The 240,000-nt window shown below is 43.0% G+C and overlaps 13 protein-coding genes and 1 long non-coding RNA gene across 27 annotated transcripts in view; 3 read left to right on the top strand and 11 right to left on the bottom strand.

Annotated features, from left to right (window-relative positions):
• LOC138196995 (unconventional myosin-Ic-like) overlaps window positions 1–25,832 on the bottom strand; it is a 65,453-nt gene extending 39,621 nt beyond the window's left edge. The window contains exon 1 of one of the 3 annotated variants that reach the window (XM_069147421.1): window positions 25,568–25,832. In XM_069147421.1, the coding sequence (XP_069003522.1) occupies window positions 25,568–25,657 (90 nt within the window). In that variant the 5' untranslated portion in view covers window positions 25,658–25,832. Of the gene's footprint in view, window positions 1–21,496; window positions 21,870–25,567 lie in introns of those variants that run through there. The other 2 variants (XM_069147420.1, XM_069147424.1) reach the window with 2 other exon arrangements.
• Window positions 25,833–34,350: 8,518 nt separating this feature from the next.
• Window positions 34,351–43,814, bottom strand: ywhae1 (tyrosine 3-monooxygenase/tryptophan 5-monooxygenase activation protein, epsilon polypeptide 1). Of its 2 annotated transcripts, XM_069147419.1 has the most exons (6): window positions 43,503–43,660; window positions 41,714–41,913; window positions 40,876–40,982; window positions 40,066–40,272; window positions 39,146–39,282; window positions 34,351–35,630 (listed from the first exon to the last, which is right to left on the bottom strand). In XM_069147419.1, exons 1-6 carry the CDS (start codon window positions 43,564–43,566, stop codon window positions 35,578–35,580), a joined length of 768 nt encoding a protein of 255 aa, XP_069003520.1. In that variant the 5' UTR covers window positions 43,567–43,660; the 3' UTR covers window positions 34,351–35,577. The 2 variants fall into 2 exon arrangements, with proteins under 2 accessions (XP_069003520.1, XP_069003519.1); XM_069147418.1 differs by lacking the exon at window positions 41,714–41,913 and having other exon boundaries at window positions 43,503–43,814.
• Window positions 43,815–46,191: 2,377 nt separating this feature from the next.
• Window positions 46,192–55,493, bottom strand: crk (v-crk avian sarcoma virus CT10 oncogene homolog). Its single transcript, XM_069147417.1, has 3 exons — window positions 54,971–55,493; window positions 53,650–54,239; window positions 46,192–48,648 (listed from the first exon to the last, which is right to left on the bottom strand). The coding sequence occupies exons 1-3, from the start codon at window positions 55,188–55,190 to the stop codon at window positions 48,511–48,513; spliced, it is 948 nt and encodes a 315-aa protein (XP_069003518.1). The 5' UTR covers window positions 55,191–55,493; the 3' UTR covers window positions 46,192–48,510.
• Window positions 55,494–57,340: 1,847 nt separating this feature from the next.
• lrrc75a (leucine rich repeat containing 75A) lies at window positions 57,341–116,926 on the bottom strand. The gene is made up of 5 exons (XM_069147412.1): window positions 115,152–116,926; window positions 102,288–102,416; window positions 87,756–87,868; window positions 63,593–63,866; window positions 57,341–63,032 (listed from the first exon to the last, which is right to left on the bottom strand). Exons 1-5 carry the CDS (start codon window positions 115,398–115,400, stop codon window positions 62,421–62,423), a joined length of 1,377 nt encoding a protein of 458 aa, XP_069003513.1. The 5' UTR covers window positions 115,401–116,926; the 3' UTR covers window positions 57,341–62,420.
• A 358-nt stretch (window positions 116,927–117,284) lies between these two features.
• Window positions 117,285–129,428, bottom strand: poldip2 (polymerase (DNA-directed), delta interacting protein 2). Of its 2 annotated transcripts, none has more exons than XM_069147414.1 (11): window positions 129,212–129,428; window positions 124,001–124,082; window positions 123,638–123,735; window positions 123,429–123,528; window positions 121,997–122,072; window positions 121,150–121,257; window positions 120,566–120,702; window positions 120,395–120,421; window positions 120,156–120,281; window positions 119,668–119,747; window positions 117,285–119,549 (listed from the first exon to the last, which is right to left on the bottom strand). In XM_069147414.1, exons 1-11 carry the CDS (start codon window positions 129,421–129,423, stop codon window positions 119,435–119,437), a joined length of 1,161 nt encoding a protein of 386 aa, XP_069003515.1. In that variant the 5' UTR covers window positions 129,424–129,428; the 3' UTR covers window positions 117,285–119,434. The 2 variants fall into 2 exon arrangements, with proteins under 2 accessions (XP_069003515.1, XP_069003516.1); XM_069147415.1 differs by having other exon boundaries at window positions 124,001–124,076.
• A 14-nt stretch (window positions 129,429–129,442) lies between these two features.
• On the top strand, window positions 129,443–132,576 carry tmem199 (transmembrane protein 199). Its single transcript, XM_069147416.1, has 6 exons — window positions 129,443–130,340; window positions 130,981–131,054; window positions 131,303–131,392; window positions 131,585–131,627; window positions 131,714–131,826; window positions 132,076–132,576. Exons 1-6 carry the CDS (start codon window positions 130,160–130,162, stop codon window positions 132,169–132,171), a joined length of 597 nt encoding a protein of 198 aa, XP_069003517.1. The 5' UTR covers window positions 129,443–130,159; the 3' UTR covers window positions 132,172–132,576.
• A 4,185-nt stretch (window positions 132,577–136,761) lies between these two features.
• On the bottom strand, window positions 136,762–138,801 carry LOC138196872 (homeobox protein SEBOX-like). The gene is made up of 3 exons (XM_069147264.1): window positions 138,684–138,801; window positions 137,912–138,072; window positions 136,762–137,448 (listed from the first exon to the last, which is right to left on the bottom strand). The coding sequence occupies exons 1-3, from the start codon at window positions 138,799–138,801 to the stop codon at window positions 136,762–136,764; spliced, it is 966 nt and encodes a 321-aa protein (XP_069003365.1).
• A 1,996-nt stretch (window positions 138,802–140,797) lies between these two features.
• On the bottom strand, window positions 140,798–174,155 carry smtnl (smoothelin, like). Of its 2 annotated transcripts, XM_069147410.1 has the most exons (10): window positions 173,478–174,155; window positions 169,475–169,561; window positions 151,007–151,088; window positions 149,219–149,470; window positions 149,024–149,086; window positions 148,884–148,944; window positions 148,660–148,806; window positions 148,445–148,568; window positions 144,318–144,469; window positions 140,798–141,544 (listed from the first exon to the last, which is right to left on the bottom strand). In XM_069147410.1, the coding sequence occupies exons 1-10, from the start codon at window positions 174,153–174,155 to the stop codon at window positions 141,418–141,420; spliced, it is 1,773 nt and encodes a 590-aa protein (XP_069003511.1). In that variant the 3' UTR covers window positions 140,798–141,417. The 2 variants fall into 2 exon arrangements, with proteins under 2 accessions (XP_069003511.1, XP_069003512.1); XM_069147411.1 differs by lacking the exon at window positions 169,475–169,561.
• LOC138196989 (uncharacterized) lies at window positions 154,726–180,692 on the top strand. Of its 2 annotated transcripts, XR_011178178.1 has the most exons (5): window positions 154,726–154,899; window positions 155,104–155,187; window positions 158,654–158,743; window positions 173,871–174,213; window positions 180,510–180,692. It is a non-coding gene; the product is annotated as an uncharacterized lncRNA (long non-coding RNA). The 2 variants fall into 2 exon arrangements; XR_011178179.1 differs by lacking the exon at window positions 173,871–174,213.
• An 18,373-nt stretch (window positions 180,693–199,065) lies between these two features.
• On the bottom strand, window positions 199,066–203,990 carry LOC138196986 (tapasin-like). Its single transcript, XM_069147409.1, has 8 exons — window positions 203,874–203,990; window positions 203,519–203,695; window positions 203,177–203,446; window positions 202,623–202,955; window positions 201,264–201,602; window positions 200,616–200,708; window positions 200,410–200,429; window positions 199,066–200,291 (listed from the first exon to the last, which is right to left on the bottom strand). The coding sequence occupies exons 1-8, from the start codon at window positions 203,917–203,919 to the stop codon at window positions 200,277–200,279; spliced, it is 1,293 nt and encodes a 430-aa protein (XP_069003510.1). The 5' UTR covers window positions 203,920–203,990; the 3' UTR covers window positions 199,066–200,276.
• Window positions 203,991–205,672: 1,682 nt separating this feature from the next.
• Window positions 205,673–211,404, bottom strand: LOC138196985 (tapasin-like). Its single transcript, XM_069147408.1, has 8 exons — window positions 211,318–211,404; window positions 210,969–211,145; window positions 210,621–210,896; window positions 209,694–210,023; window positions 208,078–208,425; window positions 207,881–207,973; window positions 207,675–207,694; window positions 205,673–207,556 (listed from the first exon to the last, which is right to left on the bottom strand). Exons 1-8 carry the CDS (start codon window positions 211,361–211,363, stop codon window positions 207,542–207,544), a joined length of 1,305 nt encoding a protein of 434 aa, XP_069003509.1. The 5' UTR covers window positions 211,364–211,404; the 3' UTR covers window positions 205,673–207,541.
• Window positions 211,405–211,859: 455 nt separating this feature from the next.
• Window positions 211,860–219,620, top strand: gemin4 (gem (nuclear organelle) associated protein 4). The gene is made up of 6 exons (XM_069147406.1): window positions 211,860–212,045; window positions 212,564–214,555; window positions 216,218–216,374; window positions 217,196–217,466; window positions 218,034–218,735; window positions 219,055–219,620. The coding sequence occupies exons 1-6, from the start codon at window positions 211,994–211,996 to the stop codon at window positions 219,274–219,276; spliced, it is 3,396 nt and encodes a 1,131-aa protein (XP_069003507.1). The 5' UTR covers window positions 211,860–211,993; the 3' UTR covers window positions 219,277–219,620.
• A 7-nt stretch (window positions 219,621–219,627) lies between these two features.
• Window positions 219,628–222,676, bottom strand: LOC138196984 (TLC domain-containing protein 3A-like). The gene is made up of 5 exons (XM_069147407.1): window positions 222,441–222,676; window positions 221,707–221,790; window positions 221,335–221,545; window positions 221,147–221,242; window positions 219,628–220,574 (listed from the first exon to the last, which is right to left on the bottom strand). Exons 1-5 carry the CDS (start codon window positions 222,560–222,562, stop codon window positions 220,305–220,307), a joined length of 783 nt encoding a protein of 260 aa, XP_069003508.1. The 5' UTR covers window positions 222,563–222,676; the 3' UTR covers window positions 219,628–220,304.
• Window positions 222,677–226,440: 3,764 nt separating this feature from the next.
• LOC138196982 (ubiquitin carboxyl-terminal hydrolase 2-like) overlaps window positions 226,441–240,000 on the bottom strand; it is a 53,433-nt gene continuing 39,873 nt past the window's right edge. For 6 of the 8 annotated variants that reach the window (XM_069147398.1, XM_069147399.1, XM_069147401.1 and 3 more), the window contains 11 exons: window positions 238,382–238,432; window positions 236,600–236,723; window positions 236,266–236,377; window positions 236,025–236,135; window positions 235,072–235,136; window positions 234,784–234,887; window positions 234,188–234,268; window positions 232,477–232,555; window positions 231,908–232,012; window positions 231,610–231,730; window positions 226,441–227,972 (listed from right to left, as the gene is read on the bottom strand). In XM_069147398.1, the coding sequence (XP_069003499.1) occupies window positions 227,888–227,972; window positions 231,610–231,730; window positions 231,908–232,012; window positions 232,477–232,555; window positions 234,188–234,268; window positions 234,784–234,887; window positions 235,072–235,136; window positions 236,025–236,135; window positions 236,266–236,377; window positions 236,600–236,723; window positions 238,382–238,432 (1,038 nt within the window). In that variant the 3' untranslated portion in view covers window positions 226,441–227,887. The remainder of the gene's footprint in view (window positions 227,973–231,609; window positions 231,731–231,907; window positions 232,013–232,476; window positions 232,556–234,187; window positions 234,269–234,783; window positions 234,888–235,071; window positions 235,137–236,024; window positions 236,136–236,265; window positions 236,378–236,599; window positions 236,724–238,381; window positions 238,433–240,000) is intronic. The other 2 variants (XM_069147403.1, XM_069147405.1) reach the window with 1 other exon arrangement.

Genomic DNA, 240,000 nt, shown 5'->3' with positions numbered 1-240,000 from the left:
ATTGAACTTCACACACCTCCTTTGATGCTTCCACTCTCTCCACTCTCTTCATGGCCAGTATAATCAGAGCCCCTGCTGCAGGAATCAGAGTAATGTTTTCCAGACGCTCTCTCTCTGTGTGTGTGTGTGTGTGTGTGTGTGTGTGTGTGTGTGTGTGTGTGTGTGTGTGTGTGTGTGTGTGTGTGTTGGACAGAGTGCAGGAAACAGGCCGACATACAAGAGAAGAAAGAGGCTTCCACTTGTTAAAACAACCCGACTCATCTGACTCAATGCCGCCGCTCATTCATGTGCGCTAATGTCTGCGGCTCAGCCGAGTGTGAGGACGGTAAAGGTGTGTGTGTGCCTCCGGGTGTGTGTTTCTGCAGGCTCATGCTGAGGCAGCATATTTGTGCCCGAGTTGGAGGGAGGAGGGGCCGCATCTGACCACTGGTATCTTGCTCAGCTGTCAGACTTTAACCCTTTCTTATCCACCTTTCTTATCCACACTGCCGACACGCCTCGCTTTTACCAAGCAGAGTCAACCGAGGCATGAAATACATATTTATATTTCACACTGTTATCAGCCTAAATGACCCGCTGGCAACAGATGGGAGCCTGACAACCCCTCCTTCATGGCACATGCACCGTATTCAGTCTGTCCTTTATGACTGAATCTATAAATGATAGGTCATAGAGGCATTATGATAGGCATGAAGCCACGGCAACAATACAATCATTGTTTCATACCTGCCATCTGTGGAGCTTTTTAATGAGCAGCCCACGACCGGTTTGATGACCAGCGCCACAGGAGTGGCATCAAAGCTGCTATTTTACTGACGCAGGGCTGTGGTTATACGGTGCAGGTCGGAGGTCACGGAGGAGCTAATGATTGCAGGGTGCACCGAGCGCCACATACGTGTGCTTATGCGTCCTCCCGAGCGCCACCTGTGTTGATTCACCGCTCCGTCGTTCATTCACACCACGATAAACATCACGTTGCTCAGACTGAAAACAAACCGTAGCGCCCAATGAGACATTTTAGGGAAATGCACGTGATCGGGACTCCGTGGGAAATCAGAAATGTGAACTCTACCACCTCCTCCCTCCGCCCACCCTCCACTCCTCCCTCCCTCCGCCCCACCCCACCCCCTCTCCCCTCAAATTCTTCTTTCCTCTCTCACTTCCTCTTCAGCGAAGTGGGTTCAGAGTTATCTTGGATATATATATAGACATTTTCCACTCTCCCTGCACGGTCCAGAAATACGGCTTGGGAACATATTGTCATGTGACATCACACCGCACCAATATGTCATATTTATGGAGGAGCTAATCTCGTGCCGCACGGATATGAAGACGACTCGTTTCAGCAGCAGCTTCAGTCCCCGCAAGCGAAGAATGTGGTAATGTTGTGTAATCTTTCCTCCCTGACATTACTTCACACCGTCAGGCCTTTGACTCATTCATTCATCGCTGGAGGGGAAATTCCAACGCAACCAGCCCAAGTGGAGCTCAAAGTGACGTCTGCAGCAGCCAAACTAAAGACGACCGCTGCCCTCTGGAGTACCCACAATGCAGCGTGCCACTCGCTTCTCCGAGCTTCGTCACAGCATCCTGGATGTGTTCAGTTGAATAAGGCCAAACTCTGTTTCTCACTAAAGTTGTGCCCAAGCAGCGACCAGCAGTGACGTCACCCGTTGGTTTGTGAACGGCCGTTATGAAGCCTCGAGTTCGGATTTTGTCTGACGCCATCTTGCTAGTTCAGAGCGGTTTGGAGCGGGAAGTGACCATATTTGGGCGAGCTTGAGGGGGGTCGGTGGATCTGACTCGATCTGATTGGAAACCCAGTGATACTACGTCCCACCCACCGATAGCTGTAACCTGACTGAACCACAGGCCTGTCAATTGTTTGATTGACACGCCCCCAAAAACAAAGCTTTTTAAAGCTTATTTTATAATTAATGACGGATTATTTTCAGATGGACGTCCAGAAAATTTATAAGAAAGAGAGACTTTAGCGAACAACACCGAGATAACTGATGGAGAAAATGTATTCACTGAGAATTTTACGAGACTCTTTGAATGGGAGTCTATGGAGGCTGTTTGGAGACGACCTCTAGCGGCACCCGGTGGTACTGCAGCTTTATACACTTCCACATCGGCCTCATTTTTCAGAGCCGGAAGCTACGAACACTTTTATATACACTCAAAGGTTGTGTCATAACACAGCATGTTATGTGTTAAATATATGCAGGGCTGTTGTGATCCTGAAACTTAAGCCGATGATTAATCGTCATTCAAAAAGCTGTTAATAATCGTCTTATTTAGTTAATTATATGCCACTAAAAAAAATTATGAGCCTGATCATTATTTCATCACACACACACACACACACAGTACAAAGAAGAAAGAGACAGTTATTGGCAGCAGTGCTGTTTGGCTTTGCAATTAAATCCACGATGTTGATGTCAACAGACGCTCATCAAAATGCCGCCGGTCGAATATTAGTCCCACTGATGTGTTATTAAATCATAGCGGAAGATCATCATGGGATCATTGAAAGGGCGCCAGTCACAGCTCAAAATAGGGGTGGGCGATATATCAAATATACTCGGTGCTTCAGTGTTAAAGCAGCCACCGTCTACTAAATATCAACACGGATTAACAATTATAAATAACCGTTGATAGTTATGGGTGCAGACATATGTAGCAGGGACTACTAGGATCATCACAGTGTTGATTTAATGCATTCAAATTAAATTTAAATTAAGCATTTCTGAAGCGCTTTGGAGAATATCTCTAAAAATCGCAATATATATCCTGTATCTCGATATGGCCTAAAAATATTGCAATATTATTTTTAGGCTATATCGCCCAAAGTAGAGTAAAACAACATGGATTCAGTGACGGACTACATATGACATTTCTGTTGCCTTCATTCAGCGGTTCTCAGAACAATTTTTACGATTATGCAAAATGATTCCTGTCAGCTCTAATAATTGCAGTCAGGCGATGATGTAATTGTGACAAGTGTAAGTATCTATTAAACAACCCGTTACCTTAATAAAGTGTAAATGAACTACGGAGGCATGACCAACACTTACTAGCACGAGGGCAAATACGGACTTCATAAATGAAATCCGTCTCCGTTGGGCTGCTGTGCTGTTTGATGTGACTCTGGACAGACATCAGTTCCTGGAGATGCACTGATCTGATTGGCCTGATTTAGTCGTGACACAGATACTGACCTTATTGAGCGGACTGATTACGACTGAGCCACAAACACACTTTTCGTTTGTCAGTGTTGTTATCAAATTCAGTATTTCCTCTATTAGCTTCATTCATTCACTCGCAGCAATTCTATTACTTCACGTGAAAATGATTCCAGGGAGCTCCACACTGAAAAGTTAACAGATTTGAAATTTGGGAAAAACAGAGTACTGATTTTGGGCTTTAACTTTACTGATCCCTCTGAATTGAAGCCTGAATGGAGAGAGAACCAATTTCAGGATATAAAGAAGCTGAATAAGTTGGACTGGTGAATTCTTAATTATTATTTTTATCATTACCGGCCACACTTCACCTACTTATATTTGAAGGTCTCCTGTGGGGGATTGGATCCCAGATCTCAGTTTCATGTTCAAATAATCAACAGCTGATGGGGGAAATGCTCCAACACACCAATCAAAGAAAAACACACCAAGGAAGCAAATGAATCAAACCACAATATGAAATACGACAAGAAATTGACTTTGCTAATGTTTTACGAGGAAGGAAAGACACTCAACACCTAAAGGACGCTCACAAGGGTTCTATATCATAATTTAGTTTGGGAGGAGGTGACGTTTTATAGATACTTAATATATAGAAGATTCTTCAAGCACCAATCTGCCCCACCAGCCTTCCAAACCCCACAGCGGTGAAATGCAGCTTTAACAGATCTCATAAAGCCTTCAGGATGAGCGCTCCATCAGTGCTGCACTCTTGCGTCATGGTGAACACATCCTGGACCGCGAGGTCATGCGGTTCGTTTTCAGGCTCTGCTGTAAAGGTTTCATCACGCCGACGAAAGCCAGGCATGAAGGATGTTGACACGTGCTTGGTTACGATGTCCGTGATGCAACTCGTTGCCAAAAAAGCGCCGTAAAATCCTCTTTGGACGATTGGATGGAACAATGATGGTTCGGCAGCAAGCAGCAAAGTATGTTCAAGAAAGAAAAAAAATTAAAACTGCAAGCAGTGATGTACGGGCCCTCGCCCTCCCGCGCGGCGCCTCCCCAACGTGAGGGACCGCGTATCTCCACTTAAAGTTGCTATTTTTGTCTCGTTTCCTGTCTCCAGCAGGGGGCGCTGGCGAGCCGTTTGGCCACGCCCATTCGCAAAACACACATCACATGTATCATCTCACTACGCCGGATGTATGTGACACATTTCATGAGGTTTCAAGCATCCTTTGACCTTAAACATCAACTTCCTGTGTCACGGCAAGACATCAAACTTTGCCACATCGTCACGGCGACGTCCATTGACAAAGTCGAACGAATGTCTCAATATATCATCAACTACATGTTTAGGTTGTTGTGACCCGACTTTAGGTTCATGTGATCAACCAGCTCGACGTAGAATGTGAAAGTATGAAAAGTGTAATTTCCAGTTGCCACCAGGGGGCGCTATGACTATGAGCGGATATTACTCCACAGGGGTCTTCAGGGCGGGGCTGTTATCATACCTGTGATGTTTGGAGAAGGTCGGTCCATGTACATAAGATTTAAAGAAACTCGTAGTTTCATGGCGAGACGCTCAAAATGGCCACCACGCTACGGGCACATACATCGACGAAAACGAATTATTTTAAGAAGATTTAATCCCAAACATGTTATCTATCCATAGAACCTAAATTCAAGTCGGTCCGACAAAATCCCTCGGAGGAGTTCGACAAAGTACGTGTCAGAATCGCCCAAAATGGCGACTAAATTCAAAATGGTGGACTTCCTGTCCAGTTGACAAATGTGTATCCACATTCATGAGTTTTGAATATGATAAATCCTCCAAAAAGGAAAATCACTTTACATAAGAAGAAGAACGTCGAACGACTAAGAACATTTTTACGAAAAACAACAGGGCTTTCGCACCGATGCTCGGTGCTCGGGGCCTAACGAGATGTTTTAATATGAAAAACAGAAACTTCCTCTGCAGTAATGTCCTCCGTGAGACGTATAGAGTCCACATGAGGACTCCACCCGTCTCCATTCCTGTATGCTCCAGAGTCACTCTACGCGTCATCGCAAACCTTTAGTTACGCTGCGGCCGGCTTTCAACCAGGAACAATATGTCTGCACTTTGCAGTTTAAAGGAACAAACCTAATGTGGAGGAATTTGTCTTGTTGGTGGACGTATGTGATGAGAGACGGTCCAGAGAGCAGCCGTCCCTCACGTGGGAAGCACTCAACCAGAGAAGAACGAAACCAAGTGAGGAAATCAGTAAAAAAAAAAAAAAAAAAAAGGAAAAACAAATGTTGGTTTAACGACAATGAGCACGTTTATTTTACCATTTGCACACGTTCTATAATTATATGTGTAAAATGAATCTTAATATTGAAATTGAGAGTAAAAATGTCGTTTTATATTCTGAACATGAAAATCATAACATTGATGATTCATGGTAAACTCACAGATTTGATCAGGTCAATTTTTCACTCAAAAATTTAAAATGTCAAAAACTTCCCCGAACTTCACTGAATTTAAAGAATATGTGAAGACCCTTAATTTTAGAAACAATAAAAATAAGTTACAAGACCGTTCAACTATATGATGAACTTATGGAAGAGGAATAATGCGTTTGGTTTTTTTAACCTTCATTTTCTCTCTTTCTCATCATAATTTTATATTAATGGCGTGTATCAATCCTTTCACCTGCACTTTTTAATGTTATTTATTACCTTGCTAATCTACTTCAACGTTATTGTTTTTTCTGTACAATATAATATTGAGTACTTGTCTGTATTCTTTGTAAATTTAAATTTTGTTCAATAAAGTTGTCAAGCATCACAGTACAGATGCACTTTAAGTGGCTGCTTCAGTCTCCTGTTTTCTCCGGAGTTCTTCCTGACGCTCCACAGGTTCTCCCAACATAACAAAGCCGCTCTTGTAATTGGCACTAATACAAATCATTGAAATAGCTTCAACAATAAATATTACACGACCTCCCTGCGTCCCTCTGCTGTGGAGTACAGCTGTCAGAGTGAGCTGAGGGACAAAAGCCGGAGGACGCTTAAAACCTAAACTCACTGGTTACAAATTAAGAGAATAAAGAAAATCCAAAGCGCCTCCAATAAATAAACTAATAAATGCCCGCTGTAAATCTGCACGCTCCTCCCCCCCAAACACGCACATCAATACATTACAAACAAGATCCTGACATTAGCCGGCCGGTCAGTCCATCGGCCTCCCGCGCTCCTCGCCCCTTTCAACCGTCTGAAATACTTTTACTTTTTGAACCACACCGCCTGAGTAATGGGGCCAAATATGAAGTATTTAAAGGCAAAGGCCGTCCTTCAGCAGTACTACCACCCGAAGTCTACATGGCTCTTTACCGAAGTTTAAAGAGAGACGGTGTCGAGGAGGGACGGCGGTGAGGGAGGCGGGTCTGGCAAAGAGACCCAAGGAAAAAAAAATATTTAAAAATGAGGAGAAAAAAATAATAAATGGCAGCACAGGGCGGCTGTGATGTCAGAGCAAAGGAATGTAAGCCATGTGGGCGGCAAACAAGACTCAGGGAATCAGAGACGAGGAAGACTGAGACAGAGAGAGAGAGAGAGAGACAGAGAGAGAGATACCATGACAGAGAAGTCAAAATAAATAAAATTAGAGGATGAGGAAGTTGGTGACAGATGGGGAAAGTGTCAACGTCAGGAGGAGCTGTGGTATTGAATGACAGTGTGTGTGTGTGTGTGTGTGTGTGTGTGTGTGTGTTTTCTGACATAACCAGCGGTCTGTCAGCTTCGGGTGTCCGAGTACTATATTGACACAGGGGAGTTCCCAGGAGCCAAATACACTCCAGCTGTTCCTGTTTCTCCCTCCTTCTCTCTGCCACCTACTTAGTGTGCCTCTCTGGGTTAAGTGAATCACGACACTGTGTGTGTGTCTGTCTGTGTCTGTGTGTGTGTGTCTGTGTCTGTGTCTGTGTGTCTGTGTGTGTGTGTGTGTGTGTGACGTTGTCACAGTGAACAGATGTGAGACCAAGTGACAAAAGAGCAGCAGGCTTGAAAATAAGTTAATAAAGGAAACTATGGGCTGCACTTTTCTTTTTTTTCACTTCACAAACACCAAATATGGAGACACTCCCTGTCCTTCACACACACACACACACACACACACACACACACACACACACACACACACACACTTTTCCACCGTGGCAGCACTTTGGTCGTGCAGGCATTTCCTAAAGCGTCTAGCGTCTTCTGAGAAGGAGGCTGAGCTGATCTCGGAGGTTTCTGTGAAGGTTTCAGGCTCTTCTGCAGGTTCAGACTGATAATAACGGTGAAACATTAACAGCCTATTTTAGCTGTTCTACAGCTGGTGTGGTCAGTGGGACACAGAGATGTACGAGCACGGCACATTTCTGGAGTGGGATATCCTGGAGTTGAATAAAAGGATTTTGGGAGTTTGTTTTCTAAGTTGAACTGCAGCTCATGTTCAGAGATTCAGCAGAGGAATATTTCCGTGTTCGTTCTCTGAGTGTTGAAGACGATGATTCAACTCCACTCCTGCCGTTTGCTGCGCAGCTTTTGTTGCCGTATTAGCGTTTCCCAGCATGCCTTAGTTATTTCTCCTTCACTTTTGAGAATAAAGAAACCAAATTAAGTGACGGGCAGAAATCCAAAGACCAGAATTTGCTGCGAGGTCAACGGGTTTAACGCGCACATCGTGGTGCGTTCACATACATGCGCAGACATCCAGAAGGGTTTCTATTCAACCCCACAGTCTTTTCTTAACGTGGGACGTTTGGATATGTCCAAGTAGGAAAATCCCACAAACCGATGATGGCTGAGTTCCTGTTCGCTGCTCCAGTTTAAGAGTCCTGGTTTGGAGCATGATGTCACCGCTCACTGGGACACTTCAGTAGAACAGAGTTGCAGCGATGTCCTTTCCTACGATGACACGTCGGGGCGTCTGCTGGAGGACTTTGAGCGCGGTCGTCCATTCATTAACGCCGTCCGGACAAATCTTAAAACCAGAGTTTTACGTAACTATGGCTGGATATCGCTCAAAGGTTTTATATACCGGTTCCTGTACCGATACTTTAACTTCGATGGCGCTTTCTCAACAAACATTTTTTTCATAATTCCATTTTAAGAGCAAGAAAGTCATGTCACACATAAACGGTACAAATTTACAGATGTCACCTCAATACGTCACGTGAAAGCTAGTTAGACGCTACAATTAATCACTGTTCCCTAAACGCCTCACATGGAAGCCATCACTCCATGCTACAATTTACCGATGTTCCCTAAACGCCTCACATGGAAGCCATCACTCCATGCTACAATTTACAATTCACCTGGAAAGAAGTACGGCTACGTATATTAAATAATGTATACTAACTGACTTCAATGCAAATGTAGCAAAATGGATGTGATTTAAAACAAGACTGTGTTAATGTGAATGAATCCTAAGTGTTGAGCTTTCGTATTGAATGACGAGCCATTTATTAGAACCAGACAGGATCAAAGAAATTCAGTCGGTGCCATTGAAGTATTTAGGTTTGGTACCGAGGCCAATACACAACCGGCAGAGGCCGAGTTGACTCGCATCTCATGAACACATCATCATCCCTGGACCTGGTCGATCATTAACCCTCCAGGTCAGTCTTTATCACCTACACTGTAATCAATGATAGTACGCTACAAAAGAAAAAAAAATAATGCTCCAAATATGGCTGTAGCAGGAATAATACATGTCTAAATAATACTAATCTTTCAGAAAGAGTTTTACATTAAGGGCCCTTTAAGTCCAATCCTGTCCTATGTGGCATCTTTAGGCTGATGACAGAAGTCTTTGTGTACAAATGAAACAGTCATGGTGAGAAATGGTGATCTAAATGTGATTTAAGTCTGTTGGTACTGAAACTACGCGTCATCAACATCAGACATTTTCCAACCAAGCACAATGGGCCGTAAAATTCCTATTTTCATTATTAGAAAGTATTTTTCTGGTACAAAAGAGTCCAGCAACGTGTGCAGTGGAAGTAGCCGACTACACAAAAATATCTACAACGGAGAAGTGAAGAGAAATCCTGAGATGTTTAACAACTAACTTACTAACCGATCTGTGAAGTCTGAAGCTTAAACAAGCCTCTTGCAGAAAAGTCCGACGTCCGGCACCTCGACAGGTAAAACCAAAACATCTCTCTCCCACACCGACGGGCCTCTCCAGCAGCAGCAGGGCAGGTGGAGACTTGCTGAGGAGGAACTCAAAACATTGGGAACATTCAACCCCCATCCCCACCCTGGTTTTTCTTCTTTTTTTTTTTTATCTACGCTGCTCCTCCTCTCTGTCACAGCCTCCACCTGACTCCATCTTTGTCTCTCTTGGTCTTATTTATACCCTGCAGGTGTTATATGGAGAACAGCTCGAGCCGGAAGGTAAAAACAATGCTGCAGCCCAGCCCCGTCGTACAGACCACCGCGATAGACCCGAGGAGCTGAGGCTGCAGATTATCTAATAAATCGCTCAATTATTTTCTCAATGAATCGATTAGTTGTTTGGTCTTTAAAATGTCCGAAAAAGTTAAAAAAAAATTCCGTCCGTCGTTCCCCACGGCCAAAAATGGCGTGCTTTGTCCGGACCGACAGTCCAAAACCAAAAGATATTCAGACTATTATCGCGGAGGAGCTGAAAATATTCACGTTAATGACTTAAAACCATTCATTTGCTGGTGATCAACAAAATAATCGACTAATTGTTGCGGCTCTATGAGAGACCAGAAAAGTCTTGTGATATTAACGGCCCGGACTAGTTTGAACTTTTAATGGCTCGTATTTGGGCTGACGTCAGAGACAGACGTGCCTTTAAATGTGTTAAAACACTTCAAATAATCAATAAATGCTGTGAAGCTTTTAAATGAACAAAAAAAAAAAAAGCTTCTCATGTTTAAATACAAAATATTTCCTGTAACTTTAAAATAAAAGTCCCTGCTCCGACCTTGTGTGTATTTTCTCAATATTCGTTAGTTTTCCACTAAATGTTGGACAAGTTGTCGAGTTAAAGATGTTTTTTGTTTTTTTAGGTTTAGTCTATTTGTACGCGCGTGTTGAGCTCTTAGTCTCACCGTCCGGAAAACAGCATGCATTCACTCACTTTTTGACTTTACCACGTAAATAAGGAAGTATTTCATCAGATTAAATCGCAGAAAAATTGGGTTTATCAACATGTATGCCTTCCACAGTATTTGTGCAGCATTATAACTGCTGCTAAGTTTCCTAACAGTAAATTTCCTGTTTACTCTGAGCACTTCCTCTTTGCTTTAATTAGACATTAATAACAGCTGAGCTGTTGGATAAAAACAACAGCAGCTGATCTGACACAAACAGACACAATACTTTGTTTTTCTTTCACTTCGATCTCGCAGTTTTAGAAATGTGACAGAACATCAAACTCGGCTGCTACGTGTTGTCACGCTCACCGGGAGAAGGTGTGTAGCAACCGCGCGCACACACACACACACACACACACACACACACACACACACACACACACACACACAACCTAAATAAAGTGCATAACGTCAGAGAAGCAGAAGAAATATTTTAGTAACTGGGAGTGACTGCTGTTGAATAAATGTGGCCTGAATCTAACTCTCTTCACTAATGAGTCATCAAAACAAAAGACTTTATGATCACTCCATTCTTCAGTCTTTTTATTGGCCACTTCTGTGTGTGTGCTAACATTCCTTATCATCTCTTTCCGTGTGTATTGAAATAAAAATAAAAATGTGTTGACTCCGGATGAGCAGAAGTATCAAGGCTAGTCGTCCTTGTCGTCCATCATGGTGTTTTTCCTCAAAGTTTTCTCTGCACAATTTAAGGCAGCGCAGGAACGACCAACGTTACAGAGTTTATCACTTCGCTGAAACACACACACACACACACACACACACACACACACACACACACACACACACACACACGATTATGATGAAATGTTACACACTCCTGGCACTTCATGAGGCTTTCTCTGAATGAGGGTGGGCTGGTGGGTGGGGAGGGGAGAGGAGAGGGGTGAGGGGGGGCACAGAGAGACGATGTGTGTGTGTGGATGCCACTAAATGTAAATGATGACAACAAGAGGTCCCTATCACTCATGTGTAGTGCCACTGTCAGCAGTTCCTAAATTTGAAGACCACATTTCCCATAAATATGCACACGACTGACTCGGTATTCATACGGGAAGTATTTAACGATGGAATCTCTGCCACTGATTTGCGAATAAAAAGTCAAAAGGTGGTGATGGTGTGGTTACTGTGTGTATAATAAACAGTACGATTCCTACAGTCTACAGAGCTTGTGAAGGATGTCCTCTGAAGTTCAGCCCAGCACCACACCCGCAATCATTTAATCCCGCTGGGAACAGATCGAAACCCACCAGCTGGTCCAACTCTCCCTTCAAAACAGCCGAGGAGACAGAGACCACACACACACACACACACACACACACACACACACACACACACACACACACACACACACACACACACACACACACACACCATCTGAACCACTTGTCATAGTTAGACTGGGTGGGGCTGTATGTTAGATATTTGGTTATTTTTGCTGATTAAGAAGTTTTGCTGCTCACAGCAGCTGCAGCGACAGCTTCAAATACTGTCCGTCAGTCAGCAAACAGCTGGAGGACCAGGGCCGCCGGGGAGCCGAGGTGCTGAAAATATTCTTCTGATAAGACAACGGGTCACATTATTAGACTTCAAAAGCCCAACCGGCCCCTCTAATCTTATTCACCCTCCGTTGTTTGCACTCTTTCGTTGTTCTTTTCACTCTGCTGGTTTCTTGCTCCACTTTCAGGCCACAGCTCCTTTTTCTTTTCACAACACTGATCGAAGTTATTTATACACTTCTTTTTATACACTCACACTTCCTCCTCCAACTCTCACTTCATACGACTCCTCCCTCTCAGTGCGTCTCTCTGCCTGCAGGTCTGAGGCACCTGCAGGCAAAGGTTTTTAAAGGTGAACAAAAAAGTTCCTGTGTGAGAGAGGAAACCTTCATAGTCTTAACCAAGGACGCTGTGTGTGTCACCAGAGTCAAGGCATAGGAAAAACACACACACACACACACACACACACACACACACACACACACACACACACACACACACACACACACACGGTTTCTTTCCACTACATTAGATTTAGACTTTATTTATCCCACAGTGGGGAGATTTAGTAACGCTGCCCATTCAGAGAGCTCCTATCATCCTGCAGGAGATTTTACTTTACAATACACGTGTCCCATTTTAAAAATTCAGTGTGTATTTGTTTATGACAAGTGCAGCTAAAATAGAAAACTGTGTAAGCATGATGACAGATGTAATAGATCTCCCATCAGTCGACTGAATTGCCCCAATCAGTGGATTCCAAAAAAATACACGACATTTTCACATCAAGTTCAACTTTTGGGAACTTTAATATCTCAGTTTGCACCACTGGTTAATAATAAGCCATCTGGACAGCACTGACGGGGCTTTAAGGCAACAGAGACCCGCTGAGTCTAAAATGGAGCTTATCAGCTGTGTTGCACCATCTATTGTTATTTGACCTTCCTCCGTTTGAGCACAAATGCTCCACTGAGATTCATGTTTTTTTTAGACAGTTTAAAGTCTGAACTCATTTCTTGAATAAACTTTGTTGATGTTAAACTGAGTTAATGAGATTGGTTGCACAACATTTGGCATATGGGGGTCGACGCTGATTGGTTAAAGGCAGCTCCAATAGTGTCAGTGTTGACTCGAGGTCTAAACCCATTAGGATGCAACAACTGGAAGCAGTCCTGAATGGACTGTGGCCAGACCCACATATTCATGGTGTGAATCTGGGTCTGGCGTTACCAGGCTGAGTAAATAGGCCACTAAACAGAAAGCGGAAGAAACATGGAGCCGTTTCCACCAAGCATTCCCAGCAGTTTCTAGCTTGTTAGCAAGTTAGCCATTAGCTCACCATCTACAGTATTTTCCAAACTAACACTACAAGTATGTTTCCATGTCTTTGGCACCACCTATTTTGCAGTGGATGAATTTCCCTGTTTCAATTTGTGGTGTGAATAAAAAGAACGAATCTACTATGCAAAAGTACAAGGCTTAAAAATAGTGCATTTAACATCCTAAATTTAAGTTTTGGTCTAAAACTGTTGAGGCAGAAGCATTCCTAACGAGGAAGCTGTGACTAAATCACAGGAAAAAGTAAATTGTTACGAGATGGGAGTTCATCGAGCTCAGTTTGTGTAACTTTTTCTTTCCCAGACACCAGACTGCCTTCATTCTCCTGTTTTAACGTGAACACGTCTAATGACTGATACGCAGTGAGCTATAAATAGTAAAATTAGAGATAATCTTAGTTAAAAAGGGATGTGTGGTGAGAGGGCGTGGGGGTGGGGGAATTTATTTAGTGATTATTTCCGCCGGCTCTGCTCGGCTTCAAAAGTTCCCGTGTGCTCCAGAGTCCTGCGTTAAACACACACACACACACACACACACACACACACAATGATGTGAACCCTTGTTTCAACAAACACTGAGATTTGCCTCCGGTGTTGTATCGCAGCAAACAGAGAGTGGGTGCGTCTCAACACGGACTGTATGGTTCAGAAGCAGTTGGAAAATTACAGGTACTTACACAGGACATCACTACAGGAGGGCTCAGGTCACATTGTCATGACTACAGGGATGGATGCAGAGGGAAGAGGGATGATCTCTCTCTCTCACACACACACACACACACACACACACACACACACACACACACACACACACTGAGGGTACTAAACATACCACATGCAACAGGTGACTGCAGACGCTTCACGACAGATGTGTTCATGAGTCACGAAGGAGTCGAGGTCCTAATATTCATCTCACTAAAAGGTACAGTAACATGGGTCCTGGGACTATTTTGGGATGGTTTACACAGCTCAACCTTCACAGTACGGGAATAAGGAGAGTGTTCGTATTTCTCAGACCACCTACCTTCTCCATGTGTGGGAGGCAGGCCTGAAATACAATGACTCACATTAGAAGGAATTCAAATACATGACTATTATTGTCCGTGGGTTATTGTTGTAGTTAACGTGGGGTTAAGTGCTGTAGTAACAGGTCGTGGAAAAACTAAACAGTCCTGCTTTAATGCCTAAAATAATATAAAATAAAATATTTAAAATAAAAACCCAAACCTTTCAACAGGATTAAACAAACCCATTGAACAGAACATCCACAAGGCAGAAAACCTGCACAAACACCCACAGAGTCTCTCCCTCTGGCCCGGGCACCGAACAAGTACGCGAGCAGGTGAAACGGGATTACTGCTCATCTTGTATCATCGGGTTAATCTGGAGTGGAGGTGCACGGGTTACCGTGCGTAAACACCCGGACAGGATTAGGAGGGGATTTAGTCCGAACTACGGTAAGTAAACGTGAATGAGCAGTTCTGTCCTCAGCTGACGGCGACTTCAGCCTGTCAGACAAGAGCGAGGGACGAAGCCGACCAAAGACACCCGCGAGACGCACTGAAACAGTCCTTCACACTGGACGATACACGGACCCAGCCGTCAAGAACCACAAGAATGAATTCATGGTTGCTTAATGTCTCAAGTGTGTTGGTTAAATCTCTGGCACTTCATGTCAGCGTCAAACTCGGCTGACTGTGAAGAGTCAGAATAGGACAAACAGATCGTTCAACCCGGTATCACAGCAAAACGGGAAATAAACACACCGGTCCACGACAGCAAAACGGGAAATAAACACACCGGTCCACGACAGCAAAACGGGAAATAAACACACCGGTCCACGACAGCAAAACGGGAAATAAACACAACGGTCCACGACAGCAAAACGGGAAATAAACACACCGGTCCACGACAGCAAAACGGGAAATTGCCACGCTTTGTGCTGTCTAGGTATGAAAGTCACGAAAGTAAAGCTCTCCCGTATTTGGACGAAAATGTAACCTGCTGTATGCGTACAGACATGTGATTTACCGGAAAATGAAACTTATTGCTGAATCACGTGGTTGGGGTCAGGGAGAAAGAACATAATTGGGGTTACAAAACAAAAAATGTAACAAAAGCATTGTCACCTCCTGGATTCAAACCTCATCGTCCCGCATGGCAGTCGATGACTAATGCCACCATGCCACTCCTCCTGTCACCGCCAAAAAAACCTGGTTTTGTTTTGTTGCGGGACGTCGGTCACATGACATTTACACGCATGTAACTTCCACGCCTTCAAAACGTGTAACGTTCACGCTCAGACAGCCCAAAGCGTGGCTATTCCACGTTCCGCCGTAGTGTTCCCGGCGTGTCTATTTCACGCGTTGCCGCGAGGCCGGGTTGGATCGTTTCTTCAGGTCAAAGCCAGATGAAAACGAACAGATCCACTCTCGTGTTGTGTTCTGTGAAACCTTTTATTGGGAGCACTCAAATTCTACAGAAACTTCCCATCTCGTGCGTGTACAAAAATGGCAGCGAAGCCGGTGTGGACTTTGACTCGCGTCCAGGGTGGTTTCCAGTCCCACAGCAGTGAAGGCTGTAATACTGAGGAGAAGCAGGACGCAGTCGCTCAGAGCTTTTATTCCCAGCAGGGCGGGGCTCGCTGCACCGCCGGCCGGGTTTTGGGTTATGGGAAAGAATCGCACGGAAAAGCGAAAGCAGCTGCCCACGGCAACGGGGCTGAAGATAACCAGGCTTCACACACACTGTACGTACGTAACCTCCCAGACAGCGAGTCATCATATGTCATATGTAAAACATACGCCGACTCACTGCCAGCCTTACTTCCACCCTACTGTCGGGTTTTTGCATGATTTCAAAAGCACACTGCATCTGTCTGGTATATGAAACACACACACACACACACACACACACACACACATACACACACACACACACACACACACACACTGAAGCTGCAACAGTAAACAGAGTAACGCTCACTACTGCAGGTGTTTTACATCAGACAATAGTGTTATTTGACTGATATTACATCATGATGATGCATCATCTAAATATTATGAATGCAACCGACACCCCCACCGTGAAACATTTGCATCGTGACACTGCAACACGCGGCGCAAACCACGACAGGATTTTCCACTTCGAATGGCAATTTCAGCTGCTCACCGCTCACACGCTTTAACTGTCTTCAGCGGTTCCACTTCAACTCGAACTTCTTTCAACACACGATCTGACAACTGCAATCTTTTTTACTCCAATGATGACATTTCAACTACTTTCAACTCCTACCGGTCACCTGACACTTCGACTTTTTAACTCTCACATTTCAAACTGTTTTTATGTTGTACTCTTCAACTGCTTTCATCTCTCAATCTTTATCTCACGGTTCTCCCTTCAGTGATTACACTTCAAACTGCTTTAACGTTGTACTCTAGCTTTTTACCTCTTACTTTTTCAATCTCAACTGCGTTCATCTCTTACTCGTCACTTCGACTGCCTACATTTCTTTCTGTTTAACTAACATTTCTCCTTTGAATACTTTCACAGACACTTCAAACCCTTTCGGGTTTTAAGTTTTTACTCTTTTAGTTCCTTTGACTTACACAGTTCATAAAACGTTCATTTCAACTGCTTTCAGTGATTACACTCTGCCCACTTTCCTTGACATTGTCCATCAGTATATTTATTTCAACTAGCACTAATTCATATTAATTTATTAACTATACTTTGACTGACGGCACTTTTGGTACTTGAACATTAACTGAACTCCTTTGAACACCTTCATTCATTCAGAGCTTAAACTGAAACTCTTATTTCAACAACTTTCATGACTGTATTTTATAATTGTTTCAGTATTCAGTTGATTTCAGATCTTTTTCATTTCTGGTTGTTCACTCTTTACATTAATAATGATACATTAAGAATTAGTTATGATGGATTAAAAAGAATTCCTTAATTTGCATTAGTCCATAAATATTCCTTCAATTTTTCCCTGATCTGACCACTAAGAAATTTCTGGATAGAGCAGCTGACACTGTTTTCTAATGCTGACCTCTAAAATTTGCATCAGCCAACATCCTAAAGCCCAAAGCTCTCTCACCATGAATCTGTGTCTCTCCGTCTCCAACTGGCTGTCTGACAAAGGCCGGATCAATAATCATTCCCCTCCAGTGTCTCCAACACGTTCCCATTTAAAGGTCTGACTCCCTCAAACACAAGCAGTCATCATCCATACAACCTCCCACACGTCAACATCACCAGCTGGAGCTCATTTTATTCACTTAATTGAATTATCGCCTGACCTGATCTTTGATTGATCTCATGTCTCAGCCCTCTCTCACAGGAAATAGTGAAGTGGTAAAGGAGGGGTAGATTCAGTTTTAAGACACTGCTCCTATTTTCATACATTACATAAAGCAGAAGACAAAAACTTGTGTAATACGCTCCCACTCGCAGTTATTTGAACCCAGTGAAAGAAGCACGCACAAAAAAATTGACCTTCCAGCTGGAACTTTACGATGCGGCAGAAAAATATCTACCGGATGATAACAGTCAAATTCAAAGATCTGGAGTTCAGATCTCAGCCATCTCGCCCATAAAATGTGATTTGGCCACTTAATGATTTGACTCAACATTTCTATGTCTTCAGAAATGAGTACAAAGGTCATGAGTCCACTTCCAATCGCTAACTACTGTTGCGTTAGGACGTTATCAGCGCCATTCCTGGCTTAGTCTAATGTGATATGTGGGTTTAATGTTATCAGAGCAGAATGTCCAAAGCGCTGGCAGTATCTCAATGCTTGGGTTTATACTGTAGTCACAGATGCCGGCTTTTAAATTAGGCATGTCTAGTGTAGGACAAGCAACAGCTGTAGACTCTGTGACTGAACATGGAGCTGTTGGTATATACAGCGTATTATTTCAGCCTTTTCTCCAGTTTGTTACATGTTGCATTAAAAGGTTATATGCACAGCCTCTTAAAGGAATGATTCAACATTTTGAAAAACAATGTCTTTGTGTTAAATATTATAAATAAAGAATAAAGATAAAGAATTACCTCCATCCATTATGCTGCCTTCAGACGGGGTCGCGCTTACAATGCTCACGTGGTATTCACGACCTCAGGCCTCAGAGGATCGGAGTTCACGTATTGTGATATGTTTGCTGACGGTTTAAGAAATAAAGGAGTCCTTACTGAAGTTGTAAAATGTACAATGTTATAATAAAATTTAAAAAAAATAAAAAGCTCTAATCAAGCAGGAAGACTCACTCGTGGAGGGACGAGGTCATAATCCCTCACCGGCTCCCCACCCACAAACCCTCCCAACGTTTCGCCCATTTCTTTCGTTGGTGTGAAGTGTAAACTTCCCTCAGCATGACGAAGCGTGTCTTCAACAGCCATACCGTTTACTGATGTCCACAAGTCGGACATGACAGGCTCACAATACAAGGTCAATAAAGTGGAAATAACCCCACCCACCTCACCCCCTCACCCCCACTGAACATTTCCGAGAACACAGTTCAAGAACAGGAGTGTGTGTGAATACACAAGCATGTGTGACTGTCTTTCCTGTTGAAAAGCGGATGGTGGCGATCTGGCTGGCAGCCTGGCGGTCAGGTGTGTCCTCTGGGATCTTCCCAGGATCCACCTGAGAGAGTTCATGACCTGGAAAACCTTCACCCTGTCCACAGCTGCTCATATATCCGACAAAATAAAGCTCATAAGGGTGGATACAAGAATCACAGAGCTTTCAGTTATATTCAAGTCATTTGGTTCTACGTGACCCATTAAGGAATCTTCTAACTAACATAACGTTGAGCCAAAGTAAGGCTGGTATTCAATCAGATAAATATTCAAACAGCAAGCCAGGACCAGTAAACTGACTTTTGTTCTCTTGTGAAACCCAAGAGGCTCCCGGAGAAAAATGTCAAATGAGAATGTGGGCAAACTAAGCTCTTCTTAGCTTTGTGAGTGATCCAACATTATCTGCATCATCTAAAATAAACAAATAACCCTTTCACAAACCCTTGTATTGTGACTGTGCTTACATAAGCGCACAGAGTCAGAGAAAACACCTAATCATGTCCAAGCAGATGCAAATTTAGGGCTAAAACTTGTTTAATTTAAATGCAAACAACCCAAAAAAAAACACTCTCAGCACAACACTGTCACAGCCATGAACAAAAATATCACTGAAAACCCAGCCCATCCAGAAAAAAGAGAAAAGACTGAGGCATGGCTCTGGGGGGAAAAAAAAACAACAAAAAAAAAAACTGCCTTTTAGCATCTGCACCACATCAGCCCAATGGAAAATGCAGCTAAATGAGTCCCATCGGGGAATACACAACCAGGGGGGAATTTGTTTGGAAACATGTATTGACAGCAGCATATCGACGCCTGTTTTGTGCCAAGTTGGATAACGGAGCAGACTATGCCTGACGAGTATCCTGCGATGTGCAGACGTTCTTAAATTAGTCCCGTACAATATAACACTGTAGGTCAATGCGACGCGGCTGCGGCTCCACACAGCCCCGCTTCAAAGCCAATCATCTCCAATAACAAGCTGTCATTTAAAGCAGCTTATATCAAACTTACAGGCGAGTGACAGCCGACTGAGCGGCAGCTGCAGGCAGCCAGAGGACGCTGGGAGGTCCTGACCTCCAGGTGACCTTTAAGCAATAGGTCAGCTGCTCTAAGGAGCTTGACCCCGAGGACGATCCGTCCATGCTGACTCATTACTCCACACTTCTGGTTTCAGTCTTCGTGTGCATCTTTCTTTCTAATGTGCAGCAGGAGGCTATTTCGCCTTCCTCGCCCTGTTGGATGGGTAATCTGCCTCACTCTTCATCAGGATGAAGGCCAGACAGTTTATGAACCCCAAAAGAGGCCATTTAACCAAGGACAAAATCTGAAGACCAGTTAAAACTGGTAGGACCGCAAAATAATGTCAATGCAACAGGATTCTTTTAATTATCGGATACAACTTCCTTTAAAAAGTTTGGGCATAAACAGGTTGCATTTCTGTAAACACCAGGTGCTCATTTACGAACCACACACACATTAACAGGTGGGCTGACTTGTTGACAAAGACATCACCTGCAGAGCCACTTTCTCAGCTAGAGCCAGACAGCTGAAGTCCAGCCAGCAACTGGCAACTTCACAGCAGTCTTTTAAAGGACCAGTAAGGAGTGGTAGGAAGTCGGTTCAGTCACATTCTTTCCTTTGCAAAATCATATTTACTTGCATTTATAAAGCCATCTGACCAACATTGAATAAAGATGAGGTGATTTCTGGGCAAACCGGTCTTCAAGTCAGTGGTGAGAGGTGGTTGCAGGCCATTCATTTAGAGGACTACAATAATGATTATCTCGCAAATACTCCACTCCCTCCCGTGAAGGAGACATCTCGTCCTCAGGTGAGACGTGCTGTGAGGTAATCCACGTGTCTGTCTGCCGCCTATAAAAAGACACTCCCAACCGGAGGGATTTGATGTTGTGGGCCACAAGCCAAATCAGTTCATCGCTGGAAGTGGACAGCACTGCCTTCACTTGTCACTCAGCCGATTCGCAGACGATACAAGTCCCTGATCGCTGACACAGAAAAGCGTCACACCAAACTTCATTTAAAAACTGGCCTAAAATTGGATCTCTTTTGCTTTGCGTACTGGTCAACGAAAACACGAGGAGAGCACTCGTAGAAATCCAAGATAGCATTCATTATTTAAACCGGCATACGTATGAGACACTAACAGTACCTATTTAAACTTAAGTTTTCAACTTCAGCGCGAAGCTGGGTTCGCTCACGGTACCCTGTGTGGACACTTCGTAGAGGGACTCTGGACCAGTTGAGTGTACACGCGGACATATTGCTATAGTAATAAAAACAAATGCCATTTTGGGAAAATGCAGAACTGGACTGCGGCTCCCGCTGTTTTGTCAGTAGTCTTGCATGTTTCATGGGTTACAAATCTGCGACCAGCAGGCTGCGCCGCGTTAAAACGGTACATTTCTGATCTGCGTTTGGCACTGGGGTTTTTTTTGTTTTTTTTGGGGGGGGGGGGGGTTGTTTTCCATATGGCACGCACGAGCGCGTTCAACCCACTCACTCAAGCATGCTGCAAGGTCACAAATCACCAAGCGCAAAACTGCCCAAATGTTACAGCGGCAACGAACACAACACTCCTGTCATGACAAAAGAGCCCGACGAAAGTTCCTCCTGCGTGGAAAACCCGAGTGTTTTCAAGAAAGCGCGGCGGCGAAATGAGCGTTTGCGCGAAACGTACCTTAAAACAGCCGAAACGGTGCGCTGCTGTTCTCTTGACTTCGAGCGTCCGGACAGCCCGCTGGAGACGTGCAGCTCAGGCCCTCCTCTCCTCCGTGTGAGTGTCAGCCCACTGGAGTCAGTGTCTGTCAGGAGGTAACGCCGGGTTTCTCCTGACCCTCCCACCGCTCCCAAAGCACAGTCCAGCGCTCCCGCTGTGGGCTCCGTCACCTCCGTCACCACCTCCACCACTTTCTCCCAGACTGCAGCCTCAGCGGAGGGCTTCACCTCCTCTGGCAGACACCGCTCATATTAAAAAAATAAAAAACGGCGGTGAAATGATATTTGACGGTGTTGCTATGAAAGAAGTTTGTAGTTGTGTTGGTTCCCCTGAACCCGGTGGGAATGGTGTGGTAACCCCCCCCCCCCCCTCCTTCCTTGTCTTTCATTTAAGGGCAGAACAGTCCTGTACTACCAGGAAGTTCATCAAAAACCCACCCACTCTCCTGCATGACGGGTAGTTTATTTCAGCCAAGCCGTCTGTTTCCCCTGTAAACACACTTTACTTGTCTTCTTGGTTAGTAGACAAAATGCAGCTGGTGGGCACGTGGAATAACATACAGACTCCTTTTCTCTTTACGCGGCAACACCAAACTTTATTGGAAATGGAGACATTTATTTCGTATTGCGTGTCTGCACACAAGTGAAATCCCTGAATAAATGAGTAAAAAAAAAAAAAAAAACCAGGATTATAAAACGGCATCCACCAACACTTGTTAAAGTCAAACTTTCAACTTGGACAACTTGTATGTGTGTGTGGTGAACAGCAGGGAGCCAACGGTGAGCGCGGACAGAAAACAAACTATATTTGAATGGAGTTCGGCGCAGCCGCTGTGGGCTGACGTGTGTCTCCCATGAAGGGTGGACCCAGCGCCTTTCAGACACTAATTACGCCACAGAGTCGTGACGAAGTTCAAGCGTTTGCACCAAAGCTGCTCTCGCAATATCCGTTTCAAAGAGTTCTCGTACCCTCTACCGTCAAAACAGGCGCCATTGCACCTCGGAGGCGTCACTGCGCGGCTCCTCCCGGCAGCGCACAGTCCGGCCTCCTCCCTCATGTCAACTCATGGAAACAGGCGACAAATCAAACTTTCCCTCACCCCAAACGATTTGAATAGGTTTGATTTTTCATATTTTCTTCGTTCAGTTTTATTTCCCATGTTGTTTTTGTGCTGAACTCTTTACTCATTGGTTGGCTTCATAGATACTACATTCAATAGGGATTTTTTTTTTTTTTTTTTTTTTTTTTTTTTTTAAGTCTAAAAATACCAGTTAGCCGACAAGTAATCCTAAACTATTTGTTTGACCCTCATCGATGCCGGTGGTAGTTTACATGAGTCCCTCACGTGACATCCTGACGGTCCAGTATACTTGTAAACAGCTCGGGTATTGTTCCAGATATTACTGCAGTTACGCAACGTGTGCTGTGCTCATGTGAAGGTGACCTCGACCGTCTGGACAGCTGGGTGCCGATGCCAGAGCTGGACTGCAATATGGCTGCACTGCCAGAGGGGGGAGTGATCGATTCAGGAACCCACAACCACTGGCATTCACTGACACACACACACACACACACACACACACTGCAGGTTATATATCCTGTTGACAAGGCAATGTTAGACAGAAAGGTTGGTCATGACACCGACTCCACAACTTCAGATCTGACCCTGTGAGGGAAAATCATCAAACACTGCCATATCTTAACCACACACTAAATCTTTTTGTTTGTTCCGGAGTCAAGTTAACAACGCATTGTTGTGGTTTAATTTAACAAAACTTCACAGGACTACAATTTGTTTCCAAATGTATTTGGAAACTGAATCCGTCACAGCAATCCTATGTGATCGCACAGTTAATGTGAGAAGGTTTTTGATACCAAATGATGCACAGCGGAGCAAGCAAGCAGCGTCAGGGACCCTCAACACACCTTTCACATGCACCCAGAGACGTAGGCTGATGTGACCTTAGAGGAATGTGGGAAGGGGAACAAACGAAGTTGGAATGTCTTTGTCGTTTCCTCCCGTCCAGGCTGCAGTACATTCCTCACCTCCTCGATCATCACCGACCAGCACACAGCAGGCTGCGTTAACCACGCCACAGTCCTCATAATGTAACTCCACATCCCGGGTCAGCCCAGCTTGTAACTGTACCAAATGGTGCCTTCTACCACGGGAGGATTTATTTTAAAGAGCTCACTCCCTTCATTCCTTAGATGCTGTACATATAGACACTGAACTTCAGCTGCCCTTATTACTGCCCTCCTGCATAAGCTCAGCAGATACATGATGCAACACATGTCAAAATGCCTGCATGGAAACAACACTGAGCTTCAGCAGCTTCAGGCTCAGACAAGAAGATCCTAACAGGACACCAACATTTACACATTTCTGAATCGGTGTAATCCTGACTTTGAAGGGCTACTTCAGGCCGATTCATCATTGTACCTTCAGGAAGTTAATGATCTAAATAAGACGTGGACGAAGAACTGTGTTCCCAGTTTGTAATGCAGGATTTCTGTCATAAACATATGTAGCGACGAAGAACGAAGTCTAAAGTCACGTTATACAACTGTTCATCTGAGCAGAAAGTGGCTGACTTTTAAAAAATATCTTTCACAAAGTGTTGTTTTCTTTTTTTCTTTCCACCATCCGTTCTCAACATTTCCCAGAACTCCTGTACTTCAGATTTCAATCGATGCTCCTCATGTGGGAATCACTTTCAGGCTAGCTGGCCTGCTAATCTGGACAAAATGCCTTAAATCCCGTAAACCTGTGATAACTATTTTTCTCTTCTTTTTTTTTTGGCCACCTGGGTGCAGCACAAACAAGCTGTAAACATGATGTGACAAACATGTTGGGAATCAGTTGCTCATTAGTAGATCCAGCAGCAGAGATGGAAACCAGTTCACATTCATGTGGAGTCATTTACAAACACCTGATGAAGGCAGCTCCATTGTTCACCACCATTTTTTGCTCCACTTTTGGTCCCCACCAACGTCTGTTAGAAAAACCTGTTTGTTTGTTTTTTTGAACCTGTTAAATGCTGCAGTAACTTTATCCAGGTACTCGTAGTGTTCGGCGGGTTTCGAGTGCTTTTGTTTTTACTGAAAACGGCAACACTGGTGAGAGTCAACCTCAGCAGGAAAAGTTTGGGCCTCGCAGGCAAAACGATTTCAAAGATTGTGAAAGGTGAAAGGAACTTCACAATCTGGTTCATCACTTGTTTCCCACAATATTCAGTACAATGTTAACATAATATATTGATTATATCTGCTCTCCACAGACTCCGTGTGACTGCACAGGGATCTGTTCTACTGGGGCTCCAGTGGAAATCATTATATCTGCTTCTACTCCAACACAAATATTGACCCACAACGATGTCCCGCATAAGTAGTCATGTGGGACCGAACTTGACTTTCACAGCCGGTGTGTTGCATGTTTCTGCAATAAAACTATTTCGCTGTAACGTTAAGTTGTGTTTGTTCAGTCATGAGTGGGACTCGGAAAATTCACCACAGACAAACAATTTATACTCAATCCGACGACGTCTGCTGTTCATCACCAAAAGGATGTTTCACAGCAGACACTGTGATACTTAAAGTATTGTGAACTCTTCAATGAAGGTTCTCCTTGACTCTAAAACGCGCTCCACAGCATGATTCTTGTTGTTACACAGTTCAAATGTCTGAAAAAAACGTCCAGAAATTACAGAGGCAGCCTGTTTTGACATTTGTAATTAACTACGCTTAAAAATTCTGAGAGCACGGCTCAGAGCCAAACTGGATTTAAACTTATTTACTAACCACAGACGTTTTGATTTATCAGCGCAATTTACTTGACAGACAGTGTATTTTGAGGCAATTTACAGTTCTCAAAATATGTAAATGTTTCTCCACGTGAGCCCTGTGGGAGATGAACCCGGTAACCTTAGAGCCGTGTCAGCATCCGTTTCTACCCACTCTCGTAAAAGCCACTGGAATGAAGGACGAGTGGAACAATCTGACTCCAGATCAGGCCTCAGTGTGTGAACTGACCTTGCAGCCGTGGCAGTACTTGTCTCCATTCATCCCCGGAGAAAAGATGATCTCCCCCGTCGGGATCAGCTGGATCCTCAGTTCCATCATCGTTGTTGTTTTGTCCTCTGTTCCTTCACCGTCTCTCAAAGCGATCCCGTCTTGTGTTCTGCTCGCTGTTCCTCTCTCCAACTTTGTCAAGAGTGTCAAAGCAAAACTATATCAGCTCTTCCCTCAGGTTTAGTTGGAAAATCCTCAGAAAAAGAACGCGCCTAGGAAACCATCCCGAGAAATGCCTGAAAAGCACAAAAAAAAAAAAAAAACGCAACTGTCGGAAATCTTGGCTCCCATCAGAGATACATGCACGTAGATCATAGGATCTCTGCAGATATCGTGGGAGCGGGAGCGCTTACCTGACAGAGAAATATCACTTCCTGACACGAGGATCAGCGAGAGGAAAGCAGTGATTGGAGGTGCTCAGCGTCGGCGCTGAGATCTGGGGTTGTTACCTGTTGCAGAGCAGAAAGTCACAGTGAGGCCGGCAGCCACAGGATGTTTCCTCTCTGGGCGAGGGATCACGGGGAGGATATGGAGCCGAGCCGGACTCGAGGTGGATGTCACATGCAGAGGATATGTCTTTTGTCTTACAGGAGAGAGAAAGAGAGAGAGTGTGTGTGTGTGTGTGTGTGTGTGTGTGTGTGTGTGTGTGTGTGTGTGTGTGTGTGTGTGTGGTAAACACATTTGTACCTCCAATAAAGAAACTGTAAGTGTTTTTTTTCTAATAAAGGGAGCAGCGTAGGTCAGCGGGTGCCAACATTTCTTTACCCCTTCAGTGAATCCACTCGTATGTTCACTTTTCATTTGAGTTTATTTTAAATGGAACGTCATCAAACACTCATTTTATAAAGGTGGGTTTACAATATTTTCTTTTTCATTCAGTTGAAGTTTCAATATTTAATTAGGTTTTAGTTTGCAGTTGTAGCTTTCTGCCTGGAGCTACAGGGTTTTTGCTGAAACGTACATATTTTTGATCCTTTATCCACACATGTGGCTAATTATTCCAACAATTTATGCACTTCGTTTATGTTATTATTTTGAGACATTCATTTCAACCATTCACCCTTTAGTTTTAGTTTATTTCAACTTTTATAAATTGCTTTTATTTCAACCAACTGTCCCTTAACTTCAGCTGAGAGTTCAACAATTTACTATTTTACTTCAGCCAGCATTTCAATTATTATTTTATTTAGCCTCTACAATTTGGACCTTTTAGGATACCTTTAACTTTTACTAACATTTCAACAATTTTGCATCTTTGAGTGAGCGTTTCAACCGTTCATCTATTTGAATCATTTAATGTTAGTAGTTAATTCATTTATCCACAACTTTTAGCTCTAATTTCAACCATTTATCTTTTTCTTTTATCTCGCTTTCATCAACTTTAATCATTCATTTATTACTTTGGGCAATAATTTCCACCCTTTCACCTTTACTCAGCTATCATTTAACAGTTTACTTATCTTTCAGCTCGTAGAATAATTTACTTTGAGCTATTTCAATAATTTATCCACTAAACATTTTATTTACTCACTTCTATCTTCTTCACTTTATTATCCATTAGCAAGCTATTTAACTATTTTTTTTTTTTTTTTTTTTTTTTTTTAGCATCTATCCATTACTTTTCACTCAGTGTTACAACCATGTATGCTATAGTTAGTAATTTCATTGAATTATCCATTTTTTTTAGCTGTGGATATTTATTTATTTTAATTAGCATTTAAAAAAGAAATCAGCTCAGCTCATCCAAAATCTTTCCACCCTCTTTTAAATATCCGCTTCCAGTTCAACTTCTTGTTTTTCCTCTGCTCCTATCAGATAATTGATGGCTCTGGTCACAACTTTAACATCGCACACACGCACACACACACACACACACACACACACACACACGCACGCACACACACAGATGGCTGGCCTGAAGAGCGTTTCTTCCTCGAAGCATCCTGCCTCAGACATTCCCAGTACCCACCCAGTAGATTGAGTGTGTGTGTGATGTATGTGTGTGTGTGTGTGTGTGTGTGTGTGTGTGTGTGTGTGTGTGTGTGTGTGTGTGTGTGTGTGTGTGTGTGTGTGTGTATGTGTGTGTGTGTGTGTGTGTGTGTGTGTGTGTGTGTGATGTATGTGTGTGTGTGTGTGTGTGTGTGTGTGTGTGTGTGTGTGTGTGTGTGTGTGTGTGTGTATGTGTGTGTGTTTGCGTGGCGTGACGGAACCCACTTGTGCTTCCCTGAGGATGTTCAAGCAAGAGACACGATTCGCACCGCACGATCTCTAAAAACAAATAGGAGGACTCGTGCTCTCGTATAGCGAAACACTTCCCGTCTCCAGGGACACTCAAAACACGCGCGCACACACACACACACACACACACACACACACACACACACACACACACACACACACACACACACACACACACACACACACACACACACACACCATGTTGACAAAGGGTTGGTTTCCAGGGTGATGGGCTACAATGTGACACGGCAGTCGTACATCGCTGTCTGAAAGACAGAACAACATAAACATCTTCTCAGTGATAGATAAACACACGGCGCTGAGATGACCTCCCTGACCCGTCGCGTTCCTCCTCACTCACCGCCTCCACTGCGAGACACATATCCAGTTTTCTTCCGCTCATTATGCAATTTTCTGTATTCCTCATAATTTGCGGTGAGATTTGAGCGAACCGTGTAATCTGGGATCTCCGAGCCACATCCGATGTTTCATGGTTGAGTGACTGCAGTCAAAAGTTAAATCTTGACACCGTGTGGCTCCTCTGCAACGGTTGTGTTTCCCTCAATGCTTTGTTCTTGGGCCGACTGAGACGCTAATATGTTTCAATAAATAGTCAAAAGGCCTCTCTGCCTTGCGCGTCCATACTTCGTTATTTGAGCGTGAGTGCGGCACAAGATTTGTGTTTCGTGTGGAGGGCATCGCAGACTGCAGTTGAGAGAGGGGAAGTGACAGAGACACACATCCTTTGACCTTTGACCCCAGCTGGAGGCATTCCTGACAGCCTGGCATCAACAGGAAACCAGTGGCCTTGACACGCACACACACACACACACACACACACACACACACACACACACACACACACACACACACACGGTCTCGGACCAGTTCCAGTTCGTAATAAGAACACACAGTCTGTGAGTGACTTCTGAGATGAACACACTGTTGTTGCTGAATGTAGAATTACAGTGAAATGAAACAACACAGAGATTATTTGCAGTGAAGTAAGAAGGTAGAAATTCTGTGTTTGTCCACAACCGGTTTTCTTTTATATCTGCTAAAAACAAACTCGATGCCTTTAAAAGCATCAGGAAAGGATAAAAGACTGAAATTGATATTGTAAGTCCACGTCACAGGTTGTGAAAGCACCTGCACTATTTTCCTGCCCAGATCATCACATCTGTTTTCATACTGCTGAGAATACACTTCCTTTGCTTTCTTCTCTGTTGCCATGGAGATACATCTTAGGTGGTTAACTGCAGTGAAAGGCAGATCAGATGCTGCTCGTTTTTTTTTTTCCATCTTAATGCTGCATCACAAAGGGATATTGTCACTACTTCTGCGTGTCACCGTGTGTTTCCTGCGCTTCCACCGACTGAAGGTGAGTCACGACGAGACATCACGCAGGTCCTGTCAGAGACTCATCCGGCTCATCACCAGCTGTGATAACAAAAAGAAGAGGCTGTGATAATCGTCATCTTTGGGTTTGACGACTAAAAATAATAATGATAATTTATGTTTCATATCTCCTGCACCAAGTCTGTGTTGTTGGTTATTTTATTGACATATTGCTATATTTAGTCATGATGGCTGCATTTAGGGTCATTTGTTTAGTATTTTTCTGTCATTTAATTAGACATCTTCATTTGAAGAGGTTGGCTGCTTCTCCAGGGAGCAAGTGGAAAGATAGACTTGCTCAAACTAATTAAAAAAAAGTTTAAAAATATATATATAATATATATATATAGATATAAATATATATATATAATTCCACATTTCCTGCATGACCCGTGGCAAAGTGGAGAGAATAAAAAATAATGAGTTTACAAACAAAAGTTATATAAAAGTCAAAACTTCCCCAAAGTGTTGCACAACACCAAACAAGGTTAGACTAGTTAGAGCCAACAGTATTGGGACACAGTGTTTTATGTTTAAAATACAGAACATTGCTAATTATGGATAAATGGTTGAAATAGTTATCAACACCTGAACATTGTGTGCCATGAAAAAAAATCAACAGTTAAAAGTAATGATAAATGTTGAAAATACACAGTGAAGTAACGGATAAATGACTGAAACAGATTAACGTATGAACAGTAGAAATATAAGAAATAGCAGTTAAAGATAACTTTTTGAAAAAGCAAAATCATTGACATACCAGATGGAAAAATATGGATTGATATAATAGATGATAATAATAACATATATAGATAAAACTACGAGATAAAGAGAGATTAGAAAAGACTATAAATGGTTAAAGTGTCCAGCCTGTTTGTTGAGTAGTCTGAAGATAAACAATGACAGTTCAGTTGTATTACAAATCTATTTCACTTTTATATAATCAACACTGTCAAATAAGATCCATTTTAAATAAAGACATTCAGAACAATGATGGTTTTTTTAGTTTTTTTTTTAGTTCAGCCACAACCGTCGTCATCCTCGTCTATGATGATGTGATTGGTTGATCCCACTCACATTTCCAGGGATCAGTCCTGTGTGTGTGAGAGAGACGACAGTGTGCTCATCGTACGCCGTCACACACACTCTTCTCATGTGTTGCATGGACGCGGAGCACCGCAGGGGAAGCTGAAGGGCGCCGGGCAGGACTGCAGAGCTGCAGGTCACAGGCTCATCCTGCTCTGCAGTATATTTGTGCTGTTTGTAACCAGATCCCACAGGGAGGCTCGGCCCGGGACCAGATCAGACCATCGGCCTGAGTGAAGTCGCCTGAAAATAAGCCCCCGGCTATTTATAACTGCTGTCTCTGCAGCAGAGGAGGAAGTTCATAATATTTCATGGACGTTTGTTCCCACAGGTCCCACTCTGCGAGCTCTGACAACACAACACCGAGCCAGTTTCCAGTTTCCACAGGAAGGCGGAGGAAGCTGGAGGACGCCGATGAGGCTGCAGATGTAGAGGAGGGAGCCGCCGGCCCTCCAACCAAAACAAACCCTCCGGAGAACAGGAGTCCTCAAACGCAGCGAATGGAAAGTCGAGACTGGGCACTCTTTTGTTGTGTTTGCAGCACATCCACTGTGGAAATGTGGAAATTCTTTCAGGACGAGTGATGTGTTGTGAGATTAGCTGCGACTTGCTGCCCTCTTGAGGTTTCGTGTTACAACAGGCAGCTCACGGGAGGAGAAGCCTCGTCCGACGCATCCCCGAGGGGCTCGTGAAGATGTGCTTGTGTGACAGTTTACTGACCAACGAAGGAGATCTGCAGCACGACCTGACTGAGCAGCATCTCAGTCAGCAGCAGATAAATACACAACTGCTGCACATCATTTAACTTATTGTTGCTTTTAATGAATTACTTTCGTATCCTTTTATTAAATCCTCACTTTTGGTTTTGTCTATATATTTATTTATGAGCCTACATTTGAAAAACAGTTGTTTCAAACTCTTAATAAAACCTGTTTCGTAATTTGTAAAATAAGAAGTGTAGTGCTCTTTGTTTAAGTACCAGCGAGTGTCAACGTGTATTTCCGTCATTTTAATTTAATAAATCAAACAATATGATCGTAGGATTTTCATCAGTTGTTTTAAATTGATCATCGAAAGCTTCATTGTCACAAAATGAAGTTCCTGCAAATGCTTCACGATAAAATCCTATTTAAGAGATGAAGAGTTACTGTAGACTAAAATGTGAAAGAAAGCTAATATTTTTACAGGAAGTGTTTATTTGTATCAACAGTGTAACTTTAACAGGGCAAACATGAGGAGCTCAAGAGAACTGCAAACATTTGAGTTCTTTGTAGCGTTGCACATAATGTTCAACTGGAAGTTGATTTTTGTGCCAAATACTAGTTGCTATAAAGTGAGTGAGTAACTACATGAACAACTGAGCACAACCTGCCCTGAGATGACCAGCTCACTTTTCTTATGGTCACACAAACTTCAACATTCAATTTCTACTATAAACTACGTGGAACTATGTTATGAAGTGCTGAGTAACTAAATCACCACTAAACCATCATGTATCTCTAGTTTCAAACTCTTACTGGTGAACAGCTTCAACAAGGCACGGCTGGCCCCCGAAGACACCGTTTCTCTTTTTTTTTTTTTTTTCCATTTTGTCCTTACCATAAGGAAACCTGAGGTCCTGAATTACAAAATCTCTGAAGTGTTTCGTCTTCATGTTTGATGGAAGTTACAGGACCTGACGTGTAGTGTGTGAACCGCACTTGATGGGAATTGCCACATTGTCACGGCAGGGGGCTCAGCTGCAGATGTTTTTAAAATCTAATTTATGCTCCCAGTCATCTTAACAACGGCCCCATCGTCTGGTGATAATTTCCTTTCGGTGTCACAGTTAATTTGGCAACGACGCGTCAGTGTTTATATTTTTAAAATGCTACTTGTGTCCCGAGGTAGAAAAGCGACGACTCCACTGTCACTTCCGGTGTCTCGTCATCCCGGGGTTGATCCTCTGCACCGCTCGTCAGCTAAACACCTCCTTCAGCAACAACAGTGTGAAGCCATTAGCCAGAGGTTTCTTGTGCGTGACAGATGTGGCCTGCAGAGGGCGCTGGAGGAGCTGCTCACAGCCGTCCAGTCACGGTTTCTCCAACCCGCCTCTCCTCAGGCCTACATGACACACGCTCCTCTCTGCAGGTTTGACAAGCACAGAGATTCATCTCATGTCCAGCGACACTTTGCTGCCACGTTCTGTCGTCGGTCTCCGTCCAGCCATCCTTTGACGATCTAAGAGTCTCCGAATGTTTCAATTACAACCTGAAATTTAGCATCAAACACTCAAATCCTCAAACGTAAACCTCGTGGGGGTCACGTAAGGTCAGTCGGCGGCATCCTCTTTGAAGCGTGACAAAAACTGGACAGCACACAGCTACCCATCCTACTAACAGTCAGTAAATCAACGTGAGGGCTGACCGCCACGCCGACAATTCCTTTCTTAGGAGTATCGGAAAGGTCAAGTGTCTCAAACACATTATGGTTCATCCCCTCGGGAGCGCAAACACACGTACATGAAAGTATGTATTGGAATTAAGGAACAGAAGATCAGCAGTATGACATCGAGACGATAATGGTCGAGGATAACGGGGGAGGTAAATGGAAAGAAATGGAAAAGGCTCATCCTCTGGGGAGCATGAATATCTAAATTTCAAGGCAATCTTCCCCCTCAGATTTGAACAGGTTTAGAGCATTTCTTTTCAAATTGTGGCCTGGTAGTTTTGTGTACTAATCGGTCAGTGAGGGTGGAGAACCAAAACATTGAGATCCATCCTCTGAATATTCACAGTAAATGAAAACTAGTCATTTATATTTAAGATTGACTGTTGGTCAAGAGGAGGGTGAATCCCGACCGAGTTGAAACCAGCAGTGACGTCACCCGTTGGTTTGTTAACGGGCGTCATAAAACCTCGAGCTCGGATTTTGTCCGGCGCCGTCTGGCTCGTTCAGAGCGCTTGAAGCAGGAAGTGACCATATTTGGGCGAGCTGGGGGGGGAGCTGATCTGATTGGAAACCCGGCGATACTACGTCCCGCCCACCAAATGCCGTAACCTGACTGCACCGCAGACCTGTCAATCAAACAGACATGCCCCCCCCCCAAAAAACACGTCTTTTGAAGCGTATTTTCTAATTAATGACGGATTATTTTCAGATGGACGTCCAGAAAACCGATAAGAAGGAGAGACTCCAGCGAACAACACCGAGATAACTTCAGGAGAAAATGTATTCACGGAGAATTTTACGAAACTCGTTGAGTGGGAGTCTGTGGAGTCTTTTTGGAGACAACCTCTAGTGGCACCCGGTGGTACTGCAGCCTGAGGCGCTTCTGCGTCGTCGTCAAATTTCAGAGCCGTCAGATACGAACACTTTTATACAGTCTGTGTTCACACATGCACCTCAAAGGGTCACGCTGAAGGAAGCATGTCGCCGTTTGCCTGCTTCCTGCCTCCACTTTCACCTGGGACTGTAACATTTAGGCCGGGCGTGGAGCTCAGGCTGGTGCTGTGGGTGATGTAACGGTAGAGAAAGGCTGCAAGTGCGACATTACGAGTCCACACACACACACACACACGCACGGTTTTCAGACCTGCATCACTGATCCCATGATGACACAGAAGAGTGAAACGTGTTTTCAGCCGCGCCTCGTCTGATGACGTCACCAGAGGTCCAACCGCACAGCTGCAGCAGAGACGCTTGTCGCTGCAGCAGCGCAGCATTAAGATTGCGTTTGTGTCTCAAGGACTATAAATAGAACATATAAATATATGATTGCACTCACAGTTGCCAACTCGGTAGCCAGCAGCAACATCTGCTCTGTGTGGCGACGCGGGGCTCAACGTCCAGGAAGACAACGATGACTTGGACATTTCCAGCTGTACACAAAGCTGTGCATTGTGTCTTTTACTCAATTTAACAAGACTGGAAGACAAGTATTTTAAAGCATTCATGACTGTTATTCAGGTTCCTATTTGCTTTGGGAATAAGCAGAAATCACCGTCATTTAAAAGGCAAATAAAACACCACGCGCACACACGTTAAGTTTGTAATGTTTAATTTAGATTGTTTAATGTTAATTCCATGCTGTGTTTCAGTAAGAACAATACAGATTCCCTGTCTGTGGCTCCAGTCAGATATCCAGTAGTACAAATCAGCTCCAAGTTACACATAATGAAGCAAAACAAGAAGAGCAACGCAAGGAAACCGCAAAAGAAAGAAAGCCTCTGAACCTCTAGGAGCTTCAAGTAAAAAGAGCGGGAGAGGAGCAGCCGAAAAGAAGACGCGTGAACTCATGCAAGCGCTGATCATCTTGATTTGAGGGCTCTGTGGAGGAGCAGGGCCGGATTAGATTGAGACTTTTACACCAGTGAGAAATCTCCCAAGTTTTTTTCCATTTTTTTTTTCTTTTTTTTTTAAATCAAACCACCAGCTAGACATAAATCCACCTCCCGAGATTCAGCATGTGTGCACAGTTACAGTATTTCAGCACAAAGTACAGTCCAAGGATAACTACAAAAACATGACAACAGAATCACTATGGTGTAAAAGTTAAGCACTTCTTTGCCCCACTTGGATATCGCGAAATTTGCCAACTTCCTCTGAAAACCTAAGTTAACAAAAAGGGCATTTGTAGTTTTCCAACCTGCCCATAAAAAGGTCAAATGATCTGCGTGACATTTCACTAAAAACAGAGATAAAATAGCTCCCATAACTAATAGTCAACATTATCAGTAATAAAAGTTAATTTCTGTAATTACATTAAGAAAAAAATTCTCAATACATCCAGCAACTGATAAAAATAGAGGAAAAAGCAACAACAACAAAAAAAAAAAAAAAAAAAAAAAAAAATACAATAATGAAAACAATGATAACATTTTGAGAACCGCTTGTACCAGGACAAAAAAAACAAACAAAAACAAAAACACAATCCAGGGACCTCTTTCTTTATCTTTGTCTTTCTAACATTGTATTTCCTGTCTCCTTTAAGTGGTATTTACTTGAATGATGTAAGGGCTAATATAAAAATAAAAAAGAAGAGAAAAATAAACTTGTTAACTCTGAGGCCCTGCTGGGTCTCAGAGATGCAGAGGTGGAAGAAAGGAAAAGGAGGGGGAGGAGAGGAGGAAGAGGAGGATGGAGGAAGGTGACTCACGGGATGGGAGGAAGAAGAAGAGGAGGGAGGGAGGGAGGGAGGGGGGAGAAGGAGTGTGAGGAGGTGAAGGGGGGGGGGGGGTCTCAAGTTGTTGGCTGTTGGTGGCATCGTCTCACTGGGGCTCGTCCTCAACGTCTTGCAGTGTCTCTTTGTTCTGTTCTTCACCTGCAGGACAGAAAACGTGCCGTTAGCCGACGGTGAGAAAGCAACACACACACGCACATGCGCGCACACACACACGCGCGCGCACACACACACGCACGCACACACACACACACACGCACGCACACACACACAGAAACTTTCTCCAATAAACACTGATTTGCTCTGAAAACTGCTCGGAGGATTCTTCCTGCACTCGCTGACTTTTTAAGGACTCGACTACAGACTGACAAAAAAAAAATTAAGTAAAAAGAAGAATTTTGACTTGAAGAACGCGGTGAGGCAGAAATATGAAGGAGCAGAAAATATAAATACTCAAGTAAAGTCAGAGTCCGACCAGTTATATCAGATATCGGCCCATCACAGGTATATATCAATATCAGTGTTTCCGATATGAAAACGTATTTACGGAACATAATGCAGAAAAAGATCCTCAGAATAATTTAGAAATTGTTCCATTTGGGAATTATTTTTTTGACATTTATAATTCTAACGTTCCCGGTGAAGTTTAGCGTTTCAGTGCACTGATGTCTTTTGGACAATACAGTTTATTATTAGACTGAATAACATCTATCATATCCTGCCTCCATAACATATCTTTACTGCAACGGTTTGATAACCACACTTCAGTCAATTTATCAAAATCTATAGTTTCACCTCAAAGCAGGAAAAAGAACTCAGATGTGATGAACTTCTCTAGTTTGAGTAAACGTCTGTTTGAACAGATGCTTCTTTTAGAAAACACATCAACCATTCATCACGTGGAAATCTGGAAGAACCGTGTCAACAATCCAAACAATCTGGGTGAAATTGTGCAAAAATATGTGTCATTCAGTCAAGTAGTTCGGAAAACAGTGAAATCAGATCAAAACGTGGGGAAAGAAAACAACCAACCAGAGTGAACAGAGTTTGACCATTCGGTCAGTTAAGCTTTTACACAACACGGACACATGCGTGTAAATGAACCGTGTCCTGGTTGGAGGCCGCACGCGACTCGAACCCGACAAACACGCTTCAGTTTGTCCGTCCGCGTCGTTGACCGAAGGGGCAGCGTGGCACGAAAAGGTCGAGCATGCCGGTGAGGTGATCCGCCTCTCGGATCACATACGTGTTGAACAGGCAGCGACGTGAACGCCCGACAAACACACCTCAGCAGAAAGAAACCAGTCGGACCGGTGGGAAGATCAAAGACTACGGACGGTTACCGACCGTCCGTCGGACGGAGCGGAAGGCGTGAGTGACAGGTGAGGATGGAGGTATTCAACCGGGAGTGAGTTAGTGCTGAGAGGGAGGAGACGGCAGCCGCGCACACACGCACACAAACACGCACACAAACACGCAGCGAGGCGGGGGGTGAGCAACACTTACAAAGTACAGTTAACATGGGAAATGAACAGGTTTGTTTCCTTTAGGACTCTACAGCAGAGGGAATGAGAAAGAGACAAGAGAGATGATGAGTCACGGGGTAATGAGACGGTGTCTGAGGACGCTCGGCAACAACTGCTGGAACAGATGGAGGAAGAGAAGGAGGAAGAGAAGGAGGAAGAGAAGGAGGAGGCCGAGCGACTCGGTGCGTTTCAGAAGCCAGTTGAAAACCGCGAGCTTCCGTTTGAACTGAAATAAGGTCAAAGTCTTGGCGAGCTGTGGTGACATTTCAGCAGCGAAGGCCATCGGAGGATTTACTGAGCCGGTGTTCAATCCTTCTTGTGACTCGGCTGCTGTTGAGTTAAAATGCTCCCTGTATGCTGATCATCAAGTGAGACCGGCGGAGAAGTGTCGCTATCAACGTTTCTGTTGTTTAATATGAAAGAAGGATGCGTGGGGTAATTTAGAAACGTGGTTATATAGAATTTTTACATTCCGAGCAGAGTTCACAGTTTGAGTGCAGTGACGTCATTTTGAAGGTTAAGTTGGTCGTTTAACTGTAAAATATCCTGCTTCTCGACATATTTGTCACACATGTTTAATAACCACATTTTGGTGGATATATCTTTGTTAAATTTCCGTATCGGTCAGATAGAAAGTATCACTAACGGTTGTTTGAGTTTACCCTGATGTACGCTGTCGGATCGTATTTACCAAGCAGTTCATACTTATTACTGGAACTGTCCAACTATACATGTCTCATCTATAAATATATGTTTGAAATCTCACAGTTTGAATACTAATCAGGTCCTTTTCTCCGCTAAAAAACAGAAAACTTTACATGGAACTTGTATGTTTTCTCTGACCGGTTGAAAAAGAACCCAAACAGACATTTGTCCATGTCTTTCTGCTGCCCTGTAGATTATGTGTGTAATTTATTAAAGAGAAATGAAACTAAAAATGAAAAATTGGATAAAAAAAAATAATAAATCCTGATTAAATATTTCCCTCAAATCGTTCAGCCCAGGATTCAATTGCTGCGACGGCGGAGAGCAGGTGATGTTTGTTAGGTGGGATGACTGCAGCTCAGCTCAGCCTCATCAACACTGTAGACAGGAACTCTGCAAGAACCCGTCTGAACCGGGACATGCACACTGTGAACACCTCGATCCAGGTCCTGGCGGCTGGACTCTTTAAAATGTGTGGATTCACTTTAACCGGTTCTGTCACATTTTCCTGAGGAGGTGCGTTTCCACCGCAGGAACGGGAACCTTTTCAAGAACTCTTCTACCTGCGTTTCCACCGAAGGAAACGAGGTCTCAGATGCAGAGAGATTTTACCCCCAAACAGCCTCTGCTGGGGGTTCAGGAAGGTTCAGGAACTAGCGTTGCTGTTAAAACACTAAAACCCAAATGTGCACAAGGAAGTTCTACACCTGGCAAACTTCCTGCTCATTACTTCCTGGGAAATTTAAGTTCCTGGATCTTTTGGTGGAAAAGCCCCTCCAGATCACAGCGGACATTCAGCTTTCAGGTTCTCTCGGCTGCTGTGTTTCAGTAACAGAGTACCGTTTCACTCCGGGACATACGCACAGGGGAGTTAAACACAAAGTAAAACTGAAGCGCCAATTGCAAATCTGAAAATCCAATTTGAACTAATTACTCGAGACCGTCAACCAATTGCATCAATTGTGCTGAGGTCCAGTACACAAAGCTGAGTAAGCAGCCAAACTAGCGGCTGAGGACTCAGCGGGGACAGAAGTCAAAAGGACAGACTGTTCTCATAAACACGGCAGCTCTGATTTTCTATTCAGACTGTCGCTGCCGATACTAATTAAATGATGTCATATATAGAACGTGATGACAGAGCTGTGAAAACCTTCAAAAAAAAAAAAAACCCAACAAAGTAGACTATTAACTGCGCCACTAATCGTTGCGATCACACCAGATCAGGTTGCTCACAGTATCGAGGCGATGTTAGAAACGAGACGTAAAAAGGAGTTTAGGTGGGAAACAGGAGATGCGAGTGAGTTAGTTCGTCAGCTGCTGCTCCTGGAAACAGCTGACAGATACACGGCAGATACAACGGCAACACAGCGGCATACGAAAACACCTTGTGCTGTTGTGATAAGGACGGCGGCGTGACCCTCTTACCCTCTCCCTGCATGTCTGAAGTCCATAGTGTCAGGTTGTCACGTAACAACTGCATGATAAGTGTGGAGTCCTTGTAGCTTTCTTCACTCAGTGTGTCCAGTTCTGCGATGGCGTCATCGAATGCAGCCTTCGCCAACCTGAGCAAACACACGGCGGTTGAAATCATTTCATACTTTCAAGGTTTTCTTTTGAACCGTCGAGAAATTGATTTAAGGATCCAGATTTTTCTGGTTGGTTTTTCCAGGCTGCAGTGATACCAGACATATAAACACACGGTGTTATGCTACGTGGTGGGGTTGGGGTTTGGGGGGGGGGGGGGGAGGTTAAGGGAGAAAAAGAGTCGACTCGACTGTGAGGGGTCGGCCTCTAGCATGATGTAATACAAAAGTATCGCCCTGCTTTAAACTTATCAATAAAGCTAAACACAGACATGTATTAGCTTCCCTTCATTGGCTCCACAGAATTAAAATCCTTTACATTTAAATCCCTGAACGAGCAGGTTCCCTTCTCCTCTTAAAGACCTCACGGTACCATTTCATCCCAACAGAACACGTCGCTTTCAGGGTTCACGCTTACTTGTGGTTTCCGGACGCCTTTTCAGATTAACCAGCTCCCAGAAAGCCTTTAAGATCAGGCTGAAAACATTCCTCTTTGATAAAGCTTATAGATCTGGTTGTCTCAGATGACCCTGAATCCTCCGTCGACAGACCTCTATAATGAGACCTTACCTTTGGCTCTGCATCGATTCGTATGCCAAACATTGTTTTAACATTGATGTTTCTAATACGGTTGTCGTGCTTTGACTTTTATTATCGCTTGCCGGTCTATACATCCTTTTTAAATATTAAGTGCGTTGGGTGCTGGTTGATGAGGGACTTTGAATGGAACTGATTGAATGGCTGTGTTGGAGGAGCAGTAACCTGCAAGCGCGGTCGGGTGAGTTGAGGATCTCGTAGTAGAAGACGGAGAAGTTGAGGGCGAGGCCGAGGCGGATGGGGTGCGTGGGCGGCAGCTCCGACATGGCGAGATCGGTGGCGGCTTTGTAGGCCACCAGGCTGTTCTCCGCCGCATCCTTTCTGTGGTTGCCAGTGGCGAACTCCGCCAGGTACCTGTGGTAGTCACCCTTCCTGCGATTGGGGGAAAACAAGAGTGGACGCAAATCGGACTTTCAATAGTGTGCAACTAAATTACAACTGAAGTGCTGTGCTGTTAAATGAGCCGTCACTGTTTACACTGTAATATTCTCCCGTAATGTGTCCAGTCGGTCAGTTTCCCTGATATTCGTGTAGTTTCCCAGCGTGATGTCACCAAAAACCCAAATTCGCCGTGTGAATAAGAGTCGGTCACAAGGATCGTTTCCTGTAGTTGTATTCTAATCAAGCGGCGACCAGCAGTGACGTCACCCGTCGGTCTGTGAACGGCCGTTATGAAGCCTCGACTTCGGATTTTGTCAGACGCCATTTTGCTGGTCCCGAACGGTTTGGAGCCGGTCGTTGCCGTTTTATTCAGGTAAGCTGTGAACAATCGGCAGGAGGAGCCCGGCTAATGGTTTCTCGGAGACCGTCAAATTCCCTGGATTTACATCTAAATATTGCATATTCAAAACACATAAATGTGTCAAATAATTAAGCTAGCTCAAAAACACAAGGGTCTTCTGCTTTGTGTGTCAGCACCAGGGAGGATTCATTTATTAAATCTTCTAATTAACATTCAGCTCTCGAAGCGCTTACATTTTGTTGTAGAAGACCTTCGACTCTCCCATGACGGCAGAGGGAAGTAGGTGTCGTTCCAGTGCGTCCAGAATGTCCTGACAGATTTCCTTCAGCTCATTCTCAACCTGCCGGCAAACAAACAAACATTCATTCAGTCAGAAACAACATTTTGGTCATTTACCATTGAAGCCCCACCTGAAGTACAAATTCCTGCTCTTGTGTGGTTGCAAAGCCCAGTGAGGGTTCACGTGACAGAAATTCTGTCATCAGTTCATGTTTGCAGGAGTCTATCTACACTAGTCGACATCCACTGTATTGTCTTTTGGACCACATATCCTTCCCTTTAAACTCCATAATGAAGGTCAACCTTAATATTTGATATTTACTAATCCGATTAGGGTGTTGCCGAACGCTCATCAGGTGCAGTCGCAGTGACACGAGTGACACGTCCTCCAGTGGAGTTACAGTTTGGCTAAAGACATCAAGGTTCAGCCATGTCTGAATCCCATTAGATCTTTGACTGCAGTCCAACGGCCTCTCCCATCTCTCTGACACACTCTGGCCTCACTGAGAATAATAGCAGCTCCTATTTCCCTTCATAAAAGCGAGAGAGAGAGAGAGAGAGGGAGAGAGAGGGAGAGGGAGAGGGAGCGAGAGAGAGAGAGAGAGAGAGAGAGAGGACTTGCCAACTATGACTCAGATGCAGTCTGTCCAGTAGCTGCACATCGTGTGTATCAAAACATGAGTGATCTCACAGGAACACCGCGAATCGCAGATGCTTTCAAATGACAAACATATCTGCTGTAACGGGACGCGGGGAAGTCATACGAATACTAATTCTTCCTGAGTCTTTTACCGTTTGCCTGTATTCCCGGATCATTTTCAGCTTCTCCTCTCCACCCTTGTTCTCTTCCCTCTGTTCGATGCTGCTGATTATCCTCCAGGAGGCTCTCCGAGCCCCGATCACGTTCTTGTAGGCCACCGACAGCAGGTTCCTCTCCTCCACCGTGAGCTCCACGTTCATGCCCGCCACGTTCTTCATGGACTCCACCATCTCTGTTGAAGGGGACAAATGTAATACTCCTTTGAGCACTTTGTGTTTTGCATTGTTTTATGCTGCTGCTCAACTTCAGGCCTCGACAGTCCCCCTAACAACGAGCCGTCAAGCGTCTCGCGCTGCCTGAAAATGACAGTTTACGGCCAAAATCTGTACAAATATTTGACGTCCGACTTCTTTAAACTGCCGTGTTAATTAATGATCCAGATGTCTATCTAGGCCGGCTTCACCTATTTACTTAAAAACGTTGAAAACTGGCACAAATCAATGGGTCTTTGGCTGAGCAAAAACGTGCATAATGAATGAACAGGCATCTGGGAAGTCGTGCTCGGGGATAATTTACATCTTACAGAACATTTAAATGTGACCTGACAGAGGGGGCTACGGGTACATGGTGAGGGGGGGCTTCTTCACCAGCTCCAAACCTCCTCCTCCTCCTCCTCCTGCCACCGAACCAGCAAACAGACAGTAAACCGGTTCCTCAGATCAATGACCTGAGTTTGAGTTGTATTTCACGTGTAACCCTTCTTTTGATAACGATTACCTTCCAGGGCTAAATGGGGAAAGTCTGCGACGCCCAGATGTTTTTGGGCAAATATCTGCCTTTCCACACCTAAAATGAATTGATCCTTCAACAACAGGTTAATAAACACGATTCCAACACGAACCCGACCACATTCCACCAAGGTTACCAGTTAGCCGGTGAACCATAAATCACTCTGTAAATACACTCGATCCAAATCCCGTGAATGAGTCATGGTGCATTCACTGACCGTTACTGGGCAACATACGACCGGCAGCAGAGGAAGGCGTCTAAAAACAGCCTCTGCGAGGCCTGTAATGGTATGACAGGCGGACAGGAGTGAACCGGAGGGAGGAAGAGGGAGTCGTTTTCACCAAATCGATCCGTGCAGCCTGCTTGCGGGGAAAACACCCCGCCGAGGGAACAGCTGCCCTCCCACTCCCCGCTCCCCACTCCCCGCTCACACACGGCGCAGCTCCCCGGGAGCTGATCCGGTCATCCAGCTACCGCCGCGGCGACAGAACCACACGAAGGAAATGGAAGGTGGTTTAATATCATTACAAAGTCAGTCAAAAAACAAATAAAAAATAAAAACAACCCCGCTGAGTGTCGGACCGAAGCAGCAGCTCCGGTGTGGAGCTGCTAGCATGGTGCAGGGGAGGCGACTCCTGACAGCTCACGCTCCACTGAGCCGCCATTTTGTTGTAGCCCGTCGCTACCGTTAGCCCGCTGTCGGTCACATCCGCGCGGCGTCCGCGGAACAAAGAGCTCTCCGGGCGGAACAAAGAGCTCTCCGGGCGGCGTCCGCGGAACAAAGAGCTCTCCGGGCGGCGGCGGATGTTTGAGCGTCGCGCTGGTTTCTTCCACCGAGAAGACAACACGACGTGTCCGCGGAGAGTCCGCTGGGAGGCGGCGGTTAGCCGCGTTAGCAGGTCGAAGCTACAACTGAGCGCTGCGACGATAACGGTTAAAATAAATACAAATAAATAAATAAATAAATAAATTAAAATAAATAAATTAAAAAAAAAAAACCCTCCCAGCGGAGAACACGTCCCGGAGCCTTACCGTCGTATCTCTCCGCCTGCTCCGCCAGCTTCGCCTGATAAACGAGGTCCTCTCGCTCTCCCATCGTGTACCGAGACGCAGGTCGATGTCGAGCCGGCTGTTGAACGTGATCGACGGCGAGTGAAGAACGAGGAGGAGCGCCGGTCTGTCGGTAGTTCGGTCGGTGAGTGAAGAACGAGGAGGAGCGCCGGTCTGTCGGTAGTTCGGTCGGTTCCTAGAAACCAACTGGGTCGCTGAGTGTTCCGCCCCACCGGCAGCGCTGCATTGGGATGGAGTAAAGATGGCGGCCGGCCTCATCCGGGTACTGCTCACACGAAGCAGCAGCTCGCCCCCCCCGTAACTTCGTTTTTTTAAATTTTTATTTATTTATTTATTTTATTTTTTACGGAGCAGAATTTCTGTCGCCGCATTTAAACAGAAGCTAACATGAAACACACGTTTATATTCGCAATAGGTTTGTGATTTAGGCGAACTGGCGTTTTAACATGTGTTTGTCTCAACATTTAAAAAAACAAATAAAGGTTTGAAAGGTTTGAAGCCAGAAGAGAGAAAAAAAAAAAAAAAAGAACCACCACCTGCCACTCAAACTACACTCAGCAAAATAGGAAAGGACTCTGTTGGAGGTCCTCTGCACAAATACTACCACAAAAATATACTCCAAATAATCTTGTATTCACTCTTCAAGTGTGCTTTAACTAATTAACCTAAGATTGTTCTCCAACTAAATTTTCTTTTTGACTTTTATTAAACTTTACTGGTTTTTTTTTATTAGTAAAAGCATTAAAAATGAGATAAAAAAAAAACAACAAAACTATTTTGGTGAACTGTATAATAAACTGTATAATTAATCAGTCGTTTGAATATTATTTTTTTTCTGTACAAGTGTCCTTTTATTGTATGTTTACAGAGTAATTTTGTTGAAGCTCCGTACTATCTGAAACACTGCTGTAATTTATAATGATATATTTTTTTATGACCAGCAGCAACAAACAGATTAGAAAACTAGTCTGTATTTCCCAGGTAAGAAAGAGCAGCATAAAGGGGTCAACATCAGCTTTACGTTTTTGGACACATTCCCACTTTGCACTGACTTCATACAGTGCTATTATAAATATGTCACAGTCCAATGATTGGCAGTGATTTCTGTAGCCAGGCAACTGTCATGTGCAGCGTGAATAACATACTAATGCATGAAACAACTCATTTGTCATGGGTTTGACTTTATTTACTAGTATATTAACACATTACATGCTACAGAAAATAAAAGGTAATTTCAATTGTCTTGAAAGAATATAGTGTTATAATAAAATGGCACATTTTGATATTAACACAATTTCCACTGGCATTCTGCCACCCCTTCCTTTGTACGAAAGGAAACGAATGACTTCATGCAGGGCTACTAAAAAAATACTTCTTGGTGGTTTCATTGGCAACACAATTTATAAAGATAATGATTTATGTAGCTGAGCACCTGCCGCGTGCAGAGGGAGTGACAAAGAAGCTTGATTAGATCAGAACCACACAGAGAGAAACGGACCGGGCCAAAAGCTGGCAGTAAACACAAATGTTACTTTTGTCGGCCAGATATTTTTTCCCAAGACGTCAGCTACATTTTTTTTAAATAGTAAAACATGGCGTTGGGTTGCGGCCAACTTCAAAATGAAATGTGGAGGCAGGACAGAGCTCGTCAGGGAAAGCTGGAGGGTCGAAGACACTAATGTTTCAAAGCAATCGAGGATAATTACAACCCTTAACGGGAGGGCATATACCAATGCAGACTCAGTGGGACAGCAGCAAGTGCATTCTGTTAAAAATCTAATTTCATCTCCTTTAATCTCACAAACACTGGCAGAATATGCATCCAGCCACGACCCCGGCTTTCTGAATGTCGTTACAGTGCCACCTAAAGGTGACACGGTGCGCTGGCCAGAAATACTGGAGCGTGACATCGGAGAGGACGCTAGCACTGGGAAGAGACAGAGAGTTCTCCCAGATCAAATTCAAAGTGGACCAGGTTCACTGTGGCTACACAGCCGGCCGCTTCAATCCAAACCAGTCTGCCTTATGATTCATGAGGGGGATGATTGTCGGGTTTCAACACGTAGATCGATCCAGATTCATTCTACAACTTAACTTCCTTGGCAATAAAGAAATGGCTGAGGGAGGAGATCAAACAGTCCAGTTGGCTTGTACACTGAAACTGGCAGAAGCTTTAAATTAAAAAAAAAAAAAAAAAAAAAAAAAAGGGAGGGAGGGAGAGGATTATCTGATGAAGCACAAAGGAAACACGGGCCGATAAGCCTCAGGATTATAAGAACAAACCGGTGCAAGGTGGCAACAAGATTATTCAAAGTAAAAAAAAAAAGGGGGGGGGGGGGCAGGTACCAAATAATACCACTTTCTCTTTTGTGGGACACGTTTGACAGGATGTGGACACGGAGCGGTCCTTTTAGCTAAAGTCTATTCAGTGAGCACTAATATGAGAAGACGGTACGAACTCACAGGGTGGACAGCCGACGTTCACTCTTCAACTTCAACCACGTACATCAGACGCAGGCCGAGAACCCATGTGGCCTCCGCGGGGACTTGGAGCCCCCCCGGGCTTCATTTTGCACCACCGACCCATCGCTCCCTCTCAACAGGCAGCAGTAAAAAGTGCCCCCCCCCTCACCCCCGCCCCCCCCCCCCCAAAAAAAAACCCAGCTATGAAGAAAACTACAAAGATAACAAAACAAAACAAACAGTATTTAGCATGTAATGAGAATCACTTAGTACATCATTTCATAACAATGTTCTTTTTTTCATTTTTTTTCTTACAAAAGACTACTTGGTGGTACTTGGTCGTAGGTGATGGATGGGTGGGTGGGGGTGGGTGGGTGGGGGCGCAGGTCGGGAGGTGAGAGGGTGTAGTGTTTGACTTCATCGCACCCCTCCTCGACAGTTTCTCCGGTTCGCTGCTGGTCTGCACTCAGGTTTATGTCCTCCATTTGATGTTTGGTGGGGGGGGAGGGGGGGAATGGGGAGGAGGAGGAGGAGGAGGAGGAGGAGGGGGCTGTGTGCACTGGTCCTTGGTCTTGCCTTGTGCTCCTCCTGAAGAGCTGTACACCTCCGGCTGACCGAACAGTATTCCTCGGTTTAAATTATTCTTGGTTCTAGCAGCAGGATTGGAGCCTCGTCTCGTAGGTGAACCCAGAATAATGCTGCATTCATGTCCGAGAAGAACAAGGGCAGATTTTTAAAGTACAAAAACACCTTCCACCTCGGCTTCAGGACGCAGTAAACACGGCTAGAGAACATCATTCAGTCCCGTTTTTGTGATTCAACCGCCATCTGTGAGAATGGATGTCAGTCAGGACTCCTTTGAAGAAACACATCGCCACCATGTTCACCTCATTGCTACTATTTGAGATGACTGAAATTATTTCTTGCATAATTGCTAGAACGGTTTTCAATCATCTGTAAAAAAAACAACAACAACAACAACAACAAAAAAAAAAACAATCAACACCTGGATGAAACTTACAGAAATGTCAGATTTCCACATGATGTACCACATTTCAGGTGTAGCTGGCGCACATTTGATGACATCATGTCGTTGCGTCCCTTCTGCTGTGGTTTAATGACACACGAGTGGACAGTTAGCGCCACCAACTGTTTATTGATTAACAGTATGGATTTTGTTGCAGCGCTGCACACCACACATCTGTTGTGAGCATGTTTCGGTTTAAAGCCAAACGAAGAAGAAGAGTACGACGACTTGGAGGTTTGTCAGATTTTGCAACGAAAAGGTGGCGTTCAAAGGCGCTTTTTATATCTTCTAATGTGCCATCGCAATAAATGGCTCTCCTTCTGTTTCATGAGGTTTGTGTTAAACTAGGATTAGGCTCATACTGTCATTGTGGCATAAAAGGAACAGAAAACAACAATTAAACTGTTAATCACAACTGCCTGTGTGACAATTACTCGTCATCTAAACCTTTGTGATTTTAACATCTTTCATCAGTTCTGGACAAACGAAGGGCAAAATGTAGCAGAAAATAATGCTGCCGCAGCAGGTTTGTCTGCGTGACTGACATTTGCATTTCTCACTACATGCACGCACCGAAGCAAGCCCATCACGATTTAAAGGAATAGTTTTGGAAAATATGCTTAGTTGCCATTTTTGCTGGTCCAGTAAATATGAAGCTGGAAGCAGTCAGTTCAGCATCAAGGCGGGAAACAGGCGCTCAGCTCGGCTCCGCCCACAAACACACTGAACAACACGTCAAATCCAATTTGTTCAATCCAAAGTTTACAGGAAACTATTTAACGTTTCCCCCTTGCTTTCAGTCCGTATGCTAAGCTAAGCTACTCCTGACTTCATATTTACTCCTCAGACATCAGAGGCGAGTGAACCTTGTTGTCTAACTCTCGGCATGGCGGCAAATCAGCTTCTCAAAATATTCGTTTAGGTTTATAAAATGAATCAATAGCAGCTTCAAACACGGTTGTTGCTGTTCAGCGTCTTGCTGTACTGCCCTCCGACATGAATGCAGCATGGGCGACCCCTACAGCATTGTAACCGTGGTGACGGACGAGGATTGAAGGAAAAAAAAAAAAAAAAGATACAAAAATGACGCGGCGCTGAGCAGTTATCTCCCGTTTCCGACGCAGGAAGAGGAAGTGGTGGAGCTGTGCGGTGAGGAGGGAGCGTCGATAACGCGTCTGCAGCCGAGGGAGGAGCCGAGTACACGACCCGGGTCAGTCAGTTAGTGGGTCGAGAGCAGGAGGAGGAGGAGGAGGAGGAAGGGTTTGATTATTCAGACAGGTGTGTGTGTGTGCAGTACAAGGCTCCAACGTTTTTGTTCTCAGTGATTCTCTGAAACTGTACTTGGTGCAGGTAAAAGCTGGAGGAGACGTGGAGGAGGTGGGAGGGGGGAGCGGGTGTGCAGGGAGCGGGTGGGTGGGTGGAGAGGTTGGGGGGTGGTCCTATTACTAGTGTCCAGGTAGAGCGGCCGGCTGTCCGCTCTCAGCTCAGTTCGTCCTCGGTGTTGTGCTGATCCAGCAGTTTGACGTGCGTGAAGGGAAAGTGGCCGCGCTTGCCTTTACACTCCCCCTCCCACTGGCCGTTCACGTTGATTTTGGTCACCTTCACCATGTCGCCCACCTGGAGGGGGAGAGGGAGAGGGAGGGGGAGGAGGGGAGAGAGAGAGAGAGAGAGAGAGAGAGAGAGAGAGAGAGAGAGAGAGTGAGACAGCTGACATCATCCACGCTCCTGTCAAACACACACTGGTGTCACGCAGTGATCACTTCCTCATTTCGTGTTCATGTTGATGTGGAATATTCCTGACTGGTTAATGCATCGTTTAAAACAAAGGTCTTCAACAGGGGGTCCGCGACCCCTCGGGGGTCCGCGGAGGTACTGCAGGGGGTCCATGAAATTTTTGGTTGATTATAGACAATTTTTCAGATTTTTTTCCCCCAATTTTTTTTTTTCCTGTTTCGGGGTCCTTGGCCTGAAAACATTGAACACCCCCGATTTAAAATATTACAAAATGAAGTTAAAAATGGATTTTAAATAACCAGAATTGTCAGCATTCATTTTACAGTTGACAACTTGCTTTTATAACTTAGGATATATGGATGTAATAGTTTGATATATCTCTATTGGTGTGAGTTGTCTCTGTGTCTCACCTGTCCAGGTACTGCAGGTGGAAATGAGCTAGTAGCTAAATCTGGTACAAAGTATTTTTTCTCAATTTGAGATCGATCTATTTCATTCATGGTTCCACTGTTATTATTATTATAAATCTTTTTTTAAATGGCATTAATAATTTCGTAGAACCTGTGTTTGTGTTGTCAGTTTGCTTGTTTTAACGGACCGCCGGTCCAAAACTCAAAGATCTGCTGCGTACCGTCATGTATGATAGAGATCATTTGGCGTTTTTACAATAATAATAACGAAACAATAATAGTTGCCAATTTTGTTTCAGCAGAACGACTGATTAATTCATTGTTGCGGCTCCGAGCGGGCTGGTGGTCAGAGGAAGAGAGAGATTTCCGTTTCACAGTATTTCCTGAGAAAGAACCAAACGACGGTTCGAAAAACAGCCTGAAGGAGTCAGCGGCTGATGTGAAGGAGTCAGCGGCTGATGTGAAGGAGTCAGCGGCTGATGTGAAGGTGACTGACAGCTGCCGTCGGCCGTCTTTCCGTGTGTTTCCTGTCGACCTGCGCACACGGAGAGGAGCGGCCGCCGCCTCGTCACTGAACCTGAACAAACACCGACTCGCGGACGGCTCCAAGGTTCAACTCTGCAGGTTTGCTGCTCCTCGTGACCGTCAGGGTCGTTCTTTATGTCCCTTCAGCCTTCAGCTGCACTTTAAATTAGTCGAGTCCCTTTTCTGGAAGCTGAACAGCTCGTACCGAATTGTCCTGAAGGTTCTTTTTTATCTTCAGCTAACAACCGTCGAGTCCTTTTGATGAATCATTCCTTCTGTAACGTGTCAGATAAGAGTGACAAACAGCTGGTTTTGGGCCTCCGACGGCCGACTGGATGCTGTTAGTAATCAAAGAAGGGGAATTCTTTGACAACTGGAACTTCAGTTCAAGCGAGAACATGACAGGCCGAAGTGGAGGTGGATATTAAAATGAACTGAAGTTATGTTTATATTTATAATAAAAGTGATACGACCTCGCTGATGGCTTGAGATCAAAGACTGCCTCGATTTGACTGTAATCCTTTATGTTTTCTATTTATAGTGATTTGTCTTGTGGCTTTATTCCCGGCTGTACCTGCAGTGAGTTATCAGTCACATGACCAATCAACGGAGAGGAGACGAGGAGACGAGGAGACGAGGAAACTGGAAACGCGCTGAAAATCAAATATGTGGCATCAACTTAAAAATGGCGTGCAACATTTCTCCAGGGAAAACGTTCTCATTGGCCTCAAACGTATTTCATTCGCTTTCACGGGAAGTCGAAAGAACAGCAGCAGATCTTCACATTTCAGAACCAGAAACAAGCGAGTCACATCGACTCGGGATTGTTTCAGCTCTAATCTTCTGTGACGCAAAAACAACAGCATGAACTCAGAGCGACTCTGTGCTCGTGGATTTCATTATTCTCTGCTGCTGCTGTGTTTTGTGGGTCACTCATTCAGAGGGCCGTTGCATTAGGAAACGCTTCCCGTGTTCAAACTGAGCAGAAGCGGGCGTTTTTTCAAAGAGGGTGCGTGTCAAGTAGGACGAGTGAAGGGCCGTCAGTGGGCGAGGCTTTATCAAATAAAATGGAACAAAAAAAAGAAAGAAAAAAAAAGAAGCACCGACTGCCCCTTATCTCCGCGCTGAGGATCAGCTGAGGACGTACTTTAAATAGAGGTGCTGAAATGTCTGTGAAAAGCATGAAGGGCTTATTATAATGACATAAAAAGCCGCAGCACCTTCGACAGACAGCGATCACACTGAATACTCCCGACACGCTGAATGAGGGAAAGACAAAATGTCACCAAGAAAAATATACTGCCATTCATTCAATGGTTTGTAATAGTCAAGGAATACAAAAAAAAAAAAAAATTTAAAAAAAATTAAGAGAATAATACTCCGCTTGCAGCTTCTCAAATGTCAGAATCGGCTGCTTTTCTCCGCGTATAAGACAACAGAGTTTTTTTTCCATTATCTCTGACATTTCACACTCCGATTGATTTGAAAGTTTTAACGTGCAAATATAGTACAGAGTTTATGTCTGCAGAGAATGGTTGCACTTTAATAGATCGGAGGACCTTTTGCAATATTAAATAATAGTGGGAATAATTAGTAGTAGCCCTAGTTTTTTCCATCTCTATTGACGTGGGCCGATTAAATTCCCACAGGTGTTCATGTTGTTTTGTCCACTGGACTTATTCCAACTGCGTCTGGATTTGAGCTTTGTACAGACTAAAATGATATAACGATGAAGACAACTCCATGATACCGAGGGTTCGTGTCTTGTTCTGTTCACTCATGTCAGGACTCTTACTTGTGCTGTGCAGGACTTTTGACAGAGTTGTTTCAAATCACTCACTGCTCTTCTGCGCTTACAGGAAATTAACCTCAGCGTGTGAACACATCAGCCTCCAAAATATCTGCAGCTTTAATTATTTTACCCAGAAGTCAACGTGTTTTTGTGTCCTCTGTTTAACACTCTCAATAAACACACTGATTCTTCTGTTCAGCAGCAGCAGTGGAAAATAAATACTTTTGTTCAGTGTTCAGGAACAGCTGCAGCTTCCTCAGACGCCTTAATTAGAAAAGTCTTTACGTCGGTGGCCCCGCCCCCTTCCTAAACGGAGCCAAGATGGCGACCGTTTAGGGTGAAAAGTGTCCAGAGTTTCACACTTCAGTTTTGCAGCGTTTTAAGTGCATCATCCTGGTACTTGTAGTGAACTGCATGTTTCTGTACTTGATGGTGTGAACGCAGTAACGCACTCAAAATAGTGAGTGTTAGTACACAAGAACAACATCTGGAACACAGCTCTGTCATTTAGAGAAGACAAGGAAAATAATAACTATACGCAGTCTAACAACATGAAGCGTATGCTGCAAGTTAGTTTGAATTGCTAAAGATAAAGAGAGATGTTCACAATGAGGAAACCAAAGTTAATTATTAAGTGTCCAGTGCTGCCGTGCTGAGTCACTTATGGCCAACTAGAGAGCAGAAACCAGCCGCCTCGCATGGGTCGCAGCCAGAACGCTGCACCACAGGTGGGAGTGGAAGAAACCAACTTGTACAAAGGATGTCATACCTCAAACCTCAACCTCAAACTAAACCTGATTTTTTTTTTTTCCTAGCTGACTGGGAATAAAATAGACAGACATCCCTCAGCAACACTTGGAATTTGACTCCGCACAAAAAAATGTGAATGTGGGTGCAGATTAAAAGAGTCAAAGACGGGATCTGTGCCGGTGTCTTCAGCCGTGCCGTCCCGCAGCAGAGACGAGAGCCCAGTCGGCCCGGCCTGCCTCCTCGTCCCGCTCCCGGCTCAGCTGGACTCCTGGCTTCACAGAGACCAGAGGAAATGGTCCTGTTCCCAAACACAAACTATTTCCTTCCCCCAATGACCTGCTCCGTGGGAGCCCGCTCTCACTTCCGGACAGTTGAACAGCCCGGCCACTGTGAGCAGCGAGCACAGCTGAATGGCAGTTTTCATATTTGGGTGAACTAGTAGCTTCAAATCGGAGGGGAAATGCCCCTCAATCAGCGAGAGCTGACGGCTGAAGCCGGAGAGTTAATGACCGTCACGGAGAGACTTTACGCAGGTCAATCTGTAATGTCACTGGGCTGATCTCTGCAGAGGAGAAATTAAATGACCAGATTAACCAAAACCTAACAGAGCCGGCTCAGCACTTTCTGACCTCGATTCCTCTTCACCAAGCTCGACAAAACACTGAGGAAGAAACAAGCAAAAAAAGCACAATGGGGAAAGAGAGCCAAAGAATGTGAGCTCCGTCTTCATGCGCTTAAAGGGGCGGGACCTACGTCCTTCTTCCTAACCCGGCGGCTCCACAGGGCACGGGTCCATAATGTCCCGTCCTCTACGCGGCTTCATACCCCGCTGGGAGCCGTTCAGAAGTGAAGCGTTTTATCTGCCCGATTTTTGTTGACTGTTTTGATCCTTTATCACAGATTTTTGCTGTCAAATGGACTCTTGTTTTTGTGTATATGGTTGTTACTACTTTGTTGCGCTGTTGCCGACAGACGAAGTTAATGCAGTTTGCTGTATCATCGTTATTTTGTACGTATATTTCACACTGCCAACAGCAGCAGAATGCATTTGTTCCTCGACTTGAAAGACCGGGAGGACAGATGTTGATGTGGGGACGTGATTTAGGATCAGAAGTCTGAACGGGCCTTTTATTTAGAAATTCGCCTGAATTCTCTACGTGCGTTCGTGTGTCTAACTTCCTGCCTGGATGATCTTTTCTGTGCAACTCGACGAGGCTGCCGGTCAAAAATGAGATGAGGCGCGTGTGTTTAGTGGAGAAGAGAAGAGAGACGCTTCTGATATGTGGAACCACAAGCTCCGTCTAGAACGGCCGCGATCACCTCTAGCGGCGGCGTCGCAGCCGGTTCCAGCCGCGACCGTCTCCTTTCTTTCAGTCGAGAACATCCACAACACACATCGATATTTACCTCTAAGGCCAGGGCGGTCTTGTCGTAGGCATTGGGCACCCTCTTCTGTATGGCCCTGGCATAGACAGGTCCGTTCTGGAGATTTGGGAGGGGGGTGGGCTGGGCGTACTGGCTGGGGTCTCCCAGCAGCGGAGCGCCAGACTGGGCCGCCGAGCCGTCAGAGTTCCCTAGCATCCCCATGCCACCCGGCGGTCCCCCAGGCCCGCCGGCCCCCGCCACCGAACTCGGAGACGCCGGACGATACTTCTCCACATACGGCACGGGGATCATCCCCGTCCGGCCTTCAGAGTTCTGGGCGTTCCACCACTGCTCCTCGGGCTTCTCCAGAACCCGGAGAATATCGCACTTCCTAAACGGGAGATCCTCGTCGTCGTTGCCGGGGAAATCGAAAAGCGCTCGGACAAACTCGTCTTCCAGGCGCGGCGGGGGGCCTCCGCCGGGGCCGGCGCTCATAAAGGTTGGGTGTTTGGACTTGTTGATGGGTTCTATCAAGGTGGTTGTATCCAGGTAGTGGATTTTATAGAACTCTAGCAAGGCGGGGAGAGCTTCAAACTCCTGGTCACCGATACGGAACCTCGGATGGGCCAAACCTGGTGAGACGGACGGAAGACAGACAAGGAAATCGAGTCAGACACCTAAAAATACATCGTTTCTTATCCAAAACACTCCACACGTTCACGTCTGGGAGATCTGAAACCGGGCTATTTATGTGCCCAAGCATGACAGTGGTGATTTCCAGAATGACCAGGAAGTATTTTTGTTTCCTTATTTTACTTTTTTTTTTTTTTTCCCCGCACACATCGGTGTTGTTCCTTCCAATTAAAAGTCTGTCTATTTCTGAGAAGGAGGAAATGCAGCTAATATTACACAGGAGAGAGAAAAAAAGAAGAGAAGAGGCGCCGCCTGGTCAAAGTCTGTTCATACCAAGAGACTTTTGCACATTTGCTTCCCTTCCAGCTGGTGAATTGGGCTCAATTTAAAGGTGCTCCACACACTCAGTGTGCCATCTGAAAACTCCCACCGGTGACACAAACGTCCACCTATTGCTGATTGTCTGAAACAATGTGTTGTGTAACACCTCCTGAGCTGTCTGTCTGAGCACTGAAACCATGACCATGCCTTTTAATAAGCTGAAGCACGCTTCACTGTGTCTGGCCTGCCGCTGTTCCTCACACTACACAAGGGGGGGAAAGGTAGCCTACTATTGCGCATCTCTTTTGGTGCAAGTCATGCAAGAATGGTCACATCAGCATCTGCACATATCGAGCCCCTCCATGCCCCCCCACCTCCTCCACCTCCTCCACCTCCTGTGTTATCTTACCTGGACCGGATTGTCGGTTGTTGCTGATGCTGTTAATTATGTAATGCGAGACTTTGGAGTTCTCCGACACCGACAGCACGTAGTCCCCGGGGCTGGTGATGGAGTCCCGGACCAGAAACACGCCGTGCCTCTGCCCCTGCAAGAGAGACACAGCCTCCTGCCTGCTCAACCGACCCCAGTACCAACTGCCGCGGTCCTCCGCGTCAAAATTTCCGGCCATGATAACCACTCGAAAGCCGAGGCTTCACCGGGCCTTCCCTGCTCTCCCTCCCGTTATCCACAAGCAAAGCCTTCAACTCATACAAAAACTTTAGCGCCTAGAGCACGTTTAGTAAACAGGCGACATCCGCAGCTGGCCGTTTGGGCATCAACTCGCCGACACAGAAGCTCAACCACGTTATAAAAAAAAGGACTCTTATTGTGTTTATGGTCAGAAATCAGCTCTGTCGAGCAGAAAATGCGTTTTCGCGACAGAATTCCTGCCAGAATCCAGCCGCCGATGACAACTAACTTCAAAAACTGAAATGGCGGATACGGGAAAACAAAAAAAGACCCCACTCACCGGATGTGACGTCGCGATTATGTGCAGCACACGCACGAGCGTCAAGTCAGTGTTGATCTGCAACAGCAACAAAAAAACTTCCGTTTCAAAAGATAATATATAATAAACCAGTTAACAATCAACAGATTAAGTCAATTTATAGTAACGGTTTTTGGTAAATCTCATTGAATGAAACTGGAGCCGTTTGTCATCCAATATTTGAACATATATTTTCTTTTACAGAAAAGACAAATCTGTGTGCTTTTATTTTGGTGACTTTGTGCCTTTCCGGTTCGGGCTGATGCCGCCGCGCTTGGTGGCGCCGTCCTTCATATTGTCGGGCCGTTGTGAAACCTCTCGCGTACCTTACTATTGCGCCAGTTCAGCAGCAGTGCTGCAATTACATTATGGACACAAACACTTGCATTTTTGTCCCCGCAATTATTTTTAATCTCTCAAATAATATTTCGCAATTTTATCCCGGTGGATGTAACGAGTTGGTTGCAGTTTGTAACATTGGCCACTAGGTGTCAGCCAAAGACTACTGAAAATAATTTCAATACCGCCTCACTCTTTTCGTTTGATTTGCAATATCACAACATTTGTCCATGCTAAATAATCAGATGATTATTTTTAAGTATGAAAAATGCACGTTATTCTAGCAGCAGACAGAAACCAGACCCCTACTTCACACAACTAAAACAATTAACATGCTGCTGCATTTGTGTAACTAACCTCTCTTTGTACCAGTTTACAACAGCCTCCTGACGAATGCTTTTGTTAATAAATTAAACATTTAGCAGTGTTTTTGTGAAATAAGCTTATTGCTTCCCATTTCCACAAATGAATAATGTAATAGATTCTCCTCTCCTGTTTGCGTGATGAGTGTGGATGTAGAGCTGGAGAGAGATTAACCTAGATTAACATAAATAATGGAGGCAGGAGGTAACAGCTAGCCTGGCTCTTTCGGAAACTAATAATCAGTATCTGGTTTTAATTAGGTCACAAAGAGAAAAAGTAAAAATGATAATTTGTAGTTACTGGGGAGTCAGGGGCTGTTTCACCCCCACTTCCAATATTTATGCTGAGCTAGGCTAAAAGCCAACTGATTTGTGCAATAGACACTAATAATGAGAGGTTTACTATTTCATCTTGATTTTGTCAAAAAAAAGAAGAAAAAAAAGCGCAAATCATTAACTGCCGTTAAACGTCTCCTATGGAGACATATTTTGTATTATTACAAATGCGTTTTATTGTCACTGATTTCCACCGGTCTCACTTATTTAGGCCTCCTCCCATACATAAATAAACTTGTATATCTGATTACAACTACAGTGTTATAAACCATAAATGAGATCATTACTGATCTATAAATGATTTATTAAAACGTATCATTTCTAATTATATTGTATAGTGTAGTATTGTATAGTGTATAATAGTTCTTGCTGTGAGAGGACGGGTCAGGAAAAAAAAACAAAACATGATCCTTTACAACTTGATTGTTAATGACTCAACAGCAAGAATGATTTCATAACAATCTTCTCACCCAGGTTTGTCGCATCAAAGCATATAGCCTACATCATTCGCTGTAATGACTTATGTAAAGGAAAACGTACAACTGTAAAAGCACAGGGGATATTTTTCCATATGTTAATTTACTGCTGGTGTGGTGGTGGTGGTACGAAGGCTCCTTCATATTAAGGTCTGTGTAATGCTGCTGCTCTCTGGGTGCCCACACTGTAAGTAGCTTACACCTACAGCTCAGATCTTTGGATAACAGATCTCAAGCAGTCTTAACATTCAAGCACAGAAGTAAGATAAAGGCAGGATTTATTTTCCTATTGTACAATTTATTGGTAAGATCCATGACAAAACAGAAAATACTCTTCAATCTTATCCTGAATTTAAATGAGTATTCTTCTCAACTTCATAAAGTGTCATGGAAATAAAATACTGTAGCTTTGAGGAAAAGGGGGAGAAAATGTACAGAGAAAAATAAAGAGCTGTACTTTAGATTTAGGAATACATAGAGAAGAAGAAAACACGGAGAGAGAAAAGATCCGAGGCCACAGACACTTATGCCTTCAGATTCACATGTTTGTTTTTACACCTCAGTTATTCAGCACGGTTCGTGAGCAACACATACACAGTCTTTTTGTATCCTCAGGTCACTTAAAGCATTGATAGCCCCTCCTGCTCTGTAAGTCCATATAACATGGAAGGACGGATCATCTAGTCTGCGGTGACGAGCAGAGAGCATTCTGGGAGAGGAAATCACCACAAAATAAACATGTGGCTACACTTTGTATTTGACTATTAACACAGAATTTCAGTGAACAAAGTAAAGCTGGCTACTGTGTGAGGTTTTCTGATACTAACAGGCCGACCAAATCTTTAGCTATCTTTATATTATCACATTTTCTGGATCAAAGGTTTCAATTTAAAAGCCTGCCTCCGTGAGGATATATCAATCTAATTTCAGTTGTGATCTCTCTCCTTTGATTTGCCATGACCTTCACATAAAAGCACGATAAGTGCATGGCTTCAGCTCATTACAAACATGTACACGTACTTCTGATCTCCGCTCTCTGCAGTCAGTCGCAGACCTGTCACAGTAAACCTGAGAATAATAAGCTTCCTCAAGAGTTAAGACGCCAAGAACTGGGTCCAAACCACTGACTGTATACAAGGCCGGTCATCAGTTGATGACATCATCACAATCTGAACTTACTCTACAACAATCGACATTTGACACCCTTCAACGGAGTAGCTTGCTACAAAAAAAACAAACCTCTTGTGGTTTTTAAGGACTACCGTCTCCTGTTTCACTTCAGCATCACAAGCCATCTGCCTTTGTTTAAAGGGTTCAGTATGATGAGCTGTTTGTAAAACGGATTTCGAAGGGACAATGCAATACTAGCGTATGTTAAAAGTAGATTAAAGGGATGTTTCTCTCTGTAATTAGCTTTAAGTGCAATGCTGCTGAAATCCTGCAGGCTGGTTTGTATTAATGGGATGAAAGGGAGCTGTTTGCCTTGTGGAAAGCTTCCAGGTGACATGTTTGCGATGCAGCAATGGGGGATTTCACCAAAGCATGTAATGCACCCTCCAGACCACTAGAGGACACCGTGTCGATATCACAGTTTAGCGTCACTCCGAATCGCAGACTTTTTCTTCTCACTTTCAGTAGTAACTGCAGCTACCTTTACAAAGTACATTGCATGCAGTATGCGTACAATTGGGATGTACCACTTCGTCATAAAAATGCGCCTTGAACTTCGACCCTCTTAGTCATATCTGTCGTGATCCGTAGTGCATTATTTTAAGTAAAAGGAAAAAGCATGCGATTTGGAAAGAGTGCGACACCTAATTTGACACTGCTTTCTATTGCCTCTTCTTCTTCCTTTTGCGAATTTACAGCACAAACTCCCTTGGCGTCTCAGTCAAACCCCACGGTTAGGGTTAGGCACCAAAACTACCTGGTTAAAAAACAAGATTTCGACACAGAAATTGATGTTACTTTTTCACAGACTTGAATTCTGATTTTTTTGTTTTGGCCATAAATCAGCTGTTATTCACCCATCCGCCTCAAACCTACCTCTTTACTTTCAAGCTGAGGTGCGGTGAAGCATCACACTGACACGCCGTCACATTGTGGACTGGAGGGTAAATTAAAGGCTTTGGCAGGATACACAAAGTGTCATGTTGCTACCGCCGACCACATTCAATTTTCTCAATTCCTGTACTTATAACCAGACAGAGGGAAGGTCACACGTTTTTACTGGACAGCCATAAATATAATTTCCTTTTGCTTATGCTAAATTGCTGAATTCCCTATGAGGTCTCAGGATGAAGATTTAAAATGTTGTAGATTACGTTTAACAGGTTGCTCGTCTTGCTTTCAAACTTCTGCTGAATATTCAGGCAACAATCTCGAAGGTCTGTTTCGTTCTCTTTGGCGACACCTGCAGGGATAAACAATAACTGCAGCTGTGATTTATTGGTGTGATGTCATTTATTTGACTTAGCTCGGCCCACCCTTCACTTCAGTGTCGGGATTCTTTATTTTAATTTTTTTTTTTAAGTAGATACTCTGGTTAATAATTTAATCTTTCATTTACCACTTACACTAAGCCAATGCAGTAACAGCTAGCAGTTTTGGCGCATGAACAAAGTGAACCGGAGTCAGCAGTTTCTCGCTCACAGTGAATACAACCTAACGTGTAACAGTGCTGTTCGTCCATAACAGCAAATAGCTAACTGCTGTTGTCTGAGTGGAAGCAGCAACTACATCAACACTATAAAACCTACTTGAACTTTATTATAACAATATTACATACAATTTAAATTAAAATAATTATAAAAGTACTTCATTTAACTCGATTATAATTGTACATATTGGGTTTATAGTAATGATGCAGCTGAAATAAAACTGAGAAAGATATGTGATGTGCATTCTTTTTGGAAATACGATTCATAAGTTTGTAGAAGTGTCTATGCTTAATTGCCATTGTGTCACCTCATTCTGTGATATTGACTTTGTGACATTTATCTAAATGAAAATCTTCAAGATTATTACTTTAAAGGGAAGCTCTGATGATTTTACACACCAGTGTTCTGTTTACAGGTCTTAGGGCCCTTCATGAACTCTGACAAGTTGCCCCAAGTGATTACACTCGAGCATTAGATGGGTTTGAAGACTACCAATCTGAAAAGGACAATAATAATAAAAACTGAGTTTACCAGACATCTGTAGCCTGCTACTCATATGCTGATCGGGGCTAGCAGCTCCATTAGCTGCTTAAAGCTTCCTGAATCTCTGACTCACCGGTTGGTGGTCAGGTTGCATTGTGGGTAACGTAGGCACCAGGTTTTCTCAAGGAAGAAGAATGCACGGACTCATATTGAGTTTGATTGAAGCACTTTTTAAAATGGCATAATTTAATTAGCTTACTTGTAAAGAACTCACAGATCTTCAGAGTCCTTTATACTGAGCCAGGTCGATATTCATTAAGATGTTAAAAGGGATTTTAGCTTTGATGAAAGGTGAGTAAAAATCTTTCACTGGGAAATATGCGAGGCTATAATGAATATTTTCAACCTAACCTGTGAGCATGCGTCAAGCTCCAAAGACACGGGATCCAATTGTTTCTAATCCAACTCAGCATTGTATATTCATTCTCCACATCCAGTTCGCAGATTTATTTTCTCAGACTTCTCAAAGGCCCTTTAAAATATTCACGAACACCGGTGTCGTGAATTCCACATTTTTGACGTTGTTACTGTCCTGTTTCTGTTATTTTGTACACCCCCTGTATTTAGGCTTTGTTCCATTCAGCCATCATGGAACCAGCTGGGTTTACACAAATTTGTGATGCAACTGCAAAGCCTCTGAAACATCACAAAGAGCCTTCATTTTTTATGCCATGCACATTAACAGCTCCAGAGGTGAAGGTATTAGCGCCTGGGGCGACCGTCTAGAAATAAATATATTTGCATTTATCAATTTTTAACTGCTCTTAGGTTTCCTTTCATACCAGTTGATATTCTGCAACTAAATTCAGTCTTCCTTTCCATGACAAAAAAAAACTTGCCATTTCTAATAGAACAAATGAATAGTCTGGTTCAGCTCTTACTCAGCTTTGAAGGGTTATTCTTGTACTCAAATATTACTATTCCAGACCACGAAAATAACAAGCGTGAGTACTTGAACCGAGTGTATCTCTCTTTTAGTCATCTACAATCTAAACAGTCGCCCCTGGACAGATAAAAACAAACTGTTTTTATTTATACTGTACACTTAATTTGCTAAAGCTCTGTGTGGACTACAAGTGACACATGGAGGGGAAGCGGAAGCCGGGTGAGAGTTACTGTACATACTGCAGAAAGATATAATTTGTTGTAACCCAGTGGACTGCGTGAATGCGATCATAGCAGCAGCCCATATATAAACACAGCACTGTAAGCATGTGTTGCCCTCTAGTATACAGTACCATGGAGTGAAACATGACCTGGATTATGAGGAAAAAAGCTGCTAAATATTTCAGCACTTTGCTTTGGGACACATAGCATTTCAATTATCACATCTGTCCTCTGTACATAGACACCACCCTTCTGAAACAGGAAGCTTTTAACTGTTCTCACTCAGTTTTCTAACAAGCATCAGGCCTTAGCTGTGTTGATCCTTCATCGGTTGTTTCAATTGGCTAATTTTGTCTCCGCCGCACTTCTTTTCCATTAAAACACGGTGCATCTGTTCAGCAGCAAACGATTCCCATTGACTTTCGATTCCCATCCATCCTTCGATCCATCTGGCTCGCTGTCGACGTTTGTGGGAAGGAGAGATTTTATGCATCTCTTCTTCAAGGTTTTGGCAAAAAAGGTTTTTCAAAAGGTTTGTGGGGCCCTGACTAGTTTGTGTGCATCCTTTTTCTTTTTCTTTTTAAATATTTTCTGGTATTTCTTTTATCACACACTTTTAACCAGTAACGAGACGTGTTACAGGCACATGGAGGTATCACCAGGAGTACAAGGAGGAAGGACCTGAATAAAGATGAACATTCTGTACATAAAAGCCTCATGTGACATAATTGATCCGTCTATTCTATGCATAAATATCCTCAGTCTATTCGTAACGACAGACAGTTATGATTAAACACACGTCCTGTTGGGGATCGGCATCTCACGTTGCAGTCACCTGGGTTCAGAGGTCACTGTCGGTATCTGACGGCTGCGGTGCCGGATCACAAATCACATCAGTGGAGGGAGTACAGAGCTGCGTGTTCTTATGGATTCCATGCAACACTGCAGCCTCTTCAGGCGCGCTCAGTAACCAGCAGACTTCCCTTGCTACCTTCCACATGGGACTGGACACAGGAAGGGAAATTTGAGCGTAACAGGGAGCAGCAATCAGGTCAAATGGTCCGATTGGTCGGTCAAGTCGTCCTCCTCCACTCTCATTGGCTCCACCGCTCCAGAAGAGTGTTGAGATTGGCTGGAGCAGGACATGCGGGAGGAGCGGCTCTGCGTGTCGTCCTCGTCCTCGGCCACCATCCCGGGCCTCTTCCCGGGCCGCTGCGCTCTCCTCTGCAGCTCCTTCTCTTCCTCCGCCTCCTCCTCTTGCTTCCCCTTCCTCCTCCACCCTCCTTTCCTCTGCTCCCCTACCGTCCACATGCTCTCTTCTTCGTCATCCTTCCCCTGGGCCTCCCTGTCAAAGTCCAGCAGCTCCTCCATCATCTCCTCGATCTCCATCTCTCCGTCCAGCTCCTCCTCCACCTCTGACCGGAGCTCGCCCATGCTCTCCGTCCGGTTGGCGTCGTCCGTTTCTTCCTCTTCCCCGAGACCCCTCAGCCTTTCGGGGGGGTCGCTGGCCTGGCTCTCTCCGAACTCCAGGATGGTGGGCAGGTTGCCCTGCTTGGGACAGCGCTTCCTCAGGCTGACTAGGAAGGGCTGCGGCAGCGAGAAGATGTCCACATTGTTGCCCAGGTCAATCCAGGTCACGCTGGGGAAACTACCTGGATCCTAGAGAATAGAAACAAATAATAACGAAAACAGGATGATGAGGATCTTTATTATCTCAAAACACATCAAAGAAATTAGATCACTGTTAAAAGTCTTTATACACTTTAAGCTCAAATTGTCAGGGATTCTTTTAGCCAGAGGGACAACACTTGCCATCAGGTGGTTTAAAGATTGGGTAGGCTGTAAAAAGTAACTAGATTACCTATAATGAAAAAGCCATTGTTTTCCAAGAGGAGACCATGACCTTAATATTGTATTTTGGTCAAATGTGATGAGAATCTCTGTCTACTAATGGTGCCGGCAGAAATCTGAACTCTCGGCTTCAGAACGGCTGTTCACAAACCAACGGGCGACGTCACTACCCGGTTGCCGCTTGGTTAGAACCTGAGAAAGCTTCGGGAGCTATCGACGGGTCATTGTTAGTGCTGAGCATTGGCGATGAGCATAAAGAACAACATCCTGACAATGCGTTGTTGTTTCCTCATGTGTTTGTGAAATTTGCTTCTACTATATGTAACAGATTATGTAAAAAATATTAAAAAGAGAAGGGACTTTCCAACCTTCAGAGCGTCAGTCAGCTCCTTCAGAACAGCTCTGGTCAGCCTGTTTCCGTTCAGCGCCAGGGTCTCCAGGTGCGGCAGCGCGGCCAGCGTCGGCAGGAGCAGGAAGAAAGCCTCATCCGTCAGCTCGGTGAAGCCCAGCTCCAAGCTGAGCACGGTGGACGCGTGGCGCTGGAGGTGCGCACATAGGCGCTCCATGTCCCGAGCCGTCAGAGGAATGCCGGAAAGATCCAACGCCCCGCTGGAGGGAGGGGTCGACAGCACCGCCTTCAGACTGGAGACAGGCGAATGAGAAAATATTAGAGGCAGCACGACGTACCGAAGGCCGTGACTGACATTTTGAGTCAGTTATGTATTTGATTCGGCTGAGACGGTTTCATTTTCAGTTTGTAGATAATTCATCAAAAAATGCCAAGAGGTAATTGCCTTGAATTGTCAGAATATCGAATTATTGTGCTGCACAAACCCTTTCAGTGGCGACTCGTTCCATACCACTAGGTGCACATAATAATTCTGTGCAATAACATCCGACATACTGCAACACCACTGATCGTATAAAACGTGCAACTTCATGCTTCTCAGCGCGGCAACATGGGAATGTTTCTGTTTCCATGTTTGCATCCTATTTGCTGTAATTTATTCCCTGTGAAGAATTCAGCACACAACGCTTTGAACAACGGTTTCCTTCACTACTGGACTGAACTTAAATGTTCCTCTGTTTTTATGCTTGTAAAGGTTCATGTATCCACTTTTTATCTGACCCTAAAATGTTGCAGCTTGATGCAGCACATAGTTCAAGCTGGGTATCATAAAATGCACTTTCTTGTCTTTGCTGCTGTTGGCAGTGCTAACAGGTTACAGTTAGAAGCTTTGTGCTCTATTTTTGCTCTATTTAAAGTCAAATCTGTATAAATCTAACTGAGGAACTAAATCTAAGGTAACATCATGCCAAAGCTAGTCTGGCTGGACTATTGCTCTGCTTCAGTTTTCTTCACTGTGTTTACAGTCTGGAAACCCTGCTCACATATGCATAGCCACTCTGAAGAGCTGACCAACCGGTGGCCAGTGGGTGTGGCTAAGTATGATGACACTGAAGTCAAGCATTTTTCTCTGAATGTAACTGCAGCGGTGGAAGAGTTTTGACTCATATGGTGGTCAAGCTCGATTGGCTGCTCCAAAAGTTTCAAAAGTTACCTGAGGTCGACTCACCTGGAGCGAACCCGACCCGATTTCACTGCCTCATTTCCACTCCGTGAATATGGGACCGGCCCCCTCCGTAGAAAATCGTTTGCAGAACTTCATCGGCGTAGCTCTCGCATTAATTTTAACCAATCAGCTTGCGCCGAAACCGGACGACGCTCTGCCACCGCTGTAACTACCTACCGTCCACCAAAGCACAGCACATCAGCAAAGTTGTTTTTATTGAGCGCCAGCAGTGTGACGAGGTGTTGAGGGATTATTCTGTGTTGAGGGATTATTCTGTGTTGAGCGCTGAACGTTCAACGCTTTCTTTCACCTTAGTTGCGCTCGTCACTGTCACCAGCCGTCCAATCACAGTGAAGGAGGGGCTACCTGATTGTTATCACAGCTGTGAGCCACTGTCGGTGCAGCCGGGCTAACTATCAACACCCATTAGGATACAACTACGGGAAACGATTCCCCATAGAGGATGACCCATATATACACAAACTGGATTTGGGTCTGATAATAGCAGGCTGGGCCAGAGTTACTGTGATACTAATAACTACATGAGCAGTCTCTGATGAGGAAATTGTATTTTATGCTTGATTATGAGTCCTGATGCTGATCAGACTGGTGCATCTGGTTGAAACTAAAAAAATAAGCTAGTAGCTTTCGAAATCAGCATTTTTTTTTGTCGAAGTTATAAGAAGTTTTTAAAGATGAAGGTATATCAGAAACATCAATCGAAAAGACAGACCAGCAGCATCTGCCAGCGAAGAGGGAGGAAATAAAATGTCCACACTGCATGAAGCCAGGTAGACATTGTACATCGGAAGCGAATGGAAACTGTATGAAGAGTACAGTGCAACTAAAGGGACCTCTGGGGACACAGACAGAGACAGAGAGACGCTGAGGGGATTTAGGGCTTAACAAAGTGAAGTTTGGGGGATAAAAAAAGATGGCCGTCGAACAGCAAACATTCAAAGCCATATACTCTCCAAGCGGACAGTCTGAGCTAAAAATAATCCCAGTGGGGCGCCTGGATTTGGCCGAGAATTATAGGAGTCGAGCACAAAGGGCGGATCTGGGGTCTGGGAGATAATAAATTGAATTTTTTTGAGCTTAGAAATGAAAACAATACACAGCGGAGATGGAGATGAAGGCCAGTTATCACCCTCAAACTACACACACATGGACGTGAGGTTGTGGGAGACACAGTTCAAGAAAGGATGCTTGATTTAAGATGAACAAGATGGTGGTCAATCTGTTCCCCCAGCGACTGCCGAGGCCCGAGGTTTAATGGGATACAAGCGACTGTGGGATTCAACTGTTATCATCTGTTAACTGAATATATTTATCTACTCACATACCGGAGGGACTTTACAGGAATCTAGGCCAGAGCAGCCCAAAGCAGAGCAGTGAGCGTGGGTCACATTTAGCTCTCCAAAAATGTTTTACTCACTCAGCCTCCTGTCACTGGGTTCTGGTTTGATATGAAGGGGCTCAAAAAAATTGCTGTAAATCTCCCAGTGTCGGTTAAGATTGGTGGAGGGTGCTGATGTTTGTAGCTGGGTCATTTTAGCATTACCGTGTTTAGATGTTGGGAGTTAAGGTGCTTTTACCAGACATTAAACCAAACTAGCAGGTATGAAAGGTGCATCGGACTATCGTCTGGACTCAAAGAGGTGGTCTCGGTCTGGATCAAACTGAACAATGGTTCGACGATAGAAAAGGAGAAAGAGCCAGATCTCTATCTCTAAAAAGGGAAGTGTTGTCTCAAACCGCACACTGACGTTCTGCACTGACCAGAAATAACCGGAGCCTGTGAATGCATCTCCTGCCAACATATCTACAGCTTTAATTATTTTACCCAGAAATCAACGTGTTTCTCGGCCCTCAATAAACACACTGATGACTTCTGTCCAGCAGCAGTATGGTGCTACTCAATAAAACAAATAAACACTTCAGTGTTCAGGAACAGCTGCAGCTTCCTCAGAAGACTTAATTTGAAAATTCTTTTCGTCGGTGGCCCCGCCCCCTTCCTCTACGGAGCCAAGATGGCGACCGTTTAGGTTGGAAAGTGTCCAGAGTTTCACACTTCAGTTTTGGCCATTTTTATGTGCATCATCCAGGTACTTGTAGTGAACTGCATGTTTCTGTACTTGACAGTGTGAACGGACTTATGCACTCAAAACAATGAGTGTTCATAGGACATAAATTCTCCATTTGAACACAGCATTGGTCTAGAGATGATCCATGCACAATACGGTTTTGTCTCTTTCACTGTGTGTAAGAGGTCCACTTGAGACAGTATAACAAAATGCAAAGTCTTAAGTAGGAAATAATTTTTATTTTATATGTTTTATCCATTTATCCAGTGAAAAATGTTCCTTTACGCTCCGAGATATGAAAATTACAACAGAGCATTATTCTCACTTTTAAGAATCTACAACTACACAATATTTACCATTTTTCTTATTGGACATTGGACAGATGATTCATGCCCATAATCTGGGACAGTTTCCTTTGTGGGCTCGGACATCATCACTCAAAGAAATGTTGACCTCAGGTCAGCGGGGTGTCGGGAGGGAAGACAGCGACGACTACAGGTGGCGGCTGAAACGCTGACAGCAGCAGCAGCAGTCGGATGAGCGGTGTGACAGCAGCCGTGGTGAAGAGGGTGTGATGGATATGTTGTGTTTTGACTTTTAGACAATCACGCAGCCCTTTAAACTTTACCCTTTAACATCAAGACTGACAAATTAACAAACCTATTATTAGTATTATTTTCTTTAAAGACAATGGTCATCTTTTAGTGACTGAATTTATTTGCTTGAATTTAGCCACAAAGCAAAGCATTGGTTTGCAGTCAGATATCTTTGGATCTCACTCTGAACACCTTAAATAAGGCTCTAAATATCAAAATGAAAATATTAGAATGAGATGCTGCCAGTATCTCAAACTCTCTAATAAACACTGAGCAGCTGTATTTTTCAGCCTCTGGTGGAGACATGACGGACATCACTGGCATTTGGCTCTCTGATGGGATTTGAAGAGTTGTCTGTAAGAGCTCTGGAAAGTCTGGGATCTCAGGGGATCTCCACACGTCTCTGCAATTTGTTCTGCAATTACTTTCAGTACATCTCGAGTTCAAATGTGAGCAAAACAAAACACTAGTTGGGGTTTCTGAAGACATTTATGGTCAGGACAGGAACTCGAGGAAAAGAAGTCTAAATTTAGTGAAAATAAACCAACATTTGTGTCTAAGTGAGATAGATAGCTCAGATTACTAATGGAAAGCTGCTGCAAAACATACTGCTTTAGTGGTTAACGACTCTGTACTATATTTGTTGAGTGTCAAACCAAACTGTACAATAAAAGCAGTGATGTAATTACGTTGGTTTATTCAACTCAAATCCTGAGAAACATAAATGTTTCTTTAGCTGCCAGATGCTCCACTTTGGTCACCATCTAGTTTCTAACTTGGCTGTTTGGTGCTGGGCAGGTTGTGTCGGTGAGCACAAGCTTCAAAGATTACATCTATTAATATGCTATGTTTGTCTTATTATCAAGGAATCCCATTCAAAACGACAGTGAGCTGATGCTAATAACAAGTATCCTATCTTTAGCTAAAGCCTGACAGTTTCCCAGAACCATCTACCATTCGCTCAGTCCAGCAAATGTGTTAATCTGCTGTTAAAAATATTCCCCAACAGATGCACTATTTACTCCTGTGTGAGTAATGTTTGCTAGTATCTACAGGGCTCTTTTAAGAAATTATGATACTTTAATTAAATTAAATGTAACTATAAAATTAAATGGTACATTTATGAAGTTAAAGATCCACTAATGGGCTGTGACTTGTGGCAAATGTTGTATCACTCAGATCTTCATTAGCATAAAGCAGCCTGATGAACAGCACATTATACAGCACACATATCTTCTGAGTATGGACAGAGATGTCAGGAAATATTGGGAGCTGTTGGACTATAAGACGTAGTTAGTTTTGGTACTTAGTGATCTGATCTAGTGATCTTTTGATTCTTTTAATGAGACCACATTTATAAACGTGTTTGGCTCTTATCTTCATAGCAGCTGATCATTGCTCCGACTACTGCAAATTAACTTTAAGGATCAATTCTTGGGCCTTTCATAATCTACACATTTCCCCCCGTAACACAGCATGTTTTTCCACAGCTATGCTGTTTCTTTCTTTTCATTTCTTTTTTGATCACATCTATGATTAGCAATTCAATTCAATTTTTATTTATATAGCACCAAATCACAACACAGGTTATTTCATGGCACTTAACACATTAAAGTCCTTACAGCAAGACTTTACAACATTATACAGAGAAACCCAACAATTCAACAATACAAGGATGTAGAACTAGAAAAGTTGTTGAACTTCTTCCCATCTGTTTTGAACATGATTTCTAGCCTTTTCATTTGGCTGTTGTTATAGTCTTATGCAAATTATGTTTCTTTTTGTGTTAATTTGCTTTTATTACATTTTATATATATTTTTTTCTGTCATGTTCAATAAAATAATGAATTTATTGATTGATTGAAGACAAACAGCTTTATGTGGCTGAGTCCCCTTGTAATAAACTACCAACTGATGCTCTTTTCAGATATATTTTAGAAGACACCGTTTTTTTATTTAGTCCATTTTTATTTTGACTGTTTTTTGAGATTTAAAATGTTTTATTGTCTCATTACAAGCTTATATAAAGCACTTGGAACAGCACTAACCTTCACAAGGGTGACTGATTGTTCTATTTCATTTGTTGACAATATGAGTAACAGGCAGCTCAGCTGCTTGTACATCCATGTCAGCCATTTTCTGATAATAAAGAGTCAATTTGTATTTTGGATTAAGAAATCACTGGAAAGTAAATGCAAATGAACGAGAAAAGCACCTTGAGGCTGATGAGGCTGGCCCTCACTGTCTGAGTAAGTGGTCCCAAACCACTTCCCACAGCCGCCCTGGAGCTTTGTGCACCAACTCAACTCTGCACAGCAGCCCGCCTCCTCCTCTCTGAGTGAAAGTGTGCTAATTAGTGAACACAGCTGGTGCAGAGATGCCCTCGTCTCCCCATTACACGTGGTTTGAGACCACTGATAATCATTTCACTCCATATTCTCCTCCCACGCTCGGCTGGCCCTCCCACCTCCGTCTGTCCGAAGGGAATGTTTTTCTGCACTCAACAGAAAACAGAAAAACATTTAGTTTAACCCGATTCCAGAAAAGTCTATTTACACACATCTCAACTTGACAGCTATCTTCAATCACTGCATTGTATCCCATATGTCATCAGCATGGAAAAACTGTTTCTAGAGGACTTTCCCATGGTTCACCGGTCCCCCACTTCTGTCACTATACACAGCAGAGCTTCCAACACCACTCTGCCCTCCTCACTTTAAAGCAATAAACAAAAAGGGAAGACTTGTCGTGTGCAAATAAAAAGCAGATGAGACTCTGAGAGAGCTCATGATGTGTTTGGCTTCAGACCAGAATCCCACGCTCCAGAGACAGAGACACTCTCCCACTTCCAGCTGAGCTCCTCCGCCTCTGTGTGGAACACAACGAGGGAGATGGTGGGACGGAGGGCCGGGGATATGACATCAGAGGTATACACGGACAATAACATCACTCACATTGTAACTTTGTAAATAATACATCAGTGTTTTAGCAGTAATAGTTAGGTCAGGTTCTACCACGGTATAGCAGGACAAATCAAACTCCTGCATTCAAAAGTTTACTGAAGTAAAAGTGGAGAACTATTACAAGTTCTTGTAAAAGTACTCATATGTTCCGCATTGGTGTATAAACACTTGAGTAAAAGTACAGATATCTTACCAGAAAATAACTGAAGTAAAAGTTAAAGTCAGATAATAGAGAATTACTTGAATGAAAGTCAAAAGTTGTCTGATATTTACTGTATTTAAGAATTAAAAGTATTTTTCAAATGGACTCAAGTGCTTAAATTACAAGTAAATAATAAAAAAAAAGCAAGTGGTTAGTGTTTTGAAAACTATGAAGTTTATTATTTTACAGCAACACTGTAACACCTGCTGAACTGGGGCTACAAGTGAAAAGCAGGATTAATTGTATTCAGTTATTATGAGGTAGTCACAACGAGCTAGCAAGTACAGATATTCCCCCAAAAATACTGTAAAAAAGTGTTATTACTTTGTTACATTACACCACTTATTTGATCACTATTACTGACGCTTTAACGTGTAAAGAGAACATTAATGTTGAAGTGAGTCCACGTTACGGATGATCTCTCCGTCATGGAAATTAGTTCCAGGACAAAAGGCTGTTATACACTGAATATTATGGTGAGCGTACCTCCATAACATTTTATTTCCAAAATTTAAACAAGGCTGCAAAATATTACAAAAGTTAAAATAAGGCTGCATGCTTTGGGAAATGACTGGCAGTCATGGAATATGTAAGCATTTAAAATCAGTGGTGCAGCCCTTTACCTCCTCTTGTAACTCTGTGACATTTTTTGTGTTTCCTGTGCGAGAGGCGTCTGGCCTGACTGAGAACGACTCTGATTCGGTTACAATCAAAGCACAGATGGCTGAAAAATGAGCAGAAATGTATTTGGAACCCAACGTTCCCGTGCTGATATTTTGATGACCTTTGTACCTCTAATTTTCACATCAACATGATAATATCCTATGAGTCATAAGCTACTCCTCTACTTTTCTACAGAAATGAAGCCTGTATTAAGACACCGGGATGTCGTCGTTGCCTAGAATTCAGATCGCATCTCAGAAAAATGCCACTACTGCCTCGGCTTGTCTTCGGCGTGAGGATTAACTGTCTTTCACCTCCATCCCTGCATCATCGTGTCTGTGTCTGCCTCCACCCGACTGCACCTCTCAATACGAGCTGTCCAGCCATATCGCCCATATTTATTTCCACAGATCCACGTCACACGCACTCCTTTCTCTGCGTAATTCCTTTCTCTGAGATCTGAAACCACCCACTTGTTTCCTAAAAAAGACTAAGAAGGTGGATCCAGGTGAACCAGCAGCCTCTTCTTTAGACATGACATGTTTATAAATGAGGGCTGGGATGCAGATTATATGCAGGTGGTTTTCACAGTGGTGGATGAAATATTCAGACCATTTGCTTAAGTACAAGTACCAATACAATCATGTAAAATACTACATTGAGTAAAAATCCTGACTTGAAAAACCTACTTTAAAGAAAGTACATAAATATTAGATATTCAACTTCTCTCATGAAATTCGAACTCAATAAGTTATTTCAGTTTTGTGAGCTAAAGTCGCTCCTTCTTATTAGTTTTCTGGCCGTCCATCTGAAAATAATCCCGTTATTAATTATAAAATAAGCTTCAAAAAGCTGTGTTTTTGGGGGCGTGTCTGTTTGATTGACAGGCCTGTGGTGCAGTCAGGTTACAGCTATCGGTGGGCGGGTCGTAGTATCGGCGGGTTTCCAATCAGAGCGAGTCGGATCCACCACTCGCTCACCCCCCCCAGCTCGTCCAAATATGGTCACTTCCTGCTCCAAACTGTTCGGGACTAGCAAGATGGCACCGGCCAAAATCCGAACTTCATAATGGCCGTTCACAACCATTGGTTGCCGCTTGGTTAGACACGGAAGCTACGTCCGCTTTTATATACAATCCATAATCAAACCCAGGACTTTCATCCAGAAGACCGGGGTTCAGATTGTCTAATAAAACAACATAGATGCCTATGTAGTAGCTTTTGTGCCAAACAATAACCAAGTGAAAGAGGAGGAACCAGCTGATTGGGTGATGACTGATCTCAGGGTTGGACTAACGAGAAAATGCTTGTAATTCATAGTCCGCTCCATGTATGCCTTCAGATTCTGCCCTTACCTCTCCTCTACCTGTCCCCCTGCGTCTTTGTCTAACCCAGAGATCATTTATCACCCAGTCAGCTGGTGTGTGTGTTCCTCCTCTTTGACAGACAAGGTGAGAGAAGAAAAACTCTTCACCTTCTCCTTACTTGCTGCAGGGTTTACAGAGGTGGCAGAGAGGCAGTGAGAGGTTGGATCCACTGTATTTCTGCCGACAGTTACCTCACAATAGAGCCTCTTATCTGAGGTGCACAAAACATGACTCTCTATCTGAATGAGCGGTTGTGACAGACAGTGCATTCAGAAAGTATTCAGAGCACTTCACTTTGTTACAGCCTTATTCCAAGATGGATTAAATTCATTTTTTTCCTCAAAATTCTACACACAATATCTCATAATGACAAAGTGAAAAAAGTTTGTTTAAAATTTTTGCAAATCTATTAAAGATAAAGAACGAAAATATAACACGTACAAAAGTATTCACAGCCTTTGCTCAATACTTTGTTGAAGCACCTTTGGCAGAAATTACAGCCTCAAGTCTTTTTGAGTATGATGCTATAAGCTTGGCACCTATTTTTGGGCAGTTTCTCCCGTTCTTCTTTGCAGGACCTCTCAAGCTCCATCAGGTTGGATGGGGAGCATCGGTGCAGACATTTTCAGATCTCTCCAGAGATGTTCAATCGGGTTCAAGTCTGGGCTCTGCCTGGGCCTCTCAAAGACATTCACAGAGTTGTCCCGAAGCCATTCCTTTGTTATCTCTGCTGTGTGCTTCGGGTCGTTGTCCTGTTGGAAGATGAACCTTCGCCCCAGTCTGAGGTCCAGAGCGCTCTGGAGAAGGTTTTCATCAAGGATGTCTCTGTACATTGCTGCATTCATCTTTCCCTCCATCCTGACTCGTCTCCCAGTTTCTGACACTGAAAAACATCCCCACAGCATGATGCTGCCACCACCATGCTTCACCGTAGAGATGGTATTGGCCAGGTGATGAGCGGTGCCTGGTTTCCTTCAGACATGACGCTTGGCATTCAGGCCAAAGAGTTCAATCTTTGTTTCATCAGACCAGAGAATTTAGTTTCTCATGGTCTGACAGTCCTTCAGGTGCCTTTTGGTAAAACTCCAGGTGGGCTGTCATGTGCCTTTTACTGAGGAGTGGCTTCCATCTGGCCACTCTACCATACAGGCCTGCTTGGTGGAGTGCTGCAGAGATGGTTGTCCTTCTGGAAGGTTCTCCTCTCTTCACAGAGCAACGTTGGAGCTCTGTCAGAGTGACCATCGGGTTCTTGGTCACCTCCCTGACTAAGGCCCTTCTCCCCCGATCGCTCAGTTTGGCCGGGCGGCCGACTCTAGGAAGAGTCCTGGTGGTTCAAACTTCTTCCATTTACGGATGATGGAGGCCACTGTGCTCATTGGGACCTTCAATGCTGCAGACATTTTTCTGTACCTTTCCCCAGATCTGAGCCTAGATACAATCCTGTCTCGGAGGTCTACAGACAATTCTTTGGACTTCATGGCTTGGTTTGTGCTTTGACATGAACTGTCAACTGTGGGACCTTATATAGACGGTGTGTGTCTTTCCAAATCATGTCCAATCAACTGAATTTACCACAGGTGGACTCCAATCAAGTTTTAGAAACATCTCAAGAATGATCAGTGGAAACAGGATGCACCTGAGCTCAATTTTGAGTGTCATGGCAAAGGCTGTGAATAATATGTACATGTGATTTTTCTGTTCTTTATTTTTAATAGATTTGCAAAACTTTCAAAAAAACTTTTTTCACATTGTCATTATGGGGTATTATGTGTAGAATTTTGAGGGAAAAAAATTGTTTTATCCATTTTGAAAAAGTGAAGCGCTGTGAATACTTTACGGATGCACTGTACTTCAAGAGACGTCACTGACTCCAATCCCACCCCTCGCTCTGTGGTTTCATGTCATCGTGTGCTATCAGGAGCCGCATTTATGCAGAGTCACTATCGAACTAATCACTGCAGCATCTGATTACACTGATTAGGCCTATTTCAACCAGAGGAGGACGAGGAGGGAGGGAAATCAGCTGCTGGAGTGTTCGTGCACAAGAAAATCAAGAACACACATTTCTCTTCCTGACTCTGGTTGGACACCACGACATCATCCTCTGATGACATATCATCTCTGTTGTTCCCTCTCATTCAGGTGACCCACATAAATATCTCCCGAGTGTACGTTTCCAAGTGGCTGAATCACAGATTGACTTGTGAAGCTTTTCTCGGTTTAGTTCTTTTGGATATTTTCACGACTACCCGTGGTGTTACCGTAACACGCACTTAAAATCCTAGCTGCAGCTAGCTGGACCGGTTTGGTTTTAACACATGACACGGTGCTAAAATCTTAAAAATACATGACTCCATCGATATCTTTTTTCAGCAGATAACTTACCACAAATTTGAGCTAGCTAAGCAGTTTAGTGTTTTTATGTGTTGTATTTATTCAGTTTGATCTCTAAAAAGCAATAAAACGGACTCAACCTCCTCTCTGTTGCTAGGGTCGTTGCTAAGGGTCGGACTACTTCCTGGAGTAGTTAACATTGCATACGTTGCATTTGCTTCTACTGACACTTGTTAGTCACACCCCATGTATTGCCATGGAAACGGAGATCACACTAACAAAATGTTTTGTATTTTGAGGGCGAATTGCCCCACAATATCAATACATTTTGATTACATATTTTATTTAGACGGTAACTTGTTGTATAAATGCAATATGACACTCGCTTTAACATCATTATTGGCACCTCAGTGATGCATTCAGGACCGAGGTGCTTCACTTTTTTAGACCTGGAAACGACGAGCATTTTTATATAAAGTCTATGGTTGTGTTTCTGTCATCTTGTTTTGATGCCCTCCAGTGGTAAACAGTTATTCACTGCATCTTTCAGAGAAGCATATGCTGAGCTGCCCTCGCCACTGGAGGACCCACGTCTACTCTCCGTCAACAGCAGGAAGCGTTTTTTTAACCGTTGAAACGTAAACTTCTGACGTGGTCGCAAACCGTTGATTTCATCTTTTAGCTTTAATGACGTGAAGGAGAAACCCAACTATGACCAAAGCAGATGACTCCCATTCAGTCACGAGTCAACAAAATACTCTGAGATCAACCGAGAGTTGCTCTGCACAAAGTGTCTTTATCTGTGTCAGGCAGCAGCTCAGTGGGTAATGCCATTATTCACACAGCTACAAGGGGTCATTGGTCCGCTGGTAATAAACATGAGTCACAGACAGACGACGGTGTTGTATTGTGGAGGAGGCCGAGCTGGAGATGGAAATGGCATCCGTCCGACTTTATCTGATTCAAATGTACTTATGCATTCATATTCAGCCATGCCAATGCATTTCAAGTATGACGGGTGAGACTGTATGTCACCGTTCGACACTGGGCTTTACATCATGGATACAGACAGAAAAGGTTACATTTGAATTTCTCTGCTTCGCCACAATGCTTTTATATGATTGTGCTGCATAATGAGAGAAGAATGATGGCGCTTTCTTAACAAGCACGTGTTTTGCAGATGAGAGTAGACGGTCCAGAGCTTTTTGCTGTTTTCTCTCATTTAGAAGCGAGAAGGAAGGATTTAAGACATGTTCTCCATTACATCATCACATTTAAAAGTCCACAGTTTCCTTTAAGCCCTGTGAGAGCAGATCATTAAACTGTATCAAAAGCATAATCCGTCTGAATCACCTTTTCTACTGGGTCTTACATCGCCTCCTGCTCTCACAGCATTGCCGGTGGTTCTGTAATAATCTCATATATTTTTAGAAATGGGTTTTACATGGTTTCCTGTGTTCTACGCTGCGTGCTATGAACACAGAGTTATTGTGAAGCCAGCAACAGCCTCTGGGTTACTATAAGGCTCAGTGATGAGGAGACGGAAGTGTTCAATTTGGGACCCGGTATGGAGGGCAGAGAGAATGAGTCAGAGGCCCAGTCGGGGGAAAGAAAAAGGAAAGGATTAGGATTAAAATGAAGGAAGAGTCCGAGTGCTTTTGAAGTGCTGAGAAACTTTGAAACTCCATTGTCTCCTGATTGTAGGAGACAATGTAGGCTGCATTAATACTTCAGGACTGAAGTTAATGTTCCCATCCCAACTAAGAACTGGAAGTGGGCATGCCTTTGGGTACAGGCACCAAGAACCAAGTGGTCCGGTTTAGAAAGAGTTTGGGTTAAATGTGACACGGTTTGCAAGTTGGTTAGGTTTAGCCATCAAAAGTACTTGGTAAAGGTCAGACACCAAAAATATTTGGTTAGTAAAAGATCATTGTTTCAATTAAAGTAAGTCATTTTAGATAAGTAATGTTATATAAGACATGTAAGGTATGTTCTGTTATGTGAGAAATTTACAATACTTAAAAGAAATCCACGTTGATTTTGGCTTTCTCACAGACTTAAACAGCCAGCCCGGGGCAAACCAGAACCTAATGTCACTGTGAATATGAGCCAGGCTGCGTGCCATCGGGAATCCTGTACCGGCCGTAGACCGCCAGCAGCTCCATGAGTTGCTTAGTGTTGATTCGGTACTCACTGTGAGCATTTGGTATTTTTATTCTGGTCACTGAGAGTTCAAAAATGCTAACACTGCGATAGTCACTGCCACCAGTCGTCCAATCACAGCGAAGGAGGGGCGGGACAAGCACGGTTAGCCACCGACACTTGTCACTGATTGGTCCGGCCTTCAGAGTGGCTGTGCAAATGCTGATACGAGCTGAGTTACCAGACTGTATTCCGCAGCACAATTATACAGGCCAATTACATCCAAAAAATTAATCATGCTGCACTGACACTATATTAAACACAGGACATTTAGGAATAGAGAGGAGAGCGTTAGATAATATGGGGAACGGAGAAAGACGAAAGGAAGCCAGAGCCGTGGTCCTGCTTTGAAAATAAATGAAACTCTAAAACTGTCACTGATATCATTTTAAACAGAAAAACATACATGATGTCTTGATATTTACTGTGCAACACTGGTGTTTGACTTTAGAAAATGTTCCATTTACCTAAATGTTACCAGGAAACAGAAAGAGCACGGGCTTTTTAATTATGGAAGATTTAAAAAAGCTTTAATAAAAAAAGAAATTGAAGTAGAAAACAATTCCCATGCTCTTCCTTTTCATGCACTTTGTGTTTTGTCTTTTTTTTTTCCTTGCCACGTTCAGTTCAAATTACAACATATACCTGCGCAGCACCGAACGGCAGACAAAGTAAGCGACTACCTGGCGAACATAGCGCGGCATTTGGCAGCTAAAGAGCCAGCTTTCTCCCTCAGGAGCTGGTGGCAACCCTTGTTTTAGCAGCGCTGAATTACAAGTAGGTCTTTTCAAAGCTTCCACTTCCTCCGCCGAGCTTTCATCAACACATAACCCTAAAAAAAACATCAGCCCTCCTCAACAGTCAGAGACTTCAACAGCTGATCAGGGCATAAAAAGCTTCTAAGAAAAGCAGCGTTGATTGAGTGTGAAAGGATGCAAGCTGGCAAATCGATGACTTCTCACAGGCATGAAGATGTGTCAGAAACTTCCAAAGATTAATTTCCAATGATTTCCTGCTTCTCTGTCTGACAGGGTTTGAGTTAAATCATGAAGGTCATTAATACCTTATCCTGCTGCTGAGAAGCAGCTTCAGGACATCAAAATATCAAACGTTTGCTAAGAACTGACTATTGCCAGCTTTAGATAAAATCACTGGTGTGTTCATTTTTTACTGCCTTTTAAATTCTTCATGTTTGTCCCTCCGACAAACACGCGGAAATGTAAATGTATACACGGGCGAGTATCCTCCAGGCCTGGTTTTTCCTGCCGGTGAGACAAATGAGGGAAATGAAGAGCACGGAGAGGCAGACAACCTGAGTCTCCACTCAACTCGTCTCTCTGCTGGCTGTCAGCGTGCAGGTGGGAGGCAGCCAATAAATCTGCTGGTGAGGCAGCGACAGCCAGCAGGCGGCAGACACACCGGCAGACAGACGGGTACACAGACGTAGGAAGACAGGGCACAAAAGGTTGGACTGTCTGAGGTAAACAGCGTGCGTGTGTGTGCGTGTGCGTGTGTGTGCGTGTGCGTGTGTGTGTGTGTGTGTGCGTGTGTGTGTGTGTGTGTGTGTCGATGTGCGAGCATGTGCCAAGAGTTTCCATGGCAAATGTCGTCAAGCAAAATCTCAGCAAGACCTCATTATCTTCCTTCCAACATCATGAAAAGTACACGAACCCTTTTGATAAAAAAGACACACGGCTGTGAGAGGAGGCAGGCCGAGAGACAGACGGGTAGACGGAGAGACAGACAGCACGGATGATAGACAGGCAGTTGTTTATATGCTGGTTAGTCAGCATCTTGCCCGGTGAAGCTTTTTTGGCTCGCCGCACCTAAAAGCCATTGGATGTCGTATGAGATCTCATCCTTCTGCTGTTCACTTCAAACTGTTGTAAGCCCGGTGGGCAGAAGTGAAGGACACCCCTGCTGATGTGTTTATGAGTTCAGAGACGGCTGCTGTTGTGCGAGACATCAAATTTTGTGTCGAGTTTTTTTGGGGGGAAAAGAAAGAAGTTGGCACATAGGGGAGGTGGGTATTAATGATTGTGTTGTTGTGAGTGTAACGCTGGTAAACTCTGTAGCATTAACTATAGATGAAAACGTTCTAATGGGCTGTGGTTTAGCACCGCTTCTTTTTTAATCTTCCTCGTTCACTCCACAACTGAACGATTTCCCGGAACATTGCCTCATCACTTTACCACATATCACTCCGCCCAACGCAAGTCAAGATCAACATCACAGCCAAGGTGCACCCCATTATATAGTTCCCAAATCAATGACACAGAACAATCACAAAATAAATCCCAACAAAAATAAATCTCATCTTACATGAGCGAGGAACTTTTTTCTAGTCTATCTGTTCCCGATCTCAAAATGTTATGTACGCTTTCTGAAGGGTCTAAACTCTATGCTGCTGTGATTAGTTGTAAAATGTACGTCAATCAACTGGTCCATAACCCATAATCCATCCATCCATCCATCCATCCATCCAATCTACCTATCTATCTATCTATCTATCTATCTATCTATCTATCTATCTATCTATCTATCTATCTATCTATCTATCTATCTATCTATCTATCTATCTATCTATCTATCTATCTATCTATCTATCTATCACGCATCCATCCATCCATCCATCCATCCATCCATCCATCCATCCATCCATCCATCCATCCACTCACCCATCCATCTATTCATCTATTCATCCATGCATCCAACCACCCACCCACCCATCCATCCATCCATCCATCCATCCATCCATCCATCCATCCATCCATCCATCCATCCATCCATCCATCCATCCATCCATCCATCCATCCATCCATCCAACCACCCGTCCACCCATCCGTCCATCCAACCACCCACCCGTCCATCCATCCGTCCATCCATCCATCCATCCATCATCCATCCACCCGTCCGTCCATCCATCCATCCATCCATCCATCCATCCATCCATCCATCCATCCACCCACCCATCCATCCATCTATCCATCCATCTATTCATCCATGCATCCAACCACCCACCCGTCCGTCCATCCATCCACCCACCGTATCACTGAAGTGCCAATAATGACGTTAAAGCAAACCCTCTGTAATATTGCTATTATACAACAACTTACCAACTTAGTAGACCCTTAGCAACGACCTAGCAACAGACGATTTCTAGTCCGTTTTATTACTTTTTAGAGATCCTTTGTCAAACAGAATAAATACAGAACATAGAAATACTAAATTGCTTAGCTCACTCAGTGTTGTTGTAAGTAAGATATCCGCTGAAAAAAGATATCGATGGACTCATGTGTTTTTAATATTTTAGCACCGTGTCATGTGTTAAAACCAAACCGGTTAAGTGTGGTGTTACAGTACGGGTGCTCAGAGTGACAAAAATGGACCAAAAGAGACCAGATTTTGCCAAATATGTCAAATTTAAACAGGCCTACAACAAGTAAAAACAACATTATATTTAATATTATATGAAAATCAACTCCAAATATATATTCCCATGGAGAAGGCGGAGTGATATTTCTAGTGATGAGCATTGTGTGATGTCACACTGATTTGAGCACGTTCCAAATGTACAGTTGACCAATCAGATCTCTGGGTCGGAACCACTTGTTGTGTAACCTGCTTTATGCTGGAGTCTGGCCCAGCTGACTGGGCGAAGGCGGGGTACACCCTGGACAAGTCACCAGTCCATCATTAAGTCAGACAATAATTCAGGCTCACATTTACAACTCCAGCAAATGTAGAATCACCAATCAACACAAATATCACATTTGGGAGAAAAGTCACTCATTCAAACTCCACACAGCCGACTACTATGTTCGAACACACAACCTTCGTGCTGTGAGGCGACGGTGATAACCACTTCACCATCGCGTGGTGTGACAATAGATAATGTTGTTTTCAATTTGGATTTTGAGCTTTGGATGTTTTTCGGTAAACCTTTCAGTTGGAAAAGCAACATGACTAGTTAAAGACTGTAGCTTTTGTTATAATATTAAATCACGATGTACCAGATGTTTTCTTTTGGGGCTGAAACTGTTACAACCTGTTGAACCTGACAGATACAGTTTGCCTCAGAAACTGTGCGCATCGTAGCCATAACTCAAGTCACCAGTGACTGAGTACAGATAAGTCAGGAACTGGAATAACTTAAAGTCACAATGGTTGCACAATGAGATCGCAGGAGCAAAGGGTGATGGGGCGGGAATCAAACAGATCGTAAACAAATCTCCAATTTAACACAGGAAGTCTGGACTCATTTTTTTTTTATTTGCTTACATTTTCTCAGAGGTTTGGCTAATTTATTATCAAAGCCCAAACTTAAAAAACAAGTAAACAGAATGATCTGGCCATCTGTAATCTGGTAATCAATTCTGTATGTATAACGGCGATGTTTGTTGAGAGTGTTGATGCTTCCTTAAGTGCTGTTGAGTTTCTCTGTCTTCTGAGTACGACTTCAATCAAACACAGTTGACGAGCGAGTGAATTTCTTTTATGTCTTGTTCTCATGTGGCTAAAAAAGTAGCTGTGCCCTGAGAATACAATCTGTCACATTATTTACTTCACAGTTTTCTCTGCAGGGATCCTCAAAGTCGGGCCGTGAAGGAGAGAGGAGAGCAGGTCTGCTGGCTGCTCCGCACATCCAGCTGCCTCATTTCAAACCTCTGAGAGGACTTATTGAAGACATTGAAAGGAGCTGTTGTGAAGCACCCAGACAACGAACAGTGAGCCTTGTTAATTCACAACCACAACTACTCTCGTTGAATAGACAAGAACAAACTGCCAGCCGTGATTTACATTTTATATATGGTCTTTCCTAAAGAGCGGCGAGGACTATTTGAACTACTAAAGAGTCTTTTTCCTGTTTTTCTCAGGAAAAAAACAACAACCTTCAATCAAATTCTAAACCAAGAGCTGCCAGACACAGCTGGATCTGATCACGGACCTCAGTGATGTAAGACCTGAAACTGGGAGTCTAAAAGCTTTTTTGAGTCTTGTGTTTGTTTTGCAGAAGACAGAAATAGTTCTCAGAGGATGACCGGCTTTTCAAAGTATTCCTCGAATGATAAAACAAATGTTGGCTTTAGGAGTTATCGCCATAAAAGTAACAAAAAGATTGAGTCATTTCTCTTTTCTTGTTTGTGCATATTTATCTTTCCTCAGAGTCCTGAGCCATGACGTTGTCAGCTGAGTCACTGTGTTTAATATTAGGTGGAGATCAACTCAATTACGCAGGACAGTATACAGTATACAAAATATCATAGACTGTATTTAAAAGTGTTTGTAGTTTACAGGTCTGAAAAGTGAAGCCATTGCAGAGTTGCCTTAAACTACAATACCACTGAGGGCCAGTAGAGGTTGGCTCCAAAAGGCTCTGGCTCAATAGACTCCCATTCAGCTTTTCTCATGAAATACAAAGTCGATACATTTTTTTCCACAAGTCGTAATGCTAACATTTTCTAAAGTGACTCCTTCCTATTAGTTTTCTGGTGATCCATCTGAAAATAATCCCATCAATATTTAGATATTAGGCCTCAACAAGCAGTCTGTTTGGAATCAGAGGTGTGATGTGACGTTAAGTGCCGTGCAATTTTAATGTGACTCACAAGTGACAAAAATCTCAGTTTTTAATGACTATAGCGGCGGGGAAAGTGGTGTTTTCAATTGAAATCGCGTGATAATTTTGGTGAATTGTGGCACTTTTGGCAGTCCATACTTGGCATCTGAGTAAAAGGGGAGATTCAGTCTGACTAACTTTACTGCTTTAAGGCTTAAAGGTGGAACAAAAAGGGGGTATTGTTGCCCGCTCAAGCTGTTTAACTGCTTATAGCCATTTGAATTGAAACGATTTAAAAAGCAATTTCAAGTGCCCGACCACAAAGATATAAATCTACAGTATTGAAACTGTCAGTTGGGACTAACGTTTTGTAGAAATAGGATTGAGTTTACAGGATTAAAATTGAGAAGCAATAAAAAACATAGGTTCCACAAGAAATTCAAATAATGAAAAAAATGCAATGTACAACTGCAAAAAAAGGAATTATATTAGCATTATAAATTATGAGATCAATAACTAAATAATAATAAAGAATAATTATGAGATCAGCTGTGTTGTTTTGTGTCTTTAGGAGCTTTTGCCATCACTGAGTAAATATTTTCATCATGCTAAACATTATAGAAAGTATTATATGTGAACTATCCCTTTATTTGTGGACACCTGTGATTAGCACAAAGCTCAACGCAGCAGAGTGGCTCCTGAGACTCAGTACTTCACTGTAAAGCAGCAGGAACACAGAGCTGGAGACTGGTACTACATGGAGGGATCACACTCAGAGACTCAGGTGTTTTTCACTTCCATAAGGATTAATCCTTGTAACTAGTCATGAGGTCTGCACTAATGTGTGTGTGTGTGTGTGTGTGTGTGTGTGTGTGTGTGTGTGTGTGTGTGTGTGTGTGTGTGTGTGTGTGTGTGAGGGGGGGGGAAGGGGGGGGGGAGTAAGCTAGCAAAAGACACATTTGCAGTCAGATTAAATTTCCTCTCAAGACCTTTGCAACAGCAAGATGCATTCCCATGTGTCAATATTGCTTTAATGTGGGTCTAATTAAAAATCTCTCTTAAACCTGTCTGCCATTTCAGCTTTATGACAAAATTAAAGCTGAAGAAGGAACTCATCATTCATCTGTAACACTTTATTTGAAGAGGTGAGCATAAGACTGACATGACCATAACATGACCTCTAAAGGAGTCCTTGGCAAAGTTTATGACTGTAGTCATAAACAATAAGTTTCATCCAGTCAAGTATTTAATTTATTCATTTGTAAAGCTGAGCTGTCACTGTTTGAGATGTCTTTATGTTATTAACCAAGCCGACATCCATCCATCATCCCAGCTCAGGGACAACATGAAAACTCCTCACAAAAAGGCTTCAGGCGACCAGCAGGACTGAACCGTGAAGCGTCTAGCAGCGAGGCGACAGTGCTAATCACTGCAACACCGATCCACACCCCAACACCACATAACCTGTCATTTTCATTAAAAAAAACCTGCAGAAAAACTAGCCTCCCTGTCAAAGTGGGGTTCTTAGTGTTAAGTGGGAGATGGTGGATTTGCTTTACTTGCTAAAATGAAACTGTGATGTTTGTTAAAAGAGAGAAATAGACAAGGAGCACTTTCAACATGATACAATGAAGCAGTGTTTTAGATAAAAGTGACCAACAGCTCCAGCAGTTTGTATTTTGTCTGTTTGGAGTGACCTCTGTTTCTAAAATCCTACACGATTCAAATAAGGGACAAATATGACTTTAACAGTACAGTTAATTGACCTCAGCTTCCCAAACATACAGACCGAACACAGATGATATTATATTACAAACTCTTTATCGTCTTCCACAAAGAGTCTTGTGTCACAGATTGTATCTTTTTTTTTTTTTTAAATAGAGTTCTGCTGCCTCTTCTGATTAATTAAAACAAATCTGAAGTGATGAATAAAGCAGGGAGATATCACACTCTGAGGGATAAGGGATTAAAAAGGATATATACAAATGTTCCTGTGGAGCTACAACTTAGAGCGACTGCGCTGTTTGCACGACTCCAAAGGCATTTAATAGATGTATCTGACAGGAAAATATGAATTAAGATGTCATGCTCTTTGTTTGTTCAGACACAAACCACAAAGTCTTTATGTCTGTGATCAGAGCTAAGAGACTGGGAAACTATGGAAAAATCCAGTTTCCAGATGATGGCTAAATTAAATTATTTCTATCATACAGTTGGAGAGAGTCCCGAACGCTGTTTTAGACAAGTGGGAAAACAAGAAAGGACACAGTGAAATAAGACATTGATATAATTCTTAGAATTGTTTTCTGCCTGGCAATGATATACAACGAACACAGAGGCTTTTTATGCCTGGGCTCTATTAAAAAAAATACCAAAAAAGAAGAAAAAAGTTCCAGAAAGGCTGGAGCACCAAAAACCAGCAGCTGGTTTACTGCTGAAGTTCTTACTGCGTGCAGGTGAAGCATGTCGCCACCTGCTCCAGATGGGATTCAAATCACTGACGACTGCAGGAAATATTAAAATTCTCCCACAGATATAAATACTTTGGACACATTTGAAATGGCTTCGGTATAAAAAAATATTGTGTCAGGTGTGATGTTATAACCAAAAAAAAGAGCCACACTAGAGACTGCGAGGGGAAAGAAAAACCCATAAAAGTGTCACAAACAGTTGAGACCATCAGTGGATGGAGGTTTTACAGGTTTTCATCGGCAGAGCAACATCTTTCCTCCCTTTTGTTGACTCCGAGGGGCTGACGTGATTACCATGGCGATATTTGTGAGCCCATGTGTGTGTGTGTGTGTGCGTGTGTGCGTAGGGAAGTCGTTAATGTCGAACGGATGATTCTGGCTCATCTGTCGCCCCGAGACTCAAAGTAAATGGGGCCTGACTCTCCTCGGGCTAATCAGTCTGACTGGAGTTCACGACAACCTGAGGTGCCGACTACATCGCTGCGTTCATTCAATTTCATCCAACAGTCCAGAATTACTTCAGATAATTACCAAACTCATTTTCATTTCTATCTTCAGCTGCCATTTTGTTCCGTTAAAGGTGACGCACTGTTTCAACAGCAACTTCCTGAGAGCTCACGTTTTCATGAAAGCAAAGCAACACAATTTATTTTTGACTCACTCTTCTCAGGTGCGATCTTAGGGCCCGTATTGAATTGTGATTTCTCCCTCTCTTACACTCCCGCATTGGTGTGCAAACTGTTTTGCCGAGGAGGTGACACCTGGTGTTCAAGCTAATAGCCGAGGAGGAGATATTTTCATTTCCTCCTGATCCTCCACGCTCACAGCAGCGGGAATCCTTTCTCCAAATGCGTCCTGCTACGATGTCATTTTTCTACCATCTGCTCCCAGCGGGATGCATTTCATAGCGAGTCTGGATGTTTCCGAGCTGGATTTAGGTTGTGCATCATCACCCGGGGATCAGGTTTACACCGGAGGCTGACGTCCGGGGAACAGACAAAATGTTTTCTTCTTCTCAGGATGAAAATAAATGATACAAATGATGGATATAAAAATCTTTGTATTGTAACTTTTTGTTATGTCGACGATACTGTTGATATATTTAAAGGCTGTAAATTGCAAGGTCTACAATTTAACAAATGTATTTGCTTGAATTTGAATTTTCTCCAGATATCAGGAAACATGGACCGTTACACACAGTGAGGTCCAGTTTACAGTCTTAGAGCACACTGAAAATATGTCTTATTTTCACGTAAACCTGGAAATAATAAGAAAGTTTGAGGATTTTGACATATTTAAATCACAATAATTTCTGACAAAAAACTGTTTATTACTTACCTTACTATTAATTACTATCAAAGGTCTAAAATTATTCCTCTTCCTTGTCAACAACATAGGTTTTTAAATAGCTGTTTTTTTTTCCACACAGACTCTATCGATGGTACTCCATCACTCCAAACAGAGTTTGATTTGTAAAAGCAGCAGAGCAGTGGAGTTTAATGAATTCCCTTGATGTAACGCCAAATCTTTCCTCCGGTCGTACTGTTATGTGGATAGATGATCCTCACCAGCACTTTACTGGCAATGGTAGGGTAAGAGGATAATTAATTAATTCTCATTCGGGGGTTCTTGTTGTAGACTTGTAATGAAATATAAAACAATTTTGTTTGCTTGCTAATGTTCCACATGATAATAAACACAACATCTTTCAAGTGTCTCTAAATACTGCGTTGGAGAAATAAGAGAAGAACAATTCTAACCAATGAAACCAGGTAAAACTTTTACATCCCAAGTGCTTGAAACAGAACATGATAATTGAGGCACTGAGATTTGAGAAGAGTTTCTGGCTTTGGGAACTGAATAATTCTTGAACGGCTGTACAGGCGCGTAGCTGCACAAGTTTATGCATTATTTGTTTACACTTGCTTTTAATGGCTGATTTGCATATTGTATAACACTGCTGGACTCATATATGAAATCAAGGCAGGATCTCCACTTTCAGTTAGCTGCAGACCCTTAAAATGAGGTTTCTACTTAATGCAGAGAAAGCTAACCGCTGCAATGCAAAGTGAATTGAAAACTCACAACTAAAACTACAAACACAGACTCAACGTTCAGGTCTCTGTTTGGGTTTGATAGTCCCGCTGAAATCCAAAGAAAATAGCACAAATAAAAATACAATTTAGGTAAGAGTGTGTGCATAAATACAGGAACTATCTGACACCAAGAAGGAAAGAGAAAGGCAAAGAGAAACGGTGAAGGTGACACAGAGAGGACAGATTTCCTCTCCAACCGGGTGTATGAGACAGTGAGAAAATAAAGAGACAGACGCATGCGTGGATTTTTCCATGGCATTCAAAGGGGCAGCAGATGATGACACACTGGTGACACACTGAGATGTTAACGAAAACAGAGACACATACTGTACCACAGGCACACACACACACACACACACACACACACACACACACACACACACACACACACACACACACACAGACACTGGCACTCACCAGGCCTGAGGTTTCCTCTTCAGCAGGCCCTGTCTCCTCCACTGAGAGTGAGGGCTGAGATGGTAGGTCAGCTGACGACAAACTTTCTCCATCGCCCCGAGAGAGTCTCCCTCCTTATTGGACACACAGAGAGAGAGAAAGACACACACACACGATCAGCTCCATTAGAGAGGTCTGCCAGGTGAAGACAGGAACCCTCCTGTTGTCCATGTTGGACATCTTTAGCTCTGCGGTCTCAGGAGTGAAAACAGCCAGTTGCGGATTCAAATGTCCAACAGAACCAATCTGGAACCTGATTTTCCACCAACGACTGACGTCTGTATTGTCGATCTTGTAACCAAGATATCTTTTTGATAGCATATCTGATTAGCACGCTCGCTAACAAGTCTCTGTTTTCACACATTAATTCAGACCGGGGTTTGTTTTTCTTTTATTTCCATTAAAGCAAAGAAACTGTATGTCGCAATTCAGCCCATGAATTCTGTGTAGACACATTTTGCTGATTGCTGTGACGTCATGTGTTCAGAAATATGGATTTTGGCAAAGAATCTCACATCGAAATGTATTATGGCTGCACCAAAAGAGCGGTGAACATGTGCCTAAATAATGTGATGGTGCATCTAAATGAAGAAGTTTGGTGGACCAATAAAAAGCAGTAGACAAAAGGCCGGTTGCATATCTGTAGATGATTACAGCTTCTAGATAAACAACAGGTTACACTCACTGCAGGAAGTTACATTTCACACAGTTGGAAACAAGTTTGACATCTGGGACTATTCATTTATAGGTATAAAATGATCTTGCAGAGTGCAGTGTTGGGAAGGTCACTTGAAGTATAACAGTGTGTTTAGACCGAAAACAACGCAAATTATTCCTGCAGAGTTATTACATGAAAAGTCAACACAAAGATGCAAATGTCCACGAATTTGTGTCAGCGTGAGTTCAAAATATTTAACTTGAGCGGCCGTACTGGTGTGAGTAACGGGAGGTCGGAAAACAACATAACAGATTACCAGTTACCCTGTTAAAACTAATGCAACTCATTTAATTACGTCATCAAAGTAACAACAACGTATTACATTTGGTTACTTTTCAAACAAATGTTTTAAACTGGGCTATAAAGCTGAAAAGTCCCCAAAAAACGAAAAGTAAAATTCGTCAGTGTAAACCTCACAACAGAACTCACCACTGATTACTGTCAAAGTTTAATATGAAGTCCTTCAATATCACTGAAATTAATATTGAAGTGTAATGATTTTAAAGTACAGCCACCAAAACGCATCTGAGTTGTGTTTAATTCAATTTATTCACATTTGAGGTGTGAAGCATAAAGCTAACGCGTCAACAAGTGTTTACATGTTAGGAGAGGCATTCTGGGGAACATCAAACTAATGATTTATAAACATAAAATCTTCGTAGATGACCATTTGTCTGTGATCCATCACTGAAGCCATACGCTACGGTCACCTGTCAATCATGCAGAATGAAACTGAGAAAAGACAGAGCAGTGAAATGGTACAGCAGAGACAGAGTGGACAGCATATAATTAAAGGATATGAGCACCAGTGGAGCAAAGAATAAGCAAACACACCTTCTGCCAACATGAGGTTTGTGATATGACAGGACACACCCACACACCCACTCACACACACACACACACACACACACACACACACACACACACACACACACACACACACACACACACACACACACACAGAGTCTGGGGAATTGAACTGCACACAGTGTGTTGATTGGCTTTCCGTAGTCTCTCTCCATTGGCTACCTGCTGCGCTACATTACATTTATTTTGTGCCATTAACTCTAAGTGTCTGAATTGCACATTCCCGCACCATTTAGTGCCCTCAAACACAATACAATGGAAAAGAAAAATGTGACGTACGACGCATGTTTACGGCTTTCCCACGATGACACGATGCTCCCCGTGCAGCTACGACGAGTGACGTTGTAAAATGACATCTGTTGGTTGTGACGCAAAAAAAAAGACGAATCACAAATCTGAAACGTCTCGGTACAAAGCTTGCCCCTGGAAAAGGGGAAACAATTTCAGACACAACAACCGAATTACTGAGCCACTGCGTCATCGCTACCCATCTGCCTCAATGTCACCATATAACTGCAAATACATTTCTTCAGGTGGTGAGTCACGTTTGTGGGTCCCCTGCTGTGCCGTCTCAAACAGATGGTGAGGGGGAAGAAGTGATATCAACAAAGACATTCAGTGTTTCCTAAACTGTCAGGTGAGGAGAGACTGGGTGTATTTCTGACTTGTTGGGTAAAATAATGAGGGGCAGAAGTTGGACTGACGGCGGAAAAGCTATTTTCTATCAGACAGCATTTCTGAAAGTCAAAGAATTTCTGCCCGGCGGGGGAGCAGAGAAACGAATTTCTCATTTTTCAAATTAAATGAAGCGTTAATGATTCCCAGAGAAACACTGTGAAGATGTTCCATCAAATGGATCTGTGTGGTCAGACAGTAACAAACAACTTGAGGACAATCATTTTCATCTTGCTTGTCTAAATAGCCTACTTCTTTGCTCTGATGACCTATCTATCTATCTATCTATCTATCTATCTATCTATCTATCTATCTATCTATCTGTCTATCTATCTATCTATCTATCTATCTATCTATCTATCTATCTATCTATCTATCTATCTATCTGTCTATCTGTCTATCTATCTATCTGTCTATCTATCTATCTATCTATCTATCTATCTATCTATCTATCTATCTATCTATCTATCTGAATATCCATCCATCCATCCATCCATCCATCCATCCATCCATCCATCCATCCATCCATCCATCCATCCATCATCCATCCATCCATCCATCCATCCATCATCCATCCATCCATCCATCCATCCATCCATCATCTGTCCGTCCGTCCGTCCGTCCGTCCGTCCGTCCGTCCGTCCGTCCGTCCGTCCGTCCGTCCGTCCATCCATCCATCCATCCATCCATCCATCCATCCATCCATCCATCTATCTATCTATCTATCTATCTATCTATCTATCTATCTATCTATCTATCTATCTATCTATCTATCTATCTATCTATCTATCTTTGGCTGCAGCAGCTAAGAATACGACAGAAAACCCGAATAAGCGTCCAAAGTTTCTGGATACTATCTATAAAAAAATAACCTCAGCTTTCAGAAGAAGTATTGAGGTAAAAAAAAAAAAAGCAATCAATGGTGAGCACAAACACAGATAGTCATTAGTGTCATGTTCCCTCGTTGAAGAGTCCTTCGATGTGTTGGTATTTGTCAAATATTTGGAGAACGCTCTGTAGCTATTATGTGTTATTTGAATTACTCTCACTGCCAGAAGGGGTCAACTAAAGTTGTGCACGGCAGGTTTAAAGCTGCACTAATCAATATTTTCACTGTATCACTTCATCAAGTGACATAAACTGTTTAAAGTGAACAAGTCATTTGGAGAAGCAAAGAGAATCGCCAACAAACTCTGTGGCTCTCAGTTCTACGGAGCATTTTAGTGTCATTCAGCTCATTGTTTTGGTTTTCTGTCACAGCTTTCATCAGCATCGTTCATGTTTACAGTTCGTGCCGAGAACCAAACAGCAGACAGTCCAAGTTAGCAACTAATTGCAAAGTGAAGCGTTCAGCAGCAGCCGGGTTATTGTAGTATTAAATGTTTTGGATGAGCTTAACGGTTTTTATTATTTGCATTTTTTTCTGTGCTTTCGATCCAAAGATTGTTAAAGGATTGTTTTCTGCAGTATCAGCCCAGTGGACAGCAGTTAGTACAGCAGGCTCGAGCCCTCATAAATAAATAAACCTTCTACGTCCATCCTCCCAGCTGTCTGTTCACCAGTTACAACCTACAACACAAACTGAGGACTTGCTGTCCATTACTCTGCACACTATTCATTTTTAATAGCACCCTGTAATTACAGTTACACGTATACTTTTCTGTATTTTTTCTGATGAAGTTGCCTAAATCAGATATTTTTTGTGTTTGTTTTCTTTTAAAAGAAAACGCAGTATACAATATATAGATATTGTATCGGACACATTTGAAATCCACTGGACCTATTACTGGTATTTTACAACAAATACTGGAGTCCTCATTTGTGCTGCTTCCTGTGTGGCCTCGGCTGAGATCTATTGATGTTTTGTATACTGACACTGTTGGTAATGTCCAGTAAGAGTGGTCTCATCATGTCAATAAAGCTGCATGAATTGAATTGTGCTGAAATGAATGAGAGCTTTGGGATCGATGGGAGCAGCAGCAGCAGCCTCATCGCGGCTTCGCCGAGGCCACATTTCACAGCATCCAGCTCCCTCGCTTCCTTTTTCTTCTCCTTCACTGTCACTCTTAGTTTCACCTTTGCTTGTTTGTTTTTTTCTCTCTCTCTCGCTCTCTCTCTGTCCCTCGCTCCACCTCTGTTGTCCTACTTCCCTCCCTCTTCCTCCACTCCTCTCCCTCGTTACATTATTGATAGAGAACACATCTATGAATCTTTTCTCGTCTCCAGAGATCTGATGACCTCTCCTCCTATTTCTCTCTTCTCTTCTTTATCTGTCTGCCTCATCTCTACCTTCCCTCCAGGCTGCAGCCCGCTGATAGTTTGCACAGCACAAATGGAGCCATTAGCTTGGTCATATTTTTCACGGCATGTCTCTGCTAAATTACTGCTAAACTCTTCCTCCATTCTGCAGATGAATCGTCTGGATGATTCGATCGTTTGAGCGGTCAGGAGGAACAAGGGAAGACCTGACAGACAGGAAGGAATCATTTTACATACTCTGCAAGGCACACGATGTCACAGATAAACCTGTTTCAGATTTGTTACAGCGGCTTTAAAGCACCAAATGACAAAAATAATCAGTATTTCATCACACAAGGTTTATATTTAGTGCTGTGGCAAAAGCCTGTTACACTTAAAAACAATAATCCAGCAGTAAATGACGTGTGAGCTTCTTATTTAAACAATCAAACTCACTGATTTCTTGTGTTGTATTCAGAGATAAAGACATTGTGAGTGTGTAAATGAGGAAAGTGGGCCAGTAAACACAATAACAAGCGAGCAAGAGATACGAGAGGAGGCGGCTCTGGAGGCAGATTGTATCGTCTTTAGCAAAAACCTGGTCGACACAAAGATTAGACAGGCTTGAGATTTACCCTGGAAAGTCTATTTTATGGAGGATTGCGGCTTTAACATTCTCTTTTGTCCAACGTTAAAGTTGATGAAGACGACGTTTACAGGATCTCCTGAACCGATTTCTCACTGAGAATCCTCAAACAGTGACTTCCTGCTATATACAGTAAAGTCAGTGCTGAGGAGTAACTAATTAAAAGACAGGAAAAAGCAAGCAATGGTAATGAGTTCCAGTTACTGAGAATTTTTTTATATATAGATTATCATGGCAAAACGTGAAATAGGCACGCTTTGGCCTCTCTGGACGTGACAGTTTCACCTTTTCCTGCAGTGGATGAAAACTGAACCTTCTGCATGCATACAGCCATGTGATTTACAGGAAAAACCCACGGTTGGGGTTTGTGACAAAATCAACATGGTTCGGGGAACACGTTGCCACCTCCTTCATTCGAACTTGTCCTCCCACATAGCAGTTTCTGATTCATGCCACAAGGCCTTCATGCCCTCCGACCATCTAGTCAAAAAACGTCCTTTGTACTTCGTCACATGATCCTTTGTTACGTTATTTTTATGTGCGCGTACGTAAACTGCCTAGAGCGGCCAAAGCGTGGCTATCTCACGTTTTGCTGTAGTGGACCGGCGTGTCTATTTCACGCTTTGCTGTGATACTGGGTTGAGATTTCTATATAGAGATAAATAATAAAACTTCATAATTAAATTACAGGAACTATTCAAAATGTTGGTGATTACAAAGAGGCATCTGAATATATACTTTTCTTTGAAAAGCTTTGATCCTTGTTTTTGATTGGTTCTCTTGTTTAAATTTTCACTGCAGTCACATCAGTCAGTTGCGATCTACATACTTGTGATTTGTTTTGGTGGTTGTGCTTAAATTTTTTTTTTCCATTTTGACGTGCATACCTCATCCTTAATATATTAAAATAAAAGCTACTAAAACACTAAAAAAACAGAAAAAAAACATTCCATAATATCTAAAACTGGACTGACACAAAAGACAAAGTGTAACAATAATCAAAAAAGTAAACAAAACTCAAAACCGAATATGGTCTGTCAACATACTAAGTTCATAATGAAACACAAACAATGAGAACTACTGTGAGCACGTTGCAAATCTTTGAATCTTCCAAGAAATTAATAACCGGTTTGTAAAAATGTCCCGTCCAGTTTCCTTGATAACAACTCTGAACGTTGGTAAATGAATTACATCATTTGATTATTAAAATCATCAGATTTCTGAGTGAGTAGAAAAGAGGCAGGATGACTTTCATTTTCTTTCCCGTCTTTCATTCTGACATGTGATGCATCTTTCGTTTATCAATATTTCACCTCACTTTGGTGGTGACAGGAAGGTGTCTGACTGTTGGGAGTGACAGATAGAAGAGCTTCGGCACAGACATGATGACGGAGAAGCTGCAACTCTGTGTGTGTGTGTGTGTGTGTGTGTGTGTGTGTGTGTGTGTGTGTGTGTGTGTGTGTGTGTGTGTGCGCGCGCGCGCGTGTGTGTGTGTGTGTGTGTTGTCCCTGTCTGCTTTCAGGGTCTTTAGCTCCAAAGAAGTAGTGATTTAACAGTAATCCATAACCAAGCAGTATTTTTTTACACACATACATGCAGTGTGCTGCTCTGACTTCTCACACGTGGCCTGTGGTTCAGACTGAATCCAGTTCAATTTAAATTGCATTTTCTCTTCTTTTCGTCCGAATCCTTCAGGTCTGCTCCAGTAAATGACATCGCTCACCTGGAATAGAAAACTCACCGGACTATTGAACTGTAATGTCAATATGAGTTTGAAGTGTCAAAGAGAAGAAGAAGAATGTGAAAGCAGAGACCGGCTCAGAGATGAGTCACAAAAACATTTGAAATGATTTAAGAAAAAAGTAAAGTTTTGAAAGCTTAGTTAGAATACTGCATATTTAATTCATAAAAACACATTTAAAATGATCTCGCTTCAGATGACATGTTTTAGAGCTAAAAGTTTTTTTTGGCCTACTGAAGATAACATTTGGTGCTATGAGTCATTTTCTGTCAGATGGTACAATCCCTCTATGAAAAATGTGATGTTTGCAGAAATAATCCATCATAAAATAATAGATTTCCTCATATTTTCTGACATAATTCTGTTTAGGTGTTTATTTTATTCCCTTAATCTCAATTTTTACCCCAATTTATGGAGACAAAGGGCCAAATTTCAGATCAACATTTTCATCGTATCTCTTGATTTTGATCTTGTCTTCAAATTTACCCTGAAAATAACAGCAATTTCTTAATTGTTTGCTTTTGGTCCATGTGACCCCTGGGATTCTCCATACGTATCTTATCACCACAAAATGTACGATTCTATAAATGCTCTATGTTCAATAACAGTTCCTCATTTTGTTATTTATGTTGTTATTCCATCAGCATTAATGGTGTCGTTAAGGAAAGGAAGAGAAGATGCAAACACTCGTCTCCTACATGAAAGTCAGCCGTGCTGCGTTCACCACCACAACCTCCAGCTGCAGAATCACGACATACGAGTGTAACTCCGGAGGATACGATGCCAGACGGGTACGTAAAGCCCTGCGATCGAAGCATTGGAGCCGCATGACCTTCGCAGTGATGAATACACTCCTGATGAGCGCCTTGGAATAAATGCTTCATTGAAATATAAATTACATTTATGAATAACCGAATGTAAGTGCTTCTATCCCGACTCTACAATATTTAACACTGACGTATAAAGAAGAAACCTTGAGACTCTTAATCATTTCCAAACCACTTCTTGAATAAAGCGGCAACCAAACAGGACGTCACCAGTTGGTTTGTGACCTGCCGTTCTGAAGCCTCGAGTTTCGGTATTTCAGAGCCTAAAGTGACCGCATTTGGACGAGCTGGTGAGAACGAGGGGTGAATCTGACTCGATCTAATTTGGGAACCTGAGGACACTGCGCCCGCTAACCTTTAGTGGAAACCTGATGGCACCACAGACCTGTCAATCAAAGAGATACTAAAACTAATAAGAAGGAGCGACTATAGCAAACGACACCATTATGACCTGTGGAGAAAAATGTATCGACTTCGTATTTAATGAGAAGTTGGGAGTCTATAAATGAAATAATTCAAAGCAGAGAACACATGAGATTACAGACGAGCTCATATCTGACATTTCATTTAACTGTAATACCGGCAGAACAAATCCAAATCCAACATTGTTGAACATTAAGATGTTGGATTGAAGCGAAGGCACGGGGCGGACAGGGAACGACAGAGGACACGAGTGAGAGACAGAGACGACTTCGAAGCTGCAGAGAGAAGACAAAGGAAACGGGAAGAATAAAGAGGTAAAAGAAAGAGAGGAGACGGAGAGACAATCGGAGCAGCTGCGGCAACAAAGCAGCGAAGCTTTCCGCTGCTGCAAGTAAAGAATGACGCGACACCACCCGGCTTAGCTGGAGTCACACGGCAATGAATAGACCTTTCACACTCTGTGGAAGCTGCTGTGTGTGTGAGACACTGAAAGTGAGAGGATGAGAGTGTGTCTGTTTAAGTGTGTGTACGTTTGAGTCTTTATGATCATTTCAGCCTGAAGGGGAGGAGCATTAGCCAGTTAACAGGATGTGTTGAACTCAAATTCAGAAATCCTGGAATTTCCACTTTTCCAAAATCTGACCACGTCAGCTCCGAGTTGCCGTTTCTCACTTTCTGCAGGGCCACACGACAGATTTAACAGATGATAAACCTTTGTGTTATTTACAGTTCACACTTAAAAATTCATGGGATTGAAATAAATGATTTTACATCAAGTGGCAACCAGCAGTGACGTCACCCGTTGGTTTGTGAACAGCCGTTATGAAGCCTTGAATTCGGATTTTGTCCGGCGCCATCTTGTTAGTTCAGAGTGGTTTGGAGCAGGAAGTGACCATATTTGGGCGAGATGGGGAGGAGCGAGCGGTGGATCTGACTCAATCTGATTGGAAACCTGACGATACTACGCCCCGCCCACCGATAACCTGGCTGCACCACAGGCCTGTCAATTAAACAGAAACGCCTTTTTGAAGCTTATTTTCTAATGAATGAGGGATTATTTTCAGATGGATGTCCAGAAAACTAATAAGAAGGAGCGACTTTAGCGAACAACACCGAGATAACCTATGGGGACATTTTATTGACTGATTATTTTATGAGACTATTTGAGTTGGAAGCTACGAACACTTTTATATAGTCTGTCAAACATATGCTTTTTGAGGAATGGTGAAAAAACAAACAACAGAGTGAGCTGGTTCAATAAAGAGCTGCAGGCGACAGCTGCTTTTTGCAGTTAATGCAAAGCAGCCAATGTAACATCAAGGATTAGTGGAGCTACCCAACTGTCTGCATGGTTCACTGAAGTCAGACCTTTACTTACGTCCTGCTTTTCTTTATACCCTCTTCATTGTTTGGAATGATCTGCCTTTATGTACAAATGTATTTTAAAATATAGTCAGATGTTTATCTTTATTACAATAAAGAACAAATACTCTATTTTAACGACTTAAATTGTTCTCGTCCATATTGAATAAATTTTTCAAACATCCGCTCTAAAGGCTGAAAACGTCAACAAACCCTAACTGGAGTCGGGAGCGAGCAAACCTGGTGTCCAATCAATGCAACGAGATTGGACGTGTGTTAGAGCTCCCTTGACTTACAAAATGCAAAGAAATATTTTGAGTTTGCTATTATCAAGAAGCATCTGCTGATGCGGATCTTTCAAAAAGAAGATCTAATGGGACGTGCCAACAAGAACTGTTTCGATATTCATCAGTCCACAGTTACACAAAATGTCTATAAATGAAGAGGATTTAGTTCTCCGAAGGTACATCACTGGATTGGCAGTGCGTTAACAAGCAGCCCAGAGTAACAGCAACATGTCTGAAGGATTCGTTTGATCTGACTCTGGTCTATGAAAACATCCCCACCATGGTGAAGCACGGTGGAGGGAGCATCATGATTTGGGGCTGCTTCACTGCTTCATGGGAAATGGGAAAATGGAAACCCAAGTTTATCAAGGTGTTTTTACAGGATGATGTCGGGGTGGCTGTCAGGTTGAAGCGCAGTAGAAGTTGGGTGAGGCAGCAGGACACTGACCTCAAAATTTGAGGTAAAATTTGTTTGGTTTTAGCTGAAATAAACTTTTTTTTTTTTTTTTTAAGTTAGATGAGGATCAGATCACATTTTAGGAACAATTAATGCAGAAATCGAGATTATTCCAAAAGGTTCACCTGTTCTTGCAGCTGTATTAATGATGTCATATGAAAGTAACAAATGCATCAACTCTTACATTTATCAGTACAAATGTAACAGTAAAAGTGTCGGTTGGTTTTGTTCCTGCTGTCTGTCTGTGAAGCATCTAATAACCCATTCATGCATTCATATATTAGCTTATTTGATTAAAAGTCAGTTATTTACTGTGGTGTTGATCAATACTGGCTGTCTATGAGAAGACCTCGTCCTCGATTGACTGGTCAGTAATCATATTTACGCTCCAGTGTGGAGGAATTTGCTTTAATATTGATAGCAATAGCATCATCCAGGGTTTCACTGGAGTGTGATTTATTTTGATGTATTTTCTTATGTGATATCCTATATTAAGAAAAAAAAAGATATGTATTTGGATAGAGGAATTTTTTTATTGATGAATTGGTACATGGAGATTCTATATTTGTATTTTGTTTCAGTGTCTCTTTGCTCTTTTTTTCCTACAGTGGTCGTGAAGGTCAAACACAAGAACATTTCGCAGACACAAACATTTCAGTAAAAACACAAAAATTTCACAGAACGCAAAAACATTTACAAAACACGACGACGACATGTTTTCTGAAATGTTTTTGAGTTTTGTCAGATGTTTTGACCCCTCGGTGCCACCGTACTTTCCACCCGAGTGCTCCGTAAACATACCTTTGAGAGGTGGATTATTATTGTTATCAAGAATTGCTTTTCTATTTATGCATCACCACAACTATATTAATCTATTAATCCTGTCTCTTTGCTAAACAGGTTTTCAGTCCCTTTGTTTAAATGTGTCCATCAGCAGTTTTCCTGTGTTTATAATAATCAAGACAGATGAATCAAGTGAGTGAACGCGTTTCAATCATTCAACCTGTTTTTTTCTGGAGAAGTGACTGAAACATGGAAAAGCAAATGTATTTGCACCGGCTGTGTTCTTCGAGCCCACGCCAACAGCAGAATTGGTACACACAGCATGACCTGAAACACGACCGCTGCAGCCACGGCTTTCTAAACGAGCACAGCGGCAGGTGGAAGGGAAGCAAAAAAAAGTGCAGCACTCAGTGCACGTCACGTCGGAGAAAACAACATCTTTCAAAGTTGCTTCCTCGGCGTAAAAGCTGCGTTATCAGCTGGCTGGAGGCGGGCCGGGTTGTGTGTTGGGTGTGAGGGGGTCTCTGAGACGGCTGTTTGTGCTTTTATGGCCCTGCTTGAGAGAAATTTCCTCTTTGGAGGGAAGCTGTGAAACTGTGTGTATGACTTTGCAATTCTCGGGGCTGCGGCGACGAATAAGAAGCAGAGAGGAAACGAAGAGCAACCGAAATGCAAACTTCAATTTTTTTTTTTTTTTTGTCTAGTGTGACTCAAGAGAAAAATCTGTGCTCTTAATATTTCCCCTGAAGCACCTGAAAACATCCAGTTCACTGCTCTGTGTTGGGCAGCAACAGAACAGGCCAATTCAAATTTGAGTATTTTTACAATAACATTGGATTACATGACGGTGACATGCGTCGCTCACACTGACTCACAAACTGAGAATTATTCCCTAACTCTGCAGCTTTTCTCAAAAGCACTGAATGTTTTAGTGTCTTTCAGACCATTGTTTTGGTTTTGCTGCCCACAGCTTGACTGTTTTAGTTGACTCCCACGGCTCTCTTTACAGTTGCTGTCGTTGACAAAGCTTCATGTTATGTGTCTAGCATCTTTATCGAGTTGGTGATCAACGAAAAAGAGTGATTATCAAACTTACCGTCTGAGTGTGGCCAGAAACATGACTCCAAATAAATGCCGATATTGCTTCGTGTCTGTCAGATGTGCAAATGGGAAACTTTTTGCTGACAAGTTAGTTAATTCAACTGAAGAGGGACGATACCATTTCAATAATAATTTCAGAAACAAAAGACGTAGTTTTGTTTCAAATAGCTGCTGCCCTGCACCGGGCATTTGTTTAATAAATGGCCAAACCGAGTTCAAGAGATTAAAATAATTCTGTACGTGTTACATAAAACAAAAGTTAACCAACTCTTCTGTCATGTAAAAATGCTTTAAATTGATTCATCACCTGACACCTGTTTTCAAAATGTAAGCAAAATGTAAGCATATAGACTTGAATTTAATTTTCCAGCAGCTCAAACAAGAAAACAGGCTGTAAAACTGCTACTTCGATAGAAATGAGTTTAACGGGCTGCATGTTACGACATCATCTCTTTAAAAAGTAAAAGAGCCCAAATTATTATTCTTTTTTTTGGACCAAATATTGTTCTTGTATAAAGATGATTCTGGAAAAAGCGGTCGGTGTTACATTAATAGTCATTTTCATCAAAAGAAATTAGAAAAATATTACAGAACTATATTACATATAACTTCAGGAGAGCAAAAGAACAGCCGTCCAACGTGTTGGTCAGGACGGAGGAGGGAAATAACACCGTCTCTTCCTGTAGCTTCTCTCTCCTCGCTTCACACCGTTTTGGTGTTTCTTTCATTCCTGCAACGACTTCTCAGCCTCCGTCTCTTCACCTGTAATGAGGCGTATAGACATACAACTGAACACCAAACCCTCCTCATCGATTTCCTCTGCGCCGGCGGCATGTGTGAAGAGTCTCCTGCAGAATGTACTTTCTATAGCGCAAACTATTTTTTCAGCTCCCCCAATGCATTCTGGGACTTCAAATCTGATTAATAATTCAGTGAGCACAACGAATTCCCAACGATGAAAACTCTGTACGGCTTCTGTAAGTACCCGTGTTAATCATGGCACCTGATGTTGGTGTAATTTCACTATCTGGATGAAAATATTAACTATTTTCTGTCCAGTTTTAATCTACAGTCTGATTTCTGATATTTTTGTCTAGTTTTAGTCAACAAAACAGTTTTGTTGTTGCTGCTTCTTGTCTATTTTTTATTAATCAGAATTGAAGATAAATTTTGCCAATAAAAAAAGGACCTTTCCTTTTCTTCGAAGAACTACGTTACGTCAGCTAAAATCACTGGCAGAAAAAAACTTGACTGAAGACCAAATGGTGCTGATTATTATACCTTCCACCTAATTATTTTACCTTATTTGTTAATTGTAATATATTAAGTCATACAGTAGTTCCTGTTTTCAGAAGCGCCTTTTCATTTAAGTCTCATTTTTGTCATGAACATAAAGTTAACAAATATTTTTCATCCTAGCTTTTAATCGAAGAGTTTTATGATTTTATGGGATTTGGTTTTGCGCAGCTTTGCCAAACTTGTTTTCTGTCTGAATCCAAATGTCCGGACTTCACCGCTCTGGCAGACTGGAAGTGTGTCGGTGCGGCTTAAACGCACCGTTCAAGTCCACGAGGAGCCTCAAGCAGGTTTCCAGAGAGTCCGCTTGACGTGTAGACTGGACTTCAATGATTTACAACGTAATTACCAACAATTATTTGCAATATAAAGATGATGTTGTAGTTTTTCCAATTGGTGACCAAAAAAAAAAAAAAAAAGGAATTATTATAAATTTGACAAATAAATTGTACTTTGAAGGTCAGAAAAATTGTGATCAGGTTACAGTTCGTAGGGCTGAAGTCAGCAGGTTCAGAGGGTGCACATTGGGATCAGCCACCACATCTAGAGCATCCTGTTTTCACAGGAAATGGATCGTATTAAGGAGGGAAGACGCATTGGATGAGATCGGGGGGGGAAATGCAACGGACACACATCAGTCAGATTAGAGCGATTATCTTATCTCAGAATTGCTTTTCGCATCATTCGAGGAGCAGGAGGAAAGACGTCGGCGTTTCAACGGATCGCGGCGCCTTTACACACCAGGCCTCTTAATTCCAGTCTTCATCTCCGTCACTCCTCCTCCCTCCCCTGCTTTATTCATCCGGTACGGCTGCTGCCGTGCCGTCTTTCCGTATCTCTCTCCTTCAATGACATACTGGACCACATGAATGAGCAAACACAAGGAGCGCTAGTTCCCTCAAGGACACACGCAGCCACGCAGCCACTTCGAGCACTTCCGTAACCGAACAGTGTCCGAAAAAAACGTCGGGAGATCATCGGATAGCAGCAATCAATCACATCAATGTGTGTGTGTGTGTGTGTGTGTGTGTGTGTGTGTGTGTGTGTGTGTGTGTGTGTGTGTGTGTCCTACCGTCTTGGGGCAGTGAACGTATCGTGCCAGGCTGATTATCAGGTCATGTGTGATTGGATCAACCAGGTTTCTGAAGCTGGCGTAGCGGTACAACACGTCATCCAGAGACGTCGACTCCATTCCCAGGTCCTGCACACACAACGAATAAGACCATCACTTATGCAATTGTACAGTACATATGGTACTCACATATAGAGGAAGTCTATTCACAGCACATGTTATTCACATGAGGAGAGCTGGATAGGCTTTCCATTAAATAACCGAAAGAAAAGTAGGAAAAGAAAAGGACAAATCAACCGACATAAACTGTTCAGTGGCTACATACAATACTGATTAGTTCTCACATTTATATCACATATATTTTCCATTATAAAGCAAAGACAAATATTCCAAATGCATTCATGCACATCTCTTGTATGGATGACAGCCAGTGTGGGGAAAGGTTTTCCCGTTTTCCATGCTGCTTTGTAAACTCGCTGACCCCCCTAAAGCATCAAATTAGAGCCTGTTGCGCCGCTGCCTGCTGTCTGACTGTCGGCGAGGGAAAATGAAAATTTGTCACATCTCGGGCCCCGTCAAAGCCGACGAGGCATAAAGCTGTTGGCGGAGCGTCACGCATGAACAGTGGCCTTGTAAAATCTTTAAAAAAAAGTCAACATGAGTGACAAACCCGACACGGAAGTGCACAGCAGAGGATTATACGGGAAACAGTAATCTGAGCAAAAAAACTGCTGTAACTGACAATAATATGAAGTCTAAAGAAAAGCACGAGCTGTGTATGTACTGTAGATTAGATAGATTTCACTTTATTAATCCCACAGTGGGGAAATTCGGTCGTCACAGCAGCAAAGAAAACCAAAAAGTGCACATAATATGAAAAGATTTACAAATACGTATAAGATATAAGAAATAAGATTGATACAAAATCATGATTTCAGATATATAGGACAAACGAGCAGCCCGGCTGTACACCATTTGTTTGCGCTCAAGTAGCAACTGATGATGTTAATAATTTAGCTTATCCATCTTGCTCCATTAAAGGCGTTCAAAAAAAAAAGTTTTCGGGAAAAGAGTAAAAGTCTGAAGCACCCTAAAAGCTGCATGTTGTCAAACACCACAATAAAGTGCTGGACTTGAATAAAATGCAGTCCATTTGGCTGTTGGTTGAGCCCAATGAACAGAGATGTGAAGTCGGTCCTGAGTGTGGGAGGAAAGCAAAGGTCACAGACTCCCTCGGTAGCATGAATGTGCTCATTTTCTGGCAATCTGCCAATTAGATGATGAGAAATCCTGACATTTTGTCTTTGCTCATGTAGTGCAGATCAGAAAGGGTTAATCCATCAGAGGGCACGGCATGTGGTAAAGGTCTGGGTAAAAGATCTCGACTGCTCGATGTTGGCACTACAGAAAAAGTTGGGAGTCTCCAAAATAATGTGCATTCGTCCTCTGGGGACCATGAACCGGCTCCAGGATTTATTTTTTGCTGCCGTGTTCATTTTCAGCCCCGCCGTCAGCGTGGACGTTTCTGTCTGTATGTCAGCGTCAAATGCTTTGGCCTAAATCTCGTGCACATATTCAAGGTTTCCAGAAGAACAATTCTTATATCTTTTGTGATCCTGACTTTATTTTTATGTAGCACCACCATCCGGTCAACATTTTAAATCCTCTAATACCTTAATTATATTAAACAGTAAATAATCATTTCAAGCTTCAGGTGCACTTTGTGTGCAAATCAGCAAATGTTATCATTTAAACAGGCGAAACTAGGATGGTGAACATGGAAAACGTTACAGATGCTAAATACTAGTATGCTAATAGTGATTTTAGCATTTAGCTCAAAGCACCATTGTGCTAAAGTATCATAAAGTCTTTGTTTTGCTACCTCAATACATTTTAAACTACACAACTTTTTAGAATAAGCAGTTTAAAAAAACGACTAAGTCTAAGTATTGTAACACCATCTGGAATAACAGGAAGGTTTCCTGTTATCATTTTGTAGTAAGTTGAGATGGATTTATTCATTTATTTATCTATTTATTAATTATGGTTAAAATGCTATTTTCAAGATCAATACTAAATCTTAAAGCTCAATGATAAGAGGATTTAACAATCTGGGTTGTGACTCATGCCGTCTTGATTTATACACATTTATAAAGAATTATGAATCAAACCTTCCTTTTTAAATTTGTATGCATCTTGGACGTAATATTTTTGGGATATTTACAAGTTGGACTGTTTTATTTTGGAAATGAATTGGAAAAACCAAATGTTGGCTTAATGAAACCACCTAATATTCTAATAATAATGTACTAATACTCACTGCCTGACATATTATCAGTGTCCAGATATTATGTATAATATATATATAACATATCCATAATGTATAATGTTGAGCGCCCTCAAAATGTCCACAAAGCAACAAGAAAAGTCGGTCTGTATCTATTACTTACTATTTCTAGTATGTAGGACTCAATTCAGACACACACACACACACACACACACACACACACACACACACACACACACACACATCCTTTGTCCTCTCTGCTCTGTCACAACACTCTGGATGTAATGGCTTTGATTTGCTGGCTGCACCGCTAGTTTTGCTCTTGACGTAGTGCGCTCGAAAAGGTTTTTGAACGCGTTTGTAGCAAATACATTTTAGTCTGCATGCGAGTGTCTGCAGATATATTTCCATGTGTTGCAGACAACGTGTCATCAGGACCGAGGACGTTAAGAGAGGAGAGAGACGGAGAGAGATGCTCGGTCTCCTGCAGACAGCCATGACTCATTGAGGTCTGCGTGCTGCCTGTTGTTCTGTGTAGGAGGGGCAGCAAATAATGACAGCAGCTCTGACTGTGACACACACACACACACACACACACACACACACACACACACACACACACACACACACACACACACACACATTAATCAGCTGCTGTATTTCCACATGAGCGCGACATTAATAGCAGCACAGCAGAGAAACCTACAATTAGTTCATCAACAGGTGTCTGTTGTGAAGCGGTGACCGGGACACACACACACACACACACACACACACACACACACACACACACACACACACACACACACACACACACACACACACACACACACACACACACAACCGCATCCTGAAATGACTGTGTGTGTGTGTGTGTGTGTATAAAGAAGGAGTGTGACTACACAACCACCTTCAGGTTCAACCCTCCCGACAGCAGTGACATGAAAATAATTGGCCCGTTTGCTTCTCCAGACGACGCCGTGACTTCCGAGCAGCTTCTGGACTCTGCGGCGCGTTAAAGAGCGACGGCTCGAGATGATCAGTCGTCTGTTGAGTTAAGGCCGCATTTTTCTTTGTTGATAAAGAATCAGGCAGATTTGAGTTTTAGAAATCTGACCGTGGTATTTTACGGTTGAACAACAGCTGCTGACTGTTGCGACACCTCATCAAAACTGTCAAATTTAGCACGTCTGTTTAATATAAGCTTGTTTTCTTTAATAACTTGGGGGAACCGACATTTAGAGATATTTGCTTCTTTGCCCTTTTTTTAGATGACAAGCTAGCACTAGCTTAGTTTATCTTAGCATGAGGACAGTAAGAAATAAAACACTCCACAGTTTAAATAATTAACCGACTCGCGTTTCTAAAATGTTCCTGGCCGAGAAAGAATTTGACTCACAATAAAAGAACAAATTATATTTTCTAAACTGTATTTGTGAGAATTAAAGAAGGTGAAACACATTATTGACTACACTCTTCATGCTAAGCTAGGCTAACTGAGTCGGTGTTATTGAGCATTTCTCAAAAAAAAATTTAATCTGCACACAAAGTCGAAGTTTAAAAACCAAAAGTTGTTGTTTTACCATCAAACTATTTTCTGTCTTTGAAACATTTAAGCTTGTTTTACCCTGATTTTTGTGAAAAAAAATTTACATTCCTGAAAAGTAGAGTTTTCAAAATGCTGAATAATAACAATCATATTATATAATATATATATATATATATAATATAATATAATAATATAATAATAACACTCTGATATCTGTAAATGTGCAGCTGGAGCCTAAAGTCAGTTAGCCTAGCTTAGCATAAAACAAACCTCAAAACAAGACTGAACAAAGGGGATAAAAAAATCTGACCGAGCAGCAACAAAACAAATTAGACGGCCATCTTTTTTAATCCGGACACAAATTAAGTGTAAAAACCAAAAGTTAGTTTTACCTTGAGTTATGTGTTCGTACTATTTCGTGTCCAGGAGAAATGTTGAAGCGCTGAGTTTGTTAAAACTTTGTTGATTTTGCCCTCTGATTCCATTCTCGATGCTAAACTACGTTAACTTGCTTCATATTCAGCATGTTTAGTGGAATCAGTCTGATCGTCGCACATATTTCTATGAATGTCAAACTATTTACTTTAATGACTACTTGCATTTACAATTTGAATAAATAAAACCACAAAATAAAAATAAAAATTCTTACCTTAAAAAATGTCATGGTCAACGAAAACAAAGCAGTACAGATCATTTTGGTGTGTGTGTGTGTGTGTGTGTGTGTGTGTGTGTGTGCGTGAGGTGCACATCTCATCATTCAGCGATGAGGATTTGAAGCGCTATGCAAATACATCAACCCTGAATGGAAATCAATCTTCCAGCTGCCTCTAATCTAAACACAAACATTGTTTATGAAGCAAACGATTAACATATCCACAACGGAGCACATTGTGTGTCTGTGTGTGTGTGTGTGTGTGTGTGTGTGTGTGTGTGTGTGTGTGTGTGTGTGTGTGTGTGTCTGGTGAGGTACTCTGCAATGGCAACAACTTAAAAATAAGAGTTACTCCAATAGCAAACAATATATTATATTTTGTATCATAGTGTGTACATGATTTGTTTACACCCTCCAGAGAGGAAATACATTATTAACAGGGACCCCCTCATGAAACATGGCAAGGACAAGATAAATATAATAGTCCACTTCCTTGAAATTATATGTTGAGTGCCAACACACTCAACATATAAACACACTCAGAAATAATTAGAAAGCCTCACCCACACTCATTAGGAGCAGCCAACATCAAAGCGCCGGTCTGAACGCTGCTGAACACGGACAAAGACGGAGCTGCTGGAAACACAAACGCTCGAGTGCCCGAGTCTTTTCATAAAATAAAAGGAAATAGCAAGCGGGAAGGAGGACCCAAAAATAAAGGAGATAGTGACCTTTATTTAAAATCACTTAAAAAAAAAAATCTAAACAAATTGGAAAAATTGCTCCAGGTCATCCAGTTTAAAGGGAAACTAACTTTTTCAAAGCATTTCATTTAGAAAACACGGATACTTAATTTAAGGGCACAAAACCAGGTGCCGTCAATCATTCTGGCTGATTAGATGTCCTCTTAAGTTGAAGAGTGGAGCCATGCTGGGACTCCTATACGGACCAATCACAGTTGAATAAGCACAGCCGGCTATTACATGGCGATATAACCATTAATTTGAATGTATGTCAAATCTTCACAGCAGACTTTTTGAGAAGTCATAAGATGAAAAGTGCAGGTGTGTAATTAATGACATAAATGCTGGCTGCATTCCTTTCAGCTGACCCAGTCTCACTCTCCAATTTTTGTGCTTTGAAAGCAATTCAGAGGTGTTGTTGCTCATTTTAAATCCTGTAATGTGTGAAAAGTCTGAGTGCAGGTACTTCCTGCTTGTGTAGGGGCCTCAATGGTGCAATACATTCTATTATTAATTTAAAACATTTCAAAATGAACTACCAGTAATGTGTTGCAGAGATATCCACTGAAGTCAGCATGCTATAACAAGGTATCTCCACCCCTCCCTGTCTCATAATAGCACCCTGCACCTCAAACAGGTGAGAGGGAATCACTGTTGAATGCACTTTGTTCTAACCTTGTTTCATGATGAATGTAAACACAGCAGCAGCTGAAACTCCAACGGAAACTGAACCAGAGTGGTTTTCTCCGGAGAGGCCGAGTTAGATACTGAAATCCCAACGTTTCTTTGATACTCGTGAGTAAACACACGTTAATGCTAACGGTGGCTACAGAGCTCATAAAGGCAGATAATTGTATAAAATCAGGCATGCACTGCAAATCAGAGGGACAAATCTCAGTGGACCGACCAAAAGAAAATCAATAAATATCCCGGCACATAAGACGAGCGCAGAATTTCTTTCCTCTGAATAACACTTCTGACGGTGTTAATATGTTTAGCTGGCTGTTTGTTTGTACGCGGTTCACGTCAGTTAGAATAGAAATACGCCCAAAAGCTCGATGAGCTCATCACCCAGCTATCTACCGAACTGATGCAACTTTGTGTAGCAAACAAACATTTGGACATTTCAAGTGCAGCTTATGACGTCACACACCGGACAAAGAATTACATAAAAGGGGTCGATATACCTTTTTTTTTTGCTGCGGCTGTTTTCTTGTGGTTTTACTTAAAGCCAAAACAAGCAAGCTCAAAAAGTAACCACCATTTATTTTCCTCGATCAACTACTAGGTCCTCACAATGTAACTTTACAATCATCTGTTATAAAAGAAAAAAAGCCAATTATTAACTAAAAGCATGGAAAGTACACGCAAAACTCGAACTTTACTGTCTGTATGTTCAAATTATGGTTGTGGAATTTATGCACGTCACAAATTCAGACCAGCCACAAAAAAAAAAAAGGCCTCGCACATGTTAATCCTGAATCCTGAAAGTGTGACGTCGCAGTATTTTGTTACTTCCTGTGCTGCTGTTGGCGGATTTATCTGAGCTCGTATACATCTGAGCTCACCAACACTAAATCTTCAGCAGCTAATTTAAAATTGCAGCACACACTTGTTCTACTCAAGTTCCCGTGTTGCTGATTTCATTATTAATAGAATATTTTAAGTCTGCTCGCTGTGATGATGTTTTTTTTCTTCCCGCAGCATTGCAGGCGACGCTTTTAAAAACGGACCCATCACAGCTCCCGTTAGCCGCCCTGCGCCACGTCCCCGGTGTTTGTTTTTTTTTTTTTTTCTCTCAGTAACACTCACCCAAAGCGTCCTGAGATGATTTGTGTTGTGATTTGGCGCTACGCACTATAAATACAATTCAACCGCATTGAAAAATCCCTCTAATGGTGGTAAAGTTCAATAATGACACTGTCTCCATCACCAGCCCCATTAACAGGAAGCAGAAATCCAGCTCCGACTTAATGCAGCCGGCGGTCGTTACGGAGCCCCCGGGGACGCTGGGTTCATGCGGGAGAACTGGAAGCGGTGCAGCGGCCGAGATGTGGTGATGTGTTTCCTGAATGATGTGAGTCACTCTGCCTGCATGTAGCAACACCAGCTGCAGGGCGGTAATAAATTCATATGCTGCATTCACACACTGTAAACACAGGAAAACCTCCTGTTCCTCTGACCTGGGAGCATTTACACACTATCCCAAAAATAATGAGTCAATTTACTGGTCTTGTAGTCACGCTGACAAATAGCTTAAATTGGATATTGTTATCGTGCTACATATTTGAGGGGAGTCGTAACCAGTGAAACTATAAAAATATAGCAAAAAGTAACTTTCTGTTTTGTTATTTTACAACAGTTGCAGGCAGTTTCAGTCTTTGGGTTGAGCTCTAACTAGCCTGTTTTAATTCACTAAATAAATAAGGTGGGTGCTTCGATTTTTGGAAAAACCGACTCACTTAAAAACTGTTCAGATAGAAACTGCAATCTTGAAAAAAAAAAAAAGTAATTTCCCATTTTTTTATGTTAAAGTCCGACTGTTTCCTCCTTTATTTTGATCTATCCTGCATGTGTCCACACTGCCAGCGTGTCTGCTGCGGCCCAGCTACCGCCAGCCTTCACTTCCTACATTGAATTTCCCCTCTTACGGCCCAAATGTTTTCGGGCCTGCATTGGGTTGCTGCTGTCAGTATACTGTCCACATGTGATCACAGGCCTTTACTCCTGTCTATTTTTGCGGAGAAACCGCCAAATGTGAGAATAGTCAGAGTTTAAACCAAGTGGCGGCAAATCTATTTCACATTTTTGCTGTCGTTTGATCACCGTGCCTCCACACAAACACAGGGACAAAACTGAAAGCGTCCGTGTATGAAAATGGCCCGAGAAAGAACTGAAAGCAGCTGCTGGTGGAACAGAGAGTCAGTACAGACTGCAGGCAGCTCTCACGCCACCGTGATTCAAAGTGCAGTCAAAACAAACACAATTCAATCAATCAAACTGCACCATGTTGCGACACCGCCCTTCATAACACCGAAGGCAAAAAGGAAAAGATGGACGTGAAATTAACAGTACCATGGCATGCCGTCTTTAAGCCATGTTTTATAGAAACCCCGTTCACCCCATCATCACTCCCATTGGAGAGATATCTGATGGTATGATTTCATTTCACATATTTCAGCAGAGCAGCTCGTCTGTCCAGTTTGACCCTCCCTCGTCACCACCTCCATCATCAGGCTGAAAGCAGCGATTCATTACAAGTTTATTCAGCGAGGACAGTTTGGTGAATCTGACCGTCTTTTTTGCATGAAGCCTCGTGGTGTTCAACAGCAGCTGAAGACGGATGGCAGCTCTCGTCCTGAAATATTAATGGTGTCCACAGCGCAACGGTCTCTCATTATCTGACAACCCCCCGGTTGCACATCGTAAGATGAGTTAAACATCACGTGCTGACTGCAGACAGCCGAGGGAACCACGCAGGATAAATTTAGAGCCGGTGGATGTTTCCACGGCTGAAGAGATGCCAGCTGTGGTTTCTAGTTAATTGACGGGCTGTGATTAAGAAGGTGGCCTTCTCATTACCTCTTAACAGAGATCCCGCTTGATTAATCAATGTCTTTTTAATCTGAGCTCTCCGCTCATCGCCATGGTTTCCGGGCAACGTGGAGGAGAACCTGGTAACCAGCGATGACAGACCCTCCCATCTTTCACAAACAAGACCTCCTTTTCATTTCTCCTCTTCTTCTTCGGTGTGTTATTTCTTCTTCTTTTCCTCAAACTAATGTCCTTTAACGTCTCAGTAATCAGTCACCACCTCTTCCTCTCTCTCTCTCTCTCTTCCTCGGTTTCTGCTGCAGTTTTAACACTCGTGGTCTTTTTCTTTTTTTTCCCCCTCTGTGTAATTGTCTTTATCCAATTCATGGTGAGTCTGTCCGTCAGGTACTGTCCAACCAGAGCACAAACCCTCCAGAATATAAAACCAAACGTCCTTATCGTGTCACTTCATGATCCAACATGAAAACCTCTCATTATCTACACTGTGTTCACGCAAAATAGGAAACAACGCAACTTCTCCGTTCCCCCTCCACGTCTGTAACATCCTGCTGATGAACGAGTCATCCTTCAGTCTTTAACATCCCATTTAACTCAGCTGGTGTGTGTCACACTGGTCGCCGTCTCCTTTGCCCGAATCCTGAGATCCACGAACAGCAGCCAGGAAAAATCCTTCAGAGGTCAGAGGAGCATGACCTCAGCCCATCCCCCCACTGGGTCAAAGCTAAACCATCTTTTTTTTTTTTCTGCTGATAATGAAGCAGAAGCATCACTGCAAAACTCCCGCTGTCATCAAGTGAAGAGGGAATTCCCTGATGCCCACAGTGTAGTTTGTAAATTGTGTACAAGTTGCTTCATGCCAGGAAGAGAGACGTGCTGGTCGAAGCTTTACATTTGACCACAAACCCCCACAGCAGCTGTGTCTGGTGCATAATGGAGGTCGAATGGAGGGTAGCTGTTTGCAATTCTGTGATAAATATGTTAAAAGGATGCTCAATCAGGAGAGCTACTTGAAGCAGTCCATTTAAACTGCTCTCACAAAAAGAGAAATGAAGGTCCTTTTAAGTGCAGAAGCTCGTCGGAAAAAAGGAACAAAACAGGCCAAAAGTGCTGAAAAACAAAGAGGCTCATTCAGGAGGGAATAATTGGACAACATTATTTTCTATGTTCCTTTAGTTGTGTTTCCCACAAAGGAATCGGGGTCGAAATGAAGTGACCTGGCTGGTACATTGTGAAGCTTTGTTTGGGTGTTTTGTAGCTCTGAAGTCAGGGTCAGACACCCATTTAATATAAAAACACACAACTACAAACACATTGTAGTTTGTGGCAACACTCACGATGGAGCCGCTCGATTGGAGGAAGATAGTTGAGCCTTTGATACGTCAGCTGACCCTGGGAAAGTTTAGGAACTTATATCAAAATTAAAGCTCCTGAAACTTTAAATGGAAAAACACCTTTAGTGAACAATCTTATTTTAAATGTCCTATATTGTATAATTTCAGATTTTCATTTCTTTTTTTTTTGTATTATGAGGCAGGTCTAGCAGCTGTATAACACGGTCAGTACGCACAAATGCACACAGCCCGTATTCAGCAGCTGTTCTGTTTGGATTTCTAAAAGTTAGTGATGTCACACTCTCATGTCTGCCCGTCAGTACTGTCCACTGTCCACTGTCCACTGTCCCAACCTTTGGTGTAGACAGAAACACCAAAAGGTCATTCCGTGACGGAGCTAGCAGGCTACAAGACTGAAGAGAAGCTAATGAGCCAATCAGGCTTCACATTTTAGAGCGGCCTTTAATTGTGACCAGTCAATAATCCTGCTGTTTAATCAGCATCTGACACCTGTCGGCCGGGGGGGGAGGGGGGGGGGCATGTTAAAGAAAAGCATGTTGTGTTTACAGAAGAAATCTGCGATTTTTAACTGAAACTCGTGAAAAAAAAGTGTCTGACTGTTTTCTAGTTAGTTAGTTTGCAACGCGTCTGAAAATGTGACAAATCCTTGAACATTTCAGTGCTGGCTAATTTCTGTGTTCTTCAGTCTCTCTGAACTTCACTCAGTATTTTGATGTGAGAAGTTCAGGATTTACTATATTGACATTTTAGACTCGTTTCTACAGATGTGTTCGAGTTCTAATAGAGAATTTGCTCTTGTAAGCTTTACTGTCGTTGCTGTAGAAACAATATTTATGAACTCGGTTTTGTTCGGGTTCTTACTTCATCAGCGAACACAATTGATCCACGATTGCTGTTTGCTAATATGCGTGTTTGACTGTGATAAACTGCTGCCCGTGTTGTTTTTCTAATGCGATGGTAAACCTTATTATGGTAAAACGACTAAAGTGGCCACGTACACGTGGTCAGTGTTTAAACCTGCTGGTTTGGGTCACTTACCCTGAAACACAGCAAGAGGTAATTGGAGGGCATTGAAACCTCATCTGCACTAATCTTTATATATCGTAGAGTCAGCTCTACAAGCAGCTTCCACCGGGTCACACACGTTCTTCCTTCATGTAGAACCAGCAGACATAAAAACTCTGTTGTCCATCAGCTTTTTGAACAGTATTATGTAATTCTGAGTCTTTTTTTATGTAACAAGTTTGCGTGCAGGTTGGTGTGTGTTGTTTGCTGTATTTATCTACTGCTGGCTGGGGGACAAATTGCCCCGTTGGGGATAATAAAGATTAACTTCAACCTTAAATGCATCTTTCAGTGTTCGGAGCTGGTTCGACATTAAAATGAAGACATTTCACTTACACTGAAACAAGTTTAACTAAAGCCACAACTACCAACTATTAAAATGATCTACTCCACACCTACAAAATGTCTAACCATGGACATATTTTCCGAGAGCTCAAACACAGAGACTCAATTTAAAATCCTCTAAAAACAGACAGACCTTTGGCTGACTTGACCCAAACTGTTTTTTCAGTGCTGTATTAAGACCCAAACTTTGAAAAACTCTCCTTTTCACTCCGTTCTAGACCCCTTTTAGCTCGCGTGTCTTTTATTTTGAAAATCCCAGAATCACCGCTCACTGGTGACCGCTTTAACTGCGCTGGTGTGATGTTGTGCTTTCACTTTGGAACTGGAAAGTGTGACTCTCCTCCTCTGGGGTGCCGTAGCTTCAACAAGCGTCACCGGCGACGGTGATCCCTTAACAACGCGAGTGTGGAGAGGCGGCCTCTGTCTTTAAGTTTGTTTTGCTCCGCTGCTTGCTGTTGAGTCAAAGGATTAACAATGCAAATGAGACCGATGAGTAAATAGAAATAGAGCCGATGGAAATCTCCAAAGCACAAACAATAAAGCGTGTAAGCCGAAGCCCGAGGTGGCGTTCCGTGCGGTTGAGTCATCGGGGGATAAACACGGGCATCGTATGGATTCTGTGCCGTCTCCGGGGATGAAGGATTAAGAACCTGTTTCTCCCCTCATCCGCTTCATCCCACCTTTATTTCCTTCTTATGACAACAATAAAACATACATTGACACTGACTCGTCACATTTTCACTCCTGATCCCTTCCTTCTCTCCAAATCCTCCAATTCAACTGGTGGCATTTCCATCCTCCCGCTTCCCCCTTTTGTTTTCTCGCCACGTCAGGTTCTTCCCGCCTGTTGTCAGGCTCTCCTTCAGTCTATAGCAACGGCGGCAGCCAGCCGAGCGCTGCAAATGTCTTGGAAGACAAGAGGGAAGCTGTAAATCGCAGCAGGCTCCACACTGTACCAGCGAAGCAGAGCGAAGCCGAGCACAACGGGTCCGTCCGTCCGTCCGTCCGTCCGTCCAGCCGGCCGGCCGGCGGGGCTGCTGCTCAGCCGTGCGGGCGGAGAGGAGGTCAACTCATCAGACACGAAGGCAGTCGATCGCTGGATGAGTTCAGTCAGTGTGTCAACAGTCAGTCTGAACCTCACTTCTCTTTCTGCACCAGTACTGACATCAACAACAGCATGAGAGCAGAGAATAGTGGAAGTAAACAGATGCAAAAGCAGACAGGATGAGGGGTGTTGGGACTCTCTCTCACACACACACACACACACACACACACACACACACACACACACACACACACACACAGAGAGCAGCTACCTGTCGGAGTGTCTTCAGCATCTCTGTGGCCTCGTCATGTTTGCCCTGCTTGGCCATCAGCATCATCTCCTGGATCATGCCGATGCGGCGCTGGTAGGGCGGCGGCGTCCCACCGCGGTTCAGCCGGTCCCCCGACTTCTGCATGAGCGAGGCCAGGATGTCCCCCCGCTCCTTGCTGGGTGTCCGCTTCCAGCTGTGCTGAGGACTGGCTCCCCCGGACTCCTGGCCTTTGGTCTGCTTGGCACCCATGGCGCTGCCTCAACGTGAACTGTGATAATAACGAGACCGGTCCCACCAAGCAGGCATGCGGAGGCAGGTGTGCTGCCTGTCTGATGATGATGCTTTGCTCAGTAAAATGTCAGCTGGTCACATCGTCGTAGACACCGATCAGTTCGGGGCTGAGATGTGAAACAGTGTGAGTCCAAACTGCTCGTGAAAAATCATCATCATCATCATCATCATCATCATCACACACACATTAGAGTGAATGTTCCCGGAGTCCAAAACAAAATGTTCAGAAGGAGCTGTGGCAGTTTCCTGCTTTGGGGAACTTGTTTATCCGACCGAGTGCGGCTCAGGTCGGGAACAGGTCGCAGGATGCTGCCCGCAGCATGGCCGCACAACACGGACACAGCAAAGTCAGGATGCAGGACACCCACAGCACAGCGCGCAGCGTGGCCCGCAGCAGCAGCCTCCTATCCCGCAGCAGCAGCCTCCTATCCCGCAGCAGCAGCCTCCTATCCCGCAGCAGCAGCAGCCTCCTATCCCGAACACAACTTCACCACGGCTCCCGAATATTTCCGCTTCGACAGCAGCCTCACCTTTCGTGTTATCCTCTAAACCGGAGCTCTGCGTCCTGGACTAGAGGGGGTGGAGGAGGAGGAGGAGGAGGAGGAGGAGGCAGCGGATCGCAGGAAGTGCTGCATGAGTCAGGGCATGGCAATGTTTACGTCTCTTGTAGATCGCTGTCTGTTCCGCGCTCTGCCCCGTCCTTCCTCGGTCACTGGAAGTCATTCATGACCTGCACCAAACGCAGCCTTCGCCCTCCTCTGAGCTCGATGTTCCGGCCGTTCAGGAGCAGGAAGCCGCCGCGACGGAGCCTCGGTCCCCGGGGCTGTGGAGCGGCTGCAGCTCCGCGGGCTTCAGGCAGGAGGGGACGGACTGAGGTGTCCCCTTGCTGGGACTGAATTATGTATTGCACCCTCTGTTCTGAAGTGAATGGGGGCGCGCAGCGAGTGCACGTGAGTGAGCACACGTCCTCCCTCCTCGCGGTGATGGAGAGGCTGGGGAGGGCTGGAGAGCGCGAGCACCGCACGGTTTGCACTTTCTTCACCAGGGAAGCTTTGGACCAACCACCGTCCAAAAAACATGCTGCTTTTAGAGCTGCGTTGCTTCCAGTGATGACTCGCGTTTTAAAACCCTTTGTAGTCTTCCACTAAAATCGGCTTACAGCTAATAGTCAGGGTCGCAGTTGAATTAAAAGAAATTACAATTAATTAAATGTCGCTGACGACATATTTTAGCGGAAGTAAACAACTACAAGTTGACTTTTTAAGTTAATATACAAATAAAAAAGGCCTTTTTGTGCATTAGTTTCTACCTAAAAAAAAAAGCAGTGGGAGCAAAATACTAAATTATAAATGTCCATTAATTGTTCTGTCTCGATATGCGAGTGAATTTATTGTAAATTTGCAGATTTCCTTAAGATACGTCACACTTCGGCTGCAGATTCATACTATAAAGGCCAGTGAATGAACATCAAGTGTAAATAAGTTACAAGGCGACTTACACTGAAATAGGACGAGTCCGTTGAATAAAGGGGAGCACGTACAACCAGCTCAAATCAATCTGCGTTCAATGCAGCTTGTGCTGCTCGTTACTGAGCTGCAGTATATCAGAGACCAGAGAAAGCATTGTACTGACATCTGGTGGTGGCTGTCCGGAACTCATGCATCAATACTATTATAATAAGAATAAGAATAATGTGGTTAAATGTTTCTGTACCAATCAAATTGTATGAAATATAGAATATACCTAAAATCTGTGGTTTTCCCAGTGAGGTTTTGTATGCAGACGCTCCAGCTGGTCTGGCTTTGATTGCATACACGTTCATTCAAATTCATCACAAAAGTCTTATGCTTTTCAAAAGGAATATTTATTTGCTTTGCCTTTAATTACATTTCTATTTACAGTAGTATTTCAACCATCGCCGCTTCAGATCACTGAACAAAATGTTAGTTTCTTTCCTCGCTTTTCCGAGAGACTCGAACGGTCGGCCTCAACGAAAGACGTCCAGCGCGTGTCTGCAGGATGAAGACTTCATTCTGGTTTTTATAGGTAGCAGACGTTTCTCTCACACACACACACACACACACACACACACACACACACACACACACACACACACACATTCCCCTCCTGTTAGCCGCAGCGCAGGCTGCCAACTGCTTTGTTTAATTACGTTATGTTGTGCTGCTTCTTTTTTTTTTTTTTTCTTTTTTTTTTGTAAGACAACTAAGCCCTGACCCCTCGCCCGCCTCCAGCAGAAGGAGGATTTGATTTTGGCTGTCAACACACACTGCTTACTAAAAGTACTCAGCCTCTTGACTTTTCTTTTAGTTTGATATTTCATAACAATGAATCACAGTGGATGTAACCACAACTTATTTAAGCACCGATCAACAGGACTTTAATGTCAACGAGAAATTACATCTCCCCAAAATGTTCATAAAACACGAATTAAATGATGGATCAAGAAATCTCTCCGACGTGACAAATCATGACGAAAGCAGCCAAATGTCTCCATTTGGTGACAGACGACGACGCTGGTTGTCATTTCCTTTCAGTGAAGCTGGAGAGCTTTGTGTGTGTGTGTGTGTGTGTGTGTGTGTGTGTGTGTGTGCTTGAGAACAACTACCTTATGGGGGAAAGAACAAGAAAATGTCACACTGAATAACCTCAGTTGATTGCAGGGAAAAGTCAAGAATATGGAACAGCTGTGGGACGAGGACTGAGGGAGACGGATGAGACGTACATGCGTGAAGCTACGGATCCTCATTCATGTCCTATCAGTCATCAGAAAGTCCAACTTCTCAACGCGTCACGTCTACACGGGAAGCTCGGATTCTTCCGAATGCCCTCAAACATGTCATTCGATGTAATTAACTGCCTCCACTCGTATTTAATAAATAGTGCGTCTATGTGGAGGATTTCCAAGACGACCAACCGTAGTCTTACGATCATAATCCACGTATTCTCTCCATCTCTGCGGTTCATCCCACAGGACGTGAGCGCAGCCTGGAGCCTGTTGGTGGCAGCATCCTGCTGTGAGGATGCTTCTCTCCAGCCGGTCCTGGAGGCCTTCACAAACTCTAATGTTGTGGACTACTCGTCTACTAACTACTATTAGGTGGGCTAATTTAATCCAGGATGTGGAGCAGGACTGAAACCTGACGGAGTTTAAGCAGCTTTGCTCTAAAGCGGTGTAAATCAGACAAAGACCTCTCCGCTCTAACTACTAAATACTGACATGAACACAGCAAAATGGCTGCTTTCTATTTTTGCAACTGCAGATTTATGGAGATTTGGTTTCATTTTGACATTAAACGGAGAATCTTCTGTTGATTAGTGCCGTCCGCTGTTCTTCATTGTCGTGACAGTAAATCATAAATACTCCTGCACTGCAGCCAGCCCAGGATTCAAAGTGTTCTCCTTCTTTAAATGCTCTCAAAGGTCCAATAATGCTCCGCTGTGACTGCGTAGTTTAATGTTTAATGTAAATGAGAACAGGAGAAAACGGATCCAGGATGAAAGTAAAGCGCGACGTTGTCATGAACCCAAACAACATCACTGAAGAAGGAGGAGTCTGAAGCTGAAGTTTAAGTGAGGGCTGCTGCTCTTTTCCCTCTATAAACCTGAGCTGGTCAATATTTCATCTGTTGCTCGTCAGAACCAGTCGAGCTCAGCTTGGCAGCATTGATTCCCCTTCCTCTCTCCCACTTCTTCCTCTTCAGACACATCACGGAGGACTGCAGACCGATTTTCTACCCGATGTGATTTAATCGATGACGTACTGCTGTTGGGGGGCATTGGGACCGAAACGGGGGCAACGTGGGCCTGCGTTTGGATAATCTAGAAACCGATGGATTTTCCCCTTTGCTGAACCTGAATGAGGTTCGTCTCCTGCGGAGGCCATCTTATGCAGGAAGGACAGTTCTACGTAACCCGGGCGGGATCGGGATGGACAGAGTGTCCGGTGGGGTCTCACAGGTGGGAAGTGACGCTTAAAACGTGTAGCCAGCAGGGGGCGCTTTGTCGTCTTTGTTGCTCTCCAACGAGAAAGGAGGAATGCGAACGTCAAAGTGGGAGCCGTCGGTCCGTTCGATTCGAAACGTCCCCCTAAAGCGAAAACAACAAGACTGAGTGAGGAAACACGATGCAGTGAACAGCAGAGAATCTGGAAATGACCTGATCAGACCAACACAGCACAGATGTGAGGTGTGAAAATGTGACTCACCACATGTGACCACTGGGAGCCTGCAGAGACACATGGCTGCTGTACTGGAAGGCCGGCTGTTCTTTAGATAACACGGGCTCCTGGGATCGCACACACACACGGACACACACACACACACACACACACACACACACACATAATTTAGGTGCATGTTTTATTTGAAATCAACAATACCAGGATTTGGTGGACTTGGCTGAATTTGAATAGACAGCTTTTAATTTAAAACCAAACATTTCCAGACTAGTTAAGATCTTCTTGTCAACCAAATGTTTCCTGTTTCACTTTAATACCAGTGAACTGATGTGACGCTTTTACTGGGAAGAAGTTACAGAGAAATGAAATTTGTGTCACATTTAATTAGCAGTTCAACTTTTCCTCGAACATGTGGGAAGGAGAAACCCTACTGGATGTTGCATTTGTATTTGTGTGTGTGTGTGTGTGTGTGTGTGTGTGTGTGTGTGTGTGTGTGTGTGTACAGAGATGCTGACCCTGCCTACGACGCCTCGTCCTCGGACCGTCTCCAGGGTTCCTGACAGGCTGAAGATCCTCCAGTGCCTCTCCCTCAGCTGAACCACCTCGTTGCCCATATTCTCCAGACGGATGCAGTAACGCCACTGCGGGGAGACGACAACACACACGCGCACGTCAAGACTCCACACGCCGAGCTGAGTTCATTATTTTTCACCGTCTTCACTTGACACGATACAAAAAGAAAACGCCGACTCACCCAATAAACATGGGAGTTCTGGGCCTCCTGAGAACAACAAGGAAAAAGCATTAGATTTGAAACAGGCTTAAGAGACGCATTTAAGTCGACGATCTAAAGAGAACAAGGAAGCGGCCCACAGTCCCGACATGCAGAACCAAACAGCCTAATGGTTTTAAAATATTCATCTACCCTCATTCCCATGTAGAAGGGGATGACGGTGACGCGGATGTTCTCGGTGGTCTCCCTGTGGACGTCGGACAGCTCCAGCCAGGGGTGGTTCTTCTCCTGCCACGCCTTCAGCGTGTCTCTGGCGGTGAACGGAGGAGCTGCGGTGACCGGAGAGGGACGAAACACAGAAATCTACTGAAAACACATTTCTCCACAGATCCTCTGAGAGAGTGAATGGAGCCTATTACAACAGTGAAAGCAGAAGAAGCAGGAAAATACATTCCCGTATGACTCCGGTTGTTTTCATAACACACACACACACAAAAAAAATCTAAATCCATTTCACGAGAAAACCAGCAAACTCAGCAGATCATTGCTGCGCCGACATAGAAATGAATGACATTTAAACAGACATGAAGTGTGTGAACATCCACATGTTGTCATCTTTACACAAATGCATTAATTGATACTTACAAAGCAATATTTCCCCAGAAAGAGGAGGCTGTAGTGACTTTATGAAATAACAGTGTCACTAAAGTGAACCTGTGTTCATTATGAAATGAGTGAAAAATGGTGCTGAAAGCTGACGTGACAAAAGTGTTTACATTTTGCAGGGTTGTACATGAGGAAGCGCTCGAACAGCTCGTGCTGGATGGGGACCTGCTCCGTGGAGTTGTAAGGCAGGATGTCTTCATGGCTCACATAGTCCAGACCTGGAGGAACAAACACACAAACTGTCACACAACAATTGTAACCACATCCAGGCGCAGGTTTTATTTACGACAAGAGCTGAACTGCTGACTGGGATCTCATTCGTGCCGTTCCAGATGACGTACTTCCCTCAGTACAATAATAAATAGTGCTCTCCCATGTCAGGACTCTTACTTGTGTAGAGCAGGAGTTTAACAGAGTTGTGTTGTTTCAGATAACACACTGCTGTTCTGCTCTGACAGGAAATAACCTCAGCATGTGAACACATCTCTCTCCAACAGATCTGAAGCTTTAATTATTTTACCCAGAAATCAACGTGTTTCCCTGCCCTCCGTTTAACACTCAAACACACTGATTCTGAAAAATAAAACACTTTTTGCTGCAGTTACTTCAGACGCTTTAATTTGAAAACTCTTTGGGTCGGTGGCCCCGCCCCCTTCCTCTACGGAGCCAAGACGCCGAGTGTTTCAGGTGGAAAGTGTCCAGAGTTTCATTTTTGGAGCGTCTTGAGTGCTTCATCCTGGTACTTGTAGTGAACTGCATGTTTCTGTACTTGACAGACAACATCTGGGATACAACATCAGCTCTGCTGTCCTGAGGTCCGACTCAAATACAGTTTAATTCTGTTTCCTTAACCCCAAGTGGAAATGAAAAACTGGACACTGTCCTCGGCAGTCTGGTAAAGTTGTGGTGAAGCCTCATTAGATGCGTCCTGACAGGTGTGTGTGTGCGGCTGCGTACCTGGGATGGCGTACAGGGCTCGGCTGTCGTCGTGGTTGGCCAAGAACGTCACCGCCTCCGTCTGGGACCTCTGAGACTGTCAAACACAGCAGCAACCGTCAGAGAGAGACACACACACACACACACAGACACAGACACACACACACACACACACACACACACACACACACACACACACACACACACACACACACACACACACACAGATGAACTGATCCTACCACACTGCAACGTTTCCAATCACAAACACAAACCTATACAGGGTTTCTAAAAGTCCACTGACAGTAGAGACCAGAAACAAACTCCTACCAGTTAACTTGTATTTCATTTGCTGTACTTGTGAGGTACGTTGAAGCCATGATCAGTGGTGGTCTTACACTATAAATAGAAACTGATTGATTGATTGATTGATAACCAAACACGTGTAAACAGGTGTGTTTGTGCGTGTTTGTATCAACTAGGAATTCAACTGCTCGGATTTGATTGAGACCCGTAAACATAAATAATGTGGCTAATATTCTTTTATCTGTACTTTATTATTTATTGTACTCCTCCAGCTGGAGGCTCATGTGTTGAAAGGTTAATATTGTCCACAGGTGTATTGTTCCTCTAAAAACAGGTAACGGATCAGAAGAGGAACGTGTCATCATTGATGAACCGACTGCTGCGGGAGTCCATCTGTGTTACAGCTCTGACCAATCAGGAACTGGCACCAATTTATGACATGCCCTTGGTTAACTTCCCCGGTAACCACGTGGCAACCGACCGTGATGTCACCCGGTGGTTTGTGAACTGCCGTTTTGAAGCCTTCGGTGTGGCGATTTATCCGGTTGCTATTTAGTTTTTTGGGGGAGAAGTGAGCTGCTGATCTCACTGAGCAAGGTCACACGAAAACCAACCAAATGGACAAATAGTCAATTTAGAATGAAATTGGACTGTCGAGACTTTTTGTTTTCCTCAAACTTGAACACTCATCCCATTTCTGATTAAGAACTCACCACACCGGACTGCACGCCAGGCATGTCAATCAAACCAGACACACCATAATGATTTATGTAGAAAATGTATTGACTTTGTATGAGTTGATTCATTTTGAATGGGAGTTTCTTTGCAGACAGCCGAGTGGCCCTCAGCGGCTTCACTCTTCATACCTTTTAAACTACCTCGCTTTTTATTTACAGTCTATGCGAGTAATACTGTGAAGGATCCTGTTTGGGTTCGAGTGTCACAAAGAAATAATGACTCGGGAGTATTTCTCATTCTAATATGAACAAAATGTTGATTTAAAATGTGCACTAATTTAACTGGATGACAGCAGAGCGATTAAACCCGTTTCCTGTTTGGACTCCTTTCAGGACATTCCTGAGTGAAACCAGAGGCAGTCGTTGGTGGTATCCAATAAGTTCCTGACCTCGCGAAAAACATGACTTACTATGTGAGGGCAGTCCCTGGTGTCGATGAGGACTTGGTAGTAGGTGTGAGTCTTTCCCTTCACCTCCTTGGAGCCGTGGGCTCCCGGCGGCTCGGGTTTGCTGAAGGGAGAGACGCCACGAAGTTAGTCCGACAAAACCACCACACGAAGCCCCGAAACTCCAGCAGAGGAGCGAGTTTCAGAGCACGCTGCTGGAAACGGAGGCTCACCTGTCAGACATGGGAGGCGTGATGTCTCGGTCGTAGAGGCGGGCGTGCCACGGAAACAGGACGATGCCTCTGTAGCCAAACACACTGTGGAGAAACAGCTGAGGAGAGCACAACAACAAGGAGGAAAAAAGATAAGTCACAGTGAGATTATATATGTAGGAGGTTTAATACAGCATAAATTAGATGGGATTACAGTCACTTGACAAGATCAAGCAAATGTGCCATAATAACAAAACAGCTGAGACGCAAACACGCTGCAGGAAAGTTATTTATAGAAAATTATAAAAGTCTAAAACTGGTGATTTTCTGCTGAGAGAGAGAGAATCAGACCATCTGTGCTCTGGTGGAAGTAGAAAGTCTTACCTGTCCCGTTTCATATTTGCCGTGCTGCTTCACAGCCTCAAACACTCCCACCGTCTCCAGAATCTTCCCTTCGGGCCTGTTCCTGCCAAAAACAGGCAACACCATGACACCCTGGACCCTGTGTGCGGGTCGGCGAGCAGTGCACAACATCAAAACAACATCATATACGGATCGACATAAACCCAGAGGAGCCTCAGCGGGAAGTCCTATAGTTATGAAGACAAGAGACTTCGGGAGAGACGCTCCTTCATCTCAGACAGACAGACACACACACACACACACACAGTACATGTTACCACTGACAACAGCAGCTGGTCACTTCAAATAAATAACATGCATACTTCTGAGCTCCCTGCAAAGCTAATCTTCACCACAGAGATGAGGAGTGGGGATTAATGAGGTGGATATATGGACCGACGGATTTAATATCACACACTAGGTTGGTTTCAGGTTATTTTTATGACTGGATTGCAGAAGAATAATCACAAGGTAACCTGATTTTATTGTGAGAAATATGGTTACAAAACAGAGCAATTAGACTCCAGACAAATCCATCCAGTTACAGTGAGGACCGCTCCGAGCGTCACCAGCTGACGGGCGACTCTCTGAACCTCCACAGTCAATGTTAAAGCAGCTTCGCCCTTTCCACTGCCAGTACCACCTCGCCATTTTTGTTGGATTTTTATTGGCCAAAAGTTGTGGACTGTTCCTCGTACTATTTTTTGGTATCACTTCTGTTAAGGTGACGTCACCCGTTGGTTTGTGAACGGCCGTTATGAAGCCTCGAGTCAGGATTTTGTCCGGCGCCATCCTCGCTAGTTCAGAGCGGTTTGGAGCAGGAAGTGACCATATTTGGACGAGCTGGGGGGGGAGGAGCGGTGGACATGACTGATCTGATTGGAAACACGGCGATACGTCCCGCCCACCGATAGATGTAACCTGACTGCACCACAGGCCTGTCAATCAAACAGACACGCCCCCCAAAACACAACTTTTTAAAGCTTATTTTATAATTAATGAGATTATTTTCAGATGGACGTCCAGAAAATTGATAAGAAGGAGCGACTTTAGCGAACAACACCGAGATAACTGATGGAGAAATGTTATTGATAGAGAATTTTATGAGACTAGTTGAATGGGAGTTTCTCTTTGGATGCCAACAAGAGGATTCAACAAGTGTGTGTGTGTGTGTGTGTCACACTGACATCACATTAGTTTCATGCAGTGTCGCTCACCCATTTTTGGTGAGTTGGTCGGGTTTGTTGACGTGTTTAAAATTAATTTTTAATTGTTTTTTATGCTTTTAAATGACCTCATTAACCTTGTTATTTTATATCATATTCCTTTTTAGGGTGACTTTATAACACCTGTCCAGAAACAAAAGATAAAAAAAGAAGCTCTTGGCTAACGGGCACATTTCCAGCAATGTTTTATTCATGTGCACAGTCCCTGTAAAATAAACTAATATATAAATAAGTCCTGCTGCCTGCACAATACTAATAAAAACAGGAATCCACTCATAAAAACATTTTGCCACAGCCAAAAAAAACACCTCTCCCCACGGTACCTTTAAAAGTTTCGATGACAACTATGTATTTGTGAATTGACGACAAAGCAGTGATGAATTTCACATTAGAAAATCTTAAACACCAAGTTGTCTCTGCTGAGATATCATATCGTGCCCGGGTCCTTCTTGGATGTCTTTATCATTGCATCATCTACTTAAAAAAACCTCAAGCTTCAGTGAAGTGAAGCCTCACTCAACTCACGGCGGACCATTTCAGTTCAAACTGCTCATCTTGTCTGAATCGCATCTACGACATTCTTCAATTATAAATTAACGTTCAATACCAGGAGCTACAAATGTTAAAAAGATAAATGATTTTAAAGTCTGAAAAAATAAAAGCTTATATGTTTTGTACTTAAAAGATCCTCCTTTCACCTCTGTACATCTGAACATGAAGATAATTTGGTTTGTTTATCCTGTGGACTCAGTTTAAAGTTAAATGATGCCATAACTGTAGGAATGTACACACACACACACACACACACACACACACACACACACACACACACACACAGGGCTCCTCTGTTCAGTTTCTACCTCCAATACAATCTGAGATATGTCAATAAACTGTGGCCAGACATAATCAGTGATCTAAATTTAGCCGACCCGTTGCAAACCCTGAAACCAGCCTCGGCGAACAGCTACCCCCCCCCACAAACACACAAACTATCCACTTCCCTCCCTCCTCTCTGTCCTGGAGGAGGGGAGGCGGGTCGTGGAGCCACCGAACTGTCAACATGTCACTGAAAAGCTGGCAAAAATAGCAGTGAAACAGGAGACGCGATTACACAATGACAAGGTTACATAAACCATCGCTGGAGATACGAGATGGTGCCGAATCACTGTGGGGGCGCTCGCTCGCCCACCTGCACTTTCTCTCAGGAGGTGCTATTTCAGCTGCCGCCTCCTTTCCCCTCGGTCAGCACTTTTTTTTCTGGTTGCTTTGACGGGGGCACCGACAGAAACGCTACTTTCTCTCTCTGCCGGATTAAAGCCAACTTCCTGTTATTCCATTACAAATCACTGACGCGGGAAGAAAAGCTGAAAGGCAGAACAGCCGACACAGAGTTTTTTTAAGAGCCACGGTCGGGCTACATCGAAACTATATCCTAAGTGGCATGCAGCATTAACATGACTGTCCTTATGTAGCTGATGATAGCAGCGAGTCCGTGAGCTCTGATCACATGTCCTGAGTGAGTGAGGCAAAAAAAAACAAAAAAAAAAAAAAATCTGCTTGGTCATTGTTTTTGAGGCGGCTTTCTTTTTTTCAACCAGTGAAAACTGGATGAATATAAAATGTGGGAGTTTGTGTTCAAAGTGGAAAAGCTGAAAGTGCTTGAAAAGGCAGTAACAAATAGGATGAAAGTAATACCTACAATAACATCAAAGTTTGTATCTGAATGTTCACCGACATCACTGCGGGCAATAAGGTGTTTGTTTTTTACAGAAGCAGGAAATAACAATAACTGTGTTACATTTAGGTGTTGCAGTCCTGGTATTGTGCATGTGGCTGCACTGGTGCAGCTGGGTATGTGAGGGTGTAAGTGGTGGGCAGTTATTTGACTAAAAACAATGCATTTTCATGTAATTTTGGATTATTGTTATCATTATCAGGACACTTATTTTTTTATTTATAAATGGAGTAACTGCCATGAAGATAACAATCACCAAACCGGTTTAAAACAGGTTTTGTATAAAATATATACACACACACACACACCAGGGTTTTTCTTACCATCACAACACTTTGGTTCAGCACCCAAATGTTTTTACACACCACCCAAGTCAGTATAGTTTCACTATAACATCTGTTTTAAACCGGTTTGGGTTCATTGCAAAAACAAGAATATCGGCCAATACATTAATATCTGAATTGTTTTTCCCTTCATATTATATCGTACCAGCCCCCAACAAACAGGCTTAAAATGTAAGTAAGTTCCCAAAGACTTCCAATATTTAAAAATATCTTTAGTCTATTTTGTTTCTCGAACCTAAATTCAACAGAAAGAGCTTATTCAACTTAATGTCGTGGAAAAACAAAAGCTAATGATTGAGAGCAAAGTGGTCAGACAGTTTGCTGGAAAGCTTTTATAAGGAACAAAAGGCAACAGGTGATTGATGTTAACGAGATGATGCTGAAAGTTTGAGCCAATCAGCAGGTAACCGTTATCAAAACACACCTTGGACAGCCCACTGAGTTTCACATGTGGTTCTACAAAAGCATGGCGGGTGAAACCTTTTAACTCACTTACGGTTAATCTTTAAAAAAGAGCTTTTTACCAATTACATAATTTGTTATTCTTTGGTTTCCGATAAGATTTATCTTCTCAAATCAATTTCTTCTCCGTCTTATCTTGATCGTGTTGTTTTGATTAGTGGCCGAGGCCATTTATTTTGACTGTACTTAAAGTTTATCTACGATTTCCGATGTCAAGTACACGTGAAGAGTCTTTAATAAATACAACTCAGATTATTAATATTACATGTTAAAACACATTATTCATGTCGTTAATCTTTCTGGTGTGAACAATGAGATTATCTCACTCGTTACCCTGGTTTGTGTTTACAGTAAATAAACTGGACTTGTATCGAGCACCTCGTGGACCACGTTCAATATAACTATATATTAAATATATAATATGTATATTAAATATATAATATGTATATTAAATAGTCCCAATGATTAACAATAATCAGTGTTAACAATAAGAGATTAAATCTACAACACAAAGTGAGAACTTCTGATTAACGCAATCAAAACAGCGTCAGGATGATTTACAGGATGTGACAACAGGTTATATTTGAGCCTATTAAACGTGAATCTTTCTTAAATGGGAGAACTTTATCTGTTTTAACTTTTCATTATTGGACTCAGCATGTTGATAGCTGGCTCGCTGCCCTGCTGGCTGATGAACACCAGAGGACGACTGGACTTTTCTCTCTTTCTGTTGTTAAAACTTCAGCTCACGTTTACAGACTAAAGCTCACGACGCCGTCAGGATCTGTTCAGGAGGAGCAGCGTGGTGCCTCTCGTTACATCTCGTTACTTCTCGTTACCTCTCGTTACTTCTCGTTACCTCTCGTTACTTCTCGTTACATCTTGTTACCTCGCGGTGTCTCTCGTTACAACTCGTTACTTCTCGTTACCTCTCGTTACTTCTCGTTACCTCGCGGTGCCTCTCGTTACATCTCGTTACCTCGCGGTGCCTCTCGTTACATCTCGTTACTTCTCGTTACATCTCGCTGCCTCTCGTTACATCTCGTTACTTCTCGTTACATCTCGTTACCTCTCGTTACATCTCGTTACATCTCGTTACCTCGCGCTGCCTCTCGTTACATCTCGTTACCTCGCGGTGCCTCTCGTTACCTCTCGTTACATCTCGTTACCTCGCGGTGCCTCTCGTTACATCTCGTTACATCTCGTTACCTCGCGGTGCCTCTCGTTACATCTCGTTACTTCTCGTTACCTCGCGGTGCCTCTCGTTACCTCTCATTACATCTCGTTACCTCGCGGTGCCTCTCGTTACCTCGCGGTGCCTCTCGTTACTTCTCGTTACCTCTCGTTACCTCGCGGTGCCATCTTGAAGAGCTCCGGCTCGGCTAACGTCTTTAGCCCGTTAGCTCAGGGAGGACACTTGTCTTACCGTGACGACATGAACCTCCGCTGCTGGACGCCGCCGGTCACCCCGCAGGCCCGGCACGGTAACCGGGGTCTGAACGCCTCGAACCCGCCGCTGCTGTCGGCGACGCTCAGTATCCTGTGTGCGTGTTTCTTGTTGTATTTACTGACGCTGCTCAACAAGCCTCGTCGCAACGCACAGGCCGCCATCTTTCCTGCCATCGCACGTTCCCACATGCGACTGTACTGATGCTGCCTTCAGGGACCCGTCGTAACTTACAGATGCTTTAGTCATCTCATATATAACTTTTTCTATTTCTTTCGTTAACCCCCTAAAGACAGGTAACCTTGGTAACCAGCGATAGAAATGGTTGTATAATTAAAGTTTTCGAAATAACAAGAAAGAAGAAGAAATGTCACAATTATTGGATACAGAGTTTTGATATATTACGCGGACTGAAGCAGAAAATAAGTTATAAAAACTACTTGTGTTCAAATTTGAGCATTGTTTTTACTAAAACTCTTTATTGCGTGTCAACGCCGCGGAAATCCTGAAGTTTGGGTTTTCGGAGCTTTGTGGGAGACCGTGAAGGCGTCATAACAAGCTCACGGGTAATGAATGAGCAATAATTAGGTTGAATACGTAACAAAACAATATTGTAAACGTGTTGGATAAACATAGACATTTAAAAAAAATATGAACCTAGGCTTGACCATTTAAAGTTTTTTAAATAAGATTTCGCTCACGTGGTCACGTGAGCATTTGCGTCATTGTGTCACAAGACAAACAATATGGCCGCTTACTCGGACGGATATTTTACCCCCAGTGGGTGTTAAGCTGTTAAACGCTGATCTTTAATGTTTATAAAGAACAAACCGGGTGTACACCGGCTCCTCGTGCTTCACTGACACCAGGCTGGACAAAATAACGAGTATTCAGGTGGCAGCATCGCTTAATATCTGGATTAACATCATGGCATCTTCGTTTGCGGTGGGGAACGCGTTCAGAAACCAGGTGACGGAGCTGCTGGAAAACACCGACTCCTCACTGCCACGAGAACTGAAAGAGGAGCTGGAGCAGCTCCTTGAAAAACAGGACATAATCCTGTCCTTCAGCACAGCGAGAAAACTGAAGACATGTCTTCAGGACAAAGGTAAGTCCCGCTCAGAGGTGGAGTCACGTGATGGGCGACGGTCAGGTGGAGTCACGTGATGATAGTTTAATATTGTCAAAAGTATTTTGACAGTTTTCTGATTCAGTAATTTTATTCGATTGTGTAACTTGGCCTTAAAAGAAAAGCAGAAGTCACGATTAGATCAGCCAACAGGGATGTAAAAAAAACAAAAAACGAAGTTTCACAAATGTGAAAGTGTGTTTTGAAGAGTCATTAATCTCTCTGTGATAATCTAGTCAAGACCGAGTCCGTCTCAGTCATCAGTATCGTGGTTTGTAATCTAGACCGGTCTCATGTACTCTAGATGGGTAAAGATGGAAATATTTATCTTGTGCTTTTTCAGAAATATAAAAAAGTCTCCACACGTTTTAAAATGGGTTTCAGACGGCAGGAAGGCTTCAACCAAAAGGTCTCACACATTGTTTACAGCAGGAAGAGGTGCAACACAGAATTGATATTCCCTGAACTTTCCCGCCAATCTGTAGAAACGGACTCTGACATTTCAGGATATAACCTCATGTGATAATATAAAAAATTACAGACAGCAAAGGAGGGCTGATAATTCAAACTAAAAGTCACGTCAGGGACTATATTCACACTAATGGCTGTCTTCCTCCAGGGCATCCTTTCTACCTGCATGAGTTGCTGGAGGACGGCTCGCTGCACCTGCCTGAGGTGGTGAAGCCTCCCAGAGTGAGTGGAGTCACGCACACGATTTAGTTTGTGACATCACGGTTTAAACACGACCCTCTAATACATCCACTGGTGTTACGCTGCATTCACAACATGTGGATCCTCCGTGTGATCAAATTTCTTTAACCTGTCGCTCTGTAATTTGAGTCTTATCTTTTCAAACAAGAGATACAAAGAGCTGAATGTAAAACCGATATCATTTGGAGCCGTTGAAGAAACTGAAGTGTGACTTGTCCCTCCGACTCCAGAACCCGCAGCTGGTCGCACGTCTGGAGAAGATCAAAGCCAAACTGGCCAACGAGGAATACGACCGGATCACACGCAACGTCAACACGCAGGTACGTTTTCAGACTGCAGACACGGATGACACTCGTACTTCACAGACTGTACCTTTAAAACCCAGCGTGTCTCTTTTGTAACCGCAGCTTTTAAACCGGCAGCATTTATTACAAAGACAGAGAAAATAATTATTTTGGAATGAGTTGAATTTTGCTCGTATTTGAATAACGTAAACAATATTTTGTCTTCAGGAAATCAACAGGGGTGGAACCCTCGCAGATTTTGGACGGGAAGGTCGGTGCGCTCCACACGTACTGTCGATGATTTTATTCCAGAGGCTGAATCCTGTATGAATGCTGTGTTTTTCTCTCCTCCTCCAGTGCGGTCGGTCAAAGCTGTGGTGGTGACCGTATTCAACTTCCTGGTTACCGTAGTTACAGCTTTTGCTTGTTCCTACATGGGCAGTCAGTATTTGTTCACCGAGACGACGGCGGTGAGTTTAAATGTATAATTGTACACATCGATGTCTCTTTCTTTACCTCCCTGAATGCAGTTCAGCCTTCTGCCACCTCCTCGACCACTTTACGCCTGATGTTTAATTTTTGTCGATTTATAAATCTGGTCATATTGGAGGCTGTGTTTTGTGATGTTTTTCTATTGATTGCTTTACACTCACAGGCTTCTCTTGCATTCAGTGTTTGCGTGTCTCATGTTTTACCTGAACTGACGGGTGTTTTTCCAGCGGGTGATCTCGGCTGTGATCGCTGCGTCCGTCGTCGGGCTGGCCGAGCTGTACGTCCTGGTCCGGACCATGGAGGGAGAACTCGGGGAGCCGTAGAGTCAACAGTGACCTTTGGAGGCAACGACCTCGAACTGCTGCAGACGGCTCTGTGAAAACGTTTCTGCTTTTTGTCAAGAAAATTTGTGGAATTTTAATAGTGAAGTTAAAGATACTGAGAATTGACTTATTAATGACACCAGTAGCACTAAATGGAGCGTTTCAAAGAAAGCAAATTAGTTCCAAATTATTTCGTGTTTGACATTCCACCTTCCCTTTTTATGGAAATCAAAATATGACCCATTTTTATTATTTATGTCCAGCTATTTTGAATTTTATATTTTTTTTTACAACTATAGCCATGATTGTTTTTTCTCTCCTTCACTGCTCTGTAAATTATTAACGATTCCTTCCATACTGTTCGAAGATGTAATCATATTTAATAAATATGGTTGTTCAATGAAATCATCAGAATTAGCGAAAATGAATCCCTCAAAATACTTTCCTCTCTTCAGACCTTGTTCAACAGGAGGTGGAACAAAACGTGAACGTTCAGAGCCTGAGGTCATTTAGAAACTATATGGCAGTCTTCAGCCAATCAGCATTTACCACCGTATGCAGTGCACCGAAACTCTACCACCGTTATTGGAAGTACTTCAACATCATGGCAGTGACCCGCCTCTGCTGCTCGTTGATTGGTCGTCCCTTCAGAGTTGCTGATTAGAAGGTAAACCGGGTTTCCAGACTCATCACAGCAGAGATGGAAGCTGTGAGCAATAATTCACCTTTTAGCCAACGTCATGCTTCTGAAAATGGACTAAAAGATCCTCTTAAGTGATGAACGGATTCACACGGCTGGTAATCAGTCTGCGTGTTCCCCAGCTGTCAATGCAGGTAGATTTTTGGATTTAGTAACTGAGGGGGGTGAAGACTGTTTTACATTAATAAATACAAGTATTTAAATCTTGCCCCTTTACACCGTGTGGTTTTGGGCTGCAAGATGCAGGTTGACAGTCGTGAGAGAAACGTGGTCCAATCTGGGGTTGTCAGACAGCAAAATTCAGACCAGAACATTTTGCAGTAATTGCACAATATGACAATGATACCATACAGTCTGACACAAGTGAGACCATTATTCATTTTTTTGATCGTCTTGCGTAATCAGTCAAAACCTGCAGTTTCTCGACTGGCCACTTGAAGCTGGCTCCGAAAGGGAGTTAATCCCCACAGACCTGCATGTTAAAATGGACAAATTTCATGCAGAAACAAACATGTTTGCAGCCTGGTGCATCTACAGCTAATATCCCCGTTAGTAACGACTGTATAGGCTGAATTTTTATTTGTAGTAAATCACCCATTTATATTGCATTAGGATTTAAATTTATGCATAATTAAGGGCAGCATTGCTTTGAATGACAGGTGGGTGCCGTTGAGGAGCTGCCTGCAGGTTTCAGCAACCAGGCTTCATCTGGGCTACCTCAGCTGCACCCCCGACAACATCTGGGCTACCTCAGCTCCACGCCTGGCCACATCTGGGCCAACTCTTGCTTTAGCCCAGAGTAAGGCTGAATCAGGGCACAGCCAAGAAGACGACAATAGAGACACCCACATATAAACTTTAAAACCGCTCTTTGGGAAACCTGTGAGTGACCTCATGGAGGTTATGTCCTTTTTTTAAAAATTTTTATTTTTATTTTTTTTTATTGTTTACAGTGTATGAGTGTTACATGTAAAAAAAAACATTTTTTATTATGTAGCACTGTATTACATCTGACAGGAAGTAACAAAAAAAAAATTCTACTCACTAACATTGCTGTTGCACATTCTAACGGTGCCTTTAATTTTGTTAGACAACGATGGAGCTTGCAGGAACGGTATTGAGATAATTCAGCCTTTGATACACAGGCAATACGTGCATCGATTTATTTTTGATTTGACCTTTTTCTATATTAAACAGAGTACAGGATAGCACCGCTCTTGTCCTTTAGGTGTCCATGATTTACCTTTAAACTTAACTTAAATCGAGTGTGAAAGTTCATTCTCTACTTTGGGAAGTGCTTACTCAGTCATTCTCAGCTCTATCCAATGATGAAGACCATGCGATGACTGAAATCCCTTGAAAAAGCGACTACTGAATGGACCTTGACCTGTTTGTTTTATTTTGCTCTGCAGTTGCCCCTATTTTTACTCCTGTAAATAACCCACCAGATGTGGCACTGGTCATTAATACTGTTTACTAGTTCCTACCTGACAGATGTGGGAATAATTATCTTCTGATCTGTGCTTACAGTATCTGGTTTGAAGTGAATTATCGAGCCAACAAATACATCAAAAACAAACGATTATTGTACAGTGCAGTTGCCGTGATATGAGGCTCTGAACAATAACACCATGTATCTTATTACAAAACTATCCCAACACGACAGCACATCCCGCTGATCCTTTCTCCAGATAAGGATTCATATTTTGGTAAACTATCCCGTCCCCCTCTTGTCAAGTCCCGTCATATCAGTGGAAGGATTAAAAGATGTAACTACATCTGGAATACAAAAAAAAAAGTATCTTCCTAAGATCTGAGATTTGACACCCGGATTAAAGGTTTATTGAAAGATTATTTGGTATTAAAGATGATTATGATATGCAGAGATCTCTGTCCAGACCTGGACAAGCAGTGGGCACTCCTGTCTGTCGTATTTGCCTCTGTATTATACCTCTCATGTAATATTTCAAAACTTAAATCCAGGCCGAATTACAGAGCCTGTAAGCTGATAGACCCTGAGCTCTGACTTTAATTTAGTTCTTATTTTTCTTTTTTTTTTGTCCTTCCCCTGGTCCTTCTAAACCCCATGATACTTACAGTACAGAGCGATATGACAAAAATATATATATTGACTTAGAAAATAATTATTCCTGTCATGGTATCTAACCACAAGGAATCATTTTAATCAGGATGTTTTGAAAGATAATACTCATGGGGTCGCAGCATTAACATGCCACGGTTCAACAGGGAAACAGGAGCAGGCATCTGAGGTGAAACCACGCCATGTACAACCGTGTCTCCATGTTAAAGACCAGTCGGCGGTTTACATGAAACCTTTCAGTCATTTGTTTACTGTCGAAGGGTCAAAATATCCTGAGCCGTATTTGTTTGGCTCTTTTGATTTATATATTTCTATGTTGTTTACTTTTTTACATAGGATTGGGGTTTCAATCGAAAACACTTTTGTTGGGCAACATTGTGCCATGTGGGTATAAAAACACTCGATATAGAAACTGTATTTATTCAGGAACTGTATGTAACTACAATTTTGAGCTTTACTTTACTTCTGTGTTTCCATTCCAGCTGCTTATACACTTACAATTTTTTGTGCTTTATTTTTTCAGAATTCATGATAAAGATAAATGTAAGATTATAACTGATTCCCATCGATAGTTGTACTTGAAGCGTGAACTCAAGGTGATAAAATGTTAAAAATGTTTGAAATAGCTAAATGTTATCTCGACAAACAATCAAACGCTAACTGGGAGCATCTAAATGGTTGAAAATAGCTCAAAGTAACAGATAAATGTTTAAAATAGTTGGTTAAAAGTAACACAAATTGAGTGGTTTGAAAATGATAGTTTGCTAAATGTAAAGGATAAACGATGGAAACATTTTCTGAACTCAACTGCAAACTTGACAAAACTGATCCAAACATAATTCAACAAAATTTTTCGTATAATTAATAGTGTTAAAGAATATTCATTTAAAAATCAATTTAAATGAACACGACGGCTCGTGTTGATGAAGGAGGACTTGAATTTATCTCAGTTTCAGGGGAGCGACTGCTCATTTCTTACAGCCAAATATTACTTGTATATAAATATAAGTTCACAAAATATTATTTTATGTTCAAAACATGATTGGCTAATAGAATATAATTAATTATAGAGACCAATAAAGAATGATAATAATCCATCCATCCATTACCTTTATCCTGAACAGACTCACAGGACGATAATACTAATACAAATACCACAACACTAACAGGGTGCTACTTTTACTTCTGATATTGTATGTTTATTGTACTAATTATACCTCTGTACCTTTCCTTAAGGTTTACTTGTGATGTTTTCATGCTGCTGCTTTAACCACCACTGCACACCTATTTGGTAAAAAAACAACAACAATATATCCATTAGAAATGTTGTATTATCTGAATATATATGAAGCACTTTCTAGACTCTGCCTTTATATAAGAAATACATCTGGATGGATGTTACTCTGTTACTTCCTGTTCTTCATCAATAGCAGTTTATACTAAAAGAAATATCAATAGTACATTTTTCTTGGTTTAAAATTAAACAATTTTATAAAACAAGAATGTATGTTTTTGAACAATTAACAGTACAGATTAAACTGGGATTCAATAATTTAATGTATTCCCTAAAATATCAACACATTAAAAACATAAGAAACTAGGACAAAAGACAAACCAACAACTCTGCTCTACTACAACATATCAGAGGTTTGTCTGACATACAATCAGCTCTGGCAACACACAGGACAGATTTAGACAGAAAGAGCTGTGAAGGGAAATACGAAGGGATGTGACAGAGATGGGGACTTTTATCCAGCAACTGCATTTCCCACAGTCCATCTCTTCATCATCAAAACTCTAGAAAATTTGTAACGATAGCAGCGTTGTAGATCAGGTCTGAGATGTACCCCATGGAGGTCTGCGGTCCCATTTGTGGGTGGTGGTGATGGTGGTGGTGTCCCTGACCTTGAGTTACCTCCCAGTACACCTGCTGAGGGTGGGAAGGGACGACCTGGTCCACCGAGGCGTGACCTCCGGCGCCGCCTGCGTACACGGCCTGATGAGGCCCGGATGGAGCCAGGCTCTGGGGCTTGAAGTTCCTGAAGGCCTGGTAGGAGCGGGCGGAGGCCGGGTGATGAGGCTGCCTGGTGATGGGCTGAGGGAACGAGCCGGGGAGGAAACCGCTGAGGGATGGTCCCAAGTGCTGCTGCCGGTGGTGTTCCTCCTCCCAGAAACGAGACTCGGAGGGCTTGGAGCAGCTGAGAGCGGGCTGCTGGTGGAGGGACGAGGAGGACGAGGAGGACGATGATACAGGGTTGCTGTAGATCTGTATCCAGTCGGAGTAGAGCTGGGGTACATCCTCACAAGAGTGGTTCTGCTCTGGCCTGAATATATCTGCCAGGGTGGTTGGGGGGTACATGGAGGTCACTGGTCCGGGGGAGGGCTCCACAAAACCTCTTCCACCCAGGACAGGCTTGGTGGATTTGGGGAATCTGCCAGTCTTAATACTTCTAGCACGTCTGTTCTGGAACCACACCTGAGGAACAAATATTTGAAATGTCTGATGTCAGAAAAGGTTCAGGACCACCTTATTATTAACCACCTTACTTGCATTATTAAAATGCAAATTCGGGAAAGTTCAGTCTTTTTGGGACCGAATTAGATGGTTTTTTTTGTTTTTTTTTTTACTTTTAATCTCCAAAAACCAAATGGAAAGCTATCTTTAAATCTGATGTGGAAACAACACGAGCCTGCAAAACAGCGCTGAGAGCCGTGAGGGTGAACCAAAACAAAGAGCACAAAATGCGCCGTAGAGCCGAGAGGAACTGCAGAGCTGCGTGATTATTCTCTGAGCATTCATCACTTCCAGCGAACCCACGAGACATCGTGCTTATTCGATCCATAATTAACATGAAATTAATCAATTAGAGCCGCCTTAGATAGCCCACGACATTACATCTGTGGGAGTTTATAGCGGACCCGTCCATCAGCAGCCTCACCTGGATCTTGCTCTCGGGCAGGTGTGTGTGCGCGGCCAGCCTCTCCCTCAGGGTGATGTCCGGGTAGGGGGTCACAGCGAAGGCCTGCTCCAGCTCGGACAGCTGGGCCCGGCTGAAGATGGTCCTCTTCCTCTTCCTCTGGCCCTCCATCGAACCGGCGGCTCTGTCCGGCTCCGGAGAAGACACGGCGCTCTCACTCCGACCGTCTTACATTAAAAAAAAATCAAAAAAATCAAAAAAAATCAAAGAGAGAAGAAGAGAAGAGAAACCAAAAAAAATTAAAATAAATACAAATGTAATTTAAAATTTTTTTTTAAAATAAAATTAAATACAATGAGAAAATTAACATGGTTCTAGAAAGGAAATAAAACATAGTAGACCTAAGTGTTTAACTACTTATTTACGATAGAACCCTCAAATTGTACCTATTTTGACAATAATTCATCATTTTTCAGGCCTGTTAAAGGATATCACAAAATTCTAAAAACAATTAGACCTATCACCTTAAAATAAACGTATTCATTTTATACTTGCATGTTTTTATGTAATAATAATAATAATAATAATAATAATAATAATAAAAGTAGCCGAACCCAGTTATGTCTAGTATTTAATTTGAGGCAAATCTTTCGGACAACCTTCTTTCTTTTTTTGGTCTTTTATCTTTTAATTGTTATTCTGCGAAAAGTAAAATGTAGCCTAAACTAGGTCTCAATATAATATATAATTCAAAGATAAAGTTTTGATTTCTCTGGGGACATGATGATCTAACCCCCGTTTGACTCACCTTTACAGAGCTCCTGTTCCCCGAACAACGCCTTTAAATCCATCAGGTCTTTCTGCTGGTTCTGCTTGAGTAAAGAGAAATCCGAGTCCATGAACAGAGCCATAACTCCAACAACACGTCCGCCGCTCGGCCTTCACTGCTGCTGACAGCTGAGGAGGAGTCACACGCTTCTTATATCCCGGACAGATCAGGTCAGATCAGATGGGAAACCCTGCACCCTGCAAATCCAGGTGTTATGCACCTCTCTAATCCTCCGTTACTGAGAGACTTGTTGTCTGCATTGTGTCTTCCTCGACTATCTTTTTTTTTATTTATCTATCTATTTTAGTGTTTTTTTTTTTTTTTTTTTTTTTTTATCAGCACACTAACACTGATTTTGAGAGAAATATACCTTTAGTGCACGCAAAATAACTTTTACTTCAACTCAAGAAAATTAGAGCGAAAACAAAAGTGTTGTTTATATTTTTGTTGAATGTATATACATATATATATATTTAGGTAAATAGATAATACACACTGATTTGTTGTTTCAAAGGAGTGTGTGAATTGAAACAACACAACTGTGTCAAAATTCTTGCACTACACCTGACATGGAAGAGAAGTATGTCATTTGGATCACAGCACCTGTGTAGAAGATGCTGAGGTCGGAGTTCAGATCCAGTCAGTGATGTCACTGATGAGGCTCCAGATCCAACACAAAGTCCTCTTCGTGCTATTTACTTCTCTTCTCATGTCCTTGTTCCTCTTCTACCAGCAGGAGCTGTAACACGGTGTTCTGGATCTGTTCACCAATTTAAGGTTCATGAGACGCACCTGCGAGCTGTTTTAAACAACTGGTTGATCATTGGTTGATCTAACGCTTCACACACACCCCCTCATTAGTGAAAGTCAAGATTAACCTGAGAGCAATTCATCAATTTTATAGGAATGTGTAGAAAATCTGCCCGACAGATTATGACAACTAGTTCAACCAGCAGGTGGCAGTGTTGCAGTGGTGCAGTGAAAAGAAAAACAAGAAGCTCCTGGGTTTAAACCTGCTGGCCATCCGGGACCTTTCAGTGTGGAGTCTGCATGTTCTCCTCGTACCTGTTTCCTCTGGACTCTTGGGCTTCCTCCCGCAGCTCAAACCTTCGTCCCGCAGCTCAAACACATGCATGTTAGGTCAAGTAAGTGTTCTTAAGTTGGTCAAAGGTGTATGTGAGAGTCTCTGTGATGGACAGTGATCTGTCCGGGCTGCCTTCACCTTCACTCACCTGGGATTGGTTGAAGCCCTTCCTGCATCTGTTCAGGAAAAAGCAGGTGCAGATAATGGAGAGATAGTTGAAATTCGCAGGTAATGACTTACACAATAATGTTTTGGAGGTATATATGGATAATGATGGATGGATGGCACCAAACACATTTTAATCAACATGACAGAGGCAGTCGATGATGAAGGAAACAGCAGACTATTCTACATAACTATTTGCATTAATGTGCCAAAACATTCGTATTTTGTTCAAAAGAGTGAGAAATTTCTTTCATAAACAAGTGACAGATGATGTGGAAGTTCAAGAAGTAGTTTTGAGTATTCAAAATGAACCAAAATAAACCAAAACGATTGAGTCTGCGTGAGACTATAAAGTCTTGATGCTTAAAAGTTTGACCCTTTAAAGTTTGATATATTTCTGCATTAAATATGACCTAAAACGTCATCAGAATTTCACACAAGTCCTAAAAGAAGATAAAGAAAACCGAATTAAACAAATGAGATAATAAATATTATACATTACCATGCATTTATTAAGGAAAATAATCCAATATTATGAATCTGTGAGTCGAAAAAGTGTATGAACCTCCAGGATTGGCAGCTAATTTGAAGGCGACACCAGAGTTGAGTGTTTTCTGTCAGTGGGATGTTAATCATTAACTTTCAAGCTCCACTGTAGATGTAGTTAACGACTGTAATTTACAGTTAAATGGTTTTATGTTCGATTTTGAAAAACTTAACATTGATTTTTTTTTTTTTTACAGTAATCAGATCACATCGGATAAATCCTCAGCAGCATTTTGTAATGTCACCTTTTCCCTTTTAAGATTCGACACTGTGAGAGCCGGTGAGAAACACGGAGTTCACAATCAGGTGTTCAGTACAGTTTATTGGTTTCATTGTTCACATCGCAGCACCATATCAATAATGCAATGTCACACAACACATGTGGGTGGAAGTATCACCACTTTATTCACTGTAATATTAATGTTGGATATCCTCGCCATTCATCACGCTGCATCACAGACGCTGTCTCCATCAAAATGAATATGAACGCTCACTTTCCGAACACGTGTGGTGATAATAAAGATTTATACAACACAGCAACATTTCCACTTTTTGTCCAAAATATCTCAGCTACATACACACACTCATACACACAAAATATCACTGCTGTTGACAAACCATCCCTGGCAGCTGGTGTAAACTCATCTTCTTCATTTCTGTTTATACACAGTAACAATAAATCACTGTCCTCTCTGCATATCTGGGAGGATTTCCTCCTTTTCTGCAGCAAGTGGAAGAAAGTTCACTTATTTGCCACTAGAGGGCAGACCGAGTGTTTTCAAAGTGCTCCCAGATCAGCTCTGGGTCTCCACTCAGCTCCAAGTCAGAGCACAGAGGCGTCTGCTTGACAGCAGGGGAGGGTTTGACAGAGGTTGGGTGTCTGATGGAGCTTTGATGGAGGCGTCACTCAAACTTGCGCAGGTGGTTGTAGAGGGACTGGACGTAGGTGAAGACGCACATGGGGTCCGGTTTGCGGCCCATGATCATCATGTCGTCCACCTCGATGAGCCGGTCGCAGCCTGCCTTTACTCTGTGGGAAGGGACAGAGGAGGACATGTCAGAAGGGAGGGAGGGATTCATGCTGCAGGAATATGTTTTGACTGGAAGGAAACCAAGACAGGATTTAGTTTGAATTTTATTGAAAATAGTATCTAAAGGTGCGTTTAGGGAAGGAGAAACAGCATGAGTGTTAAAGTGGATCCAGCTCAAGCAGTTTGAAGTTTTTTTGATCGATTCCTTGGTCTATAAAATGTCAGAAAATAGTGGAAGAACCACGGTGAGATAGTAAAATTGTTTGATTACCAAACAGTTTCTTGTTTTGCAGGTTTACATGAAGGATGGAACCAGAACATGTTTGGCATTTTTTTCTTGAAAAATGACTCCAATAGTTGCTAATTAAGTTGATGTTAATCAACTGGCTGACAAAGTGTTTCATGACATTAGAGGTGAGACACAATTGTTACGTTCCAAATGACGTACTTACGTACTAACACTCACTATTTTGAGTGCGAAAGTGCGTTCACACTTATGGAAATGTGAAGTTCACTATAAGTGGCCGGATGGTGCGCTCAAAACGGTCCAAAACATGAGTTGCCATCTTGGCAAGGAGGACGCTGCAGCTGTTGCTAAACACCACACAAAAGTGAAGCAGCATAGTGCTGTTGGACAGAAGCTATCAGTGTGTTTATTGTGTGTGATAAACAGAGGGCACGAAAACACATTCGTTTCTGAGTAAAATATTTGAAGCTGGCAGACATGTTGGCAGGTGATGCGTTCAAATGCTGGTTATTTCTGGTATGTGAAGAAGGGCAGTGGGACAACACTAACACTCGACATTGAAGTACTACACAATCCAGTGTACTAACATGTAAGAGTACTATATGTGAGTGTACTATTGTACCTCACAGCCAATGACTGACGTGTGTCATGAACAATATGACAAAACAAGACATCAATCTAATTCTGATGAAAACAGACTCCAAACAAACATGTTTTGAGGTGTCTCCTTGCATGTGATCATTCATATATATTTACTCTCCTATAAGTCTCTAACCTGTGATCTCTTTAAGAGGTCAAATCTAAAGCTGCCTCTGAATACAGAAGGTTGATTGTGTGCCAGTGAATATTGTTTTTTAGTCAAACCAGCTTAATTGTGCAGCAGTCAAAGAATAAACCATTATTATATCAAGTGTTTTCTTTAAGCCCTGCATGTGTATGTCCATGCTGTCAGATCTATAGTATGCAGCCTGTATGTACAGTACAGCATCACAATAAGGCGGATCTATGAAGCCGTGCAGTCAGACACCTTTCACCAAATGTGAACAAAGAAAAAAGCAGAGTGAAACAGACAGGACAGAAAGGAATTCAAAGCTTTTAAAATATGTTTTATCTTCTACGTAAAATAAAACCTTTCCAGAGATCTATCAAATTAATTAATTAATAAAACACATGGGGAAACATTCAACGACAATAACCATAAGGCCGACTCAGCAGAATCCAGAAACCACAGCTGACTCACAAATAATAAATGTGTTTGTGTGTTACATAACAAGAAAAATAGAAATTACAGGCATAGTTTGAGATTTTGAGTAATTTCCCGATTAGTTCTTTTGTGTTCAGATATTCAGATCGATAACACGATCATGTCTGAGTGTTAAACACGAAGCCACAACGAGTAGCTGGTGATCTTAGTCACACACAGAGAGTCTGTCCAAATGAAACAAAACCCACCTCCTCTTCTGAAGTTGACTAATTAACACTGTATGTCTCCTTTCTTTAATCAATGCACTGAAGTGTGAAAATGAAAAGTTTCCGTTTTACAGGAGTTACGTGTCAGACTGTTTCCTGGGGAGACGCAGTCGCCACAAAGAGCCTGTTCACACCTTTCATTAGAAATAAATCTTCTACCGAAACAAATTAATCAGTTGTTTCAGCTATTTTTCAGGCAAATTAAAGACATGTTATAGTTTTACGACAGTAAATTACATATCAGAGTTTTGTAGACAAAAAAACAGGAAATAAGAGACAATATTTAGGACTTTTAGAAATAAAATTTAAGACGGTTTAAAACCTTTTAGGCCTTCTTCAAGGAAAATTAATTTTGTACTTCGCAAAACTTTTCAGATTTTAGAAGAGATCTCTGCACAGGTATAATGGTACCAAATGACAATATTTGAATACAGCAAAGAAAGAAGATACAGTATGTTAGAGAACTTTAAAGGTGTTGGGAAGCATATTTCTTTTAAATTTTGGAGAGAGCCAAGCTAGCTGTTTCCCCCTGCAGCCATTCTTTATGCTAAGCTAGGCTAATATCCCCAGCGAACACACAGACATGAGCACCATCAATTTTCTCATGCCACTCAGAAAATGTAAAACAAGTCAGTGCTTCTCTTGATAGATTTAAAAAAACAACAACAACAACACTGATTATAGTTTATAGATTACAAAGGCCAAGAAACCAGTGCAAATAAGTGCCAATAAAAATTAGATGTAGAATAGAATAGAATAGAATAGAATAGAATAGAATAGAATAGAATAGAATAGAATAGAATAGAATAGAATAGAAATGAGGCCGTATTCATGAATACGTATTGAAAATATGAGTCTATAACCATCCTCCCAGCTAAATGTTAACAGCAACATGTTAACATAGTCTAGTGACAAAGATAAAGAGCTGATACTCAGCAGACATATTGTTTACCTTGTTCACCACTTTATTGTAACTGAAAGGTTTTATTGCTGTTGGCAGTTAAATGTTAAACACGTCAGACGACACGGCGTGTCTTTATGTCCCCGTCACTCACTCTGCGGTGCCGAAGGCCAGCTCGAAGTTGTGCTTGCGGTTGTCGGGCGACAGCGAGCTGTAGTCAAACTCGGTGGGGAAGAAGGAGTGGACGAGGGCGCAGAAGGCCATGCCGTCGCTCCAACTGGACGAGAAGTTCTGGATGTCGATGTTCTGTGGAAGGAAGAGGAAGAGGTGGCGGTGACGTGGCAGCCGTGTGCGTGCAGGTGTGTGTGTGTGTACAGGTGTGTGTGTGTGCAGGTGTGTATGTGTGCAGGTGTGTATGTGTGCAGGTGTGTATGTGTGCAGAGGAGAGCATTGAGAGCTGAAAGAGTGAAGGAGGTAAAAATAATATGACTTGTAAAGCTGACAGGCAGCTCGTTGTAGCTTCGTAAAGCCGTCTGCCCGTTCACTGTCGAGCCCATAATGGTGATGGATGCAGCAGACTTTCCTCTCCTGCTTTCATCTGTTACGTGCCTTTGAAATCATGTCATTTCAAGGCTGCCCTTTATGAGTCTGGAGTTCGCCTTGAATGAAATGCAACATGTCAAGTAATCGGATGAACATTTCTCCTTTGTGTGTGTGTGTGTGTGTGTGTGTGTGTGTGTGTGTGTGTGTGTGTGTGTTTGCTACAAGTTAATGAGAGTTTTGGCTTTGCCTTGCCTGTCTGACTATAACCAAAGCCACATGGAGCTGCTGCGGAGAAAAGGGTACCAGAGCGCAGCAATGTCTCAGTGTACTCAACCATGACCTGAACTAACTCAGCACTGTGCATCGAAACACACACACGATTACACACACCTGCGTTCACAAGGACACTCGCTTTCATGCACTGCTGTAGTTAAGAGCTACATAATTAACACATTAGCGCTGACTGACTGTAACAGTATACAACGGATTACTTATAATCTCTGACCTCAATTGTATTTATGCAGGAGATTTAGCTTGTTTTAGCTAATTTACTGACTAAACAATTCACTGCCGTTTGCTATTTTTGCTGCAATGCTGAAGGATGTGTCCTGGTTAAACTGGTTAAGAAGGCCGGCTCCATCATTGGCTGCTAACTGGACAGCCTGGCAAAGGTGGTGGAGAGGAGGACGCTGAGGAAACTATTATTCATATTGGATAATCCTGACCACCCTCTCCACCTGCTGCAGGGACAGAGGAGGACGTTCTCCAAAAGACTCCTCCAGCTCCGCTGTCACAAGGACAGATACAGGAGATCATTCCAGATACAGGAGATCGTTCCTGATACAGGAGATCATTCCTGATACAGGAGATCATTCCAGATACAGGAGATCATTCGTGATACAGGAGATCATTCCTGATACAGGAGATCATTCCTGATACAGGAGATCGTTCCTGATACAGGAGATCGTTCCAGATACATGAGATCATTCCTGATACAGGAGATCATTCATGATACAGGAGATCACTTGTGATACAGGAGATCATTCCTGATACAGGAGATCATTCCAGATACAGGAGATCATTCCTGATACAGGAGATCATTCGTGATACAGGAGATCATTCCTGATACAGGAGATCATTCCAGATACAGGAGATCATTCCTGATACAGGAGATCATTCCTGATACAGGAGATCATTCGTGATACAGGAGATCATTCCTGATACAGGAGATCATTCCTGCCCGCTGCAATAAAACTACAATAACTCACCTCTGGCAAAATCCATCACACAACAATAACACTGTTGGTTGTCTGTTTTCTTGTTTGTTTAAATCTTTGCACTAGTGTTTAGTTAGTTTTAATTTAATTTAATTATTCTATTTTATTGTATATACTGTGGATTTTTATAATTCATATTTTACTGTTGTTTTATTGCTTTCATGTATCTATAATACTGCTGTAGCAAAAAAAAAAAATCCCCTCGGGGATTAATAAAGTATATACCTACCTACCTGTCTGTCTGTCTGTCTGTCTGTCTGTCTGTCTGTCTGTCAGTCAGTCAGTCAGTCAGTCAGTCAGTGTCTGAAGTCCCAGCCCTGTCTGTCAGGAGGAGGTCAACACTCAGCCCTGTATCATGCCAAATTGTGTCCTACACCTGTCAGTCCACAAGAGGCAACAGTGTCAAGTGTCCTGTTCTGCCTCACCCAGGCGTGAAATGTACACACCTGTACGACCAGGGTCGAAGAAGGAGGTCATGTGACGAAGTGCAAAGAATCAAAGGGGGCGATTCAATGGAACAAATGCAGGATTTTCACCAGGAGGACCTGTCTCAGTCTTTAGGAAAGTAAAAGCCGACATGGATTTCTTTTCAGTTACCTTTTTATCTCATGTAATATACATTTAGTAACTTATGCAATGCACATTATGTGTGCTATGATGTTTTTTCCTGAACCTAACCACACGGTTTTACTTTTCACGCCACGAAGGCAAAACGTGACACTGACACGGTATCAACTTGTGGACTGACGGGTGTATAAGACCAGAACCAGGTGGAAACGGCTAGCCTGACTCGGTCCAATATTCAAAAATATGCTTCCCATAAAACCTCAAAACTTCCCTGACCAACACATTGCATCATTTCTGTTTAACTTGTCAAGAAGGAGGAATGTAAAGACAACAATCTGTGGTTTTACAGGGAGTTATGATGTGGAAATAAGTTTCTATGAAAATAATGCATTTGTCCATCACTGTTTGTGTATTGTTATAACAAAAGACATGCAATGTGAAAATAATGAGTCTTAGAGGTCTTGATTCTTCCAGTCTTTATGCTAAGCTAGGCTAATTAACCCCCAGCTCCAGCTCTGTACCTAACACACACACATAAAGTAAGTGATATCCATCTTTTTGTCTCACTCTCAGAAACAACATGAATTTGTGTATTTCCCAAAATGTTGAACTATTTAAAAGCGCCGTGTCTAAACACTCACACTGTGTGTAACGCTGATTTCTACCTTCTTATCTAACTCCCTAAGAGAAAACTAATCAGTGCATGAAACTATTATTTTTCTTCATTATTCCTGCAACAGCACTCTGGAAGATGAATGAGCTTCCATTTGTGCACCAGATTATCATCTGCTGATTAAGTTATTCATTTCTGTTTGCTATTAAAAATCAACTTGCGCAAGACATCTGATAATCCATCAAAAGGAATGAAAGCTTGAATGGATCTCTAAAGTCGGCTGACGTGATGCATTCGTGTGCTGGTAGGAAGTTCTGTTACTTTGCCAGAAAATGAAAACGCCAACAGCTGGAAAACATCATTAAAAGGATAACGTGAATTTATTAGCTTCTTGCATTAACATGTCTGCTGCTGTTATGCTTCCAACCCCGAAGCTCGGCATCAATCTTCCTATCTGGGCACACTGTCACTTTTCCACTACGTTACTGTGCAACAACAACATGACAGTCTGGAATACCTGTCAGGAGTCTATCAAGTCTCCACCGCTTCATTTTCATGTTATCGTGAAACTAACGGACGTCTGGTGTCTGATGGCGGTGATGTGTTCTGGAAAGTGGTGAGCAGTGATGTCAAATTTATGTAATTTGCAGTCAATGGGCTAAAACAGACACAGAACTTAAAAGTGATGGACTTGTGTGGAACCCAATAGCTAATATAGATAATATAATGAATTAACCAAATATTAGGAAATATGACTTTAAATGGATTTATAATTAGAACCCGACTGATTTATTGGTTGGCCAATTTTATGAGCCATTATCGGCCTATCACAGATATATAACTATCAGTGTAGGTTGCCCGATATACGCCAATATGCAACTTTCTTTTACAGAACATAAAGCAGAAAAATATTTTTGGGGTAATTTAGAAATGTTTTTTATTAGTTTTTTTTTTTATTTAGAGTTTATAATTATCATTTATAATTATAACACTCTCAGTGAAGTTAACTGTTTCAGTGCCGTGATGTCATTTTGGATAATAAAGTTTACAATTAAACTGAATAATATCCTGCCTCCATTGTACTTTTCTGTTACAAGATTTTGGTAACCATTTCAGTAGATGTATCGTCAGTGGAATTTTTTGACTTCCTAATATTGATATCAGCCCCAAAACTCCAGCATCAGTCGGGCTCTATTTATAAAACTCTAAAATCTTAGAATGTGTGTAACGCTTTGTAATAAATGCCATTTTAACACTGTCAGATTATAATTCGTGTTTTACCTGGTAGCCTATGGTCTTGGAGCGGCACCACTCGAGAAGAATCTGCTTAATGCTGCTGGCGCTGGACACCCCAAAACTCTGAGACCGCTTCAGCTTGGGTTTAGAGTCCACTGCTTTAGGGCGGCTGTGCAGAGGAGGAAGAAGGCCGCAAGGATGCATAAGAAAGTTGTATTGATGTACCGTCGTTCCGATGCGTTTCCCGCACTGCAACCTACCTGTTACTGGCCTCCGAGTCCAGTTTTTCGAAGATCGATCGACGGGCCTGAGCGCCGATGTTACGAGGCAGAGTCTGTGATCTAACCAGCTCCCGCCTCCTCTCTCCCACCGGCCCGAAGGACCTGTCGCTGATTACATCACCGTCTCTGCAGGATGGCAGCACACAATGGTCAGACAGAGCAGAAGATGTTTGATCTGTCCAAGACGTGCGCCATCGACTCACCGGTCTTGCTGCAGGAGCCCTGAGTAGGTCACCGACTTGGCAGGGGCTGAATTTGTCTTCTCTGCAACAGAGAAACATTCAGATTAAATCTTATCTGTCACAATGTATCATAAATAATATTCTCTGACAGAAAAACTCACCCTGAAGATGGGGAGATCCCAGAGCTCTGATAGGTGTGGGGGTCCATGTCTTCATAGAAGAAACTGACAGTAAGAAAAGTCAAAGGGAATTTGATTAGAGAGATTTTCTTAAAAACAAATGTGAATTATGCAGCATTCATATTTAAAAGGATAAAAAGACATTGATTATATTGACTTGATTAGATTGTAAGCCACCTGGCTGAACTTGCGACTCCTCTATTGGTTGGGGTTGGGCGGTGCTGGAAGCTGATTGGCCGGTAGGTGAAGCCTCAGAGACCGGAGAAGGTGGAGAACCAACAGGGCTGCTGGGAGAGCCCCTCATTTCTGCCGTCTTGGTCATCGCGGTGATGGGGTGGTGGGGCATCCGCATGGCGGCGACGGGCGCTGTGTGCTCGTGTGGGAGATCCGCGGATGGAGGGATCTTTCCATGTACCAACACTGAATGTTCTGGTTGGATGAAAAGATTGAAATCATGGCATTGATGAACTGACAGAAAACACAAAGAGAACCTCCCAACTCAGCAGTTCTCCTGAGTTTTACGGGGAATTTAAACTTCAATAAAAAAAAAGCTTTTTGTTGTGATTTTGTGGCCCTTTAACTCTGATAAACCCAATGTACACTACCTGCTCACCATCAAATGGCAGACCAGCAGAATTAGTGACTGGCTGGTAAACATAGTAGAGCAGATATTTCCTTTAGGAGGCGGTTGAGACCAAAACAGATCTAAAAGAAAAGTGAATTGTTGACTGTACTGACAGAATAACGGCTCTAATGTCGAGGTTCCTTCATGTTTGCTTGATGGGTACAACAAAGGGGCCACCGTCTACTAACACATTTACCAGATTGTTAAATAAAAGATTGCTAAAGTATAAGGTGATAATGGTGATTTCCTGAGCAACTAGGAAACTTATGACTTCTAAGAGGGAAAATACTCCTGAAAACCTCTTGAACTTGGAATATCCCACTTGGGAGGTTAATGAGAGCTCCAAGGAGAAGGTTCGATGTCACTTATGGATGCCATAAGTGCCACAAGTGTACATTTCTTCCTTTTACCACAAACGAGTTTGCTAGCTGTGTTACATGCAGAAATGTACGTTGTAGTTTACAAATTCTATTTACCTCCTGAGCTCCACTTTGTTTGTCTAAATAGATGATGACGAGTTTGTTTGTTACTTTACTTTGTTCTTGCAGTGGGAATAGAGCAAGGTTTCTGGGGGCGACCATGTTGCCTGATTGTAAACGCTCTCAACAAGGAGGCATGACATCCTCAAATGGGGAATTTACCGATCTCCAGCTGTCTGAACGCACGACATTATGTAAATGTTGTGTTTACAGCTTGTCGTGCTGCCCCCAAGTGGCCTAAAATCGATAAATGCAGCTTTAAAGGCTATTTCTTCCCCATTTAAACCTGCATATTTCCCTTTAATGTGGCTTATGTGACTCTATGCTTAATGTTAACTTTGCACTTCCACCTTGCTTTGTGGGGATTTGCACAAAAACATTGTGCAAACAGTATATCATACAACTTGTACAAGCAACCCACATCTTTCAAAAAAAAAAAACCGTTATGACTCATTTTGAACATTTGCTCAATAACGGGACAACTGCCAGCCTAATGTACCTCCTGTAAAAGTTTGGTAGTAGCAGAAGTTATATTCTGTTGTTTGAGCTTCAAAACAACTAGAACTTTAATTTCCCATAATGCAGTGTTTAACCGTCCCGGCCTTGTTTTTCAAACTCCACAACTGCAGTCTTTTATGCAAGAAAAACTTTGACTGAAGTCTCCAAACTAAAGCCAACCAATCGTGATCTAACTTCAACCCTGGTGATGTCATTGGGGTTTACAAAGCTCCTCCAAAGCCACAGATGACATCATACAACTGCTGAACAGTACGAACAATGACAACTAGAAAAGATCTTTGATGTGAAATCGTTAGAGACCCTTTTAAACGTGATGACGTGACACCCTTGTTGTGTTATTACCTGTCGTGGCCGCCTGTCCATTCTCCTGACCGGCGTGTGTTGGAGCCGGGTCGACTTCTATCGGCTCCTCTCGCTCAATGCTCTGAAACACACAGAGCGTCGTAATTAACACACAGGCAGCCTTTATGGCTTTAAAAAATGCATGAAATCATATTTGACCTTTACTGGTGACCAGCCGGAGAGCTGTTTTTCCTCCACAGCAGAGAGTACGAGCTGGGACATGAGGTTTGAAAACCAGTAAACACCTCGTGAATTAATCATTGTGGAGCCGATCAGTCGAAATGACCACCTCTTTAATCTCGTCTGAGTTTTGTGTTGAGCTGTTCAAGTACCAACATGTTGTGTTTGGACGAAGAGTCGGGGCATCGTGTTCCTCTGATTTAAAATGATAAAAAAAAAGAAATCCAGATGCTCATTGAGTCATTGTTGGACCCTTTCACTGTTTCAGTCTTATTTTTTTTTACGTTTCTCTAACATGTGGGTTTTTTGACACAACTTCAGACAAAACAAAGCAAACTAACAAATCTAACCACTCAGTGCACTTCAAAGTCGGCTGCCTGACAGCGTGGACCTCTGAGGCCCTGTACGTGTGAGAGGCAGCGGGGTGTTATGTTCTGCGTGTCTGCCTCCCCCCTCCCGTGATAAAGACCTGGGAAGTCTTTGCTTTAAATCAGGCTCCGCTGTCGCTGACGTGCTCCGGGATGGGAGAGCTGCCAAAATTCATCCTCTTCTGACCGCTAATGTGATTGAGCCCAAGTTTTAATGTCAAACATCATCAGTATCCGGAGTTCATATTTCGTGTGACCCTGCATTTTTCCCCTCTGTGTGATCAGCTCCAACCTGCAGCGGAGGCTGTCTTTCCTCCGTCCAAACACAATCAGCCACATGGGACAGCTAATCACCATCCTGAGGTGATACATCTATCTCAAACTCTTAAAGCACGGCGCTGCTGACCCACATAGGTGGTCAAGGTCAAGCTGTCCCTTTCCATGTGGCCCTGTCAGACGGATAGACGGAGCTCAGTGTGTTGATAGTCGACCCCGTTTCGGCACAGAACAACACTGCTCAGGTCAACAGTGCAGCGCTGATAGACATGCACGTTTTCTCAAGGTCAGCATCAAACCACATGTCACATTTTGTCAGTGTTGAACTTCTCAAATATCTCAGTGCATCAGAAACAGGCTTCCTGTAGATGTAATGCACCCTCAGGTCTATGGCAACAAATAAATGGACAGCTGGTTGTATTTCAAACTTGGCTGTAACAGTGGAGTTAAATAGCCGGGGCAGTTTTCTGCGATGCCATTGACCGAGAACATTATTTCACTGCGGATGCATCAATTCAGTGTTTAGATAACGTCAGCGTCTTTGGACGCACAACTGCAGCATCTGGTCAGAAACCACGAAATGAACAGACAAAAGATGTGACTGTATGGAAACCCTGAACCAGCAACAAACATTTCAAAGGGCCAGAAGGGGAAGAAAAGTAGTCATTTCATGTGTCTTTTCTAAATGATTGCATCATAGTTGCGAGTTCTTCAGCTTTTTAAAGACAGTTCAGTCCTTGAGATGTAAGCACTAGTATCGTCATTGGCTACTACTACTAAAGCCATACACAGGTAAATGTGACAAAACGGTTCAAATACGAAGCCAGCAGGTGTAATGTATGTATGCATGCGTTGTGTAGGTTCGCCTTGCAGCTGATGCTAACAACCAGCAACGACAGTGCAGGACAAACAGAGGGAATGAAGGACTGACCAAGAAGAATGGCAAAATGATTGTTTTTCTTTTTGTTTGTTTTTTAATCTTGGCCTTCCTGTTTTTTCCCCCCCACTTGGGCGCAGCGGCAACCGACAGTGACGTCGCCCATTGGTTGGTGAACTGCTGTTATGAGGCCTCGAGTTCTGATCTTGGTCGTTGCCATCTTGCTAGTTTGGAGCAAGAAGTGACCATATTTGGACGAGCTGGGGATCTGACTGGAAACTAAGCCACTTAGGGCGAAAAAACCTGACTGCACCACAGGCCTGTAAATAAATAAAAAACACACCCCAAAAGCACAGCCTATTGTGGCTTAATTTCTAATCAATGATGGGATTATTTTTAATAAAATAAAACAATTCATGTTTGTGTCCACTTGTTTATATTTAAGTCTAATGCTCTTTCTCTCTTCCTCTGTTTCAGTCCCCAACATTTCCTACGATAAATATCTTGGCTCTTGCTGTCACTGCTGAGAGTACGTCTGGACAAGCCTCAGTTCTATTCACATCTGTAACTCAGCGCAGTCTCTCTGTCGACATTTATTTCTTAAAATTAAGCATGTTCCGGGGGAAACTCTCCATATAATAGACTGTATATAAAAATTAAAGTAGTCTCCGTGTCTGAAATGTATAGACATTTCAATACCAGTGAGAGGCACTAGGAGCTGCAGTTTCAATAGACTCCTATTCAGAAAGACAACCAACAACACTTAACATTTTAAAAAGGTGCTCAAAAACTTGCAAAAACTTTCGTTCTGGCTCCTCAGCGGATGTCATTTGAAGGTTCAGCAGACGTGTATGTGCTCAGTGGGTCGTGTACTCTGGGTTTATTCAAACTTTACCATGGATAACAGCTGCCTGCTGCAAGTAGAAACAATATTATAAGAGTAGCAGTGAGACTGAACAGTGAAGCTACAGGCTGTTCAACCAAAACAATTACCTCAAAGATGCTGAAGTGTCTACCAAATTACAGAAAGAAAAAAACGAATTCATAAAACACCTGAACTCTTCCCTTTAGCAGGATCTTGCCATCGTTTGTCTCTGAACCTCCTTGTTAAATGGAGGTGAATGCAGTTTTCCTTGTGGTGCTCACAGCATTTAAAAAAATCATTCAAACTCTGCAACAACATAACTTTTCAGAGACAATGTTGCATGGTTGCTCATTTGAATAATCTACAGACCTCACTGTGAACACTTTGCAGTGGACACTGCGTAATTTTTCGATGCATTTAGCACCACAAATAAAACCTCATGAACACTTTGAGACTTGAAGAAAAGACCTCAATCTTCTGCCTCCAGAAAGAAAGAAACCTAAAACCACTACTGTGACTCGTCCTGCTTCACATACACACACACACACACACACACACACACACACACACACACACACATACACATAAAACACAATATAGTGTTCTTGCTGTGAGACAGCATGCTGTGTGCTCACTTAAGGAAATGTCTGGGAGTGTGTTAATGTGTGTGTGTTTGACTGAGCTCACCATAAAGGAATGCTGGTGGGTCATGTGTTAAAACAACGCATGGAGAGAGACTGTGTGTGTGTGTGTGTGTGTGTGTGTGTGTGTGTGTGTGTGTGTGTGTGTGTGTGTGTCTCATGTCATCAAGCGGAGGTGACACACTCAATAATGGAAAAAGTGAAGACTTCTGGAGAAAATATCATTATGTATGATAAGGTGAGGGAGGCAGTGGGGGAGTCGGGGTATTGCATGATGGGAAATAGTACAGAGGGGAGTGAGGTGGAAACAGCTGGCCATCCAGCAGGGGGAGGGAGACAAATTGCAGAATGTCTGGCTTTGGGGAAGGGAGCTTCCCCGACTTAAGTACTCAGATCATCAGACGTCCACTCCGGGTCAGAGAGGGAAACATGATAGCAGAGCTGCTGAAGTTGCTGTAAACTCTCTGGTATCTCGAGGCCTTATTTGCTGGCAGAACACACTGCTGATCGCTGTGCTCTCTACACTACACATGGGACAAGCCCGGAGGAGGACCTGCTGCACCCATCTCACGCATTCGGTTAAACAAGCACGCAGCAACAACTTTTGAGCCTGAAAACAATCAACTGATGTCTGTTGGATTATTCTGCACGTGATGAAAATGATCAGATTTTATTAAAAGCTGAAGGTCAGTCAGATAGTGTTCGATATTTTCCCCTGTTCTCAAACTTGACTTTGCTTCCAGTTAATGTTTAAATATTGTATTTCTTCAAGCTTTATCTTCTTCATTACTGTTTGTTTATGTCCTAGATTAGTGAGTTAAAGAATATTTCATCTGAAGAGTAAATGGTGATAAAAAAAAAAGAAGTTATGTCCGTCTTTCCTTATTCAGGATAAAGAACGTCACCAGTGTTTGGGGTTACATTGTGGCCGGGAAGCGATCAAAAGCAACGTGCTCCTAAAGGTCAAAACTGAGGTCAGCAGCTGCTACACAGCTAATATTTGTACACTGAGGAGTGGGTATACAAGCCTTCACCAGCACTGAAAACCTGCGTCTATATACAGCTGCTCCAAACTGGAAAATATTCTTAAAGGTTAATGGCAATGAGGTCAAACAAATGTTAGAGTTTTCTAAATCACACAAAGTCTCTGGGCAGCATTAGCATTGCTCAGATAAAACCTTATTGAGATAATACTATTTTATTTTACTTCCAGCTACTAAGTGAGTCTAAAACTAATCAAACAGAAGTGTTTGCTCCATTAACTTTCTATGCCAAGTATAAAGATTTTCCACTCACACTGTATATCATTGAACCGTACGTCACCACTGAGAGAAAATGTCACTTCTGAAACTATTACTGCCTTCAAATGGAATTCATGAGCTTGTTTTTAGGACTAAAATTCAATTAAAGTAGCTTAACATACTTCCATTCACATGAACAATAGCTAATGTGTCACAACTCGCAAACTCTGAGGTTTCAGACGTCATTAATACCACAAGAATGGCCATTCATATGCACTCTACTCATTATGGTAAACACCACACCATAGGAACACAGCATATAAAATGTTGAGCATTGCATTGTGGGAGAAAGCAGAGCAGAACGTAATGTAAAAACTTCAGACACAACTTTTTTTTTTGTTCTATTTGTGGAATTCAGACACTTAAATAAAATGTTTTACATACTGAGGTTTATGATACAATATTATTACTATTATAGTATTGATTTAGTATCGTAAACTGCACTCCAGCCTTTAAGAGCCTATTAAATGCCTGTTGGATCGACCACCCTTAAAAATGTAGTGGGTCATATTTTTGTCCCATGACAGTCGCAATAACAAAACCCGTGCCATGAATCAGTGCCTGGTTGAAACCTTGTAACTTCATGAAAGAAGAATCTAATTTAAAGATATCATCCCGGCAGCTGGTCGCAGCTTCATAAGCTCATGACAGTCAAAGCAATAATACAAGTCACGTTTCACTTTATTGGCAGACACGTGTGCATTACTGTTTGCTCCTTTAAGTGGCTGTAAGTAGGAACCATCATGTCTAGAGGACACTAAAATAGACCAAGCTGAGCTGTATAAGGAACCCGGGGTGGGCGGACAGGGAGCCTGTTTACAATTAGCTTCATCCTAATTTCTTTGAAACGATATCAGAAAATGCTGAAGCTCAGAGGGAATTGACAAGCTGATTAGTCTGGTCTGCTTTTAGCAGTTGTCACCCTGAATAGAAAACACATCAAATTCCCAAATACTGTACATGAACACAGTCATGCAAAGTCTTTCTCCCATAACATTTTCATAACTGTGTGACAGAAGTGTAAGCAGACAAAAGCTCCCTTTTCTGTCTTCGGGGAACAACAAATCCCCTTCTCCCTGAGAGTGCGTCACTGCATCGTGAGTGGGGAACTATAAAATATTTGAACTAAATTAGTGAAACAGAGCAGAAATGTGGAAAAAAGTACTCAGTATGAGAGCACAGACCGAGGAGGACAGAAAGGGAAACCAAACCGAATCTCTGCCAGTCTTTCAAGTGTATTTCACACTGAGGTAAACAGTGGACAAACGACCTCGATTAAGAGTTAACTTCAAGTTGACTTTGTATCACGGCAAAATGCAAATTAGAAACGCTGATCCACTCCAGCAAAATGTGAAATAGCCACGCTCTGGCCTGTCTAGGCGTGACAGTTACACGTTTTCCTGTAGTAGACAAAAGTGAAAAACCACTGCATGCATGTGATATACAGGGAAGTTAAACTTACAGGTAACACAAACAACTCACCCACAACTTCCTCACCTCCTGAATTCAAACCTCATTGTCCTGCATGGCAGTCTGTGACTAAAGCCAGCAACCCACCACCCACAATACTGCAGAACAAATTGCTATTACCTTTGTTGCAGGATCTTGATCCGTGTAACATGACATTCGTGTGTGTGTAAGTTTGATGCTTTCAAAACGTGTAACTGTCACATCCAGACTTGCCAAGGCGTGGCTATTTCACGTTTTGCTGTAGTGGACCAGCGTGTATATTTCATGCTTTGCTACGACACTGGGTTGCATCACAGGATGACATTTATTTGGATTTTATGAACTTTTTATTTGTCCTAAATATTATCCTAAATAGTATAATATTTTCCTGTCTAAACTCAGAAGAAGCATGCGCTTGTCATGCTCAAGAAACATATATCAGTATATTTGCAAAGGCCACGATATTGGCTGTTGCTTCGGGACAACGGCACGGAAACCTGTCTATTCAAACAGGGGGAGGTATGAGGGTGCTCAGTGAGCGCCATGTCCTGTGTTTAGTCAGGAGACATTGTTCAGCTGTCAGAGGTATCTTCATCACTGACACTTTAATAAAGACTTTGTAGGGTTGAGGGGTGAGGTGTGGATGGGACGAGTCGGCTGCTGGACCTCAGGAGTATTTGATGAGGGTACGATGTAGCTGTACGGGAAACATCCAGAATACTGAAACAGTCTCTGCTCCTGTACTTCAGCACGATACATTTACAATGGGGTTGTAGTATAACTGCCAGCTTTAAATGAAGGGTGTTAACACTCACATTAAATAAACAGTAAACAGTCACCATTAATTACTGGATATGTTTACTGAATAGCTTGACAATGCATTTTATTGCTAAGTCCAATGAGAATACTGATACCACAGACACCACCTTCTCTGAATATGAAGCTAAGGCCAATTAGTAAAATAGAAAGATGTTGCTTAACTCTACCCTCATATTTAGCTTTACATATTTTTTACCCACACTTTAAAATTGTACTAACATCTCATCTTTAGTTTCTTTTATCCTTATATAACCTTAACACAAATGTAAACTCATGTTATGGTTTTATAGAGCGTAACATGCGGTAAGTTGTTCTCGCCAACGTTAGCTGTTTCTTCCTGTTAACAGTTCTTGTCTTTAGTTAATTGCCTAAACTGGCTCTACCTTAATATTTAGCTAGCATATCTTTTTCAAAAACAAAATGACCTACATAAACCTTTTGACTAGGTTGACTAGTATATATCCAGTGTTTTTTGTTTCTAGTTTGTTTCTTCTCTACACAAACAAACAACAGGTTGTAGTTTCATGAGTCACATACTTCCGTTTTTAGGTAACATTTTACGCTTCCATTTGTTTGTGTTAAACTAATCATCTTCTAGCTCCAGCTGCATGTGGCCGACCGTAAAGAGATTAGAGTATTACTGACCCTCGAATCAAACTTTTGACAAGAAACACATTTCCCAAAATGTCAAACTATTCCATTAATGTTTAAGTCATAATTTATGTATAAAGGCTACCTGGTGTGAAATATTTCTTTCTTTCTTTTAATGAATATTTAACTGCTGTGATTTGTGATTAGGTAACATTACTTTTTCTTAAAACTGTGTTTTTCTTTCATCCCTCCATCTCCTAATCTCTCCTGTGTCCCGCAGCCTCGTCTCTCTCTCATACACTGTTGGGGTGACATTTGAGCTTCGAGGGACCTTTGAGTGGTGGAGGAATTGAACACCAGAACAATGGAGGCAAGCTGGCGACCTTCCAATGAGTGCCTGTGTGTGTGTGTGTGTGTGTGTGTGTGTGTGTGTGTGTGTGTGTGTGTGTGTGTGTGTGTGTGTGTGTGTGTGTGTGTGTGTGTGTGTGTGTGTGTTACCTAACCTTATCTATTTGCAAAACAAATGCACCAACACAAAGATTTCCATGAAGACACATGGTTGCACAGTGAAGACTGTGTGCTGATGCTAATCAGCAATAGTGAACTACATATTATAAATTATTACAAGGCTTGTAAACTGACAAACATCACTGTCAACCTGCGAGTGATAGTGACAGTCTATGACCTTGCATTTTACTATGGCATCATCAGAAACACACAGACCACCATATACCCAGCAGCATGCAGCATTGTAACGTACTGTATGAAGGCAGAAGCATGTTATCATGTGCAACAGCTATCAGAGGAAGCAGTTAGTGACATGGGACTCCTGCTCTGTAATTTCCTCCCTCGGGTCTCTGGAGGAATCCTCTCTGAGGAAGAAAGACACACTCAAACCACCTGTTCTTCAAATGCATTCACGCAGCCTGCAATTTCTCTACAAGAACAAAAATGGCAGGGAACTACTTTGGGTTGAGAGTGGAAAATATGTAGAACCCTTGAACTGTGAAGATATAAAAACCCTAATTGCAGGTGAGAGTCCCTGCACAGGGAAGAGTTTACTTCATAAACACAGTGCCGCTGAATGTAAGCTACAGTCTGGGCTGCTGGCAAGATGTGAGCTTTAATGAGATCTCTGCAAACTGCATCTTAAAACCAAGACTTAATCTCTGCTTTTCTGATGCTTTTGTGGTCTGTAACATATGGAGTCGGTGGATGATGCTGCCAGTTGGTCAGTCTTTCTCTTTGGGTCTAGAGCAACAACAATTACTAAACAATGACTTTCTATTTTGGATCCTTCATCAAGCCAAAATGTCAGTTTTGCAAACAGTTTCGCTGACCTTAATGTTCTGTTTGGGATCCTGGATTCACAAAAACATACTTTATGACCTTGATGTTTTATGACTATTCCTAATTTTATGAGGAAAGATAAACATGATTCTCTCAGAGACTTCTGCTGTAAAAGCCCTAATTAAATAAAATGGATAGCCATCTGCTGTGTGTTTAAGCAGCACCCCCTGCCCAGATCTTGAATAAATCAGTTTGAGGTCTTCAAGGGGGTTCGAGCTTCCTGGGGTCTATCAAGAATCACATACTGTACACTGGATAGCTCAACTGCTTCCACTCTCTTCTTAACTGTAGCTTATTGTTTGTTAGGTCAGATTTGAGAATCTGGAAGAAGAACCAACAATCTCTCACAAACAGGTCCTGCTGCCTGTGGGGAAAAGACCGCTTTTCACCATAGCTCCAACATATGGCAACAATAAAGAGCGACTCCCCTGTCCTCCCTGTCCACCTCCCTTCCTCCATCCTCCTCAGTGAGGCAGAGGACAGCAGAGTGGTGTACTGTGGAGTCTGACATGCTGACCCCCGGTTAGGTCAGGGAACATGGACACCCTGGATCTCCTCTCCCTTCATCTCCATTTCTAACAAGCTGCTAGACAAGTGGGGTGAGTGATGTGAGCAGCAACATTATTATGACACTAATACTGGATGAACCTCAGGAATTACATCCAGCGATGGGAGGCAGAACGTGAGGTTGTGGAGGTCGGGGTGGTGGAGGGGCATGTAGGGAGTGCTACTTTCATGGAGTTAGCTTCCCATGACAGACAGTAAAAGTTGTATATCAACAGTAACTGCAACCTTTACCTAAATCTAGACTGAGAACTTGAAAAAACATTTGTATTTGACATGTTTTAGGGTTCAAAATCGTCTAATGTTGATGTTCATTTCATGTTACCCTGAAGACTGAGATGCCGCCTCCCTGGTTCACAGATTTAACTGGAACCAAACCGTGCAGCAGGTAAACTGACTGATCAACATAACACCAGACAACTGCTGTGACATTTGGGCCAACTGAAAACCTGCCAAATGGGAGTCTTGTTCTGATTTTACAACCCATGACTGAGACTCACTTCAAAGTCACCAGGCACTGTTTGGTGAAAACATCCTTATTACCAACAGCTCCATCACACACAGTACCCAGAGTGCCCATGTCATGGCCTGTATCCTGTTTATCCTTGGCCCTGAGGCTGGCCTGGCCTGCAACGAAACACATAAACACACACATAAAAGATGGAGAAGCAGCATTGCCAGAAGATCGAATCATCCTGAGAGTCTGGATTCTCCGTTTTATAGAGCGGTCTTAAGTGCACGGTGCATGTGCATTTAGGGCGTGTCTGAATCCAGTTTTGTTCGTTTAATGGTGGATAATCTGAGCACAAAGAAGGCACACATTTCAAAGGGGTGGTGCTTAGTTTCTTAATTAATCTCAGGTGTGTTTTGGGCGTAACATAAAGTAGACCAATCAGAGTGCCATCTCTCATTTCCCTATAAAAGCCTGGTGCGCTCGCTCCTTGGCGAATAACGACATATTTTCCAAGTTGTAGGAAAGAATGCTTCTCTGCAGAGGAAGCAGATCGGCTCATGTGCAGACTGAAGTTCAAAACAATTATCTTTCTCATTTTAATCTGTACTTTTTAAAAAAATCTTTGGCCTGTGTGCATGCTGCGTGTCTATGTGTGTGTAACAAACGTAAAAGCGTACGTTGTGAGTCCACCTGTTACTCCCTTAAGAAAGTGTCATTAAAATATCAGTAAAAAACTCAGCCCAGAATCACAACAAAGCATGGAATACACACCTTCCACTGCCTCTGCACGGCCTGGCATCACCTGGACGTGATAAGAACACGCATGTAAACAGAGGCAGGTCACGTGACAGACGTCATGTGACAAACATCAGTGAACTTTTCTTTGGGAGTTTTTTTTTACCCTGTGGTATTTCCCTAACCTTAACCAAGGTTTGTTTTTCCTAACTCCAACCACTCGAACCACGTGGGTTTCCATATGGTTTTGTTTTCCTGAAGCATGTGACACTGACACAAGACGTCACATTGATACACTTCCCTCTAGTGGACGAGCATGTGTATTACATGCTTTGCCGTGATATCAGGTTCCCGCCGAGCGGCAACCAGCTGTGACGTCGTCACCTGTTGGTTTGTGAACGGCCGTTATGAAGCCTTGAGTTTGGAATTTGGCCGGCGCCATCTTGCTAGTCCCGAGTGGTTTAGAGCCGGTAGTGATCATATTTGGACGAGCTGGGGATCTAATTGGAAACCCGGCAATACTGCGTCCTGCCCACTGATAGCAATAACCTGACTGCACCACAGGCCTGTCAATCAAACAGACACGCCCCCAAAAACCCGGCTTTTTGAGGCTTATTTTCTAATGAATGACGAGATTATTTCCAGATGGACGGCCAGAAAACTAATAAGAAGGAGAGACTTTAGCTAACAACACTGATATAACGTGTGGAGAAATTTTATTAACAGACCAGATAAATGGGAGTCTATAGAGCCTTTTTGGAGACAACCTTTGGTGGCACTAGGTGGTATTGCAGCTTCAGGCACTTCTGCATTGGCCTCATTTTTTAGACCTGGAAGCACTGTCCACTTTTATATACAGTCTATGGTTGCAGCACTGTACGACTGATTTTGGATCAGGTTTTGGTTTTGGTCAATCGCTTTCTGCTGCCTCAACATAGCAATGCACCAACAATGCGCCCGACCACACCTCATTTTAGGAGCAACATGGGTGCTCAGATGGGCGCTACTTAAACAACTAAGGTGCTGGATAGGATAATAATGTCAGCCTGAAACTATAAAAAAAACAGCTGTGAACGGGGTCAAAGACAGAGCCCTGAGTGTCATATGAACATACAGTCTCTTATACATATTTATACTTACTACATATTTAAAGAATATTTTGCGAATATGCTCACATCCTGCATTTATCTTTTTTTGTCAATAACTTTTATTTTTTCACAGTGAAACACTCCTTCTGTGCTATATTGCTGCTGTTATGTTATTTTCCATTTTGTCTCACTGTGTGCTGTAATTGTATCTGCTGGGTTAGGGTTAGGGTGACCAATTTCCCTGCAGGGATTCTAATATAATCACTTCATATTCTTGTGAAAAGAAACTACTCTCCCAGCTCAGCAGGGACATCCAACATGTCATCTACTCTCCTCCAACACTCCATCATATACCCTCGAGAGAATTTGAATTTCATCCTTGCAGTGATTGACAGGCAGTTATATGAACTGTAGGTCATCTTTGCTGGGATCCCAAATGCTTAAAGAAGCTGTGCTATAGGGGTCAGCCTCCTGTAGCAGGAGTCTAACAAAACCTGAAAACTGTAGGAGCCGCCACTCTCTCACCGGTGACCCTTTCACGGTGTCACGTAACCCCTAAAATCGATTTTCCTCAAAGTGCCTTCTGGGCATTCCTCCAAAACTCTGGAGCTGGAGGGCAGCTAAATTAAATCTACAAAGTATTCCCAGGGTGGATTGTGCTGACGTCGTCAAGGAGGCGGCCTTAAATTCTGTCAACCCCTGAAGTTGACTCCCAGTTACGGTTTACTGGTCCCAGAGGGCAGCGAGGGTGCGCTGTCCCACCGGCCAGCCAGTTATTAACCTGTTTCCACAGAGATGATGACGGGAACACGGCCTATTGTCTGGAAGTCATTAAGGGAGCCAGGGGTAGCCAGGGAGTGGCTGCATACCTCTGTTAAACCCCCAGCATGTGGACACACACCAACACACACACAGACACACACACACAGACACACACACAACCACACACACACACACACACACACACACACACACACACACACACACACACAACCACACACACACACACACACACACACACACACACACACACACACACACACACACACACACACACACACACACACACTACTCGTTCTCTTTTCAGCTGTGCCATGCTTTAAATTTGATTTTTACTTTCTATATCGGTCCAAACCTATTATAAGTACTAATAGCATGCCTTTATCAGAATAAGAGTATTCAAAATAACCGTGATAAACAGTTTGCACTGCCAAACCACTCATGCAACTTCATCACAGATGCACACAGACAAGAGTGAAGAAATGATGTTGCATGAAATGATAAAAAAAAAAAAAAAAAAAAAAAAATCCAGGGTAATATTAGAGTTGTGATTCAAAGGCCAGGGGATATATATGTTTGAGAGAGTATGTTTGCATGCTTGAAACTCTGTTTTCTGTCTCACTCAGGACTGTATTAATAGCCACAGAGGGGGGTGGAGGGGTTGGTGCCAGGAATCCAGCCTTAAAATGCAGCCCTGCTCTGAGGGGGAGATGGGGGAAGGGTTGAAGGGTGAGGAAGGGGCAACAGAGACAGCAAAGAGGATGGATGGATGGATGGATGGATGGATGGATGGATGGATGGATGGATGGATGGATGGATGGATGGATGGATGGATAAATAGATGGATGGATAAATAGATGGATGGATGGATGGATGGATGGATGGATGGATGGATGGATGGATGGATGGATAAATAGATGGATGGATGGATGGATGGATGACTAGATGGATGGATGGATGGATGACTAGATGGATGGATGGATGGATGGATGGATGGATGGATGGATGGATGGATGGATGGATGGATGGATGGATGGATGGATGGATGAGTCTGGAGAGTCTCCACAGACAGAGTGAATGTCAACTGTCTTTATCACTTTCATTCACTCATTCATGTGAAAAAGTGTGTGTAACTGGCTGGATCTGGACACACACACACACACACACACACACACACACACACACACACACACACACACACACACACACACACACACACACACACACACACACACACACACGTGCTCAAACATCTTTCCCTGCCTACAAAAGGTTAAAGGTCGAACAGACTTTGAGAAGCAAACTGTCATCTGAAGTTCCTCAAAATCAGTATGAAGTAGTTACATGACATTCACCCTGTGAAACAAGTAATAATAAAGCAGTGAAACATTTCTAAAGGCCTTTATGAAACACTACCGCCAATGTGTGTTTCCGCAAGTGTTCCTGTGTAGTAATCCCCGTTCCTCATGGCACCACTGGAGCCCAACGTTAGTTCAAACAGAGCCCTGAAGTTTGCGTTCACTGATTGGAATCAGCTGCTTGTGGCTCGTCCATCAGCTGTGCAGCTTTTCATGCAGCGCTGCCTGACACGTCTCACTACTGCTCTGTTCATATGGTACATTAATCGACCAAACCTCCTTCGTCATTGGTAAATATATATATTTTTTTTTAAGTAATTAAATCCCCTTACCCTACAATTCCCAAATAAGACATCAATTCCTCAACACAAGTATCTTTATCTGTGAAGTATGGGATCTGCTCACTTGCCAAAGGACCCTTTATCCAGGGAGGATTAATAACATTTGTCTCAGTAGAGTACATGAAGTAATATCTCCTACTGAGCTTGGCAGATGTTATCTTTACTCCTATTTTTTTGCCTGTTGTTCTTGTTCTTTCTATGATTTCATTTCATTTCCCTGCTTTAGTACTTTACTGTATAATCTCAAAAATGTAACTACATATTGGGACAACAGATGAACAACAGTTTCTGATGTATGTGGAGACTGTCGACAGTGAAGACAACGTTGAGGAAGTTGATTAAAGGATTCTCAGTAATACACATTTAAAAAAGTCATTGCTCACTTTGACCCCCACTCTCAATCTGTAAACTGTAATATATCCTGGCTTTAGTGGTGCAGTGGTTCGCGTTGTCGCCTCACAGCTAAAGGTTTCGGGTTTGAATCCGGGCCAGGGCCTTTCTGTGTGGGGTTTGCACGTTTTCCCTGTGTCTCTCCGGGTACTCCAGCTTCCTTCCACCATCCATAAAACATGCTCCTCAGGTTAATTGGTGATTATACAAATTGCTCTTAGGTGTGAATGGTCTTTGTTTCCGTCTGTTTCTATGTGCTGGCCCTGTGATAGACTGGCGATCTGTCCAGGGTTTCACCATCTGTGACCCTGTTCAGGATAAAGCGGGTATAGGTAATGGATGGATGGATGGATAGCCTGGCTTTATTACATGCCTTTGTCACAAGTATCGAAAGTGTTTGATGACCACATTTGAGGGATCGTTGTGATAAATATGTGTTTATATATACAAAAGAATATTCTCCCTTATTTTGATAAAAAAAATAAAAAAATAAAAAAAAATCATGGAAAAGCCTCATTGGACATGAATACTTCTTAAGTTAGTTTAAAGCTCAACATGGTGAGTCAGATACAATGACTGTAATAGAAGTCTCCATTGCACCATTCAGCACACAACACCAGGACATTAGCTTGATTTTTACTATTAAAATGGAGCAGAACCACAGACTCCAGATAAATGACCTGTAGTGGTTTATATCCGCCTCCATAAGCGGCAGAACAAGTATGTGTGCATCCAAGGGAGCAGTCACACTATTGTGGTTTCACCTTTTCCACAACTTATTTGCGAAAGGAGGGTCTGTGCATGTGAACGTTCACCAGCAGCCAGTAATCACAGCGCGATTCAGTTTGGACCGTGATCAGTTCATTTAAGTGCCCTGAACCTACAATCTATCCATCAACCTCCTCTCAGACTGTGACCAAACTAAAACACTGCAAGCTGCCGTGCTCTGCTGCCTGTGTGTGTGTGTAAAGATAAGAAGCAGATAGCATCGAGGTTAAGTTGTGTAATGTTAGTGGGAGATGGGGAGTGGAGGGGGTGTAACCCGATCAGACCGTGAAATAGCAACTTGAACGCTCAAAACTCAGACAAATGGATTCTAATTTTGAATGTTAGTGTGTTATTACTGTCACACAAACTTTAACGGCTTGGTCTGATTGCTAGAGAAATGAGACAAGGCTTGAGACAATGGGTAGCTTCTGCCTCGCAGCAGTGGCAGTGAGAGTGCAGATGTTCCTCCAAATTAAAACCACATTTCCCATAAATCCTGTTGCTTCCCGCTAGAATCTACGAAAAGTCATCTTGCCTTTCATTCCTTCCACTGACTGCCACCACCAATAAAAAAGCCTCTGCTGAGTTTGTACCAGACTGTTGACAGCAGAAATGCCACAGAATGTGCCAGGAGGATGATTTATTGATGTTTCATTTGGTGCATGCAGCATCTTTAAGCTAAAGCTCATGTGACATTCATGCAGCCGGTCCTTTCAGCTTGTAAACATCTGCAACTGTCCCAAACTCAGCTTTTCTATCTCAAGAAATGAGCTCTTACATAACAGGTGATGGAAGAGCTGTGCTGAGCTATAAATCGAGTTCACCCAGTTGATGTGTGTTGATAGAGAAGAGTGGATAACCCTCCGACCTGTCAGCTCTAATCTGATCTTTTCATCTGCTAATAAACACACACGGTGGAGGAATGTACTGTGTTTAATGCGGTGCGGTGGCGGCGGCTCGGGCGGTGCAGGTGCCCTTCGGGGCTCAGAAGAAAAATTAAAGTGGTTTGTGTTTCTGAGCAAGAAAACAGAACCAGAGAATGATAAAGATTTAATAAAAAGATTTCATCTGATCGAGTCCACCTCTGATAAATACTAAAACTGTTTTCTCTGGAAAGCCCTCAAGAGAAACTGATGTCTGATAAATATAACATTTTTAGATGAGATTTAGTGTTCTATGATGGTCTAAATGTTGCTTCAAAATCAGAATCAAAGTACACCCTGACAAGGTAAAATATATAATCTGAACTATATTTTACACACACACACACACACACACACACACACACACACACACACACAAATATGCACACAAATATGCACACACAACAAATCTTAAAGAGGCATTCCTGCAATTTGCACTTTTGTGGTCTTAAAGAAGCTTAAAGAGCTCACCAGAAACACATTTTGAAAAGAGCAGAGGAACAGATATTCTGACTTTTAGCCCCTTCCATTGATCAAACTACAAAAACAAGGGTTACTATATTTTCCATAATGAAACTAAGCTGCATCGTGACTGTTAAAGTCCCACATCTTTTAAACTCCTCAGACAAGTTTATAGTGCTAGTGCTGTTCTACTCAGTTTTTTATTTTATTTTGTATATTTGCTGTCTCCGAGCCTAAAATGAGATAACCCTGATGACATCACTGTGACATCATCAGGCTTATTTCCTCAGGTGTGATTAAAGCCCCAGAGCCTGAGAAGATATTATATGACTGTTTTCACAGGTGCAGCAAAACCCTTTAAGATGAATAAAATCATTGGAGTACCCTTTAACTCAAGGTCCACTTATTAGTCAGTTTTTTTTCCTGAGCTTTCAACCACATGAAATAAGGTTAAAATAAGGTTAAAAGGTTAAAACACACACATGGTGACGACCGAGCCATCTGCCGAAGAAGATGATGAGGCTAAAAGTTCTGGCAAAAGCTCGTAAGCATGTCCTCTTTTGTTTTTGTTTTTTTATGATTTTTGTCTAGTACTTAATGAATAAAAAAAAGTGAAGCATTTGTTGAGGTGATGTGAGAATGGCAGGTGAGGAAGAAAAAGAAATGGAGTGAGTGGAAGAAAGAAGAGGAGGGTCAACTGCATTTCTTCCACACTCAATGTACTCCCAATGAAGCACAACATTCCTCACAATGGCCCATTGAGACGGGTGCTTTGGCACTGTAATTGGCAACAGCGGTGTTGTCTGCATACGTGTGTGTGTGTTTGTTTGAGATGGTAAAGTGTGGAAGGGGGTTTGAGGAAAAGGAGACATTGTTGAGAGGGTTTTGTCCTAATCCTAATCTTGGCTAATTCCTGTTGCCCAGAACCATTACAGGATAGAAAAGAGCCGCACAGCTGCCTCTTTACGAACCTCGAAACCTTCCAGATGGAAAAACACACACACACACACACACACACACACACACACACACACACGCACACGCACACACACACACACACACAAACGCGCGTATACACACGTATACACACACAGCTGGGTTTCCATTCATGGATTCTTATGCGAATTCCACCTGGTGAATCAGATAGAGGTGGCGAATTATGACAAAGTTTCTCATATATTGTAAAACACTAGTCATTATCTTTACGAGGCAGATTGGGAGTAATAAATATGCCCAAAAGAAAAGAAAAAACGTAGGCCTCCACATACAACATACAACATACTTCAACTCAGCTTCATTTTAAGAGCACAGTGAAAAAAAGAAGTTCATAATTCGCACAGATACGTGCTGCAGGTGTGTTCTCGATACGAACGGGATCCTGCTGACGTGCTGCAGGTGTGTTTTTTGGGGGTAATGAGTGTGTGTGTGTGCGCGTGTGTGCGCGTGTGCGCAGGTGTGTGCAGGTGTGTGCGTCCTCTTCATGTGGTGGCTTGGCAGGTCACGGTGATGGTGCACAGCAATAGCTGGAGAGCAGGCTGGAAGGCAGACACGACTATACACATCTCCCTGGCACCGATAGCTACTGCTTAGACTTGAGCCGTGCGTGTGTGTGTGTGTGTGTGTGTGTGTGTGTGTGTGTGTGTGTGTGTGTGTGTGTGTGTGTGTGTGTGTGTGTGTGTGTGTGTGTGTGTGTGTATTGTGTCAATCAGGCCTGTTTGAACAGCCAACTGAACTTCATATCCTGTATCTTCCTCATTCTCTCTCTGACAGACAGGTGAGGATGTGGCAGCGAGGGCGAGCTGTGGTTATAATTTCCAACACTGAAGTGTGTCAAAGAAAAAAAATAAAAGCCAGGAAGCTAATTACGCCAAGCAGAGAAGCAGTGAACCTTTGTGCACACGTGTACTCCTTGACAGTCGTCTCTGATCCGTGCTTCTGCAGCGGTGTGTTTGGCTGACAGCGGGGGGATCTCCCGCTGCACAGAGAAACAGAAACAAAGGTGCCCTTGTGTTGTTTAGCTCTGACCACATGATTTCACAGAAGATAACATTCCTTGGTTGTATCCACCACATAGTTTGGTAATTGCAGATAGAGGAGCAACAGCAAATTTGCATAATGTGTGCATCTGCGTGCACGTGTTTTTAACTATTGTATGAGTCTTACACGCCTATGTGTGAATATACTTTAAATTCCAAGAATGTTGAACAGATGTGGTACATCGGATCCTCTTTGAAACAGGGCCTGCAGATAAAAGTGGTACTTGGACAGAACCTCAGGAAAAAAAAATATTTTTCTGTAATTTATGCACACACACAAAAAAAAATCTATATATGCAATATTGTTCTGTGAAAAGAGTAAGTACAACTTTTAACTATTGATTACAGTTATTTTTAGCGACGATACGTCTATTGTCGATGGCCATTGTTTTCTTGTTTTGTCTTAGTTTTCTCTGTTTTTATCTTGTTCATTGCTGCTGATCCTGAGTGCCAATTGAATTTTGTTGTATTCTTACAGCGACAATAAACTGCCTTATGTCCTTATGTATTTGGCATCAGAAGCTTGTTTTGCCCTCGTTAACAGAAATAACTTATTGTAGGTGTTTTGCATAATTATCTGCCAGTCTCTGATATCTGCTGACGAAGCTGATCATTGCATGATAGTCCGTCAGTGCATATAAACGTGTGAAAATTCAGTGTTTCAGATGATTTGTTTGATTTTTCTGTACTGGCTGCACGGTACAGCACACATTTGTCCAACATTTGTTTCTGTACTTTGTAGTTATCATGTCATCACCAAAAATGAGAGGGAACATCTGGAGCTTTGTCATCACTCATAAGTAATATGTGGTAAACCAACTAGCCAGTAGCTCCGTTGATCTAACATGCGAAACTGTCAGCGACCGAATGTCACCAGCTTCCCCACTGTGGAAAATTGTCAGCTGATGTTAGTTAACCATGTTAGCATTAAATAACATGTTAAACCCTGGTCTCTGTCTTATACAGGCTAACAGTCAGGTTTCTAGCCGAAAGAAACATAAAACGAGTAGATATATCAAATTATAAATTTAATTTCAGTCTGGAAACTACAATAAAAGGTGAATTAATTATATTGAATGCAGGAAACAGCAGTAGGGTGGAGAAGTAGAGCAGGCTGATGAGGAAACAGATGCACCTTCAGGGTTTCAGGTGAGCTCCTGATTATGAATTATGGTTTGGAGCATTTAGGTTAGTCTCAAGATGTTCAGCAAATACAACCTCTGAAAGTCAACCTAATTGTTATGAGTTTATTTTGGGGAGGTGTTGGTAGTTGTCCTACCAATGTTGAGATCAAATCGATGCTCTTAGGTCTGAGTTAACAGGCGAGACGAAAACACAGCTTCACCAAGGAAGAGCTCTGCTCCCAACAACGAAGTGACTCTCGATAGCAGCCTAATAAATGTCAGCGGGATAGGAGTACCTTGGAAGGAAATAACAACTTTGAAGTACTTGTAAAGCAAAAAAAAGTTTGACGTGATTTCATGGTTTACTTAAGTTCATAACTAAACTAAATAAATGTTGTTATTGTCTACTGGTTGTTCACAACAGTTGTAAAAGCTGCAGCCAGTTTAAGAAAGCTTTAACATTTGGCGTTAAAGCTTTCTCAGTCTGGTAGCCAAGATTCCTCTTTCACAGGAAGTGCTAAAAAAAAGGAGAATAAGTAGGTGTAATATACATACAGATGTAAATCTTTTTTCTTCTTTTTCTATAATTGGTGTCAGAAGATAAGCATTGGAGTTGGTTTTAGGAGTGAAAAAGTCATAATGGTGCCTCACTAAAATAAGTATATCTATATCTGTATATATATATATATATAGATAATAATCTGAGTTGCTTTCTTGCAAAATCACATCACAAATTCCTGAAAGTAACACTCAACATTCAAACCCACTCGATTGCAGGAATGGAAAGATTTGACTTTCCTCAGCTGGTGTGTCTTCTCTTATTTATCTAGATATTTAGAAAGATGGGACACACTTTCCTTTCCACACTTAAGATCCCATAAATTTCTGATGAGAAGGCCAGGAAAACTGCACACTCTTCATCGACTGGCTGAGTGACCAAAGGATGGATAAAATCCAGGATATTCTCTATTTGGTTTCATTAGACGCAAAGACAAGCCAGGGGAGGAAGACAACAGGGACTCCAAGATTAGTCCAATGCTAGAAGACATACTTTCATGAGCAGCATCTTGTGGGGACAGTAAAAAGTTATTCCTGGTAATAAGTCTGAAACCGTGCAGCAATAAAACTCACTGTGATCACCACTGATGCAGTGATGAACCGTGATGTAACCCAGACACAGACACCTCATGAAACCAGTTTTGGTATCGAGAATAACGTCAGTTTTACAGTAACCGGGAGAACAGGGTTGTTTTTAGATTCACCAGTGAGTTTTTGAATTTCTTAAGTAAAGTTTAGAAAGAGTTGCACAAGACCAGAGGCTGCTTTGTCTCAAACCAGAACCACGTAATTATTCAAGAGGAGCTCAAACACAGAAACTGAACCCACGTGGTTTTCACAGGACAGCGGCAATAATGAGTGACTGGAGCCTCCGTTTCACAATGCTGATTTCACATATTTGGATCAGGTCTGAAGAACCACAAAACCCCACTAACCTCACCTCCCAGGAGCCTACACGACTCATGTTACTGTACTTCATGAATCTTTGAGCATCCTGGCGGAGGGCTGTTGTGCAACCACAGTGACACATCCAGCGCCTCACATGACACATCATCGCAGCTGCAACGCAACACTGAAAATATGCCTCTTTACAGTAATTACAGGATTACATATTTCTGCTGTTGTATATCAATTTTCCATCCATAATATAAAGTATCTGGAGTATGAAGTGGTGGGTCGACACAACTATGTCAGAGCTTCTGTGAGCTACAACCCAGCGGGACATAAACTACAAATTTACTTTGATGAGAGTCCTGGAAACTTGAGATTTAGGCAACTTTTAACATGACAGCAGTGATTTATAACCTGCGGCTGAAAAAATTCAATTCAAATTGGCTAAAACTAAGTGCAGGTGTTATAGGCAAGCTAAACCACCTAAATATTAGATAGCGTGATTGCAAACTAGTCTAAACAGTTATCTAACAGTAGCCTAATACAAATGGTTAATAGCTAGCTAAAACTAATAACTGGAACCGTTACCTAAAAATAATGGATGAAGATACAAATATCTACCACAGTAATTGACAGTTTGAATAATAAACAATAAAGTATTGTGTGAATTAAAATTATGAGCAAAATGTAGTGGATGGTCAAAACATTGCTAACAGCGGTTGAACAGTCAGCTTAACGTGTCAGCTGACTGACGGAAAGAAATAACAAAATAAATATAACAAGCTAAATCACAAAAAGTAATGGTTCAAATAGATAGCTAAACGTAAAAGGTAAACGGTTGAAATAGCTCAAAGTAATGTGTAAATCGTCGGCTTAAAGCAGCTACTGAATAAGAACTTCAAATACTTGAAACAGTTAGCTAATTGATGAATTGTTAAAATAACAGCAAAGGATAAAAGTTGAAATAGTTAAAAAGTGTCTGAGAAATGGTTGACAACGTTATCTTAAAGCTGATCTATAAAATCCAGCTTCTGACACTAGTAGCAACATTAAAAGCTAGAAACTAAACTGAACCAAACACTGACAGTTTAGTTGTTCACTGAATACAATCAACGGTGTTAAATGACATCTAGTTTAATATCAATGCAAATGAACACAAATGGAACATAATGAGTTACGATGATGATGATGATGAAGGCTTTTCATCAGTCATACAAGGTTGGACACCACTTAAGGACTCGAGATCAACACATTCACATTCACATATGCGGTAGTTACTCACATTAGTCTTGCTGGACACGGCGAATGTGGCTCGGCTGGAGAAGCGGGTGATGGAGGGGCTGCTGCTGGACACCGGGCTCGTCACCATGGAGGAAACTCTGGAGCTGGCGGGGGGGCTACTGGAGGTGGGGGAGGATGAGAAGGGCGCCGGTGGGGATGCAGGGCTGGATTGAGTGCTGAGGCTGCTGTAGGTCTGCGCTTGGCTGCCCAAGGTGGAGGTCTGGATGTGGAGGTGAGCCTGGCTCTGCGTGTGAGCCTGACCCTTCCCGTAGATCACCTCCTTCACCTCCTGATGGTTCTCCTGGATGTCATTTAGGTGATTCTTGTGGTTCTGGATGTAATTGTGGTTGTTGTTGTTCAACAAGGTGCTCCTGTCACATGTGATACCACTCAGGAGCTCCACCTGGCGGGTGAGAGCCTCCAGCTGACTCCTGAGCTGCCGGTTCTCCTGCTGGAGCTGAGCCACGGCTCGTCCGAGGGGCCCGCTCAGGCTGGCCGTGTCCTCCAGACGACGCTCCATACCCAGCTTAAAGGTGCTGACGTCCACGTGGATCTCTCTGATGGCGTCCTGGAGGGTGTGCTCGTAACGGGCCAGAGCTGCACACACGGTCTCCCCCTCTGGAGAGGAAGATCGTGGGTGACACAAGTCTCCCATCTCAGCCAGGGTTGAGGCTTCCATCGGCTCAGCTGCTGCTCCTGACGACCCGCTGGGAACGGGCCAGACGGCCTCTCAGTCTGTGAGTTAACGTCTGTGAGGGAGATCTGCTGGCCACTGGAGATTGTGTTGCCTCAGTCAATGTGCTGAGGGTTTGGCTGGAGGGGGTGGGGAGTGATGGATAAGGGCTGGGAGGTGAAGGTTTGTTAGTGGAGGGCAAAGGTCTGGTCTGCGTTATCCCCACTCCTGAGATAGGACGTCCCGAGCTATGTCTTCTTCAGTGAGCTTTGTCTTACTCTGGAGTCTGTTTGAAACAACGAAGGACGTAAGACTGTCAAACTCCTAAAACTTAAACCTAAAACCTAACATTTCCTTTGCAGGACAATGAGACAAGAATCCAATACAGTAACACTGAAACAAAAGCACGTAATAAATAATTCAATTCTGAATGTCAAACAAAATCAGAAACATGACATTTGATTCAAACACAACAGTTTGGACTGAAAAGAGCAAGAAAATCTTGTTTTTAAGGATTAATAATGACAGAAGGAAAGCATGCATCTCTTTGAAGCAGCTATGTGTCATAACTGACATTAAACACAGCAGTGAGGTAATCGTCCCTCACAGCTGCAACGAACCTACCTCCAATCTGCTCTCTGGTGTAGCTCACCACTTTCCTCAGCGCTGAACAGCTGTCTGCATGTGTGTGACTGTGAGTGAGCTCTGCTCTGTGCTTCCAGCTCTCTGGTTTGTTTAAACTCTCAGGTTGAGCACTCCTCTCTTCTGGCCCGGAGGAGGGAGGAGACAGGGAGGGGTAAGGGAGGAGGGTGGTGGTGGAGCGGAGAACCAACACGGAAAGAGTAGTAAATGTGCAGGGAGGGAACGAAGGGAGGCGGACTGGGTTTATAACTCTCCCTCCTCCTCTTCTTTATATCATAAGTATGTATTTCACTTCGTCATTATAAGAAAATAACAGATGGAACAAAGGTAAAGAATATCTAAGGTTCTTATTGTTTATTTCATTCAAGTGTATTATTTCTTCATAGCCATTTACAGAAAAATACAAAAATGAAAATAAAATAAAGACCATTTACCATTTTTAAATCTGCTCTGATGACTTTTTTATCTGAACATTAGATCAAATACTTCAGTAAACCTATCAGTGTTCAAGTCCATGAGACAGCAAAAGTCAGCACAGATTTCTTATGACATAAGTAAGTTACCAAGATGCAAAATATTGTATTTATGTAACATTCTCTAAGTAACGTACTTTTATAAAAACATCATGTAAAATGATGTTTTTTTCCTCAAACTAATCCCTAAACCTAACGCTCATTACTTTTCACGCCCAGGCAAAACGTCACACTGACACAGTCTCCCCTAGTGGACTGATGGGTGTATTACACACTTTGCCGTGGACAGTTATCACCTAACCCTGCCGTGGAGTGAAGAACCAATCAACAAGCTCAACACTAAAACGTTCTTTCTACTTATTTTGCTTTGGTTTCGTATCCTGCAACATTAGGGCCTCACGATCTCATCAGGTTCCTTTCTGAAAACAGGAAGCTGTTTCTTAAAGAAAGCTCTGATAAAGTCACCACACACTACTGGCCCAACAACAAAAGACAGAAAGACAACGTTAGCGACTAGAGAATGAACACTGTTGAGCATTTTAGCAGTTAAAGAGCCAGATGTTATTTGCAGGAGTTGGTGGAGACCAAAAAGAGAGATAAAAGAGGAGTGATTATTGGATTTACATTTGTCACGTGGCCAGAATAATGATGCCAAATGAATGAATATCGCTCTCCGCTGGCTGGAAGTGTAACTATGTGCAACCACATTGGCCACTAGTGGCGAAAAACTATTAATGCAGCTTTAAAGTTCTTCAGATCTTTTTCCTGACTTGGTTTGAGGACTCTGTGTTTATTTGTTATTAACTCCAACTATGAAGACCCTTGGATCATCAGGGTCGCTTTTAGTTAAGCACTGTTTTAAAGGGGTGATGAAGCTGCTGGTTGCTAATATATGTTTTCACTTTACACATATAGTGACAAATTAGAGTAAAGCTTTATATTACACGATTTCCACCACCATTTGTTGTAAACAGTACATAGCATATGTCAGCGCGTTCGTTGATTTGCGAAGAGAGAGTCCAGGAGAATTGTTATTTCTCAGTTCAGCAATTTATTTAAGCATTAGAGAATCAAAATCAGCATGTACATGGATCTTTTCTGTTCAGAAAACCACAGACTGCAAGCAGTTAACTGTAGCCAACTTTCCAAAAAAGAGTCCCTACCTTAGCATTACACAGTTTTAAATGAGAAGGTGCTCCTATCTGATTGGTCATAAAAAGGTGGAGAGGCGTGGTTTAGACTTAGCTCTCCCTTCATTGGTGCGTAGGCTGGTCTCACTTCCGCGCCGCTTCGCTTCCACCAGTCACAGGAAACAGCGCCCTGAAGGGGAGGAAACCCTACACTGTCTCATGTGCTGCTCCTGTTCACTGCAAGGTTCCTCTTATCTGTTCAGTAGTCATAACTTTATCAGAGAGCGGCACCGAATCTTCATGTCATGGTGTTCTCCCTGAGCGTGCACCTGGTGTGACCATGAGGTGTGAGAAACAGTAGGACAATGCCTTAAATTGTGCAAGCAATAAACTCATAAACTCAATAAACTCATAAACTCAATGAACTCATAAACTTGTGCATCAATAGTTTTTTTGTAATAAGTAAAACCTTGGCTCATTGGTTTGTATAAAAGCATAAAAGTATAAAAGTAAAACAGGTCTCCCTAACACATAGATGTATACCATTAGTCTTAAGTCATTATAGGGGGGTTAATGGGGGTTGGATTGAGTTTCAGTGATTTTGTCCTGTATTATTACCCTAAAGGATGTCTTCATTTAGTTATTTTTATAAGTTCTGTTCTATTGTAGTTTTGTGCTTGATGGCAGGACGAGACAGACGAAGGACCACCACCCTCCCCCTTGTAACTGGACCCCAACCGAGCAAACATTCCACACCAGATAGCAATTGTGTGTGTGTGTGTGTGTGTGTGTGTGTGTGTGTGTGTGTGTGTGTGTGTGTGTGTGTGTGTGTGCGTGTGCCTGCGCCAAAGACAGACTCATGCAAATACTTTGACACTCCACCCTCCTGATTACTGTCAACAGTTGAACTGTGCGCGTGTGCGTGTGCGTGTGTGTGTGTGTGTGTGTGTGTGTTAAGAAGTGTGTGAGGGTTAGGAGACGAGGAGGGGGCTTTTTCCTGGAAGATTGTCTCCCCCCTGTTTCCACCTCTCTCTCACACACACACACACACACACGCTAACACCCCCGGCAGGTTTTATGTAAGTCTGCGGTGGGCAGTACGATACACAGGTCAGAGGTATCAGCTTCATCACTCATCTGGGATTCTTAAAATTGGAGAAAGTGTATCTTCCAGGCTGATAAATCTGGAAAAGTATATTTTTCTTTATTTTTAAAAGGCTCAAATGAAGCTTTTAAAAATGTTCTCCCTTGAAAAGTCAAGCATAATGACAAAAACAACATCGTGATCACTCATTTTCTACGTCAATATTGCAGATCTAAAGGATTGTCTGACAGAACTTAAGACCTCCAATTCATTTGTTCATTCATAGCAGCGGGTCGTCTCGTGGAAACTGAAACGTTGGGTTCATTTACCTCTTAAAGTGATAAATAAATAATGAATACGGAAACAAATCACTTCTTTAATTTCAAATATGATTATTTAGAGTGTTTTATTCTTCACTAAACTGACTTTATTTTTGTGTGCATATGAAATAACAAAAAAAAAGAAGATTTGCACTTAATCTTGTGCTGCTGTTGCCTTCATGTTAATGTATGAAATTCTGACCGCAGCCTGAAACAGACGGAGAGGTACTACGTTCTCCTGCGTTCTCATTCAGCATGAATTTGACCTCAGTTCATAACAAAGGGTGGTGCTAATACCATATTTTGTTGTTTACCTAATTACATTTAACTGAAAAGTAATAATAGCGAAGGGAATATCGTTTTCAGTGTAGACAACTCAAATACTAGTGTGAATGGAGTCCAGTTTGACACTTAAACCATGTTTCAAATTTGAATGGAGTTAGTAGCCCGGTGTGTTGAGGAGTTTGAAAGCTGCACGGTTACGGTGATTGGATGGTGTGACATGCACTTAGCAGCTGAGGCTTTGTGCAATATTTAATGCTGCATGTTTTAACTCATTAAAAAGGTTTGAAATTGTTACACCAAATTCTTAAAGTCCAGCAATCAATATTCATATTTTAACAACTGATCAATTGACTGCGTGTCATGAGAAAGTGGTGCCTCGTAATGAATTGTCTCCAACTCCGCCGTTCTCCTCAGCTACATAAGCGTTTATTAGTCTTTTAGCTAATTGTTTTGGTTTAGCCTCTAACTGTACTGTTTTGGTTCAGTGTCACCATCAGCTTTATAATAAATATAGAGGTCATCTATCAATGCTGTGCTTAAAGTTTGTTTTGTAAACCCCAAGAAGAAAATCCAGAATTATGACAAACTCATGCTTTGTCATGCAACATCATGATGTGATCCATTAAATGATCAAATTCAATTTAACTGAATGCAGTAAAAGGAAAACGTTTCTCATTTTTCTTGGACCACTTTTTACCGTCCCCGAAGTACCGCTGTGAGTCCATGGACCCCACTTTGAGACCCACTGCTTTCCAGTAACTATGAGTCAGCAGGTAATGTGGTTTGATCTGCATGAATCAGAGTGACATGAAATTAAAAAAAGCTTCAGCTGCAGTCACAACAACAGATCTCTCTTTCTTTCTGCGCTGCCTCCCTCGATCCAGTTTGAGCTGTTTCATTTTTTTGATAATGACCGAAAATGTTTGACTCCGGCTCCCCCAGTGCAGAGCTGAGGCTGTAAACGTCCAGTGTGATTACTGAAGAGAAGAGCTTTTATTCTTTTCCTCATCTGGTCCTCACCCAGATAAAGTATTTGTTGGTCTTGCAGAGACATTTGCAAATACACGTCTTCCCCTGTGCAGCAAAGGCTGCCTCAACAGATTAAGTGTGGATTAGGTCATGTAGCAGACTGGAAGACGTTTGGGGTTTCAGAAATACAGCACACTTATGGTGTAGCATATATCACGGTTGTCAAGGGGCAAACATCTGTAAAAAGGAGGGAGCAAAAGAAGTGGTTATTTGATGCTTTTGTACTTTTTTTTTAAAACAAGTTCAACACAGATCTGAAAGCAAACAGGTTTTAAAGACTAAAGAAATAAACTGTGGGCAAAAAAAGTCCAATAATCATGTTAAAGACTTCATTCACAAGGCCAATACATATTTACACACGTTACCTTGAAATGAGTCCTTCGTATCTACTTAAGGAGCAGGTCCCCTTCCATAGAGGGCACCATGCTGCACCACCTTTCAACAGTAGCCCAGAAGAGTCAAACTAAATGGCTCAAGAGGGCCTTTAGAGTTTTTATTGAGCTTTTTACCACCATAAATTCTCTTTCACAGTTGGAAGTGGAGCGGTGCTCAGTTGGATGAATCTGCAACTTCAAACTTCGAGGCCACTAAATTCTGGACACTGCTCCTTTAAAGTGATGAAAGCCAAACTCAACCAGCTTTAAAGATATATTTCAAGCTATAAATAGTTTTAATATTAACACGGGTATAAATTTGAATCTGTAATGTGAGAGAGGTTAGTCATGGGGACAACTCTACAAGGAATTATCACCTCGCTTTGACATATTTAGCCCACCGATAGCTGTAACCTGACTACACCGCAGGCCTTGTCAATCAAACAGATCCCCCCCCCCAAAACACAGCTTTTTGCAGCTAGTTTGTCGGTAACTGTGTCTGTCTGCTGTTTGGTGCTGACCAGGTAGTGAATTAAGCATTTTTACTCTAAACATCTGCCTATTGTGGAAAAGTAGAAAATAATGCTACAAGAGCTACAATCAAACGGTAAAGTCGGGAGTTCGACAGATAAACCATGACCGCAATTCACTATAAAGCTCAATAAAGCCAGCTGAAAATTTTGTTACAAACATTTATTCACAGTTACACAGTTATTTGATTTTCTTGTTATGAAAATATGGATGGAATTTCATCTCTTTGATACTGTCTCATATATTGGTGATGAGAGATATTTCACTGGCCTGTCTCTGACTGTGGTCCAAGATTATAACAGTGAAACAAAACAGGCAGAACACAGATACGGTCAGTGCAAACACAGATCTCGAGGGGTGATAACGGCCCTCAGTTGCACGTAATGTTGCTCAATAAGTCAAGACAAGGGCAGACAAACACTCATTAAATGATTGACACATTTAGATGAAGTGATCAAGGTTCTCACACTGCTCTCTTTGTGTCTTCTACAGGAAAACATGATGACGGCATGATGACATCCAACAGGTTGCTTTGGCTGTCACACTAGATCCTTAAATTTACCTCCTGTTGGAAAAAATGGAAATGTGAAAATGGAAATGTGAATTCAAATGTGGTTTTAGTTGGAAGAAATAACTTTTTTCCAAACAATAAACATGGTTTTCTTTTTCCTTCTGGCTTCTGTTTACAGAGATTCCAATTCATTACATTTTTGGCTTATTTTACAGCTGGCAACAATTCCAGTGCTGTGTTTAAGTGAATAATGTTTGATATGTGGCCATTAGGGAATAAGCTGTTTATAATTAAGTTGTTAATTATAGGTATACTCGTATGAAGACGGTGAAACTGTGCAGCTAAACATGCCAAAGAAAACCACATTCCTCCTTAGTGAACTTTAATTTCTCCTCCGTCATCATCCACATCCCCCCATATCACTTTAAGAGGGTTAGGGTACACACACACACACACACACACACACACACACACACACACACACACACACACACACACAGTGATTTATTCAAACACTTACAACTCAGCATTAGCGGTACTCACAACGCACACTCTGACTGCTGGTTACAGATTGTTAACATTAACAAGAGGGCTTTGGGTTCAGCCGCGAAACTACGTCAGTGCCGCTTTAAACAAAAATACATCCACGCTCCCTGAAACTCTTATAACACACACACACACACACACACACACACACACACACACACACACACACACACACACACACACACACAGATGCAAATATTGCAAGCACACAGCACAGCAGCATCGAAGCAGACTGCCAAACTGTTCTTTGTCGAAACATGAAAATGAGTCAGGCTGCAGGTGGGAGAAGTAGAACAACTATGATCATCTACATTACTGCACGATACAGTAGTTTCATTCTCAGATGGGACTTCTTCATTCAGTCGATTAGATGTGCTTCAGCTGCTTGGTGTTCACAGAGAATAACTTACATTCATGACGAACAACGCATTTACTTAAAGACTGCACTGTGATGTATTTTTACATTTCTATTGGTTTATTGGTCAAAGAACTGCAGTGGCAGAAATCAGCTGATGAGAAACCCACACAGATTAGACTCCTTGTCTTTCTTTTGGCTGCAGCCCAACAGCATCACTGTTTGAAGTACATCACATAGTACTTCAGTTCAAGATGTCTGCATTGTAAAACATCATACAGACATTTTGTGAAATCAACTACGCTTTAAAGTCATTAAAAAGGCAATTTTTTTTTTTTTTTAGTCATTTCAAGTGTCTTGAAATGTTCATTTGAATTAATCTACTGTTGAGAGTTCATTAACTTTTAGCATTTTAGCAGATTTCCCAGCATGCATCATGGTGATGGCATCAATCCCCTCATATATGGCGAAAAAGTAAACGATGTTTTCCAAAATTCTGAAATTATTCTTATAATTGTGCAGGAATAAAATTTTCCGAATACTTTGAATAGTAAACAAACACACTGTTTGACATCATGTCTTGATAGCAGTGTGTAAGAATTCTCACTTTGTAAAGGGATATTTTTAGTCTATTTACGATCATTTCTCTTTGTGGGAGCTCTTTCAGCTGGAACGGTATTCAGCCAGGTTGTTCCCCTTTACAGCGTGTTTCACTCACACTTTGTAAATTGAAGACAACTTGACTGATACTCCTGCCTGGAAACCAGCGAAGGGCCACGACAACACGCGGTGTGGTGCCAGGCGCTGCGTCGTACAGGTCTCCAGGCTGGCAGACAGCCTACCTGCTGGCTTTGATCCAGTCTGCTGACACATCGCTGCTCCGTGTCTTAACAGACAAAACAGCCGCGTGAATATCATCCACTCCCACTCGCCCGCCTCGACACCCCCATGACATCAGAGTTTCCATGGGAACATATCGTGTCCAAACAGGGCCATGGAGACGGCAGCCAAGTCATGATGTCATTGACACTTCAAAGCACGACTTTAATTAACTGCATGTGGAGGTTAGAGAAGGACAGAGTGAAGGAGAAAGAAATGTTTTGTTTTAAGGGCAATTAGTACAAATTTTCTATTATTGTGTCATGTTATTACTGAATCTGATTAACTCCAACAAGTGCTTTCTGGCAAAGTAGACTCTGTGCTAGTAAGGCCACCCAAATAAAGAGGAAGATATTATTAATACACAGTTGTGCTGTAAAAGTGTTCAGTAGTTATAAAACATTAGAGCTTCTGCTTGTTGGACCAACTGGCTACAACATGCAACATCCTAGTGATGCTGCTTCTTTATCTCCGTGTCTTCTGACTGTACCATCAACACTTGTGAGATGTGAGTTTCTTTGAACCCAGATCTCTCTTACAGGAGATCTTTTGGCAGTAAACCTTCCCTTAGTGGTTTCCAAAGAGTTTTCCAAAGTTCCTAAAGACTCCTACCAGAGGCTGAGGAGAGATACGGGCTGAGTTCAGGTGATGTGGCCTCTACGCTTTAGATCCAAATGGTACCGGATCCAACTGAGTGGTCACTAACCATGTCACCGGGGGCTGCATCTCGGGACCCCCTCAATACCTCTGCCGACCCGATGCTCCCCACCCCATCCAACATGAGCTCACCTGCCATACCAGCATCAACAGCCCCCCATACCACCACCAGTGCTTTCAACTCTCACCTGGCAGGTTGAGGCCAGATAACAGACTCGGACCACCTCCTGGCTCAGATTGATTGGCTGCGCTAAAAGGTAGAGACCAAAGGGGCAGACGTAAAATGAAAACCCACCTCTTCAGCCTTGCTTTCAATTAAAATGGCTTTTAGACATATTTCAATTTTTCAATATTTTTACATTTACTTTTAAAAGTTCCTTTTTATCTATTTGCTTTTATTTATTTATTTCCTTCACACTTTTATACCTTTCATCGTCCTTTTAGTTACTTTCACAGTTACTCTTTCTTGCTCTTACCTATACTCTAATTTTTTATCCTACCTTCTGTTTAAATAACTTTTATATTTTTAATGCATTGTCCTTGTTTTTATTATTTTTTTATTTCTAATTTTTATCTCTGTTTTTACCAATCTCATTGTAATTTTATTATTTTTTACAATTCTATCTTCTACATTTCTATTATTTCCATCATCTTGTGTGCATTGGTCTCAAAGTGTTTTCCAAAACTGTCTTTTTTTTCTTTTTAATTTGTTTGTTAATCGTGTTTTTAATTTGTTCTTAAATGCATTTCATTTTCCTGTTATACAACTGTCTGTCTTATCATTGGCCTGTCAATCATCTGTGAAACACTTTGAACTGCACCAAAATGTACGAAAAGTGTTATATAAATAAAGTTTGATTGACTGATTGATTGACTGACTGATTGTGCATAATTGAATCACAGGAGATAGTTTAGCTTTGTTTTCATCAATCTAAATGCAAACAGGTCTCGGTTCTGTGCGCTGGGTGCACATGTAGGTGTGATAAACTTTCATGGTAATTTGGTGCATCTGTGGCGCAGTGGTAAGTAGGAGGATTAGATAATGAGAAAGTGTGTTACAGCTGACTTCAATCAGATCAGCTCCTCTCATCCTTTTTAAAACCATTGCGGTGCAGCAAATTGTCTATTTTGTAAAGGCTGAAGAAGGAGCAGACCAGCACCTCCAAACTTTACGAAGGAGGAAACTGGTCAGTATTTCTGATTTTCCTGGATTCACATCTCATTCAAAAGACAAGAGTCAACTTTTCAATGATTAACAGAATAAAATTGTTGTATTTAAAAATCTTGTTTTAACTAATATTAAGTGGGATTAAATACGTAGAACATCCACCCAACCGGTCTGTGGGACTTTGGATCGGTCTGTTCATGTGCTGCACTCAGACCTGGTTTGAACTGGCGGCCACGCAAACTCGATTCCTCCTCAAAATAAGTGCACCAAATAATTGCATCTCTACCAACGCACCCCTTATTGCGCTCGTCCGTCCATCTCGGCACCGCAGGGTTCATGTTAAGCCCTGAAAATAGCAACTCGAAACAAGAAAATATGGCCCATTGAGTGTTATTGCCTTCTCAAGTCAAGACAAATCTGAAGTGTTGAAAATGATATGCAGTTATAAAAAGGTATAACTTTATGTTTACACCATTAAATTGATAGAAAGCATTATGCGATCATTTATTGTAGTGAAATCTTAAAAGAATTTCAGCCAAAAGGTGTCAGACTAAAGTCATTGTGTGGTTGGTGCCACAAGGTTTGAATGTTTTTTCCGTCTGTATGAAAGAAACACTTCACTCTCATTGCAGCAGTGAGTCTCAGGCTGACAAGATGACCGGCTCACGACCGTCTGACCTTTACCAATGTATCTGACGGGCCTCAAAGAGCTCAAGCTTTTTGGCGCTCGAGCGACAGTTCAGCATGCAGACAAACACACAGGAAGCGAAGAGCGCCGTGAGTCCACTCGAGAGCTGCTGGCATCAGTCCCCACCTGCACTCTTAAAGTTTGTCACGTAGTACTCCAGCTAAGGTTGTATATGCTTCCATTTGTACAACTTGTTTGGCAGCATTTAAATTCAAGCAGGCGGAGAAGGCAAGCGATCCTGCCGTGACAGTGTGAGCACATGGCTATTTACTAGAAGCATTACATAACAGCGTATATTGTATTGAACCATCAAAATTACCAATTTAAAAAAAAATCTGTTGTTCATTTTTGGTCACAGTGCAACAAATAAAATTGTTGACATATCATGTGACTTTAATGAATAAAAGTTCCATTATTATGAGACAGGAAGTTGGTATATTGAGAAAAATCCCCAGAAGAAAACCTTAAGAGTTGATGGAGCCCAGATGAAGGGAGGCGGAGGAGTGATGATAGAAACATGAGATATTAACCAATCCAGGCAGAGTGCAGGGGAGGAGAAGGTGTCCTTGATTTACATGTTTGGGAGCGATGGGGTGGGATGTGTGTACAATATCAAACAACCACTCGGGGTCACTTTCAGTGTCAGTGTTTGGTTTATTTTTGCAGCGTCCTTCAAAAAGACAAAGAAGCCTCTGCTCAGCGTCTGTTTCACATTAATCATCTCGCTGTCCCAACGTAAGAGGATTTATTCTTTTTAAAAGTAATGCAGATGAATTATTGCAAATGAAGTATGAAGCCTCTCCGTTGCCACTGTGTTTAGATTAGACTGTACAACTGCACCCAGCAGTAAAACCTTTATTTTGCAAATGTTTTTTCTTATCAGCCTTGGAACAGAGAAGAAGAGAAGAAGCTGTGAGGGTATGAAGAGGAGCCACGCTTTACAAACTGAAGATCAGTGGCTCCTCTTAATTACAACCCTGCGAGCTCCGCTGCCCTCCAACAAATACAAACACATTTCTCTACTTCTGACAAGCTTCTTTTTCAATAACTTTTCACGTTCTGCCTCGACCTGGGAGGCACAAACACGTTACAATAAAGTTTAGAAGATAGTTTTCTTCTTCATTGAAAAGCTGAAAAAGCACTGCTGACTTTAATGGTTAATCAAGTTCATTTATAATCTGCATCCGTGTTGATGGAAAAATAGATCATGATTACTCACACGTATCAGAGAAAAACACTGCACGTGTGGTCGCTCCTTTTTTTCTGATCTACGCTTTGCCATGAAGAGAAGTCAGAACTGATGAAGTTGCTTCAGTGTTACATGAAAAGTGACATCACGCGAGTGCGACGCTGACAGTGTTGGGCCCTGCAGCACCTTGCTGGCGTCATTATGAAACCCAGCAGTTTCCTAACCCCACCCATGGGTCTTTCCTAAAACTTTCATTTTCCTGTAAATCACCTGGCTGTATGCATGCAGTAGGTTTCATTTTTGTCCACTACAAGAAAACGTGAAACTGTCACACCTAGAGAGGTGAAAGCCGTGATACCGGGTGCATTATGTAATCCTGTACAAGCCTAATTCAAATGAATGAGGGACCTTTACACAGGAAGTCTTTTTCAACGTAGCTGTACTGTGGATAATTTACAGGAATCTACTGGAACTAATTTCTACCAGACAAATAGTTAAAAAAAAACTTCTGTGGTTGATTTATGACAGTTTCCTTGTAAAAGAAAAGATGGTGGTGGAAAGGCCAAAGACAGGTATCTTAAAATCAGGACAAATGATACCAATACTATCTACTTTTTATATAATATAATATATATATATAATAATGCTCAGAGGCCAGCTGTAGTTTATTTCTTTCCCTAAAAAAAGGAAGAGACACTTTGGTTATCTGCTGTAGTTCGGCCACTTAAACTGAGGCTGTCTGAACTGACAACAAACATCGTCTCTCTCTGTGACATTTAACAGGCTTCCTGCCAGCTGTTGTGAAAAACTGGGTGACATTTATTCCCTGTATTTTGGTCACACAGCAAAAATCCAAAAAGTCCACAAAATGTTTATTTCTTGGCCCTTGAAATAAGAACATCAACCTGTCATATGTTCAGACTGTCCAGCTGACGGACCACCCGGGAGAGACATGTGAGCTGAGACAATGAGCAGACGGAGGGAGATGCAGAAGTAGTCTGGACGTGGTGTCCTCTGTGGGATGGCGTCAGTATTAGATAGGCGTGGAAGTGGACGGGCCCCTAATGTCAACAGTAGAGAGGATACCGGGGACCGCTGTGAGGATGTGACCTCAAGAACTGGATGGGACTTTGGGAAGTGGAGCATGTGAATAAACAAGAAACACACACGAATCACACACTTTGATGGAGGACTTTATGTGAAAAATAATTCTCTTTAATTTATTGAAGGTTTAATACCATCAAAAACATAAATAAATAGGGTTTAGCGCATGACAAAACCAAGAATTAAAAAATCCAATCAGTGAGAAAATTTGAACACACATTGATAACTGATGACTGTTAAGAAACACCGTGTGTATGTTCAGTATGTGTAAGCACAAAATGAGGTCATGCACCTAGACTGAGCCAAAATACATCCCAGTCATATCCATCAATTGTTCTTTCTCTGCAATCTACACACACACACACACACACACACACACACACACACACTTCGGCCCTTCATCTAGCAGCGAGGCCCTGATTCAGCATTACATCACCCGTTTCCTCGTCCAGGCCCCGAACCCGAACACACACAATCAACCTCACACACTCAGAGCCAATCAGCAGGGTTATTAGAGAACATCCATCAAGCTGAGCCCATATTTTCCTCAGAGTTAAAGTTTGGAAAGACAACATCATTAGCAGCAGAACAACGTGTTCTGTGAAAACTTCTGGAAAGCAGGAGGACGCTGAAGCTCCACTGGAGCTGCTGATGCATGAATCTATGTCATTCAGGAAACAGAGACTCGACAGTAATTTCTGTTCGATTTGATGGACTTGATCGATATCCTCATTTAAAATTAGGTTGTACTACAACGACATTAAGTCATTTTTTTAATGCAAAAATAATGACTGGTGTCCACTGGGCCTTGAACGACAAGCTTATGTCACAATTCAGTAAATCCAGGTAAAACTCTTAACAGTAAAACATGAGGATAGTTTCTATAACAGCTCTCCAATGTTATTAACTAATATCTGCCCAGTCTTCTTGTCTCCTGCTGCCCTTCAACTCGTTATCTATCTGTTCATTTTATTCCCGTGTTTCTATAAACTCCTGTGTCCTGGCTCGAGCTGTAAAAGCACACAATGTCACTAAGAAACGCCCCGTTACTGTCACTGTTAAACAGAAAGCCAAAAATAAAAATGAAGTGACATTTCCTTCAAACAGAATTTATTGTGTCCATGTGAGATACTCAACCTGCTCAACTTAGTTCGTGCTACAGTCACTTTCTATAGTATCTCTATTTTAAAGGTCCTATATGTTACACATTTTCTGCATTTTGTCTTGATATCCATGAAAAGATATTTTCGTAGTTTTATGTAAAAAACACCTCTGCAAAGGTTCTCTCTGGAGCACGACCAAGAACAGGCTGTTTTGTGTCTGAGCCTTTAAGAGATGTTGATCCTCTCCTCTGATTGGCTGATTCTTCTCTGAGTGACGCTCTCCCAGGCGAAACCACAGGTTTCTGCAGTCTTATGTTTCAGTAGCTCTACAACAGAACGACTGTCTTTTCTTCCACGTTAAAGTTTGGACGGTGGGCCGTGGTGAGGGCGGACACATGACATGAGGATGAGTTTGTGACATCACAAACTCTTGGAAGTACAAACAGTGCACTGGCTTGCAACAGGCTGCATACATTTCTCCATGGACTGAGCCTTTTGACACTTTCACAGTAGTTATTCAACACCGAGAACTGCTTTAAATTCAAAAAGGACATGGAAATGTGAATCTATACAATGTGGTACTTTTCTGTTATGCTGCCATCTGAGGATTGTACACTCGTACAATCACATCACACACACAACACAGTGCAACCAAATATCATCGGGTTACTTCCAACTTTTACAGCTCACCAACATGTGGTGTCAGGGTTTGAACATAAAACTCAGAGGGGTGTTTTCATGAGCAACTAAATCCAGATGGATCACAGACAAGATAATAAGTGATGTTGGATCACATGACTTCGGTGCGAGGAGTCATGTAATCAAGAGAGTCATGGTGGGAGCTGTAAACACGGGGGGTTCATGTATGTCTGACCTGCTGTCCTCTGCAGACTGCTGCTCTGTGATTTATACTTCAGTTTAACAGGCTTTAGGACACTTGTAAGTGAAAACATACACTAATGTGATAAAAGGTGAAGATTTATGTTTTGTAATAAATCTTTGTGTCTGTCTGTCTTTGTCATTTTTGGCCTCACATACGATTATTGTACAAACAGAGTCATGTTTGTTTTTGCATCTTCTAGTAATTAGTTGCCTAAACACTAACCACTGCAGTGTCTGATCAGAAACACTGTAGAATATATACTTTATATTATACACTCATATGAATCATTTCCATGAGGGTCATACGGGCTGTTTTCCAGAACATAAACTGACCAGAAACCACAAAGAGCAGCTGAATGATATGAGGTTACACAAGATAAACAGGAAGAAACAGACAAGACACAAACATGAGTGGAAGACAAGCTCTGAAGCAAACATGTCAGTAGCAGAAAACACCTCTTGACTGTGTTATGACGATGAAGCTGTGTCATTTCTAATTTACCAAAACACAAGTGTTGCAAAAGAAAACTGCCACTCGCCAACTTTCACATCAAAAACGCACACAAACATGCACACACAGAGCCGGTTTGTCTCCGGTCCATCTTCAGTATGAATGACATCATTCAGGATGAGTTTCATCAGGGCTGTGGAGAGCCGATAAATCAGGAGTGTGTTGTTTTTATACCAGGAGTGTGTGTGTGTGTCTGCACGTGAGTGTTTCCCTGAAAAGTCCTTCTTACTGTTTAACAATCTGGGAATTCGTTCTGCTGACCTTTCCCGCGTTACGCTGTTGAGGAACTGCTCTGACTGTTACTTCCAACCACACACACGCTTATAAAAAAAAAACAAGACCATACACACACACACACACACACACACACACACACACACACACACACACACACACACACACACATCTGGCCTCCTCATTACAAATTAAAACTAATCTCAGTTTCTCTGCGGTTTTCACGTGCTGTATCACCAAGAAGTAGTTTTTCTCCTCTGATCTTTCTCCCCTTCAGTTATTTAAATCATCTCTCAGCACCAGTCCAGTCTGAATAACCACCTACTCATAAAATCAGCTCTGAATTCCTCTTACGTAGCAGATGGATGTCTGCTTTTAAATTATAGTGCATGAGATGCAGTTTGGAAAAGAGCGGACCATCTTTCAAACGATCTCAACGAGTCTCTTTTAGACCGTCGGTCTTCATGTTTACGGAGCTGCTTTAATAACTTAATCAGAGACTGAGGGAAGTTTCCATTTAAGTCTTGGAAAATGTGTGTGAACTCAGCTACGCACACACAGATAGAGGGCGTACTCCTGGATAAGTGGTGAAGAGGTTAGAAGTTCGAAAAGGTTGGACTTATCCGATAAACTTCAGTCAGTACATCAGTGTCAGAGTTATGAGATGATGGACTAATTCAAGACATTTCAACATTTAATAGCTGGAGTGGAAATGTATTACAGATATCCATGATGTAGTTTTGAATATCTAAAAGACGTTGTGACTTATGTAAGAATTTAATTTTGGATCCCCGCAAATAGAATTATAACTAGTAACAACGCAATGGCAGATATCCACAGCTGACAGGTCGACAGGATGCTGTCCACGAGTTATCTTGGTGTTGTTTGATAAAGTCGCTCCTTCTTATTAGTTTTCTGGACGTCCATCTGAAAACAGTCCCGTCATTAATTAGAAAATAAGTTTTAAAAAGCAGTGTTTTGGGGGCGTGTCTGTTTGATTGACAAGCCTGTGGTGCAGTCAGGTTACAGCTATTGGTGGGCGGGACGTGGTATCGACGGGTTTCCAATCAGATAAGAGTCAGATCCACCGCTCGCTCCCCCCAGCTCGTCCAAATATGGTCACTTCCTGCTCCAAACCGCTCTGAACTAGCAACACGGCGCCGGACGAAATCTCAACTTGAGGCTTCATAAAGGCCGTTCACAAACCAACGGGTGACGTCACTGCTGGTTGCCGCCTGGTGTGAGCACAGTCCTCTCAGCAAATATACTAAACACACAAAGATGTACATTCTTACTGTTAGAAAAAGTATTTCAGTCACAGCAGATCTTTACACAACATTTTAGCCTATAAAAATAAAACAAGACGTCAACACCTGTGGAAGTCGGATTGTTGCTTCACACCTCCTGACATCTTTACAGTAAATAACTCAAGGAACTATTTGAAAATGAAAGATAATTCAATATGCCACTATCACGTAGCCGCTACTTCAGCAGACCTTGCATAGTCTCACTTTCAAGTCGAGGTAAATATATTTATTTTCACATTCAATTCCACTTGACACGAGCAACGCAACGTCTCCTCGGAGTGTCAGAACCACGCTGAGCGCCAGCTGGCCGAGCAGGAGGCTCAGCTTTCAGACGACGATTACCGCCGTGAAAGGCGACCTGCGACCGCCCCGACCGCACACCGCAACCGACACCTCACACTTTACAAAGCAGAGTGCGGTAACCATGGATCCTCCTTACCATCTGACTCCCTGCTTTTCCCCTCGAGCGATGCCAACTCTTTCGGACTGTGCAGCGCTCAGATCGTGCGTGCCCTGCCGGTGTTTGTGTGTATGTGAACACAATTAACACGCTGTCACCCTTTACAGCTGGAATCAAGCATCAGAGATATGGCACACAATGAAGACATTATAACTCATACAGACGGGCATCAGACGGCGTAAACAGACACACACACACACACAGACACACACACACACACACACACACACAGACACACACAGACACACAGACACACACACACACACACACACACACACAGACACACACACACACACACAGACACACACACACACACACACACACACACACACACACACACACACAGACACACACACACACACACACACACACTCGTCTCTGAGGTCTCCTATCACTTACAGTTATTCCCCTTCAGTTTCCATGTAAACACAAACAGAGAGAGAAATACAAGTTAAAAGTGTCATTAATCTCCACATCATGTCCTCTTAATCACGTCCCACTTCGTTGCCCAGAAAAATGCCACTTTTTATCTCCACACTGTCGCCGCATAAATCGGATTACTTTTTTGCTACGATAAGCGCTCGCACACACAATCTTATTTGGCCAGAGCTTCCCAAAAACACGACCGGGAATCCCCCCGAGAGCCCATCCAGCTATTTTCTTCGAACATTTTCATGACGCTGACTGCATAGCAATGCAATGACACGTCCTCGTTTTACGATCTGACTTAAATGTCGGTTTGGAGCGAGCGGCATGAATCATATTTCACTCTCGCTCTCTTGTGCAACTTCGATGTTTCAACATGAAAACCCGCCGCGTCCGTCGCTGGCTGATCGCAGCTCGCCGACAGCCAGGCCGGGATGCAGCGAGCATGAGCTCATGGCCTCCGAGCTGCTGCACGTACTTTCATTTTATTATGTGCTGAGACTTTCGAGCAACCTGACCTCACCGGAGAAACTGGCAGAGCAGAGAGTTGAGTTTGAACATAAACTGCATGAGTCAAGGTCTGTCAGCGAGAACACCGATGGCAATTAGCTGCTTTGCCTTTCCAAACACCCTTCGTGTTGGAAATCAGTCTGGTGGTGTTCCAGATCTGTCACAACAGCTCAGGAGAGGAGAGCCAGACGGTCGCAGCGCCATTCGAGCTGTTTATTATTTTGGAGGACCGTAGGAGCTCTGAAGTCGAGAGGCCGATGAACGAAACGGCGAGGAGGAAATCTCAGTGTGTGTGGTGAAGAGGAAAGAGAGAAAAGCGAAGAGTTGAAACCACAGACAGATGAAATAAAGCTTGAACAGAACGACCATCCCGCACGTGTCTCCAAATGCAGACAGTGAATTTTCCACCAGCTCCACATGGATCTTCATCATGTGTGCAGTAGTTAAGTATGTGGCCAGCGGTTTGGTCACGAGGTCACACACATGTGGGACCTTTTCTGCTCTTGACATGAATTTTCCACTGAGTTTAAGTTACCAGTTGATCCGTGGAAATGCAGCGGGATCAGAGGGTCCGACCAAACCTGGGACACACAACCAGCTTTAATAAACTGTCCTCTACATGAACCACAGCACGCTGACAAGTGTGAATAAAAGTACGACCATTAAGAGACAAACACTGGTGCACAGGGAGAACAACTGCTTTTATTTCCCACCTGGATAAGTCTGTGCCTCCTTCAACACTGTATACATTTATTTTATTTCTCACCAATCATTGAAACCAGAGACAAAGTTAAAGTCATAGAAATGAAATCATCAAAGCAGGCAGGAAGATGACTCAGTTCTCTGTTTAACCAGTTTCCCAAGCTATTATAGCTTTATAGCTAATAATTTATTTCTATTTTATATGCTGTAATTTGTATTTTATATGCTATAATTATGATAGCGGATGATCTGTGTGAATTAAAACAGTCAGTACAATGAGTTTGGATACGGTCAGACTAGTTTGAAGGTCTGAAGACACTATTTGTCAGATTTTAGTTGCAACACTGATGACGAAAAAGACAAGAGGCTAATCTGCCAATAGCCTACAAAGAGTTTATTGTGTTACTTGACTTTCTCTGCAATGAGGCAAAAAAAATGGTGCATTTGAGTTTTTTCGGCATATCAAATATTGCCATAAAAAAAATCCAGAATCTTGCACCGTACACTTTATTGGTTCCCCTTTGACATTAAGTTTATTAAATTGTTGTAGCATATTTTTTTTAATACGATTGAATCTTTATGACGAAGGACTTATTGAAAACAACCACTGTGTACATTGATGTGTGTTTTCGCAGGATGCAAGAGGTGACAGGTGTTAACCATCGTAAAACCTAAAAAGCAGTGAATACTTATTATTATTAAAATATTTATTTTATTATTTACTTATTTTTTTCATATTTAATTTACTAAATAAAATAAATAAATAATTTATAAATAATATAATAAATATATAAATATATATATTATAATATATAATATAATAAATAAATAAATAAAATAATTTACTTATTATTATAATAATACTTATTATTATTAAACTCCTTATTGTGAATAAAAACAACTTGCAGCTCTTTATTTATCTGCCTCACTAAGACATGTCCTTTCTTTGCTGGTTACCTGTAACAGCAGACCTGGAGCATCCCGGTATCATGACAAAGCTTGAAATAGAGACACTGGTCCCCTTCAGAAAAACATGAAATAGACACGCTTTAACCCGTCTGGGTTACAAGTTTTGAAACCGTGAAACTTACACGCACGTACATGTCATGTGACGCAGGATCATGTGCCCAAAGTCCTGCAACAGAGGCAAGTATTAGGAGGCAGGTCTCAGTCTCTACGCATGCAGTAGGTGTCATTTTCAACGACAGGAAAACATGTAACTGTCACGCCTAGTCAGGCCAAAGTGTGTTTATTTCACGTTTTGCTGTGATATCGGGTTGCTGGGAGACACAAGACCAGAGATAGGGATCCAGCCATCAAACAGAGAGGAGGATACAGCTTTAAATCATCCTCAGGCTCCTGCAGTATGCTGAGCTAATTGTTCTCAGTAGTTACATCATCCAGGGATCAGAGAGAGTGTGGTTCAGTGTATTTACTGCGAAATTGACCCACCTCCAGCGCCGGCCTCAGCCTGCCTCCAGTCCTGCAAACAAGATAATCGTTTTAAGATCTGTGGCTGGATAAAGACGCTGTAATTACAGAAATGATGCAACTTGTGATTTTTCCACTGTTCATCTATTTCTTTGTTCCCAGTCTGTTGTTGATGTTGTTTCACCTGAAATTACGTAACTTCGGTTTCTTTCCTTAATAAATTGGCGTTTCCCAGCCGATCTTTACACTGTAACTGTAGACCTCTGAGGCCCCAACCAGACACACAAACGGCCCTTTTACAGTTGTTTTTGAAGGCTCATACCAACATAGATCAATTTTCCAAAGAAGCTGCCGCAGCTGAAATTCCTGCCTGTTTTATTATTTCTAAATTAAACAGTTTTCATGGCAATTATAGTACTCAGTATCCACATGGTTAATCATGTCAATGTGGAAAATCTCTGAAATACCATGTAGGGAAAGATAAAGTTCATCGGGCAGCTCAGTCTTCAGAAGTCTCCGTGCTTATTGAGTAGCATCCAGTGTCTCATTTACAGCTACATCCAAGCTACGTTGTTAAAAGCCTCAGTCTCTGCAAGTAAAAAGAAAAGTAAAAACGTAAATGAATTGCTTTGAAATAAGGTTATGAAAAAAGTTTATTTCCTGCATATCTGAGACAATTGGCTGTTTTGATTCGTTGTCAGTAAACTGAAAAAAACAAAAACAGTATCCAAAGCGCAACAGATTCCTGTGTGATTTACACAGGAATCCTGTGTTTGTCTCAGTGAAAAACAGCTTTAAAAGTCTCTTCTAACATATCGGCCCTCTGTGAACAGACAAAACAAGCACTCAGGAGACAGCTGATGTCATCCCCTTTGAGTAATACAATTTATGGTAAATGTGGTTTAACGTTAAGTGACTGTGCAGCACTGATCATAGCTGCCTTCAAACTGTGGCGTGCAGATGAGGTTGTGCTTCATTCGCACCTTATCTTGAACCGTTGATAGTATCTGCTCAGACAGCTGACTGTAGATCTTGGGATTGAATGCCAGCCTTTGTCTGTCTCTTTAAGTATAAGTTGGCTAGGTGTGTGTGTATTTTCACTGCTTCCTTGTATCTCTCTTCTATTGTGTTGCAGCATTTCTTCAAAGAACATTGAAAAAGCTACGTCAGATTTTTCAATACATTTTTTTCTTCAACTCTCCTCCTGCTTCGCTCTCCTTCCTACCCGATGTGCCGCCCAGGCAGATTTAACGCTGCTTTACTCTGTTTGTCTTTCCTGAACATTTGTGATCAAACCTGGGCCACACACACACACACACACACACACACACACACACACACACACACACACACACACACACATCTGGTATCAGTCGCTGCTTATCCCTGTAAATGCACTCAGACCTGACTGACCAGTTGAGCTGTCGTCTCTGAAGACTCCACCTTCATCTTCCTCTTCATCAGTCCACATCAAAGCTGATGGCTGACATATACGAGCAGCGAGGGTCAGCGTGTTTTACAAGCAGGGTTTTTGTTTTTTATAGAGTGCATGTTTCTAATAAGAGAGTCTGTGAAAAGAGCATGAAAAAGAGAATATAATATGAAAGCAGAGTATTTTGAGAGGTCGACAAGTTTTACAAGAAACTTTGATTTCACTTTTTACTGCAGGGTTGAGAGTGGATGTTAAAGGCAAAGTTCCAAGAAACACACCTAAAGATGCCCTAATGTTCAAAGATGTATTAAATACTGCTTTGAATAATTATTTGGGTCTAGTATTATTGTTTTTACTGAAAAAAAAATTAAATTAGATGGTTGGAAATGCTTCAAGTGAGTAAGGAGCCGATCCAACCGAAACTACTGAAATGTAACAGTGACGTCACAAATCCTGCTGGCAGGTATACACCTTAAATCAGATTTAAAGTGGGCTCAAAGAAATTTTCAACTTCTGTTATACAACTTTTGAAAGAATGAGGACTTTAAGAATACCCTAAAGAGACAATTTAGGAATACGAGAGGCGTGATGAATAAAAAACACAAAAATACAAATATTTAAATGCCAATATTTAGCATCAATCTATTCATACCAGCATTGATGTAAAGAAGGTTCAAATAGATTTGCACCAGCTCATTGCATTGTAACCTCCTTCCAAAAAAGTCAAACGTCTCTTTTTGCCCGTCATTTCCGTGGCCTGTATGAAAGTAATCATGAAAAAAACAACAGTTCAAAAAAATACATTGACGATCGTATTATTAGGTTGAGAATAAAAAACCCATTGTGTAAAGGCCTTAGAGACTATTATTTGCAAAACATGAAGAGTACAAACCTTTCATGAAGTGACTCAGCTTTCATTAAAGGACCGGTGTGTAGAGAATTTAGTGACATCTCGCAATGAGGTTACAAATTGCAAACCTCTTGAACTCTCCTCGTCTCACCCTGTCTGTAAGGATACTCATGAAAAACACAAAAGTCTCTCTCGGTGGCCAGTGTTTGGTTCGTCCCTTCTGGGCTTCTGTAGAAACATATGCAGGCACGAAGTGCTCATTCTAAGATAACAAACACACAGCGATTAGTTTTGGATAATCATACACTAATGAAAACACAATTCTGAATATTTTATTCAATTTCAATCCCCAAACACTTTGAGTTAAAGTGCGGGAGGAACATTTCTCTCAAGCGATCATGAATGTGGTCGCACACACGGATTTACTTTTAATTTTCACCTCTGTTTCCATTCAAATATTGAATTTAAAATATAAATTGACTCATTGTTGTGTATGTTAAAATATTGGGCAACATGGTGATGCAGAAGTTACGACTGTCGCCTCACAGCAGGAAGGTTCTGGATTCAAACCTGTTGGTTTGCCTTTCTGTGTGGAGTCTGCATGTTCTTCCTCTGCCTGCATCTGTTTTCTCTGGGTTTCTCTGGCTTCCTCCTACGGTTCAAAGGTATTTGTGTCCAGGGTGCAGGATATAGATGATAGTTAGATGGATAAATCAGTACGACAAATAATGCTTGGAGTAGGGATTGGTTCGTCTGCTGTTAGTTTAGCAATGTAAAAAAACTAAAACAACATATAATCAGTGTAATTTATCACCACAGTAAGAGTAGTTAGTTCTCACACACAACAATTTATAAATGTAACTTTAAGCAATGACAGCAACAGTTGTAATTTTGACTTAAAAAGCCACATAAAGAAAAAAGGCAAGTTTCCCATGTGCAAAACCCATGCTTCCCAATTAGAGGTATGTAAAGCCCATGTGATTACACATGAAACCCATGTGATTGATGAAATGAAAACCATGTGAAACCCTGTTAAGTGTTTGGCTCGAGAAGGCAGGGAAGCAGTTAAAGGTATTGCATAAAGGGTTAAGGGGACCCTTAAATTGTAGTCCAAAGAAGGAAGGTGGTAACGGGCAAAGTGGTGCAGAAGTGTGAAGGTCCATCGAGGTCTCCAGTTGAACTGAGGCTCCAAAATAGAAGCTGGACTCCCGTAGCACTCACTGAGATGCAATAATGACCTGGAAACCAGGAGATGGCAGATCTGAGAATATGTAGAGATCTTGATGATTGTGATGAGGTGCAGCTGGTGGCTCCGCCCCCGACTCTGGCACACCTGCAAAACATCACACAAACACAGAAGGGGGGGGGCTGCTCCCAGGGAGACCTGAGGTTACTGCAGGTCACATGATGTTCCAGGATATATACAGCAAACCCATAGGATTGTATGTAAACACATGGGATTATATATAAAACTCTTGTATATTCCCATATACCAATACATACCAGTGTGAAATCCACGGATTACATGTGAAAACCATTGAATATGTGATACAAATCAAGTTTGTTCAAACATGCATTGCAAATATATTAACAAAAATGTCCATAAAAAGCGAAAAAGTGCCCCAAAAATCAGTTGGCAAATAAGTCTCTGCTTTGTCAAGGGTCTTTCTTCTCTGCTGAACCTTTGTGTTGGTCAGTGCTCACATTTCTGCACTTGTTAAAATGTTTTCCACATGTGCTACCACATATTACAACATGTGGAAAACCTTTATTTTTTTCCATGTTATTATATATTCCAATATGTGGTAAACAGGTGTCCTAAATGTGATCACGTGCCCTGTGTGCAAAACATGGGAAACACGTGTGTTTTTATCTGTAAGGGGCAACTCTGAAGCTCACATGCATTCATGAGCATTTTTTTGTCAAAGGAAACATCTTTCATTTTTTAGGTTGTGAGGAGTTCAAGAGAAGGATTCTTATCATTCATTTAAAGTCCAACATTTTTACTTAGTGGTTTGTTAAATATGGACACAGATCTGCCAGGGATTCAAAAAAGAAAGAAAGGAAAGACAGATTTTTAGACAGTAAATAAGACAATTTCCTTATCATAAAAACACTTTTATTATTCACTCATATGCTGCCAAAACAGTATAAAACCACTTGATAATCAAACAACTTCTCACATCAACTTCATTTTTGCAAATTATTGACATTAATACATGAATGTAGGACCTGGTGGGTATGATACAAGGACATTAACCTTGATATTTCCCATTGGACAGACGCTCAGCCGGTTTTCACTTCAGTTACTTCAGATAAATGTCATTAAAGGTGCAATAAAAAATGTTTAAATTACAAAAACACAATATACTAGTTACATTCAGTGCTTCTAACCAAAACAGATTTTCTGTATACATCAGACCGGCAGCACATCCATCACCGCACTCCTTTCTGGGAGAAACTGCACGAAAGCAACCATATAAACAGGAAATTGAGACTTTTCTCCAAACTTCCAATTTAAACTAGCCGGTTTAAATAAATAACTAAATGTTGAGGAGTTGTTTTGTAGCTGGTTGCACCAAAAACTTTGATCTCTGATTTGTTCCACTGCCGTGTCCTAAAATAGATCCTGATAAAAAGACGTCATGGCTCCAAGCTATATGAAGGGAAACTCTGTGAGTTATAATGTAGCTCAGTCAGCTATATCCAGCGTCTTCTACAGCTGGAACAGTGGACATATATTTACTTACTAATCAATTTAACTGGGTCATTTTCTAATATGGTTTTGCACCATTAAAGTCTAAGACGTGTTTTCTTCCAGAAGAGGGCGCAAACACGTTGCAAGCCAAAGTTCCTGGATGTGCAGGTCGGATGTATCTGTGATGTCTAAGAAATGTGTTGAATGTCTTTAAGTGGCTGTGCTGTGCTGTGCTGTGCTGTGCTGTGCTGTGCTGTGCTGTGCTGTGCTGTGCTGTCTCTATATAGACCTATCTCTCATAAATTAAAACTTTAAAATTTTATATTTATGATCTCGTGCCCACAAATTAATTAAAAAGTGCGGGCAATTAATTTTTTTTTTTATCTCTCTGGCCACTCCCGGGCTCTGTAAAACTGTGATTACTCCATTATGACACTTTTCCAGTTTTAAATAAATAAAAATTAGTGCAACATGAAAAAAGACCCAAAACCCAAATTCACCTCAGAACAAAATTCCAACATCAAACATGTTCTAAATTAAAGAAATGACTGAGCGGGGAGGAGACTGTCCACCTTCACTGGGGCTCCTGATGTTCTTCTCAGGCCATCAAAACTGCTCAGTATGGTTTCCACTGCAGGACAGACACACAATACACACACATGCAGATGTAAACAAACACAGGTTAAATACTAGTTTGTATTGATGGAGATTATTTAATCAAAGATAATTTGTTTTTCGTATCAACTTACCGGCACTGACCGCTGTCTTGCTACAAAGAAAATAAATAATAATTACTCTCGTGGACATCAACAGTTCACGTGTCACAGTGATATTAATACAGTAGCCTGCATATGGTTTTATGTCACTGCCACCAAAACACATCTGATCGTCTGTCATATTGGAAGATGGTTACTGTTGGTTTAGCAGCCAGTTTAATGACGGCCTCTAAACTCACCTGAGTACCGGTAGCACCGCATCTTGAACAGGAAGGCCAGCAGTACGACCACAGAGAAGCCACTGGTGAGGTAAAACATCCAGCTGACTGGATCTGAACTCAGGAAACACACAACAGATATTTACCTCTGCTGCCACTTGGTGGTAGCTCACACCAAGCTGCAGTTTAGTTTCTGGGACTTTTGCTGCGTTTGTGAGTAACACAACACAGGAACTCCAGCTCACACCATGTTTCCCTATGTTTAAGTGTTTGAGTTGTGAGAAACAATGACAACATGGACGGCGTCTAGAAGCCACAAAGGTTGACAATTTTTAGCAAGCTAGCGGGCGGGGAACGTGAAGAGATAATGACAGAGGGAGAAGATGAGGTCGTTGGAACATCAACATTATCCACAGATGCATTGCTTAAGTTATAAAGACAAACTCTACCAGACTAAAATTACAATATTTTAGATCTAAGGCTGCAGGAAATGAACCTCCATGGGCTCCGCCGTTGTTGAAAACGTAAGCAAACACGTCACAACTTGTGAACTTGGGGCTTTTTGAAAATATTGAGTGCCAATGTCGTGAATACCACGTCATGATATTGGACTGTAACACTTTAAATACGACCCCATTTGAACGCAGCATTTGTATCGATCCTGCTCACCTTCAACATCCAGGATGAAGCTCTTCCTGATGTGCTCTGTCAGGGACTGATGGGAGACGCTGCATGTAAACTCACTGCCAGAGTTCCTGAGCAAAGCGTGGAGGTAGAAGAAAGCCGACAACGAGTACGTCTTGTCCCAGTTGTGTTTGTGGCTGAAGAACGAGATGTTCTCGAGATCTTTGGGCAGAGGAGCGCCGGCCCTCTGGCCTGACGCCTTCTTTGACCAAACAATCTCCACATCCAGAGGGTAGTAACCCTGCGCCTCACAAACCACCCTCTGCTCCTCGCCCTCCTGCAGCGAGAGAATGGGCCCCACGTTGAGGGAGACACGAGGAGGCTCTGAGGAGAGGAGGGAAAGTAAAAGGAAACTTTGACTACGGTCACTGGGCTGGTTTGTCCAAGAGAGTCAAATTCTGCTTTCAAACACATTAAATTCTAACTTTTCATTCACATCAGTAGGAAATGTTCCATAAATGTTCCTTCGTGTTGAGATCTGGTCTCAGCTCCCACATTATTTATTTCTGTAACAACATTGTGTAACTTGATTTTTACGAGTAATATCCCGATTGTATATTCTGTATTCTATTCTACAGTCTATAAACTTTCCTTTTGCTTTGATTATTGAAAGCACGGTTCAGAGCGGGAGGTAATGAGCAGCAGGCTGAGGCTGATCCCAGACTGGAGCCTGGATGATGCGTCCTAGCGCATCCAGAGGTTGTATCTTACACATTGTAGATCAAACATGTGAAACAGTAAAATGGTTGGAGAGCAGTTTAAGTGTAAAGCACAAATAAATTGAAGTATCAATTTAAGAGTTGAGCATTTTATCAAAGTTCAAACACTGAAATGAGCAGAGATGCCAGTTGAAGCATGATAAACTGATGTTTTGGTTCAGTTGGATAGCCTCGTCTACGGACATCTGTGGGAAGCAACACAAAATACAGTAGGAATTTTATATTCTTATTCTGTGGGATATTGATATAGCCAATGATCTGGTATATTGTAGCCTATTGTTAAAGTGGCTGTTCTTGCCTTTCAGGCAGTTGGGTGGCCTTTTAAAATGAAGGAGACTAATCCCGGTGTTGTGTCGGAAGCTTTTGGGCAAAAAAGTATGAATCAATATCTCTCTTGCGTGCTCACTCGCTCGCTATGTGCGTGTGCGGGAACCTATAGACGTTAACGGTGGCCTACGAGTGGGCGGCTCTTGTGCGTACTATGGATCTTGGTGGCGCCACTTATGAAAGCTCTAAAAACAAGTGAGTGGACCTTGAATTCAGATTTTGTCCACATGAGACTTTAAATCATCAGACAGCACGAACCATCAGAACCAGTATTTTTTTGCCATGATCTTTATCTCACCTTCGATGTGCAGATTTACGTCCAGACTCGCTAACAGTGCATTCGCTGAAACCGAACAAACGTAGGTCCCTTCACTGGTCATGTTGGCGACGGGGACGGTGTAGGAGGCGTCTCCTACTGCCTGCAGCCCCGGGCCGGACCCATCGGTCCGCTGGGTCTGACCTGAGCGGTGGAAAGGGCTGAAGAGTTTCTTCATCGCTCCATGTTGTCGCCGGTGCCACTCCACGGTGACGTTTGGTCCCTCATGGTCGATACCAAACTGGCAGTTGAGCTCTTTTTTGGCCCCCAGTCGAGCTTTCACTACTGGAGAGTTTGTTTTGATGACCATGGCAACTATGGAAACATGTGACAAAGACAGTGGCACAGAGAAACATTTAGGCTTGTATTACACGGAGATGTGTGTTGTGTTCACGGTGTGGAAACCTCAACTCGAGGTTTTGCTCTAAATTTTGACTCAGATTTCAGAATAAAAGCTCACATGAAGTCCCATAACTACAAGTGCTTAACTTAGAATTTATATGTAGTTCTAATTCTACTACGTTTTTTGTGTTTACCTGTTGTAGTAAGAGTCTCTTTGTCCCCGATGGCAGGCCAGCTGCGGTAGTCCTGCTGTGGGGGAGGTTGGTCAGACGGGTGTCTGAGGAAGGCGGTGACGGTGAAAAGGCCCTTGATGTGTCTGACGGTGCAGCTGAACCAGCGGTTGTAGTCCTGGGGCGCCTGGACAGGCCAGTGGATGTGGCCACCCTCACTATAACTTCGCATTTTACACACCAGCTGATCTGCATTCACCGCCTCCACGTACCGTCGCAGGTCCAACTTAGATCCTGCAACAGGATGAAGTACAATAGAATAGAGTAGATTTCAGTCTTCTCTGTCAGTGGGCTGAAGTAACTTACCGGTGAGCAGGAACGTGATGGCGTCAGGATTGACAGGAGCGTCTCCTGTTTGACCAAACTGCAGCGTAGCATCTCTGCGGATGTGTTGTGTGTCAGTGTCTCCCTTCGTATTCGGAGACAAACGTTCATCAATGAACTCACAGGGCAGCCAAAGGATCTGATGGGCACAGAGCACACCTGGATCACACACACACACACACACACACACACACACACACACACACTGAATCAGTAGTCTGTCAACAGTTAGTAGGAAGCAGTCATGTTATTCTTGCTGTCTCCATGAGTTTATACTCACCACACGGAAGCTACAAAAACAACACAACCTGCAACGAAGCTTTAAACAGTAACTTACCTGTATAGAGGTACAAGTACACCAGTATCTTTAACATTAAACACATGATTGTTCATTAGTGTGCTCCGCTGTGTTTCTCCTTGTTGCTCGAGCAGCACACGAAGCTGCTCAGGATACTTTCACTTTCACTTTCACAGGAAAAAAACAACCTGCTTTGCATGCAGCTGACATCAGCAGACGCGCAGACACATTAATCACATGAAACTATGACGAAAATATTCTAAAGTCTCCTGTCCATAATATATGTTACAAAACTGTAGTAGGTTAACCAGGACGTGTTTGTGTTCTACATATTGTTCAGTTCGTTAAAAACATTGTTTTAAATGTCTCTCCTCCTGCTTCAACCAGACAAACCTGGGCCAGCCACCCATGCACACACAGTTACCCCTTAGGGCACGGGGCGTCGCACACACACAATTGGGTCACTGTCCTCAATGGGATTTTCCATTAAAGTAGTACATTTCCTCGCCCATTAGCCTAGCCTTTATCTAACTCTAACCTGAAAACCAAACTTTAAATCCTCAAACAGCAGGCTGGATCCTTGGCAACCTCTAATTCAGTACCAACAGTGACAAATGTACCCATGTGTGAGAGTGTATTAAATCTTTGTTCCACACCGGGATATTAAAACATGTAAACACATCTGGTCCAAGTAAAAGTCTGTTGAGAGAATATCATTTGAAAGCAGAGGATTTTGAGACGTCAACAAGTTTTACAAGAAGCTTTGATTTCACTTTTTGCTGCAGAGTTGAGAGTGGATGTAAAAGACAGGAGGCAAAAGTTTCAAGAAATACACCTAAAGATGCCCTAATGTTCAAAGATGCTGTTACGCCCCCTGACTTCATTATGCCTCTTTTTAGAAGAGAGCTGTGTGTTTGTGTTTCAGGTCTGCCATGCCCCGTCCTGATTGCAGAAACACCCACACCTGGGAGTCCTCAATTGATCAGTGGAGCTGCATATCAACCCCAGATCCTGTGCTACTCTTCTCTCTTCTGATTTTCTCCTTGCATGTTGCTGCTGCTGCCGCTGAGAGTTGCTACTGCCGTACCTGGGGCATCGACAACAGAGCTGTTGTTTTTGGTGAAGCTGTTGTTTTTGGTGAAGCTGTTGTAGGGGTGCTCTGCCAGTTATTTTGGTACTTCCTGTTTTCTCCTGTTTTGTGGCTAGGTAGGGAGCTCAGAATTTGTTTTTCTGTTTTGTTTATTTCCATAGGCCGGCTGAACTTTTCTTTTCTAGTTAGAATGGGAGTTTTGTTTATCGTTTTGGCCTTTTGAGACCCTGATGTCAGCTATAGCTGTAATCTTGTTTTGACCTGAGGTTTAACAAGAAAAAAAGTTGTATAATGACCTCATGAAATATGTTTTGATGTAAAAAAAAAAAAAAAGCTTCAAGAAAGCAGCAACTCTGAGGCTTTCTTACATTTAAGAGCATTTGATGTCAAAGGAAGTTTGATAAACCGGTTTCAGTATTTGGGTAATGAGAAGTTCAAGTGAAGGATTCTTATCTTTCATTTAAAGTCCAAAATTTTACTTCGTGCTTTGTTAAATATGGACACAGAGCTGCAAGGGAATTAAAAAAAAAGAAAGAAAAGACATTTTAGACAGGAAATCCCTTAAAGAGGAGTTTTTTTTCCCCTCCTAGCTTATGTGGGAATTGTTGAATTGTTGGGTTTCTCTGTATAATATTGTAAAGTCTTGCTGTAAGGACTTTAATGTGTTAAGTGCCATGAAATAACCTGTGTTGTGATTTGGCGCTATATAAATAAAATTGAATTGAATTGAAATAAGACAATTTCCCCCTCCCAAAAAAACTTTTATTATTCACTCATATGCTGCCAAAATAGTCTAAAAACCATTTGATAATCAAACAACTTCTCAAATTGACTTAATTATTGCAAAACATGGTATTACATTATTGAGCTCAATCAATGAATGCAGAACCTTCAGATACATTTAGTTAAAGGTATCCAGTACGATAAACAATGTTCGAGTTTCAAATAAATACATGTGTAATATTCTCGTGATATTCAATGCTTCTAACCAAAACACATTCTCCATCATCATGTTCCTTTCTGGGAGATAACGGCCCCTCAAACTGCACCGACAGCAACCGTATAAACAGGAAGTTGAGACTTTTCTCCAAACTTCTAATTTAAACTAACCGGTTTAAATAAATAACTAAATGTTGAGGAGTTGTTTTGTAGCTGGTTGCACCAAAAACTTTGATCTCTGATTTGTTCCACTGCCGTGTCCTAAAATAGATCCTGATAAGAAGACGTCATGGCTCCAAGCTATATGAAGGGAAACTCTGAGTTATAGTGTAGCTCAGTCAGCTGTCAGAGTAAATGTTGGCTCACTATTTATAGAGCAGGACTGAAAAGTTAAATATTTTACTGGTAATTTGCTGAACTGGAGACCCAGTAAGGTAAAAGTAGATGTCTAGTTTGGACACCTTTGGCACCTGAGTGAGGTTGTAGCTTGATGCTGGAAGGGTTGCGACTGAACAGGGATCAAATTAAAGTTTAAGATATATCCAGCGTCTTCTACAGCTGGAACAGTGGACATATATTTACTTACTAATCAATTTAACTGGGTAGTTTTCTAATATTTTGGTTTTGCACTGGTTTTTTAACATTCAAATCTATGACGAGTTTCACTTGTTTTCTACCAGAAGAGGGAACAAACGTGTTGCAAGCAAGCGGCGACCAGCAGTGACATCACCCGTTGGTTTGTGAACGGCCGTTATGAAGCCTCGAGTTCTGATTTTGTCCGGCGCCATCTTGCTAGTTCAGAGTGGTTTGGAGCAGGAAGTGACCATATTTGGACGAGCTGGGGGGAGGAGCGGTGGATCTGACTGATCTGATTGGAAACCCGGCGATACTACATCCCGCCCACCGATAGATGTAACCTGACTGAACTACAGGCCTGTCAATCAAACAGACACGCCCCCAAAACACACCTTTTGAAGCTTATTTTATAATTAATGAGGGATTATTTTCAGCTGGACGGACAATAAACTATTAAGAAGGAGAAACTTTAGCAAACGAAACCGAGATACGTCATGAAGAAATTTTATTAAAGTTGAATGGGAGTCTATTGTAGGTTAATGCATCCATCGGCCTCAGCCGGAAGCTACGTCCACTTTTATATATAGTCTACGGTTGCAAGCCGGAGTTACTAGATGTGCCGGTCTGATGTATCTGTGAGGTCTAATAACGTGTTGAATGTATTTATGTACTCATAAGAAAATGCCAAAGTCGATTCCTGCTTTGTTCGCTTGCTCACAATCTTTTGCTTTTCGTTGGAGTTCTGCATTGATTGTTTGTGCAACACCGCCCCCTGCAGATCAGGAATGAGCATCATGTTGTATGCAGGTGCAGCAAAAGCATTGCTCCATAGCACTCCTGGTGGTCAAAAACACTAATAGATATCTGCAATTGCTGCATTATCAGCCATTTCCAGTTTTTAAATTAAATCAAAATTAGTGGAACATGAAAAAAGACAATCAGCTTCACAGACACCCAAATTCACCCCAAAACTAAATTCCAACATCAAACATGTTCTAAATTAAAGAAATGACTGAGCGGGGAGGAGACTGTCCACCTTCACTGGGGCTCCTGATGTTCTTCACTGGGGCTCCTGATGTTCTTCTCAGGCCATCAAAGCTGCTCAGTATGGTTTCCTCTGCAGGACAGACACACAAAACACACACATGCAGATGTAAACAAACACAGGTTAAACACTAGTTTGTATTGATGGAGATTATTTAATCAAAGATAATTTGATTTTCATATCAGCTTACCCGCACTGACCGCTGTCTTGCTACAAAGAAAATAAATAATAATTACTCTCGTGGACATCAACAGTTCACGTGTCACAGTGATATTAATACAGTAGCCTGCATATGGTTTTATGTCACTGCCACCAAAACACATCTGATCGTCTGTCATATTGGAAGATGGTTACTGTTGGTTTAGCAGCCAGTTTAATGACGGCCTCTAAACTCACCTGAGTACAGGTAGCGCAGCATCACAAACAAGAAGGCCAGCAGTGCGACAACAGTGAAGCCACCGGTGAGGTAAAACATCCAGCTGACTGGATCTGAACTCAGGAAACACACAACAGATATTTACCTCTGCTGCCACTTGGTGGTAGCTCACAGTACTGCAGTTTAGTTTCTGGGACTTTGTACCGATCCTTCTCACCTTCAATATTCAGGATGAAGCTCTTCCTGATGGGCATTCTCAGGGACTGATGGGAGACGCTGCATGTAAACTGTCTGCCCGAGTCCCTGAGCGAAGCCTGGAGGTAGAAGAAAGCCAACACCGTGTACGTTTTGTCCCGGTTGTGTTTGTGGCTGGACAGCAAGATGTTCTCGAGATTCTCGGGCAGAGGAGCGCCGACCCTCTGGCCCGACGCCGCCGGGTCCTGCTTCGACCAAACAAACTCCACATCCAGAGGGTAGTAACCCTGCGCCTCACAAACCACCTTCTGCTCCTCGCCCTCCTGCAGCGAGAGAGTGGGCCCCACGTTGAGGGAGACACGAGGAGGCTCTGAGGAGAGGAGGGAAAGTAAAAGGAAACTTTGACTACGGTCACTGGGCTGGTTTGTCCAAGAGAGTCAAATTCTGCTTTCAAACACATCAATTTTATAATCTCTCATTCACATCAGTAAGAAATGGTCCATAAATGTTCCTTCGTGTTGAGATCTGATCTCAGCTCCCACATTATTTAACAAACCTGCAGGTGTCTGTGAAGTCACTTAAAAAGGACCAACAGAGAATTTTTTTGGGTGCTATATTTTACATATAACCTTTTCTCTTGCATTTGTTATTTATAAAAACATATATCATCTTCGATACAATGAATGTTGGATAGTCTTTTGCTGCATAACAGACAATAACACATAGTAATAAATAAAACATAAATAATACATAAACATTTCTGTCCTCTGACTTGGGAACTCAAACCAATTGGGTTGCAAAGTGGGCGGAGCTATTTTGGGCCAGTACTTCCAGAAGTTAAAGACCAATTTATCCAACCCGGTATCACGGCAAAACGTGAAATAGACACGCTTTGGCCTGTCATGGTGTGACAGTTACACATTTTCCTGTAGTGGATGAAAATGCCTTGTGATCTGCAAAAAAATAAAACTTATAGCTAAAACACATGGTTGGCGTTAGGAAACAAAAAACAACTCAACAATACCGTTGTCACTTCCTGGATTCGAGCCTTACCGCACCGCGTGGCAGTCCGCGACTAATACCGCCAAAACCTTGGTCACATGATCCCGGGTCACATGATATCCACGCGTGTGTAAGTTTTACGCTTTCAAAACGTGTAACTGTCACGCTCAGATAGGCCAAAGTGTGGCTATTTCACGTTTTGCTGTGATAAGAAATGTTGGGGGAGCCACAGTTAGAGCACCAACGTGTGGCTTGGGTCGGCTTGAATAATATCCAGTTCCATCATCAACCAAATACTCAACAACTTCCTTAAAAATGAACTGCTTCTTCAGTAGAATCAGAGGTACAAGCTTACGTTTGTGAAGTTTTAGAGAAAGAGGTTAACTACAACTCCCAAAGCAGCCAAATGTTCAAAGGTTTAGTCTTCTCTGTAGTTTGAAAAAAAAAAGATCCTTTTTGTCCATGACAGCTAATTCAATTTCTTCCACTGATTAATACCATTATCAGGTGAAAGCTCCTAAAAAGCTAGTAAGTGGACCTTGAATCCAGACAAACAGCTAAAAATATCAGACAGCATGAACACTGTGAACTAGTATTTTCTGCCATGACCTATGACCCCTCTGATCTTTTTCTCACCTTCGACGTGCAGATTTATGTCCAGACTCACGAACAGCGGATTCACTGCCACCGAACAAATGTAGGTTCCTTCACTGCTCATCTTGGTGAAGGGGAGGGTGTAGGAGGCGTCTCCTCCTGCGAGGGCCTTCAGCCCTACTCCGGTCCCCTCCGTCTTCCCCGAGCGGCTGGTATGGCCAAAGAGTTTCTTCCTCTCTCCACGCTGTTGCCAGTGCCACTCCACGGTGACGTTTGGTCCCCTGTGGTCGATACCAAACTGGCAGTGGAGCTTCATTTGGGACCCCAGGCCAGCTTTTACTGCAGGAGACTGTGTTTTGATGACCATGGCAACTATGGAAAGAGTTGGGACAAAGACAAGCTTGTGTTACATGTGGGGTAGATTGGGTTGTGCTCACTGTCTGACACCTCACAACTTGAGCTGTTGCTTTGCCTTTTTGCTCAGATTTCAGAATAAAAGCGTCCCATGATGTTCATTATTATCAAAACTACTCAGCCCCTTCCACCCTGGATGCCTCTAAACTGGGAACAGTTCATATCCCAACTAAAAACACAAATGGATGTTACCAAGTGTATGAAATGGATGTAGCCTTGTTGTGCTTCATTTATGTAGCATCAAATTTGGTACAGTTGCAGTTGAGATGTTTTAAAACAGGTTCAAAAACATCACTGTCATTATTTGGTGTCGGTATAAGGCTTTTATTTACTCTCTAATTTGTAGTTTTCATTAGATGGAAGTATAATCTGAGATCTGGAGTTTTTCAGATTTCACTCTGGCCTGGTGACATTTCATCATATAGCCCAGGTCTTAGGCGCTATATGGGTTAACCTAGAATAAATAAATACATACATACCTACATGAATACATACATATATATGTGTGTATATATATATATAGTAATTAAAAAAATCTACGATAATTGTGTTTACCTGTTGTAGTAAGAGTCTCTCTGTCTGCGATGGCAGGCCAGCTGCGGTAGTCCTGCTCTCCTGGGGGATGTTGGTCAGACGGGTGTCTGAGGAAGGCGGTGACGGTGAAAAGGCCTTCGCTGTGTCTGAGGGTGCAGCTGAACCAGTGGTTGTAGTCCTGGGGCGCCTGGACAGGCCAGCGGATGAAGAGGCCCTCTGTACTGTACCTGCGTATTTCACACTCCAGCTGATCTGCATTCACCGCCTCCACGTACCGTCGCAGGTCCAACTTAGATCCTGCAACAGAATGAAGTACAATAGAATAGAGTAGATTTCAGTCTTCTCTGTCAGTGGGCTGAAGTAACTTACCGGTGAGCAGGAACGTGATGGCGTCAGGATTGACAGGAGCGTCTCCTGTTTGACCAAACTGCAGCATAGCATCTCTGTGGATGTGTTGTGTCTCTGTGTGTCCCTCCTCATTTACAAACACGTGTTCATCAGTGAACCTACAGGGCAGCCAAGGGATCTGATGGGCACAGAGCACACCTGGATCACACACACACACACACACACACACACACACACACTGAATCAGTAGTCTGTCAACAGTTAGTAGGAAGCAGTCATGTTATTCTTGCTGTCTCCATGAGTTTATACTCACCACACGGAAGCTACAAAAACAACACAACCTGCAACGAAGCTTTAAACAGTAACTTACCTGTATAGAGGTACAAGTACACCAGTATCTTTAACATTAAACACATGATGGTTCATTAGTGTGCTCCGCTGTGTTTCTCCTTGTTGCTCGAGCAGCACACCGAAGCTGTTCAGGATACTTTCACTTTCACTTCACAGGAAAAAAAAACCCAACCTGCTTTGCATGCAGCTGACATGAGTAGACGCATTATCAAATTAAACTGACAGAATATTTCGACATGTTTAAAATATGTTTTCCTTAATTGCTGTATTTTAACAATGACGTGTCTGTGTCCTACATATTGTTCAGTCGGTCTTAGTGTGGGCTATCTCTTCAATGTACCTATACCATGTTAAATTAGGAATCCAATGATAAAGCACTTTCCCTCACTGCAGCGCCAAAAAACATTTAACGAACTTTTTGTTTTAAATCGCTTTCGGTTATAGTTATAGTTTTACGCCAATGAACGTGCAGTACTGGATCCGTCCTGCGGTGGCGCTGTGAAGAGCTGACGAGAGCAGCGGGGCTCTCTTTGTCAGGTGACTCGCTGATGCGGAACTGCGGAAGCGCGTTACACGAAATGTGTGACATGCAGCTGAAAAGTTGCGACAAGCTTCTCAGACCGACAGACTTTTATCTGCTCCATAAGCTTCTCCGCAGTTTATTCTGAAGTATTAGGTTGTAGTGGACTGTTGAGATGAATGGGAAGCCGGACGGACAACCAGCGATGACGCTGATGATGAACAAAGGTAACCAGACCTCCTCACTTCCTGTTTGTAAAACATGTTGGTCTTTAGTTCAAGAGTCTTTTTCTTTACGAAGGACCAGTAATGTTGTATAAACTAAGAAAGAAGACTGAAGTCGGCTTCTTTTACGACACAGTTACTCAAAACAGATTTATTTTGCTGATTGTTGGTGAAGCAGACAAAAACGAAAACAGAAAACAAAAACGCACCAAACAGACATTTAATGGAAGAAAAGTCAGTTCCTCCTGTGCTGAATCCAAAGAGTCATCTTGGACCCGACACACAGTGTCAACAAACGATGTTCAACCAGATGTCTTGATAGCAGCGAGTTGTTCTTATTCACTGATTTGTCTGGTGTTTTATAGACTTGGTGATTAATCAGGACAAAAACCTTCACATTCATTGAAATGAAAATGATTGTCCTGCCGTGTGTCTGTAGGAGGATCAGAAGTCATCATCAGAATCAGCTGGCTGGCTTATCTGTGATTTCAGTTTTGGGGTTTCCCGTCTTGTGCTTCCAGAGTCGGCCGTCCTCCAGGGATCTTTCCTCCTGGCCGATAAGCTGTGTCTCCCCTCGTCGCTGTCCTCCATTCAGAAGGCTGACTGGAGCCGAGTGGGTCAGCCGGTCCTGGAGGCCCTCGGAGAAATCCGCGGACACGACGACCTCGGGGGTCGACCCGACCCGACAGCCGCCAGCTGGAAAAAGAAGACGGTTTGTGTCGTGTGGTTGAAGCTGCTGAGCGGAGAGGCCGGAGAGGATGTGGAGACGGCGTGGAGGGAGAACCCTTTCTTCTCCCTCCAGAACGGCCTCCCGGAGGTCAACCACGTCGTCCTGCTGGAGCTGGTCAAGTCAACAGCGGCGGCGCACATTTATGCCAGTTTTCTCCTTTCTCTGCCTCAATCTGAAATCTGCACAGAGCTGGAGAGGCTGACGGAGCACGTGAGGATCAGTCCCAGGAAGGAGGACGACGTGCGACTGCTCCTGGAGGTGTGGTGGGAGCTGTGGAAAGGCGGAGCTGGACGGGCGGCGGAGAGTATCGAGACCGCGTTCGCCGACCAGTTCGCTCGTCTCTCCTCGATGTCTCCCGGCGTGTCTCCTCAGGCGGCCAAGAGGTTGAAGCTGGACTCCACAGATTTAGCAGCATCGCTGCCAAACGCCGATGTTCTGCACATTCTCCTTCATGCACTTAAAGACATGAAAGATGAGGTGTCCTCAGCGGACCTGTGCTTCCAGGCCCTGACTGTCGCCCTCGATGCTCTTTACACGTCCTTCCTGATAGACCAGGAAGTCCTTCTTCCTGTCAGAGAGAAGATGGACATCCTGTTTAGAGCCGTCAGCAGCAGAGGAAAGAATCCGGAGGATCTGAGCCCCGAACTTATCCAGGAGGCTCAGAGGAACTTGCGTGCTTCTCGCACTCCGTCTCGATTTCGGCCCAGCAGCACGAAGCTGAGTGAAGCTTTGAAGGTCGTAACCGAACTCGCACAGTTCTGGAGAAACAGCGGGATCCTGAACGCGGCCGCCAGCTCCGCTCCCGGTTACTCCGCTTTCCAGCTGGAACAAAGCGTCCAGAGAGTCGTTGCGGCTCTGGACCGACCCGAGATGACCGACGGAAAGACGGAGAAGAACACACTCCGAGGTCTGCTGAAGTCGCTGTCTCTCCCCGCCGTCAAAAGCAACCCCGAGGTGAACGCGAAGGTCGCCGCCACCGTCATCGGTCACCAGCTGGAGGACTACGAGAAGTTCGCCGCGTTGTTTGCCGGCGAGACGTCGTGGGCAGCCCGTGACGAGACCTGGCTGGACTGCCTGGAGAAGAACCCGGCGGCCTTCCGGCAGCCCGACACCGTCGTCAGCCTCTCCTCCACCCTCATGAGCAAACTCTGCAGCGGCAGCGCAGACGTGAGCCGGTGCAGGAAGCTGATGAAGGTCGTCGCGGATATTTTCTCCGCGCTTTCCTTAGAGGACAAGAACAAAGTGCTGGCCGCCGTGCTGAGATCGTCCAGCAGGGGGCTCTTTGCGGGCTCCGTTCCCTCCGCTGTGACCGACGGCTTCGAACAGGAGCTCAACATGGCCTTCAACTGCATCATCCAAGTAGGAGGAGGAGCGGCGGCGCAGGGCAACCTGAACACGGCGGTGTCTTTAGTGGCGAGGGTGGCCTTCCAGAACCCCGAGGCTGCTCTGAGGTCCTGCTGCCATTCGGCGGTGTTCAACAAAGGAGCTTTCTCCCTCATGGCCAAGATCCTGCAGCAGCTGCCCGGACTGCGACGTCAGCGACGAAGAGGAGACGAAGAGGAGAGTCTGGACGACGGGAGCGCAGGCAGTCTGCTCTGCGGGTGTTTACGGGAGATGATCGCCACCAAATCGCTGTCGGCCGGTGAAAAAGAGCAGCTCCTGGTGTTCCTGGGTCTCCTGATGACACCGGACGCGGTGGCCGAGGGAGAAGACGCGAGACGAAGCTTTGTGGCGCCTCAGGAGGTCGTGAACACCTTCGTCCTCCCCAACCTCTCGGCACAGGGTGAGTCTCCTGCCCGGCTGCACCTCTTCATCCGCTGAGTAACCAAACTTCATTTAGAGCAACAGAGTGAGAAAGACGTTCATCGTCCGGTGCCTCTGATTTTCTTTTTTTTAAATAAGTTGTCACAGTGTTGAGAACAATCAGTTTATTTGTTCTACAACATAAATGTCCTGCACTCACTTAGAAGTTTTTTTTACCTCAGCAGTCTACGAAGGACCTCATAAGTTTGACACACACACACACACACACACACACACACACACACACACACTCTCTCTCACCAGTGACAATAGAGCTGCCATAAAATAGATCAAAAGTCTAATATTGATCAGTATTCAGGGTTTTCTCTGGTCTGTAGCAGCGTGAAGTTATTTAACAAAAACACTTTGTTTTGGCATCTTTTTTGAATCATTATCATTATGATATATATATATATTTTTTTTAAATGTCTAAAAACTGTCTGCCATTAAAATTATAAGCTCCAAACACTGGTAAAACAAATCTTTGAGAAGCTGCAGTGGAGTAGAGACTGTGGAATAACATGTGGGTGCTGCGCCTCAGTTATCACGCTGCAGTAATGTATCGTCCACATTCGTCGACAGATTTAACTGCGCGTGTCTTTTTTGTTTTAACCATCTGGACAAATGAGCCTCGAACAAAGCGAAACCCCTCCGAGATCCGCCGGCCGCTTCCCGAGTGTTCGTCACGAAACAAAATAGATAAGTCGTGTTTCTGCGTGGTTACTTTACCAAGCCGCTCCGGCCGCCACGTTTACCGTCAAACGGCACAATATCACCGTCAGGCGATTAACGCTTCGAGCGGTATCCATGGCGATGGATGTTTTGGCGATGGAAGCCTCTCCCACACTTTATCTGTTTATTTATACCGCAGCACAGAGAGCTCTCCGTGCTGCTGGGGATGAATCTGTTCACAGAAACCAAAGAACCCGAGCTTCATCCACAGCTTGCATCTCCGGTCAGAACCGTAGACTGGATATAAAAGCAGAACCCGTGTCAAACTATAAATGAATCAAAGTTTAGCTGCAACACTGAACAGGAAAACGTAGACGACTACAAACTCGGCTTAGTTGTGTTTTCTTCAACTGTGTAACTCGTGTTTCTTACTTACAACCCCGTTTCCACAAAAGTTGGGACGCTGTGTAAAAAAAAAGGTTAAAAACAGAATGCAATAATTTGCAAATCATGTAAACTCATATTTAATTGAAAATAGACCTAAGAGGACGTATCGAATGTTGAAACAGAAATATGATTGGACATGAAAAACCTGTACTTATTTTGACTTTGATGACGGCAGGAAAAACAAGCTGACATCAGGTATTTGTGGATAAAAACGACTCCTTCTGATACTCGTGCTGAAGTAAGAGTATTAGAAATACTGCTCAGTGTGCAGAAGAAGTCTATTTGAGAGTCATTAACTTGTAAGCATCACTGATGTTTAAACACGGGCTTTTATACACCGCTGGGAGCTTCACCTGTAATAACACATCACGGTTTATTAGGAATAGTCCTTTTTTTTTTTTTCCAGTTGGGAACTAAATGTGGTGGAGTGTCAAATGTCTCCTCATCTTCATCTCAGAAAGGGTTTTGGATGTTGTGGTGAATACTGCTCTCCGTGTCTCCGTGTCTCCGTGTCTCCGTCCAGCTGTCGGCTCCGGTGATGCAGAGTTCAGTCTGAAGCTCCTCCACGCCGCCCTGTCCGTGGACGCCCGGGACGCAGCGTCCTCTCCCCGCTGGCTGCTGCGCTGCTCTCCCTTCCCCCTCCTCTACGTCCTGGCCCAGCTGCACGACCAGGCTCTCAGGTCAGTTCTCGGAGCCCCGTCCGGACGCGAGCCTCCTGGCGAGGTCGGATCACTCGTGGCCGGCTTCAGGCCGAGTCGACGCGGTCCCGGCTGACCACCTGAGGTTAAATCTCACTTTCCGGTTCTGTCTGCAAATGATCACGTCACGAAAATATACCAGCAGATGAGCACAAGAGCAGGAACCTGAACATCTGACCCCCAATGAGTCAGGTCAGATTTATGAATTGTTCCTGGATCAAAGGGGGCGGGGCCTCTCTCAGCTGCGGGTCGGACATTACACGAGAATATACAGATGCAAGAATATAAGATACATTTAGTGGAGGCTTTGGTGACACGAGCGTCACGTGTGCTTTAATTCACTAATCAGCTGTCTGCAGTAAGTTTCTCCTGCTGTCAGTCAGCTGCAGTTCAGCCTCTCAGCAGAATCACAGGAAATGGAATAAATAGAAAAGAGGAGCAGGCAGAGATCTTCAGGTGAAAACGACAAATAACTCAGGAACCTGCTGTCACGTGCCGGTAACACACCGAACAGGAGTGATCAGAGATGTATTGATATTCAGAGGACGTCAGCTGAGTCGGCGGCGGCCCGGCCCAGACCGGACAGGCGGGACAGGCGGGATCTCAGTGCGTCCTGAGTGCGTTTCCACCTGTACTTTTGCTGGACCCTCGTGATCCGACCTCGCCAGGTCGGACGTGTCTGGGTTGATTCATCCAGATGGAAACCGGGTCCGAGTCCGTTCGTTTGAACCCGAACTCTCCCACTGCGGTGATCCCTGTAACCTGCCTCTGGTTTCAACACGACTCCGTCTGATCTCCGCCAGGTGCTGGGAGCAGCCACCAGAGGGCGCTGTGCACCACTGGTCCACGGACACCCGGGAGCTGCTGGAGGCGGTGCTGGACACCGTGGGGCAGGCGGTGGGCGCGGAGGTGGCGGCGGTGCCGAGCCGCTGGTCCAGAGCTCTGTTCTGGCTCTACAACAAGGTGGAGCAGCTGGACTGGACCGTCCGGTTCCACCTGAAGCCCGTGTGGGGGCAGCACTTCAAAAACGAGGCGCCCTCGTCTCTGCTGGCTGTGTGCGATCTACCTGAACAGGTACCAGAAGTTGAATGTTTCTCCTGCAGCGATTGGTCGATTAGTTGACTCAAACGTAATCAACAGCTGTTTTGATCATCAATTAATTGTCGCAGTTGTTTGTTTTTTTGGATCCAAAATATCAACCGTTGTCTGGTTTAGGCTTCTTCAGTAAGAAGTTTCGCTGCTGTCCTTCGTCACGACAGAAAGCTGAACAGATTTCGGTTTTAGACGGGAAGTTGAAGATGTCACTTTGTGCTGACTGAGATTGTGAACGGCATTTTTTTTTTTTTTTTACCTCTGTTGTTGTTTTTCACTTTTAAAACTTTTAAATGAAAATTACAAATAAATGTTAGTTTCAGCCCTGCTGGGTTTCTACATCTCCTGGGCCACAGGTGGTGCTGTGAGCAGGAAGTGGTTGACCATATTTGGTGAATGTAAACTACTTGTGTCAGCTTTGGTCTCCTGTGTGCTGTATTTAGTAGAAATGCAATAAACTAATGTTTAATAGTTTAAGATGATGAAAGTGGAGACCCGATGGATCGATGGTTTGATGGTGCTACTTGTGTGTTTGTGCCCCCTCTGCAGGACTGGTCAGGTTTGGATCTGCCTCAGTACGGACAGGGCACCGGCCTCCTGGCCTGGATGGAGTGCTGCTCCATATCCGACTCCCTGCAGTCCACCATGCTGTCCTGCCTCTCTCTGGACCAGCGGAGGCCGGACCACGTCAACATGTTCAGCAAAGGTCTGCTGGTGGCTCTGACCCAGACGCTGCCCTGGTGCTCCGTCTCCCAGTGGAGCCGGCTGCTGAGGGGCCTGAGGGAGCTGATCACCTCGGGCCGCCTCCACGTCCCTTTCTCTCTGGAGTACGTGGACTATCTGCCCCTCCTGGACCTGAGGAGGTTCTCCTGTGAGCTGCGTCTGTCCGTCCTGCTGCTCCGAGTCCTTCAGCTGCTCTGCGGCTCCAGCTGCTCCCACTGGCTGTCGGCAGGCGGCTGGGCCCACGTGGGCCGGCTGTACGCCCACGCCGTGAGGGAGCTGATGACCTCGGTGAGAGCCAAGCTGCCCCTTCCGTCACCCGGAGCTTCGACAGTCTCGAAGACACCGGCGTCCACCGACTCCAGTCCTCCCCCTTCAATCAAAGCTGCTCAAATGTCCACAGATCCTCAGAAAGCAGGAGACTCTCCTCTGAAAGCCCAACCGGAGGAGGAGGTGGAGGTGGAGGCCGCTCCCAGCCAGGAAGTCCTCTTCGTTCTCAGTCAGCTCTTCTGCCACGTTCAACACATCCAGGTAGGAACTATTCACAGTGATGCCACGGCAACGGAGACTTTTGGATTGTGATTGGCTGGAAGGTGTTAATTAACTCTGACTAACCGCACAGTCGAACTGGACGTTTCCATGATGGCGGTGTCTGTTGTTGTTAAATAATGACCCCAGCTCCAGGTCATCGAGCCGGGGTTATTTTATGTCACCAACACCACAAGAACTCACTAAAAAAAAACCTGATTTAAAGTGATTGACTGGTACATTTAGATATTTTGATGGTAAAAAAAAAGTTCCTTTAATACTTTCAAACCTCCTAAATCTGGATCCATTTCCCCTCTCCCAGGTGATGAAGCCCGGGGGTCAGTGTGAGCCTCTGTTCCTGTCCAGTCTGGAGATCCTCAGTCACTACGAGGCCGTCATGGCGGCGTTCCCGGACAGCTGCAGCGCGCTGGAGAGCGACAACACCCGTCACTTCTTCTCCACCATCACAGACAACCTCGAGAACCCGGAGATGAAGGCCGTGCTGCAGCAGAAGATCGCTCAGCTCGTGTCGTCAGCAGCCTGACGCACACACACGCGCACACACACACACGCACACACACACGCACGCACGCACACACACACACGCGCACACACACACACACACACACGCACACACACACACACACACGCACACACACACGCACGCACGCACACACACACACGCGCACACACACACACACACACACGCACGCACGCACGCACACACACATCTGTCATGTGTTTTCCACTCCACACCGAGTTCCCAGATGGTCAAAACTCTGAGCACGTTTGCTGATAAAACAAGAGCCACACTGCACTCAGTTAAATGTGGGAATTAATACAAAGTGATGAATTACAAATCTGCTTGAATAAAAGTCTCATATTTCACAGCGAATGTCTTCGTGTGCTGCCTTAATAATATTTATTCCCACTATCATTTAAACCTGAGACCACATTTGCAATTTAATTACATTATTTTTTTTATCCATTTAAAAGAAGAGTTTCATTTATACAAATAAAATATTCTTTTGAGTTCAGATTAACAGCTCAACATATTTCAGGCGTTTACAGCTGACAAACGCATCCCGAAGAAGGAAACGTTCACACTCAAATGATTTAGTGCACAACGAACACGGAGCTGCTGAGGCTTCAGATCAACGGTGTCAGAGCCAAAGGTCGGGAAAAAAACCAGCGAGGGAAGAAGAGGTGAAACTTTAACAATGTCGAAGGTTCGTGGCGGGAACACAACGAAGCCGATTAGTCAACAGAAGCTCGACTTTCATCAATAACAATCCTCAATTTGACAAAAAAAAATACTTTTTACCCAAAATCTTCAATATTCAGACTTTTTGCTCAGAATAAAGAACTTTTTCTCAATAAATGAGGAATCTATTGTTAAACTGGAGCGGCGCAGTGGTCAGCACTGCTCTCACCCTGTTAGGGATGAAGCAGGTACAGATAATGGATTTGAATCTTTAGTTTTTTCCTCTAACAGTGGCCCTCATACTTGATCCGTGGCCTCAAGAGTCTCGCGTTATTTCTGGAGACGGCTCGGTCCGTCCTCGGCTTGTCTCAGTCGCTCCTCCCTCTCCTGTGTCTCAGGTACAGTCTCTTGGCTTTCCTCAGCAGCAGCAGGAACCAGTAGACCTGAGGAGCCAGGAGCACCGCATTACCCACGTTGCACTGCAGGGGCAGGTGAAAAGGCACGCTGTGCAGAGGAATCCCGAACTGCCGGCCGTACATCCAGTACATGAAGGGGAAGAGCAGGATGCGACACGTGAAGAAGGTCAGGAGGACGGCCACGCCGTTGATCCAGTGCAGCCGGGTTTTGTCGAAGCCCAGCTGGGTGGAGGGGAGGGGGGTGGAGAGGGGTGGGGGGGAGAGGAGAGAGGAGTGAGACACATTGTGTAATACATGAAATAAATTGTTCTGCTGTATTTCCCAATTTCCCAAAACAACAGTGATTGAAAATCTGTTGACAGGAAATGACAAAAAAAAACAAAAAAGCAACACGTGTGAAAGTGTCCCTGAGACAGATGTGGTCCTGATCTCTGGCTCTCCTTCCTTCTGACCTTGTGTGAACAGTGACTCAGCGTAAACTTTGGTCTGTGAAACCAGCTGCGATTACAGACTGGATCCGACTCAATAAAACCTCGGTGGTTTCATTTTTACAGTTTCTTCTTTCTGTGCGGGCGGACTGAGGACAGCTCACGGTTGGATGTTTCGGGGGGGCGGACCCGTCCACGTCGCTTCTCTGAATCCTGATTTCAGACAGTTTTATTGACTCCAGCATGATCACATGGTTTGATGAACACACAGTGACACTCGGCAGGAAAATAAACATTCAAAATAATAAATAAATAAATAAATAAACATGAACCAGATAAATAGTGACGCTGTCCGAGTGGTTTTACCTGAATGAGAATCTTTCCTATGGAGACGAAGGGAGTGCTTAACTCTGTGGTGAACAGACAGCCGATGAAGAAATCCCCCAGCCCTCTTCTGAAGAACTGAAAAAATCAAACAAACAGTCGTCAGCCAGCCATTCGTCACGCGTGGAAAACACGCTACGATCACGGCAGCGACTCCTGCCGGCTCGCACCAGAGTGATGGGCAGGAAGACGAAGAGCAGGGCCACGTGATGGAGGACCAGCATCCAGTCCTTGAGGAGGAACGCTCTCAGGGTCGACAGAGAGTGACCGCCGGGACCGCCTCGTTCCCTCTGAGCGAGGTAGTGGCACAGGTACATGGCGTAGACGTCAAAGGCCATGTACGGCGCGCCGAACAGAGCGAAGCCGTTGACCAGCCAGTGGCTGCGGACAAGTGAGACAGTCAGTAAGTCCACTGGATTAACATACGCCGGGTTGTTTACCCACAATGGCTTCAGAGAAATGATGCATGAGCTCGTTCACTGATTGCACTATTCTTAGTTCTTTGTGAATGTTCTTCATCGTGATAAAACGGACTTTCCCACCTGTCAGTCATGACATCCCTGCAGGAGGACACCACTGTGACTCCAGCTGCTGTAGCCAGAGATGCATGGACGGCAGACATCAGTCTGAAAACACACAGTCAGCAGAACTGATCGTAGTTTGTAATGAACACAAATTACACTGAAATCAACCGACTACACATCGTTCATAGAGATGTCGCCAGACTCCATTGAAATACATCCCACTTCTTTGATGCCTTGTGAATGGGCACCGATAAATACATAATAATTATTACTTCAACACTTGACCTTCTCAGATGTTATTTGGTGTCTTCAGCTTACATATGATCACATGTTTGTGTAAAAAAAAAAAAAAAAAATCCAACTTTTTCAATTGTTTCATGAAGCTCATTGTCGCCTTCCTTGAAGGTTTGGAGGAAGATAATGGAGTGAACGGGATATTGAACTTAGCAAATAGATTTTCACAACGTTTGTAAACTCACAGATAAAAACGAGGCAGCATTAAACCGCCGCATGTGTTCACCTCGTGTTGTCCTCGGGTCAAAATGACCCGCAGCGGTGTTCAACCAACTTCTAGTTTATTCTCATATCTTTCTGGGATCATTGGTGACAAGGAGGCTGTGAGGGTTTCTTTAAAGAATGATCCCAAAACAATACAGAAACAAAGAAATAAAGTAGAGGTCGGTTGAACAGCTGCGGGTCATTTCGCCCCGAGGACAGCAGGAGGGTTATGAACCCGTGACGTGTCGGCTGACCTCGCACTGACAGAAACCACGTCGGCGTCGCTCCACCGGGGAGAAACGGATCTCAAGACTTTCCTGAAGCTGCAGAAAAGCCCTGGAAACACCACAGCTCCGCCGACCAAGGCGGTGAACATGGTGCCCGTCGACCTCGTCCTCCTCCCGGAGCCGCTTCACCGCCTCGACGCGCAAATGGAGATCAACGACGGTCCGCGGGACAAACAGCCGTCACGTGTCTCCGGTAACAACAAGGAGCAGCTCGACGGCTCGTTTCGGGGAACTTCCCCGTCAGCTTTCATTGAGAGGGATTTTATTGGCCGAAAGAGAAGCTCTGTGAACCAATAGGAACCTTTGACCTCGGACAACCTCTTCATGATGAACGCGAGAAGTAAACAGAAACCTTTCAAAATAAAGCTGATATTGATCTCAAGTTGTTTCCGTGCAATAACGATGACTATAAAGTACGAATTATGTTACCGTAACACTTATTGGAATATCTTCATCAAACAAACTGGTATTTATTAAAAGAAATGTTTCTAAATGATTTATGTGAATTCTTCAGGAGAAGTTTTAAGATCGTTACACTGCACGTGACTCACTAATAAGTTCACACACACATCTGGGTGATTTAAACATGGAGAAACCTAACGGTGGTGAGCATGATCATCCTTCATGAAATAGGATTTAGTTTTAACAGAAACATGGAAAATAACTCACAATCTGAATGATTTAAACCCGTCATGAAACATTTTGTACAGTAAAATGATTAAAATGCAGAAGCCAGCGACAGACACAAGACAAGCTGATAGATGGAAGAACTTATTGATTTGGGTTAATAAAGGACAAAGAAACTCACGGTGGCTTTGAACAATGCAACTAAATAACATTGTCTCCACATATTTTCTTTCTTTTTGACATAAATACCCACTGCAGAGGCTCTCCCACCTTCTGCTGCTGCTGAAAACAGGGCTGATAGGAGTAAACACAGTGAACCAAAACAACAAACAACAACAAAACCAAATGAGCCCAAACAGAGTGCAGAGCGTAGAAGAACTGTGGAGTCGGGTGACGACTGTTTGTGGGTGACTCCTTCTGCAGCACACAGAGTTGCTTGTCTGGTTGTTTATTGCAGCTTTAAGGGGGAAACAAAGGTCATATCTTCAACTGTGTCGCTAACTAGAGATTACGTAACACGCATTTTCTTTTTGGTTTAAAAAGTTGACAAAAATAAACACATCACATGTTAATATTTGTTCTTCTCATTTATCCACTTAAATGTGACCCGTCATATTTATCTTGTGACCCCTCTGCATGGTGCTGAACCTCAGATTGGAAACCTCTGGGAACATCAGGCCACCAAATGAGCGAATGTACAAACACAGACATAAATCTGGGACCACTGCCCTCCGGCCGCTGGACACAAACTGAGCACCAAGAAAAACATCAGACACCAGTGATTGATCATGTGTTTGGCGAACTTGTTTCCATGGTAACAGGACCATGGTTTGCTGGCAGGTAGGGGGTTCGAGGCAGCCTGAGCCGGACCTCCACTCCTCCTGACTGAAGAAGATGGAGGTGGACAGCACCAGGACGACTGTCTGTCGAGACTGTCCACAGTCTTTGTACTGCTTAAAATAACTGACGAAATAAAAGGTTCTGTGTTTTTGATTTATATAAATAATTCTTGGGAAATCATTCCACAGTTGTTGGTTGAAACACGAGTCTGAAATCTCTCAGCAAGTTTCCTCTGTGACTCCACTTCTGTATTTACTTCCTGCCTGTCTGTGAACTGAATATGCAGTTTTTCCTGCACATGTGTCGAGGCCGTGCCGGGCCTCAGGATTAGTTTCAAAGTTCACAGAAGTTCCTGAGAAGCAGCTTTGGCCAATAAAATGACTCCGACTGAACCCACAGCAGCTGGATGGTTTCCAGGCATCCAGCTGGGTGATTATTGGATTTAAAATGAGTTGATTTACATTTTTTTTCCTACATTTTTTACATTCTTATTTTAAAAATATACAAAAATATTAAAAAATAATTTACTAACAAATCCCACTGTTTAACATATTTATAGTTTGCAATCAACAAGTTTGTCATAAAAATGTACTTAAGTTTAAACTGAGCTTTTCTCTCAAGGAAATCCCCTCTTCCGGAGAAGTCACACCAAAGTATAATTGTTTCCAGGAAACCTTCATGAAAATTAGTACAAAAGGTTTGTGAATAGAGGATTACGGAGTGTGTTTGGACTGAATGACCTCTGCTAAGATGTGAGTTATGCCAGGCGTGTGGCCACTGCTGAGCAAAGGTTCATCGTATTTAAAGTTTTCAGGTTTTCTTTGGTCGAACAATGAGGACTGAAACAAGAAACGAACGCCTGAACACAGTGTTCCTGTTTAACCCTCACATTAAACTAATCACAGGAACATGTCACCGATCCATCAGTCTGATGATACGATGGATGTTCCTCCCTGAACATCAACCTTCATGCACGTCGGCTCCATTCACTGCACGAACGGCTGAACCGGCTCCCACGTGCGTGATTTTTAGTTGAGATATCGGACCAGACGAGTCCTCCCGGTGTGACCCCCCCCCCCCCCACACACACAGAAATAGGCCACGCACGGATAATGGAGCAGCAGAAAGTAGGCCAGGTCCACTTCCACAATGATCACTGAGCAATCTATCAAAATAAATTGGTGTATGTCGCTGCAGGGTGAAACCGGGGGGAGAAGGTTGAGATGAATAACGTCAGATTCCTGCAGGTTAAAACACATTTACAGTGTCTGCCGGTGGTTGCAGTGTCGTCCTTTCACCTCTCAATCTGACTGCTGCAGTCATAAAACATGAAGCGCTGTTCAGGGAAAACTCTTAAAATCTCATTTCCTCTGAAACGTTTTAAAGAAAGTTCTTCAGGGACGTTCAGACCTGCTTTTAACGCAGGTCAACTTGTTTAAGTCATTTTTTCAAAGTCAGGTTTGACCGTTTCTGATGCGAGTGCAGACGTCTGTCGTCTTCTCTTTAGTTTCAAGATGCGAACACTCATTTTGAGAAACCGACTCCAGGTTGAAATAGCCTCACACCGTGTTCTCTGATTCCTTTGCGGCACTCTTATATAAAGTAATTACAATTTTTGTCATCTCAGTTCTACAACATTAAAACACAACTTACGCATTCACACTCATTTTTGATAATACATCAATAATATACAAGATGAACGGTAAAATCATTTGAAAGGGCACGTTTGTTTCACACTGTGTACTTTTACTTGAAGTAAAAGGTATATTTTTTGGTGGTTTTTTTATACTTTTACTTTTTATACCAAAGTTATTTAAAGCTTCCTCCACTCTAAAACTTCTTTCAGGAAGTTTGTAACAGCCAACAGTTCAGTCACCGTCCTCTCATACACGTTTCAGTCAATGATGTTTTTATGGGTTATTGAACCTTGTTTTCATTTTTTCCCACCGAGAACTCTGCATGACGCAGTCTGAATCTGAAGTGTTGACATTTTTAAATGTAAACTTAAGCTATACATCCTCAGCTTTTAATTAGAATTATAGACATATTTTCATTTGATTTATTTTACTTACATTGTAATATCTTATTACTGCTACATATTATTATTCCCCTTATCTAGTTTAATCTTTTATTCTAGCTCTGATTTCACTCTTAAAAATTCTCGACTGTCTTAGTTTTCATCTTTATTCCATTTCATTGTCTTCGTTCATATTCGTGTTTTTGTTTTTTAATCTATTTTATTTTTACTCTAGCTTTCATTTCATGCTATTTCTCTTACTGTCATTTCAGCTTTTATTTCTTTTACACTTTAATCTCTATCTTCTTGCGTGTATTGGTCTCAGATAGTTTTATGTATTTATTTGAGCCTACACCCGTCTGTCTTTTTATCAGCCTGTCAATCATTTATTAGGCACTTTGAACCTGTATGAAAAGTTATATATAAATGTTTCATTCATTGATCAACGCTAAACCAAAAAAAGACAAAGACACGAAGTAAAACCACTGTTTTGTTGACTTTTATTCATATATATATAAATATATACATATATATATTTATATATATATTTATATACTCATGTGTTTGACTGCCGCTGTTAAAAAGTGTGACTCCTCACATCATCACCTGTAAGCATAAATAATAACTTTTTTTTCTCTCTTGAAACCTGTTAAATAAACCAACTGAAAACAGTTATGGGTCATTTTCAGCACCATTGAATAGTACATTCTCTATATTGCATCAGGATATAAAAATATACAGATATAGTGTTCTGTTTTTTTTTTTTCTTCTTTAAAACATTCTTTCCGTGTTGTTCAATGGCATGAAACAAGAGAGGAAGAAAAGACCCCATATCGACGATGAGGATTGTTACCGTTATTCTCGTCTATGTTATTAATCCTTAGCAGATCCGTACTGGATGGTCCGTTCATCCATTCCCAGCACTTTTAGAACATCAGTAGCAGCCACACGTGGGAGAAACAAATTAAATAAAACACGAGTTCGAGGGTTGACCTCTGAGACGTGTAACGCTCACAGTGTCTCCGGCCCTCCCAACCCCGTCCGGAGAAACGAGGAGAGGCGAAGAAGATGGAGACGCGGGAGTGTTGGAGTGCAGTGGAAGGGAAAGCCGTGAAACGCAGCGAGCGGGCCCGGTGGAGCTCTCCGTAACCATGACGACCCTGTTACAGTCACACTCTCAGCACAGTTTATCCACAGTCCAAAGTGGCCATGATGCTCGTGGTGCTTCGCTAATAACATCGTGGCTGCCCCCCCTCCCCCCTCCCCCAGAAAAACAACCAAAACATCAACAAAAAAACAAAAACAACAACATAAATTCAAAGCAGCAAAAGTCCCCCAAAAAAAATGCAACAAGTCGGTTTTAATGTTTCGAGGCAAACGAGGAGACGGAGAGCAGAAGAAGGAAGCGAAGGCGCGGTCGGGGTGAGAGTTCGGTTTGCAGTGCATAGAGAGGGACGTCTGAGATGGAGACGGATTCACCTGGTTGGTCGCTCAGATGGGATTATTGCCCTGCGTCGCTTCACACACACACACACACACACACACACACACACACACACGCACACACGCACACACACACACACACAATAAACACACTCCTCCACCCAGAGAGAGAGAGAGAGAGAGAGAGAGAGAGAGAGAGAGAGAGAGAGAGAGCAGGGCTGGTTGATGAAGTTCTTGTGGGTTCCAGAGTCCCCCCCCCCCCCCCCCCTCCCTCTGCAGAGAGACATGCAGCCTCCGGAGCTGCTGGGGGGCTTTGTGTGTGTGTGTGTGTGTGTGTGTGTGTGTGTGTGTGTGATATATATGTCCAAACACAAGTCCAGAACAGGCCGGGCTCCGACGTCCATCCTGTGTGTGTGTGTACATCCTGTGTCCGTCTGTCCGTCCGTCCGTCCGAGTGGTGCGGCGGTCCGCCGTCCTCCAGGCGGCTTCACATGCGTGAGGACGAAGCCAGCTCGTAGAACAAGACGTAGGCGTCGCTGCTGCGCACTTGGCTGGAGGACATTGGCGTTACTCTGGAAACAAAGAGAGACGTAGACTTTAACGATCATTCCCGTCACTTTATCCAACATACATGTAAACTTCTGTTTCTGTTTCACTCCCCCTGCTGGCAGACTGGAGGTGCACACCCCAAAGTGTATTTATATATTTTTGTGTATATAGTTTGTGTGTGTATTCATTCATTGGTCTTTATGTTTATACTTTTTCTGAAAATGTATTTTTATCTATCTTATTTTGAGTCTATGCGTATTTAGAAATGTGTTCTTGTTGTGAGCTTCCTAACCGTGTGTCCATGCTGCTGTGACGACTAAAGGTCCCCGCTGAGGGATCAATAAAGTCTTATCTTATTTTATCTTTGACGGAAGCCGCTCGGAGGTGAACAGAGCAGATCGGCCGGGCAGGAAGTCAGTTGAGAAAATACATCAAAACACGGTCGACTTTCAAAATAAAACACCCGCGTGTAAACTGGTCACTACGCCACCGTCCACCTTCTGATTTTGGACAAGTAATGCTTTCGCCTTCCGCTACAGACACGGTACGTGAAATAGTTACGCAATAAATTACGCAAAGAAATTTCCCCTCGGGGATTAATAAAGTGAAATAAAAAAAAATAATAAAAAAATAATAATAATAAAAAAAAAAAATAGGAGGATTCATGCTTTTAATGACTGAAACAGAGCAGCTGTATTAACTTTGTCGGCAGGCTGCAGCACAAAGAAGGAAACGACAACGATAAACAGAAAGCGGACCAAAAAAATGAAGCTGTTTAACGACGATAGAAGAACAGAAATGAAGGAAACACGACCAGATCAGGAATAAGGTGAAGCGCGACGTGACGGATCCATGTTCAGTGGAATATACAGGTAAGGTAGGTAGGTAGTTACTTTATTAATCCCCAAGGGGAAATTTTAAGCTGGTTATTTACAAAATAAGATGATGAAATCACTTTTCATGTCAGCAGCTCTTCGTGAATTTTGACATGATTGTTTCTATTATTTCCATTTGAATTAATATGTTGAGTTTTTGCCTCAAGGACTCCCGTCATCCTTTTAGTCAGTTAGCACGTCCCACATGAATCCTACACGACAAGTCATGATGATAGTACGCTGGTTTAGCACAAATAAAACCAGCAGAAGCATCTCCCTCCATTTCTTGTGTCCCATTTCCATCAACAGCTGTGAATCCCCTTCATAGCGTGACACACTAAACACTGCTCGGTGCGTGATGTGGATGTGGGTCACACTCGGCGAGTTCCCCGGCAGCTCAGTCCGAGACCCAGTTTTCACTCTTTCCACTTTAGTGAAGCTGTGACGGAAACGTCGTTGAGCAGCAGCTCCGAGCGGTTCCTGAATCTACGTCGGGTGGTTACGAGACCGAAGAAGATCCTCTTACATCATTTCAAAAAGGGATTTATGGTCATTTACTGTTCTCCCAGTGGACCAGATATTAAAGAGCCAGTCGTGTTGACTCCCGCTGTGTGTGTGTGTGTGTGTGTGTGTGTGTGTGTGTGTGTGTGTGTGTGTGTGTGTGTGTGTGTGTGTGTGTGTGTGTGTGTGTGTGTGTGTGCGTTTCCATCAACTCAATCATGTCAGTGCATCTGTTTGTAACTGTGTGTGTATACACAGTTATATATATACACATGTTTGTTATTACTGGGAATCTCACGGACACCGAAAACACTGAATCCAGCTTGTGTTGAGATTTCAGAAGGTTTCAGTGTATCATGCGTGTTAGGCTGTAACACACACACACACACACACACACACACACACACACACACACACACACACACCCAGGAGAACTCGTGGTGTGTGCAATCATGTGGTAAACATGCTCTGTGAGCAGTCGTGTCTTGTGTTCGTTCGTGTCTGGTTAACGCACGAGGCCGGTCATGTTGAGAAAGCGAGCGGGATGTTACGAACGACGCTGCGAACGACTGCAGCGGAGCGGGAAAACCCGGAGGAGCGGCCGGAAGCTCACGAGGCGGCCGACGAGACGAAGGAGCAGCGGAGGAATATCTGTCAGCCCTCCTGATGATCTTTTTAACCGGTCACGGTGACTTGGTGACAGACCGTACTATTACGAGGTCCAAAGACTCATCATGAACGTTACGCTCCCATATGTAGCTAATATGAAAGTAATAAAAGGTTTAAAAATATTTCCTCAGCTGATTGTGTCACACAACTCCCATAATCTTCTTCATGAATGGAAACGAGAACAAATTGGAAGGTCCGTCTTTTATATATTCTGAGACTGCTGCTGTCATGAGAACGGAGAGCAGCGGGAAGCTGAAGTTTTGGAGGAAGTATTAAAGACACTGAATCCTTCAGAAACCCCGAGACGATGAAGCGGTGAGCCGGGCGAGGTGTCCGAGTGGCGTTCACTTCTCGTGAGGAGCAGAACTGAACCCGGTTAAAGACCGAAGAAGGTACTTCAAGACGGGAGCGCAACCAGGCGGGTTTACGTGAAGCTTGGCGGGTTTGATGCGCCGGAGTCAAGACGGTCAACGGTGAGTTCTGCTGTGACGCGTGATGTCACTTCGGTTCTCCGGCGTGACGCTTTAGTATCTCGCCGAGCGACAACACGCTCGTTGCCATCGTCCTCGTTGGATTTGGTTTCCTGCGACTTCTTTGTGTTCCCCGACGATTTTGACGCAAAATCCGATGAGCGCTCTGCTCAGGTTTCAGGTGAAATCACAAAAACGGGTGTGACTCGGGTGTTGATCGCGTAAGGTGGTGAAGCAATATCGCACTCGAGCGTGTGCCTTCACGCGATTGTTGGCACGACAGTGATTCGGTCAGGGCCGAGGCTAATATTGCGATTATACAACAAGTTACCATCTAAATAAAACATGTAATCGAAATGTATTCATATCATTGGGCCATTCGCTCTCAAAATGTAAAACCTTTTGTGAGCCGGAGCTCCGTCTCCATGGCAATACATGAGGTGTGACTAACAACTGGAAAAACTACCAGTCGCGTCAGTAGAAGCGAATGTAACGCATGCAATGTTTACCACCCCGGGAAGTAGTCCGACCCTTAGCAACAACCCTAGCAACAGACGGTTTCTAGTCTGTTTTCATGATTTCTAGAGATCGTTTCTTAAACTGACTAAACAGCACAGAAACACTAAACTGCTCAGCTCGCTCAGTCTCGAGATATCCGCTGAGAAAAGATATCTATATACTCATGTATTTTTTATATTTTAGCACCGTGTCGTGTTAAAACCAAACCGGTCAAGCATGGTGTTACGGTACGGGTGCTCAGAGCGACAAAAATGGATCAAAAGAGACCCGATTTCGCCAAATGGGTCACAAATATTAGGCCTATGACACGTAAACATTATGACATTATAGTGCATATTATTTGAAATTCAATTCCAATTCTATATTCCCACTGAGAAGGCGGAGTGATATTTCCAGTGGTGAGCAGGTTGTGATGTCACGGTGATTTGAGTACGTTCCAAATGTACCGTTGACCAATCAGATCTCTGGGTCGGAGCTACTTGTTGTGTGATCTGGAACACTTACTCACTTGTAGCTTCCCGCCCTTCTCTCGGTTTCTCTCCTCACACTCAGTTCATACCCAACAGGAGCAGTCTCACTACGTTTATAAGACGACGTGACTGAAGCGTGATCTCTGACAAACCTACCTGGAGTCATTGAACGTGTACCATTCTCCCGAGTTGGGATTGCGACAGTAGGCTGTGTAGTGACCGCCCATCGTGGTGCCTGAGTGGTTGGACACTGCATACAGGTTGTACACTGCATTCACTGCCAAGGGACGGAAACAGAAGTTAATCCTCACACGTTGAAATGAGCTGCTGACGTCAGAATGTAACAAATATCTGCTTTATTCTCCAGAACTATGTGTATTTGTCTTCAATATCTAAAACCACCAACTCATGAAATCTGTTCTGTCGTGTGGTGATCGTGTCGCTCGGCACTCACTGCTGTTTTCAGAGGCAAACTCCCGCAGGTCCAGATCCTTCATGGGGAAGTTAACAAAGGTTGACAGTTTGCTGGTTCTTCGTGCCTCAGAGAAGCGTTTCAGGTCTGGAGAGGGGGCGGAGTCAAGGAACACCTGCTTCGTTATAAGTACAACACGTGAGGGTGACACAACTGTGTGCGGTGATTTTCTCTGAATTATCCTCAGTCATCGCAGGATCACAGACAACCGAGGCTTCATAATAACACGCCCATCACCTCTTTGATTTGACAAATCAATGAGCGGTTTTGATCGTTTGTGAGTGTCGGCGTTGATTACAGCTGATTATACTTCAATACACAAACGTTTTCTGACTGTGTGTCTGAGGTGTCTGCCGGTAATTACTCAGGGAACTTTTATATAAATAAATAGCTGTGATACAAGTCCTTAATGAATCCATTATTATATATGGATCTTTGTGTGATGCAGCATTTCAATAAATGTGAAGCAGTGATTCAGCATCATGTTCCCGCTGCAGATGTGTAACGTTGCACGTCGGTGCGACACGCTGGCGTCCGGAGGAAAAGGATACGCAGCACTAAGATCTTGGGGAACTTCTGTATCGTGAACTTCTTGGTGCATCTCCTCCTGGCTTTACACCTGTAACACGTCTTGAGGAGCAGAAAACACACAGACACTGTTTCAATCCAGCAAAAATATGAAGCATAATACACACGTACTGCTCTACAGAAGGCAAAACGCAGAAAGGACTCATCAGTTCTAACTTCTATCTGCCTTTTTGTTATAAAAACAATATTCTGCGGAGGAAATGAGCAGGTTTAAAAAAAAAAAAAAAAAAAAAAATTCAAACTGTTAACAACCCGGGGTGTGTACTTTGTGTGTGTAGTTGCCGCATCGTGTCTTTGTGTTGCTGCAGGCAGCAGTAACTGCACACTGGTTTGTTAATGTGTGAGCTCACTTCCACTCACTGCCAGAGGGAGACAGTAAACTACCCAGCTGGAGTCGGAGGGCCGCAGCACATCGCTGCAGCTAAAACTAAAGCTGAGTTTAGTCACTGATTTTTCCCTAACAGTTATCTGGAAATGAAATACATCCATGTTGACGTGCTGATCAGTTTTTTTTAGTACAAAGAATTCAATAATTAACATGCTGTTTAAGCTACATTTAAAACACTAAAATGTAATAAATATAAGTGGCACATTAACTGTGGATTTCAGTGAATTAATAGTTCTGGACTGTAAATAATAATCGGATTAAAGTTACTATTCTTAGACAAACTAGTTGAATGGATCAGAAAGCTTGTTCGTACGAACTGCGGGTAGTTATACAAAGGCAGAGTGCACAGTCAGCACTTTTCTATTGGAACGACTAAAATAAATTACAATCTTTTTTTCTGTGTTACAGTTTTTAATCCATCCTGAAAACATGAAACCTGTTTGTTTTTTTCTCAGCTTCCCTGCGTCTGTAGATCCTGTGTGCTGCTACTCTGTAATCAAAGGATTTCTACGTGTTGTACTTATAGACCTCATTTTAAAACATACCAAGCGCATTTTAAGTAACTGAACAGGCAGAATGTCATCCGGAAATTATTAAATAAAATGAAATGTAATGACTAAGGATGATACAATATATTGTACAGTATCTACCAGAAAGGTACAAATTCTTTCCTGTTAAATGAATCTGGATGGAGGGTCGCAGACCAAAAAAATACAAGTTTATGTTATGTAATATTCAATTTTATTAACCCTTTAAAAACACACCTATTTTTTAGGCCTCTGCTTGAAAATTGCAAAAAGAGTATATCTCTGCAACCACAATAAAAAATGATTAAAAAAAAATATTTTTAATAATAAAGGGAACACCTGTGGGATTTGTTCAGATGTGTAAATATCAGTATATATGTCAACATTTTAATAATAGTTTAGTCTCTGGCCCCCAATTGGGGGCTTAAAGGGTTAAAATGTCATATACTTTACAGAAAATTTCAGAATAATTAAAACGCTACTCGTCAATCTGCGTGACAGTAAATACATTATTTTGCAAAAATAATTTTCTACATTTTCAGTGTGAGACACACTGACGGCCCATACGAGAGATGATACCGTACTCGTAGAGAAGACGAAGGCCAATGTTATTTAATAGGCAGCAGTGTGCCGTATTTTAATGTAAACTTATTTTATGTATTTTTTAGCTGCACAAAATTGTCCATTTGTACTTATTATCATCATCTTGATGATGAACATTAGAACAAACGGACTCCACAGAGGACGTCGTCGACCTACCGGCTTCTCGTCCCCGTCGAGGACGTCTTCTTTGGTGAAGAGCCGCATGCAGTCCATCAGACTCACCTCACCGTAGCCCTTCTGAGCACAAACATAGATGCATTGACATTAGCACGCACACAGGACACACACACACACACACACACACACACACACACACACACACACACACACACACACACACACAAAGCAAAGCACAAATAGAGACAGGAAAGAAACCAGAGAGCTCATGTTAAGAGCTGTGGACACAGAAATGACAATTCTGACTTCAAATCATCAGGAGACAGTGAAGGTACACACACACACACACGCACGCACACACACTCACTCACACACACACACACCGCACACACACACGCACACACACACACACTCACTCACGCACGCATGCACACTCACACACACAAGTCTCTTCTGAATTGCTAAGAGTGCTGACATTTGTGTCCGCTGACCTTCTGGGACGTGTTACACAAGGATGACCAACATTCACCTGTGTGCGTGTGTGTGCGTGTGTGTGTGTGTGTGTGTGTGTGTGTGTGTGTGTGTGTGTGTGTGTGTGTGTGTGTGTGTGTGTGTGTGTGTGCGTGTTGTCTAACCTTGGCGATGGGTAGAGAGAGATCCCAGAAGGGGTCGAAGACGGTGGAGCAGAAACCACAATGGCTGCAGGTCAGCGAGCTCTTCAGCTGCCCCACAAACACGTCTGGGCGAGCAGCAGATACAGAAACACGACACACAGACGGATCAACACAAGCTTCCTGTTCTGGTTTCTTTCTCTTTAAATGCATTTTGTCTATTTCATATTTTGTAGAATTTTCTCAAGCAAACATTTTTTTTGTAGTCTGCTAAAGATGAATTTTCACGTGTCCATTTCAACTTCCACTCACCGACTATCTTACTGTCTTCTCTCTCCAGGTATTTACTCCACATCTTCCTCCCTTTCTCCTCGTCCCTGAGCGGAGAGCACAGGACACAAATTAATGTTGAAGCTTTATTTACCCGTTAAGTTGCCGCTCGCTGAGGAAGCTTTGAAGTTAAAGTCCCAGGAAGACAGTGTGAGTTTGTAATTACTGACGGGTCAGCGCTGGTTATGAAGTTGCTGGCCGACCGTGAGGAAAACTCAGCCGTTCGGATACAGTCGGAGGTTTGATCATGTAACAGACAATGGACCTGACCTACTTTATTCTTAACATCTAGGTGGCAGGAAACCATGGAAGGGGATTAAAAAGACACTTTATAGACACACGTTCTGCCCTGAAACACTTCGCCAAGCTGGAAATAAATCAGGTTTTCTGCATTGTTCTGAATATTTTAGGCGCAGCGAAGCTGCTTTTGAGGGTAATGCTGAAAGTTGCAGAGATTAACTCTGACCCTCAAACAAGCCATGGTTAGATAACTGATAATTATATCCAAGAAGAACTGGAGCATTAAGCTCAGCTGGGCTGCAGAGAGGCAACAAGTGGACGTGGGAGGTGAGACTGTCGCACGCAGCCTTATATTAAAGCTTAATGATGAAGCCTCAGTGATTCATGTTGTCTTGGTCTGGGGCTTGTTTACATACTGTGCACCTTACATCACCTACACAAGGAGTCTACGGTGGCCCTCGTGTGTTTCCATTAGTTCACGTGTGTAATTGTGCCGAGTGGTTACTAATTGGAAAAAAAAATGCAGTAAAATTCAAAACATATTCCATTTCTAAAACTCCCCAGTATTGCGCAACCTAACTCTCCAGTTTCCACTTTTGTACGTAGAGACGAAGGAAGTCAGCTGATCCCAGGCGGAGTGGTGTTCCCGTGTAGGAAGGTGTTAGTGCACTCTGTCTGTCAGTCTGATTACTTACGGCAGGTGGTCGAAGTCCTCGGCGGTGCCTCTCGGCCTGACGGTGACCCGGTTCACCTCGTTGTGCAGCCCGTCCAGGAGGAAGCGCAGGAACTCCTGAGCGTCCTGTTGGCTGCAGACAGACAGAACATCAGTCGGACCGATTGGAGTCGCAATATTCTCCGACAAAAACAAAGCTGGGCTCTCCAAAATAAAGTAGAAAAAAAAGAAAAGAAGACAGAAAGGGGCGTAACAAAGCTTACTTGTATCCCACAAATCTGGGAGCGTATCTCTGGATCTGAGTTTTGAATTCGGACGGGCTGACCGCCTCGCTGCTGGACGACGTCCACATGGTCTGGATCAGCTTGGCAAATTCTACCAAACGCACAAACGCTCAAGTTACGCGCACGGCAGGACATGAAACGCACCGTTCGCAGCTCATTTTTACACGAACGCCGAAAACACCTCAAAAAACCTCTCGGAGCGTCTCCGGACACCCGAGAGAGGTTTTCCTGACGCGCGTTCTTGGGAGATGCAAAAATGGAGCCGCGAGGTAAAGAGGGAGCGACAGCTGTGACGAGTGTTTGCGTCTCTCACCTTCCATGAGGGCTGTGTTGGTGCGGCTGTTGTTGTTAAGGTCTCTGCGGTGCGAGTTGTGCAGGCAGTAGTCTCGCAGGCTGTGTGTGTTGCTGAGACACTGCAGGATGCTGTTCATGAAACACTGCGAGGGAGAAACAGCACAGAACAACCGGGGTTTACTTACTGATGAAACGGACTCCTTCACTGATACAGAAAAAAAAGAAAAGAAATAACAGTCGTCTCATGAGTTGTTATTTTTGCATTCAGTCTGACTTTAATCATTCGTTGTTTTTTATTTGCTGTAATGAGGACAAAATCCATCTGGACTATAAGCACACCAGTCTCTGTTAAATCTGCTTGTCACCATGGCGATAGCATACTCTCTATAGATGAAGCCAGCCAATTAAAGTAATAGTTTAACATAAGCTTATTGATCAAAAGTAACATCAGAAAATGAACACTGTCGTAAATATATAAATATGAATCTACAGCCAGCAGCTGGTTAGCATTAAAAAAAAAAAAAACTGACACAGGAGCAAAGAGCTAGCCTGTCAAAAGGTAACAAATACCACAATATCCAAATATCTAAAGCTATTTGATTGTCACGTTATTGGGCTGGTTGATGCATCGATATTTGATCATATTATGATATGAGACTAGATATTGTCTTAGATTTTGGGTACTGTAATGTTGTGATATAAGTGTTGTATTTTCCTGGTTTTAAAGGCTGCATTACACTAAAGTGATGTCATTTTCTGAACTATTTATACGTTTAACTATATAGTCATTATATCCGCATTACTGAGGATTATTTATCAAAAATATTGATATCAAGGTATGTGGTCAAAACTATGGTGACATTAGACTCACCCAGCCCTACGCTGTGTCCTGTTTGTTTAATACACACAGTAAAAAATGGTTTTACTGGAGGTTATAGCTACAATTATTTCTTGGCTCAGCAGAGCAACTTTTTGAAATCTTAGCTGGTTGCCTGGCAACCCCACAGTGAGGACCAGACTCCAAGAAATGATCACAAAAGGCCCAAGAAGCATCCCTGCGTGCACAGCATGTGTTGCTTTTGCCCCCGTTTCCATTCTGTATGCTAAACTACGCTAACCGGCCGCTGCCTCTGTGTAAATATGAGGTTCAATAAGACGGCAAACAAGAGCATTTCCCAGAAACCTTTTCCCCCTCAGTGTGAGAAATGGAGGTCTGCAGTCATGTGATGCATGTTAATGCTGACACTCACACATTATGTGACCGTGTTTTTCTTTTCACCGCAGATTTTTAGCTATTTGTCCTGGACGAATTTTTAAAGGCCTCCAAAAGCAAAAAAAAAAAGAGAGAGAACCCCGGTGTGAGGACGTCAACACGGCAGCACTGTTTGTGTGGACACGACTCGCGTCACGTGTCCACAGGAGACACGTGCGATGTGGTAAAGATCAAACCGGTCGGAGAGGAAAGGAACGAGTCCTCCCTGGTACATAGCTCAGAGCTGTGATTAGGTTTCTGTATATACACACACACACACACTCACACACACACACACTCACACTACACTCTCCGTTTATTTTGGGAGCCGTCCTCCTGCCTGTTGCCTGGCAGACATCGTGGCTCGACCACCGCTCTTGCGTGGTCGGATATCAACAAACTGCTGTCAGCGTAACGGGAGCCGGAGAGCCGCCGCCAATCAGTTGAGAATAAGATGACGGCACTTCAAGACGTTTTGGCTCCAGTCAGACGTGAATTAAGACACAGTGTGTGTGTGTGTGTGTGTGTGTGTGCGGCTGCTGTACTTACAGTGTTTCCTAAGTTCTTCAGTCCCACCAGGCCTTGGGCACTCTTTGAATTCTGAAAGACAAGAGGAGCAACATGTAGGTCAAAGTTCAGCTCATCGTCTTCTTATTACACCGGTGGTGACTGCTGTATATTCAGTATTTGACACCACCTAAGATTGAAGACATGTCCACTGGTCCGTAACGAGGTCTCACAACCATCACCGACACTGAAAGTGCTTAAACGTCCAGAGTTGGGTTTTTATCCCAGAGACACGGCGTCATGTTACGTTTCTTTAACTTCGATCGTTACGTTTCTTTAACTTCGATCGTTACGTTTCTTTAACTTCGATCTCCGTGTGTCTTCTAGTTCTTTGTGTCCTGTGTTTTTTCTCTGAATTGATACACAGAGAAGTATAACGTATTTTTCTGGACTGAAATACACAAAAGCTCAAAGAGAAGCCTTTTTTTTTTTTTGCATTATTTCTCTCATTACTGATTTCCTACATATCCCACAATGCTTCTCTGGACAAACCTCAGACGGCCAATAGAAGCGTCTTCACATTATCTGTGGCCGGAGGGTGTTTCATCAAGGTAAAGTTATGGCAAGACATTTTCTAACTTTTACAACATATACACCGTTTTGTTAATTTTAACCAAAAAATGAAGAGTAAATAAAACAAATGAGAAATCACACAAGCGATAATCTGTCTATTACTGACGCCGCTGACATTCATCAGTGTGCTTCCCCTGAATAAAGGAGGCTTGTGATGCACATCGCCAACAGCTGTTTTCTGACAGCGAAGACATGTTTTCAGGCTGAGTTTGTACTTTCATTATATCTGCAGGAATCTAGAGGATCAGCGTAAAAGCCACGTGTGACAGAGATGTGATCTGACGTCAGTCTGCAGCTGAACGAGCGCGTTGTGTCCGTCGAGGAATGACCGACGGGAGTTTATTTTTTTCTGGTGAGCATTATCTTCAGAGCGGAACTTGTCTTTGTTATCTCGCTGTCAGTTCCTCTCCTGGTAATCGCTCCCAGATGGCAGAGATCCGATCGACGACGGGAGGCAACGCAGCGCTGCTCTACCTTCACGACGCCACTTTACACCGCAGCCTTTGGCCAATTCTCGTGATTATCGTGATTTCAAATTCTCCAAACGGTAAGAGATTCTTGGGAGAACTTATGTCATCGCTCGCTGCAGTTCAATTTCATTACATAAGTTGAGTGGTTATGTAATTGAGTGGCTGGAGGAAGAACTAACAAAGAACACGGGGGCGGATAAGGAATGCACTGGTGGCCTTGAAGCAGCAGACTGATTCTGCTTCAGAAAAAGGAACTCATTCGACTCCACATTGGATCCAGCAGCATCAACAGAGTCGGGTCACACGGATCCTGTTTTTAGGGTGACTTAAATTAGCTGCGTTTTAATAAAGAAAGTACGGCGCAGCAAAAATAATCACCGAAGCGGGTTCAACTTTATGCACACACACAAAACAAACCTAAGTGTGTTGATTTGAGCTTTTCAGGGCGACCGTGCGGAGCCAACCACAACACCAGTCACCTGATCCCACCGCCGGGGGACGTTTATCTCCCCCACGTGCCTCCTGTTACTCTCACCTGTGAGCAGGACCACCATGAAA

The sequence above is a fragment of the Embiotoca jacksoni genome, unplaced genomic scaffold (assembly GCF_022577435.1).
Source record: "Embiotoca jacksoni isolate LCO1_2020_lvr unplaced genomic scaffold, fEmbJac1.0.p SCAF_14, whole genome shotgun sequence".
Taxonomy (NCBI): domain Eukaryota; kingdom Metazoa; phylum Chordata; class Actinopteri; family Embiotocidae; genus Embiotoca; species Embiotoca jacksoni.
This window is presented reverse-complemented; position numbering and strand designations above follow the sequence as displayed.

Excerpts from the sequence above, each read along its gene's own strand:
- ywhae1 (XM_069147418.1), bottom strand. The coding sequence starts at position 43,799 with ATGAGGCCGGCCGCCATCTTTACTCCATCCCAATGCAGCGCTGCCGGT. Across the intron at positions 40,273-40,875 it reads AAGGTCTTCTACAACAAAAT|GAAGGGTGACTACCACAGGT; the intron begins GTAAGCGCTTCG and ends CCCCAATCGCAG. Across the intron at positions 35,631-39,145 it reads TTCAGACATGCAGGGAGAGG|GTGAAGAACAGAACAAAGAG; the intron begins GTAAGAGGGTCA and ends TCTGTCCTGCAG.
- crk (XM_069147417.1), bottom strand. The coding sequence starts at position 55,190 with ATGGCCGGAAATTTTGACGCGGAGGACCGCGGCAGTTGGTACTGGGGT. Across the intron at positions 54,240-54,970 it reads CAACCGACAATCCGGTCCAG|GTTTGGCCCATCCGAGGTTC; the intron begins GTAAGATAACAC and ends CCGTCTCACCAG. Across the intron at positions 48,649-53,649 it reads AGACCGCCCTGGCCTTAGAG|GTGGGCGACATGGTGAAGGT; the intron begins GTAAATATCGAT and ends CTCCCCCTCCAG.
- lrrc75a (XM_069147412.1), bottom strand. The coding sequence starts at position 115,400 with ATGGGTGCCAAGCAGACCAAAGGCCAGGAGTCCGGGGGAGCCAGTCCT. Across the intron at positions 63,867-87,755 it reads AAGAGGAAACCTCAGGCCTG|TCTGAAGGCGGTGCTGTCGA; the intron begins GTGAGTGCCAGT and ends GCCTGTCTCCAG. Across the intron at positions 63,033-63,592 it reads AGCTGACTGACGCTCTGAAG|GATCCAGGTAGTTTCCCCAG; the intron begins GTTGGAAAGTCC and ends TCTATTCTCTAG.
- poldip2 (XM_069147414.1), bottom strand. The coding sequence starts at position 129,423 with ATGTGGGAACGTGCGATGGCAGGAAAGATGGCGGCCTGTGCGTTGCGA. Across the intron at positions 123,529-123,637 it reads ACGCCTCCCATGTCTGACAG|CAAACCCGAGCCGCCGGGAG; the intron begins GTGAGCCTCCGT and ends CTCTCCCTTCAG. Across the intron at positions 122,073-123,428 it reads CCAGGGACTGCCCTCACATA|TCTCAGAGGTCCCAGACGGA; the intron begins GTAAGTCATGTT and ends TGTGTTTGACAG.
- tmem199 (XM_069147416.1), top strand. The coding sequence starts at position 130,160 with ATGGCATCTTCGTTTGCGGTGGGGAACGCGTTCAGAAACCAGGTGACG. Across the intron at positions 131,055-131,302 it reads AGGTGGTGAAGCCTCCCAGA|AACCCGCAGCTGGTCGCACG; the intron begins GTGAGTGGAGTC and ends CTCCGACTCCAG. Across the intron at positions 131,827-132,075 it reads TGTTCACCGAGACGACGGCG|CGGGTGATCTCGGCTGTGAT; the intron begins GTGAGTTTAAAT and ends GTGTTTTTCCAG.
- LOC138196872 (XM_069147264.1), bottom strand. The coding sequence starts at position 138,801 with ATGGCTCTGTTCATGGACTCGGATTTCTCTTTACTCAAGCAGAACCAG. Across the intron at positions 138,073-138,683 it reads TAAAGGTGAGTCAAACGGGG|CCGCCGGTTCGATGGAGGGC; the intron begins GTTAGATCATCA and ends AGCCGGACAGAG. Across the intron at positions 137,449-137,911 it reads TGCCCGAGAGCAAGATCCAG|GTGTGGTTCCAGAACAGACG; the intron begins GTGAGGCTGCTG and ends TTTGTTCCTCAG.
- smtnl (XM_069147410.1), bottom strand. The coding sequence starts at position 174,155 with ATGGAAGCCTCAACCCTGGCTGAGATGGGAGACTTGTGTCACCCACGA. Across the intron at positions 148,569-148,659 it reads GACTCGGAGGCCAGTAACAG|CCGCCCTAAAGCAGTGGACT; the intron begins GTAGGTTGCAGT and ends TCCTCTGCACAG. Across the intron at positions 141,545-144,317 it reads CTGGCCTTCGGCACCGCAGA|AGTAAAGGCAGGCTGCGACC; the intron begins GTGAGTGACGGG and ends CCCTTCCCACAG.
- LOC138196986 (XM_069147409.1), bottom strand. The coding sequence starts at position 203,919 with ATGTGTTTAATGTTAAAGATACTGGTGTACTTGTACCTCTATACAG. Across the intron at positions 203,447-203,518 it reads CATCACGTTCCTGCTCACCG|GATCTAAGTTGGACCTGCGA; the intron begins GTAAGTTACTTC and ends ATCCTGTTGCAG. Across the intron at positions 201,603-202,622 it reads CGTAAATCTGCACATCGAAG|AGCCTCCTCGTGTCTCCCTC; the intron begins GTGAGATAAAGA and ends TCCTCTCCTCAG.
- LOC138196985 (XM_069147408.1), bottom strand. The coding sequence starts at position 211,363 with ATGTGTTTAATGTTAAAGATACTGGTGTACTTGTACCTCTATACAG. Across the intron at positions 210,024-210,620 it reads AGAGACTCTTACTACAACAG|TTGCCATGGTCATCAAAACA; the intron begins GTAAACACAATT and ends CTCTTTCCATAG. Across the intron at positions 207,695-207,880 it reads GCTGCGCTACCTGTACTCAG|CAAGACAGCGGTCAGTGCGG; the intron begins GTGAGTTTAGAG and ends TTTTCTTTGTAG.
- gemin4 (XM_069147406.1), top strand. The coding sequence starts at position 211,994 with ATGAATGGGAAGCCGGACGGACAACCAGCGATGACGCTGATGATGAAC. Across the intron at positions 212,046-212,563 it reads GACGCTGATGATGAACAAAG|AGTCGGCCGTCCTCCAGGGA; the intron begins GTAACCAGACCT and ends TTGTGCTTCCAG. Across the intron at positions 217,467-218,033 it reads TGTGCGATCTACCTGAACAG|GACTGGTCAGGTTTGGATCT; the intron begins GTACCAGAAGTT and ends CCCCCTCTGCAG.
- LOC138196984 (XM_069147407.1), bottom strand. The coding sequence starts at position 222,562 with ATGTTCACCGCCTTGGTCGGCGGAGCTGTGGTGTTTCCAGGGCTTTTC. Across the intron at positions 221,243-221,334 it reads TCTTCCTGCCCATCACTCTG|TTCTTCAGAAGAGGGCTGGG; the intron begins GTGCGAGCCGGC and ends TGATTTTTTCAG. Across the intron at positions 220,575-221,146 it reads TAGGAAAGATTCTCATTCAG|CTGGGCTTCGACAAAACCCG; the intron begins GTAAAACCACTC and ends CCCTCCACCCAG.